At 39.5% G+C, this 261,887-nt stretch overlaps 11 protein-coding genes across 19 annotated transcripts; 3 read left to right on the plus strand and 8 right to left on the minus strand.

The window, feature by feature from the left end:
• Positions 1-48,779: 48,779 nt before the first annotated feature.
• foxk2a (forkhead box K2a) lies at positions 48,780-66,580 on the plus strand. Its single transcript, XM_063481714.2, has 9 exons — positions 48,780-49,583; positions 50,737-50,931; positions 51,023-51,164; positions 51,480-51,626; positions 58,239-58,432; positions 60,202-60,404; positions 60,645-60,902; positions 60,988-61,185; positions 65,066-66,580. The coding sequence occupies exons 1-9, from the start codon at positions 49,288-49,290 to the stop codon at positions 65,281-65,283; spliced, it is 1,851 nt and encodes a 616-aa protein (XP_063337784.1). The 5' UTR covers positions 48,780-49,287; the 3' UTR covers positions 65,284-66,580.
• A 1,456-nt stretch (positions 66,581-68,036) lies between these two features.
• Positions 68,037-80,335, minus strand: wdr45b (WD repeat domain 45B). Its single transcript, XM_063481715.1, has 10 exons — positions 79,982-80,335; positions 78,871-78,945; positions 76,358-76,459; positions 75,777-75,864; positions 75,408-75,502; positions 74,930-75,120; positions 74,737-74,822; positions 72,785-72,886; positions 72,532-72,653; positions 68,037-70,684 (listed from the first exon to the last, which is right to left on the minus strand). The coding sequence occupies exons 1-10, from the start codon at positions 80,046-80,048 to the stop codon at positions 70,578-70,580; spliced, it is 1,035 nt and encodes a 344-aa protein (XP_063337785.1). The 5' UTR covers positions 80,049-80,335; the 3' UTR covers positions 68,037-70,577.
• A 3,340-nt stretch (positions 80,336-83,675) lies between these two features.
• LOC134632868 (zinc finger protein 37-like) lies at positions 83,676-91,214 on the minus strand. The gene is made up of 7 exons (XM_063481717.1): positions 91,052-91,214; positions 89,969-90,171; positions 89,235-89,336; positions 89,036-89,122; positions 88,755-88,865; positions 87,348-87,471; positions 83,676-87,232 (listed from the first exon to the last, which is right to left on the minus strand). The coding sequence occupies exons 1-7, from the start codon at positions 91,077-91,079 to the stop codon at positions 85,164-85,166; spliced, it is 2,724 nt and encodes a 907-aa protein (XP_063337787.1). The 5' UTR covers positions 91,080-91,214; the 3' UTR covers positions 83,676-85,163.
• A 1,157-nt stretch (positions 91,215-92,371) lies between these two features.
• Positions 92,372-100,303, minus strand: LOC134633320 (zinc finger protein 708-like). Of its 2 annotated transcripts, XM_063482193.1 has the most exons (7): positions 100,077-100,303; positions 98,350-98,552; positions 96,596-96,697; positions 96,401-96,496; positions 96,064-96,174; positions 95,851-95,974; positions 92,372-95,371 (listed from the first exon to the last, which is right to left on the minus strand). In XM_063482193.1, the coding sequence occupies exons 1-7, from the start codon at positions 100,126-100,128 to the stop codon at positions 93,414-93,416; spliced, it is 2,646 nt and encodes an 881-aa protein (XP_063338263.1). In that variant the 5' UTR covers positions 100,129-100,303; the 3' UTR covers positions 92,372-93,413. The 2 variants fall into 2 exon arrangements, with proteins under 2 accessions (XP_063338263.1, XP_063338264.1); XM_063482194.1 differs by lacking the exons at positions 98,350-98,552; positions 100,077-100,303 and having other exon boundaries at positions 96,064-96,100.
• Positions 100,304-101,951: 1,648 nt separating this feature from the next.
• LOC134633322 (ER lumen protein-retaining receptor 2) lies at positions 101,952-109,685 on the minus strand. Its single transcript, XM_063482195.1, has 5 exons — positions 109,420-109,685; positions 105,816-105,916; positions 105,427-105,585; positions 104,075-104,327; positions 101,952-103,209 (listed from the first exon to the last, which is right to left on the minus strand). Exons 1-5 carry the CDS (start codon positions 109,508-109,510, stop codon positions 103,175-103,177), a joined length of 639 nt encoding a protein of 212 aa, XP_063338265.1. The 5' UTR covers positions 109,511-109,685; the 3' UTR covers positions 101,952-103,174.
• Positions 109,686-110,954: 1,269 nt separating this feature from the next.
• Positions 110,955-114,439, minus strand: mettl9 (methyltransferase 9, His-X-His N1-histidine). Of its 4 annotated transcripts, none has more exons than XM_063482197.1 (6): positions 114,309-114,439; positions 113,966-114,059; positions 112,759-112,949; positions 112,479-112,688; positions 112,178-112,362; positions 110,955-112,087 (listed from the first exon to the last, which is right to left on the minus strand). In XM_063482197.1, the coding sequence occupies exons 1-6, from the start codon at positions 114,347-114,349 to the stop codon at positions 111,861-111,863; spliced, it is 948 nt and encodes a 315-aa protein (XP_063338267.1). In that variant the 5' UTR covers positions 114,350-114,439; the 3' UTR covers positions 110,955-111,860. The 4 variants fall into 4 exon arrangements, with proteins under 4 accessions (XP_063338267.1, XP_063338268.1, XP_063338269.1 ...); XM_063482198.1 differs by having other exon boundaries at positions 113,966-114,121; positions 114,309-114,419; XM_063482199.1 differs by having other exon boundaries at positions 113,966-114,099; positions 114,309-114,394.
• A 3,358-nt stretch (positions 114,440-117,797) lies between these two features.
• Positions 117,798-169,541, plus strand: LOC134632872 (caskin-2-like). Of its 5 annotated transcripts, XR_010094613.1 has the most exons (23): positions 117,798-117,889; positions 120,716-121,171; positions 139,206-139,257; positions 143,547-143,644; positions 144,965-145,110; positions 147,459-147,554; positions 148,761-148,894; positions 152,437-152,545; positions 152,787-152,895; positions 153,023-153,117; positions 154,134-154,251; positions 156,447-156,572; positions 156,835-156,921; positions 157,719-157,846; positions 158,026-158,101; positions 160,672-160,745; positions 160,833-160,943; positions 161,359-161,460; positions 161,560-161,698; positions 161,927-164,194; positions 164,506-164,743; positions 167,245-167,411; positions 168,468-169,541. XR_010094613.1 is itself a non-coding variant. In XM_063481721.1 (22 exons), the coding sequence occupies exons 2-22, from the start codon at positions 121,078-121,080 to the stop codon at positions 167,339-167,341; spliced, it is 4,497 nt and encodes a 1,498-aa protein (XP_063337791.1). In that variant the 5' UTR covers positions 117,798-117,889; positions 120,716-121,077; the 3' UTR covers positions 167,342-169,541. The 5 variants fall into 5 exon arrangements, 4 of the variants coding, with proteins under 4 accessions (XP_063337791.1, XP_063337792.1, XP_063337793.1 ...); XM_063481721.1 differs by having other exon boundaries at positions 167,245-169,541; XM_063481722.1 differs by lacking the exon at positions 156,835-156,921 and having other exon boundaries at positions 167,245-169,541.
• A 2,005-nt stretch (positions 169,542-171,546) lies between these two features.
• nherf1a (NHERF family PDZ scaffold protein 1a) lies at positions 171,547-193,834 on the minus strand. Its single transcript, XM_063481718.1, has 6 exons — positions 193,107-193,834; positions 180,905-181,075; positions 175,417-175,570; positions 175,264-175,295; positions 172,489-172,587; positions 171,547-172,402 (listed from the first exon to the last, which is right to left on the minus strand). The coding sequence occupies exons 1-6, from the start codon at positions 193,560-193,562 to the stop codon at positions 172,241-172,243; spliced, it is 1,074 nt and encodes a 357-aa protein (XP_063337788.1). The 5' UTR covers positions 193,563-193,834; the 3' UTR covers positions 171,547-172,240.
• A 2,752-nt stretch (positions 193,835-196,586) lies between these two features.
• On the minus strand, positions 196,587-208,326 carry LOC134632870 (ras-related protein Rab-37-like). The gene is made up of 9 exons (XM_063481719.1): positions 207,948-208,326; positions 201,070-201,180; positions 199,961-200,002; positions 199,740-199,806; positions 199,603-199,655; positions 199,447-199,512; positions 198,665-198,721; positions 198,502-198,578; positions 196,587-198,002 (listed from the first exon to the last, which is right to left on the minus strand). The coding sequence occupies exons 1-9, from the start codon at positions 208,101-208,103 to the stop codon at positions 197,897-197,899; spliced, it is 735 nt and encodes a 244-aa protein (XP_063337789.1). The 5' UTR covers positions 208,104-208,326; the 3' UTR covers positions 196,587-197,896.
• A 10,783-nt stretch (positions 208,327-219,109) lies between these two features.
• Positions 219,110-222,298, minus strand: mrpl27 (mitochondrial ribosomal protein L27). Its single transcript, XM_063482200.1, has 4 exons — positions 222,217-222,298; positions 221,586-221,714; positions 221,063-221,130; positions 219,110-219,807 (listed from the first exon to the last, which is right to left on the minus strand). Exons 1-4 carry the CDS (start codon positions 222,254-222,256, stop codon positions 219,601-219,603), a joined length of 444 nt encoding a protein of 147 aa, XP_063338270.1. The 5' UTR covers positions 222,257-222,298; the 3' UTR covers positions 219,110-219,600.
• A 3,707-nt stretch (positions 222,299-226,005) lies between these two features.
• Positions 226,006-240,357, plus strand: eme1 (essential meiotic structure-specific endonuclease 1). The gene is made up of 9 exons (XM_063481720.1): positions 226,006-226,051; positions 226,707-227,419; positions 227,586-227,713; positions 227,878-227,967; positions 229,338-229,459; positions 231,541-231,679; positions 233,543-233,658; positions 233,766-233,955; positions 237,737-240,357. Exons 2-9 carry the CDS (start codon positions 226,729-226,731, stop codon positions 237,911-237,913), a joined length of 1,653 nt encoding a protein of 550 aa, XP_063337790.1. The 5' UTR covers positions 226,006-226,051; positions 226,707-226,728; the 3' UTR covers positions 237,914-240,357.
• The last annotated feature ends 21,530 nt before the right edge of the window (positions 240,358-261,887 follow it).

The raw sequence follows: 261,887 nt of genomic DNA on the forward strand, positions 1-261,887 counted from the left end.
CTTCATAAAGGATCTGTATCCGTCAACACTCTCTAACTAGATTTTTCTGAAAAATGTTAACATCATCAGCTCCGCAGCAGCCAGGATATGGAGTCACCCATACATATGCATGTTGTATTATTATTCATGGTTTAAATCCACTGAACTCTCACTTCTTCAAATACAATATTTAATGCACTATGTTCAGAATATTTTAGTTTACAGAACAATAAATGCATGCTTGATATTGTGGGTTACATAATACTATCCGCAAATTAAATCCTGTGACAAAAACCACAACCATTACAATATATATTCATTTCACCTTAAATTTCCAAGCACATGACACAGTTTTAAATTATTCCTTTGCATTGTGTATTGAAAGGCTTTGTTTGACAAAGATTTCTAAATCCGAGCTGGTGATCAACCAGCATATTTTATTCCTAATGAAGGTAGTTACTGTGTCACAGGTTTTGTGTCTCTTTTTGCACAGTTAAAGATGCAGCTCAATAAAGCAAAGAAGGATTTCTCCTGGGTGTAACAAGAAGACCCTCAGGTGAGTTTGCAGTCTCATCTAGAAGTACTTCCCCTAAATAACTGTAGAGTGTCTATGGATGACAAATATATTTCACTGAATTTGGGAATCTTTTTTTAAAATTTTTAAAGCATTTTTCAGTGTGAAAGAATCACTCTGTTTTTCATTGTTCATGTTGTTTTGTGAAAACATTTTCAGATTTTAGGATTTTTGCTTCCATGTGTATTGCACTAAGAGTGAAATGAAAATGTTTAAAATACCTAGTGTATCAAATGAAAATTTGTGTATATTTAATGAGATAGGACCTTATTTAAAGGTTAAACTTTATGGCAGTGTCATTGTCTTGCACTAGTTTGGTTCCTGTTTTAGGGTTTTTCCACTCTCTCGGTGGCTCCAGTTCCTGTACCCGAAACTGACCCCATGAGTTCCCATGGCAGAATTAGCTTTACTGCCTTACTGCATTTTGGCATACGACAGGCAATAACTATGACTTAAAATGTTTACCAGTAAATACTAGTTTCTAATAAAAATGCAAGAAATTTGTATTGGATATCTCTTAACACACATAAACAACTTCATTTTCATAGTGATGTCTACTGGATTAAAATGCCCTCATCACCTGTTTCCCCACTTAATGCATTCTTTTGTTGATTTGAGTGAAATGCAACAAACTGTAATGGTGTGTTCACACTAAATGCAAAGTTTTCACACAGTGTGATTACATACCATGTTTATGTCATAACTGGGTGAAGACACAAATGAATCCATGTTCATGTGAGTTGAAATATTTCATCTTTGGAAAAGAATCCATCTCACGTACTGTTGTGAAAACCAGTGAGCTGGAATATTCCACAGATTGTGGATTCATTTCTGTCAGAAATGGAATACGCCCTTCGTAGATCTCATCGATACCATTTTATTGGGGCTGGTCCAACTAAGTTTTAAAACAGAACAAATAAGGACTCAAGGACTTGTAGAGCTTAATAACAAATTCTGTCAGTGGTGAATATTTAGAGTTTAATAATAGTTAATAGTATAGTGAGATCTCTAGATTCTGATTCCTGTACCACTATAGCCAACACTCATACTTTCAAACGCAGCTGCGAAGTTTCATGCTGTATAAACACTCTTATATACAGCATTCTTTTTTGTTTGTTTGTTTACTGTGCTTTGTTTTTTGTTGTGGTTTTTTTTTAGGGGGGGGGGGGGGTACATAAAGTTGACTTCTTACTACTACAATGGCAGTTTTCTAGTGTTCTTGTGTGCAGCTAAAACAAGCCCTCTCTGGTCTCTGATAACTCTGTGAGTCTGAACCATCCCCCGCCCTCCCCATTCCCACCCCCACCTTCAAAGGACCACAACAACTTAGACTTCTGTGGTAGTGGGGGAGGCTGAGCATGAAGGCAATGCATCAAAACGCCTTTGCTGTGCCACTGATAACACGGCGCTGCCTTAGGAATAATAGACTTGATTGAATTAGCCATCCATTTTTTCTTTCACGCTCATACATCTCACAGTGGCTTGATCCCACTGCCAGCCAAACTCTTGTGATTGAAGAGTCAGCGGAGGGGGCGGTGGACTAAAGAAAGAGGAGAAAGTCAAGAGGTGATAGGACAAGTCTGCGAGATGAAGATGGAATGCGAAAAAGGGGGACGGTTACAATTTCAAGACGGTGTGTCTGAATGTGTTTGAGTTAGGGTGAAGTAGGTCACACTGGACCTAAGCTTCTCTTTTGTCTTTAGTCTTTCAGATCTCGTCCTTCAGCCTGTATAACTGAACAACTGCATAATAATGCATTTCCTGATGGGAGTGTTCAGCTGTCAAAGAGAGGAGAATGAGGTCCTCTAAGCCTTTCACAATTAAGAGACCCCACCAAGAAAAAGTCCTTCACATGAATGATTAGAATGTGTGCCAGGTTGATTTAATATATATTTAGAAAATTTGTGATGCAGCATTTTTGAAAGGAATACACCCAGAAACATAGAGGAAGAAATATTCTTTATATTCAGTCTGCCAATGGTCCCCTTGCACTAAAGAATTGGGGTAGAGGTGTCATTTTGGATAATGTAAGATCTTACAAGCTCCAGTCTTTGAAAACCACAGCTTCTTATTAATATTCCTGTCTTACCATAAGCTCTCATGGAGGCTGACATAGGATTGCTCCAATAACTGAAGTACATGGCAATGGTTGCAATCCCCTGAATTACCTGGAACCTGACTGGCAAGCTAAGGCACCCATAAGTCCGGCTGGAAGTAAATCAATTGCTTATAATTGGTTTGTTTCCCTCTCTCTCCCATGTTCCCGTTCCCTCTTGTTTGGCTTTTCATGACACACTCTCAATTTGTTGCCTTTATTGCTGTTTATGAAGGAATGCAAACTAATAAGTATGTTGAGATGCTACTAGGTGAAAAATAGATTTTGGAACTTGAATCTTTCCTCTTAACCAGAACTGTATGTTTCTCCATTTATCTGCCCATGTACTCGACATCTACAGATACACAAAATATTTCGTTCGACAGAAAATAACACAAGTTGCTCTGTGAGTTAAAAAGTAACTCAACAGTAACTCAAAATGGCAAAACAATTTCATTATAATGAAATCTTTTACATGTGTTTTAAACATTTATTAATGATGTATTTTCAAACGCACTTATTCAAACCAATTTGGCATCAGATATTCTGATGCAGAAATACAAAGGTTTCTGCATCAGAATGCCTGGTGATCCTTAAAGCCACACATTTAGTGACAACAGAAATGTTCTCAATTGCCACAATTAAAGGATTCAAACTATGTGGCAGCTGGATTTCTAAGCTGATATTTTGCCAACTGCTTGTAGAATAGTTAACCATTTTAGCATCTATGACGCTCTAGCAGAATTGTGTCTGTGTGCATGAGAGAGAGAGAGAGAGAGAGATTTACAAATCTAAAATCTGATTTGTAAATCTATAAATAAGTCTTTATATAGATTTGTGAATGTGTCCTTTTAATATGTGTAAATAAATCTGCATGCATAGATGGCTAAAAGTCCATATAAAGTCTTTAAACTTTAGAAAGTTTAGAAACTAAACTTTCTAAAGGCTTTATGGAGGCTTGGAGATATGTGCACATAACAGTAATAATGGACAACAGTCATATCCAGTGGAGCAGAGTAAGAACTCAACTGAACAGAAAAGCCAATTTATTTATTGAGTTAAATCATCTTCATATTCACTTAAGTTTGTTTGTTTTTATACCGTTATGTAGAACTTACACAGTGACAAACTGGATTTCATTTCCTCTATATTCTATTGTTACTCTCTTGACTGCAATGCTGTAATATTTACTATTTGTCAATATAAATAGTACCACTTCTTTTCTGGGGCTCAAGGGCCCGAGAAGAGAGGTGAACTCAAATGCAGATTCAAAAACCGGAGGCTCGGAGTGTAGTGAACAAAGAGCTTTTTTTTTTTTTTTCAATGATGAGAGATACCAGATAAACTAGGCTGTGACTATGAACCAAGTCAAAAACACTAAACATGAACTGAATGACTAGGAAACTAGAATGGCCAAGGCTGTAAACACGAACAGTATTATGTTACTATGGCTGCTGTGTGCAGGAGCTTGACGGGGGGGAAACTGTTGCTGACCAAAGGCACTGAAACAGATGAGGAGAGTGGTCAGAGATTTCCAGAGGAATGGTGAGTTAAAGGTCCAGTAATCAAACTGTGATGCCTTACTTGCTCGCAGGAGGGGAAGGCGAGAGGCAGAGATCCAGGTGAGTCCAGCGCACTACGCTGAAGTGCAGGGAGTCAGGAAGCTAAGAATGATACGATGAATGAGGGTTTTTTACCAACAGAAGCAGTACAGTAGAGACCAGTGTCCACATAAGTGAGTATGGTGAGTTTGGAGAGGTGGGCTCCGTGAACCACCTAAGAGACAGGAGAACAAGGTAAGTACAAACACTATGATAAACAAGAGATATGTGAGACCACAAACTAACATGGGTTAGCAGATAATCTGGCAAAGACTAGTTGTGAGCGCTGGTCTTATATACTGCAGGTGATGATTGCCACCAGGTGGGAATCCAGGGAGGTGCAATAAGGGCTCCACCCAGAGGAGGAGAGCAGATGCTGTGGAAAATTACCATGACTCACCCAGACCATGACACTATTAGTTCTTACAGCCAGTTTATTAAACTTGATCGTCGTTTTCTCTCAGTGCATGTTGTTTTTGAATATTTTGGGCTAATTTATGTTGTCTTGCTCTGTACATAATTTAGTTGTTTTACGATCAACTAGAGTATTACATTCAGTGTACAGGTTTATGTAATTTTTTACTTTATATAGTATTGCGACTGATTCAGGTTTTTTTTATTTGTTTTCTTAAAGGAGTTGATATGTGGCTTCCAGTATAATCTATTGTTTATTATCATCCTAAAAAATTTAATTTCAGTTACTTTAATATAATACGCTAGTTGGCTAACTTCCCTCTATGCTACCTTGATCAAGGCCTCTAGTCTCCTTTTTCATGGTGGCTGTTAGTATTATAGCCAAGCATCTCAGTGATCACTGCTGTTGTGGTTGGGATTGTCTGTAATGCTGAATTCACATCTTCTAGTAGACCTTCAGAGGGTACTTCATGTGGTGTTGGCAGACACTCACAGAGGGCTGAGGTTTCCAGTTTAACATCACCCGTATCTCGGGTGGGGATGATGATATATGATGATAGTATTTATCATAGTTACTGTTTCTTCTAATCTTAGTAATGCTATAATAGCTATTTGCCAATATTAGTAGCCTTTTTTCAGTAGGCAGGCATTCCCAACAAATCTTTAAATTATACATTAATTGATGTGTTCATCACAAAATAGTTATAAACAAGTATGTTCATTATGGTCAGTGTGTGGTTGAATTTAGACAAACCAAAACAAAATATAATATATGAAAATGGCGGGGGTGGGGGGCCACCAGTAAAACCAGTAAAACAGAGGTGGAAACAGTCAATGGGACATTACAAACTTGCTCTTCAGAATTTGATCCATTTAGTTCAATAATATTTGCGCTATTGAATTCTGGTCACAATTGAAAGAATCAGAAGTACTGACCACAGCTGCCATTTCTTACATGTAGCAGACAATAGTGATCTGGGCAGGTATCACTGGAGTGGGAGTCAAGATACAGGAAAATAACTAGTTAGCTGTAAATTCACTGGACTGTTTTTTCTGGGGGGGTTTTCACATTAGTGCAAATCAGAGCAGTCAAGACATTCAATGATTTTTGGTTCAGGAGATAGCAGCTTTGCATTATTGTTTAGGAGTGAGTTGGATACACTGATGCTTTTAAAGAAAATAGCTGACTCTTAAATCTACATATTTGTGACAAGACTGCAAATAGCACACCGTTCCTTAGCAAAATATATAGTATAAAAAGGAAATAAAGTAAACATGCAGCTTTCTCTCATGAGAGTGAAAACACTATCTTTTGCTGAAAACAGTCTGCCTTTAAAAAGATGATGCACTAAAAGCCAACCTGACAGAATACATGTTTATAAAATATTTATCAGTTGTGGTTTCTCACATTTCTTGTGTTTTATTATTTGCATGTCCAAAAATGTAACTCTCAGGCAATTCTAATGTGAGATTCTAATGTAATGTTCTTCTTGTTCATCTCACAAATAATTTGACATTTTTGTTCAATTTTTAAAGGGAAGGAGGACACTTCTGCCTTTTTTTATTACTTAAATGGGATAATTTAAAGAATGATATAATCTTGTCTCAAGGCCGTGCAAATAGCCTACTCTTTATTAAGAATACAAAAACTTTGATGTCTGCAGTTATCCTTATTATTTGCTGAAGCAGCTGCATCATGTCACACAGTGGATGGAGGACAAGCTTTTCCAATCTCCCACCCCTGGACTCATCCATTCAGAGAAACATCTGACCTCAGATCAGGGTTTACAGATTTGTTCATCTGCACTGTGCTATTCTTTACACAGATAAATGGCTCGGTCTATTTTCTGCCGTCTAAAGGTTCAACAAAGCCACTGTCACTGCTAAGATGAAACAGACGGGTCTGACGTGATCTTTCACCTTTACACACTTCATTCCTCTGCATTGCATCCTCTGTTTTCTTCCTTCCCTTTGTTTTTCCCTCCTTCTCCTCTGTTCTTTTCTCCACATCTTTAGATTTCTCACTCACACAGCCTTCTGCCTCAATTAAACTCTTGGGCCTTGACATCTAGAAGAGGTAGCAACAATCCTGTGGCAAGAACGGCGATTCATTTCTGAATGAGGTGACACCCACTTCAGTGGAGCTGACATAAGGTCAGATGCAGTAGAATGAGATTCCCTGCCTGTATCGCTCTGCCTATAACACATGGCAGAGGTGAAATGTGTAGCCACGTCACTGTCTTCTTAATAACCACCCTCTCTGTAGTATTGCCAAGGGGTCAGGATCTGACCACTGTTGGTTTGTTGCAAAGTGGTGTTTACAGGAATTTTTACCATTATTTCTGCCAAAAGTCATCTTCGCGAATATATCCTTCTGAATACCCAAGTTGTACCAGTATCTAGATCAATGATATTATGTGTTTGGTGTTAACTCTTTAATTATATTCTGGACTGAATACATGGAACCAGCTAACAATGTTATTATAAAAATATCATCATTATCAAGACTGACCATGTTGCCAAGTCAAGTTAAACTTGCAAAATGCTCTTTTTGGAAATGCTGCATGCATGTATAGTGGTCACTCACTCAGCATTGTCATGGTTTAAATTCCTTCACTAAACAGCATCTCAAGCGTAACATCAGCAAATGTTAATGGCTATAATATAATAATATAATAATGGCTATATTACACAGAAACACAGAAAGAATCACAGCTAGAATATGAGCAAAATATTAAAATGTAAGGAAAAAGTCATAAAAATTCATTGTTGCAGCAAAAATAAGGCAGTGCTTCTAAAGTCTGGTTCATGGGAGTGCTTGTTTTATTTTTAGGTGCTTCTGAGAGATGCGGTCAGTGTGGTTTTTCACCTTGGAACTCTCCCATGGATTCCCTTTGTGTCCACTCCTTTTCTTACTTTTGAATCATGAGTGCTGATCTTAACTGAGGCCAGTGAGGTCCTAACCATCTGAGTCATTGGTGTGCCCTTGGTTCAAATTTGGTAGGTGAGCCACTCCTGGGAAGGTTCACTTTTTCCAGGTTTACTCCATTCATGGCTCTCATTGTGGTTCGCTGGAGTCCCAAAGCCTTTTCTCGACTGAAAAATTTCAATGACTGCTTCTCATCTGTGCTTGACTTTGTTTGGATCATGGCATGAAGTGTTGCCTTTTTGAGATCTTTTAGCCTACTTCTCTTTGATTTAACAGGACTGACAGTAATTAGACCTCGGTGTGGCTAGTGAATTTAAATTCAGCTTTCATAAAACCATGGTAAATGACAGTTAATTACTTTTTTCATAGGTAAAGGTAGGTTTGGATAGGTTTCTTCTCTTAATAAGTGAAATTGCTTATATAAAAATTTATTTAATGTTCATTAAAATAAAAATGAAAACTGAAATAATTGCTTGTTTCTAGTAAAATCTATGAGTATATACAGAAAACGGTGACATTTTGGAACCTATTTTGTAACTGATATTTCAACTGGGACAAACAAGCTCTCACAAAATAGGGAGATTTTTTTTTCCTCCAAATAAATTAAAACTCATGCCATAGAGGGGTAAAAAGTATGATATTTCTACAAACCCTTATTTTCTAATGCCTCTAACTCAACTATATTTTCATCATTTCAAGCTACAATTTGGTATGGTTTGATTTAGTATTCTAAAGATGTACAATTCCCTCAACCCCATTATTCGTCTTTGTAATCACTATCAAGGTGGTATATCTCACTCAGTGAAGTAACATTATTTGTTGAAGAAGTCTGTTTAGTGTATATATTTAATATTAACAACCTTCTGCCAAATGTCTCCTCAACTAATGTTCCAGTCATTTCACAAAATTAATCCACAGTGCAACATAAATTTTCATGTAAATGATGAATAGGAGAAGCTGAAATTTTGGTCATTTTAACAAAATAAAATGGTTACTTTGTAAGCAGGGGTGTGACAATTAATACATTGTATCACTATAGAATTGTAATACACTGTAAATACACTGGCACAAAATATTAATAATATTTTATGTCCAGACACTCGAAACAATTCCCTTGCCAGTCTGGAAATAAAATACTGTCTCAGAATTTCCAGGCAGAAAACAATAACCAACAGTTGGCCAATAGAGCAGCAAGAACTCATTAATCAAACTAAAGGAGAATCAATACTTTGTTGGTTTGTTTAGAGAAGAGGTCATCCATAAATTCATCATGAATTCATTTGGAAATAGTTTTTATATACTGCTTAAAGGTTTTAGCACACTGACAATAACTGACTATTGGGCTAATTGCATGCAGGATTGATTTCAGGAGGGGAATACAAAAACATATATTTCCTTAAGTTTATGATCTTCCTGTCCAGGTGTCCATACTGTCTTCCTTACTGGTAAATTTTGTTGCATCAGGATCTCAGTCCAACAGTCAGATGACAGAGAAGTGGAGAAAGCGAGACAAAAATTACCATTTATAGTTTCTCAAAGCATTTAAGTGGCTTTCCTGGACTGCACCATGCCTTAGTACATTTTGAAAGTATTTGATAGCTAGCTAATACAAATCCAAGTCCAAAAGAAGGCTGGAAGAGTAACTGATCCAAAATATCTAAGAATAATTTTCAGGCTGTAAGGTGGCACTGCAATGAAAACAATAACGTCCTACAATCATTGTCTGTAAACACAGTTTGCTATGCCATCCACAAATACAGGTCAAAGCTCGATCATCCAAAGAAGTAGCCATATGTGAACATGATGCAGGAATGTTGCTGTCTTCTCTGGGCTAAATTTCTTTTAAAATGAATCCAGGCAAGGCAGGCCTTCACCTCTGATGGTATGGGGTCAAGAATGGGATAACATTACTCTCCCAAAAGTCAGCAACTGGTTTCCTCAGTTCCTAGACATTTACAGACTGTTGTTAAAAGACAGAGAATGTAGAGCACTGAATGGCCTGTCCCAACTTTTCTGAGATGTTTTGCTGCCAACAAATTAAAAACAACTGCAGTGCTCTGATTTTGAAAACAGAAAGTGCCATTCATATTTGTGTCTACTGTCGCACAGATAGCTGCTTGTGCTTTGCTGCTAATGCCTGCACCGCAGTGGAAGCTTGGACTCTTAGTTGTGAAACATCCATCACCATGGTTCTGCAATCTTACCATGATTGTGTTTTATGTATAAAATCATGCAGACAGTCTGGCTAAATTATTAACTTTTCAGCCATTTTCTTCACTAACTTGTGTTTCTGGCCCCATAGAAATGTACTTAAGTTCTCAAATCATAGCAGTTATTTGTTAAAAACAGTGTTATCAAATCCAATAAAAATGAGAACAGTACTGTGTTTTGTTTTACAGTACTGTTGAGTTTGAGGCAAACAGTAAATGGACTTGTATAAATTTTTCTAATCTGAGTATTTCACTCAATCTCACACAAGTTTTAGACTAGACCTATACCTAAGCACCAACACAAACCACCACCCTTCCCATTGTTAGACAGCCTGCTCCACCCTTGAGCCACAGCCACCCACCTTTCATGTCACAAACGTCTCTACCCATTTCCAAGCTCAGGATAACATGGATATGACCATTGGTAATTGCGCTTTCTTGTTGATGAGTTAATTCTCCAGTCTCTGAGTAACGAACAGTCTTCCAAATTTTATGGATGTGGGTGTGGATGTGACAGCAGCATCAGAGACATGGCTATGACACTGGACCTGTGTCGCACACAGAGACAGAGGTCTGGTGCAACGGCATCTCCCTAGCCACTACATCAACCTACCTGTCATACATACACACACACACACACATACACACACACATACATACTCAGATCAGAATCACATTAACTCTGGCCACTGGGTTCCACTGAAGACATTACATTTGCTTTGATGTATACATGGAAAGTGATCTGCTACTACTCTAGTGCCTTCTAATGACAAACAAGGGCGCCCATAGATATCAAAAGAAGGACTTACAACGCATTTTACTCTGATGTCATATCTATCAGGTAAGAGCAGGGATCCTTTGCCAATCATTAAACCCACACACTTCGCTTTCACTCCTTCTTTAACAGCTTCTCCCACGTGAAAACAGACACATGCTTAAAAAACATATCCTGTGCCCCCTCTTGGTCATAAATTATCACAGTGATACTTAGCAGAGTGTGCATGGCAGTATTTGTTCTGTTGGTTAGTATAAGCATGCTGATGCTGAGAGCATAAACACGTTCAGTAACACCTCAGTGATAGCGGGAACACAGAGATTCTCATCATCTCAAGTCCTGCAATCCAATTTTCATATTATGCCGGCCGAATCATTGTTGCCAGGCAATAGCATATCGCTGCTTCACATAACTTGGCACTATGAGCTTCACCTGCATTCCTCCTTCAGTTTAATGGTGACAGTAGACGCTTCATTACTAGCTCTCGAGACCCTTCTATGTATATAGTTCAGACTTTCACCAAGTGCTGCATCCTCAGGGTGCAAAATGAGGATTTTGCTTTGTTACAAGTAAAAGAAGAAAAGAATCTGGTAAGTTTGCACTAATGTAAGCAAATTCAAAAATCAATGCATAAAGATTATACTGAAATACTAATTTGCTTAAACTCCAGAAGTAGTGGTTAATGTTAATAGTGTGTGATTAGTTTATTGCATAGAAATCATTATTTGAACTAAACTTTGTTTATTCTTCGCTTCATGTCAATGTGCATGAGAAGTGAAGCTCACTAGTAGAAATAATGTCGCCATCTAGTGTTGGCTGGTACTGATGCCCACAGATGAGCAGTCAGAAGCTGTTGCAAAGGTTGTAAGAATCAGTGACAGAAACGCCTCCAGACTGCTCACTGTACGCTGCACTGTCATTGCTACCAGCTCGGCTCAAGCTCCACTGTCTGTTTCCTTATCTGGTCCACAGCCAGACAAACAGATGCACATAAGCGCTGTAGTAATCCAGCAGCAGACACACTCATAGCACAGAACATCCATGATCAATAGCTTTCTGGGACCACAGCCAGAAACACTTGTATACTCCTTGTAGTGCACATTCTCTAACTGTGTTGCTATACTCTTGTTAGAAGTTCTGTACTAGGTTAGGCTGCATTTTCTTATTAGAGAATAGGATACAAACACTCACGGGGTACAGAAAAGACTCTAGCACATTCATTGCAAGTGTCAATGTTCTTTGTGATTTTGTGCAGTGTAAGTGTAGAGTGCATGAGACAGAAGGCAGGAGGAGAAATTTTTCCAACACCAAGATTGCAGAGGCATTTTTGGTGGTTGTGAGGATAATACAGCCTGTGTCACACAGAGAGGACACTAAAGGTGGCATTTGAGCTGAGGAAACATGTCAGAAGTTTATTATTGCCTGCAGGCTCAGCAAATCTAAACCCAGAAAACTCTTAGCATTCTGAACCCCAACAGTGGAAAGGAAGGAAACAACAGCAGAAATGGTACAGTTGGTATAAGAATGCTTCTATCCATTACTTAAATACATAAGCCACCACGTAATATAGGTGATGTTGCTTTCTACAGAATCATTTGCAAAAACTAAATGAATAAATTAAAAAAAACAATCTGCAAAGAAAATAAAGACCAGTAAACCATTGCTGGAGAGGAAAGGTTATATACGTGTTACACTTTTACATCAAGTTAGGTGTGAAAGAAGTGATCTTTGAAGTTTTAATACATTGTTCCAGAATCAGTGTCTCGAGTACACTGTGTAATGACCATGTTAGGGACATTTACTGATAGCTTCTTTGCTTAATGGTACACTGGATTTCTACCAAATTAAAATCCTTTTTTTGTCCAAAATTTCTATTCAATTCAATTCAGTTTTATTTATATAGCGTCAAATCACAACAACAGTCGCCTCAAGGCGCTATATATTGTAAGGTAGACCCTACAATAATACATACAGAGAAAAACCCAACAATCGAATGACTCCCTATGAGCAAGCACTTTGGCAACAGTAGGAAGGAAAAACTCCCTTTTAACAGGAAGAGACCCAGGGAGGGGCGGGGCCATCTGCTGCGACCAGTTGGGGTGAGAGAAGGAAGACGGGATAGAAGACATGCTGCGGAAGAGAGACAGAGATTAATAACAAGTACGATTCAATGTAGAGAGGTCTATTAACACATAGTGAGTGAGAAAGGTGACTGAAAAGGGAAAAACTCAATGCATCATGGGAGTCCCCCAGCAGCCTATGCCTATTGCAGCATAACTAAGGGAGGATTCAGGGTCACCTGGTCCAGCCCTAACTAACTTTTTCTTTTACCATGTGATGTAATTTTGGAACTTTGGGCACAATTACTGGAATGGGTTCTTACTGCTGTTTTCTGAAAGAGGTGGCAGAAGATACCACAGGTTCCCACTGTGTAGACAAATCCACAAACTGGCATAGAAAAAATGTTTGTATGAATTTAGTATGGAGCATCTTAGGCTCTGGTCTCTTCTTTCCCCAGAAGGAAGCATCAGGTTCAGTACAGCAAGCAATGATGATACTAATTTTCCTTGTTGGTTGTACAAGTTAATGTGAGCAGAGCATTGAAGTGCTAAGTTTAAAACAGTTTGTTGAATGCAAATTGAGGAGGCAAAACATTCTGATCTCTCCTGCCTCGGGATCAGAGGTAGTGTTAGCTATTGGTCCTTCGTGTGTTGTCAGATCAACTCCAGCCCACTGAGGTTTGGACTGTAAGCCATCTGAAACAGGCTGTCAGTTGGAATAATTGTCTTAATCATTCCAACTGAGTGGCATACAAAACTATTTACATTTATTTAAAAAATCATGAATTAAGCTTGATTTAGAATTCTGTGGGGAATCAATTCTGTGACTTACAACTTAGCTACATTTCTTAAGAGTTATGTCAGATTATGTGGAAGGTTGCCTTGGACTTAACATGGTAGAATTTTCAGATATCTGAAACAAACCCAAATGGAAAAGCTTCACGTAAAAGATTTATTGACCTTCACTTTAAAGGTAAATGCTTCTAATTATTAAGGCACTAACAGCACTAGTGTGCAAAGGCCCTATTGTAATCACTCCAGTTATTATTATTATTCAGGCAAATGAATTGGCTTTTTGACGGATTTAACATGCTCATAAACTCATGAAATTTCATACACGTATCAGGTCTGGTGGAAAAATTATGTATTTTATTGGTTCCAGACATGGGTGGGGCAAAATGGTTCTAGAGCACCACCTATCCATTGTTAAAGTCCTACAAACGCAGTTTGAGCTACATGAATTACATTTGGTACCAGTGTTGGGTAAGTTACTTTAAAAAAGTAATTAATTACTAATTACTAATTACTTAGTCAATATTGTATTTAAAATACTTATATAATTACTGTGTCAGAAAAGTAACTTCATTACTAAATAAGTAATTAAACTAAATACTTCTTAAAATCCCTATAAATCTTGAGTGGACAAACAATAGAAATTAAACTCTTTAAATAATAAAAAAAAAAAATTTAAAGACGGAGACTCTACAGTAGGCAGCGGTAGCATCTCTTTCACAATGTAGCCTGCAATCATTTTTTAAGCTCACCTTCAGACGCTTTCTGTGCTGCTGAAGTAAAATCAAGTTTTGCCTGGTTAGCAGGAGTTGCCGCGGTGTTATCCATGGATGATGAACAAGGATCACTCAGAAGTGTTCGTCTATGCTCTCGTGTCAGGCGCTTCAGTAAATTACTCGTGCTATTAACAGCAGCCGATAGTTTTTTCTCCCCAGGACATAGCTTACATATTACTGTAATATTCTTGTCTGCTTGTTTCAGAAAAGTGAAGAGACGGGAATATGTCCATTTCATAAAACAGCCACACGCTTCAGCCGAGTCCGACATCTTCCGCTTTAGAATACGACTATGCAGCAAACTGGCACGAAATGACGTGCACCTGCACTACAGCGATGTTAAAGCGGCAGAGTTTACGTCTACGTTTAGAGGATAAATTATTGAAATTAAATAATGATATTCAGCGAGTTTAATTATTTTACAATGTAACACAAGTACATTGTAAGTAACTGTAATTAAAATACCTAAAAATGAACAGTAATTAGTTACTCTACTTTTTCAGTGGAAAAGTAATTTAATTACAGTAAGGCGTTACTTAATAACGCATGACACCCAACACTGTTTGGTACACATGTGAAACATGCTAAGACAAACAAAAAAGTTCCAAGGCCCATCGACGCAAACTCAATGGGAAGTTCTTTTGAATTGAAGGTGACATTTTGGCACCAATTTTGCCATTTTGAGGCATTGTACTTTTGCAAACTCCACCACAGGATGTGGCTGTGGGACCACAGCAAATTTCAATCATTTACCATTAAATTTTTATTTGTTCTCATTCCCACATATATTGTCGAATCTTGACCAAACTTCTCACATGTGATAAGGCTCTGTCCCTAAACACATTTTAACTGCCATATTTGACATTGGTGACAGCGTCACCTAGTGGGAACAGAAAAAGTTATGGTTTACACTTTGGGATACAGTTTAGAGGTGGGTGACCCCAGCAAGCTCAAATTTGTCCAGGAAAGCCTTAAGGAGTTGGTCTTGGGTTACTTTGAAAACTGTGAGTTTTTGTCAAAGAGTGTGACCCTGGCGGCACGGCGAATTTCAATGTTGCATCACGAGGAACAAAATTGCTATAACTCAAAGAAATCCTGTCCAATCACTGCCAAACTTCATAGACATGATAAGAGTCCTGCCCTGAACAGATTAATATGCCCACTTTCAGGAATAATAAGAGTCCCACCAAGTGGGAAAAGGAAATGTCATGTTTTATACTTTGATGTACTGCTCCTCACTGGTTGAGCCAGCCACTTGAAAAGTGGTGAATATTAACATCAGTCCCTCATGATGCTTTAGTGTGGAAATTGTGAATTTATATTGAACAGCGCACCATGGTGGCAAGGCAAGTCACCATGGAACAGGAAGTAGGTTTTAAGGGACCTGAAAAGTTCGAAAACTCATGAATTTTAGCACAGGCCTCCATTATGAGGAAGGCTTTCTTGTTATATGGTCATCTTCATGGAATATTCCAAAAATGGAGCCACAGCGCCCCCTACAAAATTTCAAAAAGTCTCTTGGAGCAATATCCCCATCCAACAGGAAGTCAGCCATTTTAAATGGAACGTGTTATTTTGGGGACATTTTTCGCAGTTTTCAGTTCTTGGACTTTAATGAACTTCTACTAGGGGTTTCATCAGATCGACATGATCTTTGGTGAGTGGAATCTTAAGACCTTGATGATGTTAAATTGTGAAGCTTTTGGTGTTTCTTGAAACGGTGTGGTTGTGGTGGCACGGCGAGTTTCAATCATTTGCCACAAAGAACAAAACTGCTGTAACTAAAAGCCATATTGTCCATTCTTTCCCAAACTTCACAGGCATGATGAGAGTCGAGCCCCGAACAGATTGATGTGCCATCTGTCAGCAACTGTTAGAGCGCCGCCTAGAGGAAAGAGGAAATGCACCGTAGGTTATCATCCTCATTGATTTAGATGGGATTTTAACTGGTGGTTCCACGCTTGATATGCATCAGTGTGACATTACACCAGATGGTAATCTCCATCGCCGTCTGCTGGACTTAGGTGTTGGGTGGCTCAATGCACCGGTGTGCAAGGGCCCTCTTAATTTAAAATATACCTGTTATATATATGACTAAACTACAATCCACCTCTACCACAAACCCCCAAACCATTCCAGAACAGCACTGTTATATAATGATATAATGTTTTTTGCTCAATTCTTTGATTCTATGATCGCCTGCAAGATGTCCTGGACTCCCTACCTCAAACCGGCATGATCATGATCGCCGGCAACATGAACACCCACGTCGGAGAAGACCGCACTGGCTGGGAATCGACGATGGGAAAGTTCGGCCATGCAAAAATGAACGACAATGGGCTACGATTGCTGTCATTCGCCGCCGCCAACAAACTGGTCCTCGGGAACACGCTATTCCAACATTCGCTCAAGCACCGTCTGACATGGCGCAACCCAAGAGGAAACGACTCGGCGCTACTCGACTATGTGCTTATCAACACCCGGTTCCGATCATCCTTGCAAGATGTCCGGGCGATGCGTGGACCCGACTGCGGCTCTGATCACTATCTTGTCCGTGCCAGAGTGCGCCTGAAGCTCCAACGAGCGAAGAAGCCGATACCCAAACCGCCCAGGCTGGGCTGGCGTCACCTCAACAACAATGACCGCCGTCAAGAATTCCAGATCGCATTATCGAACCGCTTCGCCCTCCTCCCCCTGAGCGACGATGCCAACAAAGAAGAGCAAACAATATCGGAAGGCATCTTGGACTGCGCCAAGCCGCTGTGCCCACCCGCCCGGCATCGCACACAACCGTGGATCTCGGATGAGTGTCTCGACCTGGTCGCTGAACACAAGAAGGCCAAGCTAACCAACTTTGAAAAGTATCGTCGGCTAAACAGTGAGGTGAGGCTGAAGATGAAAGCAGACCGTGAGGCGTACTGGAACAAAGTCACTGAGGAACTTGAAAATACGGCCGAACGACAAGACTACAGGGTGTTGTACCAGACCATACGTAGTCTCAGTGGCAAGTGCAAAACGATGAATGATAACATCAGGAAGGTGGATGGCTCGTTTGTAAAGTCAACTGCGGAGCGCCTGCAACGGTGGAAAGAATACTTCAATGAACTCTACAATCACGATCCGTCCCAAGGTCCGGCCGCAGCGCCGCCCATCATCGACCCTCCTACGGTGCCGATGTCTGATGCAGAACCAACGGTAGAAGAAGTCAAACTCGCAATCCATTCGCTAAAGAACAACAAGGCCGCTGGCCTTGATCATGTGGCGGCAGAAGCCCTCAAAGCTGGAGGAGAAGTCCTCGTCATACGTCTACACTCGTTATTCAAACTGATCTGGACATCAAATGTGATACCAGCAAATTGGAAGAAGGCGGCTGTCATTCCTATCCTAAAGAAAGGCGACAACCGAGAATGTAAAAACTACCGGGGCATCAGCTTACTGTCCATCGTCGGCAAGGTCCTTATGAAAATAATTCAATCACGCCTTCAAAAGCACCGCGAGATGACCAGCCGGGAAGAACAGGCTGGGTTCCAACACGGACGAGGCTGCAGTGACCAGATCTTCACCCTACGTCGACTCATGGAGGAACGGATCAGATGCGGACGCCGAACAGTCATCATCTTCATTGATTTCAAGTCTGCGTTTGATTGTATCGACCGGCCGGCCTTGTGGAGGGCTTTGGCAGCCGAACACATACCCGTGAAGATCATCGAGCTACTACAAACCGCCTACGATGGCCCGACCAGCCAGGTATGTATTCATGACAAAGTGTCCGAAGAATTCCCCATCATGACAGGGGTCCGGCAGGGCGATGTGGTGTCACCGCTGTTGTTCAACATCGTCATCGATGCGATAATGCACAAAGCATTCGAGGGCCGCCGCGGAGTCCAAGCCTCGACCGATCGATTTATCACCGATCTAATGTTCGCTGACGATAGCGCCATTTTTGCCGAAGACGACACCGAGGCAACTCACATCCTCTATGACATCGCCCGGCACTCCAAACCGTACAGCCTCAAGGTTAACGCCGAGAAGACCAAAGTCCTGACCACCGACGGCTCACCAACGATCGTCCACCTCGACGGTGTGCAGATCAAACAAGTCCAACAATTTAAATATCTGGGGTCCCTCGTCGAGGAGAAGAAAGTGGCATCATCAGTGGAGATACGCTCCAGAATTGGGCAGGCGGCGGCAGCATTCGCCTCCCTGCGCTGGTGCGTCTGGAAGAAGAACAACATCTCATTGGCAACAAAGATCCGCCTTTACCGAACCCTGATCCTGCCCATTCTACTTTACGGCGCGGAGACATGGACAATGCTCAAACACGACCTGAGCAAGCTCGAAGTTTTCCAAATGCGTTGCCTTAGATGCATTCTCGGCATTTCCCTTCGCGACCGTCATTCAAATGACACCATCCTCACCAGCTGCGGCAGCCAACCGACGATCGGCGACCTAATCCAGCGCCGCCGACTCTGTTGGTTTGGCCACATTTGTCGAATGGACCCGAGCCGCTACCCCCATGGCCTACTCTGGTTGACCCGCCCCACCGATTGGAGGGTGCATCGAAATGCACCAAAGAAGACATGGATGAAACAAATCCAGGATGATTTGAAGGCCCTTCGACTTGACCTCGAGCAGGCAAGAACCATCGCCTTAGATCGAAAAGCGTGGAAGATAATCGTTGGTCAAGCAAGAGAACCTGCGGCACCTACAGCAGCGTACTGGTTGCGCGGCAGACCACCGCCGCTGGTCGCCCGCTAAGAGAAGAAGCTCAATTCTTTTGCATATGATCAGGGGATTTTCTGTTTGTACATGTAGAGCAGGCTATAGAATAAAAGAGCTGCTTGCCCCAGAAGGAAGAGTCTGAAAGACAGCGAGCAGTATAGACTGAAAAGAGAGAAAAATGAATGCCAGTGGTGAGTTTGTGAAAAAGAAGATGGGGAGGACATGAGATTTCCCCTTATCTTTGACCACAGTTGCACTTTGCAGATTTTTATCTCTGCTGACAGAGAGGCATGTGAGGCTCACTTTATCTAGCCTTTAACTGATTATCTATTTGTCAACATTTCACACAATTTCCCGTTTTCAAATTCCCTTGGAGGTGTGGGAATATTGACTTCACCTCCTACAAAATGGGGAGACAGTTTCCAAATTGTATATTTAAAAGCCTCCACTCCCGCCAGGCCCAGTTCTATGCTTCTGTCTACACCAGGACTCTAAATCAGTATTTAAATATTGACAACAGCAGCGGTTCAGTTATTGGGCATCTCGTGTATAACCTGAGGGAAACAGTCTGTGATTGAGCTAGCAGCAGTTAGCTAGAGGAGGCTAGAAGCTAAAGCAGCAGTACAAAAAGCTTCGTGTTGATTTTCCATTTATCAGTTATTAGCCAAAGTGTCATTCCTCTGTTCTCCCTGAGACCATGTTTGTAGCTGATTTGAAACAAACAATTGAAGGAATTGAAAGGCCTAATATGATTAAAAAACGATCAGCTACGTCAGTGGCAGGAGCCTGTGTGCATAATTGGATTACTAATAGGGAACACAAATGAATAGTGGCTGGCAGTGGTGTGGGGGGCAGAGCACTGGACAGACATGGGTAAAGGGCGATTTTTATTCTGATGCTGTGAGCATATTGTGCTGAGAAAATAACCACTATAAATCATGTCACTCTCCCAGATTTAAGGAGTCATTACATTTTTCAAATGAGTGCATTTCAGATAACCATAGCGCATGTCCCTTTAGAAATGAATTTCCGGACAATAAGACCATGTCTCATTAATTTGATTAAATGAATTGTGTTTTTGTGGCAACTGTTCATTGCTGTGACCATGGTGACAATGTTAAAGGATCAAATTAAAAAAAAAAAAACTTTCCTCACTTCTGGTGATAGTTTTGTATGTCTAAAAAATTTTAAAACAAGATGTAAACTGTATATAAGTTTGACATAGCCAAAATTATGTCACTCCATAAGAGCCATTTCACCACAAGTCCCACTGTACAGAAATCTGTCTATTAAGGCTGATCACTCATGGAATAGGGGCAATCAAATAAATCGCTAATTACCATATTGTGCTTTTTTCCCCATATAGTAAATCTTAATTCAAGTCTGGTTGGAAAATATCAGCCACATAGAGCCCCTCCATGGTATGGAAGTGCTGTTTGGTCCAGGTGATCCACCCCGTTGGCCCTGATTGGCCCTAACATTTTCTTTGCATTTACATTTCTCCTGTTCATTCTGTTAAAGGGGTAAATCAGTGGTTTCCTGAAATCAAAGTTTGGATCAAATTGGACCTGAAGAGCATATTCAAGCAACTGTTGTCAGTTTAATGAGTTTATTGAAGGCAGCGGATTGTAAACTGGCAACAGTTCATCATGGGAGTGCACACAAGAGCTCTGTCGGAGAGGAGTAAGGGTGTTAACTGCGTTCCAGGCCAAAAAAAACTATTGTGAAGTTTAGCAACATTAGGATTATTTTTATTTTTTGGAGCAAAATGAGGTTTAGGAGGAGCAGCAAGGAGAAATCCAGAGGCGGAGATGCAGGTGAAGAATTGGCAGGCAGGTTACAAATAGGTAAGTCCTTCCTTTTGCAGATAACCAAAGAAAAATAAGCACATGTGTGTGAAGGCAGACAAGTGGAAAGATAATGTATATCTTCAGTTACAAATCTGCTTGCTGCTCAACCATAGTTAGTTATAGCAGTCTTTTTCAGAGATGTCTTCTTTAGATAGTTTTCAATCATCAGTGTATCTCTTGTGTTCGGCACTGATACTGTGAGTGTCTTTAAAAGCTGAATCTGGAATTCCAGTGTGTGACAATACCCCTGCCCCTTTGCAGTCATTGTGAGAGCTCACAGTATGATCACTTACATGTACATACATAACCCACAGACTGCATAGAAAAGATGGACACTTTCATGTCTGATCATTGAAGCAATGCAGGAAGTTAAAAATGCATTCTTTTTAAAACTTTCCTGGTGATCTTTTCTTTTCTTAGTCATTTCAAGTCTTATTGATTATAGGATATTCACTTTGTAAATTATGGACCCCAGTGGTGTCAAGACAGACAATAAAACAGGGTGTGCTTTAGGGCCATCCTACCTTGTGAATGACAAATCACTTTCTTAGTAAAATATTTGTCCAATAGCTGACATTTAGTAGCCAATAATATTAAATATCAGCCATGTATATCTCTGATATTTATAAAGAAAAATATCTACGTAAGCTATTCCAGAAAGAACCTCTCAGCAGTTGAAATGGAAAACATATTAGCATGCTGTTACACTGAAACACAGTAAGGGAAGTCATAATGCTATGAAACTGTGCTAGCAAAATAGGACTTTAACTTGGTGGTGGCTTCTGAAACGTTAATTAGTCCAAGTTGTCAAACTTCTGACAAAGTTTTATTGGATTTAACTGGTGATTCAACATATTTTTTATGTCTCAGTTACTATTAAAATTGAAGTTATAGTTCAGACTTCAAAATAATCATCTGGATTCAATCCAAGATGGCTGTCAAGTTGTGAGATTTGCTTCTCAGTTGTGAAACTTGTATACCATGGTGCCATCAAGTATAGTCTAGCAAAACAGCAAAAAGTAATAACTCAGGGGGAAAAATGCAACCAAAAACTCTTCGGGAAGGAAGTCCTGTGGTATATGCTACTCCCAACCCACCTGCTCAACATTGTCTTTTTTCCCACAAGATGCACAAAACTGAAAACTAATGCCTGGCGAGTACTTGGTGTGTTCAAATTTGATGTGAGTGACCACCAGACAATAAACAACAACTTGCGAGTGAGAATTCATTGATGAACTATCCTCTGTTTGACAAGTTTATCTGGAATCACTAAGTATTAATTAATAGCTAAAAATGTAAAACCTAAATTTAGCTGTGTATTTAATATACAGATATGACACTAATATAAGTTTTTTTTCTGATAAATGGGAAGTTAAAAAAAATATTTTGCTGTAAATGCTGAACGCCTCCCCTTTAACAGAGAAATCTTGCGCATTAACCACATATATGTATGTTTGGACAACATGTGTGCCATCTCCCAGGCGTCAAAACTATTTATTAGGTACATCAATGATTTGCATAATGTGTAGGATTTACTGAAGTTTGACTAAATTGCTAATGATACTAGTTTCTTGGGTTTGCATGAGAATTTACAGTAACTTTTGAAACTGATCATCTCACAAAATTAATAAAATAAAGAAATGGTTTGACAAAATTAGTTATCACTAATTTTGAATGAGGCAATCATAATCAGGAAATCGCTTTAAATCATAAAAGAAACTCAAATACAGGTACAAAGAACATGTCATAGGGTATTAGGGGACATAGGACGTGCATGAAATTACATTCCTTGAGCAACATATTTAGCCACATGTTCTCCTTAAAATGCTAGCTGTCTGTATGGTGTCCAACTGTGCAGCTGTGTTCCCCAGGTGTGTATGCTCTGCTCTTTCTTGTTCTGTGAAAGCCCTTCTTTGGGTCCTTGCTGTGTTTTCCCTCTTGTTTCCTGTATGTTTGGTGTTTCCTGTGTAGTGTCCCCCAGTTGGGAAAGTCCAAGTATCTCCCTAGTTTACGCTCTCTGTATCTGGTTTTCTGTAAGTCCAGCAATAAACCTGTATTTTGAGTTCAGCTCTGCTTCTGAGTCCTGCATTTGGGTCCACACTTTGCCTGCCACACACAGTGTCACATGACATTGTGAGGAATCTTGCTAATATTTCTGACCAGCATATGTTTTTCAATGCCAATGTTAAATAAGTAGGGCTGTTTCTTTGTGTTTGCCCAGTATCTCTAAAATTAGAAACAGAGTGATGCTGAAAAATTTGCTCATGTTCCCCACAGATTTCAGGTTCATGTGATGGAACAGTTTGTAATAATGCAGTTCGACTTTGGATTTGCACTCCACCTGGATTTTAATCCTCACAACCCTTTGTATGAGTTCAGTTCATTTCAGTTTCTTTTTTGTTCTATATAGCGCCAAATTACAACAGCAGTTGCCTCAAGACACTTTATATTGCAAGGTAAAGACCTACAACAATACAGTATCAGAAGAGATATCTCTTAAATTAAAAGCATATTGATTCTCCTGCAGTCTCCTCATTTATCTGAAATGCCTTGCTGTTCTCAGAGAGAAACACATTCATAAAACTTGACCTTACACTGTCTTGGTTAACAGGCCTACCACTCTCTTTCTCATATTCCTCAGGTCCACTGATTTTTGAGCCTCTAATTTGCTGCTATCAGTAGTTTTCTGGTTAGTACTGAAGTGAACTGGCTGTATCTTTAGAAGATAACCCTGCAGTTATGGATGGCATCACAATAATTTGCTGCACGGAGTAAATCTGTCCTATAGTCTATAAAATTAAAAACATCTTATTTTCTTATATTCCTGCTTTGACTTTTCCTTCTGTGATCAAACCCGAGGTAGCTGGCATAAGATGCATGAATGATAGGTGGGTGGATGGATGGATGGATGGTCTTTACCTTACAACATAAAGCACTTTGAGATCACTGTTGTGATTTCGCATCATATAAATAGAATAGAATTAAACTAAATTAAACTGACATTCTAAAGAAGTATAAACACAGTCGCCCACTGCAGATAATGTTGAAAAACCCTCAAAAACATCTACAAGGCAAGAAACAACTTATTGACAGGGTATAATTTTTTAAAATGCAGTTTTTTCTAATGGAAAAGAGCCTCAGTAATGAACTTCCTAGTGATGCTCTGACAGCTCTTCAATGTAGGGCGATCCGATCAAAATCATGCAACACCATGAAATTTGGTCATCTATATTTTACGATAAGATCAGGCTGAAATTCTTGCCATGTTCCTGTAAGAGATGTAATTAACAGAAGTCCTGAATTAATGCAGAGATTAAAAACAAATTGCTTTGGAGAAAATGACACATACGACATGTTTTCTCATTTCACCGAGTCCCATTCTCCTCACACAAACCCAAATGCCATGATGACCTTGAAAGGACAGTTTGGCCATAAGACTTGTTTCTCTTTTTTTCTCCTCCACTTCATCTTCCTCTGTTCCCTCCCTCCCTATCCCTCTTTTATTCCTCCTCATGCTTTTGCAGACTGATTTATATGATCAGGGTGAAGACAATACCACTCAGAGAGGAGGGTAGAAGTTGAGGCAGAGAGATGCCATTGACGTCACTACTTTCCGTGTCAGTTTTCCGGGGCTGTGTTAAAGTGGATATAGGAGATGGCTGACAGTTAAAAACAGCTTGTTGGGCAGATCTCTTTGGACAACAGCAGGTCGGCCATGACCTTTGACTTCAGAGAGAGATGTTGAATGTATACTGTGTGTAAATGCAGTAGGTGGGAAGCATACACTGAGTAAAAATGTAAGTAAATGTCTTTACTAATTTTCAGGTGGTGCTGATCAGTATTTGTAATGGGACAGACTAATGTGAAAGTTGGCATTCATAGTTATGACTGCAAAGAGAATCATTCATCTCCTCAGTGTAGCCTAGCCCTGGAGTGCTTTTAAGAAGCATCTTTCAGCTCATTGTCTTGGTTCTCTACCCTGCAAGATTACTGTTATGGTTCTCACTCAGTGATGCCATCAGCCTCAGTACAGACAGCTGAAAAACTCTTTTTATGTGTATGATCTAAATATTTTATGTATAACGTTTAAACTGGCAGTGAAAGTGTTGAATCCAAAATGAACTGTCAAATGAATATTGTAGTTATTTTCTTAGGTCAACAGAATTTTCAAGCATCTTTCAGCTCAATGTTTTGACAGTGTCAGGTGACGTGGGGTCGAGAGAGAGTGAAGTCCCCCCTGGCCGCCCTCGTCATCACAGCTGAGAGGGGGTAAAAGATCTTAACATCCAGCCTTATGTGATTAAAATTGATCAGAGTGCTAAAACAGAGCCTTTGTCTATTTTCTAATAATAAAGGGTTTTTATTTTTAAATCAAAGGTATACCAAAGTTTGATCAATATATAAATAAGAAATGTAGTTTTAATAGTAAAAATTATTGTTCTGATGTCCGAATTTTGTGTGTGTGTGTGTGTGTGTGTGTGTGTGTGTGTGTGTGTGTGTGTGTGTGTGTGTGTGTGTGTGTGTGTGTGTGTGTGTGTGTGTGTGTGTGTGTGTGTGTGTGTGAGATCCAGCTTCAACCTTTGTAGTTTAGTGTATGACTGACTGGAGGAATGTGAGAAGAACCATCATTATACATGCTTTTAAATGAAGTAGGGGGTTTTAATGGGTGAACACAGAACCTAACACCATAATTCATATGTGATGTTGCTGATAGTTAATTATTATACTGATCAAAATGAGTAGGTGTAAGTTTTACTCATATAATAAATAAGAAAATATCATCTATGCAATGATTCTAATAACAGGCCTCGCTGAGAGCTGTACAGAGTCTGACCTTGGTGCATCTGTGTGTGTGTGTGTGTGTGTGTGTGTGTGTGTGTGTGTGTGTGTGTGTGTGTGTGTGTGTGTGTGTGTGTGTGGGCCGCTGATCTCCGAGTATCTGTATTATAAAATATATGATTTATAAGAATAAGTTGTATTAAATAAATAAACAAACCTAAATAAAAGTTAAGTGAAGAAGAGATACAGTGTTATAAATACATATCTATATTTTTGTCTTTTCTCCCATTTTAGATGGTTAATTCAGGAGGATTTTGGTTTACATCAGCTGCTTTCATAAAATTTCCTACAATTTAAGTCTTTATTTAAGTCTTAAGTATTTAATTGTGGACATCAACTTTTTAACCTTTTGCGAAATAGTAAAGGTAATATTCTGAGTATTATTTTTTTATAAGTGCAAATAGCTCTTACAGGTTACTCTAGCGCTTTAATTACAACATTCCCTTGGGGTCTACTGTCCAGTCCTCTAAAATTAAGCCCAGAAATTACAAGTGTTGTGATCAGTGGGGGAGCTACCATTAACAGGTGGGACTGATCTGACCTGATTTGACCGGGCGAGTCCCCTTGCCCACATCAGCTCCATCTGAACTCTGCATTACCTGCTGGGTAAGATTCATAGGATCAGAGGTTTGGAGTATCAGAGAGCTGATACATTCCTGTATACAAGTCGTGGACCCTGCAGATCAACAGAAACAATAAGCTCAGCTTACATTTCAGCAACCACTGTGCTTATGTGTAGCCCTAACAACTCGAGCTACGCTGATATAAGAACCAAAGGGAACAGGATAAGCTTTGTCAGACCATATTATAAAAGAGAGACATGACAATTGTGACATCACCAATTGGTTTGTGAATTCCCATGCTGATGTCTCTGGTGTGTTTTGGGCTTTCAACCGCATGTGGACAAGAAAAAAATTGCTTTGCAGCATCAGAGGTGTGCTCCTTTATCTCCTTTTTTGAAATCAGACTATATGCCATGTTATTGTTTGCAAGCTTCTGATTGGTCAGGATTTCTATGCATTTAGGGTTATATCCTTACCTGACATTGTTTTTTACATTTCCGTGTGGACGGAGATATTTTTTAAAACAAAAACAGAAAATTCACGTCTTAAAAAATAGCCATGTACGTGTGGATGTAGCCTAAATGGTGAGGGGAAGGTCTAACTGTGACACCACATGCTCATCAACTAATGGCTTTTCAATTACACGTGACAGTATGATTATGTGTTAGCACACAAAGTATCCTGCAATGCTCGGCACTGGTTAGTGGGTTTTCTGTGGTTTGTTTTCATCTACTGAGTCCAGGAGGAGCTGTGCGGCGATTCCTCCCTCTGAGGTCAAGTCACACTTAGCTGTCCAACCCAGTATCACGGCAAAGCGTGCAAGAGACACCCACGTCCCAACCAGTCCACTGTGTCAATTTCATGCTCTGCCTCTTTAAAGCGTGATATGTGCATGCATGCAAAAGTTGCATTGACGATATGTTTAAAGCCAAGGAGTCAGTAAGGAGAGCATAAAATGTATCAAGTACATTCTAGGGTCCTTATTCGCCAGAAACAATTGAGCTAGGCGGCTAATATGTAATTACATGTAAATGTGTTAATAATGTTTGTTTCAAAACCTTCCTGTGATTAATTTCATGTTGGCTTGAAATAAAACATCTCCATCTGCTGTTACTGCAAATTACTGCAACTTCTGCAACCGCCTCACACATTTCTCTATAATGCTGAATGATGTCAAGTATTGAATATAACTTCAGTTTAACTGTCATATAAGGAAAAGACAGTGAAGTGAAATTTTAAAAAACACCTGTGAAAAAATACTAATAACTACTTTATACAACTACAAACTAAATAAGTACATAGTCCAAATTTCCCATGATCAAAGAGTGCTTTTTCCACAGACAGAATGTGATTCAGCTGTCAGTCGTTTTGCTGGCTGCTGAGTTGAAAGAACAAAAATGTTAGAACTCATTAATCTACTTTTGTCTTTTTGAGCTTAAGAGTTTCACCGAGAGCACAATATTACCAAGAATGGAGGATTTGACTTCAGGATTAGTTTAATCTCCACATCCACCAGGTCAAAGACTCACATTTTGTCTTTCAGTGGAAGGTTGTCACTGACTGCGCATGTTAAGTTTATTTAGCTTCAACTTAGAATACATAGTGGTCATGCAATAGATGATGGGCTTTAAGAATAGTGTTAGAATTTAATAGAATCCAAGTGCCTCGTGTGGGGAGAAAAAAATGTGTGTGTTCACATGTGTGGGTGACTGCGTATTTGTGAGAGTGGGTAGAAAGAAGAGCTCCACATTGAGCCCCTCAGGGATAAACAGGTAAGAAAAGTAACTGCTCTCCTGAAACACACTATCAGTTTTAATGCAGCCTTCCAATTTTGTACCCCAGGTGGGGAAAAGATACCGCCTCAGATTTGAAACCCCCTGCTTCATCGACTCCACATCCCTCACTAGTGGCTAAAGCCGTGTAAACATTTAATGAAATTACTCTGTTTAATCCCCCAAGTTCCTCAAAAGTCAAATGGCTCCCTTTTTACATTCCCAACAGGTGATGAGAAGCAGAAATGAAGCATGCTTGATCGAGGAGGAAGAGAATAGAGGAGAATGTAATAGAGAGCTGGGTGCTTTTTGGGAAGCTGGATGGGTGGGCGTGTGGGGGGGATTGACTGTTTAAACGCTCACAGACACCCATGCATGTCGAGACTCCAATCCTCTGGGAAATCAGGGCCCGGGAAGCCGTCAGCCTTCCTGGAAAGATCCCCATTTCTAAGCACAGAGAGCTGACATTTTGAAATGTGAAGCAGCCAAACCACCTGCCACATCCAGAGGCTCAGATGAGACAGACAGGAATGGCAAATGGCTCCCATTTGTTACAGTTTTAGATCTCATTGCTGCCTTTGTTGTCCTCCTTCTTCCTCTCTGTCAGCCTTCATCTCCAGATTCTTCATCACTGAGCTATAACTTTCGGAAGCAGCTGGGTATCACATAATGACAATAGCCCCCTTGATATTATTGATCTACGTCCTCAATTACCTTCCAACTTTCAATTATTTAATACCGTTCCAGCTACTTTACTTCCAGAAGTCGTTCAAAGAGAGAAAAAGCTTTAACTCTCCAATCACACCATGTCACACATAAAGTATTTATGTGCTACACATCTTTCCTGATTGGTTTTACACTATAATTCAATCACAATAGTGTTGGTTTGTAAAGCATGTACCTCACCCTCCACTCGGTGTAGCTAAATGTATAGTCTGTGGAGTCTGATTTTGCATAGGGAAACACATCTCCTACTTGACTTTATTGAAACCCCTTGCATACTCACGACAAACTAAGTGAACTTTTGAGACAACAACGTCAATCAAATTGTTTCACATCAAAGTGGAATGTGAGCATGTTGCTCTTTACACAGCTTTTATGCAGAGTGGAGAAAAACAAGTTCAGGCTGTTTTCACTCTCACAGGCATTATTTTTAAAGATTCTTATTTTCTTGTTTTCATCTCTTTTGACTACCCTGGGGTTTGCATTTCAAAAGACTCGTTTTTTTTTCTTGTACTTGCTCTTTAAAATCAGTGTTTTTTATTTGTATTGATCTGACTCGTATTCATGTGTACCAGTAAAATTACACTTTACAGATATTTCCTTTTACATAAACTCCAAATAAAATCACATGAAGAGACTCAGTGACTGACCAACTGGAAGAAATATAGCTTACTAAATATATTTTTTTCATCAGTGTACTGTATAGATACTGTACAAATACATGTAAACAGCGGTGTCAGGGTATAACACCACTTCCTAATGTGGTGTCTGAATCAGCTTTACTACTAATTTATGTTTCACTAAATGTGTTTGTGTGTTTTTGTCAGTGTTTGTTAAATGTTATAAGCGCATGTCTTTGTTTTCTTATTTATGTGCTTCAGACTTTTTCCATGTTTGGATGGTTTTGTATCCAAGTCCAAGCGAGTAGCAAGAGTTACGTGCTAGCTAATTTACTTATAACTTTAAATTCCAATAAATCACATAAATCCTCTTTTTCATGAGTGCCTGAACATGATTCACATTAGTGTAACACCTGAGAGAATACATACACTGATCACTGATTTATTGTATTTTACTCTGAGCACTCAAAGTACTTGTTACCAACACACCTCATTTACCCAATCACACACATATTCATGCAAGTTGGGGTTTTTTGTATGTTTGCTTTTCTACACTTCAGCACCTTGTCTAACATTTAGACACACACTCATACTCTGATGGATGCATTGGCTACAGGGCCTGGGCACCTCGAAGTCACTGAGTTGACCATGAATTCTGCTGTATCCCACCATTTTCTAGAGTCAAATGTAAGTCCTTGGTGGAAACAGGTCATGCAGCAGGACAATAATGCCAAAACGCAAGCAAAGACTTTCAGTCCAGACCTCAAAGTGACTGAAATGGTATGATGGGATGTTAAGAGAGTTGTATATAAACAAATTCCTGACATAAGTAGTCATTTTAAATAATGGACACTGGGTTTTCTTTATTGCCATATGACAACTGGGATAGCCTCCAGAATCCCGGCAATGCAGTGGAAGCGGATGGATGGATGGATGGAAAACCGTGCATACACTGCTTCTCATTTCACTAAATTTGTTGTTGTTGTTTTTTTACAATTCTGACAGATTTTCTTTTCTGGGTGGAAGAACAACCTGCTGTTAGCACCCAGTAAATTAGCAAAAAACGAAAAAGCACTAATAACATTTACTGAATAAAGTCTGACCTGCAAATATCAGTCTAATTTTTTGAACCTTTATTTAATGAGAGAGTGAAGTTTCTGAGATTGTGAGAATGTCCTTGGTGAAGTCAGGCAACATTAACCAAGCATGTCGTTTGTTTGTTAAGGAATAATTCACGCAAGGATTTTTGGACACTTTCTGCACATTTTATATGTGAAACATGCAGAAGGAGCCACTCTGCTATGAGACAGTAGTGCTAACCACTGAGCTACTGTGTTTTATTCTTAAGCTAACAGCTATGCATCATCAGATAGCTGCTAACACTGTCTGGTCTTTTTCTGTACTGAAAAAGGAAAGTGCAAGATCTGAACAGGCTCCTGCTGCAGCATCACTCCAGTGGAAGGAGAGCAGAGATTTCAGACATCCTGTGTTTTGAGGTACTGGTGATATAAAAATCATGACAAGTGAAGCTTTAAATAATTACACGTCTTTAACTTCTCATATGATAACAAATGTCAAATATTTATCACCATATGCTAACTAATAATTGAAGAAATTCTGACCTGCTCCATCTCACCGACGCTATCTGGCAGTACGTTATTCCAGAGGCAACTGCACTGCAGTGCATTCACGCAGACTTAAAAATGTAATCTTAGGAACATATTTTGATGTGTCTCCAGATGTGCAGTACCATGTTTTCTCTGTAGCTCCACCTTTTTAGGCTTTTTAGGCAGCTCAGAATCAATGATCTAAAGTACATATCTTCATCTGCATGCACCCTGATGTGCAACCTTTGCATCGCATGTGCAAGAATTAATTTTCTATTTACTTCAAAGTCATTTCATTTTAAATTTCCATGTAAAAATTGTCACTTTTCCAGATCTTTTACTTTGGCACTGCTGGTTGGTCTTTGCAGTCTGCCTCCATTGCAGTGCTTCATGTAGGTGCGCCTGTGATTTGAAGATGACTGGTGCCCTCTAGCAGCTGGATTTATATATACAGAGACGCATGAAATAGGGGGGATTTTCTCTACATGTCCTCTGTGTCAGTCTTACTCTTACTCACTGTCAGTATACACTCATAAACATACAGCCCTGCCTACTAAGCAGGTTAGACTGTAACTGCAATCACCTGCAAGCTGTTAGGAAAACAACATGATCAGCCCCTTTTCACTCCTATGTTCGTGTAATTTTCTCTAGCAGATGCTTTGCATATGGCAAAGGAATCATTTTGAGCCATGAAGGACTTCACTGAAGGAAATCCATGTAATCTGCTGCGTCTCTCAGTTAATCAGGGAGCTTAATAATTCATGAAATCATTCATAGTGTGACTAGGTTGCAGTTTCAATGAGCCCAACCCAATGAACAGCAGAGGGTCTGGGGTCTACTGAGGAGGAGAATATTTATACCTTCAAGCAAATATTGGAAGGGCAAAATGACTGCGCACAGTTTATCCAGAAAAGAGATGAAATACAACCAAAGAAGTAAAGAGGATTTCATGTTATTGTTGTTTCATGTGGCATTTCAGACCTCACTCATAGCGTTTTCCTTGATTAACACTCAGTAGCTTCAGTAATAGGAAATGCCTGCACAGCAAAGTAAAACTGACTTCTTCGTTTTAATATTTTGAAGTGAGGTTTGTTCCCTGCATTATGCAGCCTGTATTATCCTTAATGTGATGTTAAAAGGACACAAATGTGGTGTACTCCAAAATGTTATAATACTCCACCCATTCAGCAGAAAAGATTGGGAAAAAAGTACAAAATACTCACTTTTCTTTCATTACTACCACTGAGGTGCCCTTTAGCAAAGCCTTTAATGTCACCCAGGTACACATCACACCCCACCCCAGCGGCTTCAGTGGAGCTGCTCAATGACCAGTAGGGTCAAACTGGGGTTCAGTTCACATTTTCCTTTACTTTTTATTTCTATGTTTTATCTTTCTATTTCATTTTAAGTTATTTGTCAGCATATATTAAAGGTTTGATTTTGATCAGACTTGTCAGCGATCACTTTGAACTACACTAACCTATATGAAAAGTGTAGAGATGTTAACATTAAGTCACTAACTTTTGATATTGAGCTCATTATGATAAGATTTTTCAAAGCTAATACAGCATAATGCATTTAACTTTAAGTTAATATGTTGCTGTACACACAAAAAAACATATTTTATTTAAAACATGATTTTTGTCTCCTAGGGCATATTATTCAATAAAAATCAGTGAATATGACATATTTCAGAGCTTTAATGCTTAGAAAACTATTTATTTTTTTATATTAACAAGATGTTTCAAATCAGATGACGGTGGTGTTACACAATCAAATTGTGCAGATAACACACCAGACTAAACGTGCACAGCCTAAATAATGAAACACACAGATGCAAAAAATACGTTTTATAAGTCTAGGCAGCAGCGTGTTCAGGTTAAATCCACCTGACAATCATTGGACAGCTGAACTTGCAGCTTGGATGAAATGACCCTTTCATCCCAATGTAGATGTAGGTCTTATTTCAATTGTCTCCAGACGGCCCGGTATGGAAATTTACACTGTGCATCTAAAAGTGGCATAAGCACAAGCTACGAGGCCCCTGGGAGCGCGCTTTCGAGTCAGTGACGTGAAATCAGGGCGGGGTTTGCGCAGGTGATCACCGCACAGGTGTAAGAGTGTGGAAATGTGCGTGCTGAAGAACAAGTTGTTTGAGCTACTCTGCGCCGTTACTTGGGCTCGGTTCTCGACTCTGCTCTGGGATGGATCGCAGCTTCGTGGGGAACTGCCCGCCGTTATTCTTCCTCGCCCTCATTTTTGACGTTATTGGTCTGATTGTACTGTTGGTCGGGATTTTCGGAAACCTTAAGCTGGACGGCCGCTTCTATGGAGATTTCCTCATCTACACTGGCTCACTCATCATTTTTCTCAGCTTAGTGTGGTGGGTACTGTGGTACACGGGAAACGTACAGCTTTACTCGGCTGACAGGACGAACTCCATCAACTTAAGGCACTGGGCCAGAAAACTGTCCGAGAGGCTGTCCGTGAGCGGCAAGAAGCCCATGGAAGCAGATGACTTCAAGAAGAAAAACATGGGGAACGGGAAAGAGATGAGCGACACTGTGCGTGAGTCTGCGCCGCCTCGGGTTATGTGGGAAGGTGGCAACTTAGTCTTGTCCGGCCATGACAACAAAGGCTTTGATGGAGGGACTGAGTGCGCATCCCTAGCATACAAAAACATGGAGCTGGGGGTGCTGAGGAGCTCAAATGTGGGTCTGCAGGCACAGGATTGCAAACCAGAGAGGCTGCTCTGACAGATCATGGTGCGTATTTCACCCAACAGCAAACCAGAGGCCTTATTCGCGTCCTTTCTGTCTTGAGTCTATTATTGGAACTTGTTCAGTGTTGCGGAGACTTTGAAAACCCATTCGCTCCCTCCCTAACCTACCTACTGAATCTCCTGACACTGTAACCTGTTACATTCTGTAAAAGTTAAAGCAAACCTCTGAAAAATGTATGATCCCCAGAAAGTCTGGCTGTGTGGAACCCAAAAATAATTCTAATTGAAAGTCATAAATATTCAGCACGTTGCCCTGCTTTCACCCTTCCTGCCACTTTGCTGTTGTTTTGCTTGTTGTTAGCTGCTCACTGCCACAGCATTAACTCTTTCATCAGTGATGTTGGCATCCACATTGTCTTACATAATGACATGGCAACCCACTCGAACTGCCGTCACCCCAGTTATAATTATCAGATATTTTACATCACACTACCCTTAGATGTCACCCACAGGGAAAGGGGAGGAATGGGTGCCCTCAGATTAGAGCTCTGCCAAAGAGTGCAGCTCAACACCAGCTCCCCCAAAGAGTAGCTTTCCAGGACCTTTCTCAGCACTCAGCTCACGAATAACTGTAATAATAGATTGAGGGGTTTTTTTTTCTTTTCCTAGCTGCTGTGAAAAGATCTTCAGTGGCCTGTGGCAGCTTTTAATTAATGAGCCTGACCATTTCTACTCACCTTCACAGTTATTATTTTAGCTGTCAGTTTGCTTGTAACTGGCTGGCAAGCCAGACCTTTGGGCCAAAACGAGCAATTGCATTTTAATGGAACAAAGCAGCACTTTTGATCCAGTGAAATGGAGTGCGGTAGATAGGTAGGTAGGTAGGTGGGTGGGTGGTTGTAGGTATGGTTGGGCAGCCGGCCACAGAAAACGAGCAGGGATCATATACGAATCTGCCTTTGCCCATCCAGTAGTTCCATGTAGTTAACTCTAATGGCTCCTAGCCAGAGTCCTACATTACCTAACTTGACTAATGATCTTGAGATATGGAAATGTGACAAATGGTGTGGTCACAAAAGCAAACACTGTATTCTCAACAATAAGGCTGTGTTCTGTACTCTGACTTTACTGCGTTTGATGTAAGACGAGCAAGCAGTGAGACACTAAACTAAGGTCACGTCCCATGTTTCTGAGAATTCAACACAAGAGACGGTATACCTCCACTGGAGTTTATATTTTTCTACATTTACAAGGTTTCTGGTACTAAATCTTAAAGCAGTTTTTCCATACATGGATTAAACCTAGCCCCAGGCCCAGAAAAGAGAAATTCAATGAAGACTTTTATTGAAAAAAAAAAAAGTTTATGCTTATGTGGGCTCAGTCTATGTTTTGGAAGCTGAGCCTTACTGACTAAACAATCTATTTTATCCAACATTTATACAATGACATAAAAAGGGTTTACAGTTTATTTAAAAATATAAAAGCTAGGAAGCTGACAATTTTAAAATCAAGACTTGATGTTTATTAAATTATACTTTTGATAAATAAGCTATTTACTCTTTAGAAAAGTATTTTTCAGAGAAACATCCAGCTGTAATTGGTATAGTTTTACCAAAAAATACCCTGACCAGCCATCACAGGTTAATTATAAACCATAGCTACTGAAAACTATGTTACTCCCTGACTGAACTGCAGTCAGTTATGTTTGGATAATATTCTTTTAATTTGACATGCTTCATTGCATGTCTTTATTGCATTTTAAATTTCATTCATCTAAATCTATTCTTTTTGTAATTAAACCTAGCCCCCTTTAATCGTACACTTGTCTTTTTACTTCAGTATACTGAACTAAACTTGGAGTCAGTAAAAGTTTCACAGGCTGGTTTGGTTGAAGATTTTTTTTTAAAAAACACAGGTGTGTTTGGGCGGGGTCACGGTGCAGACCTCAGTATCACTGAACTCACTCCCCACAGTTCTGACTGAAGGCACATTATATTACCCGTGTTTATCACTGTACATTCCTCCAGTGATCACACGCCTCCACCTAAGGATAACATTGCTTTTGTGCAACCACCTATTCTTTATATAATGAGTCAGCGTGTAATGTGTTTATCAGTTAGATTTGATATTACACTGTGGACCTAAGACTGCAAACAAGATATTTCATAACATACATTAATCCTGCCTTTAGCAGTTAGGATCAGGATTTGATGTTGAGCCGTGCATGTACTTGTTGCTATATTAGGCTAATAATGCTGAATGGATTCACTGTTTGTTTGTTTGTTTGTTTGTTTGTAGTAAACATCTAGTTCTTTCAAAGGTTAATGTATTTTTATGTATTTTTCGTTTCTTTTTTTGGGGGTTAAATAGCAGATAATAATCCGTTATTTACGTTAGTTTATTATTTAAAATTTATATTCACATGCCCTTAATGAAAAAAATATTTATACAGTTAACTTGGCTCTTAGTTAAATAATGTTTGTGTAAAATTACACAATTTCACCATTCATTCAATAGACAAATATCATTATTAGAAGTAATTTGGTGTTTTTGTTTTTGCCTTTTGAAAGGAAAACCATGCTAAAGTGTTAAAAATGGTGAATCCTTTTTTATTTAAGAGCATAATGAACTTAATTATTGTTTAATTATGGTTTATTGTATAGGAAATACTTCTTTTTAATAACCACTAAAGAAAAAACTTTCCAGCCTAAAACTTGAACCAATTGAATCGAGTAAAATAATGAATTGTCACTTTTTAAGTCATTACTCAGACAAAAATTACTCTGTTGCTAAAAGAAAAAATGCTACTACAGTGGATAATTTTAAGTTCAAAGTACACAACAAGAATTTAAAAGACACATCCTTTTTACATTTTTTTCTTCCTATTTTCTGGCACTTTATCCACCAAACTTTAAAATTAAAACTTACACTCAGAATAAGGTTTCAGTAACTGGCATAAAGACAGATAGTTACAGCCCTGCAAGTGATGCAAAAGTGTTTCTTTCTACTTAAATGTGAACCAAATGACCAGAAAAAATGGCCTGGATCAGTACTTTGAAAGCCTTAACACTGAATTACTAAAATAAGTTAGCAAACAAAGTATTTTTTAAAATGTATCCATTTCCCTTTTCCCTCCATATTCTCAAAAAAGTCCTTTATATGCAAGTCTTTTTTTTATTCATATATATATATATATATATATATATATATATATATATATATATATATATATATATATATATATATATATATATATATATATATATATATATATATATATATAAGTTGTACAAGTTGAGAGGGAAATCTTGCAGAACCTCATATCCTATTACCATGTTCTGAAAATCAGTTGCAATTGATACTTTAATTTAATCTGATTCTCAACTCGGCCAGTAAATAAAAGCCTCATCTCCTCTTCTTCTTTACAGGTGATGACCGACTTTCCCATTGTTTTGAAGGGTGGCTCTCACTCCTTCACCGTGCCTGAGCCACGTTCCAAAAACTCCAACAAACTGAAAAACCTGAGCCGATGTCACTTTTTAAAAAAATATTATTAAATAGGGGAGACAGTTTCTTAATCAGGGAAGAGCCCCACATCCACATTAAGGAGACGGGCTGTGCACATTGGAAGAAAAAGTCTTGGACATAGTCTTTTTTTTTTTTTCTTTTTCTTTTTTTGTGCGCTGTTTTCATGACAGATGTCAGTTATTTTTTCAATAAAGTGTATTTGAATGTAGTCATTGCCTGATTATCTTCATGGATGACTGCTTATGTCTGATGCTCTCCTTTTTTTGAGTTCACCTTCTGTTCTGTATGTCTATTTTTTTTCTCTCATCATTGCTTTTTAATGTCAACTGGAGAGTGTAAATAATACCTTATGATTTTTACACGTATTTTCTTTCAAATCATGCGCTATATATATATATATATATATATATATATATATATATATATATATATATATATATATATATATATATATATATTTATTTGTTAGGTTAATAGCTCGTTTAGAGAACCTTTTCATGATATGCTAATTTTTTGAGACAGGAATTTTGGGTTTTCATGAGTTATGTATGCCAAAATCATCAATATTAAAACAATGAAAGGCTTGAAGTACTTCAGTTGTGTGTAATGAATCTAAAATATATGAAAGTCTAATGTTTATCAGTACATTACAGGAAATAATGAACTTTATCACAATATGCTAATTTTTTGAGAAGGACCTGTATAATTTGTTTTTTCTTTTTAGGGCTAAAATATGTGGCCTGTATATTTCTAGATTTTCCAAATCTACCTGCAGATGAGAGAAAATGCTCCGTTCTGTCAGTGCTGGAACAGAATATGTTTGTGAAATGAAGTCACGTCCAGCAATAGAGCTGGGAAATCTGTTGTCAACATTAAGGAAACACATTTCCCCTACATCACACAGTGTCATCAGAAAAATGTGAGATGTAGATACAGAAAGGAATGTGATCCGACTGTTTAAAGTCTACCTGATTGTCAGACGGCTGGCACAGAGGAGGGAGGCAGCATTAGTTTTTTCACTCCTTGTCTTTTCTTTTTTTGTGTCTAACAAACTGTGTAAAAGCTGTGATTTACTGCCAGAACTGCATGTTAGTTGTTTACTGTCATGGATTATTTCACCTTTGTTGGACGCTGCCTGGTGTTTTTCTTTGTTGCTCTCTTCCTGGATGCAGTAGGCCTTGTCCTCTTCTTCATTGGCATTTTCGCTCCCCTCGACTTCTGGGATTTCTTTGTCTTCTCTGGGCCACTCCTCATGTTCATCAGCCTGGTGTTGTGGATCTTCTGGTATCTTGGAAACCTAGAGGTACCAGTGGAAGACCTATTACATCACTGAGATTCTCCATTTGTGTCATAATTAGAAGCACAAAGCAGATTTCTGGATGGTGGTGTTGGACCATGGAATCGGCGCTAAAGCTTCAGGTGCAGATCTTCACATTTAAAGCATTGTGTAGTCGAGAATAATTTTCCTTTAATAAAGATCTCTGTATTCTGTAGGGTTATAATTCTGAGCTTCATCACAATCTCATAGGTGGATATTTGATTTACCAACAAAAGAGATGGAACCTTGACCTGAAATGCTCCTTGTATGCTGAGCACCTTAAACTCAGCAGCTGCACATCAGCATGTAAGACAGTCCCAAAGTAACATTAGCAAGAGAGAAGAGACTAAAAGAAAAGTGCAAATCACAATGCTGTATGCTTTATTGTTGTGGTTGGTTAATACTTCCTTGTGTTGCTTGTTTTACTTTACCTAACTTTGTTCTCATTTTGTTTCTTGTCATTTTGCATGTTTGTTGTTTTGTTTTGTTTTTTTTACGCTGTTTGGTTTCTTACATTAAGACAGTGACATGGTAACTTCTTATCACCTTCTGATCAGGGACATGTCCAGAGGGGGTCACTTCGGTCCCCCACCCTCTATCCAGTCCCAGTACCAGCAGGCTTAAACTACTACAGAAGAACAACTAGCAGCCAGTGTCAGAATGTACTTTACTGAAATATTGTTATAATGTACTTCAGCTTTATTTTTGTGTTGTGGCGATTTCTACTTTAACTAATTTTGTTTTTTTATCCGTTAGTGCTCTATATCATTAACTTTAAAGGTTTAGATACTTATCATTTTGCAGATTTTAAAATATAAATCCACTAATTGATGATAATGTGTTATTACAGATCAAACTATCCAAAAGAATCAAAGTAAATCAAATCCAGCTTAAAGTTTGATAAGTGTTACTCAATCAGTAATTATGATCCAGTAATCTAATATATATGATTCTGCATAAATTGTACTTTTAAATATTTTTGATGATAAAACTTTTGTACTATTACTAATTAGGAACAATGGATTTGTTTCCAACAGTTATTCAATACATACTATGTTCACACTCTTTATTAGTGCCACTTTTTGTGTAGTACATCTAAATGTGGGCACAGAGATGCACATGAGCCTGAAATTCATGCCCAGTGTTTTTGACACTATATTCATTTCTGATTAAATATTCAGATTTCTTGTGGGCCCTTGAGTGCCATGTTTTTAGACCCCTGGAAAAATCCTGCAAGTAAGTGTTTGGGTGCACTGTGGTTGTGTTTATTCTAGCTCTTCTATGATTCTCCAGTGTAACATGATTCTGTTTTGATTGTTTTGTTTCTGTTTTAAATAGTGTTTCATTTATTTCATCAAATTTTTGGGATGTTAAATGCGTTTCCTCACTCTGGCCTGGAAATCAGGAGACTGTCCTCTATTTGCACATTTCTACTTCATTTACATCCTGATGAGGTTATTCATGTTGTTCCTTTGTCCCCACTGATTTCCTTCTAAGGCTTTTGCTCGTGATTAGTCTCTGTGGTGATTTTCTTGTTGTGAAATCTAAGAATTGGTCGCACAACCCATTTAACAGAAACCAGCCAAACTGGGTCTATTAGTTACTGGGGCAAGTGTGCTCTCATTTTACAAGAATTTGTTTGTGTGAGGAGAAAAGACAGGAAACATTTTTCAGTGATACATAGTCCCACACATATGCATCCTTACACATATGGTGGAGTCAAACTTTTGAACAGAGGTTGTTTAGAAATATGTATTCTGATGTAATCTTTACTAGGAATGAGGTACAACTTGTTTCTCTGTCATACACCTTATTAACAGTCTAAGCTTATCACCACAATAATCCCCAGGCTTACAATACTGACAACAAGAATAGCGCTGCAACACTAAACTGTTATCAAGTACATGTGATGAAATGACATGTTGAACAAAATAATGGATTTCGAAATGAAGCTACAGTGCCTCGTTAAAGTCTTTGCACAATCCCCATTTCCAACTCATAATCTCTTTTGAGTATAGCTGTTGTTTTTCAAGGAGCAATCCCACGCAGTCATTTAGTCTCTCACAAGGGAAGTCTTTGGGAATGTGTCAGCATTTCATTACTAATTCATAACTTTAGCCTCGTTGCTCAAACAGGTCCAGGAAAATTACTTTGAGATGGTTGACATGTGATTCTAAGGTGTTGCAATCTCACTTTGTGTCTGTCTGTCTTCTTGTGTCTCTGGGGCTTCAGGTTCCACCTCACACCTAACATGCGTCTCAGTTACCTGTTGTCTGCCTGCTGAACAATGCCCGGCCAGCACCCACATGCAAACACACCTAAGTTTGGCCTGGGTCAACTGACACTGTTTGCCTCAGTGCAGTGGTGACAAAGGCTAAAGTGATTACGTTCTAATGTAGTGTTGTGTTGCAGTCAGGCATGCCAACAATTCATACTGTTCTCATTTGATGTCAAGCAGTCTTGCAGTCCAAAGTCCAATAATCCCGTTTAATGGTACTTTTTTAAAACTATCCTCCAAATTTAAACTAAAACTTGCATTATCAGGGCCAGTGTTTCCCTCGTTAGTGAGCTGAGACATTTTCAAATTTGTGCTTTGACTTTTCATATTTCTTTTTAGCCCTACGACCATTTCCTCAGGAGGTTTTGCTATTTCCATGTCACCAAGGTAAATAAAGATGTGTTCTAATGTTAACCAGGCATAGTTAACCTACTTTACATTGGTGTTGCACACATACACGCCCCAGCCATAGTTCAACTGATAACACTGGCTCGATTGGACACAATACTGTACAATCATTGTTTCTTTATAGTCTGCTGACAGGTATAGTTATTTATGGGAGGTTTTAAGCTATATTTAAATACAATAAACTTCCTTTAAGTTCATTGAAATATAATAGTATTCTACTTGCTTACATTTTGTCCTACATTTCACTTCATTAACAAAAATTGTAGCAGATTGTCCTTTGGAAAACCTTTAGGAATATGACAGGAAAATACAACATAAACAAAATGTTAAGGAAGTTGGAAATAAATTATTTAAAGCTACTGTGTCTGAAATCTGTTGGTATTCCACAGCTTTATCTTACGTTTCTTATATTTTAAAAATAGACATCCTATATTTACTGATTTTTAAATCTAGATTTTGTTTTCATGTGGATGTGGACTGTGAACATGGTTGTAATATATTATATATTCTAACTGTATATTCTCTAACTAATTAGCTTCTTTGACAAGAAATAGCTGTTTTTAATCATACGAGAACAGCAACAATGTAGCAGCTCATCTAGCTCATGATGCATCACCAAACATCAAAATCTGAAAAATTTCTAGCAGTAATAATGATTCTAGTGAAAATGGAAAAGTAATTGTAAAACAATCAATATGACCTTGACCTGAAGCAAAACTTGGTTGACCCCTTAGGTGATCATTGTGTGCATGTTTTACTAAAATCTGACCAATATTATTGGAGGAATAGTGAACTGTCAACTGTAGATTGACAGCTGGATAGTCAGAACCCTCAACACTGTATAAGCTTGGCTGGATAAACTAAAAATGACCAACAAATTCATGTTTTTTAAGTTTGAAAATGTTGGTAAATCAAAATTTACATAATTTATATTTGATAAACACCCATTAGGGACAATTGACTTAAGTGGATTATTTACATTACCTGTATAGTAAACTGTTTTAGTTTGGGTGCATAAAATAGATCAGAAAGAGATGTGGAACTAAAAGAATCATGAATTAAAATCTATGGGAGAATTACATGATAGCAAAGATAAATTTCGAGGATTTTTGAAATAACTTATAACATTTTTTTTAATCAGATTTGTGCAGTTTTTTGTGCCTGTGCTCAGAATAGCACCTGGGTGACCAGACTTTGAGTGACAAAGATTTTGCTTAAGTAAAATGTAACTGCACTTTAGCATTGTAGAACAGTAAAAGGTTTTGTTTAATGAAAGGCAGATTTGCAATTTTGGAAACCTTATCTCTTGACGATATGACTCTGGTATCTGTGAACTGTTCTGTAGCACAATCAACGTAGCACAGAGAATAGAAAGTTCACTTTGAAGCTAAGACCTAGGGTGTCCCATATTTATTATATCATTTGTTTTTTGTACAAATTAAGGAATTTAATTTAGTTTTCTTCACATCAAGTCATATCCTGGTTGTTCTTTTCATTTTTGCTTTGTTTAAATTATTAAACTATTTTTGTTAATGAATATGTAGTTTTTCTACCAATGAAGAAGTACTGAGATCACAACAGTCACAAACTGCTGTTTTTCTATTCAGGTATGCTTGTATTGCATTAGCAGTGGGTTTAGAATCATTGCCAATTACATGGTTTCCTGATGGCAAAATCTCACAGTACTTTTTCCATTCATTATTACATAATTTTTTTTACAAATCTCCAACACTGCTTGCTAAATCTTCAACCCATAACTGTACCTCTACTGTATTTTAAATATGTCTACATACATATTAGTCTTTGCATATTATTGACGTGGATTTGGACAGCAAATTGGGTTCTTTACTCATTAATACCTGTTGCCACTGGATTTTCTGTCCAGTTCTTTTGTAATGTCCTTCAGCCTTTTCTGCCTTTTCTTAAACATGACACCACTTCTGATGAAGCTAGGTTTAAGTTTCATTTTTTTCCACGCCTGCCACTTCTTCTTTTGTCCTCCACTTGTCCACTTTTTTAATAACCAACTGCACACTGTCCCAAGATATGCCATGTCTTTGGCTAGAGGCTCTTTCAGGAATCAGAAATCTGATATCCAATATTCAAAGAAAATTTCTTAAAAGATCTTCAGAAAGTCTGGAGATCTACTGATCAAGGCTGGTTTCAAATATTACAGGAAAGTCTGCCTCTGCAAAATATATAGAAATAGATGTTAGCTCTAGACTACGTGTTAGTAAGGGTAGTGTAGATGCTTGCTGTGCATCATTTCATTTTGATTTTGATTTTATTTAGTGGTGGACATTTAAGTCAACTGTATGACTGGACTTTTGTGTGGCAGAAAAAGGGAACCAAAGACATAACATCTACCTATACTAATTTCACACTTATCCTGACTCTTATGTTACATTCAGTACCCTCCAATCTAACAATTTACATTATGAAGCTGGTCCTGTTTGACAGATTTGTCCCCACAGCACAAGTGACACACACAAAGACACATTAGAGGATGAGAACACACTTAGGTAGCAACAGTAAAACACAGACACGAGGACACAGAGACACAAAAACAGGCGCACACATTGAAATGATGTTTGCTTTTATTATAAGCACTCTGCAATAAATCTCTCTCCCCCCCACCCACCTACCCACAATGCAACTGCATTTCCCAGTTAATAATATTATTATATCTGGTAATGTTCCTGGTCCACAGAAGTCCAAAAGCAGCCAGGTGTCTTGTGAAGTGTAAATCCAATTAAAATTTCAGAATTAGTCTTCTTCAAATAGTCGTACTCTTTAATGAATATTGCATTGCAGCTATTTCTTTACCAACTACAGCTGCTTGAATCCAATCAGTATAACCTGATATGAAAGTCCATTTTGCTGTACACATTCAAAATTAATTCCAAAAATTGTTCAGCTGTGTTTCCTGTAAATTAACTCCTGGCTCCAGGACCTAATTTATCAAAGTTTCTCTTTCACTGCATTGGTGCAGGGTCCTCAATACGTTAATGAGGTTCTACATCACTAGAAAATACTTCATTAGTCTGGATTCTGTGGAAAGAAAGAAGAAAAAACCAAAGTGAAAAGTCAGTCATTAAAACTGAAGGATTACACTATTTAACTTTCATCTGAACTCTTTACTAATAACTACAGTAGTTACAAAGCAGTCTTTACTGTCAGTTTACACCTATGCTACTTTTTACAATGATTTTTTTTTTTTACAATGATTCTATTGCAAACGATTTAGTGCTTTCTAAAACATGCTATTAGCAAAGATTGAAGATTAATAAATCAGTTACTACTTCACTCATGATAATATTAATAAAAAGTAACCTTTGTGCATAAGATGTGTTGATATAGACTGAGCCAAGAACATCCTCATCTTTTCCTTTACAGATGCACAGAAACATACTGGTTATTTGGGGGGATAAATATTTCAGTACACTGATTAATATTGCACTTAGAGACCTATAGTCATATAGAGCATTTCTACGCCTTGTATGAATCTACCTACCTGCTCTCTTTTATACAGCTGATAAGCTGATATGATTAAGAGATATACAAGCATACACTTCCTGAGCACTCATCATATAAAGACGCCTCAGATGTCGCAGCATCACCATATAAATCCAGCAGGTGGCAGCACTTGACTTATGTTACACTACCTGCTGCGACTGATACCCCATACACATGTAGCAAAATCTATCACATGTGTACATATAACATTGTTGGTTGAATTTTTACCGGATCACAAACATAAAAACCTAATTCTGGTGAAAATGAAGACACATGAACCATTTTACACTTTAAAATTTGAGGATGTATATTACAGGACAACTTAAGGTGATGCACATGTTCATCAGTTTAGTCAGTATGTTGTGATTATGAGCCAAAACTTTGTCCTTATACAGTTATTACTTGTGGCATTAATCTGGTTGATGAAAATGCCACTAACAAAGTTTAGCTTGCATTAGCACTCCAAACAAATGTCAATCCAATATCACCTCTAACTCCAAAAAGCCTAATTCAATTCACTTCCATTAGGTTTTATAAAACCCCTAAAAACAGAAGACTTGTACTCTGAGCAAGCATTTGGCAACAGTGGAAAAGAAAAACTCAATTGTTGCCAAAGTTGAGGTATCGAAACAGTAATGCACAAATGTGTGAGTGATGGCAAGCGGTCTGCATCACCTTTTTCCCCCTAGAAAGTTCCCTGACTGGAGTCCTTGGAAATAAAAGTTCTGTGGTAGAAATAAAGCAAATTAAACGTGTTAATTCAAATTTATTCTGCTAGCCTACTTTCTTCACCTCACACATTTGGAAAGGAACCATCAGTGCTTAAAGGTAGGTACGTTTTAACCTTTAAAGCAAGGTTTGCTCCTATTTAGAAGATTTAAAGGAAGGCCTTCCATATATCAGCTAGACGGTGATAAACCACATATTGCATCTAGTTCAATAGCATGGTTTCCTCGTAGAATCTGGGCCCTGAACTGATTTGATTTGATATTTGATTTGATATACCTTTATTAGTCCCACAAGGGGAAATTTCATTTATTTGGACTGCCCAGAGTCCAAATAAAAACATCTGGCCCATCATGAAACCGAAAATAAGGCAAAGAAGACACTGTTAAGACTGTTAAGAAGCTACCAGGAACTGGTCTCGTCAGTTCCCAAACATTAGCGGACTATTGTTAAAATAATATATTTTTCTCACAAGTTTATACATGTGACATGTTTTCTATTGTTTCTATTGTTCTATTGTGAATTAAATGTGTTTTGTCTTGTTTTGAATTTTACACAGATTACCAGTATTTGGGGGCTGTAAATGGTGATGCCCATGCTGTTCCAATTCTTGTAGAAGGAATCAATTAATGTTGGCAACTTGATAATAAGAAGAGTATGTTAAGTCCTCCTTTAGCATACTCTGATCATAGTAAGAACCTGCTTTTTCACTTGAGGAACATTTCAAAACTTAGATCCATCGTGTCAACAAGTGAACTCGAGATGATAATACATGCTTTTGTCTCTACAAGACTCGACTACTGTAACAGCCTGTTTACTTGTCTAAACAATAAAGGGCTAGCTTGTCTACAGGTTGTTCAAAACTGTGCAGCGAAGCTACTGACCCACTCGAACAAGGGAGCTCATATGACCTCTGTTCTAAAGTCGCTGCACTGGCTACCAATCAGATTTAGGTTCCATTTTAAAATTCTAGTTTTAACTTTTAGAGCATTACAGGGACAAGTCATTATAGCTGTTTGAATCTAGCTTGGCTAATATCATTCTCATTTTGTTTGTGAGTTTTGGATCACCCAGTTGATCCTGAACCTTTTAAGCAGAAAAATTGCTATTTTTTTATTTCCACATACCAGTAAAAGAGTGGTTAAATCATAAATCTCTCAATTTACCAGCTCCCCTAATGTCTCAGCTATAAAGAATGTGCTCTGTTTTGTTTTATCTGACATTATCAGAAATTTGTTTTCTGTTCTGTTCTTTTGTCTGTTTCTTGTCCCTTTTATTTATTTTTTTATATGTATGGTCTGAATTTAATATATTTTGTGTTAAGTTCAAAAGTCTGAAAGTCAGCTTTGACTTAATGTCACATCTGGCTTTGAGAGGAAAGTATTTGTAGGTTCAAAATCTATAGTTCCAAATGTTACTCATAAACCTCGTGAACGGTGCATTACTCCTGAATGTAGCTCAGTTCAAACTGATTACGTCATTGTGAAAGAACACGTGTAGCATGGTGCATGGCCTTTCTCAGGGCAATACATTTTCTTGAATATTGATGACATCTCAAAGAACGTGCACATACTAGCATCAGAAGTCTAACAGCTTGTGGTGCTAGGCCCCTGTCTAAACCAGTCTACTTCTGTGGCAGTGTCTACACAGAATGAGTGATTTTACATGCATTATTTAACATGATCTTCATATACAGACTCTGTGCTCACAGCGTGGTAGCTGCTGTACTACAGTTAGTAAACTAACCTGATGCACAGAAACCCTGGTCTGGTAAATTACTGCATGGAACTGGAATTATGCAGCAATAAATGTAACCAAGTCTTTACTGCTTTTTAAAAAATCTCCTATGTGTAGAATATGTGTCTACTTTTTATTATTATGTTTACTATTTCCCATTCTCATTAATATAAGATATAAGAACAGGAAAGAAAGATGATTTAAGTAATTTGGAATGTGGCATAGCTGTTGGTGCCAGATCGACTGCGCTACTGGGACTTTCCAGCACAATCATCTCTTGGGTGTACAGAGAATGGTCTTCTAAAGAGAAAAAATCCATTAACTGACAGTTCTCTAGGAGAAAATACCTTGTAGATACTAAGTCCAAGGGCAGTTGCCAGACTACTTCTAGCTGATAGATGACAACAGTAATTCAATTAACTACTCAATTAAACCAAGGCAAGCAGAAAATCCACAACTTGTGAAACCAACAGCAGCAGAAGACCACACCTAGCAACACTCCTGTCAGCCCTAAGAACAGGAATCTGAGGCTTCACAGAGGCTCTCCATAATTGGACAACAGAAGACTGGAAAAATGTTGTCTGATTTGATAAGTCTCAACTGCTACTGAAGCATGGATTTACCCTGCCTGAACCATTGTGTATATCAGTGGTTGAGGAAATGGTGTGGAGAATATTTTCTTGGAATGTTTTGAGCCCCTTAGTACCAAATGAGTATTGTTTTAATGCCACAGTCTATCCAATTATTGTTACTGACTATTCATTCTTTTATTTCCACAGTGTACCCATCTGTTGATGGCCTCCAGCAGATAATACATCATGTCACAAAGCACAAATGATCTCCAACTGGGTCTTAAACATGACTTTGAATTCACTGTACTTAAATGGCCTCTACATTCACCAAATCGCAATCCAAACATCAACTTGGAGAAACGGGATACATTCTAAAATACATTCTAGTATTTTATTTACCAGTTATTTAGGACTAATTAGTAGGTGTGTCTCTGTGTTGCACCTGTATATTCCAAAAAGTTGATTCTGTTCATCTGGACGTAGCGTTTTCAGTGGGAGAAACGTGACTTCTTCAGTGCCAGCTGACTGCAGGTTTCCCCAACCTTATAAACAGTACATTTGCACAATGACTGACACTAGAACACTGAATGAACAATGGGCTGTGAGGTCAGTTCCTTGATTATTAATATGCAAATTGAGACGACTGAGTTTTCACTGGCCTGTAGGTGTTGTCACTTGGATGAGTGACGAAATGTTTCTCCCACGTCCAGATGAACAGAATCAACCTTTCAGGATTTACTTACCTGGATGAGAGAGCATGCACAAGACATTGCACCTGTATAGTTTATGTATGCAACTAGTTAATCAAGTGTACTGATAACTTAGCATTAAATGCTCTTGTCATAACATGCTGACTTTTGGCTCCAGAAAGCCAAATCTTGGCAGCCAAAGCAAGACTCTCGTTTCTGGCCAGGTGGACAATGTATAAATAGATTAGATAGTTAGTGCACAATTGACAAAAAACAAACAAACAAACAAATAAAAAAATAGTAATTTGGCGTCAAATGTGTTATTCTGGATTTATGAATGTGAGATTTCGGGAGGCAGATTAAAGTTTAGTATTAAATATAAGACACTGTCTTCATCAGGTTCTGTTAGTTTATAAAATATAAATAAGGACGAACATCAGACATTTTTTGGGACACAGCTTGTAGGTACATTAAACTCCCCTCCTGCGCCGCATTTTCCATCTCTCCGTCCATCTGCGTGTCAGCCTGCGCCGCAACCGAGCCCTATTTTATACGGCTATTTTTTATTATTGTTGTCATTGGTAAACGCCACGCTTCTGTCTATAAAGCCTGCTTTCCTATTGGTTGAAAGGATTGTCTGTCACAGTACTTCCGTCCGTTTGGCCGTTTTTGATTGGTCGGTACGCCTTTTTTTTTCTCTTCATCACGGCGGTGGGTCGGAGCCGCTGTGTCCCCAGGCTGGCACGTTCCTAGCTAAATTCTCCACAGTATAAAATTGGGTTCCCCTCTATTTCACAACCCGTCCCCCTAAAAAAATTATTTGGTTCCCTGCAACTGTTTATATATTTGCGCTTAAGACAGATTTCTAAATCCCCTTCAGATATCTTAGAAGATGGCGGTGGTAAGCGGGATATCAGGGTTGGCGGTAGCCCGGCTGGAGGGCCGAGAATTCGAGTATCTCATGAAGAAAAAGTCCGTGACCATCGGCCGGAACTCTTCGCAGGGCTCTGTGGACGTCAGCATGGGACACTCCAGCTTCATCTCCCGCCGGCACCTGGAAATATTTACCGCAGGAGAAGATGGCACCGGCACGGGGGAATTCTACCTCCGATGCCTTGGAAAAAACGGGGTGTTTGTTGACGGGGTGTTCCAGAGAAGAGGGGCTCCACCTTTACAGCTTCCGCGAATGTAAGATTGATATTCCCAGTTTGCTTAAAGTGCGGGGGAAATCGAGTTATTTCTGGAATCGTGTGTTGTTGTTTTGTTGTCCCGCTGCGGTGTTGCACGTGCTGTGACAAGCAACACTAAGCTGGTACGTGCAGCTCGTGTGTGTGTGTGTGTGTGTGTGTGTGTGTGTGTGTGTGTGTGTGTGTGTGTGTGTGTGTGACCAAAGGGAAAAAAGTAAAGGAAAAAATGGTCAACCGACACGCAGATATGCACGATAATGGCAGAGGTAACTACTGGAAGCACATTGAACCCGACTCATAACCGCTGATTATTTATTGGTGGTTTATTCGGCTTGTGTATAGCGAGCTGCTTACGTCAGTGAGACGTCAGATAGTCATAATTCAGCTAAGAATTGGTGCGTCATGTGGATGCTAGTATTCTACTTCAATGTTGTATTTGTTTATATGTATCACGTGTTTTGGATATGCCTAATTACAGAGAGGCTTCGCACAACCTAAAATTTGATAACGTTCATAGTGCTGGCTTGTACTAATAGCTATGTGTATGAAACATCAAAATGGCCGAATTATAGTAGAATTACGTTGGAATTTCACAAAGCGAAAAAATTCTTGTTTGGAGCTATAACCCTCAACAGCTGTCTCTCCCGACATGTCAGGAACACAGGCTAACTATTAAACTTGCGTGGGTGGTGTTTCTGACATGATACAGAACAGGCTACAGTATTTTCCCTCACAATAAAAGGCTGGTAAAGAGTTATTATACACTAGTTTCACTCATGATCCAGCGCCAGGTGCATAGTTAAAGTTGGCACCGACCGTACTTGCTTGACTTCATGTTCCCAAACTTTGCTCTGTCATTATTTGTCTCAGTGCTGCTCATGTGCTTACATTAAAAAAAATCTATAGGTATGAATGTAACCATGCACTGGAAGCTATTCATGTTAGACATGAGCTGTTACATAATGGAGGATGTCCCTATTTAAACAGTGTGAAACTGAATCACAGTAGTTGGACCTCCTTGGCCTGCTTGTCACCAGTCTAGCGGCTAGTCTGAACAGTAACATTGTAATAAGCACTTGATTGACTGGCAGAATTATTTCACACATTTAAATAGTATAATAGTTTATTTTTTGGTTCTTTTCTCCTTCTCTTAGGTGTTGTTTCCGCTTTCCCAGCACAAGTATAAAAATAACGTTCACAGCCCTGTCCAATGACAAGAAAGAGCCAAGGAACGTGCCAGAATCACTGATCAAGCCTGTCCAGCCCCAGATTTCCCCCCTGACCATTAACATTCCTGACAACATTGCACACCTCATGAGCCCGCTGCCTTCACCTACTGGAACCATCAGGTAGGACTGTTTAGTTGTATGTAAGCAGATTAGAAAACTGTGGCTTTTTTTCCCATCTCAAATCAAGACACATTTTAAATATCTTTCACAGTGCAGCAAATTCTTGCCCATCAAGTCCACGTGGGGCAGGACTGTCCAGCTACAGGACATCTCGCATTCTGACCTCCGATCTTATAGGAGACAGCTCCCAATCAGAAAACGACAAGGAGGCTTCAGGTGAAGACAGTCCAAAGGTGAGAGGAAATGCATAATGTGAACAGGGCAAGAAGGGGTGAGTGCTTACAGTTAGTCTATCTGCTTGATTTCAAAATGGATTCAGACTAAATGTCTGAGAAGAACTGTGCGTGATGAAGGCAGCAGACTTCAGAGAAGTCTCAGTGGATTTGAGGACTTTGAATATCACTGTTACTCATTGAAGTCTAAAAATTACTGCAATGTTTGCAGTAGCAGCATAGACTTTAGAGTACAAATCCTCTGTGTCAGTGTGCATATATGTGCTTTTGACACACATTTCCTGTGTAATAAACTTCACTTTATGTCTCATGCAGGATGACTCCAAACCTCCATATTCATATGCACAGCTAATAGTTCAAGCTATCACCATGGCACCGGACAAACAGCTAACACTGAACGGAATATACACCCACATCACCAAGAACTATCCCTACTACAGAACAGCAGACAAAGGCTGGCAGGTCAGTTTGGTTATAATACTGATAATACTAGTAATAATGGTATGCTTGGGATTGAATAGTAATACAAACTTGAATTGGTAACAGTTTTTTTTTTTTTTTTTTTTTTAATCTAATTATTGGCTGAAGAGCTTCATAAACTTATTTATTCACCATTCCATCCAAACCACTGTAGTTCAGAATAGTTAGAAATGAAATACAAGGGTATAAGTTAAAACAGAATACATTTATGTAATTGTGAGGTACAGCTGGATAGTCTGTCTCCCACTGCATGACCCAGTGAAGGAGGATCAGATACAGTAGGGAAGCATCCCTGTTTGTCGTGGAGAGTGAGCCCCATTATTGAGCTTCCACATATCAGTCACTCAAGATTGCAGCCAATTATTTTCCTTTCTCAGCATTGGTAAGCTTGGGTAGTTTGTCTGACATTCAGTTAGGGTGTGCAAGTGCATGAGTGTTATACCAGATCTTATCTTTTGTTCACCAAGGGGCTACATGTTTTCACCAATGACTTTTGGCATTCTGAAAATTTGTTCATAACCTGTGCTAGCTTGAGTTATTAATAAAATTAAATTTAAATGTGAAATGATTAACCTGCATAGAATAAACAAAAAGCAGTTTTTGCTTAATCATCAAGCAAAACATTCTAAACAACAAAATAACTGTATTGTTACTATACTTGGGCATCATAAAGTGAAATTGGAGCTGAGCTTTCATTTCAGCAGACATTTATTATTAGATTATTTACTGTTCACAGCTTCACCATGATGTGAGGATGTTTTTCTTCTAAACCATTTGAGTTCTGGATTAATCTTAGGAGGTCACTGTTGCAAATTGTGTGTGATAAATTAGGGCAGCTATTTTTCATTTGTTGAAATAAGAAAGAAATGGGGATGAAACACACTTTCACACTTTGTCTTACTGTGTTCTCGTTTAATTCGGAGGGTCTGCCATAAAGTCCACTTTTACCATGTGCTTTAGCTGTGGAGTACTTGACCCTATAGTATGAAGCGAGTTCAACATACCTAGGGTATCGTTCCTATCTGGAACCTACACTTATCACCTGTGTAATCACATGAAAGATGGTCTTGGCAGCATCTAACCAATCTAAAGGGGGCATTTCACAGATCATATGACTTTCTTCCACAGATAATAGTCCCTATGAGTACCACCTACTTCAGAGATTGTCAAATGGTGATTAAAAATCCATAACGAACATAGAAAATACACCGGTAAAATGCAACACTCCTGTAAAAAGGACACATGATTAATAATGGCAGAAAATCTGGCGATTTAGTGCACAGAGCAGGAAAATAAACATTTTAATTCCAGTTAATTATTTTATTGCTGTTTGTGCTCTGTGTTGCTGTTTCTTAATAATGTGACACCTGCACATTAGAGCTCTGAACTGTTAAACTGGATCCATTTAAACAGTAAAGCTGACAGTCCCAAGTCTAATAAAATAAATTTCACTTCAAACAGGTATTCTTAGTGTGCGTTCTGTCTTCTAGTACCTGCAGTTTCAGTAGTGTAAGAGAGACTTAGGAGTGGATTAGAATCAAGTATAATAACATGTATACATTTTCTAAATCATGAAATTAATACCCACATATCCGTGACTATCTGATGCATAGCTGGCGCTTCATTCAGTGGTTTCACTAAGATCTAGCTTAACAAGCTGCATATACACAATATAGACATCTGAACTTCATTATTTTATTGTGTTTGTATTATTCTACCCCCATAAGGTTTATAAATGGAAAGGGCCATAGTTTTAATGTAATTATCTAGCAGGATCTGTTATTCTTATTTCCATGTCCACAAAACATCTTATCTGGCTTCATCTTACTCTCTAGTATCCTCCTCTGTCAAACCAACCCTCTGTCACTACATCCACAAATCTTCTCTGTGGTCTTCCTCTTTTCCTTCTGCCTGGCAGTTCCATTTTCAACATCCTTTGTCCAGTATATTCACTATCCCTCCTCTGCACATGCTAAATCCAGCTCAGCCTTGTCTCTCTAGGTGTTTCCTCCAAACCACTCAACCTGAGCTGTCTGCCTGAAGTATTCATTTCTAATCTTGTCCATTCTGGTCATTATCAGTGAAAATCTTAATATCTGCAGCTCTGCCACCTCCAACAATTCCTTGGTCTTTTTGTTAGTGTCTTCATCTGAAACCATACATCATAGCGGTTTTCACTTCCCTTTCACTTTTGCTGCTATCCTTCATTCACAAATCATACCTGATATTCCTTTTAATCCACTTCAACATGCCTGCACTCTCCTTCACCTGTCTTCTGCATTGTCTGTTGCTTTGGATGGTTGATCAAAGGTATGAAACCCCTTTGTCTGCATTACCTCTGCTCTTTGCACGTTCACATTTCCACCTGTGTAGCTCATTCACATCCCTTCTAGTGACTTTTCACTACAGATAACGATGTCACCTGCAAACTATAGTCTCAATTGACTATAGACTATAGTCAATTGAGACTCCTGCCTCCTCCTTATCTGTTTATCTATTCTCATCATCTGTCTATTACCATTGATAACAGGAAAGGGCTCAGAGCTGATCCCTGATGTTGTCCTCATATGTGTCCTGTACCACCCTGTATACTTTTCAGCCACCCCCAACTTCCTCATGTAGTACCACAGTTCCTCTCTTGAAACCCTATCATATGCTTTCTCTAGATCCACAAAGACACAATGTAACTTATTCTGGCGTTCTGTGTACTTCTCTATCAGCACTCTCAAAGCCAACCTTGCATCTGTAGTTTTCTTTCTTAGCTTAAAGCTGTACTTCTGCTCACTCTTCGCACCTAGTTTCAGCATCTCTTTCCCATAGCTTTATGGTTCAGCTTTATCTCTCTGTAGTTACTACAGCTTGGCACATCACAATCGGTACCAGTACACGTCTTCTCCATTGCTCGGGCAATCCTCTCTCTCCAGAATTGTGTTAAACGTCAGTCTGGTCGAAAAGTCAACTTCCCTCTCTCTTAGAGGGAAGTTGACTTGGCAGAGCTGCATACCTCCACAGGTATGCCATCTGGACCAACTGCTTTCCCACTCTTTGTCCTCTTTCTAACTGCCCTCACTTCCTCTTTACCTCTACACACTCTCTGATTCATTAACTTTGCTCGATCTGTCCTACTCTCTCTCATTTTCTCCATTCATGAGCTCCACAAAGTACTCTTTACGTCTTCACTTGTTAATTACATTTACATCTCATTCCATTTGTATCCCTAATCATCTCAGTCTGCTGCACATCCTTTCCAGCTGTATCTCTCTGCCTAGCCAGTACTAGTTCTTTTCTCCTTCCTTAGTCTCCAGACTCGCATACAAATAACAGAAGGCCTTTTGCTTTCTCTTCGCCATACACCTAGCCTCCCAGTACACCTGTCTACTTTCTTCATCTAGTAGTTTTGTTTGATTCAGTTTCAAATATTTCTTGTTTTAGGGCCTCAGTTAATTATTTGAAATGCTGTTTTAGATCACTTTCAAATCCCAACTTTTTCTCACTGGCTCCCCCTCACAAAAGGAAAGTTTGAACAGCATTTGGGTATGGCTCTTAATGGAATACTCTCTCTTTAACATTACAATCACAAATAGAAAACAGCTCCCTGTAACAGAGTGACTTTACTAAATGACTTCACTGCAAAGTAAAGGGAAAAAAAGATATATTCTCAGCAATGTGTACATTTTAAAAAGTGAAATGTATCCCTTTTTAAAATGTACACATTGCTGAGAATCCCAGCAAACCTTGTATAACTGCTAGGGAGTGGAAGCAGTGTTCAATACAACCAATGACCTGATGCCCCAGGCGAAGTTAGATGGCCAGCTGTTAGCTCATTCAGGCCAGTGACGGTGTTTCCACTAATCACAGTTAGTAAGTGAACCTGTAAACTGGGTGAAGCAAACCCTGACTAATAAATGGTTTCTGTTTTGTTTGTGGTGTGTTGTTGGGGGGTGCAGAAATAAAGAGATGTTGCCGACTAATGTTGCGGGATGAGGATTTGTAAAGTGTGCTTATGAGCATGTGTGTTATAAGATTTAGCATTGGTTTTCCTGACAACAAGGTTGAGAACATCAGTGAAGTTCATGCTATCAGCAGTATAGTTCATGGTTGAGCTCAGCCTTTCCTCTCTAAAACACATGTAACAAAGGGCAAAGAGGCTGTACTATAACGTAACTGAATTAAGACCAAGTGAAAATCAAGGCGATGTGAAAATAGTTCACATCAGATTTCTGTTAAACTAAACAAACAATCTATGTTGCAAGCTAACAACAGCTGTCTCAATCTCCTGCACTGGTGAGACCAGCAACATGCAGGGGTGCATGTAAAAGCAGGGCTCTAGACTAACTTTTTGACATGGGCGCACCGGTGCGCCTAACTTTAAAAATTTAGGCACAAAAGTTAGGCGCACTCAAATTTTTCAACTGCATCGCTTAACACCGCAGTTTTACATGTGCACTTTCATTGGGGGGGAAGTCCATACAGACAATATTCATTTCTAAATTATTAACTAACAAACTTGTGCTTAAAGTGCTTTGTCAATATTGTAGAAAATGTTAAACTTAATCATCATCTTGGCTCCTCTGATGACCTGTTTGCTGCTGCATGCTGCTGAAAGGCAGTGGGGAGAGGGGACACTTGGGCAGTGCATTTATTGCAGCATATAATGTGTTTTCTGGATACACTGCTGCTTTTTCAGCATTCAAAGATTGATGGCTTTGTGTCAGAGCTGGCTATGAATTTCAGACAGATCAGGCCTTAACTTAACAAAAAAAGTTATCAATAGTTTTTTTCATCTTTTCTTATTACCCACAGCTACATCAACTTCTGTCAGGCCTAGGCTGATCACTAGGGCTGGGTATCATCACTGATTTCTATAATCCATTCGATTCCGGTTCTCAAAGACCTGATTCGATTCAATTTAGCCTCAGACAGTCAGAAATATTATAATTCTGATCATTTATCAGCACTGATACATGTGAGACTTCATCAGAATTGTGAACATCACAGCAGATGCCTTTGTGTGAAAGTAACTGAGAATAAAACACAGAAAAACATGAAGGAGATTTTCCTGGCCTGGCTTTTTATAGCAGATGACCTTAAAAATATTCTGCAATTTTGCATAATTTTAAGAAGTTTACATTTCTTCAGTATTGAACAGCAGAAACTAGGCTTTCTTGTCCGAGGTCATTTAAGTGAAAAAAAGAAAAAGACAGCGGCCGACAGCGCTGTAAACAACGGTAGACTGGTGGGTAATAAGCGAATGAATAATGCAGAAAACAGATTTGAGACGGGAAACTGTTCTTGAAGTACAGCGAGAGGGAGAGAGAGAGAGCTGTGCATGAAGTGTGATTTTTATCGTGATGGAAGCAAAACAGCAAAAGTCAGAGGGAATTCATGACGACATTGATCAAATGTGAAGCGTAGTTTGCTGCTTCTTTGGCTGCTGGCTCGGCGAATTTTGGTTGGAGAGACAAAACCTGCAGCTCAGAATCAGCGCAAAAAAGACGGAAACACAGCGCGGACGGTGGGCTCGGTGAGCTCCGACAGCGTGTCCGTCTACGGGCCGTCGGGTGAGAAAGCCGAGAAAGACAAAGCTGATTCTGATGCGTCGGGTCCGCGCTGTGTTTACGTCTTTGTGTTGAATCCGTTAATGAATTGATATCGCCTTATTCAAACTACTCACCTCTCTCTTCTACCTGCACTTCCAACTGGACCACGGCCAATCAGAGAGGTCCCGCCCCTGACCATCTCTGATTGGTTTAGTCCAGGATAGGGCATAATGTGTGTCTGTTGTTGACCACACGGAGAGTTGCAGAGATTTTTCTTTTTTTTTTTGTTACCCAAAAATATTTGCGACCAAATATTTTTTTTAGTCGCACCACTGAAAAATTTGGTCGCACTCTAGAGCCCTGTGTAAAAGGGAGGCAACGGGTGTCCTTCGCTTAATTTAAATGTATTTTCACTGATGTTCAGTTCAATACAACACAGTACTCTTATACAAACAGTTACAAACGCGTGTCTTTTTATGTTGATGTGTCTTCCGCTGTTACCTATCATCTGCAGCATACTAGTGTGTTTTAATTAGCATTGAGAGCCAGATGCTGCAGCTTTTCTGCTCAAACGTTACAAGACAATGAACTAGGAACAATGAAGCGCTCATACAGAGTATGGCTATGTCCTCAGTGTTAATGAACATGAGAGGCAGGTTTTGGGGGGTTTTTTGTATTGTGTTGTCTAAAGCTGAAAGTACACCTCTGATTTCCATTGTATGAAGATGCTCCAGTTGATTTAATACATGGTTTTATTCAATCTAATTTATGCTCTGAACTTTGACTGACTTGTTTTTTTCATTGACGGGATGCAGGATTTAACAGTAAAATGCTGATATTTACACACATGGTTGAGGTTTGACAAATGTGCCTCAAAGTGACTAATAACTGTGTTACTGTCGCAATAAAATGGAAAATCTAATTGCAGTTTACACCAAGCTAAAACCATCCTGTACAACAACATGGGCGTGTTATGCATTATCAAACATGGATACCCCAACAAAATCTTCATTTGAATTAAAGTTCTTAATTTTATTTAATTTTGATTCTGTAGAATTCGATTCGCCACAACCTGTCTCTGAACCGGTATTTCATCAAAGTGGCTCGGTCTCAGGAAGAGCCAGGTAAAGGCTCATTCTGGAGGATCGACCCCGCCTCTGAAGGCAAGCTGGTAGAACAAGCCTTCAGGAAGCGCAGGCCCAGGGGTGTGCCCTGCTTCAGGACCCCTGTGGGGCCACTGTCCTCCAGGTAAAGCATCTTGATGCTACGCATACATGACTGTAAAAAGTTTCCTGTACAGTTACAGTGGCTTGCAAAAGTATTCGGCCCCCTTGAACTTTTCCACATTTTGTCACATTACAGCCACAAACATGAATTAATTTTATTGGAATTCCACGTGAAAGACCAATACAAAGTGGTGTACACGTGAGAAGTGGAACGAAAATCATACATGATTCCAAACATTTTTTACAAATAAATAACTGAAAAGTGGGGTGTGCGTAATTATTCAGCCCCCTGAGTCAATACTTTGTACAACCACCTTTTGCTGCAATTACAGCTGCCAGTCTTTTAGGGTATGTCTCTACCAGCTTTGCACATCTACAGACTGAAATCCTTGCCCATTCTTCTTTGCAAAACAGCTCCAGCTCAGTCAGATTAGATGGACAGCGTTTGTGAACAGCAGTTTTCAGATCTTGACACAGATTCTCGATTGGATTTAGACACCAGACAGGTCAGGGATAAAGTTATTGAGAAATTTAAAGCAGGCTTAGGCTACAAAAAGATTTCCCAAGCCTTGAACATCCCACGGAGCACTGTTCAAGCGATCATTCAGAAATGGAAGGAGTATGGCACAACTGTAAACCTACCAAGACAAGGCCGTCCACCTAAACTCACAGGCCGAACAAGGAGAGCGCTGATCAGAAATGCAGCCAAGAGGCCCATGGTGACTCTGGACGAGCTGCAGAGATCTACAGCTCAGGTGGGGGAATCTGTCCATAGGACAACTATTAGTCGTGCACTGCACAAAGTTGGCCTTTATGGAAGAGTGGCAAGAAGAAAGCCATTGTTAACAGAAAACCATAAGAAGTCCCGTTTGCAGTTTGCCACAAGCCATGTGGGGGACACAGCAAACATGTGGAAGAAGGTGCTCTGGTCAGATGAGACCAAAATGGAACTTTGTGGCCAAAATGCAAAACGCTATGTGTGGCGGAAAACTAACACTGCACATCACTCTGAACACACCATCCCCACTGTCAAATATGGTGGTGGCAGCATCATGCTCTGGGGGTGCTTCTCTTCAGCAGGGACAGGGAAGCTGGTCAGAGTTGATGGGAAGATGGATGGAGCCAAATACAGGGCAATCTTGGAAGAAAACCTCTTGGAGTCTGCAAAAGACTTGAGACTGGGGCGGAGGTTCACCTTCCAGCAGGACAACGACCCTAAACATAAAGCCAGGGCAACAATGGAATGGTTTAAAACAAAACATATCCATGTGTTAGAATGGCCCAGTCAAAGTCCAGATCTAAATCCAATCGAGAATCTGTGTCAAGATCTGAAAACTGCTGTTCACAAACGCTGTCCATCTAATCTGACTGAGCTGGAGCTGTTTTGCAAAGAAGAATGGGCAAGGATTTCAGTCTGTAGATGTGCAAAGCTGGTAGAGACATACCCTAAAAGACTGGCAGCTGTAATTGCAGCAAAAGGTGGTTGTACAAAGTATTGACTCAGGGGGCTGAATAATTACGCACACCCCACTTTTCAGTTATTTATTTGTAAAAAATGTTTGGAATCATGTATGATTTTCGTTCCACTTCTCACATGTACACCACTTTGTATTGGTCTTTCACGTGGAATTCCAATAAAATTGATTCATGTTTGTGGCTGTAATGTGACAAAATGTGGAAAAGTTCAAGGGGGCCGAATACTTTTGCAAGCCACTGTATATAGTGTGTTTTTTTTTTTTTTTTTTTTTTTATGGCTGGGATGAAAACTGTACTTTCCTTTTACTTTTCCAGGAGTGCTCCAGCTTCTCCAAACCACACTGGGGCACTGTCAGCCCACTCTAGTGGGGTCCAGACCCCAGACAGCCTGTCCAGAGAGGGTTCCCCAGTCCCCATGGAGCCAGAGCCAACTCCACCACCAGCCCCAACCCAAGCCACAACAATCCAGCCCAAACTCGCCGTCATCCAAGAGGCCCGCTTTGCACAGAACTCCCCAGGTAAAACATTGGGTTTAGGTTTTTGTCCTTTTATAACATCTAGTGTGTGCAGAGGGATCATATGTGGGCCTTAACAGATGCATTCACATTTTTCAGTTTTTCGTGACAAAAAAGATAGCAGTACCACCACTACCCCATATTAAACCCTTTTCTGTGACAGTGTACAGTGTTTGTGTGCTCCTGCACATCTTTATCTGAGTGAATGACATCTGCTTTAACCTTTATCGCACCGTTTGACAGGCTCCCCTCTCAGCAATCAGCCAGTATTGATCGCTGTGCAGCGCCAGATGCCTCAAACGACCATGAAGCCTGTGACCTATGCCATGGCCACACCAGCCATTGTTACGACTACAGTTAGCTCTGCCCCTGTCATGCAGACTGTGCATGTTGTTCACCAGATCCCAGCTGTCACCATGGCAACTGTTGGTGGACAGCCTGCTTCTGCAGTGAGCAGCGAACCTCAGGAGAATGGAAGCGGAGAGCACAAGGAGATCAAAGGTGGTGCTCTTTTTGTTGTTGTTTTTTGTTTTGTTTTGTTTTTGATTCTGTGAGCATGTGTAATTTTTGATATTTTTGTGTGCAGTAAAAGTGGAGCCGGTCCCATCCATTACAGCCTCCTCCATAGGTGGAGTCAGTCGTATCATTCAGAGCTCTCAAGCTGCTCCACTGACTACGGTTACCATCGTGCAACAAGCTCCGCTCGGTCAGCACCAACTCCCAATAAAGGCCATCACACAGAATGGGACCCATCTGGTCCCCATTAGTACTGCCGCTAGCGCAGGTGAGTCGGACACACACACAGTCAGACCAGCACTTCATTAATAAAGGCCAGTATTGAAATACTGGGCGCTAATAAATGCTGTAATGGTGGAAGTGAAGGTTTGAACTAGAAACCAGGTGAAAATAGGAATAAAGGCCTGCCTCTACCATTAGTCCTAAGTATCTGAGTGCTTCTTTCACCATTCCTTGTCATGTCTCCTGATGCTTCATATCTGAGACTGACTGGTAACTTATTCTTATAACCTGGTTGAGAGCAGGCAATGTTCAGAGCTTTGGTTTAAACAAATTCTTTTATGGTCAGCATGTGTCTGTGTTGCACATATAAAATGTATTTGTCCAAGTTGTTAAGCTGTACCTCAAGCACAACTGTGCATTCACTGGAATTCATGTAATCAGTTTGTGATGATGAAAAGGTGTATATGTTGTTTATACTTGATGGTAATCTACCAGTAAGTCTCATTTTAAATTGCTGGAATTGCAGGTAGTAGAATACAGATTAGAAAATTGCTTAGTTGTATTTGGAGGCAATTTGTTACCAAGGATAGCTATTCAATCAATTCAATTGATTTCTCTTTGATCTGCCAACAAACAAAAGCAGTTTTCCACCTCTCCTTTATTAGGCTTTAGGAGAATAACCTTCATAACATTCACCTTCAGTTATTTTAAAAAGGTTATTTTATAGCTCTGTGCACTAAATCCACTATTTCTTTCCAGGTAGTTTATAGGTTGTTGATGATGTTTATCATCATTTTATTATGCTGATCTGATACTGTCTGATTGGAATAAGAAGCACTCATCTGGATCATTTGTTCGGAGAAGAATAATCACATGACAGTAATGCCTCTTTTTATGAGAGTGCATAGAGCCCAAAGCAAAAAGCCCAGCTTAACAGAGAAAGTTAATCACCATTATTAACACCTACCTAACAACTACTTTTGTAGTATGCCACTGAGATTTCAATCATCTCAGCCTGTACTGGAGAAACATGCATAGTAGAAACGATTGCAGCAATCCTCCCTGTAAAGTAAATGATCAGATTGATTTTTGGTCTATATTGATACCAATGGTATACAAAGATCTCTGCTAATTATGGTGCTTGTAAGTAGAATTGGACCAAAAATTATTATATGAACATGCTGACTCAAAAACAACACAGATTCACACTTGTTCCATTTGAAGTAAATGATCTGAAGGCATGTTTGAACACCTTGCTGTATATATTGCAATCGTAGTGATGTAAACCTTATGTAGCCAGAAGATGGAGATGCTATGTTGAGGTGCGTCTCCAAACATTGCCATATAACCTAGCTTCCATGATCTACAGTCTCTCTTACCTTGTGACTAATGTGAGTCCACTTCAGTTTGACATGTTTTACAACCAACGTTACCCAGCAGGGTCCTTTCTGTACCTCAAGTTACTTACAGGGGATCTGGATCTGGACTTTTGTGGCCATGTACTGCATGCCCAGCATAGACTAGATAAAAATTATTAGTAGTTGGTAGTTAGTCTAGCTAGTAAGCTGCATAACTGCTTTTCCCACCTTCTGGGCTTGTCAGAAGGTGGGTCCTCAATACTGTACCTCCAGTTGCTGTTGTACATGCCTGGCTTTTGTAATTGTCCGTATGCTCTAGTGCAGCTCAAAGCATGTTGGGTTAATTGGTAACTCTTAATTAGCTACTGGGTTTTTGCAGGGATGGCATCATGATAGATTTGTCAACATGCTTCCTTGTACCCTGCCTGTCACCTCTCACTAGTTATCATGAAACTGTAACAATACTTTTCAACGATATCACGGGGAAGATTTTGAGACCATCCTGCATGTAACAGTGAAAAAGTTAACTTTTTAAATTTTTCAACTAATTTTACCAATTGTACGTTTTAACAAAGTGAGTATTAAAGATTATTTGTTCATTTTACAAATGATTTAGATAACTGCATTACAGATTGCGAGGTAAAATATAGTTTAGAACCTATTAATAAAGGGACTACAACGAACAAGAGCTACCATCCAAAAAAATGTAATTAATGGAAATTGAATTAATATAAATGGAGCATTATGGAATTAGTGGAAGTGGTTATAATAAATAAAGCGCGCATTTACTGTGAAACAGGACATGAAACAATACACACATACAGGCTAATTATCATCATGGAGCTCTGCTCTCAAAAACTGACATAGATGTAACTCTGTCTGTGAAGCTGGGTTTAAGATATAAGGCTTAAAGTTTTATAAACATGTTTAGCGCCATGTTCTGTCAGCATGAAGCATGACGTCATGTGGTTGTTTGGTTAGTTGCAGCTAATAGGCTTACATTAGTTTATGTTAGCTAACCAGTGACAGAATCGATAACTGGGAGTAAAATAACGACACTAAAACTAAAAATCAGTTTGAAGGGATCACTTTTGTGCTGCCCTAGGCTGCAACAATGAGTTTTATGTTAAAGCCGAGAACATACTGTCCACTGTCTGTGTCTCTAGCAGTAAGTGGCTGTTGGCTGTCTGGCTAGCTGCACTGAAATGGGGAAATCCAGCTGTTAGCTGTAATGTTCAGGTTTGTAAAGCACTTTAGTGTTTGTTAACAGTCTGATTGGCCCAGGAGAAGAGGCTGTTTGTGAGTCTGGAGGTGGGGGACCTCACTGACCTGAGTCCCTGACCAGACGGCAACAGGTCAAACAGGTGGTGGTAGTAATGGTTTTCTTAAGACAGGAGGTGATGGCCTGATATTTCTTTTTTTATTTCTTTGGGGTGGTGTTAATTACCCTCTGCACGGCCTTCCTGTTCTCAATGGAGAGCTCTACTGAGGAGCGGTAGAAGGCCAGCAGCAGCTTCTGGTCCAGGTTGTCGTTCCTCGGGACACAGATGAAGTGCAGCTGCTGGTGGGCCTTCTTTAACTGGGTGATGATAAAGAAACCTGAAGGTGGAGACAGATTCCACCTGTTCTCTATTTATAGTGAGAGGGGAGTGGACCTGTCTGTGCCTCCTGAAGTACATTATGAGTTCTTTTGTTTTAAGGACGTTCAGTTTCAGGTTGTTTTCTGAGCACCAGTGGGACAAGTTCTCTACCTTCACCCTGTACACTGTCTCATCTCCATCAGAGATGAGCTGAACCATAGTGTTGTCATTGGCATACTTGACAAGGGCTGTGGGGGAGGGGTGGCTTCAAACCGAGCAAAGAAGGTTTGAAGCTCAAAGAAGGTGTTGAGGTCCTGCGAGTTTGAGGCTCCTGTCAGGGGTTATTACTAAACGTGAAAGAAGTGAAAGATTGCTGCTACTGTGCTACAAGGATTCTGACAGTTTGCATAACTCTGGGGCGTTGATAAGCTGTTACTACTTGATAATAACAATAATACTTCCCATTATTATTAATAGCTCTGATCTTACCAGAGTACAAGGAACACTGGAAATTCATTCTTTGTCTTGGTCCTAGTTTGGATCATTTTCTCTCTGTGTAACTCTCTGAGCTTGACTCCTTCTAGAAGTGGTGATAAGATGGTGGTGATAAGAGTCACCTTTCAGGAGCTTCTGCCATTGTTTGGTGTTCCATTTACCTTCCACATCAGTATCAGTGCTCCTTCTGCCTCGATCATGTCTTCCTCTTCTCATGTTGGGTTCTAGCCAGTGTGAATGCTACATGTATTATTTGTACCACCTTGTGGTAGGAATTGGTATTGCATTTTTATTGTAGTAAAGTACAGTGCAGGCCTGTATTAACCAGAGCTGATATCTCCTCAGCATAGATGTTTTGGATGTTAAGTCCAGCAGTTGTTTCTTCACATTCTTGATGGCTTCAGTTTGTTTTGGAAGTTCTTAAACTAATTTGAAATACAGGAATATAACACTCCATATTGAACCTTATTCATCTTCTCTTCTTTCCCACCAGCTGTTGCAAACCCTCTCCATCTCCTGGCAACTCACGCTTCAGCCTCAGCTTCCCTCCCCACCAAAAGGCAGAACGGAGAACTGCAAGACCAGCCTGAGACAAAGAGGGTGAAAATGGAGGAAGAAGGGGAGAACGAAGCAGCGGCTGCCAACCGCAACAACGGCACCACGGACAGAGCGGGAGAAGGAGGGGTCAGTGAGCAGGTCGGCGACAAGTAGCCCGCCCGCTCCCAACGGCTCCCATCTGCATCCTGACCCCTGCTCTCCTGTACGCATTGAGCCACACATCTGACCTGGTGTCATCATCTTACTCCAAGGTGCCAAAAAGCGAAGGACTACAGAATGTGCAAACTCTTCTCGACCTCTCTTCCATGTATTTCCGACCACGAAACGTGATGCAAAAACTAAAAGACCAAACCTAAAAATGGAATCGAGAGAATTACTGACGACTGTAAATGCCCAATGTTTGAGACCCAGATGGCGAGAGGAAGCACAGAAAGGAAAAAAGATTTGAAAAACCACATTAAAGGAAAAAAAGAGGCTTTTTTTTTCTTTCTTTTTTTCTTTTAGCAACAATGAGTCCCAAAACTCACCCAAAGAAGACAAGGAGTCTTATCCTGGTAGCATTACAGACAAGCGCTTAACTGTGTGTCAGATAGAAACAGCAAACAAGTGATCTCACCAGTAGTGTATTCCACAAGGGGAAGTGTGTGTATGTACGTGTGGACATTCCCATCTTCGGCAGCTAGCCTCCATGTCGACCTAGCTAACCCAGTTGTGAGTAGATATGCAGTATTCTGTTGTACAAGTGTATCTTTGGATATTTTGAGTCTTTCTCCATTTCCCGAGGCACAGATACTATCTAGTAATAAGATAACTAAAGCTATAAGTGGGGTCATTACAACATTATTTTTCTTTTTGTTTGTTTTTTTTTTAATAATTTATTTTTTTTAATATTGCTGTTTTTGTATGTGGACTCTGTTCGGTGAAATGAATGTAGTCTCCAATTTTTTTTCCTTTTATTGAAAACACTATGGAGTTAATGCCCGTTTTTCTGATCATTCATGCAAATTAAATTCCTTTTATCACTGTACATCTACAGAATTTTCATATTTTACAAATATCCTAAGAGTTAAAAATATATTCCCATGTGTATCTGACCGTATGCTTCATTGAGCTTGCATGTTATGGTTCTAGAAACAATGTACCTGAGCAGATTATCCGACTATGGAACTGAAGAAAATTTTGACTGGATCTACGCTGATTCTGACCAGTGCTGCACTTAACCTCTAGTTCTTTTTTTTTTAATGCATTTTTTAATTTGTATATTTCTAGTTTTCCTTTGTTTTGTTTTCCTGTCATTATTGGCTGTTTTTTGTTACCTTTGTGTTGAAGTTGGCAGTCTGTTGGCTGGATTCTTTTACTCCTTTCAGGCTACTAAAAAAAGTCTATTCAGATTGTATTCTATGTTACACAAAGAAAAGCAAGTGATAGGTGTTTGTTCTGCTTCAGTGGATAAATGCTTTTTTTTTTTTTTATAAATTTATTTAAAACACAATCTCCTAGTTTGTATTTCTTTGAGTAAACGCCTTTTCTGCTGGGCAAATGATGCAAACTTACCGTCTCATTTTTTTAAATTTTTGATGGAACGATGGGGACATCTGGGGTGGAGGTGAGGCATGTTAAGTTTTGTTAAAGGCTTCAGAAAGCATTCCTCACATTAAATTGTCCAAGGAAGGCAGTGGAAATGTCCTTTTACAGTTTTCCTAAAGGAACAAACACACTGGCTCACACAATTCCAGTCTGAATGTGACATATATGTTTATAAAAAGGTGTACAGGTATACTGGATCACCTGTAGAAACCCTTACATTTACAGTTGGTTGAACTGTAAAGATATTTTAAGAAAACTCCAATCAGTCAAACGTAGCATTAAAATTTAGGACATTCTCTTAATTATGAATTGGATGCATTGAAATGTGATTAAAAGGAAGTTTAACAAAGTCACAGGTACAGTTGTTTCTGGTGTATTGATCAAGCGTAGGAGGGCTTGTTTTGGTAGTGCTTAGAGCTTTACACAGGAAGTGCAGTTCATGCATTTTTGACTGAATATGAAGGATGGACATGCCCGTTCTGATGTAATGCATTGGTATTTACTTTGAAGACTACAGTTTAATATTTTAGCCAGATCTATATTTTCTGTAGCCAAAAGTGACCATATATGGCTAAGAAAGTGGGGGCATTCACTGCAGTTGAGCCAGGGCCATAGCAGTGGTTGCTATTATGATAGCTCTCAGTGAAAAGCAGTGAACTCAACTGAACGGCAAAAATATTTATTTGGAACTATTGTTTTTGTTTTGACAAATGCATTATCAATAAAACATCTTAGTTGAAATGAAACACTGAAGACTTCCTTGTTTTTAGGGGTAACCGTGCCAATCAGCATGCATCAACACACACTTGATGCCAACTGTAAACAATTACTTCATGTGTAGTTAAAGCTTCCATTTGTTTATGAGAAACATGGCTGCAGTAGCTTTAGCAGGAGATAACTGTAAGAAGTTATTGCTCCAGAAGTGAAATAAAAAACGGCAGATTCAGTGGTGTAGCTCCAGGTCATGTTGCCAGGCAATTTAAGTACTTAACTTTATCATACTATAGGGATTAGTTTGACACAAAGTTGCCTTTGTAGTGCAACCTCTGCTCTGGCCATTATTCAAAGCTACAAGTTGCACATTTTTTAAAAATGTATCCATACTTCTATGACTTTCCAATTCGCACACTTTAGTAAATTTTGTGCCCAAAATGCTGATCTTGTTAGCAAATGTATCCTTAAAATATTAGTTAGCTGCAGGGCCAGTGCTGATGTGATTAAAAACAGCAGTAAGACAGTCAACAGTTACACAGATTCAGTGTGTTACATTTGGTTTCCACGTCACAGTAGGCATGAAACAGCACATTATTATAACTGTAAAATTTTAAAAATTTTATTCACAAATTTAAATGTAGGTTTTACAATCATTCTGAGTGTGTAAGAAGCAGGTTGGCTTTTCAGTTTGTGCAGCATCCCTCCTGTAGTCGGTACCCGCCAAGTCCCGTGCATATTCAGCGTTACACCTACAAAAGTACAATGCGACCCAAAAAGTGACACACGTGATGTAAATTTTGCAATGAATCAACAAAATGTTGTCAAGCAGCTGACAAATGGATAGAAAAAAAAAAAAAAAAGCACCCATTAACAGCGTCGCTTATACAAGCTCAACCGAGTTGGATCCACACTGAGATGTCCCATTTATGGCCCAACAAACAACAAAGCACTTCACTTTGCATTAGCTGAATTAGCTTCAGAGTGAAGAGGTGAAGTTACTTTTACCAAAAATAATGTGGTGATCTTTAGGGACATTTCTGATTAATCATACTGGGCTGAATATTGAATACAAGTGCATTCTTAAAGCAAATTTTAAATGTTACAGTTGATCTCAGCTGCTGCTAGCAAACTTTTTTTGTTATTTATTAAGGAAATCTCTATTTGTTTGGCTATTAAGCTCCCTGTTGAGGCAGAAACATTCACTCAACATTCACTTTTAACATTTCAGCATTTTGGTAAACGTGGATTTTTTGCAAAAAGATTTGAATATTCTAGAGGTAAACAAAAAACTAAGGCTAGCAGCTAGTTAGCTTTCTTTTTATATTATACACATGCAAAAATAAATTTTCTATTTGAACACTTAAAGTTGTTTCATGACCTCAATTACTGAACTATAAGGTGTTTATTAGAAGGGCTGGTTAGTGACTTGTTTTACTTTTCAACAAAGCTGTGCTAATTATTTCCACTCTTTCTGCTTTACTTAGCTAAACTGCTACTAGCCAAAGCTTTTGATTCACCGTACAGACTTAAGAGTATTACTCTTTTCACTGAACTCCCAGTTTGAAAAAAAAGAAAAGAAAAAGGACTTTGCTTTCACAAACTGAACAAATTAAATAAATAAATAAATAATCAAAATGTGGAGATAATGCTGAGTCACTTGTATGCCAAGACTTCATTATCTATCGGGTAAATGGGATGCTAAGACTAGAAGCCAGTTACCTTAAATTAGCATAAGTTTAAACAGGAAAAACTCTGCTAGTTTCTATAGAGAGAAATTACAGTCAACTAGTCTTCTGACATCCTCTTTTTGAGTTTGGTTTTGTAACAAGAACTAAATGTATTCATTAGCAAAGTGCAAAATGTGGGCCAAACCAACTGAGAAAGTATCAATTTTGCTGGAACTTTTGTTTTTACCTTTAGTGCCCGGGAAACTCCTATTTTAATAACAACCAATAATTTTCCTTCTTTCCATTTGTGAACAATTAGTGCTAGTCAAAAATGTCATGTCGTTTGCTACAATCAGTCAACAAAGCTGACATGTCGATATGTTCCTATGGCAACAAAACTACTACTACTAACCAAAGTGGTATAAGTCACAGTGACAAAACGTGTTATTTTTACCCTTTTGTATAAACAAACTGAAAAGCACTGATTGACAGACTTAGACGCCTTCATCCAGACCTTATGCTAAGCTAAAGCTAACCAGCTGTGTTCTGTAGCTTCACATTTACCATACAGACATGTATCACTCTTCACTCAACAAGAAGGTAGATAACTATTTACAAATATGCCAAATTCTTTAAGCTGTGTTGATCAGGCAAATATAAAAAAAATCTGCAAAACAAAACAAAAAATAATAATTAAGGAAATTATGTATTGCACAATGTCAAGGACGAGTGATTTCTTTTGCTACTATTCTGTACAGTTTGTGAGTAGAAGTTCAGTCTGGCAGGTTGTGTATATACAATGTCTACAAGAAAATTTAGTAATACTAAGGTGGCGTTCTGTTTGGGGCTGTAGATGTTTCTGCAGATAATTAAGACCAAAGTGAAGAAAAACAGTCATCTTCATTCTGATCCTGCTTTTAAACGCTTAGTATGGTACACTAGTATACACAAATACTTTATATATATGAGACAACAATATGTGCACACATATAGATTCTCTCCAGTTTCAGAGGCACTCCCTATTGTTAGGTCAGGTGGTGTTAGTTGACAAAAATCTCGAAATTCTCATTCTAACTATCAGAATCATCTGTGTGATTAAAAATATCCATCCTTTGTAAATTCCTCGGAAGACGTCTTAAAAAGCGGCAAGTTGTCCTTTCAAAAAATAACGTTGTCTTTTATTTTCCCCTTGTGTTTTGTTTAGGAGGAAATCGTCCATGTCCCTCAGTGCAGGTCGATGAAATCTGAATCACTGTTCATACCTCTAGCCAACCACCTTTCCATAGAGGCCCCCTCCCACCCCAAAAAATTCCTTTTTTCTTTTTCCTTGTTCTCCCTTCATTTAATGCTCTTTTTACAGAGTCTGTCAAGATAGCGAGAAGTGAAACAAAAAACTTCTCTAACTGCCTTGAAAATAAAAAGACTGTAAAGAAAAACAAAACAGGTTGTTTAATAGGAAGTCTGAAGAGAGGTCAAAGGTCATATTTTCTCATCAGTCATCTCCAGGAACTGGGCATACACATCTCTGGAACACTCTCCTTTTTGGTTGAACAGAAACTTGTAGTAGCTGCCATCAGCACAAATAGCTATAAATTGAGGAGAAGGAGAAATAAATAAAAAATGAGTGTTTGTACCAATACCACACAAAGAATTCACCATATGGTACTACATCAGATTAGGAAGTTATAAAAATTACAAAATCTTGCCTTTTCATGATTGACAGACATGACCAAACACTGCTCCTCAGTGAATCAGAGGCACTAGCTAGTTTCCAGGAAGAGAAGGTGAATAGCTGATGGGCACCAAATTCACAAAGGCCTATTTACTTGACTCTACTTGGCTTTTAGGGTTTTCCACTAGGTGGTAGCACCTTACAAGGTACCTAGTAGTGATGTCACTGAATGAGTCATGAGAGTGCCTCCATCACAAGAATCAAACCTGCCATTTTTAAACCTGGCAATGAAGAAAATAGTCTGCCTTGCCATAATGACTCAAGGTGGTATTCAATTGTAATTGAAAGCTACAAACAGGAAAGGAAAAACTCCCTTTAAACAGGAAGAAACCTCCAGAAAAACCAGGCTCATGGAGGTGCGGCCATCTACCATGACCAGCTTGGGGTGAAGGAAGGAAGACAGGACAAAGACACACCATGGAAGAGAGCCAGAGAAGCAGCAGTACAACTAAAACTCAGTGACTGATTGTGTGCTCACAATAGTGAGAAAAGACCAATAAATTCAAACGTTTGTTGTGATCTAATGAGCTCTCTCAAATGCAACATCAGTTTTTGGCAATTAGGACACAACATGAAATAAAATCATAGCAAACTGTCCAAGACACCCATTTTTGTTCATCTTATTCCTCACATACAGAGTCTTGAATGATCAGCCCCACCAATCATATAGCACAGATTTCATTGTATATTAGTAAATAAACCCAGTATAGCACTTCACTTTTAGACTGCAGGCTGACATATGGGTCCTAGAATTTCTAAAAGTAGAACTGAGGCAGAGTCTTCAGCTGTTCTTGTGGAACCATGATCTTCAGGGCACCCTGAACATCCATTATGATGCTATGGGCTTTGTTTTGACAGTTGAAGATAAAAGAACCAAACACTTAAAGCAAGTTTTTCATACATGGATTAAGCCATGAAACAGCATGTGAACAGCCATGTGTGTAATCAAGCTGTTTTTTAATGAGAGCAGCACTTGAGCCTTAGCTGAAACGCTTAGAGCTGAAGTCATTTGTGCAACTACAATCTATGAGGAAATGTTAACGTGTCTGGAGCTGAGTGTGAGGAGGAAAACAGAGAAGTCCAGAGAGCAACATAAACTAAAATGTTTTTAAAAGAAAGATATAGCGAGCCAATAAGCTAGCTACAATAAAAATACATTTTAAGACGATATTTTGTTATAGACATCCACTCTATATGTACTAACAGAGTTGCTGTGTTAAACAGACTAAAATCAGTGCTATCCCTCCCCATTCTTCTGGTCAGATGATATTAAACTAGAGCTTTGTGGCCACAGAGACGCTGCTTATGTTTGGAGAAACAAGGAAGAGGCATCTAACCTATGGAGCACTGCCCCACAGAGTGAAACACGGTGGAAGTATTGGGGATGCTTCAGTGCATCTGGAACTGGGAATCTAACAAGGTAGAAGGAATCATGAAGAAAAAAGGATATGTGAAGATTTTGAAAGAAAACCTCAAGCAGTCAGGAGCAAAACTGAATATTCTTGTTTCTGTGTGCAAAGTAGAAAAATGCAAACATCCAAATCAAACTAGGGTGTTTGGAAAAGCTGTGTTAGAAAGCATTCACTCTGTTTAACAGCTTAGGGTAATAATTCTGTCCTCGTCTGCAACTGTCAAACACTGTTACATGATCAGACGATGAGTTGGACATTCCAGAAAATATCACATGTGTCTGGAACCTACCTATGACGGCATTGGGCTCTGTTCCAAAGGCACACACACAGGGAGAGCCTGAGGGGACCTGGAACTTGGAGAAGCTCCACTTAGAGCTGAAATATTTAGGCAGGAAGCTGGCTGAGGCCAAGCTGCAGAGACAAAGATAAACAGGGTGTTTTAGGATTTATGTTTATAACATTGCATTGGATGTAATTACTACGCAACAGATTCTTCTCATCATCTAAGTTCAGAAAAAAGAAACACTTAAGCAAAGACCAACCTTGACTGTTTGTTCCTTTTTGGGTCCTCTGCAGCAAATATGTGCACTGTGCCATGGTCACTGGACACACAGATGAGGGACGCGTCCTGGTTAAAATTAATGCTGAAAAGACAGCAGACCAAGAAAATAACACACTTTCAGTAACTCAGATACACAGAGGGACAAAGTAAAGCCTGCAAACTGGTTGCTCTATTAATGAGTGTGCGACACAGTAAGTACATTCCATTAAAGCTTTGCTAGACAGGCACTGAAAGATATAGTTAAAGCTTTCAAAACAGTACAGCCCATACCCTGATTTCTTCCTAAGACCAAATTATATGGGAATCCCTCCTGTAGACTCATCCCCAGCAGGAGGGACCATACTGCATAATGTCAGGTGCCCTGTTCAGTCCAATCCCTGGCTATAGAGGCTGGGCTAGGACAAGGAACCTCACCTTTTGGTGGGAAAGGAACTCGAGGCAGCGTGTCAGGGTGAAAGGCACTGGCTAGATAATATTCAACTCAAGCTTGGACCCTAGAACCAGTCTCTTGAACAGGAGCTGTGTTCCAGTCTGGAGCTGCATTCATTAAAAGGCAACAGGCAGTGATGGGTACCTTGGCTCGCTGCCTGTGTATTGGGTTTTTTCCCCAGTTGACGACGGGTTTGCATCGCTGCTCCTCCAGTCAGGTATATGTCCTGACTGGCACTTGTGCTTCTGTGCTGAATGACAATTCACACTACCCACCCTTCTTGGAAGTTCTGGGTGCGGTGCTGGAGGTTTCCCCACCCAAATGTCTAACTAAAACACTTCAACTCTGGCTGATCGAGTGAAGAGAGGAGCTGTCAACTGATCAGACCTAGTGGTGAGTTGGATCAGGTGGTGAGGGAGGAAGCTGCTCAGGCCCGGTGTGCCCAAATGTTTATTGAGGTTGCACTGGGAGCATCTGTCAGTCTGTGATCTTCAATTCCCACATCTAAGCAAACTTCAATAGCATTCCAAGGGAGGCTGGGAATATCATGTCTCAAATGCTTCTGTAACAACACACAGTTCACAGACATAATCCCAGATCTCCATATCTGGGATTATGTCTGTGAACTGGCAGACTGGAGTGGTAGTTCCCATCCTCAAGGAGGTGCACTGGAGAGCGTACTTCGATTCGGGCATTTATAGGTGCTCACATTAGTTAATCTACTGGAAAGGTCTATGCCAGGTTCTCGAGCCTGGCTTGTTGCTGTGAACAAATGATTAACTGTACAGTTGCAATGAAGGCTTGGTCCACATTGTTAAGTCCAAGCTGGACTTATTCCCACCAGGTGGCTGGACCTCGACAAGAGCTGCCTTTTTTCTCTGATTCTTTTCATAATTTTTATGGACAGAATTTCTAGCATAGCCAGGTTGCAGACAACTTTAGTGGGCTCAGTATCACATCTCTACATTTTACAGATGACATGGTTCTCTAAGCCTCGAGCTAACCTCCAGCTAGCACTACGGCGGTTCACAGGAGAGTGTAAAGCGACAGGAAGGAAAATTAACACTCCCAAATCTGAGGTTATGGTTCTCAGCCAAAAAAGGGTGGAGTGCCCTGTCTGGGCCAAGGACAAGCTGCTGCCTGTGGAGGACTTAAGTATCTCGGCGTCTTGTTCACGAGTGAGGGAAGTGGGAGATTGAAAGACAGATTGTACTGGTCCGCTGTGATAAACAAAAAGCTGAGCATAAAATCAAAGTTGTCAATTTATTGGTTAGTCTATGTTCCTACACACAGAATGAGACTGTTGATACAAGCAGCAAATATTAGCTTTCTCTGAAGGGTGGCTGGTCTTTGACTTAAAGATAGGGTAAGAAGTTCAGCCATTCAACAGGAACTCAGAGTAGAGCAACTAGCCCTCCACATTGACAGAGCTAGCTTGCTAACTTATTATTTAATCATTTTGACATGTTTCTCATGCTGTTAGCATTGTGCTAAGCACTTACCAGTAAATGTTAGCTGCCTGTGAGCCTCGTCTTAGCTCCTGTATGAGCTGACCTGCAGATGTGTCAAAAATTCTAATGAGTGTCCCCTGTGGAAATACAACACAGAACACAAGTTAGTAAGAAATACAGCAAAATACACAACTGAAGGAGTGTCCCTTTACTACTACTTTACTTAATTTTCTAAAGTCCGTACTTTCTCTGATGCAGTAGCTATTCTTGTGCCCTGAAGGTTGAGCGCTATGCAGCACAGTGCCCCCTCATGGGCAGGGATGTCAACTGGAGGCTTCTCTGTGTTGGCAAGGTCCACAATCTGTACGTGGCCTGAATGCGTCCCAGGGAAGGCCAACAGAGAGTTGTTGCTGTTCGGACACAGCACACACAGACCTGAGGAGGACAAGGAGAGAAAGCGAGCAAGTGTTGAAACTGTCACACACCTGAAGACAAGCACTTCCCAAAAAAAAAAACAAAAAAACAAACAAAAAAAACGATTTTTTGCTCTTAAACAAAAGGAACATTTTTAGCCACTGAGCTCAGTTTTTTTTTCACTTATTCTTTTGACCAGAGCAGTAGAACATTTGGGACTACAGTTTTGGTGATTAATAAGTTTCCAAAGAATCAGCATGGTTTAATGGCTTGAGCAAGTCACAGTTTTATTCAAAGGGTAAACTGACCTTTGGGATTGTAGCAGGTCTCAAACACATGCAGCTGATGTGGGTTGTGGGTAAAGGTGAACACTTTGATCATTGAGTCAAGGACCACCACAATCCTAAGAACCAGGGAGAACCGACACACAAGCAAAAATGTAAACTATTAAGTAATGCCAAAAAAAAGGAAAGACTAAATTTAAGAGTTCATTTTTTGGATTTAAATCTTTATCAGCCAGTCTCACTGATATTAAGATCCTTTATTTTATTCATTTACTCTTTTTTTAAAATGGAGTGTGAATAAAAACAACGACGCTATCAGCAAACAAAAAGATCAGAATACAAAAAAGAGGAAAAAAAAATCATTAAAAACTGCTGCAATAATAACTGAGCTACCTGTCACGTCGAAGTTTCACTGCTTTTACTTCTGTTGAGAACTCAATCTCAATGACAGTCTTCTTCTTCAGGTCATCCCAGATCATCACTGTAGAACAAAAAAGCCGTCACATATATAAAACATACTGAATGTTCTACAGGAAGTGGCATTATAGTGTTGAAACATATACAGCATTTAACAGACCTTAGTCATACTGTGCAAAATGTGAAAGTATGGTGGAAAAGTAAAACAAAGGGTTATCTGCCTTGGACCTGGAGATATCCCATCAAACTGATATGTGTTTTGCTTCTTTTCCATTGTAATTTCTCAAAACATTACTGTAAGTACTAACAGCAACATCCCACTGAAATCCATAGTTAACACCCTTTGGAACAAAAGCTGCAGAGTGGACAGGTGAATGTATGCATTTATAATCTGTGGCTTTTAGTACAAATAGCAAACAGGTGAGATTCTCACTGTGTATGACAATGACAGAAAAAAAAGAATCTTTCTTAAAATCTAAAAGTGATCATTTGTCAGATTACAGGACTGGTTTAAATCCAGTATTGACGGTAAAGCAAACAAAGCTGACAAAACATACCTTTGTTAGTTGGGTACTTGGGTTTCTTGCCTCCTCCCACTAGTGCTAAATAGTTACACCTGAACAGCATCTCCACGTGGCCAACCCCACCCTCAAGGAATTCTGAAAAGTACATTAATGGGCAGTAATGTAAAATACTGTTACTGACAGTAAGTGACAGTAGTAGGTAAAAAGAAAAAAAACAAACAAAAAACTGTCTGCACTGCTTGCAGTCTCTAACTGTGGGTTAGCTCAGAGAAAAGAGAGACTGCAGACCTAAAGCAGTTAAATTTGAGTTTAAAGAAGTAAGTGGAGGTCATGTGCTTGGTCACATGACACATGCTGTCTTAGCCATGTGCTGGGTAAAATGTCCTCCATGTTTCAGGACTTGCAATGCAGTTACAACACTGACTTCCTGCGAGCAGCAGCCGCCAAGTTCTAACAATTATTTTGCCTTTGTTTTAAATCACTGAACTCTACACTGTATGGTATTCATCGTTTACATTAGATTTAATAATATAAGACTTTCACTCAGATACTGTTTTTCTTACTCTATTTTATTGAGCTATACATTGTTTGGCTTTTTTATGTTGTATTTACTGCTGTAACACGGGAAATTACCAACTTCTGTGATAAAGCATATCTTATGATTTATTATGTACTAAGAAAATTATTTAAATCAAACTTTAAAGTAAAAATATATCATCACTCAATGTGCCTTCTCATGCAGACAGCTGTATGTAAAGATCTCTGGGTTTCCCCACACGTGGACTTTCGTAGGGTGTGTTACCCAGGTATAAAGAAGGCTCCCCAAGTGTACTCTGATACTGGACAATGCCCTCACTCTTTATTTTAGGGTCACTTGCTGCTAGATAGCCAGTTCCTGTCCTTCCTATCCAGGCTTTTCAGGTTGCTTTTTTGGTGGTCCTCATTTTCACTCAACTGTCTTGAGTCTTGCAATCAGATAGATTCCAACTCCACAGTCTTTGACTGCAGCCGACAATCCACTTTCACAAGGAATTTCCATCAAAAACTGCAAAAACTGAAGGGGGGCTACTGTCACCAGCTGCAGCCCATGATGGTAGAGGAATTTACTGGAAAGGCAGCTGATTATTGCTTCAGCACTTATCCTCACATAACACATATATATATATATATATATATATATATTAGGGGTGCAACGATACACAAAATTCACGGTTCGGTTAGGTTCGATACTTTGGTGTCACGGTTCGATATTTTTTCGATACAAAAAATGTTCATGCTTTTTTAATTTGTCATTTATTAAAATTATAAATATATATTTTAACTCAAAAGTACAGTTTTTAAATTTAATGTTGCTGAAACGACAAAGTAATAAAAACATAAATATCTCATGGAGAAATCCCTCATCTTTGGAAAAGAGAGTTTATTACAGAGAAATGGCTCTTTCCAAAATAAAAGCTATACTATACGCTTCTTCTGGGGTATACTCTCAGCAGCATATTAAACATATCAGGTCCCCATAAGGAGAATCATGTGCTAACGGCTGTCTAAATGACTCGGGTAAAGTTTGTAGCATGCGTGCTTGTTGTTTTTGTCTGCTTCCACTTGTCTTTGCACTAGGATGATGTCGGAGTAAATGTGCAGTCATATTCGTTGTGTTCCCACTAGTGCTGTCAGCGTTAATCTGAAATGACATTAATGCCACAACACGGCAAATCTCCGTTAACGAGCTACCGCGGATCGCCCCGTGCGTGGGGCTGGACAGCGTCAACACGTTAACGAGCAAACTGCGCTAAGCACTAGTTCCCACCCATGTAATTGAGCATTGCGTGGCACATCCGACATACTGTTTTAATTTTGTCCATGACGCGCTTACCTTCAGGGTCATACTTCACATGAAGACCAAAATAGTTCCAAAGGCCAGATCTGAATGAGGGTGGGGGAGGTTCAATTTGCCATGTTGCAACGAGCTAAGCTTCTGTCTTGCTAGCTTGCACTGCGCTCAGTGGATCTGCGCTCGACAGTGCAGCCTAGGCGGAGTAGTCGAACGCAGATCCACTGAGCTCTCAACACAGACAGCATCGTCAGAAGAAAAGTTGATAAAATAAATTAAAAATTTTGTATTGTTCGATACACATGCGTACCGAACCGAAAGCACTGTATCGAACGGTTCAATATCGATACGAGTATCGTTGCACCCCTAATATATATATATATATATATATATATATACATACATATCTCCACATACTGAACTACTTTTGGGAATTTAAAAATGGTTTGTTTGTGTTAGTCTATTTTTATTATATTTGTCCTCTTCAAATTAAACAAAATCAAGGAATTCTTGTGGAATTTCTTTTCAAAGACTGTTTTCCTGTCACTGACTTCTTTTTAAAATGGTTTAATATTTCCACACTGCTTCTTCTAATCCATTATCTAGTATGTGAGCAAACCAGTGATTGTAGAAAATAGTATTTACAAAGTCTGAGGCGTAAAATCCCTACCAACAAAAAATATGACCAATGTCACACTCTTTGCAGTCATGTTACCTTGTTTCTCCTTCTCTTTGAGAGGATCCGTGTTGTACACACGAAATCCATTTTCCATACCGCAGGCAAAGCATCCTGTAGAGAGGCACCGAGGTCAAACAGCAGAAATTACAAGCTGAACACAAGGTTAATCCACTGTTGTTGTCATACAATGTGGTTCTCGTAAATAACTTTACAATATCAAGTCATCTCAAGATTTACAGTAACGAGAACGCACTACAGGAGGACACTGGGAAGAATGATATGCATAGACAAGTGCAGCCCTTATATAGAAAGTGTTTGGATCTCTTCTGGAATTCATATGAAACTGCCGCATCATGTTGACAACGACGACAGTGACGTTTAGTGCCATGGCCCCATAGTGTAGTAACAATAAGTTAACTTCAATCTTCACAAATGTGGCTGACGAGTAACTTTAACAAAAGGTTATGATAGATGCTGACCGCACGGTCAGGAATCACACTCCAACTTTACGGCCTGTGTAAACGTTGGTGGGTGGGGAGCTAGGAAAATGTCGATTTAACGTAAACTACAAATGAACAACATGTTATCTGTATTTTAGAAAATGGACAGTCATAACGAAAAACTGATCATCGGGAAAGCTAACATAAAATTATGCAATTAAGGTGCATTAATGTCGGTTTAACGTTAATTTACCGAAGGGAGCTGTTAGCATTGCTTAGCTAACACTTGCTGACACCCGTTGTGGTCACAGTAATGACTAGTGCGATAAAAAATTTAGCTTATATTAGCATTTGTGCTAAGTTTAAATACAGATCAGTTAGTTAGACATTTTTATCATGTCTGTACCAAATTTTCTAGTTTCTAATTAAGACTCAATAACTGGTTAGCTGAAAACAAAAACGCTAACTATTTTTCGGATAGGTTAGCCTAAGCTAGTGTTAACGTTGAGCGCTTAAAGTTAATGTTTCAAGAAGAGAGAGCACGTAGCCATATTTTCACAATGGACTACAATATCTGAACGTGAAAAACTGTAGTTGTTATTTTAGGTTTTATATTTGAAGACGCTGGCTTAGTAGTGATAGATTAGCATCAACGATGCTCCCAAATCACGTTTGGGAGGACAAAACCCCCCCACGACGCTTCATACCATGATCCTGGTTAAATCCAGCATAGAGGAGTCCATTCCCGTGCGGATTTGAAGGCAGTAAATTCATTATTGTGACAGAACAACCGAATGCCAAACAGCGGTAACAAGTTAATCCAACAACTGCTGTCTGAGAAGCTAACTGGCTACCATTCCTCCTGACTGTGCTGAGTAGGGAGGAGGAAAACAAACGAGGCTGGTTCCTTCTCAGGAAGCGCTGTCACCAGTCGGGAGATCAAAGAGGGTTTGCACCATTCGCTAGCGCATTCAAGAGACGAGAGCAAATGCTGAAATAATTGCAAAAACTTCGTTTTTACTAAATGTTGCTTTCCGACTTAACTAATAAGCGGGTTTCTAAGATCAAAGGGAAAGTCCATCAATATGTAATGCAATCCCATTCTATTGCCCTACAGTTATACGTAATATATACCAAGCACCACGGTTTAATCTGTATTTACCGTCACATGATAAAGTGCATTAAAATATTGTATTAGAAATCATATAACGATCCATCGCCGATATAGCCCCAGTGGCCTAATGGATAAGGCACTGGCCTCCTAAGCCAGGGATTGTGGGTTCGAGTCCCATCTGGGGTGATGCATTTTAAAATGAATTTAGTAAGATGTGGTAGAAAACTTGAAATTTAGACCAACACAACTACTGGTTTACGATCAGCGGAATCCTGGAGGGTCGCTCATCTTTATTTAATAGGGAACTGTAGCATTACATAGCCTAATTTGGCAGTTCTCGAAGTGAAACATGAATGTATAAATACAGCAAAAATAAAACGTCATCAGTGTTCAGTTATCTCTATTCTTAAGTTAGCCAGCAATGATTTATGCTTAGTTTTCTTCACAAGTCCCGTGGAAGCCATGTGTGGAATATGATGCTCTTTTATCTTGTTTATTAGATTAGGGTCTTAGTCACATATACTCACCTATGAAATATCTAGATATACCACCTTCTTTTAATTTGGCATTTTTTGATGATTTATCACTGCACTGACAAGGCCTTAGACTTCTAGGCAATGTTCCCTCTAAGCTGCGCACGTGCGCAATTGCGCACTGCTGGCACGGTCTATGCGCACAGAAAATCTGCGTTGCGCAAAACAAAAAAATACAACCTAAATTGAAATTAAAATTAATACTTTAACAATTCTGTTTTGCAGTGTTAGTCAGTAAGTGACTGGCTGCTCCCATATGGGATTAGAACGATGCCACCTTATCCCATAGTTCAGCCAATAATGCGTATATACGCAGCCAATCAACGTCGTTGACAGGCTATGACAGCGTCCTTATGTGCTGACACCGGTGTTTTAGCTAGCAAAGCGGCGTGGCTAATGTGGAGTGAAGCCACGTTAATGACAACGTGTACAACCATTGGAGATGTGAGCAGGACAGACGGAACAACTGATGGGAAAAGTGTGGACTTTATACCAGTTTTTAAATTGTGTTGATAGGCCACGTAAAACCAGAGTTATGATAAAAATATCTGCAATGTTTGGTTTTCTTCCTGAATACTATCGTTGTTTATATTTACTGCGGGAAGAAACGGTAAAAACGGCGTTTTATAAGAAAAAAGGCTCGAAAGCGCTCTCCGCCTGTGAGCAAAAACAAACCCCACCCCCCTCTGCCTTTCCTATTCGTCCAAAAAAGTACCATGTCGACCAATCAAAAAATGATATGGCAACGTGGCATTTAGTTGTTAAGAAACGGGGAAAGTTTTAGGAGTGACGGCGGTGTTTTGAGATGTGAGAGATTTGAGAAGTTTAGCGCAAATCTTGTGTAGTTAGTGTGTAGTGTAGTCAATAGTTTTGTTGTGTGTGTCAGAACAATGAGGGGACTGCTGAATGTTACAGGTGTTACAGGAGTGATACATCTCCTGTTGTCAGGCCTGCAGGTATCAGGCTGTTGTTCTTCTTTATCTCATAGTGGACAGAAATTATTTTTTGGAGTGGCACAAATAATTTGTGTGGCATCAAATTTAATGCAGAACACCTGATTGTTCTGTAAATAGTTTGAAATGTTTATTCAAAAAAACGCATTGGCTGCATTTTTAGGTAAGCAGCTCCAAAAAACTTTGTTGTTTGCAAAACTCAGTTACTTTTTTGAAGAAGTAACTATATAATTAATTGCCCAACATTGGTCATTATATACTGTATTTTGCAGACAGAGTTACAGGACTCTCTCCCAGACCACAGACTCATAATACAAGTCAGAGCTTTATAAAAAAAAAAAAAAAAGAAGAAAGTTTTGTTTTCGAAATTGGAGTTCAAGTTATTTTTACTTCCAATAGTGTTAACATACTACACAGGCCATGAACAAGATTTTTTTATTTTATTTTATTGTAAGTGGGCTAAAGCAGTTAATTAAAAGTAGTCTGGCATAAATGTAAATGCTGTAATTTGATTATTTTAATAAACCATGTAACTTAGATGGATTTGATGCTGGCGTGACCACAGTGCACACGTCTGATGTCGCTCACAGTGGTCCAAGGGATCGCTCAGGGAGTTTGTGTGTTCGCTCAGACACATGAAAAATTAGAGGGAACATTGCTTCTAGGTAACGATAAGATTAAAATAAATAAATAAATACCAAAGAGCAATGATTCCAGTCCAGTGGTCCCATATGAACATAGAAATCGACAATGGCATCTTTTGTTAACATTTTAATTTTATTATTTTTGCCAGCAATCCTTTACATTCTCTAAAATGTTCTAAATGCTTAAAACCAAGTTAGTTTAGTAATCCTGAATTTGCTAATAGCTATTTTCTTCTGCCAGTTCCAAATTCTGTTAAATAATTGTAATTATTTAGGTTTTCTAATTTCATAAATGCAACAAACATGGTAAAGTTGATAGCTAGCTAGTCACATATTAAAATGTTTTATTTACAAATAGTAGTAATGCTAATTTATTACTGTTATTTCTGATTGTGTCAGCATTTTTCAAATTAGCTGGCTACTCTCCTACAAGTGCTGCAGCAAAATCCTTTTTGAAGAAAGACCACACAGGAGATTCACGGACATTGTGAAGGAGGACATCAAGAGAGCTGCTGTGACCTGTTCTTAGCATCCTCTGGACAGTCACGATGAAGGCTTCCTAAACAGAGCAGCTGAAAGCAGACCTATGCCTGATGCAGCTTTTAATTTTTTAGGTCATCTAAAATTATAAAACCTTTAGATTATGATACAAAAACCTTATTTCACTTATCTTTGGTTGACTGTTGGTTTTCTAAGTTTATCTCAAACTGTGCCTATAAAACCTTTGTGGTTTACAATGCAGTCACTTGTAAAATTCATAATATTCTAATAAAAACTCTCCTACGTTTACGAGAAACCACCGATCCATCACAATCCACCGTGTTATTGCTATACAACAAAGATCAACAAGTCACCAGCATTACGGGTTGACTGGCCAGATAGCTGCACTGGTGTTTTTCCCACATGGACAGGTTGTTTGCTGGATTTGGGGCAAAACAGCTTACAATTTGCATTTTATACATCAGAAATCAATGAACTAACTGAAAAGATGCAGCAGACAGTGAAGTTAATGTAACATTGGAAAGACTCTGAAGTTGGGTGTTCCTGACTGCAGCTGGGATTCATCTGCATCTTCGGCCAGCTTTTCCCCCACTACATCACGTATTACTAGATGATATGATATTGAAATTACTTGTGTTAAATAACTGACACTTGGAATCAAATGTTCAGTTTATTACAGAAAAACATAATCAAAGGTCCCATGAAACCCACTTTCAGTGGAAACATTTTTATAATCATGGAGGTGTAAAATCAAAGCTGTCAAAATGTAACTACTGCTATTTGTCTAGCAATCCCACAACGAGATGGCCTCTTAGCTTTACAAGCTATAAGAATTTTTTCCAGTAGCCAATTTATTTCAAAGTTAGTGAAAGGACAGAATGTTGCCTACATTGTAAATGTAGGTTGATGTAGATGCTCTGATGTTCACTGCATGATTTTCACAGCAGTCATTGAGGCCTAGTCTTCTAGCATTAGGTCGTCTGATGTACTAAACCATAAGCTGTCAGCACAGTTCCAGGTTGGTGATCCAAACAGGACTATCAACATGGACTCTAACCCAACAAAGAGACCCATATCAATTTTAATGAAGACTACATTTAGAGTATGTGAGGCTTGTTTGACAGCCCCTACTGACAAAGAACTGAAAAAATTTTCATGCTCTCAGTAAAAAGCCACAAGACTGTTGACAAACAGTAATTTTTCCTCAAAGAATGCAAACTCCTGATCTATACTGCAGCCGCCAGAGGTTATTTTGTGTGACTTTTGTGTTTGTTTTAATATGTCAAACAGCTGTAAACGAAAAGCTGTGTTGTGTGATGTGATGTTGTGTGGGGGTTGTGTGACAAGTAAGCCTCCAAATAACCTAGTAACCTAACCCTGTGTGATACCTAAACACTCACTGGCTTACTTTTATTTTCTGTTCGCATGTCACCACTACAAAATGAGAAAAGGGGGGGGGAAAAAAAAAAAAAAAAAAAAAAAAAAAAAAAAAAATCACATTAGCATGGTGAGTCGCTAATCCGAATATCAGTCTGGTTTAAACAAACACAGATCACAGCTATGTAGGAAAAAACAGTGATAGCAGAATATTAGAAACTGTGAGAAAAGAAAAAACAAGTTAACTAATAAACAGTGATTGGGTGTGGGTGTCTGTGTTTCCTTCCCCTGAAACGTGTATAGGCAACTGCATTTCTAATTCATCTTAAAGCTGCACTTGCTAAAGCAGAGCTCAAAACCAGGAATAAAGAGGCAACAAAAAACTTCTCAGAAGGGGTATAATATGGGACCTTTAAGGGTCATCCCATTTATACATACAAATCTTATGTAGAACAACAAATGTTTCTGTAAAAAATACAAGTTACATTTTCATAATGCACAACGCAATTACACACATTCTAGCAATCCAAAGCTGTGCCAGCCATAGGAAGAACAATAAGGCTGATAGTTTACGGAAAATGTCCTTCAACTGGAAAACTTAGTCCATCTCTTCGTCAGCATCAACAAAGGTGTGCTTTCAGTGATAGGTCAAATCATCAGCTCTTCACTCTTTGCAAAGTTCTGGTCTACACCTAACACCAACATCCTTCAACATGGGCTGGTTATGCTAAAAATCCTTTTGGAAATATGTATTATGTCACAATGATCTATGCATGAACAAGTCTCCTGTGTCGTTTTAAGCCATGCAGGCTTGAAAACCCCTTATTGCACACTGCACAAACATATGGCCTTTCTCCAGTGTGGGTTCGCATGTGTAAAGTAAGAAAGCAAGATTGAACAAAGCCCTTTTCACAGATGTTGCACTTAAATGGCCTTTCTCCAGTGTGGTATCTCCTGTGTATCTTTAATTCTGCTGCAGATCTAAATGACTTGTCGCAGTCGTCGCACTTGAAAGGCCTTTCGCCCGTGTGTATCAAAGTGTGCCTCACCAACGCGTCCTTGCCAAAGAAGCCCTTCCCACAGTGCTCACACGGGAAGCGCAGCCCTTTGTGATGAAAATTGTCGTGCTTCAGGAGGCACCTTCTTGAAGTGAACGTCTTCCCGCACTGAGGGCAGGTAAAGATCGGCGTGGGTTTTTCAGTCACGGGTTCGCCGGAGTGATGCACACGCTCCACATGTCTCGTCAGCGTGATGCCGTGCCGGAATTTCTTGCCGCACTCCCAGCACAGGAATGGGTATGCCTTAGTGTGTTTTTTCTGGTGCTCCACAAGGTCAGAGTATGAACGGAATCTTTTACTACAATGGGAGCACTGAAATGGTTGGTAACCCGTGTGCTTCCACTCGTGTCTAATGAAACGCTTCAAACTGGCAAATGTAGTCTGACAGTGGGAGCAGGTAAATGGCTCGGTGGGGTTGTGGACGTCGATGTAGTGCTTATGAAGGGCCTTGAACACTGGGAAGTTCTCCTCACAGCGGTTACACTGAAAAGGTGTGTGGGATTCTTTGTGCATGGCCAATGCTTCTGAGTCACGTACCAGTTTCATACACACCTCACAGTAGAGCGGGTTGTGAGTCTGTTTGTGGGAATCCAAAGTTGATTTGTATCTGAACGCCTTGTCGCATTCATCACACCTGAAACAATGCTTAACATCATCAGGCTTCTCAGGATCAACCTGCTGCTCATTGTAGCAAATGTTTCTTAAATGGAACCTAAATGTTTGTTTGCACTTGAACTCGACACTGCAGTGAGGACAGTAGAATGGACCCTCTAACACACTCTTCTGTTCTTCAGGGCTCTTCTGCCCTGGTTCTTTGGAAGCCCTCTCTGCAGGAGGAGAGTAATCAGGATCCTGGGTGGTATTGTCAACTGGCTGCTCTTCATTTGTGTCGTCACAAGGAACCCCACTTGATGACTGTTCGCCTTCGTCTGCTGGGGTGTCTTGCTCCTTGGCTTTCTTAACAGCCTTTGCCTTTGTCATGCTTGCACATCTGTGCTGCTGCAAGGAACGTAAGCTCTTGTAAAGCTTTTTGCATGAAGGACATGTAATGGGCAGCTCCTCGGAGTGCTGATTCATGTGTCGCTGCAAGAACTTGGCATGACTCACCACCTTGCTGCAGACTTTACAGGTTCTCTCATCCAAGTCGTTGCTTTTGGCTGGACCTTGGGGCCCGGCAAACTTTTTGGGTCCACTGCTGGTCGTACTGGAGCCCGGTGTCTTCCCAGATTTCCTCCACTGCGACAAGTACCGTTTCATCTTGAGCCCTCTGTTCTTACGCACTGATCTTTCTAACAGTGCGTCACTTTCTGGTGCTTCTTTTTTGCCCGTCACTGCACTTTCCGCTTCAAAATCTTCATCTACAGAATGTTTCTTTTTTCTCCCACGTCTGTTTGGCTTCTTCTCCACACCATCCAGCACCGTCACCTGGCCATCCTCGCCGATGATCAGTGTTCCTGATTGGTTGTCATTGCGGTCATCTGCCATTTCGCTTTCGCTGGCCTCAGTGCCTTCCACAGCATCCGTAACTACCACTGCATCAATTTCTGGTTTCACCTCACCAGTGAGGCCAAACCACTCAGGTTGCACACACTCCTCAGAGTTCCCAGTCCCCTCCACATACACCTCTTTGTTCTCAGATTCCACTTCCATCTCTGTGCAGACAGTATACACGAGACTGCTCTCTGCATCCGTTTCAGTTTGCTCATTGACAATCACGACTCTTTCCACAGGAGGGAGACACAGGGCAGACAAGATGCCACTGTCAACAATGAAAGACTCTGAAAGGAACAAGAATCATGAATGAATAAAACAGATTCTGGAGAAAAAAAAACAAAAACAAAAAACAAACAACATGTTGAGAACTGATCCCGTGTTTTAAAATATTCAACTCACCAATGTCCTCTAAATGGGTGAGATCTTTTTGATTGTCAAGCAAGACTTTGAGCTCCTGAGGCTGAGAGAAAGCCCCCATGCATTCATTCAGAACAGATGAGGTGTCGTTGAGCAGAGAGGCAATCTGATGAAACAAAGGCTTAAGTAAAATACCAATCATAAGAGTCAAATGCTCTGCAGTTTCTAAACTTTTGACACAATTCTTATTTTTTTTGTTCATATTCTTGTTTTGCTCTGTAGGCTAGGGCTGCACGATTTTGCATAAAATGAGAATCACGATTTTTTTGCTTAGAATTGAGATCACGATTCTCTCACGATTTTCTTTTCCAATATAAATATTTATTGCACTTATTAACTGCACATCAACTTCGTAACAGTTGAAACTGAACATAAAAACAATAAATAAACATAAAAACAATAAATGCCTCACATTTTGTGGTTGCCGCAAAATGTTGTACTGCTTGAAATTCCTCCTCCACCGTTGCTCGACACTGCGTGTATAGAGCAGGTAGTGCAACAATAGAAAAATTGTTGCGGGACGGCACTGTGTAGCGTTTGTCTAGGGTGTTGATCATTTTCCTAAATCCCTCGTTTTGCACAGTGTTGATATATCTTTGGTCAGGTGATAAGCAATAGCCTCCGTAATTTCTTTGTGCCTGCGGGAGTTCGACGGGTATGGGGAAGCGCTGTATAAGGTTCCCGTTATTGATGTTTGGGTGGTTGACCGGGACGAATTTTCCCCTGTCACTTTCTCGTCATCCCTGATTTGTTCTCCGTTGTTTTTCCCTGCCAATTTGAGCATCACGGCACAGCTTCTGCATCACGTGGTATAAGGCTCCGCCCTTGTCATTTGTTGAGCAGGAAGAGTGAGCGCTTGTTTTCATGCAGATTACGTCCCGGATCAAAATGCGGTACAATCGTCGTCGTCTTTTTTTTTTATTTTTTTTGAAATAGTTGTCATTTGGAAATGAGATCGCACATAAGTATGAATCGAGATCGCGATTTTCTAACGATTAATCGTGCAGCCCTACTGTAGACCTACTGTAAGCTGGAGGGTCAGTCTAACATAACCCTGGAACGGATTGAGAACTGTTTGTAAAGTCACGTCTCTAAGCTCCCTGAGGCTGCATAGCAAGAGAAGGAAAAGTACCATCACCAGCAGCCATGACAGACAGTGAAGATGGACTTTGTCTGTGTGATGATAGACTTATTATAACAAATAAATTAAAGTAAAATAAAGTATTTTGGCAAATGAGTTGAATTGTGTGTGTACAGCCTTTCACTACCCAGAGTTGCAAACTGAACGCAAGAGATCACAAAAAAGGTAACAAAAACAACTAACAATGTTAAAGAAACTAATACTACTAGGAGAAATGCTCTTTGCTCAATATAAAACATTACATTTACCTGTTGGAGAGTTTTGGTTGGAAGAAGCTTTTCCAGTCTTGACAGAAACAACCACATCAGTGTCTGGATTGCTTTGTCATATGTGGGACCAAAGTCTCCAGGGAAAACATCCTACAACACAATTCAGTTTTATTTATATAGAGCCAAGTTACAAAAACCATTTGCTCAAGGCAACAAATACAAACGTACAATTTTATTTTATTTTTTCCTCAAAAGGGATCATATTAACAAGGACCTGCCAGCAATCAATCACATTGTCTCCGTATTCAGTTTTAACTCACAATGAAGAAATTTCTTCTCTCTTCGGGATCTCTCAGCAGATTTTGGACTAGGCCCATGAAATGAGAGTCTGACACCGGTTCAGCATTCTACAAATAAAGAATTTAAAACAGAAGAGGTCATCGTGGAACTTCAGATTTTAACGAGGAACACTAAATGTCACAGCAGTTTTAACACATGACAAAAAATGTTTTCACCCACCTCCACACTCCACAGTGATCTGAGCTTCTGCATCCGGTCGAGATGTGGTTGAATAACCTGCAGGTCTGCGGTCTCATCAGAACGACACAGCTCCAGGATCAACTGCAATCACCATTAATTAGCGAACAGTTAAGAGAAAAAATGCATTCCATTCACTCTGTGCTCTATAATGGATCTCAGGAAATGCTTCATGTTTAACATTCAACTTCTTCTTATATATACATATATATATATAGCATAATTTTATGTTATGACAGAGAAAATGCCTGCTACTCCACTGACATAGTCTCAGTGAGTGAGCCAAAACAAAGACTGTGACAGCATTAAGATAACGACAAAGGCAGCTGCAGGCAACCATTAATCTCTCTAAAGGATAACTATCATTCTTTCTCAACTTAGTGGGTTCTGCCTTTTGAGGTTTGGATTAAACAAACTAAGAAGAAGAAGAACTGTTTATAGTAACTGCTGCAATTAAAATGAAAACCCAATTTATCCTACCCTACTGCATACATCAAAGGCTTTTTTCTGATTAAAAGCCACAGTTGTTGATCAGATATGAGTCTTTAGTTTCAAACAACACACTAACCCACCTGCTGTCACCCAAGGAGTATGTAATGTAAAATGTATGTTAAGTTGCTAAACAAACAAGTGACAAAATACAGGGAAAGTCAACACAACATGTATTAGTAACATGCTGAAGCGCCATGTGGAGCACCTAGATTCTGCCAACTCACTCGTGCTCTGAGTCCCAAGACGAGTTCAGCGCGCTGCCTCGTAGAGAGAAGCTGAGGAACAATTTCTGTGACCATAAACACAAACTCCTCAAGAAGTCCATAGTCTGACACAACCTTCTGCTCCACAGTCTGCCAGATGGCTGCAGAAACCAGCCGAATCGGTGAGACCAGGAGCCGCAGAGCAGAGAGGGGAAGAGAGGGGCCTGCAAGGAAAAAGGCATTTTTTTTAAAAAAGTGCTTGAAAGGCAATACGCAGTGAGAGTGAAGACAGGCCAACAACACAGACTTTCCCATTTAAGTTGTCAATGGAGTGATGACCACAAACTAAATTCCCTTTATTTAATCACCGTCTTTATACTGGTTCCAAAAGAGACAGGAGATTCATGCATAGTATACCAAATCAAAATTTTGTGAAGTTTTTCACACAAAAAACCCCATCATAAACCTACCAGCTGGATGAAAATAAAATGTTTTATTTTAGCTCGAATGGCCATTATTACTGATGACAAAACTAAGGTCTCACGTAACATTAAAGCGGAGTTATTCTTCACAGAAAAACACAAACAAAAAGAAAAACAACAACATAAAACGCTTAAATGCCGAGCTCCGGATAAAGCGGATGTGCCTGCTACTTTCATTTCCGTAATCTACTATTGAGCCACTGTTATATGTCAATTTGAATGTTTAACAGTATAACTGCTTGCATACGTTGCTAATATGTTTGCACATCCCCTTCCCCTCCCACCCCAAACCCCCAAAGCAAATACGTGAATCAAAGATTTACTCAAATTCACTTCACCGAGTGAATTGCTGTCAATGACTTTCCCTAGCCCTAGCCTAGCCTAGCATCATCTAAGCACTATGGATAACCAATACTCACAAACGCTGAGTTAAAGAATTAAGTCCAGCAACGTGTTTCCAGGCTAGTAAAAAGTAGATGCAGTTTGCACCCTTTTTTTTTTAGACACAACTCTGTAGTAAAATATTTAATAACAACCGCTACGGCTTTAGCAATGCTATTCCCGCGCGCGGGCTAGATTGCGGCCTAGCCAAACAAAATTGTATACAAGCATTTAAACTCACCAGGTAACTCGGAGACACCTCCGTCCATGCTGCGAGCTGTCTGCAGTTACATTACAGTCAGAGAACCTGTAATACTGTGACCGAAGTCAAAGTAACGATTTTAAATGGGTTGGAAGCCAGAAAGCGAAGTCACACAACTGATCTTTGTGCGTCAACTGTTGCCTTTCGTTCCATCTACAATAATTGTCCGACAACGGGAAATAGTCCTGTTATTCGTTCCGCATCGCGTTTTTTTTTTTTTTTTTTACATTTTATTTTACTGTGCTTTTGGCCTTTCGATCTCCACTCCCCTTTGTTTCTGTATGGCTAATAAAATTGCGAAATAGGTGCAGGAGCAACTTTGGTATGGCCATGTTTAATTCTTTAACAAAGCCTGAACTAAGCAAGTTTTCCACTAAATTCTTGTAGTAGTCTTCAGGAATGGTTCTCCAGGCTTCTTGAAGAACATTCCAAAGCTCTTCTTTGGATGCTAGCTGCGTTTTCTTCTGTTCTCTGTAAAGGTGATCCCACATTGCTTCAATAATGGGATCAGGGGTCTAGGAATGCAAATCCATGACTCAGAGTGTCCAAGTGTAGCGTGTGTGTGTGTGTGTGTGTGTGTATTTGTGACAGTGATCTGACAGTAGTTTTCTGCATTTAGAATTCCATCAATTTTATCAAGATCTCCAACACTACTGGGTGCAATGCCACCCCTAACCAGGACAGAGCTACCTTAAGTATTACAGAGGGCATTAGACATTAACTGTTGTACCTCTCTTCTGACTTTTACACATTAATGACAGTTTGGACCAAAAGTTTCAAATTTGGATCACTCCCTATGGTCTGGTACCTTACCTTCCTCACTGTTTACCTACCGAAGAAGCATAGAATTCACATTATTTTATGTGTACTAAATTAATGCATTATGGATGTCTAAATTAGTGAAAATGATGGCTCAATTGCAAGATTCAAAAAAAGATGTGGTTAATTGAAAGGGATACTTAGTTTTTTTTTATAGTTATCTGATTAAGTCCTCAATATACTGTCTATACATCGTCTTAAGAGTTTAGAAAATAGAAAGAAAAATGACCCAAGCCTGCCCTGATCCTAATATTAGCTGAAAGAAGAAGAGACAAGCACATTATTATCAACTTATTATCACTTTGTACAGTTGTCTTTCCTTCCTTCTTTTATTTCTACACTAAAGAGTCTCTTCCTCTTAATAAAAAAATCATGCAATCATTTTCTCATGTACATTTAAGTAGTTTATTGTAATCTTGGGATTTACCAATTTTCAAATACAAAAAAAAAAAAAAAAAAAAAACGCGAGCAAAGTCCCACAAAATTGAAAAAAAAATGAAAGAAAGATCACTATTTTAAGTGAAAGCTTCACCATTTTAATTTTTTGATAGAAAATAGATGAAAATGATCAAAACACATTCCTGACATTTTCCACAGAAGAAGCTGAATGCTGCTCACTTTTCTGCTCCGTGCCTAAAACACATTATACACAACAAGAAAAAGAACAAAAAATATATGATCTAAAATCAAACAAACATTTAGGAAAATAAAAACAAACTAAATAGTTTAAAAAAAGTTACACTGCTAAATACAAAGTACACATGAAACAAATATGGTAATTCTTCATATGAACTGAAGTTGGGAGAAGACACAAAGACCTTTTATACACCGAGCTGAACTCTTTCACCTCAAGTATGTGTCCTGCATTTTTACTGTGTTTACTTTACAGTGGTTTTTTCTTCATTGTACTGTCAGCTGCTGACTTAGACAACAGTCATCGCAGCCTGTGCCCCACACAGAGACAGTACATTTAACTGTGGGACTAAAGGCAGTAAGTATTTTACATGCTGGAACCACTACTTTTTCAGTTTCATTGTAGACTATTTGAATCTGTGTGCTCCTCTTTCTGTGTAGCGCAAAGCAGACATTTGTCTAGGTATCTTTGTGAGGTAATTCACTGGCATCAGTGTATTCACACACTTTTTACCTGAGGTTTAACCATCTAAGTGCCTAACTCTAACCTAAAACGTACTGCTAACTTTACCCCTGAACAAGCATTTGGAGGGTTCTCAAAGTGGTTACAAAGTTAGCTGGACATGTTTTGATTCTTTTTTTCTCTCTCTTTTTTTTTTTTTGTCCAGTTTGTTGGTTTCCTGTGGCAATGACCTCTGTCATCACTCACTCATGGTAGACAAGTGGTTCAAATGAAAACATACATACTTTAAATAGTAAATAGGGAATGATTTTGCCAGCTTTTGCAACATCTGCTCCTTGCTGCCCATTAGACAGAATTCAGATTCAATGTGCATTCACACCAAGAAGCTACTTTCCTTAACCAATCAAGCATTCCTGTGTCACGTAGTTAATGTGTAACAAATGTATGTAGAAGTCTTTTGTGCCTGAACATGCTGTAGGCCTTTAGGAACGCCTTGCCACAAATATGGCAAACAAATGGTTTTTCTCCTGAATGTATTCTAGCATGTACATTGAGATACCACATTTTTACAAACCCCTTTCCACAGATGTCACATTTATACGGTCTCTCTGTGGTATGGTGTATGAGAATGTGTTTCTTAACCTCTGAGGTTGATCTGTAGTACTTTTCGCATTCAGGCACAGTGCATTTGAAAGGTCTTTCTCCAGTGTGGATTAATTTATGCCTTTTCATCGTTGATGCCGAAAGCATCTTCCCGCAGGTCGGACATGGATTACGGAACAACTCGTGTAAGTGTTTGCTCCTCTGGTGCTTTTTCAGCGCTCCTTTCTCTTTAAAGGACTTCTCGCACTGAGAGCAAGAGTGCTTCTTCTCATTTCGAGACTCGCTGTGGATGAAGTGCAGGTGGCGCAACATGTTGGACCTTTGGGCGAACGTCTTGCCGCACTCTGCACACAGATAGGGTTTCTCTCTGGTGTGGACCCTCTCGTGGTACATGAGCTCGGAATCACATTTGAATCTCAGGCTGCACTGAGCACACCGGAACGGCAGGTGGCCTGTGTGGTGCCATTCATGTATGATTAAAAATCGCAGCCTGGGGAGAGTTTTGGGACAATGGCTGCATTTGAACGGTCTGCTGACTTTATGGATGTTTTCATAATGTTTGAGTAAGGGCTTGAAAAGACTGAAGGACTTGTCGCAGCGGTTGCACTGAAATGGGGTGTGTGAAACTTTGTGCCTTGCCAGCGTTGCAGCATCTCGAAGGACCTTTCTGCATACGTTGCAGTAGAGCTCATTGTGGGTCAGTGTATGCTTTTGCAGAGCAACTTTGTACTTGAACGCCTCTTGGCATATGTCACATTTGTAAAGATTCTTGACTTCATCTGGATTCCCTGGATCTACATGCTGCTGAGCATATTCATAACAAGTCTTATTCAAGTGCTTCTTCAGAGAGGATAGGAGTTTAAACCTGCTATCGCATCGAGGGCACGCGTAGTCATTGGTGGGAAAGTGGGTTTTCATGTGAGTTCTCAGGGTTGTGTTGACATGCTCTTTGCAGATAAAGCACTGGATTAAACGAGTGTGTTTGGTAGAGCTATGCTTTATGCCAGCAGTGCCCCGATTTCTGCTAGAATCTGACACATCTTTAGGACCCAGGAACGAAGGGTCCTCATCTGAGCTGCTACAAACTGAACCACTTTCAGGGAAACTATTAACAGGACTCACAACTGAAGACTCATCGTCTGAGTAGTGAGACCATGAATCAGTTACACTGGGACTTCTACTAACAGTGTTATGACAAGAGTCCTTATCCGAGTAGTAAGACCAGGAGTCATCTTCACTGCAAGTACTGATGGGAGCCATGTATGAGGAGTCTTTGCCTGAATCCTCATTGTCTGACAGCATTTGAGAAACCCTCTCGAACTGTTTTGCTTTCGTGGAAATAGATTTGTCAGCAGGCAGGGCCTCTCCGCAGAGTTGTCCTTTCACCTCTTGGAGAATCTTTTTCATTCTTAGGCCTCTGTTTGATCTCACAGGTCGAGACTGTAAAGACAGTGGCAGGTCAAGTCTTCTTAGACGAACGTGGCACTCTTTGATTAGGCAACAAGAACCATCTGTCTGACTTTGAAGATTTACATTTTCGTCATGTTTTGTTGAATCTCCTAAAGGCAACTGTGTTCCATTGTGCTCAGGAGTCCAATCACTTTTACCATCATTGGTCTCACACGTCTGCTGTTCTGGAGCCAGTGATTCCTTTTCCAAATCTGATGAAAATAACAATTCATCCAAAATGCTGCCCTTTGCTTGTGTTTTAAGCGTTTCTGTTTTTTCTACACAGGGAAGGTTTAGAGCTGAAATGATCCACTCACCATCCAGAGAACTATCTGAAAAGACAAAAAAGGTGTCATATAACAGTGAACAAGAACAGAGCTCAACACCCAAGTGCCATTCATTATTATATTATTGCACACGTCATACTAATCTGAGAACATTGGATTTAGTTTTTTGACCACAAAGCAGCAATCTCACAAGCCAAATACACATCATTAAAGTGGACCCATTAAAAATCAGCTCCGCATTTTTAATGTCAGACTCTACTAGAGTAGCTTTGCATGGTTCACAGTTCAAAATAATCCTTATTTGTCTTATACTGGTCCTTTGTTACAGCCTCTCAGTAAATCCGCTATCTGAAACAAGTTGTTTTAGCTACTCAACAGACCTTTAGGGGTAACTTTCTTCCGATTAGCTGTCCCTTGCAAACTGCAACTGGGCGGGGCCTTTAGCGCTCACAGCCAGAGCCATGTGCCTGAGACGGCTAAATCAGGGATACAGAGCTAAGAGTAGAAAATCTGTAACTACTTACCTATATGATCTAGTTGGCTATGGTGTTTTTGATACTGCAGCAGAGTTTTGAGCTCTTCACACTGAGACACCAACTGCATGCAGTCCTTGAGAGCAGAAGAAGCTTCACCAAACACGGAGGCAACCTTTTGGAAATGAAAAAAAAAGCACGGCGTACATTTGTTAATCTAGCTTAAAATATTATTGGGTAATGTTGAGTAGCACTTTTGTGTACCTGCTGGAATGACTGAAGATGAAGAATCTTTTCAAATCTGGATAAAAACAGGCACATCAAAGTGTGAAGTGTTTCATCGTATGCAGGACCAAACTCTACAGGGAAAACATTCTGAGAAGCACAAACAAGAAAGCACAACATGAAAGTCCAAAACATACAGAAATATCACTGTAGCTGGCGCTTTTAGTAAACTCAAAAATACACCTTTACACATACTAGACTACTTTACCACTACTAATTGAAAATGAAAGCACTCCAGCTTTGATAATAAAATAATAACACTTATATGGTATTATTATCTAGGATGCCAAAAAGCAGTGAAAAAACATATACAGACCTGAAAGAAGTGCTCTCTTTCTTCAGCATCATTCTGCAAGCTCTTTACAAGATCCACAAAGTTTGATTGTGGCAGTTCTACATTAGTACCACCAGCCTGCATAATTCATAATAATAACAATTAATAATGATAATAAGCTGTTTTGGGAATCTAAATTATACTGTCACGATAACAGAAAAAAAACAATGAAATCACCTCCACTAGCCATGTATTGATGAGCACTTGCATCCTGTCCAAGTGTGGCTGAATGATCTCAAAGTCAGCGGGAGCTTCACGCTGGCATAACTCCAGGATCAGCTGAGAGCGCAAAGAAACTGATGTTTAATAGAGTGACATGAACGATCACTATTTCAATTTTTAAGGGGTTGGGCAACCTAAATCATCATAAATGAGACTGTCTAGGCGGCGGCGTACTACTACTGTAAGGTCCTGAGAGACCTGAGAAAGGATTATTCAACAGTAGTAACCTGCATTGTTTGCCAGCATGCATGGCTTTTACCAGCAATACAAACAGGTACCACAACCTGTCCCACTCACTTTTGTCATTTCAACCGTTTTCCATAAAAGAAAACGGGTTAGACAGATCAGAGAAGATCCAGTACCACATGGAAATGTAAAAATAGCACCAACACTGAAATAAGTCCAGAGGGGATCAGCCAAAATTTGTTTTTTTTTGTGTGGAAGTTTCTAGTCATGCTTGGTACAGTATTTCACCTTAGTGGCTTAATTGCTGAACGGCACAACTAATTAATTATTAATATTCTCAATGTTAAGATCATCACAGTTATTAATCACAACTATTCACTGACTGTAGACAAAACTGTTTTACAGCACTGTCATGTAGATGCTACTTTCACATTCAGATTGAGGGAACTTTCCCGCTAATGTGTAAATCTTTGCATCACCAAAGCATGAAGCCAAGTTGCCTCTGATGCCTACACTGAAGCATATGTGTGTGCACGAATTTAAGACTTTGTTTGTTACCTGCACAAGTGCTATATAAATATCAGCCCATTGTCTTTTACCAAATGGAATGCTACTGTGTTGGTGATTTCACTGCGTGTTTTGTGAGCTTGATGGATACGCCGGCACTCTGTACAGGCACGATTTTATGGACATTCACGTTGATGTTGAACGATTCACATTGTCAACCACTGTTTTTCTTGGCCTCTGTGTATTCACCATACTGCAATTTGTGAATTCTTTGAGATCCAGACACTGCTCTACACTCTACACTTATTGCAATGGTTCTTGGGTAACATCACTTGATCTAAATGCCCTTAGTCAAATGTATTCAGGAAAATTCACAATGCGTGGTGCTTTGTGACTGGTATATGCAGACACATCTTCAGGAGGTGATTTAGGGAGTGCTAGATTTTCTTATGCTTTTTGATCATTTAATTACAGGAAGCTAGGAAGTAGATTAATTCTACAACCATATTAGAGTTATAAACTGTTCCCACAATCTACTTAAAGATTAAAGGTTCGAGAAGTAGAAACATGGCTGTGTTTGTGGCAGAATGCCTGAAAAAAATAATATAGCTGACTGTGGACATTAGATTAGTGGAAATCTGGATTTTGGACTGCATAATCCAAGTGTGATAATGTTGACTGTGGATACCATGTCTTCTGAGACACAGAGAAGGTGAACAGATGGTATCTTAGTGTGTGGTTCCCAAAAGGAAGGATGTAGGAGGAGTGGTGATGGCCACCCAATCAAATGACCTAGAACCAACTGACATTCTGTGTCAGAGCACAGAGTGATGGAAAAGCAGCCAACTGTTGGATGTTGGAAATGCTCCAGTCCTCGTGAAGCTGGTTGCCAAAGAATGAGAGAACAAAAGGCGTGCAAAGCTCTTATCGACGTAAAAGACAATTATGATGAAGGCAAAAAAGTACAAATCCATCAAATCCACAATGACTTCATTTGCAGATGCTGATAAACTCACCCGTGCTCTGAGGCCCAGGCTGAGTTCAGTCCGCTGGCGGCTGGTGAGCAGCTCTGGAAGAATGTCTGTAACCATAGACACAAACTCCTCAAGCATCCCGTAATCAGCTATAACTTTTTGCTGGATGGTCTGCCAGACGGCTGCTGAGACCAACCGAAGTGGTGGGACCAGGAGGCGGAGGGCAGTGAGGGAGAGTGTTGCACCTGAATGTGAACAGAAGTGGGTCATTTTAACATCGGGGATAAATGTTTTATTATCAATATCCATAAAATGAACCATAACTTAAACCCAGACACAAATATTTGGCTTAACACAGCTGTCCAATTGTTTGTATATTGTTTAGTGGTGACCTTGCTCCAAATGCTGCTCATCGTCTGTTTTGTAAATGAATAACTCATTAAAACTGACTGTTTTGACTATTATTATTGTTATTATTATTATTACTACTACTACTACTAGTAGTAGTAGTATTACTACCAGTGTACCCTAAAAGAAAGGTGAAACTAAAATATGTCATTTGGCCCATAAACTAGTTCCTGGTTTATTGTGCAAATTTTCTGACAATGAGTTTCATGAACATGGGATTTGCTAAACTGCAGGGCCAAAATATTGTTTTGCTCTTTTGCTTTGTGTTTCTTGATCCTTTCATAGCAAAGCAGTCGCATATACATATTTAATAAACTCATATGTATATGGTGGTGTTTAGCCCTATCGCCTAATAGCAAGAAGGAATCCACTGGTCAGTTGAGGCCTTTCTTGTTGGAATTCGCATGTTCTACCCACTGCCTGCACAATACACAGACATCTGTAGTACTCAGTAGGCTGGCCAGTAATGAACTGTTGACATACAACATTAAATCAAATCTATACATCTGTTTGAAATCTACTCACAATTGAAAAATACAACATACTGTAGTCTACTATTACTTTATGGTCAAATGAGTTTTGCTCAGAGTATCACATTTAAGAATGCAAGTATTTATAATGCTCATGACAGATGGTAGCATCACAGCCTCACAGCAAGAAGGTCGTGGGTTCAAATCAACCAGCCAGTTGGGGCCTTTCTATGTTCTCCCCATGGTTGTGTTGGCTCTCTCCTGATACTTCTGCTTCCTCCCACAGTCCAAAGGGATCCAAGTTAGGTTAACTGGTGATTCTACAGTAAACTGGCCATAGGTGTGAATTTGAGAGTGATTGCTTGTCCATCTCTCTGTGGTAGCCCTGCAATAGATTGGAAACCTGCCCAAGGTGTAGTCTGCCTCTCTTCCTATGAAAGCTGGTACATGGTCCATTGCAACCGTTTATAAGTTTGTTGCAAAATTTCCACCACAGTGCATTTAGATTAAGTCAAAAGAACCCACGAAAAACGTCTCCAACATGTTGTGGAATCCCTGGCATCAAGAATGGAAGCAGAGAGCACTTTAAATGAAAGCGTTCACTTTAATTGAATTCGGTACTTCAACTAATACCAAATTCATTTGTAGCCAGTGCCTATGTTATACACTTAGATGTTGCAGGTATTTGCATAAAGTGCCTATTCAAGAAAATGCAGGCAGTGTTACGCATAACTGTGATATTTTTATTCGACACTAAATCCCCAATATTTTATTACTACTCATCAGCGTTTGTGAAATATCTCCTCCGTTAAAATGCCACATAAGCAGCTTGTTATTCAGACTGTCTGACTAAAAACTTAAACTCTTTACAGTGATGCTAGGAAAACTTACCTGAAGAGTTAGTAGATTTTCCTTCTGAAATATCATTTTCCATCCTGTTCATCCACTGCACTCGATCGCACACAATCAGAAATTAGCTATAAATATAAGGGGGGGGGAGGTGTCCTTTCTTTTCCACTACTTCTCCTTTCTTCGTCAGACACGTTAAAAACGTCACTTGTTATTTTTGACTAAAACCAGCTCGACTCAAAAATGGGGGGGAAAGAAAAAAGCTTGGTCCGACGACGTTTTTGTTCCGGGTGGCTCAAATCGATGGTTCCGAGCACACTCGTCATATAATCCAGCCTCGTCCAACACGTAACAGCTAGTGCCGTGTGACACTTCAAAATCGGGTAGTAGTCTGATACCAAGTAAATACAGGGCAAGTATTGCCGTTACCGATACTGAAAATGATTCTTTTAAACTATAAAGGCCACTTATATAGGATAGAGCAGTTATGAAAAGAATAATCATCAATTTGCAATTTCTAAACACATTTTAATGATCACTAAATCACTATAGTGATTTAGTAATGATTTTTCTTTCTACAGTAATTAACAGAACAAAACTCACCCCTCTGCTTTTATTTTCTTTGTTTTTTGGAGACTTATAATTTAAATGTGTCTGTCTCTAAAGCACTTTGAGTTAGCTTCTGTTTTTTAAATGTTCTATAGTCTATAAATAAAGAATAGACGTAACAATCAGCACAAAAAGGTTAATGCATTTTTCGCTGATTGGTTGGTTAATAAATTCATTAATCTAGCGAATGATTGAGCAAACAGTAGAATCAACAGTCTGTTCACGCACCACATTTAATGAAAATATGTCTATAAATCTGATTCAATATCAAAACTTGACGTTGTTTCAATATTAAAAAAGGGTGCAAAAGTGACGTTGGGTCAACGTCAGATTTCAACGTTGATTCAATAGAAGCACCTGATATTGAAACAATGTTTAGTCAATGTCTCCTTGCTATCTGGGCAGAATAGTATCATGCTTAAGAATGCATTATTTAAGTATTTAAAAAAATAGTCACGGTACGTGGTGTAGTGGTTAGCAACTTCCTTCTCCAGTTCAAACACATGGGTTAGGTTGTTTGGTAATTCTAAATTGGCTGTAGGTGTGAATGGTTGTCTTTATATGTTTTCTCTGCAAACTTATGTCTTGTCTCTGTTGTCTCCATATGTACCCTATGATATAAGTACATAAAGGTTTTAGAGCAACTTATGCTCTCATCCAGGTGTTTCTTTCAGGGAAGGCCTTGAATTTTTCACCAAGACAATGCATACCAGGACGAGTGTCTAGAATGTGAGACAAAAAATGGAAAACATTCCACTCCCAAAAGTCCAGCCTGTGTCCAGGAGACTGGACACATATATGTATCTTCCTTCACTCTATGATATCAGCCAGCACTCTGCCTTTACCAGTCATAGTCTCTACATTTAAATGCGTCCTCTCACCTCTACTGCTTTCCTTCTCTCTCACTGCCCCCTAGCATGCCTTCCTTCTTTTCATCTTCCTTTGTCTTCTGCCAACAGCAGCACAGTTTTGACCAACAGTGAAAGCACTCGTTGTTAAACCGGGCCTTAGCCAATCCGGTATGAATGGAAATCTCATTCTGTATTATTTGCATGCTTAATTTATATCAGATGCACTTCCTGACGCAAAGTTCCCCATTCATCAGGGCTTGGGATACTAGGAGTACACTGATGTGTGCCCCCCAACATGGGTGGAATACTGACACCAAAAAGGGAAATTCCAGTATATATGAAAATGTGATGAGCTTATTAGACTTTCTGCATCAGCGGATAAAAAAAAGTAATAAATGTGACCGTCATGTGTAACGTCATAGGAGCAAAACTTGAGTGGAATCACAGTACTAAGACAAATGTTTCCCACAAAGCTTTTATTAGTGGTGGTAATATCATGCAAGAACTCTGGTGAGAAATGAAAAAGAGAACTTCAGAATGATGAGCATGAAAACTCTATCAGAAACCAATATAACTTCATAGGATACTGCCGCAGTCTCTTTCCAAATCCAATAGGGAGATTCCTTTCTTAGGTTCAAATTATGCACAACAGGTAGAACTTTCTACAGACTGTTTATTGGAAACCAGCAGGAAGATTAAAAAATAAATACATTTGCAGCTAAAAGAAAAAAAAGACCTCTGCAGTGGGATTTCACACACAGCACATAACCAGTGAGTTTATGCATCTCAAACATATAAAAGGAACCATCTGAAATGAATGATGTATAATTACAGGTGGCATCGGTCACCTTAAACGAAAGCAATTAACAGCGAGTTCACTGACTTTCTTCACACGTTTGTTTTCGTTTATGTTTACTCCTAATATGGACCGTGCTTCATATGGCGATGGAGAATACACTGAGGATCTAATGCCCATCATTTCTGACAGCATTTGAACCAAAATATATTCTAAAGTTACCTTCAGAGTTGCTTTGATTTTGAAAAAGAACAATTTATGGCATCTACTACTATTTTTTTTCCACCAAAAGGCATGAGCAGCAGTCATTACAAATGGGAATGCATACTGGCCAAAAACAGAACGGCAGAATCAAAGTTATGGGATTCAATACAAGCCTCCTCAGTCAGATTTAGAAAAAAAAAAAAAAAACAAGAACAAAGATTTTATTTTGATTGCAAATACTATTAAAAATGCTCAATAATATCCCACCACAAGAAGTCTGCTTCTATATCATACAGTGCCAAATCACAGGCAATTTTATCTCCCGAGCTTCATCGATGTGTCGAATCTCCAGAGTACACATTTTTATGTAGAAAACATTTCTCGCTTTTTTTTTTTTTCCTTCCGTTATACAGAGTAATAAAAAAAGTTAAGGCAAGATGCATCAAACAGAAATCTGCAGGCCAAGGAGCAGCTGCTGAAGGTGTTCCAATTCCACTGATTCTGGATCAGCCAGTGGCTCCCGCTAGGTCTCTGTCTCAGGCATCTTACACTGGTGGGAGGGGAAGAGGAGGAAGTGACTGCTGATATTGGGGGAACGGGGCTGTCAGAGGTGTCTGCTGCCCCTCCTCGTCCCCTCCAATCGCCCGATTTGAGTCTGCCAAAACACTCTTCTTTGGCACTTAGGCTGGCAGACTCAGCTTCTTTCCTTTCAGTACTGAAACCAGACAGGACAGATTTATGTTAAACATATTAGACAGGGAGCATTCATCACAAGAAGACACACTGATGGATTGATTTTTTCAGTTTAGTGTTTTTGCTGCCTGAGACTTGAACACCAAAACTTGTATGAAAACTTTATTTCATCAACATTTGTTTTAACATCAGTGTAGTTAAAGGGAACTTATTATACCTGAATTATTTAAAGCAATTAAAGGGATGTGAAGAAGCCACTGCTATTTATATCCAAATGTCTATGCACTGTGTTTAAGAGACATCAGCTGAAGTCGACCTATGATTTTGATGTAATTTGTAACACCAGTTTCTACCACAAGATGGTGGAGTGACTATATGTACTGCCCAGTGTGCTCTGAAACATGAGTGTAAAGCCTGGTTTATGGCCACTGCATTGGTTGTGTTGTTTGTGATGTCACCAGTGAGAAAAGAAAAAGGAAGTCGTCTTAAACTCATATTAGAAACTCAATAAATGATGAAGGATCGAGGGTGTTTCTGAATTTTTCATTATAGTGATACAGTAGTTGATATGACAATGCATCTCTTGCTGATACTCTTTTGTAAACAAGACAGTTATGAACTCAATGACATCAATTTATGGACAAACCTTAAAAGTTTAGGATTGCAAATCATGAAAAAAAAAAAAAACAAAGAAAAAAACAAAACACTACACACAGTAAAAACAAAATGTTCAGATTGGAAAATCTAATCTTGTGCTCATGTTTGCTTTGTCCTTGAAACAAATTACAACATATCTGCACTGCTACCATTAAAGAAATTTTCAACTTTGGCTTGAACAAATATATATTTAATTAAAAAAATGAAATGAAAAATGCAGCAGCACTCACCTTTTGTTACATACAAATAGAAGAAGTCGCAGTAGAGGATGGTCTGCACCACTCCAGCAACGATGGCAATCATATCAAAGAAGCCCTCAAAGTAGAACCTCCATATCCAGTTGATGAGGTAGAGAGCTCTGTACAGACCCAGGAAGAACAGGTAGTGGGTGGTGATGGTCTCAGCTTCTCCCGTCTTGCTGATCATGAAGAGCTGAGGTAGTATGGCCACTGACTCCAAGTAGATAGAAAATGTCCACAGGATCTGAGGTGGAGGAAATGGATGGCAGAGTGTCAGCAGTGATGTGTGTTTTGAATTTACATACAAAGATTTTATCATGTTTGCCAGCGTTGAATGGCGGGTATATAACTGTGAGTACTTGGGCGAATGTTAAAGTGATTTTCCTGGACTGAAAATCAAGCTCACAGAGATCGTCATCTCTGCAAGTCAGTGTGTTGCAAATACATGAAAAAAGAAAACATGCACATGTAAACAAACCAGACAGAAGCACAGTAAAAGAAATCAAACTGAAACATAACCCTTTTTTCATATTAAGTCTGCACTGGTGCATGCATGCTGCATGGCAGCTGTCTCACGTCTGAGTTTAACATGTATGTGCATCCTGTTCCCTCTATAGAATGAAGTGCTGGGTGATTCCTCAGACTTTGGTTTCAGTTACGATTTTCTCTTCCAAAGATTTTGAAAACAACTTTGTTTGAACCCAAGTTGGGCTACATGTCAGTCACAGATAATGCATGTGATCTAGGCTTTGAAGGAGGCATACTCTGTTTCCTCCATGTCCGTGGTATAAGATGCAAAAAACGTAGCCTAGTGAATGATGGTAATGCAGCATACAGCGACCCACATCAGGTAGAAAAGTGCACATTTGTTTCCAGTTATGAAATATGTCATTAACTCTGAACGCTAAATTAAAGCCAAGAAACTTTCCAAGCCATAAACAGCACCCAACACGGCTGCCTTTGAGACGTTTTAAACAGAGCTCCACCACAATGATGGAAACTTGAAGCACCATGTTGCTGTTCAGCACATGAGGATTCCCATACCTGCTGTGTGTTTTTTTTAATAGTTCGACACTACCATCTATGGCACTATGACAACACAGAAGCTTATAGGTGCTGCAGAGAGCCTGTCATAGTAGGAATCAATCTAGATGACAGCCCTCTTTTGTCTTCCATAACTTGCATACCAATTTCTCCTCGCTTCTTCTTTTTTTACATTATCTATTCTTTTTTGGAGTCTTTGAGTAGTTGTGTCTAATAACAGTCATTTCAAGATTTAACAATATAGTCATGAATTTTATTTTATCATAGAGCAGCCCTGGCTGTGTGTTTGAATGTCTGACCTCCAGAGGAGAGAAGTCATGGTTAACCAGGAAAGCCAGGCCACCAACAGGGACGACCAGGAACTCCACTCTGAACGTGTCATGGTTTCCATCATAAGTTGCCTTGAACTTCATGTAGATCAGGTACACAGTGGCGTATGAACATCCGATGTAGATGATCTGAAATATAAATGGGAAAGCATTAAGACTCTCGTGACCTAATGGCCTGAGGTACTTGCAGTTGTGCAGCATGGACACCTCGTACAGCCTACCACAAATTATTTGGCAGCTGTGTCGTTTAGCAAACACTGTCATGTTGGGCCTGGTGTACTGGTTACGCCCACACTGTGTTCATTGCTTGGATGGAAAATGCTGCAGGATGTGATGATGAGAAGGGGGCAGGATCTTACCTTCATGGTGGTGTTGTAGAGAGAGATGAACGATGTGAGCAGGTCAAGGTATCGAGTGGTGAACACCAAGGCAAACAAGATCTGACTCTTTCCCGAAATACCTGTGAAAGACAGCACAAAGTATTTTAAACTTAACATTATAACGTTTTACTCCCTATTATATAGTTAGTATAGGAGCATAGGATATTATATAATTGGAACAAGTATCTGGTATGTTGCCAAGTGACAAAACCTGTTTTTTTTAAATCATCTAATACTATAAAGGCCAAGAGCTTTTTCACCTCATTCATGCTCAAATAGCTGCACTACTATTACTCACTAATAACAGAAATCTTCCAGTGAGTTGATTTTAAACTTTAAATGCTCGTTTTTGAAGTTGTGCATAATTGGAGCTCTGGAAAAAGCCACCAGGGTATTCCCCCTTGGAAACACAAATTGTGAAGCTGCTTGGAACAATCTAACGTTGTATGTTCTGCTACTCCCAGTAAGTGTGCTCCAACAACATAATTGTTTAAAACTAAACTAAAAACTTGTGTAGTTATCTGAGGTTTTGTACTTCCTGATATTCATGTATTGTTTTATTCAATTATGGCTCCTTTATCAAGTTTCATTTGAAAGTTTTATCACCTTTACTGGTCCACTGTTTGTGAGTCATTTCAATTTATTTCTGCTTCTTGTGTTAAGTATTGTTAAAGCAACCACTCCCATTAGGATGGAAAAGGATAAAGGCGATCACTCAGAAGTACTTTGATTTGCAGGAACAAATAAGCCTAAGGCAGGGATGTCTGGGGGGGCAGAACTAGTCCACCAAATGTCCAATCTGGTCTACACACAGACAACTCATGTGAATTATAGATTCAACATGAATTGAAAAACACACGCAATCAATGTTCCCTCTAATTTTTCATGTGTCTGAGCGAACACACAAACTCCCTGAGCGATCCCTTGGACCACTGTGAGCGACATCAGACGTGTGCACTGTGGTCACGCCAGCATCAAATCCATCTAAGTTACATGGTTTATTAAAATAATCAAATTACAGCATTTACATTTATGCCAGACTACTTTTAATTAACTGCTTTAGCCCACTTACAATAAAATAAAATAAAAAAATCTTGTTCATGGCCTGTGTAGTATGTTAACACTATTGGAAGTAAAAATAACTTGAACTCCAATTTCGAAAACAAAACTTTCTTCTTTTTTTTTTTTTTATAAAGCTCTGACTTGTATTATGAGTCTGTGGTCTGGGAGAGAGTCCTGTAACTCTGTCTGCAAAATACAGTATATAATGACCAATGTTGGGCAATTAATTATATAGTTACTTCTTCAAAAAAGTAACTGAGTTTTGCAAACAACAAAGTTTTTTGGAGCTGCTTACCTAAAAATGCAGCCAATGCGTTTTTTTGAATAAACATTTCAAACTATTTACAGAACAATCAGGTGTTCTGCATTAAATTTGATGCCACACAAATTATTTGTGCCACTCCAAAAAATAATTTCTGTCCACTATGAGATAAAGAAGAACAACAGCCTGATACCTGCAGGCCTGACAACAGGAGATGTATCACTCCTGTAACACCTGTAACATTCAGCAGTCCCCTCATTGTTCTGACACACACAACAAAACTATTGACTACACTACACACTAACTACACAAGATTTGCGCTAAACTTCTCAAATCTCTCACATCTCAAAACACCGCCGTCACTCCTAAAACTTTCCCCGTTTCTTAACAACTAAATGCCACGTTGCCATATCATTTTTTGATTGGTCGACATGGTACTTTTTTGGACGAATAGGAAAGGCAGAGGGGGGTGGGGTTTGTTTTTGCTCACAGGCGGAGAGCGCTTTCGAGCCTTTTTTCTTATAAAACGCCGTTTTTACCGTTTCTTCCCGCAGTAAATATAAACAACGATAGTATTCAGGAAGAAAACCAAACATTGCAGATATTTTTATCATAACTCTGGTTTTACGTGGCCTATCAACACAATTTAAAAACTGGTATAAAGTCCACACTTTTCCCATCAGTTGTTCCGTCTGTCCTGCTCACATCTCCAATGGTTGTACACGTTGTCATTAACGTGGCTTCACTCCACATTAGCCACGCCGCTTTGCTAGCTAAAACACCGGTGTCAGCACATAAGGACGCTGTCATAGCCTGTCAACGACGTTGATTGGCTGCGTATATACGCATTATTGGCTGAACTATGGGATAAGGTGGCATCGTTCTAATCCCATATGGGAGCAGCCAGTCACTTACTGACTAACACTGCAAAACAGAATTGTTAAAGTATTAATTTTAATTTCAATTTAGGTTGTATTTTTTGTTTTGCGCAACGCAGATTTTCTGTGCGCATAGACCGTGCCAGCAGTGCGCAATTGCGCACGTGCGCAGCTTAGAGGGAACATTGCACGCAATACCAAAAAGTTGATTCTGTTCATCTAAACGTAGTGTTTTCAGTGGGAGAAACGTTTTGTCACTCATCCAAGTGACTTCTTCAGTCTCAGCTGACTGCAGGTTTCCCCGACCTTACAAACACTATATTTGCATATTGACCGAAACTAGCACCAGATGAACAGAATTGATTTTTTGGGATTTTTTTACCTGGATGATTGAGCATGCATCAAGACACATGCAATAAGACTTTATGTTAGAGTGTGCACTTTAAAAAAATGCATTGCTTGCTGTTCATGATCTGTTAATAAAAGTCAATTACATGCAATGGTTTACTTGCACTTCTCTACATTAAAAAACACAGGCTATTATGCAACTGCTTTACTTGCTTGCTCAACTTGTAATCAAATTAAACTGTTTGTGACCCATTAATGAATTCAACAGTCCTCTAAGGACACCAGGTGATCCAAACCTTGTTAGCACTTCAAAGTCAATTATTCGTTTTGTTCCCCTTTACACTCTCACACACCAGTGTGTGGTTTAATCTGGGACTGGCTCCCTTGCAGTGATAGCAACCTAACCTTTGGCCACAGCAATAACAGGAAAAACAAAGTTTCACAGAATGCAGCAATTTACTTTTCCCTCAAAGACCTGCTGGACTTGCAAGCAAAAACATTCACCCAGTCACCGACTTTGCATGTGCAGACTCGGGAGCACTCGATGCTGCCACGTCAGAGAGGTCATACCAGGCTGTAGTAAAGCAAGTCACAGGAACAGTAAGGCTGAAACGTGGAACTAGCTTAGTGTCAATCAGGTGAAATGACGAAACCAAACTATCAAGTACTGTGGCCCTCAGGTCCCCCATCTAACGCTAGTTTGGGGCCCAATGGACTGTCAAGACAAGCTAGTAGCACAACTGATGACAGAACCACATAACAAGTTTCAGGGTCCTATTCTTAAAAGGCACAGTGACAGCCGCGGGAGTGGTTGTCATTACTTGATGACAAAACATACCGCTGAAATGGACAGGACTACTAGCCAGCTAGCTAACATTAGCCAAAAGCTGGCTAATGAGTTCCAACTAACTACAGATAAGTTCCACGGTGGACAGCTTTCACTTCTCCTCAAACTGCTAATTACACGAGAAGACACATGCTGTGCCTACTAAGGCTCGTTTAAACTCTTAAGTTAAAGACTTTGGCTACTCACCGGCACAAGACCTGGTTTTCCATATTTTTAGCAGCAGGATGATGATAGCTGCTAAGTGGGAGAGGTCGCCGGTTAGCCTGAAAATATTCATGTTTGCAGGAACGCGGCAAGTAGCAGGCCGATTCTAGATTCTCTGAAGAACTCTGTCTGTCTCCGGCAACGGTTATTTTTCTTATTCGACAGCGCTGAATGACACTGTGATGTTAGAATAAACGGTTTCTGGGTCCAGAAGATGGGAAAATGGCGAGTCAAGCGCGACGTGGCTTGGGGACGTGGCCAAGACCGCAGTATCCAATGCAAGACGGGAAACGCTCTTGGTCCCAGCCAATCAGGACAGAGCGATTGGTAATTTGCATAAACTATGCTGGAGGAAACGTTGCCTTGAAGTTCTACGAAAAAAGAAAGTAAATACAAGTTTCCCTTTTCCCAGTTGCAATGGTCAAGGGAACGAACCAGGAAATCAGTGTCTATCCTTTACTAAGACACGTGTAAATACGTGGAGTTAAATTTTACTTTAAGGACTATCCAGTTTCATTCAGGTGGTACTATGTTCATCCTATTTATAGCCTAGTTGTAATTTGTTATATTTTGCATAGTTTAAAATTTTCTGTAACTTGTATTTTTCTTTTTCTAATCTTCTCATATTTATTGGCTATACCTACTGGAGTCAAATTCCTTGTTTGCACAAATTTGCCCAAATAAAGATGATTCTGATGTGTAGTTAAATTCTCCTTATGAAACAGAATTTAACTCTACATATTGCTACGACACAGAATAAGTATCTTTATACATATTGAGATGACTGTATAACTACATTTACACAATTTGGGAGTAAGTTCTCTCCAAACATTTAATTCCAGAAACTGAAGAGCTTATTTGCAGATTTTTTAGAGGCAATCCTGTTTTGTCTGCAGAGGTTGACTCTCAGGTGGTTCCTGTAATCAGTCATCTGCCCATACTCACGTACCAGCTTTAGGCAGTCCTTGCCAAGTCCCCCAAAACTTTTGTTAGTGAAACATAAACACCCCATTATATGACCCCATATGCTCATTGTGCTTTTGCTGCTCCATCTTGCAAACCCTGACTAACCCTCTAAACAGGTACAACATGAATGAGACTAAATGGCAAGCAGTACGTTGCAGTCTGGTAACAAGTAAGAGCAGAAATGCATTTCTTAAATATAGATCAAATCAAAGAATCCTTAAAATAGTCAAGTAATGCCTACTTGCCAATCTTCGATATATGTATAAAACCTTTGAGACCACAAGAGCAAATAAATAAAAAAAAAATAAAATAAAAAAAAAAACCCCACAGAGCTCTATTAAGAGTATGGGGATATTCTGATAGCTGGACTAAGTTTGAATCTGCTGTTTGGAAACAGTGCATACATTTTATAGTTCTCACAGAAGACTAGACTTGGGATACACTAGTATTGAATTTGTTGAAGGTACAGATTGTCAAATTTCTTTGAGGCAAATATTATCTTACAGGAACTTCACACTGCAGCATGACAAAAATAAAATGAAGCCAAGAAATGCTCAAAGGTGTATTTTATTTAGAACAAACACTTAGACTGCATTACGTGTGGCACATTTCCCCCCCAAAAAAAATTCATTCTGCACCATCATTTGAGCAGCATAGATTCAGACCATAACATTGAGAGACAAAGTTTAATTCATAAACAGCCATAAATGCAGGGCTTGCTGCTACAGCATTGCTTGGAATAGTAAAACCAGTAGTTTACAAGTCAATGTGGTAACTAAGGCCTTTTCCATTTATATCATAGTTACATCTACTAGCACCAACAGGTATTTTATATCAAGGATTAAAGATTTAGATGTTATTGTCAAAGTCAAAGGATAAAGCTTTAAGAATCTGTTTTCATGAAAAAAAAGAAAGAAAAAACTAGCTTTGAACAGTCTACAATATTCTTTTTGTGGTCATTGAAGCTGGAGTTCCATGGGCTCACTTTAAAAAGGGGCATTTGAAAAGTTCTGCTTCAAGTTATTGTAAAATTATAATGAACTGGCTACAAAATGGGTGTTTAAATGCCTTGCTTTCACTAGCACCATCTTCACTGTCTGATATTGGGTAGAAAATTTGTTGGGAAAAATAAGGGTCCAGTTAACACCATCTCAAGAGGGTCCTCTGCATCAATACAGAATGATACTTCCAGTGAGCACAGATAACAGACAAAAAAAAAAAAAATCTCATGTTTTGTTGGTTGTGTAAGAGTTATGACATCAGAGTCCATTAGTGGCATTTTCTTATAGGCCAAATGCCTTCCAGATTTTTGGGTAGAGGTCTCACTAAACAAGATAGCTGGTGAACATTGAAACTGTTACCTGAGCTTCACACCCAACTCGCCACTTCTAAAAAAGTCAAACACTGCGATTCAAGAATGCTCATGAAAATATAACTACATACTCTGCTTTTAGTACTCATGGAGCAGCCACTTGATCATCTGAGGACTTTAGAACAAAAACTGCATCATCAAGAAGGTAGTAATCTCTTGCTATGTCCCCTTCGCAGAGATATGGCAATCGGGTGAAGGACTCCACCTCAAACCCCACCTTTCGGAAAACCTCATTTGTAAGACTGTTTACTTGCTCCTCCCAAGTCTTGCCTTGAATTTTTATGTATTCCCTGGGACGCTCCCATCTCCCTCCTGGGGAAGAGAGACAAAAAGAGGTTGCTTTATCTGGACAGAAAATAGTTACTGAGCATAACATACAAGCAGCATTTATTTTCAACTGACCGATTTCTAGCCAAGGTTGGAAAGGAATCACAGCAGCCACGATGAGTCTTCCTGTCCCTGGAACCAGTGATTGTCGGATGTCCTTCAGGAGATGCAGGGGATCGTCGCAGCGGTCGAGAAGGTTCAAACAGCTGATCACGTCATACTTAAAGCCTGTCTCCTGCCACGCATCTATCCCCAGCAGTCTGATATCAACAGGAGTTTAGCAGGAGAAATAAGCATTCAGTTAGTTACAAGAGGTCATCCAAGATCACCCAGAACTTTCATTTAGTTTAACAAAACAAAAATCCCACACTCTTACTTGAATTTCTTCTTGCGGAGACGCCTTTTCATGGTCAATGACACTTCAGTTACATAGACCTCTGTGAAATGTGGTGCCATCACCTTTGTAACGCCACCATCCCCCGCGCCGAGGTCCAATAGCCTGTCAGCCACCCAGTCTGGCTCGATCCGCAGCAGCTGCTGGAACTGGTTCTTGGAAAACACGAACATAGAGCCGCGACCCAGAAACCTAAGAGGGAGCGCAAGTCAGGCAAAAATGGACTACAGGTGAAAGGAAGACTAGTGTGTAAAGAACTCACCCATTAATGGAGGTACGTGATACCAGCGGGCTGAGGATAGTTGAGACGAGAGAATAATAGACTTGGGTGAAGAGATAGGTAGACTTCTCTTCACTCTGTTCCACAAAAGCCCTGGTGTCCACATCCAGCTGGTTTTGGATAAACAGTGGTCGCAGTGATTCTTCCAGTTGGTCAGGATTGCACCTGTACCACTAAACAAGTTTTTAGAGAAAATATGAAATAATAAGGCACAGCTGAAAAGTACAGAAAACATACAGTTGCTGAATACAATCAAGTGAGCATTGAGGATAAGTCACCGTCATACACATTCTGAGTTCTCATTCAACACCAACTCTGCTGAGTGAACATGCTAACCTTGCTTTGGGCTGATTTGCTGGAGATATTGTTGTTCAAGTAGTGTTACACTACATTTTATTTGCAAGATCTGCAGTAAGTGGAGGCCCTGTGCATGTTAAATGAAGGAATACAGAATGTTCTGAAGCACATTGTTCATTACAGTAAGAATATCATCTACAGCCAGTTTTTTTCCTTTCAAGCACCACACCCATATTATTCGCCCCATTTATAATTGCACAACACTTGCAAGTCATCCATCGATGACCAAGTGATTTCTGATGTTTCTATGTATATTTTTAAGGGTTATACATTTGCCTATACTGGTAAATATGCTGGGCATAAGATTTATGAAGAAGTTGTATATAAAATGAAGAAATGACCCGTTTTGCAAGTATATTTATGACTGTGTTAGTGTACCTACATTTGAAATCAATGCAGTTCATATTTTATAAAACTGTTGTATGTGTTGAAATAGCCAGATCTCCCTTTACAAAACAAAAACAGACATTTTTGATGTCAGTGACACTTTTGAGCCGATACATAAGCGCTATATATAAAAGTCACTTTGCCAAAAAAGCACATGTGTCTACATTATGACAGGAATGTAGTTCGTGGCTCAAAATTACCCTCTCATACCCACGAGAAACTTCTTTGACATCCTTTTCACATATTATAGATCAACAAGTCAATAGCAGCTTAAATACGGGCAATAATTTTTGGGCAAATGCCGGAAATCACTTTGGCAAACGATCACTTTTTAGGCCAACATCTGCACAATTGATTCCAACTTTTCAGTATTTCACAAAGCCTCGTTAGGGTTACTTTACAGAACCCCCGCAGTCGCGACAAGGACCATTCGCAGGTAACCTACCTTTGTAACGTCTATCGTATCCAGGTCGCTCAGCATGTTCACCAGGAGAGAGCGGACAACCGGATTTCGGATGTACTTCCCGGTCCACATCCTCCTGATTGAGAGCAGAAAGGCGACGTAACCTACGACCCACCCTACAAAAAGCAACGTCCTCAGCTGCAGAGGACACATAATGAATAAAGTCTTGAGCAGAAGAGATGACAGAAACCGAGAGTAGGAGAGAGAAGAGGCAAAGTGGCCAGAGTGCCGTGGTTAATATTAGATTGTGTTAAAGATTCGAACAGCGGCCACTTGCAAAGCAACACGCAGAGGCATGTGTCCGGTTACACGACGGCAAACTAACCTGCGGGGGCAAGCGGAGGATTCAACAAGGCCTGTTACCATGTACTTAATCCCACTGTCAGCTTATTACATTCAATTCAGTGCCATCTGTAGGGTCTCTGCCCAATATGACAACAAAAAGTCAATGCTTTGTCTTCTTTTGGCTTTATTGGAGGAGTTTAAACCGCTTATGCGCGCTTTACCGCCACCCTATGCTTAGGCGTGTCCATTAGACGTGCCAAACCTAAAAACCGGTTTCCAGCACCCATCACCTCATTATTTAAAACTCAGCAATTATTTAAAGCGCCCGTGAATCATTTCCTGCAATATGTAAAAGTTTTCCAGTCGTTTCCTCCCCAAACCACGGCTTATTGTAAGTGAATATTTTAAAGATTGAGGTCGCTACATGACATCACCTTTTAGTGAAGTTCAGTTTTTAAGCTTTGAGCGAGTGCTCGCTGTAATCTTGGCATTGTGCAACCAGGCATGATGGAAGGTTTGATCTGACCAAGAAACAAGAGCATGCTCACTTGCTAACAAATGGCTGACCAATGAACAAACCCTGGATATGCTTCTGCACTATAGGACTAGAAATGTGAAAATACACTGCATTTTATTCAACAGCCTGAAAGTAGAAACCAGTCTCAAATGGGAATGTTTAAAGAGGTCAGAGCAAGGGAACTCAGGGCCAGTTTTCCACAGACTCCTGGTATCCTGCAGTCTTTTGACAGAGTCACCCTCCAACCATAAACAGGAGCATGTTTATGGTCTGATATAAAGGCTGTTCTACTCTAGGAATGTTTCCTCTAGAAATCTAGCAAGGTCTAAAAGAAATAAAATAAATTATTTTTGTCCATTACTTGCACCAATGAGCAAATATGTGAATTTTCCAACCAAGCTAACAGGCATCTAAATAGTACACAATTTTGTCCAAATACAGTTACTTCTGGATCAAAATCAAATGCACAACAACACAGTGGCTATTGCTGTCTTTTTTAGTTGGCACTGATTATAGGAAATATGAAGACAATGCAATGTTGCAAGGCCTCAGTTTCAGATAAGACTGCAAAAGCAAAATTGGGCACTGAAAGAATCTAAAGCAATATGGGACAATTTAATTTTTTAGAATTAGAACTTTAATGCCAACAATTCATCCACTGAACTAAAATGAGTCTCACGTTCCCTCTTGTGACTTCTCAAACCCTATTAGAGTTTCAGCAATATACAATACACAAGAGAAGTCTTGCTGTGGGTAACAGACAGCCATGGAGAAACTTTGATTAACTGATTGAATCAACTTGGGCATCATGTCATAATTCATAAAATATGTGCAAAAAATGTCTGCAAGAAAACACTCTTCACCAGATTACCTCTAAAATGCTAACGATGTAAAAAAAAAAAAAAAAAAAAATTGGGTCATTTAGCATCAGTTCGTTATTCTTCTGCAGTGGTTCAAAGTTGTGAGAAGCTTTACAGTTTCATTTGTTTTGCTGAGAGAAGCTTCTCACAGAATTCTGTATGAAAGTCTGTCTAGTCATTGTTTGAATTAGTTTTTCTTACTTTAGGTTTCAAATAATTGAAACACAACTGCACCATGCTGCTCAAGAGAACTTTTTCATGCTTTGCATGGTTAGAACAGCCAGCAAGAGGAGTCACATTCCTCAAATCAGTCTGCATGGTTCCTAGTGACTGACCTTGGAAATAAAGAGTTTGTTCATCTCTAGTCTGTTTCTTTCCCAAAGGGAATACTGCATGATAATCCTAACAAGGCCGTGCACACAAAAACAAACTCCACTAAGAATAGTTCAAATAGTGACTTTGTGAAAGATATCCCAGATGAATTCACTCAGGGCTTTCAAATACAAAGCTCAAAAGCAACCTTTTTGAATTTGATCTTCAAATGTCTCCTTTCCAAAGCTAAAAACTGCTGGAAGCTGTCACTCATTTACATTTATATCGTTTAGATAAAAACGAAACTGTTATAAATAAAAATGTAACTAGAACCCAAGAGAAGTAACAGTGGAAGCCTTCTTTGTTGTGAAAAAATATTATATTTTAATTTTTATTAAAGACTATACTCTATATAACATTAAAGTATAGTACAATGTCACACTTAAATTAACAGAAAGGGAAGTGTGCACACCTGTCCTCGACATGGACAAACGCAACCAACAGGCTCTCTGGGAGACATTTCTACAGATATGCAGTGAATGCCAAGGAATTACACGGACTTTGAAAACTCAGTATGTGTTACATACCTGGACGGCGCGCGAAGAGATGAGGCGTTACCTGCACCTACAGAAGTAAATGAATTTCAAAGTCTCCGACTACAGCTATTTATTTCCGGAGGCTAATGAGCAGACAAAAAAGTGGGCGTGGTTGACTGAACCTGTTGTCCGAAGACCACTTGATGCCTTTGACTTCTTATGTGATAATTTTTCTCGTCTTATTTTGACCTTATCCTTTGTAACTTTCTAGCTCCTCTTTTCATCTCACAATTTGGCATTCTGTCTTGCCATCTGCATGTTTTGTCTCATCACTTAGATTTTCCCCTCATAATTTTAAACAATTTGTCATACCTTCATTGTCTTTTCAGTTTTTCAAAACTCTTACCATTTACCTTTGTGATTTCATAATGATAGTTTTATTTTTAAAAAACGCTGATCATTTTAGCTGATCCTTTTAACATGCGAGTCAAATCATGATAATTTCTATAAGTCATGACTAACTTTTTTGGTTTTTAACATTTCTGGATTTGGTTTTTCTTTTTAATGGCTGAAATGGACTTCTATACAAGACTAAACGCGAGGTAACAGAAAATCGCGCTGCCTTGGATTTGATGTTAATGTTAGTAGCAGTGTTTCATCAGCAGATGTCGCTACTACATCACCGCTCTGCTAGCTCTCGCTCACTCTTCTCACCAGCAGGGTCCACTGAGGGAAATAAGCTTCTAACAAGACTTACTTAATACTGACTAAAATGGTCTGAGGATTTAACTCACACTGCCATCACACAAACAGTCAAATTTAAATCCGTCAAAAAAAACAACAACAAAACAAACAAAAACAACTATGGCTAAAATAAGCAATTAAAGTATATAAATGGGGAAATGGCTCCTTAATAGCGAGAACTTTGCTTTGTAATAATAGTAATACTATTTATTTTTCATAATTATTAATAAAAAATAACTTTTGTTTCAATATGATGGTCACACAGTAAGCTGGTTACTCACCTCCGTTAAGTTAACCAAACCTAAGAAGGACGCTAGATCGAGTTGTGTAATTTTCCTTTCATAATAAAATCATATAAAAGTGGAAGCCAGACAATGTAAGGGTTATTGCTCAGTGGCGTCAGAAACTGACGTTGAATTTTCCGGTCCGAACATAACTCTGTGCCATCTGATATTGAAAACAAGCAAAAAAACAAAGGAAGTTTGACAAGCAAGAATCCAAGACTTGTTGCGCAACTTTACTTTGAAAGTTACTACCAGAAGTTGTGTCAGTGTTCGCGGGTCTCTTAACACTGTAAGTCCGTCTCGCGCTACCCTGAGCGCTCTTCTTGCTCGGTTGTGAGCTATCCTATTACACCGCCGTAGTTGAGCAGGTGAGAACCTTTTTCCCTTCTTTAAACCTGTTCATTATGAACAGACTAAAAAGAGACGGACTCGGTTAATAGAAATACGACAGGATTATAGTAGGAAGGACGGTAGTTGGGACACCTTGATAGTTGAGATTGGTAACTTGGCGAACTAGATTTGAACGATGAGAGCAGACGGCAGTCCCAATGAAATGCGTTCACAAGTCGCATGATCCTGTTTTTTCATTTACAGGCAAATAGCTGAAAATGTACGATAACTTTGAACGAGCTATTGGCGTTTTCCAGTAAATTTCCCTGGTCGGCAAGGACCTTGTTTTCATAAATCACCAACTTTCAGGGCTTTTTCCATCCATCTGTGCTTCACGGTGGTGGAAGAGGATGTTATAGATTTGTGATGTTGATATGATGCTATTGCTGATGTTTGGATTTCATAAAGTTCTCAATTTTTTGTATATTGCATTTGTCCGTTTGCTGCAGTGGGATGTAAATGAAATTGTCCCAGTGAAGAATAGAGGTTTGGTCTGCTTGCTATTGAGCTGAATATTGCAGAGAAAATTAGGTCTACAACATATACATGTAGTATATTAGACTGAAGAATTTCTCGTACAGTGTAGTGCAACTCAAGGATTTGTCACTTATCACTTTGGTCATCCACGATCACTTACAGTGTAACCCTACTGAAGTAAGCTCTCTATCCACTTTAGGCTAACATGCCAATTTTGGTTTTCTTGTTTACATTCTGCATTGCTCATGTTAGTGATGGGCTGTGCAGTTGTTTGCTGCCTGTAGAAGTGCATGGCTAGTTTTAAACCATGTGTCAGTACTAAACATGCATTGGCATCTATTGCTGGGCTACCCTGCTGCATCATCACCTAGAAGTCTGCAGCAGAATAGCTGAACTAGGTGGAGATCGTGCCTGCAGAGCATTATTTCATCCAAGACAGCTTCCTCCGGACTCAGACTGTTTTGTTTTGCATACAGACAGAATCTAATTGGACACTGTTTGACTCTGTGAAAAACCCTGTTTAATCTGCCTCAGTGGTAAGTGTAGAAACCCAGGGAGGCTGTCTCTATGTTTCCCTGAGATCAATTGTATGGTCACTTTGTGTCCCCCTAGTCTGCACTTGCTAACCCACACATCTGTGATTTTGAACAAATTGGTTCTGAAGTGGCTCTGCCTGCTGCTTTTTCTCAGAGAGAAAAACACAACTTTTTCTCCCAATAACGTAAGCTGGCAGAATGCCTGGCATTGCTTCACTGAAAAGATGCTTCCTCTTAAAGGTCAGGGGGATGTTATCAGTGAACGGAGACCATGTTGCTGCACGGGAAGAGTTGGAGATTAGTTGCACACTCCAGGGGGACCTGGCTTCCTGGATCAAAGAAAACAAACAAATGCTGGGTCAAGTTTAAGTCACTTGCTTATTCTTGACTGTATTTAACTACTGAAAATTCACTTATTGATTTCTTGGAAGGGATTGCATTTTATTTGCCTGTTGAATTAGACAACCTCTTCAATTAGAGCTTGATAATTGTTTTATATTAAAAGATATCAAAGAATGGTGCCATTGTTTATTCGGTTTCACAAAATACTTACTAGCTTACCATGATGTACCTGTATAAGCTGAGCATTTTTAGCGCTTTTTTTTTAGTCTTCATTGATGTTTATCTGTTGTGCCACATCACTGGACTTTTATAGTCTTCAAAGACCATTTTCACGCAAGTAATAATATTTCAACTGAGGGGAATAAATCCATCAGCTAGATTTCCCAGAGACCATGAATTCTCTCTTGATGTGATGAGCAGTTGGAAAAGGAGGACAATATTACTGATGCTGTTTGAGGGCAGCTCAGATTGTATCATTCAGATCAGAATTGCTATAGAGACAGGAGAGGAAAGGGCTTGGAGAAAAGTAAGTGTTGGTAGGTTCTCATGCTAAATTGGGAAAATATGTTGCTTTAACTCGTTTCCAGCTAGCTGTTCTACTCATCCTTGTATTACTGGCTGTTTGGGGTGAATAGCTGTGGTTTTCCAGTTTTACCTAATTCACGCATGTAATGAAAGGCAAAACTTTAAGCATGACTCAAAAGATTCCTATGCATCACCTTGCCTTGGATTGGTTTACTGTGGAGTTCATCACCCCCTACAAGGTTTGCCAAGCCCTCCACCTACAATGACCTATATCTCCAACAAGCCTGTAACAAACCTACAGCAGCCTCCAGCTACAGCAAGCCCTCCCATGACCTAGGCTCCTTGCTTGGTAAGGTGTTTCAGGCATGTTGAACTGGGAGGAGACCTTGAGGTTGAACTGGGAGGAGACCCTGAGGTAGACCTGGTTAGACTGGAAAAGATTATGTCTCTCAGCTAGCGTGGCCCCATAGAAGCTGGAGCAGGTACCTGGGGAGAGAGAAGTCTGGGCTTCTCTGCTCAGAATGCTGCATCTACAACATGGAAATAGATAATAGGTGGAAAACGAAAACATGGATATAACTCTGGTGAAGACACTGCTTGACTTTGACAGTCTGTTTAGATGTAATGCATACTCTGTGGCACTACCGTAAACATCTGTGTTATAAAACATCCATGATACGAGTCTGCTCATCCTCTTCTTCAGTGGTTCAGTGTCACTGGCTGGGGGAATAGGCCCAACTGCTGATGATTTCTACAGAACAATGTCAGAAAGCTGTTGATAATTGACCGTTTTTAATATGAAACGGTGCATTTTTTTGGACTGTGTGGTAATGCTCTTTTCACTGGCTGTATTTTTTTTTAAAGTTACCGTGAACTCAAAGTGATTTCATTCTGCTCTTTCTTTCCTTTACTTCTACTTGGCAGTGTCATGGCAGGTTGGGTTCCAGCTGCTTCCAGTTTGTCAAAAACAGACTGTGAACATTACGCTCAGTCCTGCGAGCAAGTAAAACTGCTACAGAGCTTACTGTAACTTCAAATCAAGGTCATCATCAGGAAGCCAAACAGTGATCAGAGATAATGGAAATAAACATTAGTGACAAGAGGAAGAAGACGTCCTCGGCCACCTCACCTGATGCGCTGTTCCCTCGAGATGCTGCTCAGCCCTGCATTCACCCGCCTCACCTCATTGCTGGGATTTAGCAGCTACCTGTAGCTGAAAAGACAAGAAAAAAAGCCTTGGCAGCTGCCTGCGATCAGTTTATGTGTCTGTGGTTAGGTCTGTAATCATGGGAAAAGAACAGGATCTGCTGGTGGCCGTGAAGAGTGGAGATCTCCTGCTGGCTCACAAGCTTCTCTCTAAAGTCAAGTGCAACAAAAGCAGTAAGTATGGAAAGGGTGGGGGATTGCTTTTGTATGACTATTGTGTTTGTTCTTTGCTCAGGGCCTGGGAATATATATTGTTTACACTGTGAAATCCAACTGAGATAGCAATGGCAGAGTTCCTGCCATCAGTGTTGTTGCTTACTAAACCAAGTGGAGTCTCTTTGTGATAATCACAGGATCAAGTTCAGCAGCAGACCACAAAGCGTGGCCCTCCCTCCGGCATTTAGTTTGGGGACAATTTGAAACTAAGTGCATTCAAACTGCGGCACAACACGAGCTAATCTCCTAAATGCAGACCCCAGCAGCTCCTGCCTCTTGCTTTGTGGGGTTTACGGGGCTTTCTTTGAGTCTTATCTGCTTAGATTTGAATTGGCCGACAAGCAAGCTCTCTTTATAGTTGCATTGTTTCAAATGACAGGGTTCTCCCTTATCCACGTCTGGGGAAAGTAGAGGCCAAACAGGCTGTGAAGCTGAAGCTGCCTCTGTTCATGGCGTTATCTGCTCTGGGCTTTCATCAGGATGGTTGGCTGTTCAGTGACGAGTGCTGGGAACAAAGCTGTGGCTGTCAGGAAAAAGCCTGTTATACACTTTCCACACTACACAGGCAGCGAGCATTGCTTTGTAGAGAATATTAAAAGTGATATTGTCTGTCTTTGTGCTGGTGTGTATTTCTGTTCATGAAAAACCAGCGACTGTTAGACTGGCTGAGGCAATGCAGCAGGGGAAAGTGAATGAGTAATGTTCTCTGCTGTTTTATAAACGACCAGCGAGGGTGGCCTGTAGCAAGTGCTGCATCTGTTATGAAAATGCAGCTTTGGAGCAAAATACAAAACTGTGGATGTTCATTTACATTTTTCTGTTTTTGCTATGAAGTATGAAATGGTTACATACAAGCAGCCCATGTAGGCTAAACTGTTAACCAGTCATTTCAAAGCAGCTACCCTGCAATGCTGAAATCAGTTGTATTTAAATGAACTGCAATTAACTTATTTTAACTGCAAATTTCTATGACAATTTAGTATATGGTTAAATTCTGTGATGCCATCTTTAGATGCTATATCTTTAGATGCTATATATATGTGTATAAATACCACCCTGAGAAAAATTAAACTTCAAACTGAAGTTGTACATATGTAAAGTGTTAGCTAAAATACTGAATAAGTGTTCAACAAGCAATGTACTCTATATAAGGACACAAAAATATATAAAGAAGACAAACAAATGTATGAATGCATGGAAATATGTATATTAACAGAGGTGTAAATCTGAGTATATAAAAAGTAGAATTAAATTGATCAAATTAATTACCTTTTTATATCCATGTTAACAGTATTTTTTAATGTGCAATATTTAATTTGGTATATGCTTTTTTTTTAAGCATATTTAAGTTTTGCAAATGTATTAGTGTTGTGTATTCTTTGCAGCATATCCTCTGGTTTTGTGTAGTGAAAAAAAAAATACTCTCATTACTCATTTGCTTGTGTGCTAAGTAAAACTTCAGGCTGTACTAGACCTGATGAGAGAATTTGCACACTTTTATGCTTTCCACCAGCACAACAAGAGCACGAGCATGATATTGCTGTTCAACAAAGTGTGTATCTGTTGCACCAGTGGACTGACAATTGTGTTTGCTGGGATCAGGACTCACAATTTAATATCAGTGATGGAGTTGTTTGTCATTTTTGTCAGAGCCTCCACTGTCTGACAGCAGCTACACAGATCCCTGGAGCAGCAGGGAGCTCTCTGATGTTGACCTGAATTAGCTAACATTTACACAACTGCTTATCGATATGAACAAATCAATCTGAATTCTTAGTGACCTGCTTTGAAACTCCCTATGATAATACTAGATTAGATAGTTGCCATTGGTGCTGGACAGAAAATCAGGGGATCATCAGAGGCACTCAGGTTTCATGCTAAAATACTTAAACATATTGCTATAAACCTTATTAAAATGGTCATTTCTGCTGGAAGTTTCAAAAGGTTTGACAATTGCTTGGGTGACTGAAGCCTTGGTGGTAGAGCAGGTCACCTACAAACTGGTTGGTGGTTCGATCCCTGTCTGCTCCAGTCTGCATGGCAAATATCTGTGGGCAAGATAATAACCCCAAGTTGCTCTCTGATGCATCCATCTGAGTATGAATGTGTGTGAATGTTAGATAGAAGAGCATAGAGAAAAGTGCTTGTGCGAATGGATGTATGAGGCAAGTTGTGTAAAGCGCTTTGATTTCTCAGATAGAGTAGAAAGGCACTATAAAGGAACTTGTTCATTTACCATTGGTTAAATTTGTCACACTGCATACCCAGTACAGTATAACAGATATTCCTCTCCATAATATTAATGCTCTAATATAGACTTTTGTGGTGCAGTGTTTGTTGTAAGTCCTTCTCTTCATCTTCTATAATAAATCTAAATACTGGGTACAATGTGATCTTTTTGACAATCATATTAATTCCCTCTAAAATTATGAGATTATTGTTTTTACCAAATGTAACAATTCTGAGATATAGTTGGACATTTTTACTTTATATTTAGACTGTTATTTTCCATCCTTCATCTGACTGTAAGACACAGTAGGAGCTGTGCTGTTCCTGTGTCTCACTTTTACTTCTCCCTGCAGCTTAAAAATGCTTTTGTAAAAGAAATGGATGCAAAGCAGAGAACTGATCGTGGGATTGTTCCAAAACACACTGTGATACATCTGGTAGAAACGCAGATGGGTGGGTGTGATGAGCTCTGGCGCCTCAATGGAGTCAGATTTCTGTCTAAAAGCAAAGGGGCTAAACACTACAGTTTTCAAAATAATGGACCACAACTAAGATGCAACAAGTGTAATTTTTTTCCCCTTTGCACAGATCAAACGAGCCTCAGCTTGTACACAAACTAACGCAACAGCACCTGACATACAGTGAAAGACAAAACAGGGAGAATGGATAAACTGTCTGCTTTTCAGCAAAGAGATAAGTGCTTAGTTTGTAACAGTGCAGGAGGATGTTTCATCTTCTCTCCTTTTGGTTATTCTTTAGGAGTTTGGCAACCAAAATGGGCACACAGGTACAACTTAAGCTGTGCCTACACTGGAATTAATTTGCTTGTCGCGCATCACTTTAAAGCTGACAGCTAGTTGCTCGCGGACATTCCAGCCTCCAGATGCAGAGGTAACCTTGTATTTGTTACCAGGTCATATGTCAATCAGTGGTATGCTGTGCCCTCCTTGCTAGTGCTTCAGTCACCCTCTGTATCGTCATAAATATTGTTATTGCAAATGTTCTTGGAATATCGCTCATAGTTTGAGACTATATCACCCACTGCTATTAGGGAATGATAAGCTCAGCCAGTTGTCTAAACAGTTTGAGTGAGGAGTTTTTCATATTGTGATGCTGTTACACCCCGCCCTCCACACAGACCTTGCTGAAACCTGAATCCTGCTTTAAAGCTGTTGTTTACATATCTTTTCAGAGTTAGTTAGCAATACACATAAGAGGTAATAATGACCTTGTGCAAATAACACTGAAGCTAAAAACAAGCATCATGTCTTTTAAGTAAGTTGCGACTGAAAAGCAGTGCTGTTTTGAAACAAATTACAGTAATCTGCTGCTAAGGATATTATAATAGCTTTATTGCCTCTGTGAGCTGTGTGTCCCAGCCTCTCAGCCTCAGCTACTGCTATAACTGTTTATTAGTGGGTGCAGTCAGTGGTTTAACTAGATTCAATTTTTTTAAATTCAAAGATTCATCTCAAAACATTTGTCAAATATGTTAAAAGTCTGAATATGAGCATTACTCTCAGCGTTATCTCTCTCAGTGCTGGGTTTAGGGACCTCTGCCAGTGAGGGCTTGTCCTGAAGGGGATTAGCGATGGCACTGTGGCTGTCTTGATGGACAATGAGCTGAGAAGGGAGGTTTCTTCTCTCGATCAGCCATCTGCTGACTTCAGGTTAGGTGCTCAGTCAATTTAGCTGGAATTACCACAGCCGTTTTCTTTTTGCTTAGCTGTTGCAAGCAAAGTGTATATAGATACACAGAAGGCTGTAGGCTGTGGGTAGCAACTCAGATTCACAGCTTGACCCGTAAAGTCATTTTTATGTGGGTGTTGCTTGCCTCACCCTGGAAATTATTACTAGAGGTTCTTCACAGGCCTTCATGATTATAATGTCTTTCGTTGTAACACATGCTTGCTTTTATCTTGACCTTTGGTCCAGCCCACCCTTTTGTCACAAGTACTAAATACAAGGTTATAGTTGGGCAAAGAGCAGCAACACAAAGGCAAAAGAGTATACTGTGCTATTGCATGCACTTTTAGATGTGTATATAATATACTGATAGCTCACCCAACAGATATTATGCCAAAAAAGTCTGCAAGTTGCAGGATTATGTTAATTAGAGGTTGTTTTTGACTCATTTTTGATTAATTGACCAGCCCTAGTTTAGCTAATAATCTCCAAATATCAGCAATAAATTATACCACCATTATATCTTAGAGTGAAACCTATATTTACATGTTTACCCTAGAATGTATATATATTTATCACCAAGGTGAGGTTGGGTGGATTGTTCTTTGGCAGGCATGTGGTCAAAAATCTCCACATACTGACTATATTGGTATAGACCTGTCACAGGTACATTAATATTGATTTAGACCTTATACATAATAATGAAAAAAAAGATCATTGGTGTAAAATTGAGTTTGTCCAACAGCATGGTTCCGACTTGTTCAGCTCAAGCCAAGATGTTTAAAGAGCCTTCGGTCAACAAGATCTATGTAGAAAAAGTAAAATTTACAAACTTGCACTTGCTCATGATCACAGAGGTTCTCTGACATGGTCCTCTCTGTGCAGTGTGTAACAGTTTGCGGTCAGCTCTCCCAAGGCTGCTAACTGGGCCGTCTTCACCCATAATGGTGGCTGTGGGTTAGTGAGGTTAGCTGTTTTTTTGTGTGTGTTTCAGTTATTTAAAGTTGCAAAAATTCCATTGTAAAAAGACTGATGTTCAAAAAATTACATGAAGTTCGTTAAGTTTTAACAGTGTTAACACATAGCTAAGATAAGAGTTGACCAAAATAATAATATTTGTGATTATTATTATTTGTGGTATAAAAGGCTTGCCTTAATGTGTACGTTGGCTGATTGGCTCGTTGACTTCTTTGGAGGTCTGTGTTTATTTGACGAGTCGCTTTTCTTTTTCATGGGCTAAATGTTCAGAATCAATTTGATGAAGCACTAAAAGACTTTTAAACATGTCAGTTTTTATTTTATTAAAAAAATTTCCATGTAACAAAAGGTGGAAATAAATATCAATCAAAAAATATTGTCTACACATTAGCTGTTTTAAGCATCATTTAGGGTATTAGAGCACAAGTCAAGGTAAGCTTAGAAATAGTTTGTGAGCTACATTGCTGAAAAGCTATTGAAAAATTATCTAATCTTTTTCAGTGTACTCTAAATAAGATCAGACAATATTGCACAAACTACATTTTAAAGAAAGTTGTGATTCTTGATGTTTTAGAAGGTGGAAGTATAGAAAGTTTGCCACTTTGCACAAACTACTTTTTAACACAAAACTATAAAAACAGTGACATTTTGTGAGTTATGTGCGCTCCACTGAGATTTGTAAGTCTTTTTTATGGCTGCTAACGAGACCACTTGTTTCTCTGCTGCGGAAAAGCACAGTGAAATTTATTGCAAGAAATTGGGCTTTCTGATTGGGTGCTTGCTCAAAAATTCTGCTCATACTACAAAAAGAAGTTCACACTTCATACTAGGCTTCCTACTGATTAATCATTAATGACCTTTCTACAAAACCATATAATTTCTAAACACTAGTTTTCTAAACAAATGTGGGATTGTTCACTGTTAGGATTTCACATCTTTCACATCACACAGCAAACCTACAGTATAGTCTCATTAAATATTGTGTCAATACTGTGGTCTCATTTTAAGGTCTGTTGGTAATATTGCATCTCATTTTGACATGTTTTCTTTTTTGTTCTGGGCTGGTTTACAGTCAAACTGGCTCTTTACATACAAAGTTAAACCTACAGATGTACAGATGTACAGATCAATCTAACCCTAACATTTAACTACAATATTTAACTGCAAAGGTTAGGTGTGAAAATACCTAAAACACCAGTCAAAAAACTCTAAATACTAAAGGCTACCAAAAGTTAACGTAGGATTAGATAATAATTTGCACAACACAGTTATCAGAAGTTAGTTCATAGTTAAATGTTAGTCGTTCAGGCCTGAGGAGCAGGGTTGAGGACGTGAAGGGCTGCAAACTGAAGTGTAATTTATGGTACCAGAAATTTGTCCATCTGTGTACGCAGGGGTGTCCAACTCCAGGCCTCAAGGGCCGGTGTCCTGCAGGTTTTAGATCTCACCTTGGGTCAGCACACCTGAATCAGATGGTTAGTTCATTACCAGGCCTCTGCAGAACTTCAAAACATATTGAGGAGCTCATTTAACCATTTAAATCAGCTGTTTTGGATCAACGACATAGCTAAAACCTGCAGGACACTGGCCCTTGAGGCCTGGAGTTGGACACCCCAGGTGAACAGGTTTCCATTTGTCCAGTTAGCAGAGAGGGGTTTTCAGTCACTACTGACGTTCTCACTTGCAGTTCTCCGGAGTCCTATCTTTCTAAAATGTAGTCTTAAATTAGATGAAAATTAAAAATGTAACTTTTTCAAAAAATGACAAGGATGGTGTCAGAATTTTCCTTAAAAATGCTAATGAATATCGAGTATTTCCTGGGTTTCGGCATCAAGTTGGAAACTCTAGCATTGCTACAACCCTTATAGAGTTAGATCTATTTTAAGATGAACAATAATTTCCATAGCTACAACTAAGATCTATGCAAAAACCTGCTCAGACAACCTTTATGTAATAATTCCTGCTAGAGGTATCGTAAAGAAGTGTAGTGTGTATAGACAAACTATTATATATGTCAAGAAATGTCTCTAGCTTGCCAAAGTTAATTCAGAAGAATCCAAACCTAATGCTTAACTATAAAAGTCTTGGTTTCAGCTTGTCTTTTCTAAAAACAGCCCCCACTTACACCTCCCTCATCCCTGTACCTTGATTTAGGGATAACCCATCTGGCTAAATGTCAGATTAGAAGTCTGTTAGACTTGAACGAATCTAAGAAGAAGTATGTCTGCGTGTCTGCGTGCAATTATGTGTCTTTGTGCAGACTGCCACATGTGTGCTGTGTTCTTGAATATCCAGTAGTAGCACATGAATGAATTTCACTTCTTTAACTTTTGTCCCGTCTCATTAGTTTTGAGTCTACAGCAGCAGGGTGCTGTAGTTAGCCCATTAGCTAACCGGCTAACTGGGCTAATCAGTCTTCTACTTTATTACCCAGACAGCTGGGTGGCAGCCAAGTAGTGTGTGACAAGCTCTGGAGTTCACCTACTCTTCTACACACATTAATCCTGACCCCTTTCCTTCCCTGACAGATGGGATAGCCTGTCTAGGATTGCTATTTAATTACTAAAGTAATTAAGTAGCATGTGTGTGGTTCCAATAGACAGCACCACTTAATCTAGCACAGCTAGGCTTTTATTACTTGCTCCAGGCAACACATAGTTAGAATTGGAACTCATCTTCAGGGCTATCTTCAGGTCTATTATGTATTTCTTGCTAAAAAGAACAAGCTGCCAGTCAGGCAGGTGAATGATTGTGGCATTCAGATTGTGGCTACGGTGTCGCTGCCTCCACATGCCCTGGAACAGTTTTCTTGTGTTTGGATATGAATCTGTGATGAGATGAAAGAGAAAAATTCTGTATCTGTAGGCAGCGTAGTTTGACTTTGTGGAATTACTTGCGTGCTTGTATAGACAAGGACATGTGATTGTCTGACATGGAGGTGTTTCGGTGTTTATTTACTGGAACGTGTATGGACGAGGAGCATACTTTCCAAATGCATCTTGTAGCTAATGAGCATCAGCAGGAGACGCTGTTCATGTTGCTTTGATCCTCTCAGTTTTCTCATTCTTTTCTCTTTTTAATACATTCATTTACATTTTATCATTTGCAACTCTTCATGTCTCTTCCGCTGATTTGAATGCAAATAAAAATCCCATCCTGTGCTGACTTTGTACTCTGTTCATTGTAAGAAGAACTGCCAGGATAACAGGATAACAGTGTCTTGGATGAACAGATCAGTGTGTGTCTATGTTAGGCATCTGTGACATGGAAAGAACAAGCGGATCTGATGTCTTTAGGTTTTCATTTTAGTTGTTTTTCAAATTCTGGATTCTCAACAGCCCAACAAGGATGCAGAAGGATGTGAGGTTTCTACGATGTGAGACTTAAAGTGTAACATTATTAGAACTTTATCCCTTTATTCCAGTGCCTTAAATGCTTTATGAGTGGCTGTCAAAAACTCTTTTCCTCACTTTGTTTCTATATTTGCCTATAGTTGAATGTGGAGATGTTTCTCTTCTTTATAATAATAATGCTGATAATTGTTTTAAAGATATTTACATAGGCACTCAAAGCACAGATAGTAATGTGAGCGTCACATTGTAGCTTAGATACATTTGTGTTTTAGTCAGGTTACCTCTAAGCTTGCAAATGCAATTCAGGTCATATGAAATAGTAATTTTTTACCATGCCTTCTGTGCTTACTTATTTGATATATTGATTACTATCAAAGCAAATAAAATGTCAGTTAATTAGTATGGATGATGGGGTTTGTGTCATGGCTGTTATGTTTTGTTTGATTAGAGCAGTCCGTGGTGTTGTAGCTTCTGTCCTGGTTTGTGTCCTAAAAGAAGAGTTTGGGATCTTATGCCTAATTTGAAGAGGAGGACAAACTGAGCTCTCTTCTTAAGCTAGAAAGAAATATTACAGCTTTTCCATCTGTGTAGTAGAGTCGGGCTTCATGTAGCTGTAGCTGCAAGTTCAATAATCATTTGATAGTTAACTTAGTGGAGGGGGTCAGTGAGGATAGTAGCTCATGGTCAATTGATTTTTGTTTTTTACACCTCAGCAGCTGGATTGGAAAAAGCCTCAAGGCTGTGCTGCTGGCACGATTTTGAAAGTGGAGTGAGCAAACAGCTGGTGGAAGATGAGTCATTCAAACTGTACTTTGTGTCTTTGCTTGATAACAGTAAATACACAACAAATGACCCAGGTAAGTTACCTTCGAGGCTGTAACCCAAGTACAAATGAAATAAACCAAATATAGAGCATAAAATTAAAAAATAAATACGATTTGCAAAAACGGGTGCACATAGCAGACTCCTTAGACAACTCCACATCATCAAAGAGCTGATGGTTATGAGCCAGCACAAGTTGTGCAAGCAATACACAAAGGTTTTCCAGGCTGGTGAACTTTTGGTGAACTGGTCTCATATTTCCTCTAGTATTGGGAATGACTGCCTCGCCACTCAGTGAAGACAAAAGAAAGAGAAAGGAATGTCTCCTTAGTCAATCTATCGTAATGTTTTTTGTTATTAAGAGGTGTTTCAATCCTGGTATGTGGCTCTTCCTTTGCCTCTTCAGTGGTAGATCTGTTCTCCATTTGTGGATTAATGTTTTAGCTGGATTAAATTGTCGGTGTGATCCCAGCTTCTTGCTACTTTGAAACAGTTGTTGGATTGGCTGTCAGAGCAACATATCTGGAAGGTCAACCTTACTAGGAAGCAGATTTATCCTATGTAAGCAAGATTACATTACTTAAATAATGTTGCTTTGTAAAATCCTTCTAGTCGTGGCTGCGCCATTGATATGGGAGGCCGGTTGCAATCGTTGCTTTGATAAGAGAGAAAATAATCTGTGATTGCCATGATGTGTTTGTGTAACCAGACTGATAATTTAGAGAGGTGTAATGTATTAGCATTCTGTATAAGTGGCTAAATTATGGTACTTCATGGAAATGAAATATCATATACCTTATATAGGGTTGTTAACTGAACCCAAACCATAGCACAAGGAGCAAGAATGTCCACTGACCTATTTTAACTGAAATTAAGCCACTGCTCCTGCATCCTTTTAGCATGTCCAAGGAACAATTTCCCCCTACAATCCAGAGATTATTACAGTGGCTTGCAAAAGTATTCGGCCCCCTTGAACTTTTCCACATTTTGTCACATTACAGCCACAAACATGAATCAATTTTATTGGAATTCCACGTGAAAGACCAATACAAAGTGGTGTACACGTGAGAAGTGGAACGAAAATCATGCATGATTCTAAACATTTTTTACAAATAAATAACTGAAAAGTGGGGTGTGCGTAATTATTCAGCCCCCTGAGTCAATACTTTGTAGAACCACCTTTTGCTGCAATTACAGCTGCCAGTCTTTTAGGGTATGTCTCTACCAGCTTTGCACATCTAGAGACTGAAATTCTTGCCCATTCTTCTTTGCAAAACAGCTCCACAACTGCCCTGTGACGGCCTCAGAGGTTGTCTAAGAGAATATTGGGAGCAACAACACCATGAAGTCCAAAGAACACACCAGACAGGTCAGGGATAAAGTTATTGAGAAATCTAAAGCAGGCTTAGGCTACAAAAAGATTTCCCAAGCCTTGAACATCCCACGGAGCACTGTTCAAGCAATCATTCAGAAATGGAAGGAGCATGGCACAACTGTAAACCTACCAAGACAAGGCCGTCCACCTAAACTCACAGGCCGAACAAGGAGAGCGCTGATCAGAAATGCAGCCAAGAGGCCCATGGTGACTCTGGACGAGCTGCAGAGATCTACAGCTCAGGTGGGGGAATCTGTCCATAGGACAACTATTAGTCGTGCACTGCACAAAGTTGGCCTTTATGGAAGAGTGGCAAGAAGAAAGCCATTGTTAACAGAAAAGCATAAGAAGTCCCGTTTGCAGTTTGCCACAAGCCATGTGGGGGACACAGCAAACATGTGGAAGAAGGTGCTCTGGTCAGATGAGACCAAAATGGAACTTTTTGGCCAAAATGCAAAACGCTATGTGTGGCGGAAAACTAACACTGCACATCACTCTGAACACACCATCCCCACTGTCAAATATGGTGGTGGCAGCATCATGCTCTGCAGGTACTTCTCTTCAGCAGGGACAGGGAAGCTGGTCAGAGTTGATGGGAAGATGGATGGAGCCAAATACAGGGCAATCTTGGAAGAAAACCTCTTGGAGTCTGCAAAAGACTTGAGACTGGGGCGGAGGTTCACCTTCCAGCAGGACAACGACCCTAAACATAAAGCCAGGGCAACAATGGAATGGTTTAAAACAAAACATATCCATGTGTTAGAATGGCCCAGTCAAAGTCCAGATCTAAATCCAATCGAGAATCTGTGGCAAGATCTGAAAACTGCTGTTCACAAAGGGCTGTCCATCTAATCTGACTGAGCTGGAGCTGTTTTGCAAAGAAGAATGGGCAAGGATTTCAGTCTGTAGATGTGCAAAGCTGGTAGAGACATACCCTAAAAGACTGGCAGCTGTAATTGCAGCAAAAGGTGGTTCTACAAAGTATTGACTCAGGGGGCTGAATAATTACGCACACCCCACTTTTCAGTTATTTATTTGTAAAAAATGTTTGGAATCATGTATGATTTTCGTTCCACTTCTCACGTGTACACCACTTTGTATTGGTCTTTCACGTGGAATTCCAATAAAATTGATTCATGTTTGTGGCTGTAATGTGACAAAATGTGGAAAAGTTCAAGTGGGCCGAATACTTTTGCAAGCCACTGTATGCACACCATTTTTTCATAACTCAGGCCTCCATGTTTATATCACTGTAACTTGCTTGGCATCACTGCTGTGAATGGATGCGTGTGATTTGTGACACCTAACCACATGCAGCAGTTATGTGACCAGGTCTGAGAGCACACTTGTCCATCACCTGTGTATTGGATCAATTCCTTTAAGGTTACATTTAAAGCGTATTGTGCTGGATATATTTGTATAGCTATCAGGTTCATTTTCACAAAAATTATAGCCTCTTTCAAAGCATAGGTACTGATTATGGGTTTTTTCTATTCCACCCAAGCAGATAGGTACACACTGTACTTGTAATGCTAGTGTTTACTTATGTGCTTCTCACAAGTGAATAAGAAATTCACTGTGTTTGGTTCAAAACAAGATGACGTTTTGTTATTCAGCGGTAATTCAAGCCTTAAAACCTGACCTCAGAGTATGGTGATTCACTAGAGAATACAAAAGTACTACCAAAGTACACCCAGGAAGTAATCATTCCTCCAAGACCAATATTTTTGTTATTTTTAAAACAGTCTAACAGAGCTTCAGGTCTTATAATTGTAGGAAGAATGCATGAAAAATGAAGGAGGGGCAGCAAAGTGACTTGGGTAAACATGATTTGAATGGTATGTAAAGTGTTTAGTTGCTAGGGTGCAAGGTTGACATGTTATGTAATATGAAATGTACAGCTGTGCGCATGTCTCCTGTGTACATTCACACTGGTTCATGTGCACGCTGCACAACAGATCTGTTTCATTTCCATACTGGCTTATTGGCAGAGAATATTGAGTGTGTCTGACCTAGTTGCCAGCAGCACCATGGGAGATTACTTTCTTCATTTTTAACAATGGAGCAAATTTATTGGATAATGCAGCCCGGAGCTGTTTTGATATTAAGGGTTTTTCTCAAGACCCAGTTCAAGCACTTATTCTTATAGCAAGCGATACAGCGCTGGAGCAATTGATAAAGAATTGATGAAGCCAAAGTGTGTCACTTTGCAAGTTTTGGTGTATGTGCATGCCCTTGGGTGTGTGCCGTGTGCTGTTTACGGTCCTGTCTTTAATGAGTAGTTTTAGGAAGCTCTGCAACTCACTTGAACACGCAGTTCTCATTTTCATTCACAGCTCATGTGCTACATTGCGTCCCTGCACAACTGGGGGTAAAACAAAAGGTGTTCTGTTGCAGGTGTTAGTCTGCTAGGAAACCCCATTTGGCTGCCACTCAGTTATGTATTTAAAGACTCATGGTGCTCTTGCTGTAGGGCTTGTTTGTCTGTGCAGGCAGATGTATATTCCTCTGCTCAGCCAGCTGCATTAATATGCATTACATGTCGGGCTGTGGAGCTATGCCTTTGCAGGATTATACCTTATTACACCTGACAAGCTGCTGTTCTCTGAGGCATATTAAATGGACACACAGTGACACTTTGGTCAATTCCAAATTTGAAGTTTCAAATTGAATGAAATGTCAAGCTGAATGAGGATATTATTGTAAAATCTGAGGTGAAACTAGTAATAACTTTGGAAAGAGTTTTGAACAATATGGCAGAAAGATTAAACTTTTCCACTTGCTGATAGCATCATTTTACTACAGCGATCCTCTGGTGTGTAACTGGTAAGTGTATTTATCCCAGCAATAGTAGGGGAACAGTCTAGAAGAGAAAATGCGTCACCAGGAATTCAAAACTTTACCTAAGTAAAAATATGCAAGTTCCTCATCTATGAAAAGTACAAGTGTTTAAAGATGAGCTTATTTGAATGACTGTACTTTTGGGTGGTTTAAGTTGCAGTACTGCATTATATTTTGTCACTGTTGTGTCAAAAAATAAAGCTTTTTTCAGCTTTTTTGACTTTATGCATACATACATTATGGAGCCAGAGTAAAGCAGGGTTAGTCTCTGCTCTCCCTTGGTGGTTTCGTTTGAGGGACTGTATTTACTCTCTCAGTAATCAGTGCACTTAGATGGATGTGCTCCTCAGATAAGTGTTTCCCTTGATGAGGTCTTTACCACAACCCATGGTGGGGGCGGTTGTCCCAGCCCACAACTCCTAAATCAAGTGTCCTTCTCTGCTGTTGTAAATGAGAAGTCGGTAAGGGTGTAATTGGGTTTGCATATTCTGTGGGATAAGTCCATGGACTGTTTTCCAGATATAGAGGGAAAACTATAATGACATTTCAAAGAGACTAGCTTGCAAGTAAACACTGGGATTAATTCTATGTTTTTGTCAAAAGGCATTTAAAAGACTTTTCTGTCTTTCTGATATCATACTGAAAATACAGACACTACAAATTACATAATTGGCTATCTGACATTACATTGCAGAGTTTCACCTTAGTACTTGCTGCTGCTTGCTTAAAATGTAAAAATGAAGAAAAACTAATTAGTTAGGTAGCAGTACTTGCTATTTTCTTGTACAGTGTACAAAAATGGCAATAAACAGCATAAAACATGATGTTATTTCCAAGTGAGAAGAATTAAGCCAATGCGAACATCCCTCAAATCTTTATTCTATCTGAAGGCCACCATTTGGCAATATTATATGTACTCTTTCCTATTGAGTTTATGGGATTTGTCATGCTTGTGGGTCATATTGACTACAAAATTGTCTGTTTTAGAAGTCTTGGTCATACTGTGTTTCATTGGCTCAATGAATAATTATTTTTCGATCACAAGTCATTACCCAGTGAGCTTGCGGTTTTGCAGTCAGACGCACTGCTTCCTCAAGTCTAGTTTTATGGAGCAGAGATGGTGATGGTGAAAACGCTAATCTCAAGGCTTCAAAATGGGATTTAAGAAATCAGTGGATGACTTCATGGTATCTGCTTCCATCTTTTATATTGCTAATGTGTATAGCTCATAGACAATGTAGTGTATAATGACACACTCTTGGGACCTGGAGGAAAACTGCAGCATTTTAGTAATTTTTTTTAATGAAGGTTCTGGTTGTTGCCATCAACGAGTTATCTCTTGCCAGCATAGAGACAGATATAAACAGTATGCCTTTATACACAAGTGTGTATTTTGGCTTTATGCATTTATTTTTTACGCAAGTAGATGATGATCAAAGCCATTTTAAACAGAGTTTTGCAGCTGTACAAACTAAACCAACACGCATCTCTGTCAGCTCCAGTCTTGTTGAAGGAGACAAAAATAAGCAGGCCAGCTTTTTTGTGCTCTTTTTTTTAAATTTATATTTTCCAGCCGGTTTTTCCCAACATAAAGAGGGTTCACAGCCGTACTCGTCTGATCTTGCAGCAAGACTTTCAACAACTCATTTACATGTTTTCTTTCACCTCACACATACATATACACTAAAAAGAAACTTCCCCCTCATATTACCTGAAACTCATTTCTCCTCCTGCTCATCTCATCTCTTCTGATTGTTCCTCCACTCTTCCTTCATCTGCATTATCTCCACATCAAAGAGTCGAGATCCATTTTTTCTGTCCGGGATGCTTGAGCTGTTGTGAGAAAGATGCAGTGGGAACATAACAACAGTAGTTTTGCAAACTGCTAATGCATCTGGTGATGCTATCAAAACACAGCACTGTGTTTTTTGGGTTTTTTTTGGCTCTTTGTTCTGGCAGAAGGTGTTCACATCAACATCGTCTCATATCTTAGTGTTTAATCTTTTCATTTGGTCTATAGACATCAGCTTTCAGAGGAGAGCAGACCCCGTCATTTCTCCATCTGTGCAAGAAAACACAATATTAGAGATTTACTACCTCTCTTGTTACCAACTCTTAGGAATGACGTTGAGTCAAGATGCTGCTAATTGGATGTATGCTTATGTGAAAAGGAGGCCCTTGCTGCTTTTGTGCAAAGAGATAAAGAGCTAGGGCAGGAAAGTCGGGAGGCCACAGTTCATAGAGAGCTAACATGTAGGATTTCATGGTGGGCGTGCTATGTTAGGAATTCCAACTCATGTTGTAACTAGAACTCCTGAAAGGCTCTGTTCTTTCCTGGTAGCTGGGACATCTCAGACCCCGCTTTGGTACTGAGCCCAGCCCCTCTGTCTAATTATCAATGTGCCTTTTTGTGTCTTTGGACTCTTGTTTTTATGTATGTCTTCAGCAACATCAGCTCTACAAAAGGCCTGCACCTAAACTGGAACTGCTGTAAAATGAACACAGCAGTGTTAGGCGTGACTGTATTTATTCTCTATGCACAAGTGTTCAAACACTCTTACTGATTTCCTCACATGAAGTGAGAATTTCTAATTTATCCACTGAATTCACTGAAGTTTCCTAGAAGTTACCCAAATTGACCCGCGTAAGTCTGTAAAGGTTAAATTGGATCATTAACGAACTTAAGTTTTACACATGAGTTACATTACAGGATCGTGTCACTTTAAAAATCTAAATCCAAATCATTTTCTCTTGATGACTTTTGTGGACTGGAAAATCAATATATCAGAAAAAAAGACAGAAATAATATTTAATCATTGCTCCATAGGTCTATCTTTTAGGAGGCTGAGGGGTAGCAGTGGCCAGACTCCAGCGAACCACGATAAAAGCCATTATCCACAAATGGAGAAACCTTGTAACAGTGGTGAACAGTGGCCTACCAAAAAGTTAAAGAATTTTGAGGTCAAGTCCAAATGCTTTTTCTCATATAGACCTTTGTAGAACCATCTTATAGATAATCTTTTTGCATACATAGGTGTCACCCCCTGAGGCCCCCCCCCAAAAAAAAAGGAAAAGAAAAAATGCACTTTTAAGACACTTCCTTGGGTTCACTTTTCAGACCTGGGGGATGTTCCTGGCAACTAATTTCTTAGTCGACTACATGAGGAAAAAAATGAGGCTAACCAGCTCGTCTAAAGCTAAGAAACACTCAGACATTGAGTTAAATTTGTGAACCTTGAATAGGACAATGTCAAAAACTCAGACAAAGGCATTCGAAACCCTTAATCACAATTAAAATGTTAACAATTACACTAAACGACTTGTACGTCTGGTACCGAATAGTGATAACAACGACTAATTGTGTTGTCGCACACATCCCTAATCTATACTGTGTTCATCAACAATGCGGTCATTTTTTAAAGCTATGAAACCTGTTATCCATCTGTCTGCAGTCTGCTATTTGGCTCAAGCACTAATAAAAATGGTTGCAGCAAGGGTGGATGTCACAGTTTGCAATGATCAACATGTCAACTGTAATCATAGCTGTAGAAACCGTGGACTATTGAGTTGATGCTGGCAATGTTTCTACAAGTGCAACAAGTTTTCCACACTTCTGCACACCTCTACAGACACACACACACAGTCACATGTGATTTTCCACACCTGTGTGGGAAAACACAATGAAGGGAATTGACTCAGATGAATGGTGCTGATTTAGAGGGCCTGGTAATCTGGTTCCTGTGTGGGTCCTTGGTAGACAGTGGAGCCTTTACTTTGCCAGTCTCTGCTGTAGGATGAGAAACAATAGAACTATGTGAGGAGGATTTTCATTTCTTTTTAGATGCTGAAGATGGATTATATTTGCTATCGGAGTGTAGTTTGGTATTAGTTAAAATGTGGCATTAAGGGTGGAGTGAAGCATTGGGATGATGGTAAGATGTGAGTTGGATAGTTAAAGAAAAGAGAAATATGCACGTACAAGATTTAGTTCTGTTACACTAAAAGGTCTGACTTTGATATTTTATCAAACTTTTTAAAGGTTCCTGAATAAAATGTATTTATTTCATAACCGCTAAACCTGTTTGTTGGCAACTACTCTTCAATTTGAGTTCAACTCAGTTGTTGTGAGTCAGGAAGATTGCAAGACAAAAGATCATTGCAGTGTAGTCTGTCTTGGAGTGCTGAGTGAATGAGTGAGACATGGAATAAGAAGCACTGTCTCTTCCAAGGAGAGTGGGGAACAAAACAACAACCTGTAGTCAGTTAGGAAGACTGAACTGGTATATTTGCACCAAGTATATCTTTTATCCGTGCATGCTCGGTTTTTTAGGCTGTCACTCTCAATTTTAAAGAGCTGTGATAAGATGGCGATGTAAATGAGGGTAAATCATACATTTCTGCAAGGTTGAATCATTTGTTTATGAATCATTTGGCTGCTGTGAGGGTGTCAGACTCGCTGCGAGATGGGGAAGGGTGAGACAACGGGAGGCGAGGAAAGCTCTCCATTCTGTCAGGGATGTCAGGTTGTTTGATAAAGGGAGTGACGACAGAGAGAAGTGCAGAGGAAAGAGAAACATTTTGAAGGCACACACAGGTTTGAGGGATTGGCAGAGCGTTCTGAATAAAAACAAATAGAAAAAAGCAAATATGTCGGCAATTACCTGTTTTTGACCCTCTTGTCATTTTGTCCATGTCTGTCTTTTTCCAGAGCTGCTGGGCTCTACCAAGAGGCTCAACATCAACTACCAAGACTCAGATGGGTAAGAGGCGTGCATGTGTGTACGTGTTTATGTGTGTCTCAGCGAGAGATGAACATGAAGCTGAGTCAGTGGAATGCAATGGAAGAGTCATTGTTTCTTGATTGATGTGCAGATTGTGTTCAGTCTTCACAGAATGACTCACAGTAGAATCACACGCATGTACTGACAGAGTGTCCTTCGGAGCTTTTACCTCACTCTTTGTTTTCCGATAATGTCTGTTAGAGCTTGGAGTAAAATGATTCTTTATATTCACTTAGATTCATTCTGACTTCCTCCAGAGGTTTATAGAAGATGTTACCTTTATTCCTGCAGTTTAAGGCTACAGACACTCTATGGAAAACAGTGACTGGAGACCACCGAGCAACATTATTGCAACCATATCCAGTCAAAGTGGTTGCTTTGAAGATGTGCATCAGGTCTGAGACCGCTCCTATTCAGTTGCTGCCTTCAAAGTGACTTTGGTGCATCATGATGGCGATGAATCAGAAATAAAACTGTGTTAAGATGGAGTATCAGCTTATGAATGAATAGGGTTAAGTTGGCACTTATATGCAATATGTTTATAATAGTACCATAATTAAACGTGAAAAACCTCAAATCTGTTGCTCACTGTTTCTGTTTGCATCAGAACTGCAGTGCGGTACAGAGCCAGGGGCAGGCTTGCCACTGTCAGCGTATTGACAAACTAAAAATGAAAACAATAAGAAGAGGCTGAGGAAAACTGAATATGTTTATGATATAAGGATGAACTCTGAAATTGCTGGGGACTGTGTTGCTCTGAGAACTGAGACTGAGGTGGAGCACGAGTTGCTTTATTAATATTCCTCCATATAAACATGAAATCTATGTGTCATTGGTGACATGTATGAGATGCTGACTGACACAAAACATTTATTTATTTATTTAAATTTTTCATTTTCATGTTTTTTTTGGAGGGAAGGTCTCATGCATATATTCACAAATTAGAGAAAAAAACTGGAGGTAGAATAGAGTAGATAGACTAGAATAATCCTTTAATTGTCCCACAAGGGGAAATTTGGTTGTATCAGCAGCAAAAAAACACGCATATACAAAAAGAACAGGACACAGAACAGAAAACACAATTTTTACATATTTACATCATGGACAATAGTTACCAGAGCAGAGTAGTTGTTAAAATTAGCGTACAGATAGTGTGCAAACAGAGCAGGATACTGAAAGAAGAGTGACATGTTATAGAGTGACATATAGAGTACATAGAGTGACATGTTAGTTTGCGTCCTGTGTCATCTACCAAGTTGGACACCTGTCGGTGTTAATTATTGAAGTTAAGTGGCACAACTCACTAAACAGTACTATAGGGATGATTCTATATATTAAACCGTTTGTGTTGTTGCATTTACTGTTGAGTGTCTGAACAGGAAAGAATAGGACAGGGAATATTGCCCATATTGATTTGGCTAATCTTTAACTTAACATTCAGACATTATTCTAGCAAGAGATATTTGTTATGCACTAGCGCCTATTGAGGAAGGGAAGGGAAAGAAATGTGAATGTTGCTTTGAGTGTGTGCACTGCTGAGAAAAGACACGCAAAGATGCTTTCATTGTGTGCTGATCTCTGTGTATAAATGAAACTAAAAGCCTAAAACACTGGAAAAGAAAGGAAAACAAGGTGTACTATATCATTGTGTGTGTGTTTTGGGATTTGCCTCCTCTCTTCTTCAAAGTGTTCTGTTTAGTTCAGTTCTGCTCTGTTTCAATGAAAAATCTTATCTTATCTTCATTTTAAGTATTATTACAGAGAAGGAATATGTGAAGTTTGGCTCAAAACACTCTGAATGAGAATTGAGAGTTGAGTAAAGAGTAAGAGACAGAACCAAAACTTTTGGCAATGCACTTACAGATTTGAGCCATCCAGCGGATTATGCATTTGTTTTGATACATTTGATCTCCCCTTCTATATCAATTTTAATAAACACTCTTAGCGGCATCTACTCACATATGAGATGCACAATAAGGTTTTCGGAGTTCTTTTCTGTGTTAAACTTAGTGTAATTTATACAAAATTGAATGCCACAAACATTAGTAACTCATTGTGTCTTGACTTGGAGAAATAAATGATGGAGCAGACGAGTTGCTCCTTGGCACAGAGTGACTCTGACTGATTGCAGTGTGTTGGCAAGCTGTCCAACCGAGATAGTTTGGAGACAGGTCACCTTGTGACTTAAACTGCTGTCCCAGGGATTGAGGGTGCTGCATGCTCTCTGGGTGACCAGTTAATTGTTGTAACTAGTTACAGGTGATCCCAGACAGCAAAACTTAAATGCAATCACTTTTCATGGTCCCATGATGGTTACCAGCCTTTTTTCCTTTAGTGTGGCTGAGGCAGCAAGAAGTTATGAAGGCAGAGAAATAAAGCATCTTTGCTAGTTGATGAGCCGTGTTCCAAATAGTATAGATAGGACAATGGTGCTAACATTAGCCTAACTTCTTATGATGTAGCATTCAGAATTGGCTTTCATGGAGCTGGAAGACGCAGTGCCATTGTTGCACCACTGTCCTGACTGTGCTGTGTAGATATTTTTAAGGCCTATTTCTATGTCATCTTTAAGCAAAAAAGCCCAAAGAATATGAAAATATGAAATGCTCCATGATGTCCGTGCTCCACTGTGTCCACATGTTGCCTGGTTATACTTCTGTGATCAGCCGGTGTTGGTTGGTTACATATGTTTTAGTCTTGTTTGAATACATTTGCAGACAAATAAACTGTTCCCATTAGGGCAGCTGTGAGTCAGTACTTTTATTATTTAGATTTTTTGGTATAAAGTAATTGGTTTTGATTCAGTTTGGCTCTTCTGTTCATCCTGTGTAGATATGCTTCAAGGATGCACATTTTGTGTAAGACATTTACTGTTTTTCCCTTCAGATGTACTTTTGTAGTTTTATTTCAGTAGGCCTTAAAACACGCAAAGAATCTCCCTTTCCAGACTGCAGTTTGAGTCTCAGTCTACGTGTGATGTGATTCTGTGTTGACTTAGACCTGCTGCGTGTGTCTACATGCAAGGTCAGTGCAGTGTGTGGGAGGCGACATACAATAGGGGTGCTGAAATCAAACATGCACGACTGCGACAAGACGTGTGCGTGTGGAGAAGGTGAACAAATCGTCTGCTGTCACCAAGTCAGCATTATCCCAGGAAGACATTTTCAGGCGTGTTTGTAGAAAGTCACTGTAACTGATGACTCAAGATGAGTAGACGGGAATGTGAAAGAATAAATGGTGGTATATGTGTGCTGAGGAGACATCTGAATAATGTAAGTGATAAGATACGCCATCTCACAGTCTGCTGATAAAGAGTCGGAGCTTCGGGTCTGGTCTAAACTCTGAAAGACCTTACAACTCAAGTTTCATCTTGTTTTCTTTTTTTGGTGTACCTGGCCTCTTTTAAGCTAACTGTACCTAATAACTCTGGATCAAAGGAATGTATATATTATAGTTTATAATAATAGTTTATATTGATGTTTCTAAATACACATCTTGGATAAAAGATGGACATAGGTCATCTATTTGTTCTGAACTGAACATTTTGAAACCTGGACATTTTATGCCTTTTAATGATGTAAAGTTCAACCTTTTGACATGGGAGTCTGTGGGGATTTATTCACTTTGTGTGCCAGGAAGCTGTATGTCAGATCCGCATGAACCTGTTGCTTAATGTGAGGTATAGGTAAAAAAAAATATCAGTTGTGACTACATAAGTTTTGTTTACGAGTGAATCCAGGTTGCTCGTGGATCACTAAAACTAAGGTCTTTCACAATGACTGCATCAAATCACCTGAAAGCCTGAATGAAGCAGATATTTAATCCCCATGTCAGACGAGTGTGTCACAGCTTCAGCTGTGGAGTGTCAGTTCATGTGGAATGTTCACTGTGTTTCTGTCCCCCCAGAAAAAGCAAAACTCATCACCAAAGAATTTATGTCTTTAATTTCTCCCTTAGTCATATTTATTGTGACCTGACAGACACCCAGAGACAAACACTTAGATTTTATCTCTGAAGCTGTGATGAACAAACACACGCACACTCACGCATTTTCAAATTATACACACACATAAACCGTCACACCCACTTTATCAGAATTACATCACGTTTGATGTGACCACACACATACACATCAGTTTACTTTTTTTTGCAAAAGGTCTCACTGTAAAGGCAACAGGATGATTTATAACTCTCTCATGCCCTCATCTGTCCCTACTCTTGATCTGTCTTGGCCTCCCTCCATGTTTTTCCTCTGTCTCCTCTCGCAGCTTCTCGGCCCTGCATCATGCAGCTCTAACGGGGACCATCGAGCTGCTGTCTCTGCTGCTGGAGGCCCAGGCCACGGTGGATATCAAGGACATAAACGGTATCATGATGGCAGAACAGCTTTGCCGGTTAACCCAGTGTCACCACGCAAACCCACAATTTAGGGGGGAAAAAAATCCCAAATGTTCATGATCAAGAAGTCAGTTGAGGTTAAATTGAGCATGAAACCTCTTCACAAGTTTTCTGACACTCTCAGCTGAAAATAAATTTGACCCATATGAATAAATATGATTCACTTTGAAGTGGCTGCAGTGCTAATGTAGATATCCTCAGACTCCAAGTGGAACACATACAGTTGAATTTGGCAGCTTGGCTCCTGAAACCAGAGGTGTGTAGAGCTCTTGAAGCATGTCCTGCCAGCTTTTCAGTTTTGTTGTATCCACTGGCCTCAGCAGGGGGCGTCAACCCTCCTTTGGGCTCCCTATGGACATAGAAATTGCTGATTTTTTTAAGCATTACTGACAGCCAGTGCATGGAAACAGAATAGCTCTATATCCTAATCAGACAAACAAACAAAATCAAACAAATTCACCTAACCAGAAAACAACAGGAAGTGAAAGACAAACAAACAATAAAACTGCTCTCCTTATTCAACATGGCATCATACTTCAAAGCTTTCTTCTCTAATATTTGATCTTAGTGGAAGGTTTTACCTCATTTGTCAGACCAGCATATTTGTTTATTTATATCATAATTGTGTCCTTCTAGATGTAAATCAATTACAGATGTTGGATCTTATGGAACATGAAAATATCTTCTCAAATATGAAAAAGTTTTAGTCTTTCTGTACTGTGAAACAAAAACTGTTGCTCCAGCCTCTGAACACTTACTACTGTTATATTGTCATTAGAAGTTAACTTAGCAGAAGATTCACATTAACCACATCTGAGTATGAACTCCAGCACTGACTAATTTCCAACCTTTAGCTGAGAATTCAGTTTTCAGATCTTCTTTCCATGTGTTTAACTTCTAATGTGGACTCCTCCAGTAAACAGAATGTAAATCCACTTTCTTATCATCATTATTATTTCGATAAGTGTTTGTGAGGAACAGTTACAATAAAAAGCATATTCAAATTAAATTTATGCCGTAGTTTGTCAAAAGATATGATTGCATAGTGATCTGGATGATAAGATATTAATTAAAGTGGAGGGAGGTGGTGCACGAGCCTACAAAAATAACAGTGACAGCCTTAGTATATGTGTATTACTGATAATTATTATGAAGTAATATAATTTTTCATTTTAAGAGGTCATGCCTAAGTAGCAGTCCCTGTATCTAATAACATGACTTTTTAAAACGATTGCTTTTTTATTCTTGTCTCCTCACCTCTTCTTACCTTTCTCATGTCCACGTTTAGGCATGCGTCCCCTCCACTACGCAGCGTGGCAGGGTAAAGCTGACTCTGTTCTATTGTTGCTGAGAGCCGGCGCTTCAGTCAACTCCCCTTCCAATGATGGACAGATACCATTGCATCTCTCTGCACAGTACGGACACTATGAGGTGGTGAGTAAGCAGACAAACACCAGAGGCTAAAGGCAAAGTTCCAAGATTTTACCTGTCCTCCCATTTCACTGAAATCTATCCCCTTTGTGCCTCAGCTGGTATTGTCCAGCAACAATAGCAGTAATACCATTAATGCATACCATTAAAGAGTCTACAGGCAGTAACGACGAATATTCCTTTCTATGTGCTTGCTGGAATGTTTGAAATGACAGATGCGTATACCGTGCACATACAGAATTTGTTACATCGTACAACCCCTACCCATGTCTGACCTCTTTAGAACACAGAGGCTGCACCCGACCTGTTTTACAGTGGCTTGCAAAAGTATTCGGCCCACGAAAATCATGCATGATTCCAAACATTTTTTACAAATAAATAACTGAAAAGTGGGGTGTGCGTAATTATTCAGCCCCCTGAGTCAATACTTTGTAGAACCACCTTTTGCTGCAATTACAGCTGCCAGTCTTTTAGGGTATGTCTCTACCAGCTTTGCACATCTACAGGTCCTTCTCAAAAAATTATCATATTGTGATAAAGTTCATTATTTCCTGTAATGTACTGATAAACATTAGACTTTCATATATTTTAGATTCATTACACACAACTGAAGTAGTTCAAGCCTTTCATTGTTTTAATATTGATGATTTTGGCATACATAACTCATGAAAACCCAAAATTCCTATCTCAAAAAATTAGCATATTTCATCCGACCAATAAAATAAAAGTGTTTTTAATACAAAAAAAAGTCAAATAATTATGTTCAGTTATGCACTCAATACTTGGTCGGGAATCCTTTTGCAGAAATGACTGCTTCAATGCGGCGTGGCATGGAGGCAATCAGTGCCTGTGGCACTGCTGAGGTGTTATGGAGGCCCAGGATGCTTCGATAGCGGCCTTAAGCTCATCCAGAGTGTTGGGTCTTGCGTCTCTCAACTTTCTCTTCACAATATCCCACAGATTCTCTATGGGGTTCAGGTCAGGAGAGTTGGCAGGCCAATTGAGCACAGTAATACCATGGTCAGTAAACCATTTACCAGTGGTTTTGGCACTGTGAGCAGGTGCCAGGTCGTGCTGAACAATGAAATCTTCATCTCCATAAAGCTTTTCAGCAGATGGAAGCATGAAGTGCTCCAAAATCTCCTGATAGCTAGCTGCATTGACCCTGCCCTTGATAAAACACAGTGGACCAACACCGGCAGCTGACATGGCACCCCAGACCATCACTGACTGTGGGCACCTTGATTTCCGAATGACATGTAAAAGTTGCTTTCATCCGAAAAAAGTACTTTGGACCACTGAGCAACAGTCCAGTGCTGCTTCTCTGTAGCCCAGGTCAGGCGCTTCTGCCGCTGTTTCTGGTTCAAAAGTGGCTTGACCTGGGGAATGCGGCACCTGTAGCCCATTTCCTGCACACGCCTGTACACGGTGGCTCTGGATGTTTCTACTCCAGACTCAGTCCACTTCTTCCGCAGGTCCCCCAAGGTCTGGAATCGGTCCTTCTCCACAATCTTCCTCAGGGTCCGGTCACCTCTTCTCGTTGTGCAGCGTTTTCTGCCACACTTTTTCCTTCCCACAGACTTCCCACTGAGGTGCCTTGATACAGCACTCTGGGAACAGCCTATTTGTTCAGAAATTTCTTTCTGTGTCTTACCCTCTTGCTTGAGGGTGTCAATGATGGCCTTCTGGACAGCAGTCAGGTCGGCAGTCTTACCCATGATTGCGGTTTTGGGTAATGAACCAGGCTGGGAGTTTTTAAAAGCCTCAGGAATCTTTTGCAGGTGTTTAGAGCTAATTCGTTGATTCAGATGATTAGCTCGCTTAGAGAACCTTTTCATGATATGCTAATTTTTTGAGACAGGAATTTTGGGTTTTCATGAGTTATGTATGCCAAAATCATCAATATTAAAACAATGAAAGGCTTGAACTACTTCAGTTGTGTGTAATGAATCTAAAATATATGAAATTCTAATGTTTATCAGTACATTACAGGAAATAATGAACTTTATCACAATATGCTAATTTTTTGAGAAGGACCTGTAGATACTGAAATCCTTGCCCATGGAATCATGTATGATTTTCGTTCCACTTCTCACGTGTACACCACTTTGTATTGGTCTTTCACGTGGAATTCCAATAAAACTGATTCATGTTTGTGGCTGTAATGTGACAAAATGTGGAAAAGTTCAAGGGGGCCGAATACTTTTGCAAGCCACTGTATGTTCGTCTGTTCAGACAAACACACACACACGTTAATGAGCATGTTGGGAAGACTGACATGTGAATGCAAGTGCCTAATGCATGAGTTGATAGCACTAATTTTACACTCTCTCCCTCTTCTTGGCTCTCAGTCTGAGATGTTGCTGCAGCATCAGTCTAATCCCTGCTTCATGAACAAGGCTAAGAAGACACCACTAGATTTGGCCTGTGAGTTTGGCAGACTGAAGGTATGAGAAGATTTTTGTGGAATGGCCCATGCACTTACGTTACACTACCTGTTAACTGATGTAAAGAAAAAAAATGAAAGTACAAATAGGAGAGACAATGAGAGAGGCAGCGGAAGTAATGTTCAATAACCATGAACAGCCTTCAGCTCCAAGAGTCTGTTTAGTTCCAGTTCCAGTTTAGTTAGTTTCACTTTAATTTCGTGTACCATCATAGTCCAAATAATATATGTAATTTATTTTAATGTTGACCTTTTAATTTAGTTTAATCTAACTGAATGAGGATGGAACAGTGGTGCGATGGTCAGCAGTGTCGCCTCACACCAAGAAGGTCCTGGTTTCGAATGAATCAGCTGAATAGTGGTGTCTGTGTTATAGTGACAGACTAGAAGGTGCTCGAGTTGTACCCCGCCTCTCACATTATGACGCCTAGTATAGGCCCCACCCATTCTGCAACCCTGAATTGGATAAGTGGAAGAAACTTGATGGAAACAGTTTATTTATTGATGTTTTACAAAGGTCATAGGAACCCCGGGGTTATTTTTTTTAAACAAAAAGAGTACTAAAGTTAGCCCTTTAGTGAGATGTATATAGGTTTTCTTCATATGTGTAATCCAGTTGTTTGCATATGAGAACACGTGTTTTTCATGCTTTTTTTTATTTTAATGTGAATGGCCTAAGGCAAACACAAACCTTTGCTGAGACAACAAGGCTGAGCTAAATCGAGCTCGTTTCTGTGAAAGCAGAAGGGGCTTCAGTAGCTCCTTTTAGACTTTGTGAAGAGATTGCATATTGCAGTGTGTTTTTCCTGTGCCTCTGCCACGTCAGCGGATAAGCCCAGCTGTGAGATGTATAGCTGGCTCTGTTATTAAGAATTAGACAGACGCACACTTCCCATGCTTGTTAAACGTTCGCTCGTCTGCTCTGAGTTTGCAGTTTGGCTATGAAAGAAAATCGTAAGCTTTGGGCTGTTTTTTGTCACACGGTATTTGTGGGTGTATGCAGAGGCTGTGGTATCTTTAGACGACTGCTGAGTAGCGGATAAGCCTCTGTGCTCGTTTAACCCTATATATAAGTCGAAATTTACACTCTAATACGTCAATATATATTTTTAGCATGCACCACAAGTAGCTTGGCTTTGCACATGTGTATTACTAATGCTGTAATTCCTGTCCTGATTCTGCCATTTCATCTTCAATTTTTTGTTAGGTGACTCAGTTACTGCTGAGCAGTAATATGGTAGCAGCCCTGTTAGAAGGAGAAAGAGGAAACGGCAGCCTGGACTCTCCCTCCACCACCCCACTCCACCTAGCAGCCAGGAATGGACACAAAGACATCATCAAGTAAACAGCAGCTCAGAGTGGCATTAAATGTTAAATATTATGATACAGTATCATGTAACACAGTCGATTCTGGATTCAATATCCATATCCAGCCATTGCTTTTCCTTTGACTGACAGTCTGAGCATCTGCGTTCACAGCCAGCATTTGCACACTGTTGTTGTTCAGCCCTTAAAATTGAAAAAAATAAATTCTTAATTCTCAAAGGAATATAAAATGTATGCACGAATAGTTTAGCTACAAAGTTGTTGTTCAACTGATACTTATGCCCACTAGTTAAAGTACTAGTACTTACAGTCATGGGAAATAGAAAGCAGGCCCACTGCAGGCAAAAACACACCATTAAGTACGCTACAGGAGATTCGCGCCCTGAATCATTCCAACGAATGTCACTAGAACAATCGCTAGCTGCACTCCACATGACAGGAAGCGCAAACAGGGGATGGGAATTACCGATGCAGCTACACAGCTGGTTTAAAAGCTTGAGCCCAAGTAGAAAATATTTTATTAGGCGACTAGATGACTAATTGTCAATATTGTCACTAGTCAGTACCAGGCACACTAGTCATTTAATCTAATTGTTTCACGTTTTAATTGATGCCCAATTCTGATGGAGCAGTTTTCTGCTGGAGCATCGTTGTAGAGAAAGGCCATAAATGTGTTGATCTCTGTCTCTTTTTTTTTGTTAACTCTATTATTGTTAGTTCTTTAAAAGGCGAAGAATAAGATTGCAGATACAAGTGGCAGAAATACTTTTTCTGAAGGGTGGATGGACTCTTCCTCAACACAGGGTGAGGCAATCAGTCATTCAGGAAGGGCTCAGAGTAGACCTGCTACTCCTCCACATTGAAGGAGCCAGCTGTTTGCCTCCTGGGCAAGGTGTTCCAGCCAGGATTGTCCTCCTGGAAGGAGGACGCGGGGCAGACCTAGCACACACTGGAGAGATTATATCTCTCAGCTGGCTTGAGAATGCGCAGACATTTCCCCAGATAAACTGGAGGAGCTGGCTGGGTTGAGGGAAGTCTTCCCCCGCTTCTGCTACTGCCCCAAGACCTCACTTCAGATAATCAAAAGAAAAAAACTGCCTAAACTACTTTTGCACTTATGCTGTGCAAAAGAATAGAACTTTATTAATCCCTTGGGGAGGTCCCCTAAAGGAAATAATGAAACTACTGTCACTACTATTGTACTATAATTCTGCTGCTGCTGGCATCATTTAAAAAAAAAGGATGCAAAATGACCTTCACCTTATAAATGCTGCTGCCTTAACATGGTGTTTATTGTAGGCAAACTGTAATGGGTAAACTTAACACAGAAGTCCAATAACAGAACACCACTTGAGTTCAGATTAGACTGACCAGTCCTGCCAGTCACGCCCCTCCAGATCTCACTGGCCTCCACGTGAGCGGTAAAGTCTCCCAGTGGAGTTGCGCTGACATTCTCTGATCTGAAGGGTAGGGAAGCAACCCTCTTATCGCTTAAAATGCTGTTATTGCAGCCATATCCTCTCTGTGAATGGTACTCATAGCCAGTGATCAGTGGTCATGACATTTTGGATATTAACAATCATGAAACTGACCTCACGGCCCATTGTTAAGCAATGGTGCTAGTTCAGATGAGTGACAAAACGCTTCTACCACTGAAAGCGCTATGTCCAAATGAACAGAATCAACTTTCTGGGATTTCTTTACGTGGATGTTCGAGCATGTGTCAAGACTGAACGAGGACTGTTACCATTTGAATTAATTCTGTAACTTTGTAACAATCTCTCCAGCGCCAAAAAGAAAACATTGTACTATGAGGTTTAATCCCAATCGACTTTGCACTTTCAGCCTGTTTTTTTTATTCAGCATTTCTGTGTAAAAATGTCTTTGCCATGTAATCCCATCCTGCTGTTTTAGACATGCTGCCAACTATTCCCATCCCGTCTAAATTATTAAATATCTCATGCAACACCATCCATCTCCCCGTCTCCTGGTCCTGGAGTTGAAAGTGAATAGTTAGTAATATGTCCGTACAACACCATACCGCCCGTGATAATACTGGTGGAAATTTTTGCATGATACAAAAATGTCATACTGCGATATCCTTGGTAGCAGAGAAGCCTATGCTCAACACAAACATGAACTGAAAAATAACACACACACACACTCCTACACCTCACTGACAACCACATAAGTTTATTCAGAATTTACACAGCAGAATTTGGAATATGAGACTAAGGGATTTATGGCACTTCAAAGACTGCCATACCTAAGCTGCAAATGTATTTGTAACTTCTACCTTTTTGCAATAACTGGAGGAGCTTTATGCAAACAGGATATGACTTTGTGCCTGGAAAGATGGGAAATTTCTGTTGTTTTAGTATCATATACATCTGCCTGTGTTAGAAACTACACTTTAGCAATTCATTTAGAGATCATTTCTGATCATGACACCTCATGTTAAGAATCTTTGCTCTAGCACATTCTGTACTTGGTGAACATGTACAGTGTAAATTGAATGGAGTATCTGAGAATAACATTTCTATGGAGGACAGAAAAGTCTAAACTCTGTGAAAGTTTTCAGACATTCAGCCCTCTCAAGATTTCATACCATCAAGGTTAAAAGTGGCGCAAGAAGGTTACAATAAGAACCTTTTATCCTCACAAACTACAACTTGGTATTTCTCCTGTCAGTACTATCTGCAGCATTTGGTTTAAAAACTCTACACTCACAAGGAAATGTTTTAAATTATTTTTAATAAGCTGTTAGATAATTATTTAAGGTTCTATTCATTAAAACGTTACATGAATGTTCTTAAAGTATGTGATGAAAAAAAAAGATCAAAAATAAAATAATTTTGTTGCTGCACCTTTATTCCATATTCCATAAATGGCTACTTTTGATAGAATAATTACAACCATTTTTTTGCTCATAAGTTGCAACTTTTTTGAGTTTAAAGGACTGCGTTCAGTCTTGCGAAAAGCTAAGCAGTAATGTTGAGGATAAGAGAATAAGTAGCAGCCAGGTGCTGCTACTCAAATGCACTTGTTTAATTGATCATCAGGAGGTGTCACCACTTATAATATTATAATATTATCACCACAGTCTTCCCAGGAGAGGTAGCAAATTTACCCTAAGGTTCCCCAATGGTCAGAGAAACTGCAAAAGATCTACTCTTAGACACTACCGGCCTCAGTTAGCATGCTAAATATTAAAGTTCATGATAGTACAGTTAAACTGAACAAGAAGGACTTGTATGGAAGGGTTGTCATGCCAACCCATGCCCTCTGTATACCAAATCTTTCTAGAGTCAAAGTTCAGACCTCAAACCAATTGAGATGCTGTAGGTGGAGTAAGATGTGTGGCATAAGCTCACAGAATAGCTGAAAACAAAAACAAAAAAGAATCAAGGTTTTGCCATGACCCAGTTAAAGTCCAGACATCAACCCAATTAAATTTGCAATTGCTGACTGTGACTATATGACTTAATAAACTGCTGCAGATGTCTGTGACAGATTCACCTGCACACTAACACGCTGTTTCTGATTGGACTTCCTAGGTTGCTCCTCAAAGCTGGCATTGACATTAACAGAGCCACCAAAGCAGGGACGTCTTTGCACGAGGCTGCCCTCTATGGCAAAACGGATGTAGTACGGCTGCTCCTTGACGTAAGAAAAGAAGAGAAACATTGTATCTGTTAGTCTTATGAGCCATGTGGAAGGCTGTTTTTTGTTTTTTTTTTTACAACGAGTGTCAACATAAAGACTCTTCACAGAAACATCACACTATGTTTTCACCTGCTCAGTATTATTCTTTAATAAAGCAGATTGGAATCTAAGGGAGGGTTTGTTTTTAAAAGTCCGACTCCCACATAGCCGTTTTACGATCTGTATGTGTGTGTGTGTCTAGGCGGGCATCAACGTGAACATGCGCAACACCTACAACCAGACGGCTTTGGACATTGTCAATCAGTTCACCACTTCCACAGCCAGCAGGGAAATCAAACAGCTGCTGAGAGGTCGGTAGCTCATGAAATGGTGTCTTGATGTTGCACTGATACATTTGGGTAATTTGGCTTCTCTGGTTTAGAAATGTGATCAGGTGTCTTTTTCTTTCTTTCTTTCTTTTTCTTTTTTTTTTTGCAGAAGCATCAAGCTCTCTTCAAGTTAGAGCAGTGAAGGACTACTGGAATCTCCATGATCCCACTGCACTTAACCTGCGGGCGGGAGATCTGATTATGGTACTGTTTTGTGTGTTAAAGTCTCAAAATGTTGTTTTATGGTTGTCATATTGTTTTTGTTCATTATTTTTATTGTCCTTGTTTATAGAAAAATGTAATTAAATGAAATTAATTTGAAAATCCCTAATATCACATTTAAAATAGTCATTATTATTCATTTCCTGGGAAAATTATGAAAGGAGAAGATTTCCTTATTTAATGAATTTAAAAACGTACTGAACAAAAATGTAACCGACATTTGTTTTTATAAATCAGTAGCAGCAGTTTTTGTTTGGTAAGATTTTGCAAATTGTTTAAGGAAGAGAAGTTTAATCATTTATTTTATTATAAAAATTTCAAGAAAAGTGTTTTTTTGTTTGTATATGCTGACATATATAATTCTTACAAATAAGAACTAACACAAACATCGGAATCGGCTTGATTGAGATGAGAAAATGAGATGAATTTGTTAGGTGAAGTTATAGTGAAGCCTTGTTGCTAGGATTTGTGTGGTATGTTTTAGGGTAATTTCATGTACTCCAAAGCAGGAGACCACAGCAGAGGAACAGGCACAAACTTGCTGCTGCTGTGTCTCTCATTATCAGCATCATTATCACAGTTTGCTCTAATTCGTGTGTGCATGTCTTTATGTGCTCTCTGCTGTGTATTTTGATATATTTATGTGAGTCATAGTGACACCTGAGAGTTGTTTGAACTTGTATGCTGTTGTCTCTTACTCTGCCAGAAAGCAGAGGTGTTTGTTTTTCTTCTCTGGAGGCGCTTTGTTAATACTCACAATGAATAGATAGTGTATTTCCAGCCTACTGGCCCACTCATTATGGACTTAAGTGCATGCCTGTGGGTGTCGCACACAACATGCATGCTTAAAGATATTGTATTTTTGCTAACACATAGTATTGTTTTGTTTTAATCAACGCCCATAGTGTTCATATAACTGTATCAATTGCTGGGACTGTGAAGTATACCAAGACTAATGCCATTTGTAATGAAGTGTTCTCATGGTTTCTTGCTGACAGGTCCTGGAGCAGCACTCAGATGGCCGGTGGAAAGGTCACATCCATGACACCCAGCGGGGGACAGACCGGGTGGGCTTTTTCCCCCCTTCAGTGGTGGAGGTCCTCAGCAAAAGAGCAGGTAAATAAATAGCTTATACACACCTGCATAAACATCAGTAAACCTTATTAATAATTAACATTAATACACTCCAGAATATTTATGCAAGTATTATAGTTGTGCTCCTCTCAGTAGTTGTAGAGTTATCCAGTTAGCAAGACAGTGAACAGAGAGGAAGGCACCTTGGTTTGCATCTTCAGTTTACAGTGGCATACTTTGAATTTTGTGTACATGGCAACCTGTATCCATTTTCCTTCTTTTGATTATTGATATTTATTTGGTTATGTATTAGAGGTGGGTGTTAATCAGTTTCAGCTGGTTTAGAGTTAATGATCATCTTTTCTGACTGTTTTTCACTAGTTTTGTATCTGGATAGGAAAAGAGGTTGTACAGGCAGTCCAACTCAATACATGCCATTGCCACAAGGTTTGCTGTGTCTCTTTGCTGGGATATTATTTTCGATCTATCCAACGCCACCAGGTTGCACCTCAGATGGTCCAGGAGCTCAGTGATGCTTTGGTCCACATCTGGGAGGAGATCCTCTAGAACACTATGCTATCCTATGTGCTTAAATGGATGCTTAACAACATCAGGATAATCATTTTCATTTGAATTCAATTTCAATTCAGTTCAATTTAGTTTTATTTATACAGCGCCAAATCACAACAACAGTAAGGTACAAACCCAACAATCATATGGCCCCCTGTGCGCAAGCACTTTGGCGACAGCGGAAAGGAAAACCTCCCTTTTAACAAGAACATTTCCATCAAACTATGTGCCATCCCTTAATTGCTAACACATTACCCATTTCATATCAGTGTAGACATACAGCATGATTTTCTTTCACTGTTAAGTGCTGATGTGTTTTCAGAGTATTCCTTTAATTTTTTTGAACAGTGTACATGTGCACTGTACAAGCCTAATTTTTTCATTTAATTTGTGTCATTTTATTTTTGTGTAATTATGTGTCAGGTCAAATTCATCCAGAAGAGAAATTCCCAATAGTTTTACAAAATGTTAAAAAAACAAAAAAACAAACAAAAAAAAACAACCCAGTGAGCTAAAACATACTAAAAGGGCTCAGAAATACTGCTGAGAAATAAGAGGAAGTGCCAGATCTCATATTCGTATAATTATCTGAGACATGAAAATATCTGTCAAGTTTCATATTTATTTATTTATTTGTTTACTTATTTATTTTTGTAGTCCTGAAGTACCACCAGCCTGGGCAAACACATTTATAGTGGACATGAATTCAGACGACCGTATTTTGGTGTTGATAACACCTAATTTGACCCATGACGACTCTTATATATCTGGGCTACCAAAATATCTCCACACTTGTACACAAGCAGGATCTATCATGTTTGCAGACATGGCCACTGGAGAATTCAGCATGCTTGTAAATCAACAAATTTAATCCCTGTGAATATGAGCTCCTCACTTGTTTGCAGCTGTAAAACCCCTGACTTTCTGGCACAGAGAGAACAGCACAGTCAGGGCTCCAAAAACAGCTCCAGACATAAGTGCACACTTCTGTGTCTTCAACAAGCCAGTCTACACACACACACACACACACACACACACACACACACACACACACACACACACGACAGTCTCACAGAGAAACACATTAATAGGATTACTATGGCCAGATTGCAAAGTGTCAGCTCAGTGTTAAAGCCTTCACAGTCTACATCGGGGTATTCTGTGTGTGTGGGCGTGTGTGTGTGAGACTGCTCATGCTTGAGGAAAGAGACGAAAGAAGAGAGTGCGCCTCAAAGTTGGTGATGGGCTCTTTGCTTATGAGGCAAACTCAGCAGGTTGTGTGCACATGTGCAATAGTGTGTCTGAGCTCTGTGATAATGTCAGTGATGTCAGCAAACAGAGACCAATACCACACAAAGGAACAGTAAGCCTTCTCAGTGTCTTTGGTGATCTTAAACTTCCATTCAGCGGCCTGTTATGTAACTGTAGAGGGGATTTACAGTCAGTCTGTCTGTTTTTAGTTGTTGTTCCATGTACTCAATGAAAAAGAATACATGACGGAGACAAATGTTAAAGGTGATAATATTCATAGCTCTTCATTGCATGGTTAAAGAGCTTTCGATGCCTGTGCATGCATTTCAAACTGCCACCGCACACGCATGTGCATTATCTGCTTTCCCTCACTCATGCATGTCCACCTCAAACCAAACCTGTCTCCCTGGCCTTAGGGGGCACGCTCTTCCGCCAAGCTTCAGTGCCTTGCCAACGACAACACTTTGTGTCCAGAGCTCCTTCGAGTCACGGCCCTGCCCCTCAGACTGATGACTTATACATCCTTGGCTATGACCCTGCAGGTACACACACAGATGCACTCACCAACCTTTTCCCTGTTTTACCACCTGCGGTGGATTCACGTTATCCCAGGCAAGGCAAGGATTGTTGAACAGGAATGTTTCTGTCCATATGCTCCCAAACAGCACCCCAATCCCAGTTTTTTCTTGATGAAAAAACTTTCCCTGATGCTCGGTGTCAGCTTGATAGATCCAGTCCCAGCTCCGGTTCTGCAGTAGGCAGAGTGTACAGTGAACGTGTGTCTAAAGTGTGTGTGTTTATTAGGTGCTCCATTGGGCAGTCAGCTCTCAACCCCAGCTAGTTCTGCTAGCCCCACTCAGGAAATCTGGGTCCTCAGGAGCTCTCCCACTGGTAAGAGTGTGTGGTCCTAAACCCCTAATACCCCACCCACCAAAACCCCAATCGCCGGTGAACCTGTAGACCAGTCCAATCACCACATTTTTGATAAACTGGGTCTTTTTAAAGAAGCTTATTCCTGTTTTATCCTTTTATATACCAGAGTTTTGACCTTACCATGCTAACCCTTCAAATCCCACCCCTCTGCTGTATACACATCTAACAATCCAGCAACCATAACCAGTTCTCTTGCAGCAGGACATTACTATGAGGGAGCAGCATGAAGGTCTCTTTTTAAGTTCTTCTTCTTTTAAGCATGTTGGAGCTTCCTCTTATTCTCTGAAAATCTCCACAGCAAACATATTAATGTTTTTCTTCTACTATGTAATATATATTCAGTTATTTCCTGAACAGAGAGAATGTCGATTCCACTAAAACATAATGTTTTAATAATTTCATAAATGTTGAAAATTCTTTACATTACATAAGAAGCTTGATATTAGCATCTTTTTGTTAAATATGGAGCTAGTGGCAGAGCGTGATTAGCCTTGCTTAGCATAAAACAACTTACTAACAAACACCTTGCATTGATTAAAACTGTATGGTGAGGCAAGAAATCCTTCAGTATTAAATAGGACTTTGTTAATAGTTTTTATGTATTTATTAATTTACTTATTTTTAGTACAGTAGTCAACACATATAAATATATAACCTATAAACTGCAGGCTACAATTGTCTCCTAACTCAGACACTCCACAGGTCTCCTGTCAGTCTGTCATCTCTCTCTGTTTTGCTTTCTTTGCTCTTCTCAGGTGACAGAAACAGTGTTGGCAGCGCTGGCAGTGTTGGTAGCAGCCGCAGTGCAGGGAGTGGTCAGAGCTCAGAGAGCGGCCACAAACAGAATGGGATTCATTGCTGCCACAACAATGACGCTGGCAAGGTCAGATATGCACAGAGACAACCAAGGCGGACACTAAAAAACAAGGAGATGCTCTGCTTCATGTCTACAGCAGACATTTTCACTAACAGTAACAGAAATGAATAAAGTGTGGAGGATGCCAGTAATGCACTAAAGTACTTTTTTCTATCGTTGAGTACGCCTTTGTTTTGTGTGTGCAGCTGGCTCCCTCTGCTGGTGAATCAAGGGACCGCGTTATAGGAGTGGACCACAGCAAACAGGTTGATGGATCCACAGGTTAGTCACCGAATGAAACATCTGCCATCTTCTTCCTCTGTTTGACAATAATAATAATTCTGTTAGCTGTGATTCTTCCAAGGTCCCAGACTTTCTGAAGGTCTTTCAAAGTTTTTCTTTTGCGGGTTGGCTGCTTTTTCAGTCCAGTTGTTTTACCTGACCTTTTAAATGGTAGATGGTAAATGGACTGATTCTTATGTAGCGCTTTCCTACTCTCCCGGAGTACTCAAAGCGCTGTATACAACATGCCACATTCACCCAATCACACCCATTCTCACAAGCACTTTCTCTATACATAGTGCTTTCTAGGTACATTCACACGATGGATGCATTGGAGAGCAACTTGGGGTTAGTATCTTGCCCAAGGATACTTGACGTGCAGACTGGAGGAGCCAGGGATCGAACCACCAACCTTCCGATCAGTCGATCGGAGGTGGCTCTGCCTCCTGAGCTACAGCCACCCGATTCTTCTTTTACAGAAGAATGGGTTTTTTTGTTTGTCATTTTTTTGTTTCTTTATCTACTTAATACTGGCCTATGAATCTTTCAACCATAAAAAGGTTGTATCTTTAGAAACCACGGGGCTGCTGTGTGCAGGGATCATACAGCATTGTTCTGCTGTTTTTGTTGATGCTGTTTTCTGAAAGGAAATGAGATGGAGGAGGACAGTAAATGCTTACCATGCTTTACTTCACCACTGAAGCCAATAAAACCAGCATTTTCTTTCATCTACACAAGCCATAAAAGCCCAGATCACTACTTCACAAGAAACACTAAAGGCCTGGAGAAATGTGCTCTGCTGTCAGGTATAATGGCAGGTGCAGGATTGCATGTTTACAGTATTTTAAGTTCATTCTGCTGAGATAAGGCTTTTCAAATGTTAACACTCGAAGAAGCAGAGAATTCCCGTTGACCTCAGGGTGAATCGGAAGGGGGGTTAAAGTGAAGGAGAAGAGGGAGGAGAACAGGGAGCATCAGGAGCAAAACACATCTGTTAAATGCCTGAGAAAGAGGAAGGAAGACAGGGAAGAGGAGCTGATGTCTGCCCTGCACGAAGGATAGGTGGAGGGAAGGATGAAGTGTGAGACATCAGGAGCTCTCCTGCTCTCGTTTTTTCTCAGGGGTAAGACCGTTGTTATAATTTGACAAGATGTTTGACGTTTTGTCAGAGGAGAAAGGGTTCGATCCTGTTTTAAAGGACCCACTGCATTCCAAGTTTCTGGTTAATATCTCATTGGGAATCACCTTATTGGTGCAGAAATATAATTTTATGCCTGCCAAACTTTGTTATCTTCGACATTTTTGATAGATTCAGCTAAAGAAATGGGAAAGAAATTGTGTTTTTGCCACAGACTGATAGTTATTGTCAATATTTCAACCTTTCTTTCTTTGCTTGTTGTCTGTTGTGTGCAGATAAAAGATAAATAAATAATAAGATGGAAAAACTGTTTTACATTTTATCATTGAGTTAGGTTCCTCTTATGCTGTACTTGAATGAGTCATGGTCAGACTTAAGTGGCTTAAAAAAACAAACAGTTGGAAATAGTTGGGTGCAAAGACTGGAAAACAAGTGAAAGCCCTTCAGGAAGCCTGGAGATACCAATTCTGCTTATGGGTTAAGGACCTACAGCCCTGTCCAGCTCTCCTACAGTAACTGCCCGTCTGCTGTAATCTCCTCCATGCTCTTGAGACTATGCCGGGAGACACAGCAAACCTTCTGGCAATAGCATGTATTGAGTTGGACTACCTGCACAACCTCTATTCCTATCCAAATACAAAACTAGTGAAAAACAGTCAGAAAAGCTGAGGAGAGAAAAAAATGTCAGTTGCCTCCACCTTTAAAACCATTCTTGATTTGATGGGTGATCACTAACCTAGAAATGTAACTGACTGTATTTTAATTGTTGTTGTACTTTTCCACAGTACAATTACACAAATTCCTCATCTCATTCCATCTTGTACAAAGAGCATGTCGCAAGAAGCATGACTGCGTTGTTTTGATCGGTGATTATCATGCTGAATAAGTTAACTCATCTCCCAGGAACATCTTGACAGTCCGCAGTGTCTTATATTACTTATTGCCCTGTTACAAGGTGTATCTGTGTGTCTGTAAGAGGTCTTAAATAAAAGTTATTGAGAACTGAAAAGATCAAATGTTGTTGTGAGAAAGGACTAGAAGAGCGGAAAAAAAAGACTCAGCCTTGGGCAAGAAGAGAAGTGAAATTGGAGCAGTTGGCAACAAAGTATCATTCCTCTGAGATCTGAGTATATAATGACTGTAAATAAGATGAGTGAGGGGTGTATGAGATCTGGTAGATGGCACAGCTTCACTCACCCGGAGAGACGTGACAGCCCCACTCAGTCACACAGCTTCTTGGAAAAGAATGATTTAACATGACTCAACTAATGCAGACTGGATTGATCTCTTGCTGTCACAAAGCAGAATCTTGTTACTTTGAAAACATGGCTGTCTTTTTTTGGGTTCGTCTTGTTTTTCCTCCAGTGTCTGTCTTCCTCCACGCACTCATCGCGAAACACATCCCACAGGATTAATTGTGTGTGTTTTTTAGGTGGTTCCCGCCAACAGGTTAACGGCACTCCTCAGAAAGGCTTTGTGAGGCCTGAACAGCTTCTGGAAGGCAAGGTGAGCTGAGTTTTAGAGTTGTGCAAGTTTGCGTAAATGTTTCCTACACACAGAGGTTTGGGAAATGAATCTCCTCTCTGTCGTTAGGATTCAGAAGCTATCTACCAGTGGCTGTGTGGGTTCCAGCTCGAGCAGTACACGTCCAGCTTCATCAGTGCAGGATATGATGTACCCACCATCAGCAGAATGACCCCCGAGGTGTGTATTTATGTTACAACTTTCAGCATTTTTAGCTCTATGCCATTAGACTTTTCTTTGTTCTTTGTACTTTTAAGATGTGTTTGCTTCTTCTTTTTCTACATAAAACCTTGGGATGACTGTTTTGTGAAGTAATATGAAAATGAATTGGTTCCATTTCAGCCTGAAACAAACCAAAACAAACAGCTTTATAATTTTAATCCTCTGAGTCTGATATGTATGTTTTAAAAAAATGTTTAAGAAGTCCATTGAAAACTTGACATGACTGTAACTAAAGCACTCTTCTTTTTTTTTTTTTACAGATGAAAAAAATTATTTCTCTTGGCTAAAGTACAGTTATTTAATTGATTTGTTGATTCTTTCATTTGTTGGTCATGTTAATGATTCACTCATTATTTGCATGGATATTCTTCAGGATCTTACAGCTATCGGAGTGACCAAACCAGGCCACAGGAAGAAGATATCGATGGAGATTAGCAAGCTGAGCATTCCTGAGTGGCTCCCAGATTACATTCCTGTGAGAAATCAGTCCTCCCTCTTATTTGCCATATACATCATGTAAACAGCTGGCTCTCTTGCAGTCATTGTAAAATTTTGTCTGTGTTGTCGTGTTCAGTCGGACCTGGGGGAATGGCTGAGTGTGATTGGATTGCCTCAGTACCAGAAAAGATTGTGTGACAATGGCTATGACTCCATTGCCATTGTCAAGGACATCACCTGGGAGGACCTGCAGGAGATAGGCATTACTAAACTGGGTGAGGAATTTCTATAATTTTCTATAATAACTACTGCTAATAACTTCTCTGATCGGTGACTGGTCCGAGGTGTACTCTGCCTCATAGGCTTTGAAACTGAATCTTTTGTGTGCTTTGACTGCTTGTGACATTGTCAAAGCACAGAAGGGGCAGTATTTGGAAATGTTTGATCACTTTTATTAAATCTTTTTGAGCTCTGTAATAAATAAATAAATATGTGTGTTTCAGGTCATCAGAAGAAACTAATGTTAGCAGTGAAGAGACTGTGTGACCTGCATCGCTCTCGTAACCATGCCGACAGAACTGGAGGCGAAACTCTCAGACGAAAGCTGCCTGCTGCTCTCGAGCTGGTGGCTATCGAACACACGCCGACACACAATGCTCAGGCACACGCTGACACTCAATCCAACGACTGTTGCTCCTCCCCTCGTACTCCCAGAGCCCTCCTTTCCTTCCAGGACAGCGAGCTAAGCATGGAGCTACAGAGTGCAATGATGGGAAAGGCGGGTGGAGGTCCCGCTGAGATGTTCAGTATTAAAGGTGTGTCCTCTGCTGCAGGTGGAACTGCCATGTCAGTCAGTCAAGAGAGCATTGGCATGCGTTCGCGGGGCTCAGGGAAATCTGGGAACTCTGGAAATGTGAATTTGGCTCATTGTCAGGATCAGCAGGCCGTACTGTCTTCAGCCAGGACATCGAGCCGGTCTGAGGAGAGTTTAAGTAGTGGTGCAGGGGCGGAGGTGAAGAGTGGAAGAAGCAGTCCTGGAGGCAGAAGTAGACAGAGATCCAGTGAGTCATGGGTGCATCAGAGTCAATCTGCTATCCCAAATAAAATCCCATTCTCCCCTCTCACACCTCCACTGACCCCCAGCAAGATGCCCCGCTTTGCCTACCCAGCTGTCCCACCTAAAGCCAAACACTTCCAGTCTCCTAACCGCCCTTATCAGCCTCTACAACACCCACAGCAACACCCACCCTCCTCCCCATCTTCACCATCCCCGCAAGCTTCCCCGACACAGAAGGCTTTCAGTTATATCCAAGCTCAAGCAGAAGTAGTCAGTGGGGCTTCACGACTACTTTCCAAGCCACTGCCTGGGGCTGTCCCGCTGCTGGGGCCCTTACTTGTACAGGGCCCAGCCAATGAAACTCAAAAAGGCCCACAAAAGAAGCGCTCGCAAAGCCTGAATCGCTATGCTCTGTCAGATGGTGAGCCAGATGAAGACGACAATCCCACTTCCCCTTGTACCTCTGCTTCCTCTGCGGTCATGCCATCTTATGCCACCATGTCACGCAGGCCGGGACGTGGCCATGCAAGTCCTCTAGGGGCCCAACGTCACATCAACCGTAGCCACTCCTTTGCCGTGCGCTCTCGACGCAAAGGTCCGCCTCCACCCCCACCTAAGAGGATGAGCTCGGTAAACGACACCCATGTGTGTCAACCAGGAAACCACCAAGGAGTGGAGCCAGAGGTGAAGGAAGGGGTAGAGACGGAGAGTGCAGGCAGTGTAAGGAGTATCGCAGCCAGGCTTGAAGGCAGCAGTAGCAGTAGCCCATCTAGAAGAATAGATATACCACCAGCCCACCTCCCTGTTTCACCTGCATTCAGCCCTGTTTCCTCACCGATCCCACGTGGATTTCCTTCTCACACCATCACTCAGCACTCCAAACCTGTCCCAGCCTTGGGTCTCGGGGGCCTTAGGAGGGTAGGAAATGAAAGGACAGAAGGAGACTTCAATAGACAAAGAGGTAGAAGTACAGAGAGAGACTCTGGTGAGGAAGAGAAAGCAAAGAAAACTGAACACATATCAAAGAGTGCTGCTGCATCTCCCAAGCACAGGTCCAAGGACCATCTACCGTTTGCTGAAGAAGGCAACCTGACTATCAAACAGCGACCCAGGATAGCAGTCGTTAGTCAGCCAGGTGCTGAAGTTAAAACTCCTTCAGAGGCGGTGCAGACCCCAAACAGCCTTGAACTCCCAGAGTTCAATCTAAAGGAGTCTGACACGGTGAAAAGACGGCACAAACCCAAAGACAAAGACGCGTCCACTCCTGAAGAGGTTAGCACCCCATACAGAAACAACAAGCACCCAGAACCCAACAGCCTCCACACGCAAAATGACATCAGTACACTGAGTGACGATGAAGCTCAGAGGCTACACAATGTTTTCCAGAGGATAGGATCAATGGGAAAAGGCCCAAAGCCTCCAGTGTTCTCAAAACCTTCCAGTCCCCTCAAACAAACCCCCAACAGCAAACCAACAACTCCTCAAAAAACTGTTTCGCCATTGCAACCAAGTGGACAAACAGCCATCCCTAACCTCACAAGCGTACAGATTCACACAGTCTCCCCAAAGCTGAAAAGCAACATGTGCATTCAGACTTGTATGTCCAGTCCAAAACCTGTGAAACACAGACAGACCTTCACATCTGAACCTGAGAGTCCACAGAAAGCCGTTGCTGTGTCAAGACTCCCTCAGAACACCTATGCAGCAACAGCAGGTAACAATGAAAAGAAGATATAATACCAACAAGGCCATCAGTGACCCATCTAGGGTCAAGCTTGGCTTTTGTTTTAGCCACATGTTAAGTAAGCATATTTTCAAATCCACTCTTTCAGATTAATTTTGGCATGATGGTTTTATTGTTAAAGCTTTTAAAGTTGCTATAAAAATGGCTGGGTGTAAACGTAATCAAGTCCCTACACTAATTCTAGATGGGCGACCAGTGATCTGGTGGATGTTAAGAGGTTAAACTTGTTTCCTAACAGCGAGCTTCTTTTTGATGGTTACATAATATTTATTGTTCCTCAGGTCCGAATCTCAGCATGGCTCAAAGTGTTGCCTTTGCTGCTCCACCGTCACCATTGCTGAACTCTTGCTGCCCCACCTCGGCACTACCCAGTCAGCCAGGAAAAGGATGGGTAACTCCGCCTGGTGTGGCCAGTGTGGAGATGCTGGCTCAGAAGAAGCTAGAGCAAACTAGTACATCACTGGAAGCTGCTCTCAAAGTAGTGGAGACCAAACTGGCACAGGGGAGCAATGTGGACGGGTAAGAAGTATTGTATTGGTGTAGTTGGGGTGGTGTGCTTACCTGGAATGATAATATTGTGCTCTTCATACTGATTGCTGAGCTGTGGTACTGCGGTAACCTTTGGTTTGCACTGGTTGTTTGAACTGTTCCTTGTGAACATGCAGCAGATCTGACAGATCAGCAAGAGCACAACGAGCTAAATTTTGTTGTAAATACTGTTAACTAGTGAGGACACAGCCTACAAGCTTTAAAGCTTGTAGGCTGTGTCCTCACTAGTTTGCTGTTGTCAGTTTATATAACCTGTGGAAAACTTGAAATCATGAATCTCCAAAGAAAAAAACAAAATAAAATTTCTTTTTCAGTTTTTCTTTTGTCTTCTTTGTTTTAGCACCTGCCCTCTTTTTGGGGGCATGTAAGCGTTTTTCAAGTTTTTAAAATTGAGAGAAGACCAAATGTTATCACTGATAGAAACATGTAGTCTCAGTGTAGTTGGCACTGCACTGCTCATGCTAACTCTAAATTTAGCAACAGGGAAAATGCCAAAAACATCTGCAAAATTCAGTGAAGGTCCTCAGTGAGCTAATTGAGTTTTCTCTGTGTTTTTCTTTTCTCTTTGTAGAGCATTAACTTTGTCCTTTGTTTAGTTCTCTAGTTATTTGTTGCTCCACACTGATGAAAAGAGAGGTTACTAGAGTAAACCTGGTTCTCTTTCAAACCTCGCTTGGTATTCCACTTTGGAAAGCGCCCTTTGGCATGACCCTCTTTATAACAGCCCTTGGACCCATACCAGACAAAGTAGTTCTTCCTGATGTCCATGCAAATGGGCGCTGCAATGAGCCAAACTCACTTTGCAAGGTTATGATAGTAGCCAAGGTTGTCTGTCAAACCTCACTTGGTAGCTCACTATGGTAGATGTAGACCCCTCTGAGATTGCATGGTCCAAACACTATAACTTCTCCACCCAGGAAGAGCAACACCTCACACCTACTCCAAGAGGTCAGCTTGAAATTTAAGAGCCCACAGTAAGCACCGAGTGTGCCAGTGAAGGTTAATGTTAAGGCAGTAAAACCTAACAAATGTATGTGGAAATTTCCAACTAGCAGCTGCACAGATGCTCCTGCCAAGAAACACCCTTAAAAAGGGCCCATGAGGTAGAATGTGCACGCAGGTGCGCAGGAGGTTGCTATCCCTGGCACTCATATGCCATCACAATATCGTCTACCACCCACTGTGACAGCTGGTATAGGCTTCCCTATGTGCCAAGGAGCCTGGAACACATAGAGCTGATTGCTTTTTACAATTCCCTTATTTCTGTCTACATAAATGCATAATTCTCAGACAGGACACAGCGAATTAAGCCGCCTCTCGTTTTCATCAGCAGATGGCAGGGGTGAAAAGCTTATAGCCTGAGAGCGAGGTAACAATAGGTAGACTCCTTAACCTTAGGCACAGAGGCTGGGTTAAGGCGCAGAACCACTTTACTATAGTTGGGTTTATCTCTGAAGTACACACTATTTGCCATCATAAGGTCAGCATGTGGAAAGAAGTCTTAGACCATGAGCGGTCTCAGTCAGCCTGAAAGGGAGACCAGACTCATTTAAATTTAGCCTTTCAAATGTCAGGCTGAGAAAATTAACTCAAATGCTGATGACAAATCTGTCTGCAAGGCCTAGTCACTGCACAAGGCAGTGGCCATGAATGATTGTGGAGCAGACAAGCTAGCTCTGCCATCCATGGCCAAGCTGTTTCAGTGCCTCACCCAGCTCAGTACTGAGGGCATGTGGCTGAGGAAATGAATACAGCAGCATTCCCGTGAGAGGGTCTAGTTTTAGCCATAATCACTAATACTCAGCCTTGAGAGCTAGCAATAGCTTCACAAATACAAACACAAGCTTCCTTGACGTGCTAGCTTTGTTGCAGACCCACGTGTTATAATGTCACAACCGCTCGTAGAAGAATATATTTTCCACCTATTTATTCATCCATTCTCTTCGACTTATCCTTATCAGGGTCACGGGAAGCGTATCCCAGCAACCATAGGGTGAAAGGTGTTATACACCCTGGACACGACGCCAGTCTGACGCTAAATCTTGTGATGAAAATATTACAGTGTCATAAAATTCCTGAAACAAAAAAAGCTAATGTTTGAGGATCAGCAAACAGTTAAATGGATAATCCTGTTCCAGGACCACCAAGGAGCTTTAGTGATCTTCACAGGAAAGAAAGCAAGCATGCCTGACGTGGGGACAGGGGCTAAGATAAAAGGGGGGACCCCATGTCCTTAAAGTGATTGGTCTGTTTTAGACAGACATGGTTGTAGTGGAGCTTCTGTGATTGTGCATGCCAGAGTGCTTGACTACAAGCTACACGAAACCATGCATTCATATAGTGCTTTTTTCCTCTATACTATACACTATACAAACACTTTATCTCACATTCATAGCTGTTCTGAATCACCAGTTAATTTGACAGTTAGCTTAACTGTTTTTTTACTTCACATTGTCCCATCTGTCTCCTAGTGAGGGCACCACAGTGAAGGCAGCAGGCAATATTCTGGATGACATTGGCAACATGTTTGATGACCTGGCCGACCAACTGGACGCCATGTTGGAGTGACCTCCCAACTTCTGTCCTGCACACAGAAAAAGTTCCTGTCTCAAGGGAGCAGCAAACAGAAATCCGAACAGTGAGTACGGGGTCAGAGGGAACCTTAGATGCTGGGAAGAACAGAGAGCGTGGAGCTCAGCACTTCCTGGGGTTTAAGATCAATCAGTTTGTGAATATTTGAGGACTTTCCTGCACAGCTTTTCCTCTGTTTTTGAACGTGAGCACTTCGCCTTAGGACATACACCTGGGAAAGTTATTGGAGGGAGTACAAACAGCCGCCAGAAGAGCTTCCCGATGTTGTTCAGTATCTTCAGTATCACTAAAAGGGAATAAGAGTCCATTGTATCCATGTAACCTGTGTATATACAGACACGTGTTTATGTGTGTAGTCAAATATCTTTATACTGAACATATTGACCTGTGATTATATTTATACTTATATATGTTTGTTTTTTTTAACCAAAAGAGTTCCTATTGGCTGCTTTAACTCATTCTATTGTATATTAGCAAGATGATCTAATATGTATATTTTGCTGCTTATGGTCTGTAGCGTGGGGAAATAATTGTTTAATATAGGGAAAGAATCATATTTCATAAATGTACATTGGATTGGCGTGGAACTGTTTTAACACAAGTGTTTTTTGTTGTTGTTCTTTAAAGCACTGTTACTGTCAGTAAAAACAGATGCTTATCGGTTTTAAAGTTATTTAGTAACAGAGCTCATCTCAGGTTGGTATGGTACCGTCAGCATGCTGTTTCATTTTAGCAGTGGCCAAAACATTTCGTGGAAGGCAACATGTTAATGAATTCAGAGTGACTGAACATGGAGTCTTCATTTGCTGCCAAAATGTTTAATTGGCTTATTAACTGATAGTTATATATTTGATTATATATTTAAATGAACAAACTCGATGTGAATTTGACATCAAATTTTTAAGAGGCTTTTAATTTTTTAGAACATTATCTCTCCCATTTTAATTTCACAATCAATCGTTTAGCATTTCCTGTTTCCATTTTTTTCGTTCAGTGTTAAATGTTGTTCCAGCAGTGTTCAGACTAAATCCCACAGAGGTTTTATGTGCCAGATTTCTGACAACATTTAGCAATTAGTTGCTTTTGTCTTACACTCTTATAGGTCTTTGAATGCAGTATAGGCTCACAAAATATGTCACAAACACTCTGTGGCGGGGCTGGCCCAAATGGTGGCTGAGCTGGTGGCCACGTGGAGGGAGCAGGCGGTGGTGTCGCGCTGAGAAGTGGATGAACTGCAGGACCAGACCGAGTGCCGGATGCACGTGATTATGATTCTGGCGGCTCGGCTCAGTTCCTGGCCAACACCGCTGCCGGCGCACCACAACTGTATGGGAGTGGCAGGTGTCCGATCTGCTCCGGGATGCCGTCTGCCTCCACACCTGTACCCACTCCTCAGGTGGAAGCAGCTTGTGCATGCTGGTGCCGCTGAGCAACCTCCGCGTCCACCACCAGCTCACTCACCTGCTCAGCCGGGGCCGAAGAAACTGTTTGTTGTTAAAGAAGAAAATAGAAGACTTAGTTTGTGGGATCAAACTGGTCTAATTTGTAGAACTGAGTTGTAAATTGAGAAAATGATTACTTTGAGTTTTGTATCAGTTAAATTACTCTGGCATACTTCAGCCTTCGTAGAGAGCAGGGACCAGTCTCATAACTGTAAATAACCAGCAAAGTTTGATAAGAACTTCACTTTGGATTTTTGTTCTTCTGTTTGTTTGTTCTCTAAGAACAATCGCTTGTTCCTGCTGTGGTGAAGACATTTGTCAGCAGATGCTAAATCTATTGTAGCACTGACAGTTACTCCTGTACCAATTCACTTTAAAATTCTCTGTTAGCTACTGACTCAATACTTCGCTTACTATCCAGTGGAATATCTGTTTTTGAGCCATTCTTTTTTTAATTGGGCTCTTTTAGAAAAGTCATTACTTTCAGCCATCTTTAGGCTTCCTTCTTTTGCACGCCTTCATTTTAAAAATGGAGTCGAATCTCTCTCCCAAACCTTTGCTGGGAAGATTTGGTTAATGGAAGCTGGCATGTTTTTACATTTTTTAAGATACCAAGCATGTTCACATTCATGCAACAGCTTTTTTCTCTGTTGTTTCGCTCTTCTGTTTTGTTTATTAATGTTTCCTTCTGAATTCTGTGTCAAACCAGAAATAATTAAAGGGATTTGTACTGACGGAGTGCTGTTGTTTTGCTTGTCAATATAAAATATGCATTATTATTTCAAGATTTTTCATTTGTTTTGCCATTCTCATTCAGAGCTTTTGATGTGCCATATAGTTGATGCATACATTGTTTACAGTTTACAGCTGATCCATAACCTCATCTCTGTACATTTAGCAGCTTTTTGTGTTCAGTCACATCTTATGGCTTTAATTTGCATAAGATAATTGAAGGAATATGTAATATTTTTTTCTTTTGGGGCTGTAGAAGCAGCTGTAAGTACATCATCACCATAAAAAGTTGATATGGTGATAACAGTAATATATGTAGGTAATATAGTTTGGCTGTTAGCAATAAAGGGAGTGTGAACTTACAAGGCTAGTTCACACAACAGTCACCTCATGTCCCTTTATATTGTTGGGTAAAGACACAGTTATTACCACTGCTGTTTTTCTCCACCATTATGTTATTTTTCTGTGGCCGAGAGGCTTAATAAAACAAAACAAAAAAAAACAAACCCTGATTGGATATGATGGGAATCACCATGAAAAGGGGCATTATATGCATCATTTGACTCCTCTGCACAAAATGATCTCTGAGTTCTGCCTCCTCCAATCAGTGACTTAATCAGATGATGTTGTTAGAATAGATTAAAAAGAATATCAAACAACAGAATAATGGGCAGTTAGGAATAAAAATAGATTATTGCAGCTCAGCTCACTGAGCAGTAAAATAAACACCTTATTTCAAATGAATCATTGAAACATTGAGTGTGCTTTTGTTGATGTTTAAGGTAATGGCTGCACATTAAAGCTCTGAAACTGGATACATTTAAACATTAAAGGTTACTGTCCCATAGCCTAATAGAGACGGAGACACTGTTTTAGTTTATCAGCAAATCTAAACTATGTGTTTTTTTCCCTAGTAGATGCAATTCTAGCAGTTCAAAATAGACTTGGCAGAATATTCAAATCAAGTGCAAATACATTTATCGATTTTCTGCACCACCAGCTAAATACATGCACATTCCAATTCCAATGTTATGCACAGCTTGCATCTGCCCAAAGTCAAAGTTGACAACAGCGCCCTGTGACATCACTATGAGTCCATAACAGGCTGACGTCAGCACGTTATAATATAAAATTGTGGAACATCAACGTTTTAGGATAGCCCTTCTCTCTGAGTGCTCCTGTTAAACTTGCTTCATAGTAGGCTTCTTAGTACTCTAAAAATGAAGTAAATACACACAGAGCTGAACAGACGTGTAAAACCTAGTACATCCCACAATTCAGGAGGCCACTGCTGTTGTGATTTGGCACTATATAAACAAAATACAAGTGAATTTTGGTTCAATCAATTTATGGTTGGCAACATTTCTTTATATAAAGTGTTAATGTCACCTGTGATGAATATTTCATTTCTACCTCAGGAATTAAGTGACTCCCACTGAGCTGCGTATGCTTTCACAGCCTGTATAAAACACAGTGAGGACCAGTGAGGCCACCCTTCAGAGGAAGCTAATTTCTGCCGCTTGTATCCGCGATATCGTTCTTTCAGTCACTGCCCACAGGTGAGGGTAGGGACGTAGTAAATCGAGAGCTTTGCTTTTACACTCAGCTCTCTCTTCACCACGACAGACTGAAGACATATAAAAGTGAAATATCTAAGATGTGCTTTGTTCGACATCTGCAACACCAACATCTGCTGTCACATTATAAAGCAGCTTAGTATAAGTGCAATCACATTCTTTCACCGTGCTTGTCTTTGCCTCAGTGCTTATGGATTCTCCTTCAAATTCTTCTTTCACCTCATGACATTTTCCATTAAAAAGGGAATTTTTGGACTGTTCTGATGGAGCACCAGACTGTGCACTGAGTATAAAACAGGTTAAACTTCACCAAGCACGGGTTCATCACCCCAAGTAGCATTGGATCCTCGGTTATAACAGGAATTTCAGGAATGCGGCTTTCAGATCAGTGTTTTCAAGGTTGATCGTGTGCATTAAAAACCAGACTGGGTTCCATTTTATTGATATGCTATGTTTATCAATGTTCATTAAGACATTCTACAGCACAGAGCCATCGGTACATTCTTTATATTTCCATTGGAGTGAAAGTGTGTAAGTGACGCTCGAGCCAAAAGATGCAGCTTAAAAATTGAACAGACTTCAGCAGAATCAACAAAACACAGAACATTTCTTTTCCTTGAGAATACATTTGTGTGTATATACAAATTTATCAAAAGCCACATTAAAAAGAAAAATAATAATCTCGTTTGAATCACAAATTAAGACGGAAAAAAACAAGGTAAAGAAGAGTAGACAGAGGTGCTACATTCTTTCTAAAATGTTCAGATTTAAAATTACAACTTGTCAAAAATTATCAATAATTTCTCGTTCCTATGCCCCAAAATTCCTTTCACGCTCCTTTTCGTATGAGAAAGTGCACACTGCTAGTTCTCTTCTTGATATATTATTAACATTCATTTCTGTGTGTGATGCTGACATTTCAAACGTCATTCAAAAGTTAAGAAGTCACAGAAACTCTAAATTAAAACAAATAAATCATCATATAATACTGTTTAACATGGGAGTTTAAAATAAGCTTGATGCCATATTATTTTTCACTCACAGCATGGGCTGATTATTTCTCTGGATTGGCCTCTGGATGGCAGTACAGAACCACCTGGAGGACATGAGGACGCCCGTGGCGTTTATAAGTTGCTAAACAGTTCATTCCTCTTGCTCCAGTCCATGGCCGGGGCCTTCTTGGCGCCACGCTTCTGCTGGGCTCTTTCTTTGGCCTGAGCTACTGTCAAGGCAAGACCCAGGCTGTCGATGGCTGGAGCTGGCTCTGACCTCGAAGCCCTTTCAATCTAGAAACACACATATATTCAAACAAGTTTGTTTTTCTCTGAGCTTTAAAACTATTCCAAATCTTTCAGTGGCATGGAGACAGTACCTCTGAAGGCGAGGAGTTGTTTGTTGCTGCTGGTAGGGAGCTGCTGGAAGAGGCACTGGAGACTGAAGAGCTCGCAGATACTTTAGGCTTTGCATTTATCTGCCAAACACACATTCAAAAGGGTCAATTCATCCAAAGTACAAAACACCATCCGGAAAGCATCTCAGCTTCAAAGGACATCAACATTTCGATTTGCAGAACTAGACTCTTTTCAAACCCAGTGGAGACTCAAAGTTTAGAGGTAGCTCATTTCAACTAGCTGCTCATTATAAGCCTTTCTGAATTTCCAGAGAAAGGAAACTTCACCAAAAAAGCAAAAATAAAAGCTCACTTCTCAATATCCTCATTCAATGTTAGAGTCCAACACCTGTAGCTCAGGAGGTAGAGCAGGTCATCTACTGATCGGACAGTTGGTGGTTTGATCCCTGGCCCCCCTAGTCTGTAAGCCAAATGTCCTTGGGCAAAATATTAACCCCAGGTTGCTCTCTGATACATCCATTGGAGTGTGAATGGTAGTTATAAAGCACTTTAAAACATAGAAGACAGTGCTTGTGTGCATGGGTGAATGTTGTATAGAGCGCTTTGAGTACTGTGGGAGAGTAGGAAAGTGCTATATAAGACAGTCTGTGTTTTTACATCAAACAATCTGAAGGGAAGTACAAGAATACAGATATGGTGTATTTCTTCTACGAGAGTCACACAAACATTTCTTTTTAATTATCAAGAGCAAATGTGCAGGCAGAGAGAGGGGAGTGTCACCAGCAGGGGGGGCTGGTCATTCAGAGGCTCAGTGTGAGCAGTCTTCTCTCTGAGCAGACGGTTCAGGGATCGGCACATAGCCCTGCTCCTATCTGATATGCAGTGTGGAACTCACCTCATCTATGAAAATTTGGCCTCCAGTGTGGAAGCAGCTGTTTCTCTAAAAATAACCTCAGCCCCATGCTGCACATGAGCATGAGCCCTCTGCTGTAAGGTGTCTTCATCAGACGCCTCTAATAGTATTCCATTTGCACTAATGCCACTTAAAAGCCTTTTAAGTTACTAAATATCTAAGCAGGACTATTGGCCACCTGATGATAAAAGGCACACTGGAGGGTCAGAGGTCAGGGTACGGATTCATGCCGCCATGTTATATAACAGCTGGTGAATGACTGATTGTTTGCTACAGAAGTCTGGCTGTATGTGAGAGTGTGTGAATGCTGCTTGTTAGTCACTTCATTAGCATAATCCTCAAATTAAAGCCACTGCAATCCCATGATCTTCTACTCCTGTTGCCATGGTGAAGAGGTCAGCCACAATGTCACTAGAGGGGCCAATCCACAATTCCCATGTTGTCACTGGGTGTGTGTGTGTGTGTGTGTATAGACGTAGTGGGTGGTGTTTATTTTGATGACTGAGCCTGTGCTAATTAAAGGGGCATTGCACTGGTTTTCTCAGGCTGAGGAGAAGTGAGTCTGCTACATTTTGAACTCTTTATGTGACATTTGTTACTTAAGTATAGCTGCATCCTGCTTCACTCTCTCGGGCTGCTTAATGTTGTCTCTTCAATTGCAGAAGACTCGTTAATATTAATGTCAATGCAACGACCGTGATCAATTTAATGTGGAAATTCAAAATCCTTTCAAATAACCCTACTATGAATACAGACATGTACAAAGAAGCATGCATAATTGAAGTAATGCAAATAATGATGGGACAAAGAAGAAACAATCAGAGCTTTAAATGGAACTCAATGCAAAAGCATCTTAAAGTGTAGGACCACAGACAGCAACTAGGGGGGCTATTTTCAGTTACTCCATTATCACAATGGAGTGGTGGCCAGAGCTCTGCGTAGTCAATTTGGCAGATTTTTATGCCAGATGCAACCCCAAAAATGTCTCTGCCACTGGATTCAAACCAGCGAGCTTTCACTTGCCATCAAATATATGAACCACTGCACAGTGCCAGTTTACTTCCATGAAGTACTAAATATATTTTGTTTATAACATTATGTGTATGTGATTTTTCTTTCAACTTTGGTCCTAATGGTTTGTGTGATGATGATCACTTTCAACATTATGCTATAATCAGGTAGATAGTAGACCTTAAAGACAGCATCTGTTGTAAAGGCTCACCATTCAGCACACTCACTTCACTAGATGCACCTTGTTTCTTTTCCTCACCTTTGATTGGGTGTGGTGCTTGCCCTTAATTGCACTCACCTGTCACTCGTTATATAAGGACTGCACTCACCTACAGCGGCAGCTGAGGTGAGTTTCTGTTCGAGTCTCCTGAGTTCATGTATTATTTTGAGTTACTTAAATCATACTTTATTTCCTTTCAGAGATAGCAGTCCATGTGTGTCTTTCCTTTTGCTCATTATTTAATAAAACAAAAAACCCTGCAAGTGATTACTGACTGTTCATTCTCATCCTGACCAGATGAGCCCATGATGGTAACAATCTCCAACCTCCTCTGAACCTTCCTTCAAAACAGCATCCTTGGGGGTGTGACTGGTGTGACTCCAAACTGTCTAGTTTGGAATGATTGACAAACATTAATAACTTTGAGTCACATGCTCACTGGTTTCATTCATTAGTTTGTAGTCAGAATTTTGAAGTAGACGACACACTTTCTTACTGTTCTTTAGGTTGTTTAACTGTGATAATGATCTGTTATTTTGGTAAATGTAGAAAAAATTGCCTTTTAAGGGGCATCTAGTGGTGAGAACAAAAATTATTAGCATCCTATGCATTGTGCATCCTGCTTGTGTGTGTGCATGCAAGGGGTCCTTACCTTGTCTTCTGCCATTGACTCTGGAAGAGGTCCTTCAAGAACAAACAAAACAGAAAAGTCCTCGTTTCACTCTGTCTGTTTCAAATAATTTTCCTCAGTATTTTATGTTTTGCACTTCTAAATATTAAGGAAACATAGTAAAAAGTGTGGTACCACTGATGTGTTCCTCAGTGGGCATAACATTGCATTTCTGGAAGAATTCCTCTGCCTCAATGTCAACCACCAGTAGCCTAGTCTCGTCTCCTCCGGCCTTTATGGCTGCCACCACCTCTGAGTGCTGCATCCCAGCCACAGACATACCATTAACCTGAAGAGACAACAGGAGAAACTTCAGGAAAAACTTCTTATATTCTATAATGATCCATTTTCAATGTTTCTCTCCAGAGACCGAAAGTTATAGCATGGCCCATTTTACTAAAGCCTGCTTATTATTTTCTCAGTTAACGGTTTGGAGAACAACCTTATTTTTGTTTTGTTTTTTTTAATCATGATTTTTACGTGTTATAAATCAATAAATAAGCAGAAACATTTTATTGTGTCCAACTTAAACACAAAGACTGAATAAATAGTGACACTGTATAACCAAAGTGAAACAGAAATGTTCTGAGTGTAAATTTGTTGCTCTCTAATTTTCTGTTATTGAGGGTTACACTTGGATTGACACTTGGCTGTTTCACAGGTAGGTTTGCTGTGTCTCTGAGCACAGTCTCAAAAGCATGGAGGACGTTCCAGGAGACAGACAGAGAGCCCAGCGTCCTTAGCCCTGTGTTAACTGTCTGGTATGGTGGACTATGGATTTGCCATAGAATACTAGAATTGGGAGGTCCCCCACTGTGCTTTTTACAGATGAGAGAGAGGTTCACCCTAAGCACATGTGACAAACTTAGAAGTGTTTGGATAAGTCACTGAGAATAATGTTTCTTTTAATGTCATTCAGCATGAGTGATTTGATGGAGGGTCAGTGACGGTCTGGGGAAGCATATCCCTGGAGGGATGCAAAGACCTCTCTACAGGCCAGGCAATGGCACCCTGACTGCTATTAGGTATTGGGATGAAATCCTTGGACCGACCGTCAGATGCTACAGCGATGCAGTAGATGCAAGGTTCCAACATTCTGTGCACAGAATATTCGGGCAGAATGTTCGTACCCAACCACTGACTGGCCCCCATGCTCGCCTGACCAATAGACCCAATAGAACAACTCTGGGATATTATATTTGGATCCATCTGACGCCGCCAGGTTGCATCTTAGACTGTCCAGGAGCTCTGGTCCAGATCTCGGAGGACATCCCGCAGGACAACATCCATCTCTTCATTAGGAACATGTCCTTATGTTGTCAGGCATGCATACAAGCCCAAAAACTGAGTACCATTCTAAGTTGCTGCAATGAAATTTCAGCAAAATATACTTGCCTGCCACATCATTTTTACACTTGGATTTTCAGGGTGTCTATAATTCAGCTTTGAATTCAGTAAGTTAATATTTTTTTACTTCCATCAAACAATGTGGCATTCTTTGATTCCAAACATGTATCCATGTTATTTATTTTTGATTTTTTTTAAAAAAGTTCTTTATTCAATGATTTTTGAGTACGATGCATATATGAATTCGATTTAACTTTCACTTTCAGTATCCAATTTTTACCATGCTCATTCTTTATTAGTACAACATTATTACTCACTTTTTATTACTCTTGATTTACTTCTAATGACAGAATGTTTCAACTTGACTTGGCGTGCTCAATGACAGCGACAGAATTTAGCCAGCTGATGCAGTTATTAAAACCAGCATGAAAACTAACCCTTTATTATAGTTTAGCAAATTGAAAAAATCGGAATCATGTATGTGTTTACCTAGATTGTGTGTGAGCTTTTACTATTGTCTGTTATCAAATATATTGGTAATACTAACAAAGCAGAATGAAAAGCTACTGTTTATTTAACTAACTAAACAAACTGATTGGTTTACCTCATTATTCTGCAATCAGAACTCCCTGTGAGTGCATAGCAGTTAGTACCAACCATTTTATGTCATCACTGACAATGTCGCAAAATCTCTGAAGTGCCCAAGAGAGTGTGTTGGTAGAACGTAGGGTAGATGCTATAAACAACTTCTTTTTGTTGAGCATGACTAACTATGTTAAAAGCATATTTCTTGGTTTGGAAATCTATGCACTTATTTTCTTTATATTTCTCTTCATCACCCCAGTCACTTTTTCCAGATGGATTACATTCTCTAAGAAGTTTTTTGGTGCAGGTCGCTTAACGTGGAAAGAGGGTTCTTCTTCCCCACAATTGCCAAGTTATTGGTAAAAGGAGACTGATTGCTGGTGTTCTGTCTCTAATATTGTGAGAATATACCACATACATTTAGATGAGTGCTATTGTGAAATTGGAGCCACATAAATAAAACTGAATAAAATGAATCAGGATATTTAACACACGGTGGAGAGCATCATTCCTTTTTCTTGGATTCATCTAACAGTAAGTTAACCGGCTTACTTTGGCAAAGAGTTTCTTTGGACAAGTGGAAATACTCAGATCCATTGTCTGTAGACTGTCACTGCCCATTCACACAGAGGACTACATAATGGAATGGACACCTTAAAGGAGATTAATGGCACTGGTGATGGCTAATATTGTGTCATACTACAAGGAGTGGTGTACAAGAATACTCCCAGAGTTGAAACTGATTAAGCACCCAGGGAGATAAGTCACTGAGGAATTTTTGTGGGAGGAAAATCGGAGAAGTTTCACCAGCTCCCACACAGGAACATCAGGAGATGGTACAGAACACTCTGCTTCAGAACCTTGACATGAACTTCCAGGACTGCCCACAAGACTCTGAGAAATTTCACTAAAATTCAGCTTTTAAATCTGTACAATATCCCAAATGTAGTCTTTCTCTCCCATGCATGGGAGAAGCCCGAGTGGACAGTTTGAAAGCTTCTAATTCAGCCGACAGACATGTTAAGCAGATTAACTATAAAGGATTATTGTCTCTCGCACACACTTAATGAGGCAGAGAATACCAATTTCTCCTTTACATCACATATAAACAAAGAAGCTTCTTAATAGTTCGGCTTCTGCTAATATTTCATTCAGTTTCTCATTTGCACACTGAAGTAATAGGATTACAGCTGATATATATATATGGCTAACACAGCTAAAACACACACACACACTCATACTCACATAAAAGTTGTTTAACTTTCATTATAGTCACCTTAAGGCAACTGTTGCTGTGTTTGGCACTTTTAAACCATAAAACGAGCCCTTTTAATCTGCGGTTGTGACTTTTTTTGCACAAACTGGTTCTCCTTAAGAATTTTTTTCCTAATATACCATCTCAAAGAGCTTTATCACAATTTATCAAGTTTTCGACTGCAAATCCTACAATTACGTAGAATACCTTTAACTTTCTGAGCTCACTGGTCATAAATGTTTTAATTTTGCACCAAAATTATTGTGGCTCGGACTTCTCAAATGCCTCAGCAGCGTTGCACTCTATAGCGACGGGATACTGGCATTGCCTATCCCTAGCCTGGTAGAGGAGTTTAAATGTGCAAAAGTGAGGCTTGAGATGTCACTCACAGACTCCCGGGACCCCATAATGAGAGGTACTGCTCCCACCCTAGCAACGGGGAGGAAGTGGACCCCAGCCACATCTGTGCTACAGGCCAAATCTCCTCTTCGACATCATGACGTGGTGGGTCACGTCCAACAGGGAAGAGGAGGATTTGGTCTTGGAGCAGTAACACCTTGGTGGCAACAGGCATCTGTAACCGAATGTCGAAAGTAGTGGAGGAGGTGCGACGACAGAAGGAAACAGCCAGACATGCTAGAGCCGTAGCGCTGGCCAAGAAGGGTCGCTGGATGAATTGGGAGAGTGTTGAAAAGAGGAAACTCTCATGGAGTGAAATCTGAGGAATGAAGTCTAATAGACTAAGTTTCATCATCCGAGCGACATATGATGTGCTACCTTCCCCAATAAATCTGCAGATGTGGTTTGGAAAGGACCCAGCCTACCTCCTGTGTAAAGTCCCAGCCACACTAATGCATATCTTGGTTGGTTGTAGGACTAGCCTTACTCAGGGCAGATACACATGGAGACACAACCAGGTTCTCAGGTGTCTGGCTGAGAAAGTTGAGCGCAAAAGGAAATCCATCAACGCTCAACCCTTCACGAAGCAAGAGGACCGTCAATTTTCATCAGCATTTGTCCGGGAGGGAGACGAGACGAGGACGAACCCCTCAACCCCAGACCTGGGCCCGCTGAAGGTTGCCAGGGATTGGCAGATGCAAGTGGACTTGGATTTTTCCCACAGAGATCGTAACAACAACTCTGCGACCAGACCTCGTCCTTTGGTCTAACTCCCAAAAACTTGCGTATGTCATTGAGCTGATGGTACCATGGGAGGAAGCAATTGAGGAGGCATTTTGTGGCAGACGCCCTCTGCCACAACAGAGGGCGTCGAAAGGGTAAAACATAACATTAGAAGTTTTGCTAGTTGACTGCTACAGCTGTCTCAGGGCCTCCTGGGGACAGTGCAGTTAACCTCATGGTAGTACAACTAAAAAGAAGACTGAAAAATGTTCCGCTCTTCTCCCCTTTTCTGGGAGGCAGTGGGGAGGTAGAGCGTACAGCCCGATCCGGCGGGGAGGTGTGGGAAGCCAGATCGGGCACCCCCCTTCCGGCTCTCCTATCTTATCTTATCTTACTTGTCTTACTCCTCTCTGTCACCTTTTCTGTCCCTTTGAAGAAATGAGGCTCCATAAATGCTAAAGAGGTAAGTATTTCTCAGTTGCAGTGAATAGATAGAATAAACTGTAGAAAATTAAACAGGAGAAAGAAGAAGAGAAAAACAATTTTAACATAAAGCAGTGACACACTCCGGGGCCTGATCAAACCTGGCAGGGCCTCCTTGGATGAGGGTGTCTAGTGATAATGGCTGAAACACCTGATGAATCCAAGGTCCACTACTGACGATGTGTCCCATATTTGAACAATTTGGATCAGATTTCTAATCCCTAAACCTAACCAGGGAAAATGGCAGGTTAGCTTGGGTAAAAGAACAAAAGTTGAGGCACACAACAATGTACGCTGCTGGTAAAGTTTCTGGGCTGCTTTCCTCATAACAGCCATCCCTCAAGATTTTCTCCATTAAAAGCAATGCATTGTCTGGGATTGTAACATCTAGTCCTTTACTGAATCATGTTAAAAATCTTTCTTCCCCTAATGTTATACTTCCATCAGTATTATTTTCAATATTCTTTGAATTTCACATCGTTTTCTTCTTATATCGTCTTTCCTTACACTCAGTAATGAAATCCAACTTTGATCACAATGTTTCATCACTAATTTTCAAACATAATTGTCTTTGATCTTCTTGGTTATTGTTGCTATTTAACATTAATAATAATAATAATGATGATGAAAATTTTAAAATAATAATAATAATAACAACATATTTGGTTTCTTATTGTGTGACGTTTTTAACGACAGGTGAAATAAGCAATGGCCACAATACTGAACTGTGCCATCATCTCTTGTCGTAATGGGTGTTGTTTATCAACTGCAGCTGCTGTCAAAGCACAGGGATATCTGAAAAAGTGAGTGTGTGTGTGCGAGTGCACGTACCTGGATGATCTTATCCTGCGGCCTGAGGCCGGCACTCTGTGCTGGAGAGTCCTCATCTACAGCTCTGATGAACTGGCCTGGTCTTGACTTCTCGCTGTGCAGGTTAAAGCCGTAGCCACTGGGGCCCTTTTTCAAGTGGCAGAGACGAGGCCGGCGCCCATCTCTCTCCTCCTACACAGGATCACACATGAAACTCAGTGTGAGAGTTCAGCCTAAAGTGTAACATTTTACTCTCATAACATACATATTCATACACATCGGTGCTTCGTCAAAATTATTAATCTGTTCTTCTAATTTTAAATATAAACCTGTCACAGTTATGAAGAAACCATAATTATAATACTCAGAGCAAGACACAAAGTATTTAACATAATAATTTATATTTAAGACTATTTAAATCAAAACAATCACAGGTTATGACTCAAAACAGAAAGTTAGGAGATACTGATAAAAACTAAAAACCAACATTACAATGATAAAATGATCAAAAAAATAAAAATGGTACCATTTCTAACACATTCTCAAAGTCATGTACTATCATCCGCTTATTAGAAACACCAACTAACCCGACCCCACTAACTACATATCTTTGAACTGTGGGAGAAAGCTAGAGAGAACCCACGCAAACATGTGGAGAGCATCCACAGAAAGATTATACCCAGGACCTTGCTGCTGTGAGGCAACAGTGCTAATCACAGCTCCACCGCTGCACAACTTGATATAGATAAATAATGATATCACATTTTAACATTTAGTACAATGCCAATTCTTTTTTATATATTATTTTAGAATTCTGACTTAATTTTTTATTGAAACTATACATCAGTCTAGCACACAGGTGACACTCTTAAATCTCGTTATTCTTTGCAGAGAATCAGTAAAAGCAGAATGCAGGAAATCATCTATTTGTGATTAGAGTATGTGACGAGGTTTATGACTTGTCAACCTGAGATGCAACATCAACACAGTTCCTACATGTTTGTTCTACGCTGCAAGGTTTGGACATCATGCAAAATCCCTATTGACATATTGTAGACATGAAGCTTCTTCAAATAACATCAAGTACATTAAATGTTCACGCATATGAGGTAAGATGGGTAACTGAATGAAGCAGCAGCATCCTGGCTCTGCTGCTCAGGCTAATCCTGCTGTGACCTGTGCCTAGTTAAGTGTTTAATCCAACATATGTTCTTGTAATACTGTAATCACACATGTGCTCCTGTGCTGACATCATGAACTTTATCTTTATTACAAAGCTCTTGGAAATGATTACAGATTTTCCAATACCTCACTTTCTCTCTTCTAAACATTCACTGTGAGTAAACTTAATTAACAGAACATTTGTATATAGACTTTTTTTTATTACTTATTTATTTAATTTTCAAAGTCCTAATTATAGCATAGGCCACAATACCAACATATTAATTAAGAAAATCTTTTATATACTTAATTTAAACTTCAACTAAATTATTCTAATTTAGAACTGTTGCTGACCATGTCCACCCCTTCGTGACCACAGTGCCTCCATCCTTGCACCTCAGCGGAGACTTTGATACTGATGATAAGATTTTATTACAGAGAACAGAGCATGTGTAGATCTTAAAGATACTCCGCCACAGCACTTTGAATCATATCTATCTAACAGACTCCATTTTGTTATTTGTGATGTAAATAAAACATAAAATACTTCTCCTCACATACAAAGTCTCGAATAATGAGGCCCCATCTTATCTTGGAGACCTCATAAAATCATAAAATCACATCACCATGATCAATAATAACAGAGCACTTGGCTCTCAGACTGCAGCTTTTCTGGTTGTTCCAAGAGTTATTAAAAGTAGAATGGGAGGCAGAGCCTTCAGCTTTCAGGCCCTTCTTCTGTAGAACCAGAATTTGGGAGACAGACACGGTCTCTACTTTAAAAATTAAGATTAAAACTGATTAAAACAGTTATAGTGTATAGTTAGGGCTGGATCATGTGACCCTGAAGCCTCCTTTTGTTATGCTGCAATAGGCCTAGTTTGTACCGAGTGTTCCTTCTTCACTCTTTTCACTCTTGTGTCTTTACATGTTACTGCGAATTTAATCAAGATTTATTATTTATCTCTGGCTTTTGTTTCATTGCCCAACCTCCAACCAGTCGCAGTGGATAGCCCTACCTGAGTGTGGTTATACTGGAGATTTCTTTTTAAAAGGGAGTTTTTCCTTCCCACTGTCACCAAGCAAGTGCTCCGTATTATTGTAGGGTGTTTATCTTACAATATAAAGCACCTTGAGGTGACTATTGTTGTGCTTTGGAGCTAAATAAAGAAAGTTGAATTGAACTGAATCTTCTGATGGCTTCTAGCAGGATATTGTGCCTTGTCAGAAACCTCAAGCTCAAACAAAACAAGTTACAATTGAGCACCTTTGGGATGTGGTGAAACGGCATATTTGCACCATGCATGTGCAGCAAAAAAAATCTTCAGCAACTGTATTAACTAGTAACATGTCAACATGAACCAAAGTCTCTGAGGAATGACTGACCTGTATCCAACACACAATAAAAGCTGTTCTGGGGGTAAAACGGGCTCCAACTAGTACTAGCAAGATGTAACTACAGACAGACAGATCTCAACAGTGCATACTGAAAAGTTCCACGTTATTTTCTTTTCTCAACAGAAAGTGGCTTCCATATTTAAGAGCCCTTTTAAAGTCAGCATGTGGATAGAGAACACCTGAGAATCCACATTAAAAAAAGGTCCACCTGTTCCACCCCAGATCCATCCATCTGTTGTACTTCAACTACCTGATAAAGCAATCAACAGCTGTCTGTAAATTACTTCCAAGTGTTTTTTCAAGATCAACCACTGCAGCCTCAGCACTGAATCAAGGCACCACTCCCTCCTCCCAGGCAGTGACACTGTGGATAATACACTGAAGCAGAGGTTTATATGAAATCAGGCCAGTTGATGATTGCTGAAAAATGATGGGTTGAGGTGATAGTCAGGTGCAACCTTTGGATGGAATCACACATTTATGACACAGTCTGTTAATGATGATAAGGATGACAAAATAACTGAGGTGGAAAGTTACACCAAAGGAATGCTGCAAGCAACGGTTATCTCACAAAGGCAGAATCACACCTTTGGTTATAAGTACCCACCTAGAGCTGCAACAATCGGATAACAAATCAGCTGGCTGATATGGCACATAGTTTGATTTTAAAATAATGATTAAAGTTATTGTTCAAGGGGAAGCTACAATTGTTGCCTTATTAGATAAACAGTAAACTGAATATTTACAAAAGGCAAAACTGGCATATTAGTTGAAAATATATTTGCAAAAACCAAACAAAGCTGCATTTTATGAATATTCTGTGAGCACCAAATTGACAATGGGTAATTTTCAGACACTGACATGGATATATTTTATTTGCCTAAATAACAGGGCAATATTCTTTGGATTTTAATGCCCACAAACATCACATCAGTCTCATTTCAAACAGCAGGAAACTGCAGGTATATATCAGGTACTAGACTAGCTGGTAGAAACAGTGCACAGTTTAATCCATTTACTGCACCATAGGTGAGCCTGAGAATCAACCTATGGCAGAGCGGCACAGTAGGTGACCAGGAATAGACTGCCAGCCCTCATACTTCAGTCTCTCTGTTGACATCAGTGACTCTTCACAGCGAGGGGAAGAGAAACACAGGCTTTGACTTCACAAGCCAGGCATGTGTTTGTCGTCAGACCACTTTTTGTTCCTAAATGTTTAATCCAGCCCTGCTGTTTCTGTCAAACTGGACTCTAAGAGGCCCCAAAAGCCGAAAGTCTGGGCGTGGTGACAACACTCAGCAGGGAAATGGAGGTCGAAGAGCAGAAACTCAAAGCCAGGCTAGCTTTCCTTTAGATTAGACTCAAAATTGGATTGGACACTTTGTGCCTGGAATGAGTAAAATCCTCATCATTGTATTGTTTTCAAACTACTGGGTCTATTAGCAAGTAGGTCAGCAGGTGTCTCTGCACTGTTTTCTCTCTCTCTCTGTATGAACAGGCTGGAGACTGTTTGCTAAAGCAGGGAACTGAGTAAATATAGACAGAAAAATATATGAGAAGCACGGAGAATGTCATGTTATGAACTCCCTCAGCTTTTGTCTGATTTCTTTAGTGCATTGAGTCCGACTCAACTTTTCAGATGATTCATGTGCAGGAAATACAGTATCAGCAAATTCGCACAGACACGTACACACTCACACTGCAGTGACAGTGAGATTTGTATGATAATAAAAGTGCTGGGTAAAGTCCAGCAGTGTCCCTTTTACACACACTGTTGCTAACCAATCAGGATGCATTTTCATTATTCATTAGCGAACTAGTTACTGACCATTAAAAAAGGGTTTCCATATCATAGAAAAGCTTAGGCAATTTTTTTCCAATTTCTTAAGACCAAAGGAGAAAAACCAAAGTTGCATCCATCAGCTACTATTTACATTAGCCAGCAGGCTACTTGTAATGTTTAGATGCCTCAACCCAACTAACATAAGCATCTGCTGTGCCTTGTAAACTCAATCATAATTTGCATAATACATCCATGCATAACTTCATTAAACATGTTATGTACTGAGCAGACTTTAAGTACACTGACAGCATTAAAATCATACAATTTTTAGATTTAAAGAAATGTAATCCATGCTAACAAATCTCAGACAACACCTAAGGAAGACAATATTAAATGTGACCAACAGGCAATGCTTCACCAATATCTCTAAGCTTAATTGGTTGGTTGTATTGTATTGCTGATTGACAGGGGGAATGCACTGTACTGGTTGGTATCAGTGTGCATGTTTCATCTGCACATGTTACTTGTGATATAATCTAATTTTGTGCCTGCATAGAAAAAATATCTGGTGTGTGATCTGCCATAAGCAGCTGCAGCGTAAACGTAGGATTACCCAGTGTTGGTGTGATGGTACAAGAGGCATGGAGCAGCCATGATAAACATTCTCTAAGCTTGTTCAATATCAAAGGTTAATGGTTTTACAGCTGACTATAGTTAAACATCAAATCCTGTGCTTTAACCTCATCATAATGACAGCTGGGAGGACCTTGTACTGAGGGAGTGAGTGATGTGAAAACTTTATGACCATCTATGCCACACAGATAAAAGCTACTCCTCGAACAGGGTGTAAATTGAAATTCTGAACTGCACTGACCTGTGTCTGCAGAACTGTGCTTACCAGGTTTGTCAGTATTATGTAACCAACAGCCCCTCTTACCTCTACTAACAGCAAGAGTTAAACAACTGATTTAACCAGGATTTAAACTTCTGTGGTTGCAATGTAACCAACATTAGTGGTCTATGTTGTTGCCGGCACTTATGCTTGTGGTGGTACGTTACAACTTACTTACCTTGTGGTCACGACCTGGTGTTCTACATGTCGTGTCAGCACATAGAAACAAAAAAACATGGTGGGACTTTTTCCCAGTCTGGGTCCCCAGTCTTTGCTGTGGTTTATTTGGGTTTGTTTTTTGGAGGCAAACACATTTATCCCCCAAGGTTTACCACATCTTTGGTCTTCTTTGGTCCATCACCTCCATTTTGACAGTTTCAACAATCTCCCTACAGGAATTTGATGATATTTGTGAATCCTTAAATTGATGCTATGATTATTATTACTTATATTGAGGATGATTGTTAAAATTCAAAAACTGTGCCAAAAAATTATCTGGAAAAGTAGTAATCAACAGTACTGAAAAGGCCAATTAGCCACAGAAGCTGTGGGCTACGCTGACCTGACATGTAGTTATATTGCTAGAGAAGTGCATGTGAGACTATGTTGTAGCTTAGGGGGTAGGATTTCAAAGGCATTTACAGTCTATGTTTGTGCACTTTAGAAAAAAAAGGAGTCAGTGCTTTAGTGCCTGATATCCAGTTATTTCAAACTGCTCAGCCACAAACTGACTTTACTTCCTGATATATGCACTAATATTTAGTTTTGCCTGAGAAGCTTATTCGCTTACATAATCAAAACCAAACATATATGCCTTTGTACACAGCTTTATGGTTATCATTAACCGGCTGAGACAAAAAACAAACAGTGATGTTTCAGCACTATAGCAACTAGCTAAAAGGGCAGGAAGTGGTTTCTTCGCCTGTTCCACCCCAACACCCCAACAACTCTGCAGAGGAACCTGCTGTCTGTGTCAGTCTGTGTGTATATGAACACACATTTGCTCTGGGTGTATGTTTATATTTAGAAAATCCGCTACTGAAACTGTTGTTTTTGTCAAGACCAAGTATGTCCTTTACTTATTTTCTCTAGTGGCTATTGAACTAACTTGCTTAGCTTTACATGGTAGCATGATGTCAAAATGAGCTCACAGGAATTAAAAACAAAAACATTAAATATACAGTCCTATAAAAAAAGAAAGCTTTGATTGGATTCTATTTAGTCCTGTGAAAAACTACACCCCGTGATTTAATACCTTTTTGCCTTTTTGAGTTCATGGTCACCCAGTGACTGCTGGGTACCACTTCTGTTGCTACAAAACAAGCCTAAATCATCAGTCTCTATCACAGGGGTGGGCAACTCCAGGCCTCAAGGGCCGGTGTCCTGCAGGTATTAGATGTGTCCTTGATCCAACACAGCTGATTCAAATGGCTAAATGACCTCCTCAACATGTCTTGAAGTTCTCCAGAGGCCTGGTAATGAACTAATCATGTGATTCAGGTGTGTTGACCCAGGGTGATATCTAAAACCTGCAGGACACCGGCCCTCGAGGCCTGGAATTGCCCACCTCTGCTCTACCATCATGCTTGACAAGTGGTATAATGTGTCCCTACTGATAGGCTGTCAGTTTGTTTTTTGACACTGTGCATTAAGGTCAAACATGTCCACTTTGGTCTAAAACTGGGGTGTCCAACTCCAGGCCTCAAGGGCCGGTGTCCTGCAGGTTTTAGATGTGACCGTGATCCAACACAGTGGATTCAAATGGCTAAATGACCTCCTCAACATGTCTTGAAGTTCAGGGGCCTGGTAATGAACTAATCATTTGATTCAGGTGTGTTGACACAGGGTGAGATCTAAAACCTGCAGGACACCGGCCCTTGAGGCCTGGAGTTCGACACCCCTGGTCTAAACCACCTACAGTTGTTTATATGCTAAACTGTGCTGCTATATTTTTTAGAAAAAAGCTTTCTGTCCTGGGAAAGAGCCACTTGTCCAGTCTTTTTCTATTTGTACTGTTATTAATTTTAACATGTAACATGCTAACTGAGGCCTTCAGAGTAGCTCATGAGTTTTTGCAAGAGCTTGGAGAGGAACTAGAAGTCTTTGAGTTAGTTGAGCCAATTGTTCTTCCTCTTTGTTAGATAGGCTAGCAAATAAACTTCTTCTGTGCTAATTTTATTATTTGGCTGAGGTGGAGCCGACAGAATACCTTGTGAACCCATTTGTGGTTTTCCTGAAACATCCCATTAGAAGGATGCTCTGAGGAGGGCCCAGGGATTTATGGAAGAATTACAACATCCTACCAGGAGCTGATGGAGGTGGTTGGGAAAAGCATTACTTTGTTAAGCCGCCACCATCAACCAGATACAGATAAGCAGTAGCAACATATTTCAGTTCAAGCATGTTTTGGTCTATGTGCACACAGGCATCTCAGTCTGTTTTGTCATGCTGAATGCCCAATTTAGCTACTGCTGACTGATCAGAGCTGAAAGCAGGCTGAGCCCACAGCTTGGTGACACAGGAGCCCATATGTACCAAAGTATCAATGCACTCAGAGTTGAAAAGAGGGAGAGATATCAAAGACGCTTTCCTAATTGGTTGCAACAAATGTAATTATAATCTCTGTAATACCAAAAAGCCTGAGCAGTGGATATAAAAGGCTTTCTCCAGACAGCTTAACTATACAGTTCATCCACAGCCTGAGCCAACAAAATGATGACAGAGGCTGAAAGTATCCTCTACTTTGGAAGGTCCTTAAATAGCCTAAAAACGCCTAAAGTGAATGGTTGTCTCCATGTTCTTCAATGTTACGAATGAAGGAGAGAAGCTTGGATAATAAACACAGTATTTTGTAAACTTTGGGAATGTGCTCAGTCAGATGATACCAACAGCAGTTTAATGGAGTTTGTTTTGGATGGCAGTCCATACAAAGAATCCTCTGAGAGAAAATTGCTCCCCATGGCAAAGTATTCAAATTCTGGTCCCAATCACAAATTTCTAACTTTAGCATACACTCTGCACAAGGAGGATCAAAATACTACACACTCCTCGAGATGTTTTGTATGTTCTGCAAGCTATAACTTGCAATACGTGGGACCCATTTGATGCATTACATGATCACTGCTGAGAGGTCCAAACGCTTTCTACCATCCACACTATTAACTCCTCAAAAATCTACTTAGACAATAGAAAATGTAGTTTACTATGTGCAGTTCCAGCAATAGCTGGGTATAAATATCCTAAGTCCTACCCATCCCTTTCAACTGAAGTTGATAGGCAGCTTGGCTATTAGTAGCTATCAATAATTTTGACGACTGAGTTGGTTGTTGTTGCCATTTTAATGAAATATTAGCACAGAAGCTTAGAGAGTCGGAAATTATACAGAGGGGGATTTTGCAACAACCTGAAAAGACTTTGGAAAAAAACATAAAAAAAACCAAAACAAAACTAAAATGTGACAATTTCTTAGACTTCTCCTGGGTGCTGATGTTGCAGTATTGTCTGAGTACTCAGGTATTCAACCCAAGTACTGATCAACTGCAGAAAAAGTGGCTACCTGTGCCAAAACTCTGAGAATAAATAGCCATAGCCATAGGCTAAATTGATGTGGCTATGTGATGACTATGTCTGTGCAAAGTAACCAACACAGCAGGTATACAGAGCCTTCAGGTTGCAGAGGGATTTCCAGTAATGTACTGCGCAATCCTTTCCACTCCATTCTTGTATTTTTATACATCTTTGCATGTACATAATTTTATCTACTGTCTCCAGTACTTTGCATTTGTCCTGTTTGTCATTTTTTTGTTTGATAAAACGACTTCAACAGTCATTACACAAGAGAGATTACCTATCAAGTGGAGATAATAAAATTAGTAGGTGGTAAAACACCCATATGCCTATCACAATTATATCAGTATGAGAATATACTGTTTGTTAGCCGACGTTTAAACTGCAGCAGAAATATCATAGACTTTGAGCTCATTATCTCATAATCTACTCACTATGCAACACTCACACTCCTATAAATGGTTCAGTGAAAGTTCAAAAATCCACCTATTAACAGACTCAGGGTTGTAGCACTAATAAAACAATGAGAAGAAAACTATAATCTTCAGTAGGTGCAGACTCTGTCCTACACACACACACACACACACACACACACACTGCACAAGAAGTTAAGGAAAGTAAGGAAAAGCAGCTGATTCTGAGGAATACATGAACTTTTCAATGCACACAAAATAAAGTCTATGTGTGATTACTTTGTTTTTAAGTGTGAAAGAGGAACATCCACCTGTATTTTCCTTCAGAAATGACTTAAATGTCTACTCAATTAACAAAAACCAATGCTGATTATTATGAACGTTATCTAATCAAATGGAAGGGCTTAATTGTTTCATTTTTTATCTATTGCTCTGGTGGTGTGATCTGGTCACTGTATGAAAGTGTATGCACTTCAAGGTCAGTATGACACTCTTGTTGAGGTCTGAGAATCCTCTCTCATTTTCTTCCTGGCCCATAAGCATTGTTCTCCACAGGCAATCACTGTGGACAAAGCCTCTTTTTGCTGCCGGGGATCTCTATGGTGACCAACAGACAACCTCAGTGTAGTGTGAAGACTCTGGAAGCTCGAATGGTACATGCTAACATGCTCACTTAGTTTGTGCTTTTATGTGACGTGAAAAAAAATATTTGCAGAACAAGAAGAAGATATCCAAGTATGTCATGGAATTTTAGGAAAACTGTGAAATCATGTATCGTTTCACCACAAGCAAGGCTACCCAAGTGTATCCCACTGAATGGCCAATATCACACAATCAGAAAAGCTCTGCCAAGTTTCCCATCAGGCAGGAATTTCGCTGATGGTTTGCAGCAATACAGACAGCGAATACACACTTTACACGTAGTGTAAAGTCAAGGGGCAAAGATACAGGCAGATAAAAATTCCAGTTAAATAGAAGCACAGCAAAAGGTGTGAACTTGGTTCACATGGAATGTAGAAATGCTGTATGTTTGATGAATGAGATACTTTCGCAACTTTAACAATAATGATTTAGAGGGCCACTGGAGTAACTTCTTAAATCCTTGCCAAGTCCAAAGATTAGAAACTATGTTATAAAAAATGGGCGCAATGAATACTTTTGTGATAACAGATAACCAGTGGTATTACACAAGCAAAAAGCAAAAGTACATTTGGAAGCTCACTTTAACAAACAGGCAATAAGTAAGAATTTACACAAGAATATCAAATTGACAGGGTTTCTGCCAGTTGATTACAATTATGGTGGCAGTGGTCGCACCATGCAAAACATAAGACAAATCTGAAATCTGATAGTCAAGGCCAGCAACATCTAGCTCTTAACCTAATGTTATGTAGCCCAAGAGCTAGCTTTACAAACATTAGCTCAATGAGCGCTTGACATAATGGTCCTCTAACTGAGCTTTGCCTCTGAGTTTGGACAGCTAATCCGTTATCTATTTAAATCTTCTTCTTTTTTTCTTTTTTTTTAATTGTACAGTGTAACATTAGTTATTTGTAATAGCTATTTGTCATAGGTGGCCACGAGTGAGATTAGCTAACACTGCTACTACTGCATTTCCATATAAAAAAGTTAGAACAGCTAGCAGTTATTGCTGTGCAAAATATCAACTCACTTTAGTTAGGAGTTACTACAATGGACATTCCATGCTCTGGTTGCTTATGTAACTGTTTATGTATTTCTCACCAGATTACGCCACAGTCAGCAATGTCCTTTGTTTCCACAAGTAGTCGCTTCGGTCATTCAGCTCAAAGATGAAGTTTGAATGAAGAATAAGTTCTATAGTGATGCTAGTCTCTTCCTACGTGAAGCGGGTGTTCTGGGCTTCATGAGGCTAGCCTTTGACTAGGCCTTATTGTGTGAGAAACAAAGAACTTGTTTTAAAAGTAATTAATTATTCATTGAGTAGCAGAAAACATGAAGACACACTTGTTTTGTAAGTCCCCCCCCCCTTTATAACTTTCAACCTGCTTATAGTAAACACATTTTCCACTTGCCCTGGAAATAAAAAAAAATCCACTTTTTCCTGAGAATCCTTAATAAAAACTGCTCTCCATTCTGAGACCTGAACACAGCTTAACACCTCCACAATAAGGCTATTTTGCAACGCTCTTACACAACATTTAAATCTGGGTCCAGACTTTGCACTGGCTAAACAGTTACATAGCAAACAAAATCTTGCCATGTTTGTGACCGTTTCAAAGCATAACCTTATAAAATGCTTTCATAGCTGACAGAAAATGCTCTGCCTTACAAAGAGGCATGATTGTGGTGAACAAATGAAAGAAAACATGTCATAGTACTTCACCAGTTAAGTTGACAGAAGGTCTCTGAACATTACCATTGAAGCAAATGACGTGACAAAAACTCTAACATACCTTAATATTCTGAGTGTTTGAGTAATAACCACATTATGTCAAGTCTCAGCTCTCAGTGAGATCATTTTAGATAATATTAAAAATGAAAAAAAGACACGCTCATTCTCAGAATGTATCAATTGTGACACATTTCCTGGTCCAACGAGACAAACCTTACAAGGAATTCAGTACAGAAAGCAGACAGGATCTGATACACATGATAAACATTCTGTTGAACGGGAATGAGCAGACACCTGTTATTACCGCAGTGTGTCACATCTCTGTCATAGATAGCAGTGCATATACTTTCATGTATTTTCATGAACTAAAATTGATTTATGCCAAAAACAACCTTTAAGATTAATGGAGTAATGAATAATAATAATAATGATACAAGAAATACAACTCACTCCTAGTCAAGAAATTAACAGCTGACCATTTTGACGTTCGACCTTACAATTCCACGTGTCTACCGGTGTGGGTTTAATTAGAAAAGAAAAAACTAAAAACAACATTTTAAAAAAGAAAGGAAAGTTCAGGGTACATTAAATAAAGTTTAGTACTCACTTAAGTGAGTTTCTGCGCTTTACTGTACCTTGGTGCTTGAGCTGACACTATGCCTCTCGGATCTCTCCGAGGAAGAATCCCCGTTCTCAAGCGGGGCAGGGGTGCCGTTGCTCTGAGTGTCCCCGCGGTCTGAGTCGCTGTCACTGCCTGGTATGGGAATTCCTTCTGTGACGAATTCTATCCGGCACTGTAGGTTGTGTTTTTTCAGCAGCTCCGAGGTCTCGGGGTCCACCACAATAAGCTCTAAAGCCCCAGAGGTTGCCCGTATCTTGGCGACCACTTGCTGATGACTGTCCCCCTCTACGCTCTCCCCATTCACGAACATCAATCGGTCTCCAGCCAGGAGCCCGGCCTCGGAGGCGGGAGTGTCGGACTCCACGAGCCTGATGAACTGCCCGATCTTGCCCTTCTCTCCGTGCAGGTGGAACCCATACCCGCTGGGTCCTTTCTCCAACACACAAAGCCTGGGTCGAAGTTTTGACATGTTGGCGTTTTGTTAACCAACGAAAACTTTTAGCCCCCCTATTCAAACAACTTTCAAACAGTGAGCTTACGAAAAGAAACTGACACCTGTTGCGCACAGTGACTTTGCTACAGCTCTACTTCCGTTGAACTGAGTCCCAGTGAGATTTCCGCTGCTAATGTTGCCTTTTGACTCGTTTCACAGATCCACCCCTGTGCACTATGTTGCAACGTCTAGGTTTTTTTTTTCCGACTCCAACCTCACACGGTCCAGTCTTCAGTGGCGCTACCACGAATCAAGTTAACGCATTCAAATGAACATCCCCCATCAGATTTTCAAAATAAATCTCATAGCGTAAACTATCATCATCATCATTCTTCTTCTTATTATTATTATTAATAATAATAATAATAATAATAATAATAATAATAATAATAATAATAATGATAATAATAATAATCAGATACATATTTTAGTAGGTAGGGTAATACATTGCATTTTTCAAAGACCAGATAACTGCAAGTATATGTTTAGTCCTTAGAGTGGTTCGTTTTTAGTGTTCACAAAAATAAGTGGAATGCTTAAAAAAATAAAATCAAATGTACCTCTAGCAGTCAGCTGGTCAAAAGAAAATACATAATACAGAATGATACTGTTGTTTCCTGTAAGACTTTATCTGTACAGTCAAACACACTACCTTAATAAATGTATTATTGAACCTGTATTTTTTTAGTACAGGGACATATCATAATTTTAAAAAGTGGTGTTAGAAAACTGTTACATGTCTTTATACAAATTAAGCATTTTAAACTGTTATATAGCCCATACAATATTCAGTCACAGTATTTAAAATATAAAAATTATATGGCCTAACCAAACCTCACATAATGTCCAATCAAATTTTAAGAAAATTGTACGATATGAAATTATACATTATATAAAAATGATAAATAAATAATAAATAAGTAAATAATCAATGAAACCTTGCAATATGAGATAAAGTGGGACACCCCAAAAATGACCTAGCTTAGTTACTTGAAATGCTTTAACAGCATAAATTCAGATATTTAATAAAATACTATGAGATGAAATTTGGAACAGGATGGTTTCATCACATACTTGACAAGTATCCTACTTTCTCAACAAAATTTCTTCTCTTAAGTCCATCTGCTTAACAGGTGGAGTTTATGTTTGATCTGGACTGAATTTAGTGAGTAGATTATTATAGCTGTACTAGAACGGCTACGACGACTGTTAGACAACCCATGCTATTATTTTGAAGTCCAGGCCTACAAACAGGAAGTTAGTTTATTTTTTTTTATTCCTGTTGGGTTTTTACAACTGTGCACCTGCACTAGATAGTGATTCTGACAAACAGATCAAAGTAATGACGTTAGTTTTTGTAAACTATTTGTTCAGTCCATCTGTCCTTGCTCGTTGTGACTTACTGCAACCAATTACCATCGGGGGGATGGTAATCTCTCACACACACACACACACACACACACACACACACACACACACACACACACACACACACACACACACACACACACACACACACACACCATTGCGGTTATGGTGGGTGTCTGCAGGGAAGAGAGCACCCCTGCAGGTAAAAATTATTTATTTATTTTTATCCAGCATACAGCACATAAAACACTGCTTCTGGCAGCGGTGTTGTCAAAACAAAACAGCTGCTCAATAGACAAAAGGTCTGCTGACCACAATCTGAATAATTTCAAAGTATATCAAACCTGTCCAAACTTAGTAACACAGCAAACATACACTCATCAAGCAGTAATATTTGCAGAAGAGCATTGTAGACTACTGTCCAAAACAAATGTCACAAAAGCAACCTTTCCTTAATGTATTAACTTGTGTTATTTAAAATGTGTAACCTGGAGGGACAGACACAGAGAGAAATACCACTCACTACTTCCCCTCTTCTTTACGTAGCAGTTTGGCATTCTTCAGCTCATTATGGTTTTCTGGTCAATAAAAACTTGTACTCCCACTCTTTTATTTCAGATTTCAAAGGTTTTGGTAAAACTCCTGTATGTTCTGTACAGAATGTCTCTAGCTTACAGCGTTAGCAAATAACACAGTGTAGCATTAAGATACATGCTACTGCCAGGAGATGAATGAAAACAGTTTGTTTTCCTCTTCAGAGGAACCAAAAAATGTAATGTAGCTTTAATGCATTGATGCGAAAATATCTTTTGGAGGATCTAAATTCAGCCCTGAGCATTTAAAAACTGATTACCCAAATTTACTGTTCATATTAGTGTGTTCTTATACAAAAATAAAAAGGGAGGCACTTTCAAATGCATGTTCAGCATGCATGTGCAACTGAGCTTTTAATTGGCCTGTAGAGCAAAAACAAACTATATAAAGTGCTAAAAACTAATTATTTATTTCAACTGACATATTCATCAGTTGACTTTTTCATTAATTCATTCTTAGAAAAATCAGATTATTCAAAGTACTGCGTATATCTTAAATAAACTGTAATTAGTTTCTCTAAGGCAACAAGTTTGCATAATTTTTTTAAGTACTGTCATCTCATTAGATCTTACAGTGCTGAAATGGTCTCAGTGGAAAGATGGCTGTCAAGAGGCTCTTGTTAAGGAATGGGAACATGGAGAAAAGGCTTACCTGTGCCAAATTACACAAGAACTTGAGTGAAAATCAGTGCTAACAGGTCTTATGCAGTGATAAATCCAAATTTGGCTCAATGAGTTGCCAGTAGAGGTTGAGTTTCAACAGCCATCTGTAAGTGGAGACCTTTTCATGGTTTGGGGGTGTGTTTCACCCAGTGATGTTGGGGATATTGTCAAAACTTGATCAAATTATGGATGCAGATAAGTATGGTCAGAATTTGAAGTAGCATTCAATACCATCTGGCAAGCAGCAGATTGATAATGGCCTAATTCTTCAGCATGACAATGATCCCAAACACACTTTACGTACAGTAAAAGCACACCTGGATAGAAAAACAGACAATGGAGCACTTGGTTTGAAAATCCACCCCCCCCCCCCCCCCCCCCCCAAGCGATGCTGCAACTATTACAAGGGTGACTCAAGACTTTTGCACAGTATAACACAATATAAAATTATTCAACTCATGCTGTATGTACATAACGCTCCCTTAAATAACAGACAACAACTCAAGTACTTAGTATCGAATGTTCGCTCTTCACAGTAATCCTTCTCCCAGAGACACAGTTCACAGATGCATTGCTCTGCATGCCAATGTTTATTCTACATGCTCCAAGTAGTTTAAGTTCCTTACATACGGTCTACAGTTCATTTAGAAACACCAGTTAACCCAATATGCATGAGAAAAATCATCACAGGCACAGGGAGAACATGCAAACTCTACACAGAATGATCCCAACCAGGGCTTAAACCAGTAACCTTGTTGTTGTGAGGCAAAAGCGCTAACCAGCCTAGCACCTTACCGTCCACATGTGAGGAAACAACAGAAAATATTAACAAAAATAACTGTTCCAAAGACACATGAATCATATAACTTCACCAAGAGAAAATACATTTTATATAGATAATTATAATTTTTTTATAATTACTTATTAACAGTGAGGCATAACACTGATTTTAATTATATATCTGTGTATTTAGTATGGTTCCATATGCTTAGTATGCTAAGTTATGCAAAAATAAATAAATAAATAAATACAATTTTAAAAATAGAAGATGCATGTAAATGTCATGAAAAGGTTTTTAATTGGATTTATAACCAGATATTCTCTAAATGAAAGGCTCCTTTAGCATCGCTTGCACTGCGCTTAATCAAAATTAGTAAAAGTTCTCATGCTAACAGGCTAAGATACACTGTCTGTTATCATGGTTCATGTTAAACAAATGAGAAAACTATGTTATGGAGTTGTAGGTGGTTTGTGACAGCGTCAGGCTAGCTGTTGCTCCTGCCTCCAGATTTACTAACTCTTGACTGCAATTGCATTAATAAAACAAATACAAGAGACTAATATTGATCATCTAAGTTAAAAAAAAAAAAAAAAAGGAAAATTCCCTGAGGGAATATTTTGTAACATATCAAATAAATAACTACTCTTTCCTTGAATGTACTTTAGAAAGCATCAGTAGTGCAAACTGACGTCTGGAGAGTTGGAGGTATTCAGCTAAAGAAAACTTGTGTGGGTCTGTAGCATGGTTAATCCACTGATGTACGTTTGGCTTTTAGTCTTGAATGAATGGCAGTGTAACATTTTGTGAGCAGCAGTGAGATACAGGGCTTCCTCCCACTCAGTAATGTGTCTCTGACAGTCTGTTCGCCCAGAGCTATGGGAGGAGGAAGAGTTGGGAGATAAGTTTTAAAAGTAGCTGCAGCAGCCTGACTTCTCCTTCTGTGCCTCAATATATTCATGAATCTGGAACTTGGGTTCACTGGGATGCTGGATGGCCCGATGCTTCAACTCCCTGAAGAACAGAACAAGGCATATTTTAGAAGATAACACTGATATTGATAGAATTATTCTACTGCAGAGGATTCTATATTGTGGTAAGAAAACACAGATAGCATCATGAAAATAGTAGTGGACTACTTAAGAATAAATCCCTTGCAATAAATACGTTAAATTATATAGTACTAAGGGAATTGAAACATTTCTTTATAATGAATCCTGGAAATTTCTGAAAATATATACTATGTTCAGCAAAGATGTGAGATTAAATTGAGCAATGTGAAAAAACAATCTCAAATTCAGTAGTAACAACTTTGCTGCTGTCATATGAAAATGAAATTAGTGGCAGATAGATACAGAAGAAGAAAAGCAAAGCAAAAGCAAATGATAATAATTTATCTTTGTTTAGTCCCATTACATGACTTCTTGTTGGCTCAAACAAGGACCATTTCAGATCATACACATCTATAGTTTATGGACTGTTCAAAAGCTACTGTGTGGCATCTGTGTCATACTTGGCCACAGCAGTGAAGGCCAGATCTACATTGACCCCTGTCTTGGCACTTGTCTCCATGAAAGGAACTGAGTACTCCTGAACACACAAAGAGAGCACGACACAGTAAGTAGCAGATTAAATGCTATCAGTTGTGTTTTTATGGAAGTAAATAAAATACTCACTCTGGCCAGCCTCTCTCCTTCATCTCTCCTGATCGCTCGGTCACTGCTCATGTCGGCCTGATAAACACACATTAGATTAGGATTTTAGGAAAGACTTGGTGCAGAAAAATAAACACATTTAAACTACTAAGTAAAAAAAACAATGTACATCTTGATACAGCTATTTTTTTTTTTTAAAGCTGAACAAAACCATGCACAGGCATGAGTATTTAAATTTTTTAGACTTCATAATATACAAGATCAATCAGGCTATTTCTAAAGGAAAACACATCTTGTGGAATTTGTTTGTGGCGTTTGCTACCACTATTCAATGTTGAAGAGTAGAGCATGTAATAAAACTAGTAGTCTAACACGTTTGTAGCAGTTTGCTGGTAGTTCAGATACTTTTATACACGCATAGTGATTGAAGTAGTGCAGCGACTGTACATTTGATTAAATTTACACTGTTTTTTGTGAGGACTTGTAAATTTAATATATAACAAAATGTGATACAGCATCATATATGTTATATATAGCTTTTAAAAAATGTTATTATTACTAAGCTACCTACGATGTGGCGACACTCACATTTTTATCATTGCATTCATATTGTTACATATACTTAAACCTGACACTTGAACCCAAAGCAGCACTATCAATTTGCTCTAACTCTTTTATAACTCTTTTACATTATCTTTATAAAATGCCCTGATCCAGAAACTGCTCTTTCTTCAGCACAGATCATATCCTTCGTTTGCACTTTTTGCTCCACATGCTAAGCTTCTCAAACAATTTCCTCTTACCTTGTTGCCCAGCAACATGATGACTACATTGCTCTGTGCATACTCGTGGATCTCTGTTAACCAAGCCTGAAGCAAGAGACATACAAACACACCCATACATAAATCTTTAACTGTAGCACATTTTCATATTTTCCCAGGGTGCAAACACAGACTTACCCTAATGTTGTCAAAAGATGATTTGCTGGTGATGTCATACAAAAGGAGCAAAGCTTTGGAAAGAGAACCAACAAAAATTGAGTGCCAATGTAACACCTTTGATGCTGTGATATGGATTAGGGTTTGTATCGCCTCACCGTGTGCATCTCTGTAATACGCATGTGTCACACTTCTGAACCTTTCCTGTCCTGCTGTGTCCCATATCTGAAACAGAAAAGAACTGGCCTGTTTCCACTTGGCTACTTCTTATTTTCACTTATAATGGTGATGCCCAAGAGGAAACCAGCCACTACTCTAAAAATAGAGTGCTATTGTGTAAGCACATCAACTTTGCACTGGAACTGATTTACTTACTGACCTGCAGTTTGACCTTTACGTTATCCACAGTCACCACTTTATTCTGAGAGAGGTAGAAACAGAAGAACAGTACGAGCAGCTAGTAGGACAAATTAAAAATGCAAAGTACAAAGACAAGTTATCTATGTTTGTAGATAGTTGTGGCTTTATTTCTTCAGATTTTGAAATATATGTTTAGTGAGAGAAGCAATGTACAACTACCTTCCATTCCTTTTAATGGTCAGCAGGGGGTGACTCATGTTGCAAAAAGAAGTCACAATGTATAAAAACTTATGGGAAAGAAAACCCTCCCACTTGCTTCATTTAATACTATATTAAATAGTTGCAAACTTCAGAATTGTTTAAAAAAATTGCCAACATATTTCTAAATTTCACCATTTAAGATTTCAGTGGGGTGGTTCTAATTACATTCTCATGTCATTAATGTAGATAGTATTAAAGATAGATGTAGCTTTAAGGCTTGGGAAGTGATACATGTAGGTGCAAAAAGACATTAAGTCCTATGACTATAAGGAAATGTTTCCCTGGCTCTGACATCCTATATTGAATAATCTGCTTGGCCCATTTTGTAAATTTTCATCAATCAAGTGATAAGTTTCACAAAGGAGGATACTCCCGGTGAATTGCTTTTCAATCACAAGTCATTAGCCAATGAGAACCATCCCTTTCTCATCACATCTGGTTTCAAAACACCAAAACAGAAAGGGTCATCTTGAGGCTTGATAATAAGAACTTACAAACCAATGAGTGACGTCACAGTAGCTACTGCCTGTGCTCATTACAACCTCTCTTTCTGCATTGATTTTAATGGCATCGAGTGGCAAATGTGAATCATCAGCTTTTTATCAAAATGAGCAAACTCTAAAGAGGATGGAAAGTATTCATTTGCAGATTATACATATAAGATGTATAATCTGCATATATATATAAAACTGAGACAGACTGGTGACCTGTCCAAGGTGTACCCCACCTCTCACACAATGACACTTAGGTTGCCTCCTGCCACACTGCTAATGTCTGAAATGCCAGAGGCAAATCTAAAAACATGGATAAATAAAAGCCAGTCCAATTTCATAAAAAAAAATAAAATAAATTGTTCCATGCACTCACTGTGAATCCGATGCCCACTGTGGCAGAGAATGAGCCAGGGATGAACTTGCCCTGATCAAACTGCACCAGCAGAGATGTCTTTCCCACACCACTGTCCCCAACCAGGATTGTCTGTAGGAAAACACATAAAATCCCACAGTTAATTTTCTTACCTCTAAATATATGGTCTAAGTATATGGTAGAGGCACAGAGTAAGCTGTGGTGACCCCTAGTGATGCGGGAGCAGCAGGAAGTAGCCTGGCTGCAGTCTCAATTGGCCTTGAAAATCTCTTTACGGTTGAATGCTTGCAATCATTTCATAATTTTCAGTTGTGAGTCAACATCTGTGTCATGGTCGACATTTCTGTTTCCAAGCAGCACAGACATTTTCTTTTCTAAGAGCTTGGCAGTGTACCACTATTACCGCATGACTCACAAGCCAGAGGAGATAACCTTCAAGACAATGAAATCAATGAAAGACAGCATTCACACATCCAACTTAGTCACCAGGACCATCAGTCAATATTTCATTGTCTACTGCGCTTTAATTTAAGTCACACCAGGGTACCCACCACCTCCACACCCACAAAGTGTCCTTCAACTGTGGCAGATTAAGTAAGTGCGACACAGTCAAGCTGTTCTCTGCTCTCTTCAAGGAGTGATCTGGGAGTTTCGATGCAGGCTATGTGGCTTTTATCTTGTGACAGCCAAATGACTACATTTTATCCTGTAGTGAAAGTCTAAATATTATTGCCAGGAGAAAAATGCAGTAAATAATGCAGTAAGCCACAAGAATGATGGATTTCTTCAATCATTATTTGTTTAAGGAAGGCAAAATGTGGTTACGTTTAGGAAGAGACAACTAAAAGAAGGATTGTAGATTGTAAAGACAGGCAATGAAAAGACCTGTGTTTGAACGTTTGTTCTTGAAAGCTTTAAAAATCGCAAAAAGGCTAAACCTAAATTTTTTAAGCATAGGTTAGGGTATATTGGCTACATATAAGTTTTGAATAAAATATATGTAAATGTTTTGGTAACCCTTCGCAAGGCAAAGGAAATGCCATCTTTAAGAAACTCAGTGCCGAAATCAATGCCAATCTTTGTTCTTTGCCAAATGCACATTCTTTCCTCACTGTGGCACCAGGGTAGTTCTTCATTTACACTCAAATGCATTTTATAGAGTGGCAGGTTGAGACAATAAAAATCTTAATTATGTTTATAGAAAGAAAGTTAGGCATAAAAAATAGACTTCCATTCATTAACTCTCATGAAAAAACCTTCATCTTCACACTCTTAGATTTCACCTTAATACACATTCAGTAATGTATTTTATGCACTAATTAGCTGCAGTGGCCGTTAATCACTGGGGTAGAAGACTAGAAGAGCTACTGGGCTGGAGCGTCCACTACAGTTGCTTTATGATTCAAATGCAGATGTGCTGTCAGAAGTGGTCTTCACTTGATGTCTAGTAATAGTAACCATGGAAATGTAATAAAGTGGTCTTAAAAAGGCAACAAAACTTTCAACCAGTCCTGTCTTGATAAAACTCAGGAGTACTCATTGTGATTGTGACCAAATATTGTGTGAAAAGACAGTAAATGTGATTATCGCTCTTGGTCAGATATGCACAAGTAGGCCTGCCTTAAAATTGCACTGAATGACAAATAGCCCAGGGGTTAAAGCGCTGAGTTTGTGAGTGCTGCTTTCTTAATAGCAGGTGACTTTTCTGGCATGCTAAATTAATAGAAAGTCAGAAATCAAGTAGCCTTGTTCATCTTGTGGTTCATAAATTGGGATAGAATGCATAAACCTCCATCTGATGATGAGCAGTTTGTAAAGAACCAAGACAAATCAAGAAAAAGTGAAGACATGACACTCATCAGATAAACCAGGCAGTGGTTGAACTCAATTTTGCCTCGAGGCTTTATGAATGATCAGGGATAAATAAAAGAAGTGGGGGGAATGGAGGAAAGGATTAGAGCTGAGAAGCTAAAGCAGCTTTTGTAGCCTCATTTGATTTCAGCATATGGAGGATTTTTAGAAAAGAGTTACATCCCAGTGTGCTGGATTAAATATGGATACTGCCTCAACAGTCATCCAGTGAATTTTCATATCAGCTTTACTCAGGCGTCACCAGCAAATTCACTTCCTTATTCTTCCTTTGAAATACACCTTGTACAGAGAGGTTTTAGGTGTATTGTGCTTTTCCAGTTTACTGTGTGCTGAAAGGTGGGGAGCCGCACAGTAAAACTTACAGCATAAACCTAAGGAAATTTGTATCTGTTTTTTCTTTGATGTAATAATGCTTTTAGGCAATAAATTTGATAGCTTTGAAAAATCTGTTTATTTCTCCTTAAATAGTGCCACAAAAAATGCATTTGCAGGTTGAGTAGCAGAGTTGAGTGTGTGGGTTGTGTACATCAAAAACCAAATCTTCTCTGCCAGCGTCAAACAGATTATTCTGCTATTGACTCTTATTTTGAGTTTCTGGTACTCCAGGTGCTGATAATCAGGTACCCAGTTGGTGCCTGATTAGGGCTCTTTTTCTAAAGAGTGGAAGTCTACTCCTGATGGCTGTTGGTAAGACTGCAGGTTAAACTTTATAACATCTGCCAGTACACCACTTCGTAGGGACATAGGAAGTGGTGTACTGGATATACCACATTTCACTGATCACATTAACTCAGTAGAAAAATTATTTCAAGTTCACCACAGATGATATGAAAAACGACAGGTTAGGCTTCTTAGACTGTGAGATTTCCATCAGTAATGGGGACATTTGAAAGTTGATGTGTACCATAAACCTACGCTTACGGATCATTATGACTTGACTCTCATCATCCACTGAAGCACAAACTGGGTGTCATCAGGATGGTACAACGCAGAGCGAACCCCATCCCCACAGATACAGACCATCTCTGAATCGAAGAGGGGGCCTAAGGGTACATCTTTGACCATCTTACAATGCTGTGATTGCAGCCATTCCCCAACTCTCTGCGAATGGTACTCATGGCCATTAATCAATGGTCTTTGATCAGTGGTTGTTGATCACATTAACGATCAAGAAACTGACCTGACAGTCCATTGTTCACCATTGATTCTAGTTTCGGTCATTATGCACATGTACTGTTTATAAAGTTGGGGAAACCTGCAGTCAGCTGAGACTGAAGAAGTCACTTGGATGAGTGAGGAAATGTTTCTCCCACTGAAAACGCTACGTCCAGATGAACAGAATTAACTTTTTGGGATGTGGAAAATACATCTGTCTTTTACATGCAGTCTGTGATCACATAAGCCACTGACTGCATCTAAATCTGAAGGCAATAATTTATTTAAATATTTTGATCTGATCCTGCTGTGATTCAGCTGTATCACTTTCCTCTTTACTGGACATAACTGAGAGTGTGTAACATAATGCCTCCATGTGTACATGTGAAGATGGAATTAGTGCTGAGAAAAAAAAAGCATACTCATTGTACTCACTACACACGTACATGTGGTGATGCTACTAAATTGTAGTTAGCCGAGAAGTGAGACTGTCTCATGAAACCCCTCTAGAGACAGGAGGTAATTAGGCGAATGCACCACAGATGTTTGGGAATTACACACTGATGATGTATATTGTGTATATGTGTTGTAGTGCGAGAGAGAAAGAAGAATTAGATTTCTCTCATCTCTGTGGTTCACAGGCAGATTGCTAAGTGCCTGCAAATTTCCCTTCTAGCCTCAGTATGAGCTTCTGTGGAGGTTACTGAGGCAATAAGTATGGGATGTCTTTTTACAAGTCGTTGGAGTAACAGCATTAGGGGATGGGGTGAATGTAGAGTGATACAGTTCTCTGAAATGTCACTTTTCTCTTCCTGGAGCATGTGCAATATTGACCAGAATGTAATTTAGTTCGACAGTTTCCATATTGCCACTGATTTAAACTTTGATCTACTGCACAGCTGGGGTTTGAAACCACAGAACAACAGGAGATAAAGTCACTGTTTCCAATACTAAAAGTCAATATGCCCTGCAATCTGTAAGACCAAGTGTCTGTTTTTTTAGACAAATTAAAGTCTTGTATCCATCTTTTTAGTTCTGTTTTGCTAAACACTCAACCAGCTAGTTGATAGTGATGTCTGCTTTTTTGTGGTGGACAGGTAGCTACCATGGTTTTACTACACTTACAGACTTTTTTAAAATGAAAAAAAAAAAGTGCCTTGCAGCTTTAAAAATGTGTCTTTTGGATGAGGGCCATGGAGAGAATGGAAAAAACAGGAAACCACTGAGAGATACAAAAGAATGCAATGTTTTTGTGGGTATTAATGTGAAATATTGGCAGTAAGAAAAAACACAAAACCACTCTGTCTGTAAAGATGCCTCTAAGCTAATCTTTCCAAAATATTACAAAAGCAGTATTAGGTTGACTTTATTAAAAATGTCATCTGGGAAAACTGTGGGTATTGAAGGGAGAATTAATAACAGAACGGAATCCACAAACCAACTGTAACCATTTCAGCTTCATGAATAAGTACTGGCCTCACCAACGAGCTCTTAAAAAGACCCTTTTTTGTTGTGTAATTAGAACTCCTCCTGGGAGGAAAAGGTAAGGCAGAGTGAAAGCCTGAGAAGAGTGAGTACAAAAGATAGGATAAACCTTTATTAGTCCCTTTATTATTTATATTGGCAAAGGAAGGGCAAAAAGGCAAGACTGACTTTTTCAAGTTCACTTGAAATTACTCTTCTTGATTTAGACACAAAGAACACGGTGTATTCTTAGAATATGTCCCCTTTCAGTGCACCTGCTTCCCTGACAGTACAAGTATATGTGTGAGCTGATATAACAGTCACATGTTAGAATTGCATCTATCTTTGTGAAGACTCTCACTGCATTCCTTAGCCCTTTATAGCCAAACAATGCCGAGTAAATCTACACACAAAATCCATCCCATGACAATGATGATGGTTTTTGGAGTGTTTGGGAGTAAATTTATTAAAACTTAAATACTTAAAATATCTTTTTACACAAGTATTCACAACCTTTTTTATGATTGAAATTCATTTGAAATTATTAGGAAAATCACAAACGTTTCTGCATAAGGTGTTATAGCTGGCAGTGCACAGAATGTATTTGTTAAGGCAGTGACTCAGACCACATGTGCATGTGTGTGCACATGCATGAGAATGGTAAAGAGGTGCATCCAGACTTTTCATAAAATAAAAATATTAAATATATATTAAATAAAAAAGTTATTTCATTTTCAATTTCACAAATTACAATTGTGTTGTTTGAACAATAATCGGCTGCTTCCCAGCCCAAGTCTATGTAAGGAAACTCTGAATTGCATTTAAAAGATAGGCTTTGTCTGAGCCCGCCATCTTCAAAGAGTAAGCCTGGTCCTCCATAATGCTGTCCATCACCACCTCTGCACCCAGCTTGGTGGAGATATCAATGCTTCGTGTGCTGCAGCAGTGCTTCCACCTAGGTCAGTCAATGGCAGGGCCCGGCCTGCTCTAATTCATTTCATGTTTAATTCTACCTTCCTTTGGGGTCTGCATTTTGGTCCCAACCAATCACATTCCACACTAAGATGACACATACACATGCCTGTTGACTGCAGAGGGCTGAAGTGAATTTGATTCTGTTAATTTCCCAGAGACTCTCTCTATAACCTTAAACATAAGTGTATGCCTAAACTTGCCAATAACCCTGAACCTAAACCAAGGGTGCACACAATGATCTGGGACATTTATGAGTGCAAACATAAATAAATAAGTAGCAAGATTATAATAAGTTTCTAAGGCAATTAAAGGCAGCTAGTTAAAGGGAATTCATTTTTGACTTTACCGGATAGTTTTATTTTAAAGTTTATGTCTTATCAGTTCAATCAGAGTATTGATGTGCTAATTCTGCTCAGTTGCTATATCTAAAAAGAGAGAAATTAGAACATAGCAGGCTGAAGGCCAGATGCTTATCAGCAGAAAGATATGCCATTTGAATGACATGACTCCTCCAGACTGAAGGGAAATGGTTTCTGCAACACAGCTCTGAAATACAATGTGACATTTCACTGAAGCCTAAAGGGAGCTCCTCTTTTATCTTTGTTCCATCAACAGTGAGGTCAAATGGGAGCACCAGGAAGGATTCAGTGGTTCTCTTTAAATCCAGACATTAATGTAGCTGATTTAGCCTTAACTGCCTGCTGTGAGCGCAATTAAGATTTTTGAATGACAAATGGCTATATTGTACAGTTTTTGTGACAACAGTCAAAACAGGATCACGTTCACTCTGACATTTTAGTGTGTTTGAGTTATGGAATTTAAGGTGTCAGAAATAAATTAGTGTATTTACTGTTGTATTTATGGGTTATTTGAGCTTTGGGTCGCAGTAAGGAGAAAGTGTAAGTGTACTTGTCAACTAAAATTTGAGTTTGAAATGTGATTTTATTCTACAGCACTTTTTGGCGATCAACACCTAAATGTGAGCATTGCTTTGGGAATTTGGCGTTTGGTTAAGACATTTTTTCAAAGAAAGTGACCTCTTTTAAAGCTTTCCTGCCCTGACAGCAGGAAGTAATCAGCTCATATGTGAAGAGGGACCTTCTTGTAAGCTGACAGCTCATCTCAGAAGGAATTATGTGATTTGACACACATTAAGGCTGGAAACAGACCAACTATAAATTGCATCCGAAAGTAAATCAGCACCACGTGAGCGCAAATCCGGTCAAGGACTGGGATGCTGCGGGGTTTAGAAACGTTTCCTCACATTTCACCAGTAATAAACAAGAAGAAATAAACAAGAAGCAAAATCACGTGAAAAAAACCGCGCAGCGTTTAAATGGTACAAGTAAGTGCATAAAAGTGCTCCTGGCTATGAAACCTGTTGTTCTATCATGATGACCATATGGTCGTACCTTGTGCACCAACTCCTCGTCATATGTTGGAGGTGGTGGAGTCATTGCCTGGCTCTCGGTTGTCTCTTTGGATCCGTAAGTACTGTCTGGTTGGATCTCCGGGTAAGCCGTGGTGTAGTATGCCGAGATCGGCTCCATTGACTCCATCCGCTCCATCCTGAGAGTCCTTCACTTCGCAGGCTTCTTTAAGACACGTCGAGGATTCCGGAGGAAATAAAAAGCTGGTAAACCTCGCACTCTCGCTTCAGCCGACCCGTCCTCTCGTCGTCTCACAGCCCTCAGCTCGCTTTCTTCTCTCCTCCTCTCTTCTCCGACAGTCCACGCTGTTTAACTGGCTCCTCCTTTACAGTGAATCACAGTCTGTGGGCTTCTGCCTACATCGCTCCACATGATGGTATGTCGTGATCATTCACGCACATCACGCTGCATGAGTGGTCGGAGGATGGACCGAGAAGGATTGAATGGCTGTCACTTTTTTTGTTGTGGTGGTTTTTCTTTCAAGAGTTCAGATATTCGTTCTATAAAGTTCGACATCATTTATTTTACCCAATGCTTTTGATCTCTGTGTATATTTCCAAAACAATGATATTATACAGCATTTAAAAAACGGAGACGAATGTATGTTCAGTTTAATTATAGTTGTTTTAGTAGAAATAACAATGAGACAGGATAAGATAAGAAATGGTTTATTTGGGAAATTCTGTTAAAGTAGTTGAAAATTATTATTATTGTTATTATTATTCCTTCATTTCCTTTCATCCCTTATGAAAGGAGAGGAGAAAATGCCATAATTCATTGTGATGGTCCCTGAGTTCATTTATGAAAAACAATCAACATAATAAATGACTCAGTGCAGAACATGTAAATGTTAATTGTAACTGCTGAAAAAAACCCTACTTGTTAAGATGTTGTCTGCCCTGAAGAACATAAATCTATATTAAGGTTAATTATAATCAATTAATAATGTTTGTTTTTGTACTGTAGGCTTTAGGATCATTCAGTTCAGTTCAGTGACTGTTATTGCATTTATAGAAATCCATTGGATCACAACAGGCGGGGCAAATTATTGTGATACTGCATATTGCAAATTTTCTGCAATATCACACTGAGATCTACTAATAATGCACTATTTATTTACAAAGATGGAGCCAGTTCACTTTAGAAATAACCAGCATTCTGCCCAGAGTGGCACATATTAGCAGCTCAAAATTCAGCAGACCTGATGAGGAAATGTAAGGAAGGGAGTGGAAGGCCTACTAGCCAAATAATCCAGTGTAAATTCAGGTTTCAACATATGTTTCCCTCTGAAAACAGCATGAGAGGAGAATAAAGGAGAATCAATATGCTTTTGATTTAAGGGCTAATTATTCTGATATAATCAATGGGCACAGTGCAAAAGGTTCTGTGTAATTTATCCAGAGGAGGGCTTTATTATTTCAATAAGGAGAGGCCATTAGAAAGAATGAACATGATTTATTGATGTAGAGAATTATGATAGAGGTATTTGGTGGTTAGACTCCAATGGCCTGACTCAGTGGAACAGAACCCCAGGTGTGATAGGGATTAGAGGAGGACCATCTACAAAGGAGAATGACAGATGCGCAGTGAGATTCAAAGTATGTGGCACGAATGCTGATTGGCCTGAAAAAGGCCGGGAGAAGATGATTGGACTAGACCAGGGATGTCACAAACAGCTTGACAGCGTGGGAAAGTGGAAGTGATGTCAAGCTTAGATTTAGTCGGCAACACCAGGGAGCGGACAGATGTGAGACCATAGAACTTCGCTATTATACTTCGCATAAGGTTCATTACAAACTGTTCCACTGTATGAAACGGAAGTGTGTGTGGAACAGCTGACCCGTATGATATGCAGAACACAAAACATTATTTACTGTCAGATGACAAGCTGTCTCTGTTGTTGACATTTATGTGTGAGCCTTTTTAATAGCACATTGCAACACTCAGGCATTAACCTAACAGAGTAACATGGATTCATTAATAGTTGAATTTTCACTGACATCAACAGGGAGCAATTGCTCGTTTTTTGCACACAGCTGAGAAAAAGACAGCTCAGTTCAGCTAATCTCTGTTCTGTGCTCTCTACCTCCGGAGCTACAGACACACCACAACAGTGGGAAGGAAAAACTTTTAAGTGGAAGAAACATACGGCAGAACTATTTTCAGGGAGGGGCAGCCCTTATTGGTTGGGGGTGAGTGGGAGGAAGACAGGACAAAGACAGATTGTAGCTCATAAATTAATTAGTGATGTTTAAATGTAAGGTGGTATATAAACACACAGTGACTGAAAAAAGGTGAGTGAAGAAGAAGTACTCATGCATCATGGGAAGCTCCCAGTAGTCTAGACCTACTACTAACCCTAGTAACTAAGGAAATGGTCAGGCTCAGCTGATCCAGCCCTAACTATATGCTTTATTAGAAAGGAAAACTTTAAGACTAATCTTAAAAGTAGAGAGGGTGTCTGTCCCCCAAATCCAAACAGGGAGCTGGTTCCACAAAATATATACTCTAGGAACCACAAGTAAGCCTGTATTCTGAGAGCCAGGTGCTCTACTGTGATATGACACTATGAGGGCCTTAATATAAAATGGGGCCTGATTATGAAAATGGTGTTATGTTTACTGGTCAGTACTCAGAGTATCTTTTTGTCTGGTTTTGTTTGTCTGAGTTTGGGTGGGGGGCATGTCTGACAGTTTTTCTAAACTTGTAAAATCTAGTTCACAACTAACTTCTTGAAAAGAAATAACCCTAATATCAGATCTCTGTTATCTTTCTGGACTTTTCCATTTGTCTGTATGCAGAGGAGAGAAGAGGCTGCGCTGAAATCCCAACATTCTCTGTGTGTGTCAGAGATTGAGCAATTTATCAGTACAAAAAAATGAGTAATAAAAATGGAAACTGAATATTTTTGAAGAACAAAACCATTTTTGCCTTGCTGTGTTTAATAATTTGTTCTTTTTCCCATGTGTGTAGTGATGAGAACACATACATGTGTTCTAAATATCCACCCCAAATGTCTGTTTCATTTCTTTTCCACAGATCTCAACCAAGAGCCATAGCGGATGATTCACATCATTGTTAGGAAAATAGCCAAAATTGCCTCTAGGTCAGCCTTTACAACACTGAAATAATACTTTCACCTCTTCCTCCCTTATTTCCCAAGGGGTTGCCACAGCAGATGAATCCGTATGTTTGATTTTGCACCCTTGACCCAACCATGGCACAACCCTTCCATTTATCTGGGTGTGGGATTAGCATTAAAAGCACACAAGCTTGAGACACCCTGAAGCTGCTTTGGCATCACTGTGTATAACATTACAAAGTTTAAGGTAACAATACATTAATACAGTAATATAATCCTTCTTCTATATTACACGTTTACATAGCAGTGGGTTTCTTTTAATGCTTTCAATTATTTTGGCTTATAATTTAAATCAAGTACTGTGAGATGTACCGCTAATACATTTATGAAAACACAAAATCTTTAAATATAAATGAAGAGAACTGGATCAAGTAAAATTTACAAGCAGAAGTCTGTAGGTTCAATATTTAGGAATTGTAAATAACTTGGTTGTACCAAATGGCTGTGTTCACTGCATGAACTATATTATATGTGCAGCTTGAAACAGCTGAAACAGTAACACCTTGTTGTTCTGTCTCTGTCCTAAACCTCTTTGTAGTGTTTTGTTTGGTGATCCTGATGGTGGTGGTGGTCATCTATAGGAAAGAACCTCTCTGTTGCAGGCTGAGACCATATAGAAGACAGGAGTACACAGTAAGGAGTACCAACTACCACCGGGGTGGCTGTAGCTCAGGTGGTAGAGCAGATCAGCCACTGACTAGAAGGTTGGTGGTTTGGTCCTTGGCTTCCCCAGGCTACATGCCAAATATCCTTGGCCAAGATACTAACCCCAAGTTGCTCTCCAATAGGAGTGTGAATGTTGGTTAGATTGCACTTGAGTATAGAAGCAAGTGCTTGTGATTGGGTGAATGAGGCATGTTGTTTACAGCGCTTTGAGTACTCTGGGAGAGTAGAGAAGGGCTATATAAGACAGTCCATTTACACTGCTATTAATTATTTAGCTTCTCTTATGAAATAAGACAGAGGTTATTCAATTGGGCCTTAGATTAGGGCTTAGGAGGTTAGCACTGTCTAAATTGTTGGCGTATAGACAAATAAAAATTTATCTGGTGAAGAGTGAGTAGATAATGAGTAAAACAAACTAACCACTGTGGGTCCAAATCAAGCCATTACTTTTTAATAACTTTGTTAAATCTGCCTTCCCTTGAATATCTTCCCCACCAAAACAGCAGGCATTCTTTGATCGGCATTGCCAACAATGGGCACAATGCTGCCCAGAACCTGAGAACTATTGGACCAAGGTAAGGATAGTTTGTGTGTGTCAAACTGAGCTTCCTAGAAGGCAGTTCATCATCGGGATACCAAATAAGTATCACTTAGATGGACATTTCCCACCAATGTCTTTCCATGAGCTTTTTCATAAGGAGGACAGGCAGAGACAGATCTAGAGCATGATCGGCCGGTACTTTGACCGTATAGGCTGCCATGACGAGATGAGCTGGAGATAATTAGCCTCACTTAGCATAAAGACTGGAAGTGGGGTCATCACAAAGGATTCTGTGCAGGCCAGTCAAGTTCTTCCACATCAAACCTGCTTATCCGTGTCTATATGGACCCTGCTTTGTGCACTAGTTTACATGTTGGAATACAGGCACTATCCCCAAACTGTTACCTCAAAGTTGGGAGCATGAAACTGTCCAAAATGTCTAGGTATGCTGAAGCATTAAGAGTTCCCTTCACTGGAACTAAGGGGCCGAGGCCAGCTCCTGAAAACAACCTTACATCATATTCCCACTTCCACCAAACTTTACACAAGTACCGTTCTCTTGACAACCGCCAAACCCAGACTCATTCCCCAGACTGCAAGACAGAGAAGTATGATTTGTCACTCCAGAGTCCAGTGGTGGCATTACACTAGGGCATCTGACAGATGAGCAGTCATTGGATGTTCACCTGTCAAACCACACTTGGAAGGACAGCTGAAGACACACAATGGCAGAGTCAATCATATGCAAGGCTCCAGAAGCCAACTTCCACTTAATGTACTGCACAGACCTCAAGGATTATGCTCTTTGAGGAGGCTCTTCATCAAGCCACAACATGAGGGCACTTTCCATCTTTTGCAGCTGGTAGATTGACAACAGAGCCATCAGAGAAAGGAAAGGAGTTGTGGGAAGCAAGTACTTATGCTTTGAGACTGCTGATTGAGCCCTCTGATTCTCGAGTATTCTCATGATAATGACCATGACTCAAGCAGTACATTCCTTAATGATGTGAATGACTTTGTCATTGTCAGAATTGTCTATTCCTTTAACATCAGTTTCCAAATAGTAACTGTTCTGAGTTCACCAGTGACTGTTAGTTTCATTTGAAAGGAAGGTATGAATGCATGTTTGATCTTTAACTAGATCAAACATTTACCATAGAAATAAAAAACCACAGAGCATCTCAAAGATGCACTTTGAAACTTGCATGTTTTTACATATATTGAGAATGGTCCACACTGACCTGAACTTTGGGTATTCAGAAACTCTAAGACTCTTTATTAGGAGGATCATCTATATTTTAAATCCAAATACATATACAGTGCTATCCTTTATAAAGTAAACTTCTCTGGTGCATTGTCAGAGTAAGCAGTGGATACCAAAAGGTTGATTCTGTTCATCTGGATGTAGCGTTTTCAGTGGGAGAAATGTTTCGTCACATATTGTCTCATATGACAGCATTCCAGCTCCTGTTCAGTGTACCACACATTACGCTCACTTGTTCAGAAACCTCTAAAATACAGCTGTTCCTGTTTAACTAATTTCAAGAGACAAACTGTTTTCCTGATTAGTCCAGATTATTCACAACTGATCTGGCACAGAACATGATATTTATTTATTTGTAAAGATTTTTTTAAAATTAAAAAAAATAAGATGAAAAGTCTTTGCATTGTAAATGCCAATGTATATGAACAAAAAGAGATCTTTTATGCCCGTGTGCAGTTTAAGTACCAAGCCTTGTGTACATTGCTGTGGAGCATACACAAAATTGCATGAGTGTGCGGACAAATCTTCAGTTAGAGCCAGATAAGCCCCTTCATGTGATTAGTGAAGCACTTATGTGGTTAAAAATGAAATGTAGGATATGAAGGTGCAGAGATAAGCAAGATATGGGATAATCAATTCAAAAAATGATCATTGGGCTGTCCTCCAATGAGTGTTGAGTATGCCCAGAACACCCTACCCAGGAAGTGCCCATAACCGGGTCATAATGGCAGCTGGCTTTTATGTGAAGGAATAACGGGTCTTGGCAAATGAGTAAAACTCAGCTGCAAACAATCCCAGTATGAGCTGGAGGGCACGTAATCTGCAAAAAGTACAGATGAGATCCTGAGACCACCAAAGTAGAAGCCTTCTACCACTTGGCTACACCAGACAAAGCTCTAGGTGTGGGTGTAGTGAGTCCAACCTTAAAACTGAACAATGTTATTAATATGATGGAGGAAACGTCTTCTTTTATAAGATTTAGAAACAAATATTAAAAGTATGAGGACAATGCATTGTTTCATTAGTTCCTGTTTTCTTACTCTCCTGTAAATTAAGTATTGAATTGTTTATATATGTTTATGACTGCACATGGGTTTGATTAGGTGGATTATGTGTAGGTGCTTGTAAGTCTGTAAATGGGCTACAACAATAGTTAATCAGAATCAGAATATTTTATTTATCCCAGAGCAAATTATTTAAGCAAGAGAGTTTACATAAGCTTACATAATAATAAGCTCAGTTATTATTGTTGTTATTGAAATCTGGTTCTTATTTTAATGTTGGAGCTTCCAAGACCACATAGAAATTTCATGGATGTAAAAAAGGAGAATATGCAGAAGACTGGTGTGACAGAAGTCAGTGCAAGAATAGGGTGAGATCTGAGTCATCTGCTGTGACTCAGATTATCTGGTTTGGTTTGGAGATGGTGAAATTAACAAAAAGACACAAATAACAAGAGCCAGAACTGAAGGTGGCAGAGTTAATAAGGCAAGGTTCACATGGTTTGGACATGTGCACAGAGAAGACAGTGGATCTACTGGCCAACAGATGTTGAATATGGAGGAGGAAGACCTCAGTAAAAGTTAATAGATGTAGTGAGGAGGACTTGCAGGGTTGGTGTGACAGAAATGGAGGCAGATGATCTACTGTGGTGACCCCTAAAGGGAGCAGCTAAAAGAAGAAAAAAACGTAAACTGGTTGTGCTATGTTGCATTGTCGATATTTATAACAGTTTGTACAGTCTGTGTGATATAGATGCACATTTATTTTGTACATTATCATGTGTTATTATTATTATTATTATTATTATTATTATTATTATTATTTATATGGTTTGGCACTGGATTTAAAAATGCTTGGTGATGTCAAAGTGCCATTGAGGGAATAAATTCACCAGTTATTGAAGGACTGTGCAGGAAATGATACTGGTGGTGAGATATCATTCTGGCTTAATTTTCTTAATTGCTTATCCAGTTATGGGGAGGGCTATTGCAGCAGACACTGAGTATGACACAGAGTACACAATAGGGCCAATTTAGTCTCACTAATTAAGTCAGAGTATCCCCAAAGGGGCAGCATTCAAACTCCACACAGCAAAAGCCCTGGTTAAGGTTTGAGTCTAGAAGGTTCTTGCTGTGAAATGAGGGAGCTAATGACTGCAGCATTGTGTTCACTTATTAGATTAAATCAGTAATTAAAAAAAAACCACCACCTGCTCTGCTAATAAAATGCTTTCCCATAAGAATGAAACCTCCCCCTCCCAAACAAACAAAACCATTTTCTGTAGGTCAGCAAAAGTTGATGCATCAATAACTGGTTTACACCGTGATTTGTTCAATTTGGACCATCGTGGGCTTAAATCAAAGTACATGGAGAACAGATTACTTTGCGCACAGTAGCAAAATTATTTCACAAAAAGTTACCACTCCCAAAAATACTAGCCTCCATGACCTAATCATTGTCAATCATTTAGTCTATTTGCTTCGTGCAGGCCATTTGCTAATGTTCACTGGAGGTACTTCTTCACTAGGAATGATATATGTTTTGGGTTGTTGTCATGTTGGAAGACAAAGTCGCCCAGACCCACTTTTCCTGAAACCTTATCATATTAAGGACATACTCCTTCAAGGACTTGAGCCTGGCTTTAATGTTTCTCTTCTGCAGAGGTTCTGCACTTCATGGTGCATTCCTGCGAAGGGTTCTAGTGATTGTCTTCTTTGACACTACAATCCCTGACTTGCAGAAGTCATTCATAGTTTTAGTTTTGAGTTTAATTTTAGTTTACTATAATAACTTTCTCACCAGTTGTCCTGGCACCTCTGCAAGGCTTGTTTTGTACTGTGTCAAATTTCTTGATGATACTTCTCAGTCCAGTTCTTAGAAATGCTGCGATAACTTTCTATATCCATTTCCTGCTTTGTGAGCAGAAACAGTTTTCTTTTTGACTTGATGCTTTCTCAAGTTAAAGGTCAAACCCTTGTTGGAGATTTTATACTGTATGTACACTGATAACCCTTGTTAACTTGATTTTATAAGTCTGAGCATTAAAAAGCTAAAGCACATCATTACACACTAGGAGGCTAAAAATATTAACCCTAAAATTAAGCCATTTTTCTGAAATCATTTTGTTATTGTGTGCAAATAGAAATAATTTATGCTCTCTAAGAAAACAAATAAACTGCTATATTTAGAAATCCTATGTTGAAAGTCCCCTTGCTTTGTTGAAAAAAGCAGTTGGGAACATTTTAACCAAAACATGAAATTTCATTGGATGTTTTATCCTCATCTGTAACAGGTGAGATAGATGTGCCATCTTGTGGTTGTTTTTTTTTTTTAAACTTAATTAGATATAAAAATGGAGCACCAGAAAAAAAAAATCAACCCTTCATTTCAAATCAGACTTCTTTGTACTTTTTAGTACTCCAGCTTCCATCAGACAGTAAACACTGTTTTGTGGAGTCTGCATAAAACTGATCCACCATACTTAAGATTGTTCCTTTCACAGTTTTGCTGAATGTAAAGCTGTGCAAATGATTCTGGGTCAGAAAAGCATGCTTCCCTACATTCTGCAAGTGTCCACATATAGGAGAATATTTTAGGCATACTGTTATAAACATTTTAAACATTCTCTAGCATATTAAAGAGTATGGTTCTATGGGTAAATGAGTGTTTGTTTGATTTTATCCAATTCTAATGAACCTAGTTACATTTAAGCTATAAACAAAACCACCTACTTTCCACTTGTGACACTTCTTGGTTAATTAATTATTGGAGTAAATGCATCGTTTTTCCTTTACATATTTTTCAGTACTAATGCTGATCACACCATCACTAAGCTGGTTCTAGATTAGTGATACTAGGAATTAGGCATTGGATGAAAAGAAGTATATACAGCAAGTAAAATGAACATTGAACGTGTCACCAGATTTCCAGATGAGTATATTTGTAAATGTGCTATTGACTTGAAATTCTCAACTCATCCAATCCACACATGCAACGAAATCAAACCATAGATGTCCATAAATTAAATCATGTGTATTAATGAGAAATGACACTGGAAAAAAGTACTGATAATGCTTACTGAAATGTATTTAATACTAAAAGCATATGTTGGTGATGACAGCTTTAATATGCCTCCTTTATGGAGAAGTTAGTCCCATGCATTGCTCAGGTGGGATTCACTCATTTGTCCACAGTCAGGTTCTGTGGGCCCCTTTTATGAACTCTGAGCTTTAGTTCTTTTCATAGATTTTGGATTGAGGTCAGATGATTAGCTGGGTAATTCTTGCAGCTTTATTTTCTTTGTCTAAAACCACATAAGAGTTTCCTTGTCTGTGTTTGGGATCATTCTCTTGCTTAAATGTCCACCCTTCAGCCTTTCTTCAATTGTGCCATGGTGAAAAATGACCACACACCATGATGTTCCCACCTCCAAACCTCACTGCCGATATGGTGTTTTCAGGGTGCTATGCAGTTTCCTTTGACCTCCAAACCTGGTGTGTGTTACAGCATGCAGAGAGTTCAGTTTTGGTCCTATCTGGGGTGTCAAACTCCAGGCCTCGAGGGCCGGTGTCCTACAGGTTTTAGATATCACCCTGTTTCAACACACCTGAATCAAATGATTAGTTCATTACCAGGCTTGTGGAGAACTTTAAGACATGTTGAGGAGTAATTTAGCCATTTAAATCAGCTGTGTTGGATCAAGGACACATCTAAAACCTCCAGGACACCGTCCCTCGAGGCCTGGAGTTCGACACCTGTGGACTAGACTATATTCTCCCAGTATTTCACAGGTTTGTCTAAATGTTGTTCAGCAAGCTTTCAACCTGCTTTTTCTCATTAATGGAGTCTTGCATGGTGAGCATGCACACAAGCCATGGTGGTTGAGGTACTTACTATTTTCTTTCTTTTTTTGCAACAATAAGGTTCCAAAGATTTTGAAAGTACTCATTGGTTTTGCCCATCATGAAACCTTGGTAACGAGACTACGGCCCAGGTGATGGCCTAAGGCCATCACCTGGGACTGAACCAGCTGATATTAATTTGCACTAAGTGGCAGGATTGTTTTTTAATCACTGATAGATTTCAGCTGGTGTCATGACTTTTCACACCTTCCTTTCTTTTTTCTATGTTTAATACACTTTCCCTGTGTCATTTTTCATTATTAGACATAATTTATTGACACTTATGGTTCGATTCCTTTGTATGATTGGAGCGGATGAGCTGATACTGACATCTGGTGAGAATTTAATGTCATTAAAACCTTTAGAAATATATTTACTTAGAAAATTGGTGGCATGTTCAATTACCTGGTGTAAGGACACTATAGTTGACCCTGTTGCACAACTATAACAATAGCAGCAGATCCCTCTGTCAGTAAACAGAAGCCTATTCACAATGTCTAGAAATAGATTTTTTTTTGCCCCTTTAAAAACTTACATGGGTACCTGTAGAGTGCTTTTCTACTCTGAAAACTCACAGCACTTAACAAACACAATAATGCTCTTGACACAACAACTCATTCAATGTAAGACTTTCACATAGAAAACTTTAATACACTAAATATATGTATATTCAGTATGACAGCAATGATGCCTCAGTTCAGTCTGATGGGAATTCCTGTGTGAACTGAGTCCAGTTTACAATTATAATTTACTCTCTTCACTTTACTCGTCATGTACTGTACATTTATTTTCATCACATTTCCTGTATCGTGGACTACTGGAATGACACCATGAAATATTGGATTCATACCATTTTTAACTCTCGTCTCAAAGTCTTATACCGAATGAAACAACAGATGTCTTTCTTCATTTCTGTTTTGTAAAGAAACTGTAAAATTTTGTGGGAGTTTGACCCAAACTTCTGTTTATAAGTCAGACTGAGACAGTCGTGTAAGTCCAGGGATCCCAGGAAAGATCTTTGAGGTCAGCAGCCATCCTCTTGAGATCCCTGGAATCCAAGTCAGGGTGAATCCTAAACAATCCTGACCAACATATGAATGAGCTCTATGTGCTCAGTTTTAGACCATGTCCACTAGCTTGAATTTACCCTCCTGCTTGACTGGAAGGACATTGATGAAGGTCTTGTAGAGGACGGCTCCTCTTGGCAGCTTGGTGATGACCTGAGTAGCCTCTGGGCTCCGTGGTGGTGGGACATAGACCTCCTTAGTGAACCTGACATAGCCATCCTCCAGAGCAAAGAGTGTCTTGTTGGTTCCCATTCCAACCTTCAGGGCAAGGAAAAAGGACCAGGAGTGAAACAAGATGAAAAGCAGTTACACCAGCTCTTCACTATCTGCCACAGCTCACTAGGGATGGGTATTGATAAGATTTTCACGATTCCGATTCCATTTTCGATTCTGTTTAACGATTCGATTCTTTATCGATTCTCTTATCAATTCTTATTTTTTAAAAAGGAGAACACTAAGGTCGATTAGCTTAGAACTTTGTTTTATATCTTCTCTTTGAACAAGATAGAAATTTAGGAGTAACATGGCCTTACAAACCCAACAGTGAGATCTTAAGACATCCACAGCCTACGGCTCTTCAATGGGGTGTCACAGGGTCCCCAGGAAAAAAAATTGTAAATGTAAAATAATAAAATAAATATTCTTCTGTAGCAATAACAAAGTATAACATAAATTATTCTGTAGCAATTACACAAGAATATCCAGTAATGTCCCTGCCTACAATTAAACACATTCACTTACCGAAAATCGGGGGCATCTGCTGTGGCAAATGGGTGCAAGCCTTTTACCACAAACTTAGTCACTGCTCGGTGACATTCGTCTATCCTGGCCTGAAAGGAGACGCTAACGGTAGACTGCAGCGACAACTGCCAGCATCTGAGCCAGCCAGACTCTGTCTCTCTCATCATGGTCACCTAAATGCAGCGCACAGTAATGGCAGGTTTTGTAATAAGGCATAATTTGCACTGTTAGTTGATTATTTACCTGCCGCATTAATGGGAGAGGACGTGCAAACGTTACCGCTGTTGCTGGGTTGAGATTCACGAGTCCGGAGCAGAATTAAAAACACGACATTCATTTAAAGTCATCGCGTGTTTTGTGAGCAAATGCTTTTGCATATTCGGAGTGTTTCCTCCCTTAAATGAAATATCTACTTTGTAAGTTTTGCAAGTTACCCTGTTGTCATCCGTTCTCGTAAAGTATAACCAAACTTTTGAGCGTTTGAGCCGCTTAGGTGCCATGTTTCCTGCCAGGTAAATGACGCTCCGCAACGTGGTGACGTCATTTGGGGCGACTGGAATCGATAAGGGAATCGTTTGGAAAAATGGCAAACAATTCCAAGGAACTGAAACAGTGGGAACTGGTTCTCAACAAGAACCGGGTTTCGATACCCATCCCTACAGCTCACAGTGCCACATGGAACTAACTGCTGACAGTGTGGTGTTAAGATGAAACTTTTAATTCTAGGCTGAAAGTCCATCACACCAACATTTCTGGATAGTGTGCAACTTACATGAGCTCCTGGGTGATACCGCATCAGCCTCTGTGTTGCAAGGATGTTACCAGCATGGACAAAGTTTCCTACCACACGGAAGAGGGGAAAAAAATTTTTTTAATTCCAGCCCCGACCTTTTATGCCAATTCTAGCTATTGTATACACTTCTTGCTTACAATATGAAAAGTCAAATTCAGCAATGCCACCAGTTTTAGAAGCCATCAGTACATACATGTGTCAAGTGTCTGTATTGCTGTATCACTGCATTCTTCTGAATTTCTCAGTCTGACAAATGCTGCTCATATCATAATAACAAAAGCTAAACATGAAACCAATATAAACTAAACTGAATTGAGCAGACCCATTCTGGAAAAAAAACAAGCAAACATTAAAACTAAATGCTAATAAAAACTAATGGAAAGCACAAAAATACATTAACTATCCCACATCCTCTTACCTTCACCTGCACATCCCAATACTGCAGGCTAGAACAGGTCCTAACTTGGAATACAAATATATGGATATAATTGTTTGCTGTTACCATCTTGTTTCTTGAAGCCATATCTTTTTCCAGGGCTCTTTCCTCCGAGGTTCTTGCTGCTGCCGCCGGCTTTCTTAGACGCAAACCTCACCGAGTCCAGCAGAGAGAGCTGACCAGGTACCAACAAACCTGAAATCAGAAAAACAAGCCCGTACACTTGAGTTTTTTTCGCTTTAAATCCAGTTTCGGCACGTGACACTTTTTTTAAAATCTATATGTAGGACATGATATTGCCCCACTATTATGCCCTGACTGTTACCTAGTGGTATGAGGTCTTCAATCAACACACAGGGTTAGCTTACAGTGAACACGATCTACATTGCATTTATTGAGACGTGTCCCACGTATCTTAAACTAACAGAACTGAGGAGAATCAATAAATTGCAACAACACTATCAACAGTGAAGTGTACGTTAATATTTTTAAAGAACAAATCCTATTCGCTCTTCATTTGATCTGCATCGTGACATTCAGCGCTACCTCACACGCAGACAAGTTAGGACACAGTGGTTGCCAAGTTACACTTCGACAGAAGCACTTGCTCAAAATTCAAAGCCACTCGGTGTTCGTGTGAGCAGTAATCTGTAATGTCCGTTTGAAAGTTTGCCGCAATCATTGAAATGTTTGATACCTGTTCTGGACTTGACCATTAACGACACCAGCGCAGCCATCTTGAGCAATGTTGCCTACGTCATTCACACACGTCACATCCGTTTACCTTTGCTACGTTCATGTTCCTCAAGAAATACAGAAAAGTCCGAAATAGAAACCAAAATGCACTACTTCTTCTTCTGTTAAATGAACATATGAGTATACCTGTCCAACCTGCATTGCAGTTAAGATACGTGCTTTCAGTTGACAAATAGATGCCTTTGTTTGTTTGTATATATGTTGAATAAAGGCTTGTTAGAAAAAAAACAAACAACTTCTTCTTCTTCCTTCTGTTATTTCTGTTGGCGGTTTGCAAACAACGAAATGGTGCATTACCGCCACCATTTGGTATGGAGTGTGGACCAAAATTACTAAAAAACAACCAAAACAAAAACCCATGGTGTGTTAAAGAGCACAATATGGCCTGCTGAGACACTTCTTGAGCTCTTTTGAAATAAATCAACAAAGTCCAGTTTCATTTTCATGTAACCAAATTTTTGGATTAGCTGTCTTCTCTCAACCTCATATTAATGCACTAAATCATGCTCTATGGTCTCATCTTCTCTATTGCTGTCATATTTTCCTGTGTAATGCTATCCTATTAAAAATAATGTGCTGTTTAAACCTGTATGCCCAAGTCAAAGATGTGACACAAGTGTCTTCTCTATGCTGTTCCTTCCTGTGCTTCTCCTCTCTCCTACTTTCCTTTGGATTTTGTAAAACCAACCGTCCTTTTCTTTTTTCATCCCATTGCTTTTTCCACCTCTTCTTCATTTTCTTATTATATGCCTTATTATGCTCTTTATATCTGTTATGCTGACACTGAGTGACTTATTGTGGCTTTCTTTCCTGTTCTATCTGCCATTTCAGAATCAGAATCAGAGTTAATCCCAGAAGGCAATTGAGTTGTCATAGCAGCAAATATACAACAAAGATCAAGCGCTCATATAAAATGAGTGTAGAAACCAATGACTGTAGAAAACACAGTCATTGGTAGAAACAGAGATTTAATTTCCTTTAATTCCATATTGTGCTGGTACCCACAAAAGTAACCCTAAGTCCCATCAAACTGACTCTGTAAAGTGTTTGATGAATCTGCATTGTATGTGAGTTTAAAATAAAAACCCCGTCCTTTTTCTTCTGACCTGATCCAGATTAAATTCAGTTGCTTTCCTACTCACCGTCCAGCCAAAGCTCTGTATTCCTCTTTTCTCTATTTCCCAGCTAATCTTGGATGATCTTGTTCATGTCCCTGTAGATTTGCCCAGTAGTTGAGTGTTAGCTGCTCTCTTCGGATTTTATCCTGCTGAATTATATGCTATACACCTGTAATCTAATACCTAACTAATAGTAATATTTGACTGTCTGTTAAAAGGACAGACAAATACAAGTACAATTGACCATTTATACTAATTAATAGACCTTCTCTCCACATCATATGCTTTTTCTATATAAAAGAAAACTGCCAATACACTCTCCTTGTTTACCTGTGGCTTAAGGATGCTGGATCCATTGTACTTCTCCCTCTTCTAAAACCACTCTGATATTTCGACATAAATCCTTTATCCTTTATTTATATAGTATGTTAGTCTTTCATTTTTCATTCTCTCCATTATTTTGCAGACATTAGATGTTAAAGTTATTGGTCTGTAGTTTCCTGGTTTTGTATCATCCTTCCCTGGTTTATGTATCGGTATAATCATTGACTCCTTTGGCTTTGTGGCAATTTCCCAAACTCCCAAACTCTATTATATAATTTTAATAAACCATTGTATAAAAAACCTCATCCTTTGTCTTTGCAAACGGTATATTCAAGAAATCCTTTGTGTCATTTTCTAGATCTGTAATGCCTCTACCTATTTTCCCGTCGTCACTATTGTTATTTAAACTATGAACTTTAGCAAAAGTTTCTACTAGCACACCTGCCTTCTCTTCATGATTCTCTGCTGCAGCTTCCTTGTCATTTTTAATGGTTCTTCTTACATTAGCCTGTGACCTTTTATGTTCAATAATATTCTGAGAATTCTGATTCCTTTTTAATATCTTAAAAGCTTTATTTCAGCTCTTAATTGCTTTATCACATTCCTTTGTTCCCTCGGGTACAATCTTCTTTTTGCTCTTATCTTCTTTATACTCTGGTTTTCTGCTTCTTGAATAGCATTGCAGACAGAAGAATTTAAATCATCATTATTAACATTCATATAATTTTTTTTGCATCTGCTGGTCACTAACAAGTCTAAATGTCTTCCAATCTGCAGAACTAAAACATCACTTTTTGTACGCCGCCTGTATCATACTCCTCTGTAGTTCTGTCATTTCCTGCTCTTGTTTCTTTAACTACCTGCCATGAACAAACCAGTGAACCTGATACTAATGTGAGATCAACTGGTTATTCCGTACCATCGTGAACATTGCTTCTTGTACCACTTCCATCATTTAGGCGTACCAGATTTTTAATCCTCTTTAATTCTTCAGTTACTGCTCCTTTTTAAACATTATGTTTTATTTCTGATGTAAGTGGCCTGAAATGTTGGGATATTAAAACAAAAAGATACATACACAACTGCTATTAAAAGACTTCCATCTCTAAGGATTTTAGATAGTGTGACCTCTCCTAACCTCTTTTTCAGTTTGTGCAAAAAAATTATTGGGCTCAACTGCACCCCCCCATCCTCCTTGCTGAATTTTAGGATTATTTTAAACTCTTCTCTTATAATCTCTTTCCAGACTACACTACCTTCGTCTGAACTATTTTCCTCTAAATTTTTATTTGCTGCACTGTGTTCCTAATAAATTTCCATCCAATCTTCTGTTTCTCTCTTCGTGACTCTTTTTCACCATAGACCGGCATCAAGTCTCCCTAATCCATGTCGTCCTCATCCTCTACCTGAAATGTCATTCTAGTCCAGCCACACACCAGCTTATGCTAAGCGCAAAAATCTGTGATCCAAATCTGGAGGGCGTATCGATCCAGTTATCGATACCAAAATTGGTATTGGCATTAGATCAGCACTATTGCAATAGGATCAATACTTTGTTTCTGTCCTCCAAGTTCAGCAAATAGCCCACTGAATTGTTTTAAATCTATTATTTTTTAGGAAATGAAAAAAATACACCTCAAACATGGACTATGAAAAATATCTCAACCTTTTTGTATTGACTGTCACAACTATTTTATATAGCACATTTAAACAACAGAAGCTGACCCAACGTGCTTTATAAACAGGGCTATTTACATTACAGGTCTCAAAGAACCCAAATTTTGAAATACATGAAAGTTGTGTTTTGTTGTGTTAACTAAGTATTGTAGAAATTAAAAATCTGAGTGATTTAGTGGTCGATGACGATTCATCTCATAAATCATTACACACTGCACTTCCCTACATAAGCTGCCTTTATAAGTTAAAAGTATCAGTACCGGCAATACTGGCCCTGTATTTATTTGATATCGGATCGATACCGACATTTGCAGTATCGCACAGCCCTAACGTAGTCCAAAAACCAAAAAAACTATGAATCACTTTTGTTTGTAGTTTAAATCTCGCGCCGTCACGTTCTTTCCGTCTGCAAACCCCTACTTCTAAATGCACTACTACTATCTCTACTACTGTTAGGGCCACATTAAAAAAAAGTTCGTTTCTATTTTGGGATTAAGATCGATATTTCGAGTTTAGAAACATTATTTGAAAAACATTATTTGTGGCCACAAGACCCAGCCTCAGTGTCCGCGGAAGTTTCAGAAAATCCTCGTCCTCAGGGAACCCCTGAATGCATCATTACCCGGGGAAATCAAACACGCAGTTCTCTGTGTTCGGGTAAATAAATAAATAATTTCTCGCTGTAGTTTGAAGTTAGAGCGAGTAGTTAATATTTTTTTCTTATCTATGCTGCTTCTTTATTAACTACTTAATTACTACTGCCTTGTAATTTCAAAGAGTTAAGCGAACCGCAGTAAGTGACGCGTTAAGCTAGTCTGCTAACCTTCAGCTGATGCCTGCAGTCGGGTAAAATGTGCTCGGGTTGTCCTTCCTGATCGTTTCTAAAAGAACATTAATGTCGTGCCAAACTCAATTTAAAAAGTAATTTCTTTATCGCCAGGTCCTGTTCGGTTAGACACAGCGTAGCTGTAAGTTGGATATTCAATTAAGTGAGAGAAGTCAATAACGTTACACCAAGCGACTCCTATAATTGGCCTTGCTTATCTTCTAACTCCAGAAAACACTACGGTGGGCGGTAACAAGCACTGCGCACTGTTTATTCAAATAAGAATTTCACTGAAATAAGGCTTGCTGCAACCAGCAGCAAGCCAGGTAAAGGCGTTTACGAAAACGCCTTTACCTGTTGCTTTAGGTTTTGATTTTCAGGTTTACCTAATAATTTGTTAATTATTTAAGAAGCATAAAGACTTTTGTTTCAAATCTTGTTGAGTGATGATGCTCTTGTTGTTCTTGTGTCACACAATATGTACAGTAACCTCCTTGGACATGTGAGCATGGGCAGCCAAAGTGACTGCACCAGTGACCCAGATGAGGAGCTGCCTGTGTTTGACTTCCTCCAGCCAGCCTCCCACAGACGTGCAGAGAAACCAGACTTGGTCGACTTTGATGGTTCTGATGCTGCAGCAGCAGCTGTCTCCTCCCCAGGGAGGGGGAGTGGTGGCGTGTGCATGGGAATGGCTAATGTAACGATAATCAGCAGCAGTTCCGATGATGATGATGCACCTTATGTTCCTTTGGCACAAAGAATCAAGGCAAGGCGAGACAATGTGATTAGCGCCTCCTCCATCGTGACTAACGAGAACGATGCTGAGCACTGTTTGCCGCTCTGTCTGCCCAGCTCACAGTTTTCTGGCCAGAATGGCTTTTCAGAGTCAGAGTGCTCGCTCGGCTCACATCAGGTGAGAAAAATGAGCTGTGGACAGGAGCTTCCTCTGAACGGAGCAAGGAACACAGACACTTCTCCTTCCAAGAGGAAACTTGGCAAGCGAACGGTTGAGGAGATCCAGGCCTCCAGGGAAGTGGCTCTGAGTAAGAGGGAGGCTAAGAAGAGACAGCAGCCAGACAAGGATGTGCTCAGGGAGGAACGAGAGAGACAGAAAATGGAGAGGAAAGCTCTGGCAGAGGCAGCTAGGGCCCTGAGGCCAGAGGAATGTATCAAGCATATGGTGGTGGTGGTGGATCCAGGTAAAAAGAAAACATTAAATTATACTTGGCAATGTAGATAAATGCAGATCATTACAAATTTTATTTTAAACTGCACATGCAGCCAGTCTTTCATCTGCAGCATTATTGAAGTCATTAAATGTGCTAATTGTGGCTGTAATTGTGCTGAGTGTGTTTGTGTGTGCAGCTCTCCTACAGCTGGAAGGAGGCGGCACTTTGCTGGCCTCGTTACAGGCTCTGGGTTGTAGCTGCGCCATCAAGAAACAATCCCTCCCACGCAGTGTGAGCTGGATGAGAAGAGCTCCCTGTGCGCAGGTGATAAGACACATGTAATATTTTTCTCTTTACCTCACTTTACTCAAAGTGAAGCATGAATGTGAACTTGTCAAATTTGCCGTAATTGCCATAAATGAATGAGAAGTGGTTTCATGAGTGCTTATTTAGCAGTAACACCTTTTACTATCTTTGCCATGTTTCAGGGAGATGAAGGAGCATCTGTACCAGAGGCCTATGTTGTGATACAGATGACAGTGGAGGACTTCATTTCTTTGATCCACAACTACGTTCAGGTTTGTTGTGGGTGCTGATGGTATGCTTGAAGGATCAACAGAGCAGAACCACTGCTTCTTCTACTGACTTCTGGCTTCTACTGTTTAGAAGAAGTCTAGATGAAGCATTACTGCATCTGATCAGAAACTAGGAGAGTTTAGGAACAACAGGAAGAAAATGGAGACGGCAAAAGGCAAGCGCCAATTAGAAAATGACATTAGGTAATGTTAAAGAAGTTATGTATTTTGGCCATTAGGGTAAAAAAAACCACACAAATGATAAAAACTTCCATCAGTCCATTTAAAAAAAAAAAAGATCAGATGGTTCAAACCATAATAATTCTCTGTGAGACAACAGTGCTAACCATAGAACAATAAAAAATACGAGGATGAGTGTGAAAATATTTTGAGAAAAATATTTATTTATTCTTTACTTATTTAAGAGGGTGAGTAACATACTTCCCTTGACCTACAACCATTCATGTAAGCACTATTTAACTTTTTTCTCTGCTTTTTCTATTGCAGTGCTTTCTAACATTCACACACATTCATACTCCAATGGCTGCATTGGAACTTTGGGTTACTATCTTGCCCAAGGATATTTGGCATGGAGACTGGAACAGCCAGAGATTGAACCACCAACCTTCCGATTAGTAGCTTTATAGCTATCGCTAATTTCTACCCTTAGAAAACCAGTGGCACCTGCAGTGCTGCTTATATGTACAGCTAGTGTGAGCTTAAACATTGATGACATCCACGTTTTGTACATCAACCAAGAAAATTAGATTATGCTAAACATGTACAAATGGTCAACTCCAAGCTAACGAATTCCCCATAAAATGTAAATATGTTTAAAAAAATTACAAATATAGCACCATTTAACAAAAGACTTACTATGTTTCTGAAACAGGTAGTTTTAGCAGTACTTTTCAACAAACCTTACTAAGACTAGGGTAAATTATGTATTTGTAGCCAACTGTTTTCAGTAGTGGATTCATATATTCTTGGTGGTATAGAATGATTTTTATTGCAGAAAGACACTGAGATGAAAGGTGTTGTCTTATTTATGTTTTTTAAATAACATGTACAACACTGGAGCTTCATGGCACAGAGAAATAATAGGTATGAGGCTTTCAATATTCAATACACACAATCATAAATTGTGTGTATTGAATATATTGTAATTGTGAGTGTGGCAAAAAACTGACTCAGAAAATTGCTTATGCAGGACATGGCAACAAGAAAATATGTTATTACATGTAAGAAATAAAGGTAAACATTTCATTCTTTCTTGTCATTAGTTGCATAGTATAATTAATTTTAAGGAGTTCTAATTGCATATCAATAGAGTTAATTTTTTTTCCTAATATCTACCTCCCTGTCTAATCCAGAATGAGAGGCATGGCAGATCAGACTGTGGGCCCACATTGACATCCTGGGTCCAGGAGCAGCAGAGGCGTCACCTTGGCAAGACCCTTAGCCTAGCAATTATTGAGCTTGAGAAATACTTCAGGTAAGGATTTGAAGGTTGAGCTGTAGAACATTTTAAAGGATAATTTGGTTATTGTTGCTCTATAGCATGTGCTATCGTTGTATTTAGCCCCTCGATTAATGGGATAGTTGTTCATCTGGCTCAGGATCCATCGGATTTTAATTAATTTAATTATGAAGCTCCACAGGGTTCCGTGGTAGGACCAATTCTGTTTACATTACAAATGCTTCCCTTGGGCAGTGTAATTAGAAAGCACAGCATACATTTTCACTCCTGTGCAGCTGACTTTATCTATCTATGAAACCAGATAAAACAAACCAGTTAGATAAACTGCAGGAATGTCTTCATGACATAAGGACCTTGATGACCTAAAATGTTTTGCTTCTAAATTCAGCTGAGGTCAATGTACTCAGCCACCAAAAATCGCAATATCTCTAAAATTAGAAACACCCTATTTCAAAGTGACACTAAAAACTAGTTCATGCATTTATTACTTCTAGGATGGACTACTGTAATTTGTTGTTATCAGGATGTCCTAAAAAACTCCCTGAAAAGCTTTCAGTTGATCCAAAATGACTGGGAAAGAGAGCATATTTCAGACGATATTAGACTGGAGGCTTACTTATGATTCCCAGAAAATTTAAGTAAAAAGTAAGAAATAGAATGGGAGGCAGAGCCTTCAGCTTTTAGGCCCCTCTTCTGTGAGACCAGCTTCCAATTTAGATTCAGGAGACAGACACCCTCTCTCTACTTTTAATATTAGGCTTCAAACTTTCCTTTTTGATAAAGCATATATTTAGGGCTGGATCAGGTCACCCTGAATCCTCGATTAGTTACACTGCAATAAGCCTAGGCTGCTGGAGGAGTCCCGTGATGATGAGTTTTTCCTTCCCACTGTCGCCAAAGTGCCTGCTCATAGGGGATCATATGATTGTTGGGATTTCTCTGTATTTCTTTGTATTTTTGTCTTGTATTTGGGTCTTTGCCTTACAATATAAAGTGCTTTGAGGCGACTGTTGTTAAATTGAATATATCACCAAACAGATAATCTCTCAGGCTTTATTACTTTTCTTTCTCACTATGAAAAAAACCTTTTTTTAATGATCACTGCCAGAAACAACACCACCCAGTCATGAAAGCTCTTATTAAAACCCATTTGATGTAAAATGCAAAAGAATATTTTTTTGAAACCTATCTTCTTTAATGTATTTTTCAAAAGTATCATGATCCATTTTAAAGTTGGGAACCCCCCCCCCCCCAAAATGGCTCATTTTTTAAGTTGAATAATTTAAAAGCCCTATGACTTTGACTACATCAACACTTGTGGTGGTATCTGTTGCTCAGGAGGCAGAAGGTCAGGAGATTGATTCCACATGCCCAGGTGTCCTTGAGCTACATGCTCACCCCAGAGCAATGAACTGTGACTGTGTGGGTCTGTCAGTAAGCTGTATGAATATGTGTGTGAATATGAATGTGGCTGGTGGTAAGAAGCACTTTCCTGCTCAATTAGAGCAGGAAAGCTGTATGTAAACACTATAGTACCATCTGGAACTAAATAAAAAACTGAAAGATGCTGAAATTAAAATGATAAATATTTACCAAAATTGGGAAATTAATGTGTTACAACTACCAATTAAATACAAAATACAAATAAACGAGTACCCCCAATTAATCAAAATCTAAAAATGATACAATAAGGAACTTAAATGTACAATCAATATATGGTATGAGGTGGTAAAGATTTTCTGTGTCTATCTTTGCGACAACTGAGCTAAAACGTGTGAGAGAACGAGTTCAGCTGTATGTCAAGCAAGAAGCGCACAGAATGGTCTGTCCATTACACCGGTTTTATGGTCCTACAAAGGTGTCTCTTTGTGTAACTTGCATAATAGTATAAAGTGTTTAAAAACAACAAGGCAAGGCACTCAGAAACTGCATAACTGCGTAAACACATGGCTGTCTGAAAATATGGCAAGCATCACTGTGTAATCTGGAAAACCTCTGGTGGAAATACTGTGAGGAATAGGTGTGAAGAGAGTAAATGCATCAATGAAGGTCCTGAGCATTAATGTCTAAAATGACCAAAAATGTTTTTTCCCAAGATCACAGAAATCACAAAACCAGAAGCATTTTCGAGAGGCTGTTGCAGGGGAGGAGACAGGGGCAAGTAAAGCCAAGAGGAGAAAGAAGAATGGTGGAGCTGGTGTACTGCCTGAGGTGTCGCGAGTTGACGTAGAGGAGGTAGGCTAGGTGGTTGACACAGGATAATTTATAATTATATAGAAAAAATATAAAATTAAAGAGCTTTTGTATTAATTAAACAATCCCCACGCAACTGAATCAATATATCTCTTAAATATAATAGGGGATAATGTGTGAAAAATGAACATATATGGCCATGTGTGGAAAAAGTGATTGCTACCCCTAAGAAATCACTTAAATGGAAACTGCATGACAAAGTGGAGTGGACCAAAAGATCCTAAAAAGCCAGACATCATGCCGTAATCCAAGGCAAGTCAGGAACAAATGAGAAATAAAGCCATTGAAATTCCAGTCTGGAAGTAATAAATGCATGAACTAGTTTTTCAGCGGCACTCTGAGACAGGATATTTCTAATTTTAGCGATATTGTGCAAATGGAAGAAAGCAGTCTAACATATTTGTTAATATCTGCATTGAAGGACATATCCTGGTCAAAAATGACTCCCAGCTCCCTCACAGTGTTACTGGAGGCTAATGTAATGACATCCATAGTAAGCATCTGGTATGATACCGTATGACTTTTAGGGCCGAGTACCATAACCTCAGTTTTATCTGAATTTAGAAGCAGGAAATTAGAGGCCATCCAGGTCTTTATGTCTTTAGGACATTCCTGCAGTTTAACTAATTGGTTTGTGTTATCTGGCTTCATGGTTAAATAAAGTGTCATCTGCATATCAGTGAAAATGTGTGGTATGCCCTCTAATGATACCTTCTAATGATACCTCCGCTAAGATAGGACTTCCTTTAACAGTCTTGATCAGTGATGAACAGTAAGATATTATAGCTTTACTATTTATCTGCTTTAATCTTTTAAATTAGGACTACGCTTCCTCCTCATTGTCATCCAGCCATCCTGTTTTCCTGGCTGTTCGGGACAATCTTCTGGGGGAGATGCTACCTTTTGTTGCACCAGCTACAGGGGCTTGCCTAACCTGCGTTTTTCAAGGGTGTGAAGCTGGGTCTCAAATTCAGTGATATTGGCCTCCAGGACTGCAAACACACTACACTGAATACAAGTATCATTATTGCTACAGGAGACCAAGAAGTAAACTAAACATCTGACACAATGAGCAGGAAAGTGCAGGAGGAACAGGTGTAGAGGCCATGGTACTAGCAGGTTTACTATGAGCTAAGCTAAGCTAGTGAATCCCTAAATACACAGTGAGTGAATATTTTAAATTAAATAATTTAAAATTTAAAACTTCTTCGTGTGCTTTGGATAAAGCGTGTGAAGATGACTCTGTGAAATAGGATGTTATCTAGTTTTTAATAAAACTGGCTATACAGATAAGCTACACAAAAACACCACTGTGTTGTAACAGGAAGTGATACCCTACTGCAGAGAGAGCCAACACCAAGCAGAGCGCCATCCAAAGGAATGTCAGGAGTGACTCACTGACAGCTATCGCAAACGCTTGATTGCAGTTGTTGCTGCTAAGTATGGCCCGACCAGTTATTAGGTTTAGGGGGGAGTCACTTTTTCACACAGTGCAACGTACGTCTGCCCCCCCCCCAAATAATAAACATCTGCATTTTGTATTTACTTGTGCTACTTTTGTCTAATGTTTAATGTTGAAATTTGTTTAATGATGTGAATCATTAAGTGTGAGAAACATTAAAAAAGGGAAATGAGGAAGGGGGCAAACACTTTTTCACACCACTGTAAGATGTTTATTTAGTTTTTTTTATATCGGTCTACAATTTCAAGGATCTCTGGCTGCAGTGGCAAACATGTTGATTTATACTGAAGAGTCTGGTGTGTTTTCAAGGGGCAAATTAAATCATGGTTACTATTTTGCTTATGCTTATAGTGATTCATGTTTGTTTTCTGATATCCCTTCAGGCAGTGGTGCATCTCCAGCTTCACACTGGTGTCTCAGTCTGCTTCTTTTGTACCTGGAGGGACTTCTCGGATCACATCACCATGACAACCAAAGCAGTTGCAGAGGCTCCTTTCAAGTGAGCAACTGTTTTTTTTGGGGGGTTTTTCTCTCTCATCACAGTTCAGCTTAACACCACCTCTGCCAGATCAAACAGTCATTTCCCATGTTTCCCTGTTTTTTCAGGAGAGAGAGGGAAAAGACTGGCTTTTCCTTCTACCTAGAGAGTGAGTGGGCAGGAGGCCAGCGGGTGGATAGAGGTGGTAAGGGCCTGTTGCAGGTGTGGAAGAGACAGATCCAGCAGTTCAACAGAGTGAGCCCAGACATGGCTGCTGCCATCTTGGCAGCTTATCCCTCTCCACAGCTGCTCAAGAAGGTACAAGCTTGATTATAGCAACAGCTTACTGACAAGGCCATGGTAAAGAATATATAATTCTGCCTTTCTGTTTTACTACTGCTTCTGTTTGTAATTAGAACAGTTCTATCAGATTCTTCTAACACGAAAAAATATTTTCTATATTTATGGCAACAACAACCCCCAATTCACAGCTTGTAGGACTTAAAGGATCCACTGCTAACCTCTTATTGCGTTGCTCAGAACACAGTTGCGGAGAATTAATTTAGGTTTTGCACTGAAGTTCCATATAACGGAGCTCTGCTACAGTCTTTATGTTAAGGCAGGTTCACATTGGCTGCTTGAAAGTCAAACAATGTAATGTAATATTTGATAATTTTATTTACCGACTCTGAGGTAATTTTCTTTTTAACTTTTCTTTGATGGTTTGAAGTCCTTTACTTCTCTGGATTATCTTCACGTTTGTCATTCATTGAGTTGAGTTATCTTTATCTAATTTTAGAATTTGATCCTAAACATTAAATATATTCAGTAGACAAAAATATAAAATATACAAAAACCCCCCAACTTTTTCTGCATTACAGTAACAATCTTGTATATTTTTGATAAGCTACATATTTGATACTTGACTAGAGTTAGCAACTCCAAGTCTGAGGCCAGGCGTTCAAGTTGGGGATGGGTTGCTGCCTCAAGTGGAGCAAGTAAAGTGGGAGAAGAGTGGAGTGGTGCAGTGATGCAGGTGCTGTACTGGTCTGTTGTGCTGAAGAGACAGCTGAGCGTGAAAGCAAAGCTTTTGAATTCAATAGCAAAATTCTGAAAATGTGGTACTATAGGAAGCAAATGTATCAAGGTTGTAATTCTTCCTGAACTGATGAGAATTGCATACATATACAAGTCTTCTCATCTGTTTTTTAGTGCTGTCAGCGTTGATCTTGTTAAAATGACGTTAACGGCGCTAACGTGTTGACGCCGTGTGTCGCCCACGCACGGGGTGATCCGCGCTAACTCGCTAACGGAGATTTGCTGCGTTAATGCGGTTATGGTGTTAACGTCATTTTAATGAGATTAATGCTGACAGCAATACTGTTTTTACATGTTGATAAAAGATGATGGCCATAAGAAAACTACAAATGGCACAGCAAAACTACATGGGGAAGATGGCCCCATGTAGTTTTTATCCCAACTTTTTGATATTAAAGGCATCAAGAGTTGGGTATGAAGGTATACTTTACATTTCTGGTATTGTGACGTTTTTAGTTCCTACCCTCAGCTATGGCCATGAGTGATTAAAAGAATAAAACACACACAAATGAACTTCCTCTGAGGTGTGTGTGGTCTCAGTCTTTTTGAGGTGTATTTTTGCCAAATGGGTGTTTTTTTTAAAATCCACAAATATTTACCACAACATGAAATGGTAGGGGACCAATAACTGGAATCATTAATAGTAATGTGCTTTCAGAAGTCCTACTGCTTGTTTTTATGTTCTGTCTCTGGCTTGTGAAGCCAGTTTTGAATTATAGGGGCCCTATTATACAGTGGCTTGCAAAAGTATTCGGCCCACTTGAACTTTTCCACATTTTGTCACATTACAGCCACAAACATGAATCAATTTTATTGGAATTCCACGTGAAAGACCAATACAAAGTGGTGTACACGTGAGAAGTGGAATGAAAATCAGACATGATTCCAAACATTTTTAACAAATAAATAACTGAAAAGTGGGGTGTGCGTAATTATTCAGCCCCCTTTGGTTTGAGTGCAGTCAGTTGCCCATAGACATTGCCTGATGAGTGCTAATGACTAAATAGAGTGCACCTGTGTGTAATCTAATGTCAGTACAAATACAGCTGCTCTGTGACGGCCTCAGAGGTTGTCTAAGAGAATATTTGGGGCAACAACACCATGAAGTCCAAAGAACACACCAGACAGGTCAGGGATAAAGTTATTGAGAAATTTAAAGCAGGCTTAGGCTACAAAAAGATTTTCCAAGCCTTGAACATCCCACGGAGCACTGTTCAAGCAATCATTCAGAAATGGAAGGAGCATGGCACAGCTGTAAACCTACCAAGACAAGGCCGTCCACCTAAACTCACAGGCTGAACAAGGAGAGCGCTGATCAGAAATGCAGCCAAGAGGCCCATGGTGACTCTGGACGAGCTGCAGAGATCTACAGCTCAGGTGGGGGAATCTGTCCATAGGACAACTATTAGTCGTGCACTGCACAAAGTTGGCCTTTATGGAAGAGTGGCAAGAAGAAAGCCATTGTTAACAGAAAAGCATAAGAAGTCCCGTTTGCAGTTTGCCACAAGCCATGTGGGGGACACAGCAAACATGTGGAAGAAGGTGCTCTGGTCAGATGAGACCAAAATGGAACTTTGTGGCCAAAATGCAAAACGCTATGTGTGGCGGAAAACTAACACTGCACATCACTCTGAACACACCATCCCCACTGTCAAATATGGTGGTGGCAGCATCATGCTCTGGGGGTGCTTCTCTTCAGCAGGGACAGGGAAGCTGGTCAGAGTTGATGGGAAGACGGATGGAGCCAAATACAGGGCAATCTTGGAAGAAAACCTCTTGGAGTCTGCAAAAGACTTGAGACTGGGGCGGAGGTTCACCTTCCAGCAGGACAACGACCCTAAACATAAAGCCAGGGCAACAATGGAATGGTTTAAAACAAAACATATCCATGTGTTAGAATGGCCCAGTCAAAGTCCAGATCTAAATCCAATCCAGAATCTGTGGCAAGATCTGAAAACTGCTGTTCACAAACGCTGTCCATCTAATCTGACTGAGCTGGAGCTGTTTTGCAAAGAAGAATGGGCAAGGATTTCAGTCTCTGGATGTGCAAAGCTGGTAGAGACATACCCTAAAAGACTGGCAGCTGTAACTGCAGCAAAAGGTGGTTCTACAAAGTATTGACTCAGGGGGCTGAATAATTACGCACACCCCACTTTGCAGTTATTTATTTGTAAAAAATGTTTGGAATCGTATGATTTTTGTTCCACTTCTCACGTGTACACCACTTTGTATTGGTCTTTCACGTGGAATTCTAATAAAATTGATTCATGTTTGTGGCTGTAATGTGACAAAATGTAGAAAAGTTCAAGGGGGCCGAATACTTTTCCAAGCCACTGTATGTATGACAAAACTGACATATCTTCTGTTGCAAACCACTTTCTCCCAGTTGTGCATCTCTTGTTTTTTTTGGAAGCTGGCACGTTGTGCTGTCACTGCTACCGCTGGGTTGAACACTTAGCGTACGAGCATGTTGTTTTTAATTTTTTTTTTACCATGATTTTATTGACTTTACACAGGGAGGTATTGCAACAGTTGGAAAAGATCACTTTGTTGGGGTAAAAAAATCTTCTGGTTTTGACATCTTCTCTTCCTATATTTAGTGCTGATGTAGAGGTATTTCCTTGGGTAATGACATCTATGGTTCAGAAGAATATTACAGTATGTACCTATGCTGAGAATCCAGTTCATCCAAGCATCTTAAATAGAGTACAAAGCATTATTTTTCAAATCCTGTTGATGTGTGATCACCTCTATTTGCTCTATCCTGCATAAATTTGTGTCGGCTTGTGTCTTTTCATAGACTTTGCAAGCAAAACAATTACATACAAACTTCACTCTGTGTTTAGTCTGTGGTCATCATCGGCTTTTTTATTACTTTATTTATCACAATGTTAAGTGCAGCCTATAAGATTTCTCAGATGTGAGTCAACACATCACAAGGCACATCTGCAAACATGTCAGTTTATTTTTTAATACTTGATATTTCCTTGTCTGTTTGTAGGCTTACAACCTGTGCAGGACCAAACAAGAGAAGATCTCTTTGCTCTCTGACCTACTGATCCGGAGAGGAGAAGGTGTTACTTCCACCACTCGTAGGATTGGTCCAGAGCTCTCCAGACGCATCTTCCTGACAATGAGCTCCTGTGATCCAGAACTGAGTCTAGACTCTAATCTCTGAAATTTGAATTTGATTTTGTGGCCCACCTGCTTTGAGTTGGCAGTTTGTGGTCATATCTTTGAATTTAATACTATGTAATTAAAGTTCAGATTTTTAAAACTTTTATTTATGTATTAAAGTTTTATTCAAATAACAGTTTTGAAGACCACTATAAGACATGCACATCAACCATACTTGATTCTGGGGGAAATTGTGCTACAGCTCACTGTAAGTGTTAGTGAGGTGACTGATTTGAATCTTTGGCACTGTTTTATTTACACATGTATTCCCTCCCTGCTTCATAGCATTGAAAGAGACCTTCATTTGTGATAACTTTGAGTCATTTGAAACACATGTTGAAATATCCGTCATCTCACTTCAAAGACCCAACCTACCATTTCAGTCTAAATCATGTTTCACAAAAATGTAAGAAACATATTAAATATATTATTGTAAAATTAGAACAGTCGCAATTTATCATCTCATCCACATCTGTTTCCAATCACTGGACCTTAAGCCTCACCCACAGTGCTCAGGTGGCACGCCCCAACAGCCATGCCACAGACCACGCCCCACCACAATGATATTGACCAATCAGCTGAAAGGAAAACATTTCTGGTCAAAATTCGTATTTGCAAGTTGAAACTCACAAGCGAGGGAACTTGAGCGCAGAGTTTTACGCTTTGTATCTGTAAACAGACCTTGACAAAAAAAATGTGTAACTTGTGAAATTTTTTCATTTTCAAACACAAATCTTTTTTAGACATACACAAATTATCTATATACAAAAACTGTATCTGTAAACAGATCTTGACAAAATGCACAAAGACACAATTTTCAGATATTTTTGTTTACAAGGTCACAAAAGTCAGTTCACAACTACACAGTCTGATTTACAAGTACAAAATATTTATGACCACAATTTGAGCCCATTACGTGTGAATAATGTAGAAGTTTGTGGAAAATTGTAGCTGACTAAATGTCACTAGTAGGGCATATCTTTGAGCCTTTGAAGCCTCAAATGCTCTTTTGTTACAATGAGAAAGATGCAATGCTCTATCCAATGCTTCATCTGCCCATCTGTAGTCCAAGTGGATTTGAGGTGTCGCAAACACCTGTTTTCCCCTTTGTCTTCTCCAGGAATTTTGGGCATGAGAATCAGAACAGTATTTAAGGGTTCTGAGAGAGACCAAGGAATAAGTTGGGAGGGGGTAATGCGTGTAGAGTTTGGGTGCGTTTCGTAATTGTAGGGTTACACGGTCTTATTGCAAATGGATTTACAGATGCTATTGGCTGATAGTTTTAATTATAAATTATAATATATAAATGGCTACGGGGCTTAAATGGCTTTTAGGAAGTTTGGAAATACCCCCAGCATGTTATGTAAAGTGTGGCTCATTAGCAGCAGGGTATAAAAGGCTGCCAATTACCCAATTAGCGCTGTTTATATTTGCTGCTGATATAGGTCACTAGTGTTCCACAGAGCTGTTAAGGTTTGAAAATTAAAACTTTCATAAATAAAAATAATAAGACTTGGGTTGTACTAAATCCTGTCTCTGCCTGCAATAATTGTAGCCTGGCTGCTCGATGGCCATTCATCACACTAATATTTGTGGCATGCAATTTACTGCAAATTGTGCTAAATCTAATATGGGAAAAAGCATGTCTTATGCCTGTTGTGAAGCCTGTATTGGTTGCTTCTAGGAGTCAGGGGCAAATGCTATCAGAATGAGTGTGTAATTGCCATTTTGGATGGATGATTCGGAGCTGTTAGTGCAATACCAAAAATTTTGTCTGTTACCTTAAACCCTTCACTCATCCCCCTTTTCTCAGTGGTTCACACTCAGCAAGTCACATTTCCCTCTAGAATCTGTAACAAAGCAGTCCATAAACTTACCATAAACTTCCACATGTGGATGGGAACCATACACCTATTAAGTAAATTCTAAATGAAATCCACCAGACGACTGTAGATTTGAGGCACTTCTGCATTGGCTTCTGGAACCTATAAATGTTGTATATATTGCAATGAAGAAATTATATGAATGTTTATCTTTTGTTAAATAGACGTTATACATTCACAACTATTTTATGAAATTACTATGAATGGATAGCCACACAACAGCCATCCCAGGTAGAGAGAGTAGCATTACAGGAGCGGGCTTTATGTATTTTCTTAAAGATAAACCACATTATTAATCCATTTCCTTTTCTGAACATCTAAATTTCATTTCATTTCTTGCATGGCGTACTTAATGTGTGTGGACTATCACAACCATTACCTCTAGTGAGTTTACACAGTAGGGCCAAAAATGTATCACAGACTGGGAGATCAGGAGGTCGAGTTATTGTCTCAGGATTTTTCTTGACATTCTTTGAATCAGGAATGTTTTATTAAATTTTTCTTAAAGATAAAAAAATAAAATAAAAAAAGTTCTTGTACACAAACTTTCTCATGCTTCTATCAAGGACTACCAGGCAAGCTTTAAGAAACTTCTTCTAGCAGTATTTTTCAACCCAGAGTAAAGACTGAAATGGATCTGGTGGTTATTGAAAACCAAAATGTTTGCCAGGATGCTGGAATTTCACTTTACTCTTTTCTTTCTAAGTTCTTAAAGCTATAATTTATGGTCTTAGAATACTTGATGAAGATTTTATTGCATCTTTATCATTTAAAGTTTATTTTTCATTCCCACCCTTTTTCCTTTTCCTTCCTTGACAAAATGACCAAAGCAGTGTATGCCATAATAATGCAGTTAAATTAAGTCTCTGTGGCTCACTTTTAATTTGGTTTAATTAGCCATTATATGAAGTGCCTCATACCTTGTGTGTTTTAACCCTTGTCCAAATGAACCGCCTATGCTCTCTCTGTCTTTGCTCTCTGCTTTGTCTGTTCCTTGTGTGTTGAGTCTTGTTGTCTTGTTATAGTGTGAAGTGTTAAAAAGCCTCCACAAATGTGATCCACTTTGCTTTGCCATGCACACGGCTCATTTTAGTCGCATTAGCAAGACTGGAACCTGACCAAGAAGTGATGACAGAGGAACAGAGGAAAAGACGGGGAAAGAGACGGATGGGTAACGAACTGTTTAATGGGCTTAAGTGATGAGCAGCATTCATCACTCCAGGTCCTGCATGCAGAGAGACACTTAGAGGTACAACAACTTAGGGGATAGGAGGTAGATTTCAGACTGACTCACACTGAAATATGCAGCATAGAGAGAAAATTGCAGTTTATTCATATCTTTGATAAAAGAATAAAGAACAGTAAGGGGCTGTGCAAGGTAAAAAAGAAGAAGAAGAATAAATAAAATGATAAAATAGGAATCTTTCAATATAAACATCAAAAAACTGGTTAGTGACTAAATGGATTAGGCTACCATGTTGTTTTTTCTTTATTTATGTTTTTTGTTTATTTTGTTTTATTATTTTGGAGCCAGAATGGCTCATATTTGGGAAATTTGCTGGCGTGCTAACTTACCAACTAAGGATAACAGGCAAAACAGATTATCTATCAGATAAAAATTATTTTTAATTTGGATAAATTTTAAATGTTAGCCAATGGGGATTGACTTCCTTTTGAGCCAGCTGTCTGAGGAACTGCAGTTTTTTGGCACTTTGCCTTCAAAGGTTGCCACTTGACGGGTTAATTTTTTAATGACCATGAGTGGAGAGTTTCATAATTACAAGCATTGTCTTGAGTAGATGTAATCAGTTCCAGTGGCTACGATGGAGACAAAATATGATGCAGCCATTGTGGGAATACTAGACACCTACCTAGTGCAGTTTTAATTTAGGCAAGGTTCAAAAAAACTGTTTGGGGATCAAAATAACTTTAATCTTTGACAGCCAAATTCTTATCATTTTATGCTTGAGTGGAAAGTGAACATGCCAGATGTAAAGTTCTCACTTGGCTTTCCTGAATTATCATATGCATGAAAAGGATAGACAAACAGACAAACAAACCGAAAACATAATGCCTCCAGGCATGGCTGTTGCTGGCATAAAGGCATAAAAATACAAATATCAAACAAATATGCGTAAAAAACAAACCACTTGGACAGCAATTGATATCAACACACAGTGATTGGAGAGAAATTGAGGTGAAGCAATTTCTATGGACTAATGGACATAAGTGATACACACATCATACCTACAGATGTGGGATGTCTTGATTATGACAGATGTTTTGCAACATAAAAATATTCCATTGCAAGCGACATTCTGTGAAGTCTGTAAAATAATGTATTATTACTGTTACTAAATTAACATAAATGCAGCATTTTTCTGCTCTAGCTGGTTGAAGTAAAGCTACTTTTACTATTTTATACAGGTTTGCTTTTATATGTTCAGTGGAAATGCTGATTCACAAGAGTCCATCTTTTAATGTTAGTTCACCATATACTTTGCAGTATGCAGTATACTGCACTCCAGTACTTAGAAATTAGGGCATCCAATCTAATGTTCTGTGTGTGACTTTAAAGACACAAATAAGATCAAACGAAATTCATCTACTTAGAAAAATGATAACGTTCACTGAGTACATAGTTCTGGAAAGCACAGGCAGACATGACAGGATGTTATCGCCAGGGGGCAGACTTGTGCTCTGGCTCAGAATAGTCAGATGGGGGAGGGAGATAGAAAAACATCAGAATGTGTCAGGATTTTGAGGCTGGATAAATTATCAGGCAGGCAGAAAATGAATCCTGTAAACTAAAGGATGGGAAGAGGAAGATAAATATACACACAGAAAGCTACTGAAGATTTTGATAAATGGCTGAGATAAGTTTGGGAGGATTTCCTATACGCTAAGATAAGATTTCAGAGTGAAGGGCGTGTCAGTGTTTTATTCCTACATAGGATGTTGTCTGGTATATAAGTGGCTTTCACGGATTTTAGCAGTGGAGAACCTTGAAGAGAGAACTATGCATGTTCATAGTGTGCAGTAAGGAGGAACTGTCATTGTGGATTAAGGTCATACAGGTTATTTAGCTCTGCTCTGTGCCTGATTAAAAATGTATGATCATGAATTGTGATAGAATGTCAGATTATCAAGGGGGCACTGTACTGTGTACGTGTGTGTTTGTGTATTTTCTGAATGTGTATAAAAATAAACCTGATAAAGCAAAGAAACTGCATAAAAAGCATTCATGATATAAATCATGGACATGTACACAACTTAACTTCAATTCATTTCACTTTACATAGCAATCACAAATCACAACAGCATTTGCCTCAAGCCACTTTATACTGTAAGGTAAAGACACTACAATAATACAGAGAGAACCACAACAATCAGATGACCCCCAATGAGCAAGCACTTACACTTATTGACAGTGGGAGGGGAAAACGCCCTTTTAACAGAAGAAACCTCTGCTATAACCAGGCTCAGGGAGAGGCAGCCATCTGTCACGACCAGTTGGAGGTGAGGGGAAGGAGACAGGACAACAAACATACTGTGGAAGAGAGCCAGAGATTAACACTAATGATTAAATGCAGAGCTGTGCATAAAATCATAGAGAATAAAAGAGGTATGTGAAGAAAAAACATTATGTGCAACATGGGAAGTGCCCAGGAGCCTAGACCTATTGCAGCATAACTAAAGGAGCATTCAGACTCAACCGATCCACCTATAAGCTTTTTTAAAAAGGAAAGGTTTAACTTAGACCTAATCTTAAAAGTAGAGAGAGTGTCTGTCTTTGCTTCCCTCATTCACACACTTTTTGTGCTTTCTATTTAACATCCACACTCCAATGAATGCATCAGAGAGCAACCTGAGGTTGGTATCTTGCCCAAGAATAGTTGGTATGTAGACTGGAGTAGCCAGGGATCAAACCACCAACCTTCCAATTAGTAGGTGACTTGCTCTAGCTCCTCAGCTACAGCCACCCCTCAAAACTGGGAAATATCTTTTTCCCCAAGAAATGGCAAATCAAGAAAAGTTTTTGAGATATTTATATCAGATGTAACCAGTGACTTAACTTTAATTATTCCTGGCAACCACTGCAATTGAAGTTAATTTAGATAAGACTTCAAAAGAACTGCCCAGAGGCTTTTTAGCATAGCTACTTCTTGAAGGACTATGGAGGACTTCAAGATATCATTCTTTCAGAGCAATTCTTTCCACCTGAAATAAACATCTAACAGGAACATAACTGGAAATATCTTGCAGTTTGCAATCTAAAAACAAGTCTTAATGCAGCCATATTGAAATACCATCTTCTGGTCTCTGGTTCAGGAGTGGCCTGATAATAGGAATGCAACATCTGTAGCCCCTTTTCTGACATTTGTGCATGTTGGCTCTTCATGTGCTGGCAGTCCACTCCTTTTGCAGCTCGTGAATCAACATTTCTTGATAATCTTCTCAAGGCTGTGGTAATTGTGCAGCTTTTATTACTATGCTTGTCCCTCCCAGCCAACTTTTTATTAATATGATTTGATACAACACAGCCAGCCTTTTTACCAGCGACCTTCTGTAGCTTAACCTCCTTGTGTAGGTTCTTGATTATTCTTAAATATTCTAATAATAAATGAGATGTTTGTGATTATCATAAGCCAGAGTCAAATTTCAAACCAAACACAAACAAAATCTTTAAAAAAAAAAATAACTTTACATATAATAAATATTATCCTTTAGAAATAAATGAGCCTTTTCACAATAAGTTACAGTGAAGCATGCTGGGTGGATCATGTTCATTGGGGGTCTTCTCTAAAGCTGTGACAGGAAGATTTGTCTGATATGAGTAAAAAATGAATCCAGCCTGAAGAGAAGTTCTTAAAAAAAAACAAACCCAAAACCTGCTCCAGAGTGCAATGACCTGAGACTGTGTTGATGGTTCAGCTTTCAGAATGACAAAGACCTTAAAAAGCCAACAGTGTGACTTCAGGACAAGTGTGTGACTGTCCCTGAGTGGCCCAGCTGAAGGCAAGACTTAAAAGCAGCAGAGTTTCTGTGCAGAGACATGAAGACGGCACTTCACAGATGCTTCCCATCAATTCTGACAAAACTTGACAGAATCTGCCTAAAAAAATGGGCTTAACTGTCCAAATCCAGGTGTTCCAAGCCTGTAGAGACTTACCCATGACTGGAAACATAAGGTTCTGAATGATTTTTCAGTTTTTGATTTTTTATAAATAAGCAAAGTTTAAAATAACCCTTTGTTATAACAGGTTACTGAATGTCGACTGAAAATCCAATTTTATAAAGCATGCTAAAAGTGAATGGCTCTAAATACTTTCTGAAATGACTTACATTGAATAACAATAAGTGATGACTTGACATGAAACCTTCTGTTGCTAGGCAACAATTAGTGCCTGTACAAAATGCCAAAAACGAAATCGAATAAGTGGCACAAGTTCCAGTTTAGTGGATGAAGTTATAATAGATGTGTAGGTCTCATCTACCTGCACTTTTTTTCTTTTTTTCAGCTGAAATTCAAAATTAGCACCAATTGTCTTTTTTGCTGTGAGAAGTTCAGGAGACAATCTAGCACTAACTATCAATATAGGTAGGCATCTATATTGTGCAGATATATTTAAATAGCTCTCCAATCAAAATTTGCAGGCCCTACATTGTGCTACAAAGGTGGAGCCTTCCATTAATTGATTAATTGCCTCCTTCAGAACCCCAGAGAAGAGAAGAAAACAACAAGAAGAGACAAAATGAGAAGAACAGAAAGAGAAACAGAAGGGACAAAGTGAAGGGAACTATAGAGAGAGGGAGAGAAGAAGGATGGACAGATAGACGTACAGATGTTAGCGAGGAGAAATTTATAGTTAAGTTATCACTTATTGCTGTATTGAGCAAACTCAGTGGAAACAACTGCTAGAAAAAGATTGATGTGAAATAATTAAGTGTATTTCTCAGAGTTTAGATCAATGCAAAGAGGCAAATCTTGAAAATTCCATTACATAATACATTATTCAGTGTAGAGTACTGCAGTTTTCACCACAAAGACAAGATGGACAGAAGGACAAGGAGAATAATCCATAGAGAAGTGGAAAGCTGATAAGCATTCTTTTTTTCCTCTGTATTATTGTAGGGTCTTTCCCTTCAAATATAAAGCACTGTTGCTGTGATTTGGTGATATATAAATAAACCCAATTAAACTGAACTGAATTGAAATAGATATTGGAGTCCCTCCTCTGAATGAAAATGTGATAATTTTTATGCATGCCATAATAACTGTAGAAGCTTTGTAACGGGAGTAACGGCATCATTGTAACTGTAATGCAACTGTTGAATTTAGCACAGTAATGCGTTACGTCACTGCGTTACTGAAAAACATAATGTAGCATATTACTTTGTGACTCGTTACACCCCAAACTGCTCCCGGGCTCATGAGCCTTCCTCTGAGCCGTAGAATTGCCAGCTGTTGAATTTTCTCCATTGCCAAAAGTATAATGCTACAAAACAACTTGTATAACTTGACTTAACAGGACTTGCAAAACCAAAACTATCTCAAGTAGCATAAATCAGCTTCATCAGCCGAGAGAGTTATCAAAATAAATATAAAAACCATCTATGGGAGCTGCTGTCACAGGCTGTGACTCAGGACCATGGTGGCAGGGGTGCGAACTTTCTGCTTTGTATCTGCACATGTTTAAAAAGCACTTCTTGTTCCACTGAAGTGCATTTGACATCTGTAACATTACTACACATATTGTTAGCTCAGATTTTATCCACAGTCTAATTTTTACTTTACAATGAAATATCTTTTTTTTCATCCAGACATAGTTTTTCATTGAAATTCATCTGACAGATTTACAAAATCAGATTGTTACTATTGGTATTCCATTACTCGTGACTATAGGTTTAGAAACCCTTCTTGACCCTGATTTAAATTCATATAATGTTAAATTATATTTGTCATCCTCTTGCTCTCTGTAGTCCTTTTCTGTTCAGGGATGCAGTTATGCTTAGAGAATTACCTTTCACTAGGAACAGGACTACTTGAAATACATGAGGAAGTTGCCCTCTGGCATTTTATCGGAGGTCAGCTTATACCCTTAAGTCATAATCTAAGCAGCAGCATGGGGGAATCTTAAATCTGGCCTTTGAGGAGCTGGTCTGCTGGTTACCATACGTCCTGCCTCTGAAATCAGCAGTCAGAAAGCACATAAATTTACACTGGTCTACTCATTCTTCATCACCATGCTGTCTGATCCTCTTCTGTTTGCTTAGAATTCACAATACAAGCCCCCAGTGGAGAAACAGAACTTCATCAAAAATACACAAACAGTGCAGCTCTCAGGGGTTTGGGAATATCCCTAAAGAGGAAAGTAGAAGTTGGCTACCCCTATTCCTCCTTCCACTGTCTGCAGCTTCAGCACCAGCACTTAAGCATTCACTCCTCACTGGTAACGTTGGAGGCTAGGGCTCCCCCAGGGCACCTTTTTTAACATTCCACTCAGCTGCGTCTTGGTTGCGTGATCCACACAAACAAATTGGGAATAGCCTTTGATTCAGTAGTTGAAAACACTCTCAGGGAGTTCACAGATAGACAAGGAGCATGATTTCCTAATCGCACGCTGGCAGACATGCACAAATAAATGGAAATAGGTGCAGATATGAATGCATTTTACATACACATCCCCCGAGGTGAGGGCACGTGCATTTCCTTATTGTTGTACAGGCACACCGGCTGTTGTGCATCACCTTCTGGCTTGGCTTCACCAGACTAACTGCCATTCACAGAATTCTATTCAAATCCTGCACCACAGCTCCTTGGACATGAATTGTCCTGCTCCCTGCTGTCCTCAACATGCAGAGAGTGACAGGCCCTTGAAGTGTTGTGCAAAGGCTTCTCTCTATGTGGCTACCAGTTGCACTGCTGCTGGACGATGTCCCTTTATGCTGCTGTACAATAACACATGACAGGAAGGAGACAAGTGTCTTCTTCCTCACAGTGAGATAAAGAGACAGCACGAAACAATGACAGGTGGACAGAGCGAAAGAAGGAGAGGAAGAGGGAGAATTTGCGTGTCATGTCACTCATCCACTGGAATACCTCCCTGGTGAACCACACAAAAGAAAACACAGAGAGGGAAAAACACAGGATTCATGGCTGAAGTGGTCCTCTGTGCTCTGATTATATCCTCTGCAGTGTTTACAATGGTCCTGCTAGCTTCTGATAGTTTAACCGCTGCATGGCACATATGAGTGGTGGATGATATGTGCAGAAAGGAAAGTTGAAAACATCAACATAATGAAATAACACACATGACTTAAAGTCTCCCAGGTAAACCACAACCCTAATCTAGCGTTAGTGTTTTGTATGGGTTAACATCCACTCCTTTTATAGAATTTTTGCCTATTAACAAACAAACAGAAAAGCTTTTAATAGAAAAATAAAAAGTCAAAAACATGAGAATTTATTTGAAAGGTAACACTTTCTGTTAATTAGGTAGCAAGAGTGTAAACAAAGCATAAAAATGCATGAAAAATATTTAATAACTTCATTCTTACCAAAATCAATTTATCCACTAATGGACATCTGATGGATACACTACTAACAATTACATTAAAATTTTAAACAAGGAGCTTTCTTGGTAAATGCACTGGTTCTTATATAGCGCTTTTCTACTCTATCTGAGCACTCAAAGCACTTTATACAACTAATTCATTCACCCAATCACACCAGCACTTTTTCTAAACTGCTAGTGCCTATCTAACATTCACACTCTGATCAGAGAACAACCCTGAACAACCCCATACCCAAGGATATTTGGCATGCAGACAACAGGAAAGCCAGGAATCGAACTACCAACCTTTCAATCAGTGGATGACCTGCTCTAACGCCTGAGCTACAGCCACCCCTTCTTTTTCTAATCTTCTAGACTGACTGACCTTCATGTCACTGGGTAACTGACTTGGATAGTTTAGTGGTTCTCGTTATACAGACTATAGTGAAAAGAAGACCTATGCTGCAGTAATATATATTTTAGTGGCATGGCTCAGTTAAGCCCCTCCATTATACATTTTTGAAATAAAAGACGTGCTGCAAAGAAAGCAGAAGAAAGATCCCAACAACAGACATAAAAATCATTAAGCATGAAAGGATGAGCTAGAGTGAAATAGGTGTTAAGTTATATTCATGTGCCGCAACTCTATCTATCTATCTATCTATCTATCTATCTATCTATCTATCTATCTATCTATCTATCTATCTATCTATCTATCTATCTATCTATCTATCTATCTATCTATCTATCTATCTATCTATGTTTGAGTGTGTGTGTGGGAGTTTAAAGTATCATAGCTTCTGACTGTAAACTGACATGTAGAGTATGCTGGCTTGCACCCCTCCTTCAGTTTAACATCTCTGTTTAGTCCCTGAAACTATGAGCCTAATGAGTCAGCAGCTTTTGTCCAGCAACCTTGCACAATGTTTCCGCTTCATATAAACTTGAATAAATGGTATGCTACCTTGGGCCCTTGTGTTACTCTATCAATGGTACCTCTCCTTCAGCCCATTTACTCCTTTGTCTCCACTCCATTACCCATGATGGAGTGAAAGATGCATCGCTCCAGTTGGCTGCTTTGTCAGCTGACAAACTCTGGTAAATAATGCCAAAGAAAGTATTATATCAGAAATCATTCAGAGGATTCATACAGTTTAGATACCGTTCTCAAGTGTCATGTAGCAGGATAATCAAGCAAATGCAGACTTGTTTGTTGCTGTTGTTAAGTTAGGTAATGTCTCTGCTGGATAAAATTTGCTCATTTCTAGTTATAAAAATCATGAGTGGGTGTATAAATAAAAGAAAGTGTGAAGCAATTTTCTTCTGCCCTGTCTGGCTGAGTGCTATGTGTGACCAGAGAGAGTAATGTGGATTGCCAGATAAAGTCAGGCTTCAGTGGCACTTTTGAAATGACCCAACCCTGATAGAAACGAAATGGCTGTGTAGCATGGAGAAGCTACCTCAGTTCTGGGGTGACTGGAGACTTTTACTCCAATGATTCCTTTTTCCTTTATTTCTGATGCTGTTCATTGTTGAACAAACACATGAGATTATGGTAAACAAATGTAATAAATGCTCATTTTTGGCTGAGAGGTTTTTTGCTTTGATTCGTGTTTTCTAACTGGTGGAAATTTCTGGTACTGACTAATGGTGTTGGTCTTGATCCAAATTCTGCTCAGTCAAAATATGTATCTTTTTTTCTTTTTTACAGCCATGCAAGTCTCAGGTTTTTATGCTATCCAAAACCCTGGTGGATCCAAATGGACCAGATTCACTCTCGCAATCTAAGGTGGATTCTAATTTAATTCTCTAATTTGGATCATGCCTATTTTCCTCATGTCTACTCTGGTGCGCCTTGTGTACAGTCACTGTGTTCAATCATAAATTCCAGGCTCTGGCACACACACCTTTATTAGGTAATCCTTTCAAATGCTGTTTTATCATCCATATTGCAAGCCTTTGGGAATGACCAATGAGCCCTGCCTTAATTCAAAATTTTCATTTCAAATTCAGTCACTATTTGTGGACTATTCCTTTAGCCCATGTGAAAGTTTACTACTTTTGGAGCACCAAAGTAGAAGAAAATAATTGGTGCAATAATGACAGAAAAGAGCCGGTGTCCATGTGGAATATGTTTACAGTTTTTCTCCATTGGTTTGGCTCATTTCTTGAAACAGAGATTACATTCTCAAAACTCTAAGATCATTTGGCAAAACACTCTTACAGTTCAGCACAACACTATAGCTCACCTGCAAAAGCTCATATCTCTTCCAAAACTGTTCACTCAGGCTTCAGTCTAAATCCCTTTCCCATCTAAACAGTCAGTGTCTCCAAAATGGCAAAGATCCTTCTCAATAGCTTTGGCTCATTTCTCGACACAGATCGGACATTCTCATCATTCTTGGTGCTTTTGTCAAAATAAACCTGGATGGTTGATCACAACAACATGGTCCACCTGCAAAAGCTCATATCTCTCCTAAAACAGTTCACTCATGTGTCAAAACTACATTTCTTGCTAATCTGAATAGTCAGTGCCCCCAAAATGCATCGTCCCTTTGGCATTGTGTGAGTACTGCCATACAGAATGTTTAGATGTTTTGTCACTATGGCAGAGGACCAACAATATACAACAGAAAAGAGTAGCCTCCAAGGTTTGACATCACAGATTGCACTCACACTACCAAGGAAATTATAACCATTTTATATTCACACGCAAAGAAAGTTTCATACATATGTAAAAAGAAAATGTACATTACAGTAGTAAATTGTATGAACACAAAATCAAAAAACAAGGACTTATTCAGTGGTCGCTGTACTCATTCTCCCGCTCTTGTCCACTGTCTTCACCCTCCTGATTATTTACACGCTGTTGTCCGTCTGGCCACAGATTCTCGTCCACATCACAGCGGATACTTTCTCTTGCGATGCAACGAGGGAAGAAACGGCGTGCATGTCGCAACCATCCCCTGCATTGATCTCCTGTAATGTCGTCACACGCTGCGTCCATAGCATGGAGCAGGGACGGCTGATCCTGAGCATGATGCTCATACACTCTCCACCTCCAAGCAGAGAAAAAGTCCTCTATCGGATTGAGGAAAGGAGAGTAAGGTGGTAGGAACCCCATGACCATCCTTGGATGCGTTGCAAACCAGCCCCTAATGAGTGGGCTATGGTGGAAATTGACATTGTCCCACACAATTACATAAATGGGTAGGTGAGGCCCTATGACACCTCTCATTTTCAGGGATAAAATCGGTATAAAGGCGATCCAAGAAGATGAGGAGCTTGTGTGTGTTGTATGGGCCAAGACTGGGGATGTGAGTGGCCACACCATTTTCAGAAATGGCAGCACACATAGTTATATTGCCCCCTCGCTGACCTGGGACATCCACTGTGGCCTGGTGGCCAATAATATTACGGCCACATCTTCGGCCCTTGGCCAGGTTGAAGCCAGCTTCATCCACGAACACCAGGATGTGAGGGGTCTCATGTCCTTCCAATGCCATTATTCTCTAAAATAGAGTAAAGAACATAAAATCAGTCATACAGAAGAGTCATATACTACAGTTAGACAATTACATGTTCTCCCCCACAGGTTCAATATACTACAGGCCACTACTCTGATAGGCCTATGAGGAAGTACTGCAGGGGTATATGATAGAAAGGGGAGTGGGAAATACTGATGACTCACTGAGATGTTACAGTAAAACCTACAGTATTAGATAGATTTGATTGGGAGACAACAAAATAAGGATTATAATGAGAATTGTATCATACAGTAAACTGCAGTTTTCTGTTGAAATTGTTGAAGTCAGATGCAGCAAATACTGATTCTGAAATCAGGTACAAGAGGTATTGAAACCAAATAAGTGAACTACTGCTTACTGTGATTACAGGTAAGGTTATAATGAGAGACAACCAGTAACTGAGTTACTGACTCTCAAATGGTACCCTGTAGATTTGTTTCATTGTCATCTGATGCTCCTTCAAAACCCGGTCTATTGTGGAGATGCTTATTGTGTTTATATTCTGGAATATATGATTGTCCTGAAGGATGGCATCACGGATCTGTCTCAATGTGATGGCATTATTTGCCATCACCATGTTACAAATCTCTCTTTCCTGTTGTTCATTGAGCAGTTTTCCTCTGCCACCCACGCGAGGCTGTCGTCCAATCCTACACATAGAACAGAATACAGTAAGTTACCAGTGTAATTGTAATTTTACTCACAGTAACTTCCCCACAATCCTAATGCAACATTGCACAGTGACTGGAATACTACTCTAAACTGTATGAATTATGTAATTCCATAGTTTACAGTAATTTGTTCAATATCTTTCTTGTCATATTTAGTATCACAACATTCCACTAGTCCTCTCCACCTGCTATTATAGACCTACTACTGTAGGCAGATGCACACAAAATCTCTACAGTAAGTTATACATTTTTTGCCTCACGCACAGTGCCCTGACCTATACAACATATAATTCCATCATAGATTACATAGAGTACATACCTGTTTTCCCTGCGAAAGGTTTGGATGCATTCGACGACCTGCCTCTGCCATTGTGAGGCCATGGTCTATAATTGTGGCCCGAATTTCATTCGGGACAGCACAGTGTCTTCGCGCACCTCGGCCTCTTCCCCTTATTCCTCCACCACGCATTCTCAGTCCTCCTCTTCTTCTTCTTCTTCTTCCTCCTCTTCCTTGAGGGAGAACTTCCCCTTGTCTGTTTGCTTGGCCTTGTCTATCCATGTTCACAGATCGGACTGGCTCTGGTAAGATCTATATATCTGTGTTTGGCAGCACACAATCATGGAACACACCTGTGTGTGACACTTCCCCTTCGTTAGTCTAGTTTCATCTGACTGTCAATGACTGTCATCAATTTATCAAATATTCAAAGAAATTCATATATGGTATTCATGGTATTATGTTCTTGACCAATTTTGACAATTGAACAGACAGTTGTGCATGCGAGTACTTATACAATGAAATCATGCTGACATGTTTTGGAGAGAATGATCATTAGACTGGGAATCAACTAATCAGTTTAGATCTACAAGATCTATTCATTTGGAAAATCTGCTAAATGTGGGCTAACTATATAACTGTAGGCTACTTGTACTCATTTGCAAAGATGCACTGAGACAATTGAGACATGTACTAAGGCATTTGCCATTTGATAAAATGAATGAGAAATGCCATTCTGTTGTGAACATTTGCCAAGAGGTTTGGAGGTTTGTCCATGTTATTTTGAGAATGTCATTTCTGTTTCAAGAAATGAGCCAAACCAATGGGGAAAAACTGTAACTCCCTAATTCATTGTTTTTCCTTGGTTAAAAATGATCATGTGGCCTGGCCTCGAGATAAATATCTCAGAGATCTTGCTGCTATTTGGAGACCATTTCGCATGTTGTTCAGCAAAATTACAGCTGATTAAGGTGGGGAATCTGGATCCTTTTGACTGTGTTTCTCTTTATCATCCACCTAGCCCAAACAGACCAAAGGATGCACACTAGAGCTTGTTTTTACTCTGGGCAAATATCAACATTTGATCGTATTTGTTTTTATTTCTAATCATCATTGTATTTTTCTCAACTTGTACTTTTCTTGGTCTTCTGTCTCCAGTTCACCCTGTGGTTAGTTCTCGTATCCTAAATTCTTCTACTGCTGTAAAACCTTCTGATGCTTTAATTTATTTATCCTCTCATAACAATGTTGATGACTTTAATAATCTGCTGCTGCTTACAGTACAGGCCTTCTTCCACTTCTCTTGCCTATGGTGTACCACAAAGTCCTGTTTTGAGGCCCCTATAGTTTCTGTTATATTTGCTCCCTTTTCAGCACTTTTTGAGCAGTTTTAAGAACATTATGCAGATGACATTATTATATATCTCTTTTAAGCCCCAAGAATGTTCTAAGCTACAGATTTTGCAGAAGTGCTAAGGCACTATTAAAGGCTGGATGACTAATAACTTAATGGAAAAACAGAAGTCTTTGTTTGTGCCACCAACCGATTTGTACCTAAGGTAATATAAACTCTAGGTCCCCTTGCCACATTTTCTAAATCTTCTATCAGGAACCTTGGGTTTAGTTGATGCAGGTTTCACTTTAGATGCTGAAACCTGGTTTACTCGTGTTTTTATTGCTTAAGAAAAACTGCAAAGTTCAGTTCCATTATATCAAATTGTTTGTCGTGCATTTTTCTCATCCTGTCTGGATTATTTTAATTCATTGTTTCCTGGTACAGGAAAGTACTGGCTTTTAAGCATAGTCCACAGATTCTCTACAGAGTTGAGGTCAGGGCTTTTGGAAGGCCATACCAGAAGCTTGCCTGCTTTATCCATTCTAAACCAGTTTGAGGTGTGTTCACGATCATTGTTCTGTTGGAAGACTCATTTATGTCAAACTTTCAGTTGTTTAGCTGTTGAACTTAGGTGGAGGTTGGAGGTAGTCCTTCATTATTCATCCACTTTTTGCAATGTACGAGTACAACTGACAGCAAACAACCCAACAACATGATGCTACCAGTATCCTTCAGTTCAGTTCGTTTTATTGTCCCTTTTGGAAATCTTGGTTTACAAATAGGCTCTCAAAAACCATCAACAAAAAGAAGAAGAATATAAACAAAACTGAGCAGGTGACCATATGCCACATGGCCAGAGTGCAGTGGCCTGGCCTGGATTTGAGTCTGATCTGCTCCACTGTCAAAAGGCAAAAATGCCCCAGAAATGATATTAAAAATGTAAAATCAAATATACAAGATTAAAAAGCAGATGAGAACAGATGAGAAAAGTTTTAGCAGAGAAAATTGTGTCAGAAAGGGCTGTGTCGGAATATGTTTCTGACACAATTTTCTCTGCTAAAACTTTTCTCATCTGTGATGTGTCGGAAAACCTTCCAACACATCACAGATAAGGGCTCTGGGACACTTGGAATATTACATTGATTCCTGTCACAACCAACTATTTATGTCACTGAGTAAAATAAGAATTGAATCACCAAGCAAAACAGGGATGGAATCCTTGTTGGCAAGCAGTGGTAAGAGGTTTCTTGTAGTTGGTCACCAGTAGTTTGCATACATCTCAGGACCTCTTTGCAGAAACTCTTTAAAATCCTTTCGGTTTCTTGGCTGCTGCTCAGCAGTTTGAAGCTTCAACACCCTCCACAGATTTTCTATGTGGCTGAGTTCTGGAGACTGGCTAGGTCACTCCATGACTTTAATGCGCTTCTTCTCTAGGCGTTCCTTAAATACTTCAAACAACAGGAAGAAAGACATCAAATTTATATATAAAAGACACCAAACTAGAAAAAAGATTTTGGAAGAATAAATTAAGTTACTAGAAAGCACGTACACAATAAATCCTTCTGAAAAGGTGCTGTGTGATTTAAGAAAACAAATCCATGTTTTTGGGGTGGCTGTAGCTCAGGAAGTAGAGCAAGACATCTAGTAATTGGAAGGCTGGTACAGTATTTTGAATGCTGGCTGCTAAAATATCCTTGGGCAAGATACTGAACCCCAAGTTGCTCTCAGACACATCTATTAAAATGTAAATGTTAAATAGAAAGCACTTAATAAGAAGGTGTGAATGTAGCAATTTGTATAGAAGGCTCAAATACAGTAAAAAAGCTCTATATATGAATCTTCCCATAATTCTGCAGTTGTAAAAAAATGTTTTATATAAAGTTCTCTACCACTGACCATAACCAAAATCTGGAAGGTATTCACAGATTCACCTCATTTAATGGGCCAAGATTTTAGATAAACCCATATACTCCAGGAGAACTATTGTACACTCTTAATAAAATGTCCAATAACAAAGCACCTGGTCCAGATGGCTTTATTTTTTCCTGGCTGCCCCTCTCTCCCTTGTTTATAAGAATGTTCAAAGAATTTATGACTACCTTCATAACTTCTCTTTCTGATCTTTCTATGAATACTGCAACGATCATCCTGCTGTTAAAATCAAATTAAGATTCTCGAGCACCTAATTATAGACCACTTTCTCTCATAAATGCAGACATTAAAATTCTAAGCAAAGGTCATTCCAGAACTCATCTATCCTGACCAGACAGGTTTGTTTAAAGTGAACATGAAACTAAAGATTAATTTACATCATGGAGCCCTACTCTAAAAAAAAAAACAAGTGAAAAAACATAAAACACTCTCATAGGGGCTGGGCTGAGTGGTCGGTTGCTGCTAGTAGACTTAATAGACTCTGGTGAACAAGTGGTGCACCTGATTCAAACAAGCTCTCCCCCACACTGTTCTTATTTAATAAATGCTCTACAAACCCTAACATTACAGCTGACAGGTCAGTTTTCCCATTTCAGTTCAGCTATCAAACAATGAGGAACCACTTACTGCTTAAGAGACACAGAGTGAAAGTGGACAGTATATCATCATTTTTCTTTTCCTTTTTTTTTTTTTAAACATAAAAACATTGCTGTAGCCAAGGCCAGTACACAAGTGCCCCCCTTAGACTGTTTTTAGAGTTAGAGTTCTTAGAGTTCTTTTTTCCCTACGAACTAATATAAGTGGAAAACAAGGACTTACCAAGTCTACTGCAAATATACTTATATATAGAGAAAAAGAGGGTCTATGGGTTGAAAGAAGGAGTTGGAGGCCAAGGTAATCACAGACAACAAAAAACATGGTTTATTTTATTAATGTCATACTAACTAGAACTCAAAACAATCTCCAACCAGTAAATCTGGTGCATGTCTGTTGCTAAACAACACACTATTTGGACACCCCACCCAATGGGAGTAATGCAATGACAAGGAGTCCTCCTCTCACATCCACACACAGTGCACACACTGCCTTGAATGGCCAAACAGCTCCTCTGGTTCTCCCCCTCTTCCTCTTTATAAACTATGCCCACGATTATGAGCGGAAACACCTGCAGTTTGAGGGAGGAAGACAAATTGTGCAGAGGAAGGGGAGAGCAACACACACACACACACACACACACACACACACACACACACACACACACACACACACACACACACACACACACACACACACACACACACACACACACACAGCACCACTGCTGTAAAAACCACCATCCTGCTATCTGCTCCTCAGAATGGAGCTAGTAACTGATAATTGTTCACGCTTCATATTTTTACAGGATTTGAGCTCAGTGTAGGAATCCAGATCTCTCCCCCTTGAGATTATTGTGAAAATATTAAATTTCTTCTAACAATAAACCCAAGATCGTTCTCAAATATCCCTAATATACCTATAAGGAAGTAATGTGTCTCTGCTGTATCGTAGGCTACTCAACACATTCCAGAACACTTTATATCACTCCCATGAAATCAGTTTAACACTCCTTTAGGAGTGCAAGTATCTGATAATTTCTGCTGTAATAGGTGTATGATATCCTTCTATCAATTACTACCAGGGACTATAATTAGGTATTATAATGGCTTTCAGACAAAAGGCGGCTGCAGGGACAGAAGGGGAGTAGTTTGCTCTGAGATGTATTTGAGCTGATCTCTAAAGCCTATATCTCTATTAACTGTGAGCTTCCTCAGTGGCACGACGAAAGATGAATGCTAATGGCATTTACAGACCTGACTAGTGATGACAAGGCTATCATAGCTTAGGTCAACACATGAACCTCTCTGATCTCTCAGCATTTAACTATTGACATAAAAACTTTATGATATTATTCACTTAAAAACAACGGTCAAATGTATACTGTCTGTATAATGTCTAATGTATGTCTTTTGTGTAAATAGTAAATCAATAAAATTTTGAAAATAAATTGTTTGTTTATTTTACAAAGATATGCTAAAAGAGTATGGACAGATTTGTTGGTAGCACTAAAGAGACTAATCCTTGCATTATAGTCATGTTTGAAACCAAGTGTTTAACAGTTGTTTTCATGCTTTTCATCCATTCAGCCTGCATCAAAGGAAACAAACATCCTTGGTATCATTGTGTGTTTGAGATATCAGAGGCTGTAATCACAGACCTGAGGTTGTACGTAATAAATAAATAAATATGAGTAAAGTTTGCAGATATCAGTATACATGTGTAAATCAATCTACACACTTTTGAGTAATTTTTCTGTAACTCAAAATTTAAAATTTCACAAATGTGTGTGAGAATTTCAAGATACAATTTTTTCGACACACTCTCACTATTTCTACAAGCTCTCATATTTTGCATTTTACCTTCATAGTTTTCTGCTGCTCTCCCATCTTTCGCATGATCATCCTCACCCCATGGAGCTCTACTCTGTGGGTGATGAGATTAGGAGGATAAATGATTGATTGACTTAATGTCTGTCACATGAACACATAGACAAAAACAGAAAAACCCAAACAGAATTATGTCTGTGTTCAATCAAATTAATTTAGAACTTTTATGCAATATGTTCTTTCTGTGTGTTTGGCTGATGTTTTGTCTGTCCATTAAAATTAAACTATAATAAAAATACTGTTCATTTCTTTGTAAATGAGCAAACTTACAAATTCATCAGAAGATCAGGTCTAGGAGCTGAAGGGTCAGGGAACCCATGGAAACTTTTTAACACAAAATAAGAAATGCAAAAATAATAAGAAAGATGCACAGTGTGACAGGAAAACTATATGATGAAACACACAACAACAGAAATATAATGCCTAAAGTCACCATGATGAAACAGAAAACACGACAAAGATGCAAAAATGTCCTAATGAGAAACAACTGCAAAGATAGAAAATAAGCAAAGACATGTGCCTTTACATCCAATTACAACAAAGTGACTGCATGACTTGTTGATTACAGCTATACTAACAGTGATCTAAATCACTCCTGCTGCTCAGCTGTACATTGGTTGTGAGCCAATCGATATCTAATGTCTCCACAACTTATATAAAAAGTCATAATCGCATTTATCACATTTCTCGCTTCTGATGTTTCTCGTTTTGATTTTTTGTGTCGTCATTTCAATCCTTGGCCGTTTTGCACTCTATTTTGTACACTCATTCCTGTGAATAAAATCATAATTTCAGCATGCTTTTACTTAACCTTTTTTGTCTTCCTGTGACCCTGCTACAACTACTTTGTGATCTACAGGTTAAGAAGTATTTTTTAGACTATAAAGAAGGACTCAATCAGAACATTAATTACAGGTAAAATGTTGAATAAACTAACCTTTTTCAGTCCACCACACAACCACTGTCTCAGCAGGCAGTATCAGGCAGAGCATTTTCATGGCAAATTGCCCTCGCTCCCCCTGTGCACAAAAACAGGTTAGAAGCTAAAGCATCTCAGCCAATTACCACTGCGCTGTCCTAAATTTCACAGGTTCACGCTGTGTGCTAATTTCACCCTTCAACTGACTTAATAGCCATGACTCCGTACCCTCACACTAATTTAATACTAAAAAGAGCTTTTGACCTATGTACTTGTGGTACTCATTATTCTGAATGGCTCCATTTATCTTGTCATTGGTCTGTTAACTCCAGGGGAATGAGCGAAGAGCACAGGCAGCATTTCACTAAAGATTTTTGACCTAGATGCTTATTGATTAGTTTTGCAATCACTGCCAACTGATTAGATGCTCCTTGACAGGCCATCCATGCATCCATGCATCCATCCATCCATCCATGCATCCATCCATCCATTTTCTTTCTCTTATCCAATTTAGGGCTATGAGGGGCTGGAGCTGATCACACCTGGCAGTATGTGTCCCATACATCAAAGTTAAAGATGAAGGCTTTTAAGTACAAGTCATTGCTGACTGTGGTCAATACTCATGAACAGCTATTGACCCACTCATTGCTCTTGACAAGATTAAGTTGCTGCAAATGTCACCATAACTCTGAAGTGTCAAGTCCTGTAATGAGACCTTGTTCCATGAAGAAACATTAGTCAGAACTTCATAGGGGGACAGCAAAGGGAAAGCAGCTGTTTTCAAATTAGCTTTAAAAACATAATATAGCATAATATAAAAAGAACTGTTACAGCTGCAATCTGTAATATATAAGCACACACAAAAACTAAAAAAAAAAAACAAAACTGAAGAAGATAAATGTTTTAAAAATGACTTTAAAAGTAAAAAAAAATCATCTAAATTCAGACTTCAAGTAAACTTATACTTATTTACTTCAAACTTTAAATGAAATGAAAATTGTCCAAAAAGATATTGCACAATTAACTGTAAATGATATTGTTGCGTTTAGAAACCACAGTAACTCATCCAGGTATATACTGTGCATATACTGTGTGACATAGCGGTATATAGGTTGGTAAGTCTACACTTCATAAAATTCACAGTACGCAGGCTTACTTTTTATGCAAGACAAAGTCTGAACATGCACAGAAAGCATTGCAGTGAACATCGAAGACAAAGTTTATATATTGACAACACCAAACACATGAGTTGACATTTGTTACTTTTAGCTGTTCAAGGGAGTCGTAATATATAACACCATCTCTTTGTGTGTTCTTAGCACAAATGAGTTATGTGTATTTATATTGCACAACAGTACTAAATCATTTATTGTTCACATGAAATCCTCCAGACAGGATTTCTTCACCTGCTTTTGAGCTCTATGTACCTGTAGGAAAATCGAATCTAAAAATGTAAGTAGCTTTACTTGTGGCAGCAAAATACACAAGGTCAGAAAGATATTCAAAGTGGATATCTTTGAATATCTTTGTAGTAAAAGTATGGTTAAACCTGGCTAATGTGAGCTTGTTGCTCATTGTTAGGCAGAGGTGCTATTTTTGGGTCATTATGCAACTGTCCTGTTTATCAGGTTGGGGAAACCTGCTGAGACTCAAGAAGTCACTTTGATAAACTATTAAACATTTCTCCCACTGCATCCAGATGAACACAATGATCTTTCTGGAACCAATTCTGTATCTAATTGTAGTAGTAGTAGTCTCTACTAGATCCATGTCCTGAGATTCTTTAGCTGATATATACTCTGCTATGTTTATCCATGGTCACCAACTAACCAACTGGGTTCCTGAGAGATTTTTGTCTGGTTCTAGAACAAAACACTTAGGTGCTGAAACTGAGCCAGGTCACTGTAGGTTTATCTGTACGAGTTACCCTTTTCCATATTATGTGGAGTTTTTAATCATCATCAATATAAAAGTTTGAATTAGCACAACTTTCACTTCTCATCACTTAGAGAGGATATTAATTTTTGGATTAATTCTTCATTTTCCATCTGCCATTCCCTTATTCTACCATCTGCCACAGTGTGAAAATGAGCAGAGCAATGACCTTGTGCTGTTTTGGGTTTCAAAGCATCAGATTCTCTGGCTAGTCCAACTGATTTCATATCTCCATGATGCCAATTACGACTGGCAGTCTCTGCATCGTTTGTTTACAGTCCTGCCAGCGACGAATAGAATACAGTTTCACAGCAATATTGACCTGGGAACATATTACACAGATTTCTTAGCTGTTAAGTAACAATAGTAATTGCAGTTGGGATATGATTAACTTTGCAGGTTTACAGGTTTTACTGTGTTCTTATTCTACCTTAAGACATAAGACAAGAAGTGT

Source organism: Pelmatolapia mariae, linkage group LG8 (assembly GCF_036321145.2).
Source record: "Pelmatolapia mariae isolate MD_Pm_ZW linkage group LG8, Pm_UMD_F_2, whole genome shotgun sequence".
NCBI lineage: Eukaryota > Metazoa > Chordata > Actinopteri > Cichliformes > Cichlidae > Pelmatolapia > Pelmatolapia mariae.

Coding starts and splice junctions, on each gene's coding strand:
- foxk2a (XM_063481714.2), top strand. CDS start 49,288: ATGGCGGTGGTAAGCGGGATATCAGGGTTGGCGGTAGCCCGGCTGGAG. Junction 49,584..50,736: donor CCTTTACAGCTTCCGCGAAT/GTAAGATTGATA, acceptor TCCTTCTCTTAG/GTGTTGTTTCCGCTTTCCCA. Junction 51,627..58,238: donor CAGCAGACAAAGGCTGGCAG/GTCAGTTTGGTT, acceptor TTGATTCTGTAG/AATTCGATTCGCCACAACCT.
- wdr45b (XM_063481715.1), bottom strand. CDS start 80,048: ATGAATTTACTGCCTTCAAATCCGCACGGGAATGGACTCCTCTATGCT. Junction 75,503..75,776: donor GTGAAACTTCGACGTGACAG/GTAGCTCAGTTA, acceptor CCTGGTTCTTAG/GATTGTGGTGGTCCTTGACT. Junction 75,121..75,407: donor GACCTGCTACAATCCCAAAG/GTCAGTTTACCC, acceptor TGTCCTCCTCAG/GTCTGTGTGTGCTGTGTCCG.
- LOC134632868 (XM_063481717.1), bottom strand. CDS start 91,079: ATGGACGGAGGTGTCTCCGAGTTACCTG. Junction 88,866..89,035: donor AGAGAAGAAATTTCTTCATT/GTGAGTTAAAAC, acceptor ATTGTGTTGTAG/GATGTTTTCCCTGGAGACTT. Junction 87,472..88,754: donor CAACCAAAACTCTCCAACAG/GTAAATGTAATG, acceptor TTGTTTCATCAG/ATTGCCTCTCTGCTCAACGA.
- LOC134633320 (XM_063482193.1), bottom strand. CDS start 100,128: ATGAACAGGATGGAAAATGATATTTCAGAAGGAAAATCTACTAACTCT. Junction 98,553..100,076: donor AAAATCTACTAACTCTTCAG/GTAAGTTTTCCT, acceptor GTTCACATTCAG/GTGCAACACTCTCCCTCACT. Junction 96,497..96,595: donor TCAATACATGGCTAGTGGAG/GTGATTTCATTG, acceptor TGAATTATGCAG/GCTGGTGGTACTAATGTAGA.
- LOC134633322 (XM_063482195.1), bottom strand. CDS start 109,510: ATGAATATTTTCAGGCTAACCGGCGACCTCTCCCACTTAGCAGCTATC. Junction 105,586..105,815: donor TCTACAACACCACCATGAAG/GTAAGATCCTGC, acceptor TTTATATTTCAG/ATCATCTACATCGGATGTTC. Junction 104,328..105,426: donor ATGACTTCTCTCCTCTGGAG/GTCAGACATTCA, acceptor CCTCCACCTCAG/ATCCTGTGGACATTTTCTAT.
- mettl9 (XM_063482196.1), bottom strand. CDS start 114,136: ATGTGTCCTCTGCAGCTGAGGACGTTGCTTTTTGTAGGGTGGGTCGTA. Junction 112,950..113,965: donor ATACGATAGACGTTACAAAG/GTAGGTTACCTG, acceptor AAACTTGTTTAG/TGGTACAGGTGCAATCCTGA. Junction 112,363..112,478: donor CTCCGCAAGAAGAAATTCAA/GTAAGAGTGTGG, acceptor TGTTGATATCAG/ACTGCTGGGGATAGATGCGT.
- LOC134632872 (XM_063481721.1), top strand. CDS start 121,078: ATGGGAAAAGAACAGGATCTGCTGGTGGCCGTGAAGAGTGGAGATCTC. Junction 152,896..153,022: donor AATCAAACAGCTGCTGAGAG/GTCGGTAGCTCA, acceptor TTTTTTTTGCAG/AAGCATCAAGCTCTCTTCAA. Junction 154,252..156,446: donor GGTCCTCAGCAAAAGAGCAG/GTAAATAAATAG, acceptor CCCTGGCCTTAG/GGGGCACGCTCTTCCGCCAA.
- nherf1a (XM_063481718.1), bottom strand. CDS start 193,562: ATGTCAAAACTTCGACCCAGGCTTTGTGTGTTGGAGAAAGGACCCAGC. Junction 175,571..180,904: donor CGCAGGATAAGATCATCCAG/GTACGTGCACTC, acceptor TTGTCTCTTCAG/GTTAATGGTATGTCTGTGGC. Junction 172,403..172,488: donor ACAACTCCTCGCCTTCAGAG/GTACTGTCTCCA, acceptor GTGTGTTTCTAG/ATTGAAAGGGCTTCGAGGTC.
- LOC134632870 (XM_063481719.1), bottom strand. CDS start 208,103: ATGGAGCGGATGGAGTCAATGGAGCCGATCTCGGCATACTACACCACG. Junction 199,807..199,960: donor ACGTAAAGGTCAAACTGCAG/GTCAGTAAGTAA, acceptor TTTCTGTTTCAG/ATATGGGACACAGCAGGACA. Junction 199,513..199,602: donor CATCTTTTGACAACATTAGG/GTAAGTCTGTGT, acceptor CTCTTGCTTCAG/GCTTGGTTAACAGAGATCCA.
- mrpl27 (XM_063482200.1), bottom strand. CDS start 222,256: ATGGCTGCGCTGGTGTCGTTAATGGTCAAGTCCAGAACAG. Junction 221,715..222,216: donor AATGGTCAAGTCCAGAACAG/GTATCAAACATT, acceptor TTCTGATTTCAG/GTTTGTTGGTACCTGGTCAG. Junction 219,808..221,062: donor GGTATCACCCAGGAGCTCAT/GTAAGTTGCACA, acceptor CTTGCCCTGAAG/GTTGGAATGGGAACCAACAA.
- eme1 (XM_063481720.1), top strand. CDS start 226,729: ATGGGCAGCCAAAGTGACTGCACCAGTGACCCAGATGAGGAGCTGCCT. Junction 227,420..227,585: donor GGTGGTGGTGGTGGATCCAG/GTAAAAAGAAAA, acceptor TTGTGTGTGCAG/CTCTCCTACAGCTGGAAGGA. Junction 229,460..231,540: donor GAGCTTGAGAAATACTTCAG/GTAAGGATTTGA, acceptor TTTTTTCCCAAG/ATCACAGAAATCACAAAACC.